The sequence below is a fragment of the Schistocerca serialis genome, chromosome 10 (genome assembly GCF_023864345.2).
Source record: "Schistocerca serialis cubense isolate TAMUIC-IGC-003099 chromosome 10, iqSchSeri2.2, whole genome shotgun sequence".
NCBI lineage: Eukaryota > Metazoa > Arthropoda > Insecta > Orthoptera > Acrididae > Schistocerca > Schistocerca serialis.
This window is the reverse complement of record NC_064647.1, coordinates 34,519,679-34,808,036: the sequence shown is the minus strand read 5'-3', so window position 1 is coordinate 34,808,036 and position 288,358 is coordinate 34,519,679. Positions and strand designations below refer to the sequence as shown.

The window sequence follows — 288,358 nt, the reverse complement described above, 5'->3', positions numbered from 1 at the left end:
GCCATCTGTCATCAAGTCGTTTTCACTATCTGATAATTCCACCAGCTGTATACGCTCAGCTTCCCTTTCTTTGTTTTCCATTTTGAATAAAAACACCAAAAAAAAAACGAAAAATTCAGAAAAAAAGTGGTACAGAAATTATACTCCTCAGTTGTGGAAGGGTCAAAAATACCCTCTTACCAGTTGCATTCGTTTATCTCCTTTCACGGGCGGCAGCCGACTGAGTGCGTTCAAGCATTAGGGAGGGCTGTTCAATAATTACAGCTTCTGAGAACTTCGACAATGTGCAAATGCGCAACAAAGAACTGCCAACAAAACAAAATGAGCAAGGTCAAACTGACCGTACCACATCGTAGCTGGGTTAAAAATGGCGGCGTGTGAACTGATGACACACATCGTTCTGGACGTCCATCAACTGCCCAGATCATTCAGAGTTTGTTCCACCAGATCATACTGTCAATCGAGCCTTTTATTTGGAAGTTTTAAGAAGATTGTGCAACAGTGATTGTCGAAAAAGACCCGATTTGTGGCAGACAGGAAACTGGTTCTTCCAGCACTGCAATGCAGTTGCACACACAGCCATCTCTGTTAGACAGGTTGTGGCTAAAAATGGCGTTGTTCCGCTGTCTCACGTAACTTACTTCCCTGACCTGGCTCTGTGCTACTTTTCTTATTTTCACGCATGAAAAGCGGACTGAAATGGGGTCGACCTGACAACACTGGAGAAGTCAAGAAAAAAACGAAAGAGGAGTTGTCGTCCATTTCAAGACGACTACAATAAATGTTTTGAAGAATGTTGCACCCGGATGACAAATGTATTAGTAGTGATGAAGAGTGTTTTGAAGGGGATAAGGTTGTTTTGTAAACAATTTGAAAATATATATCTTTTTAAAAGTAATTCCGTGTTTTTGTCTACACCCTCGTTCTGTACCTCCTGTGGACCTAGAATAATTAAATTTGACAAGAAGCAAGGGCTTACAGTGCAAGTAGAGGAATTGTTATTTTGTAATGATGTCATAGAAACGATTTTTTTTTCATTTTATCCGACTGTAGTCCGTCAGTTAAGATCCCTTTTTTTCTCAGAAATGGATAGACGTATTAGGTTGAAATTTATGTCACATACTCAAGTCTACGGTCCCTTAGCGGTGTTAAAAAATTATGATGCTACCTCAATGCAGTCCAAACAGAGAGCCATTTATGGCAGATATTTCCATAGCTTCCCAGTATCGATACCAATAACAATGAAAAATTGTCGAAATTCTCGTTTGTGGGATGGATGAACTATCTATATACATAATTATGTTTGAACGTAACCTTCGGCGCGCAGACTTTTATGTTACCCAGTTGTGTTGCATCCTTAATGTATCATCACGTTGATCTACTCCACTGTTACTGTGAAGACGAATCATGCGTGTGGTAGGAGCTGAATTCAGCGCTTTATTCACGATTAGGGAATAAAGTAGGGTAGTGGATACTCGCTTCCAAGGCTCACAGCTGCGAGTGCGTTTTCACTTTTTACAAGGGCAACGTTGTGAAGCTGCTAATAACGACTTAAACTGCAGATCAGTTGACATGGGTTTTGCCAGAAGTGTTCATTAAGCTCTTATAGAATCCATCATTGTATGTTAAGAAATGCAGGAAAAAATTTTTGATAAGCGCAAATGATAAGAAACCGATTGCAAGGTATCTGAACAGATAATATCAATCACTCATATCTGAGGACGGTTATGTGCAGCAAAAGTGGATGAAATCCAAAAGCACTGTACAACACGCGCATCAGAACGAGATGCGCCGAGCAAAGTTCTGAGGGATGGAACTGATGCTACGTGCTACAATAGTCGTGTTAGAAACTTATCGTGGAAGCAAAGTATGCTTCATCACAGGTTTAAGCGTTTAGTTCGCAAACAAAAGTTGAACGAAGCCAAACTGATGGTAAGGAGAGCTATACGAGAAGACCTCAATGAATTCGAAAGTAAAGTCGACCAGACAACCTTAGCAAAGGGCCTAAGTCCTTTTTTGTATTGTAGTTAAGGGTCTTGTTTCATTTTTGATCGACTGCAGCACTAAAATGGGCACTCTTCAGGGGACTGAATGCAGCTCAAACATACGAGGGCTATCCATAAAGTACGAGGGTAATCCCAAAAGTAAGGTCTCCTACTTTTTTATAAGTACATAGAATTGTTTATTTCTACAGTGGTTTACATCAGTTTACAGCTTGGTCATTTATCTATTTTTAGACATAATCAACATTTCTGTCGATGCATTTTTGTAGCTATGGCAGTTTTTGTATGCCCCGCCACCATCCTGTTCAGAAAGTTATGAACCTCTTCTTTCACCTCGTCGTCGAAGATGAATCGCTTTCTGGCCAAATGTTCTTTTAACCTAGGGAACAGGTGACAGTCACCCGTGACAATTAAGTCCAGAAAATTGTTCTGTTCGGCTGCAAGGCGGTGAAGAAATGCGCAGGAAGCATCAACTCGTTGCCGCATGTGGTCCTCAATCAGCATGCGTGGCACCCATCTTGCGCACACCTTCCGGTAGTTCAATGTTTCCGTTAAAATTCTGTGAGCGGTGCTTCGGGAAAACTCAGGAACCAGCGTGCAGAGATCATCCAGGGTGATCCGCCGATCTTCACCCATTCTTTGCTCAATTTTCAACACTGTCTCCTCAGAGACTGACGGTTTCCCGCTCCTTTGTTCGTCGTGAATTTCGGTCTGACCAGCTGCAAACTCTCTACACCACTTACGAACATTTTTGACATCCATGGAGGACTCACCATACACTTTCGTCAATTGGCGATGGATTTCAGTCGGCGCAGTGCTCTTTGCGTTCAAAAACCGAATACCTGAGCGCTATTCGCACTTGGCAGTAATATCCAACGGGAGGTCCCTTCTCAACGGCTGCCAAGCCAAGAATGAATGCCGCAGCGCGGCGTGCGCATGTTTACACACAGCGCGTGAAGCACTCTTCATAACAGTGTCACAAACTGCCACACAAACAGAGTTCTGTACTTATATATACACTCCTGGAAATTGAAATAAGAACACCGTGAATTCATTGTCCCAGGAAGGGGAAACTTTATTGACACATTCCTGGGGTCAGATACATCACATGATCTCACTGACAGAACCACAGGCACATAGACACAGGCAACAGAGCATGCACAATGTCGGCACTAGTACAGTGTATATCCACCTTTCGCAGCAATGCAGGCTGCTATTCTCCCATGGAGTCGATCGTAGAGATGCTGGATGTAGTCCTGTGGAACGGCTTGCCATGCCATTTCCACCTGGCGCCTCAGTTGGACCAGCGTTCGTGCTGGACGTGCAGACCGCGTGAGACGACGCTTCATCCAGTCCCAAACATGCTCAATGGGGGACAGATCCGGAGATCTTGCTGGCCAGGGTAGTTGACTTACACCTTCTAGAGCACGTTGGGTGACACGGGATACATGCGGACGTGCATTGTCCTGTTGGAACAGCAAGTTCCCTTGCCGGTCTAGGAATGGTACAACGATGGGTTCGATGACGGTTTGGATGTACCGTGCACTATTCAGTGTCTCCTCGACGATCACCAGTGGTGTACGGCCAGTGTAGGAGATCGCTCCCCACACCATGATGCCGGTGTTGGCCCTGTGTGCCTCGGTCGTATGCAGTCCTGATTGTGGCGCTCACCTGCACGGCGCCAAACACGCATACGACCATCATTGGCACCAAGGCAGAAGCGACTCTCATCGCTGAAGACGACACGTCTCCATTCGTCCCTCCATTCACGCCTGTCGCGACACCACTGGAGGCGGGCTGCACGATGTTGGGGCGTGAGCGGAAGACGGCCTAACGGTGTGCGGGACCGTAGCCCAGCTTCATGGAGACGGTTGCGAATGGTCCTCGCCGATACCCCAGGAGCAACAGTGTCCCTAATTTGCTGGGAAGTGGCGGTGCGGTCCCCTACGGCACTGCGTAGGATCCTACGGTCTTGGCGTGCATCCGTGCGTCGCTGCGGCCCGGTCCCAGGTCGACGGGCACGTGCACCTTCCGCCGACCACTGGCGACAACATCGATGTACTGTGGAGACCTCACGCCCCACGTGTTGAGCAGTTCGGCGGTACGTCCACCCGGCCTCCCGCATGCCCACTATACGCCCTCGCTCAAAGTCCGTCAACTGCACATACGGTTCACGTCCACGCTGTGGCGGCATGCTACCAGTGTTAAAGACTGCGATGGAGCTCCGTATGCCACGGCAAACTGGCTGACACGGACGGCGGCGGTGCACAAATGCTGCGCAGCTAGCGCCATTCGACGGCCAACACCGCGGTTCCTGGTGTGTCCGCTGTGCCGTGCGTGTGATCATTGCTTGTACAGCCCTCTCGCAGTGTCCGGAGCAAGTATGGTGGGTCTGACACACCGGTGTCAATGTGTTCTATTTTCCATTTCCAGGAGTGTATATAAAAAAATAGGAGATCTTACTTTTGGGATTACCCTCGTAACTCATGTTTTCGTGTATGATGGCGGTGGCCGGGTCTGCAGAAACCATCTTGTTGCCATAACGTCCCTACACTGATTACACATCCGGTGGTGGTAGCGTGTGGTCTGTGTCCCTGCTACTATCCTATAACTGTGCCGTGTTAAAATGTGCGCTGCCATAGAAAATCCCGCCACTTGTGAGGTGCGTTCTGTGATTAGGATTTTGTTGACAAAAAACTGCAAAGCAATTGAAATTTATCGCGACATTTGCGGAGTGTGCGGAAAAGCAATAATGAGAGATCGTCAAGTGAGGCAAAAGTGCACTGACTTCAAAAATGTGTTCACGATGAGGACCGCACTGTTAGGGCACACTTGCTTCCAGTGAATTATATACAGCATGCTGCTGCCTCAGAACAGGATGTACTTCCTGCCCCGTGGCTGTGTGAATTTGCCTTATGCTGCTGTGTAAGGCGTGTGACCTTGAAGCGGTCTTAGTCGCTGAGCGAGGCTGCTGGGCAACACGGTGCCTAGTATTATTAGCACCGTGTTGCTGGAAAATCAAGATTGCACAACACTGATAAGGCGCGCTGGTGCTGCGCGCACGGGTGGGGGGCAGGAAGTACATCCTGTGCCTGACGAACTGGAGATGAAAATGCGTGAGAGTCGTTCCACGATTACAGAACTTTCGGAACATTGTCCCAAAATTTCCTGGAGTTTGGTGAGGAAGCTTGGTTACCACAAACTTTGTGCTACGTGGGTTCCCGAAATTATAACTGAAGAACACAAAAAACAGAGAGCGTCTGCAGCACTGCCCCTCATCGAAGATTACGACAAAAATGGTAACAGAGTTATCAACCGTAACAAAGTTATAAAATCATAACTGAGAACGAGACTTGGGTGAAGCATGTCAATTGCAAAACAATGTGGCACAACAATTTACTGAGAGAAGTATTTTCAAACACTGACAAATTCAAGGCGGGCAATACATAACAAGCGTGGAGGAAAACTTAAGCGCAAAAGTTTTATCAGTACAACACACGTCCACACACGGTCAGTCGTACCCAAGAGCTTTTGAATGGGAGGTGTTTGACGATCCACTATGCAGCCTGGATTTGGCGCCTTTTCCCAGCAATGAAGAAATGGCTCGCTACAGAACGCTCTGCCACAGCCGCTGGACTGCCTGTCAGTATAAACTAATGGTTGCAATCGCAGGCAGCAGACTTCTGCAGAGACGGTACTGAAAAACTTGTATCGAAGAGTGATAATTGCCTCAATTTGGATGGCGATTATGTACAAAAATAGCTTGATTGCCCCATTTTTAAACGCATACAATAAAATTTGTTTTTTCCATATTGTTAATTTTTTATTTCAAAGCGTCTGTTATTTTATGGGTAACATTCGTGTTTTGTTATATTTGTACACAAATGCAATAAATCAAACTATCTACAATTACTCTTAAAACTGATGACAACGTCAACACTACTCATTGCGGCGGCGCGGTTCCTTCCGTTACTTTACTACGAACCTGCACCTACCTGTGAACACTGTTTCACCATATCATCAGTAGGGAAGGCGAGCGAAACCTACTGTACTTCGACGTGAACCAGGCTGCAATTAAAGTCACCAATCTACGTTTCGGGAGAAAGTTTTCACACGATATGAAAGGTTGAAAATGTTGTCCTCAATTAATATATTCTGAAACTTAGGTGAACAAGTATCACTGCCAAGCCCTTGCTAGTCTTAACACACAGTCCCTTTGACTCACGTTAGCAAGTTTATTGTGGTGCATTTCCCGAAAACGTAATAGCTACAAAAATACTGATTGTTTTTGATTGATAATGCTCGCCAAATATGAAGTCTGTCGGTACCTAATGCAGTCACAGGTTTTAGCCACCGACCTGCTAAATATGCCACGCGGAATTTATGTCTTTTCGCGTCATAAAATTCACTTAGAAAATCCGAAATTTCTACACACCCATCGGAATAATTATGCCGTCACTTTCCAACACTTTTGATGTATGAAACACTCCTAGATTGGAACTACTACTACTACACACGTCCGAACTGTTTCATGGCTAGGCTGCCACTCTTCTCTAGAATACTCTTAAGTCTTCTCTACCAGCAGAGAAAGGCGCGCGAAGAATGTTACTTTACCATTGGTCAGCCAATAGTAAAACTACATTCTCCCGCGTCAGTCCGCGCTTTTCATCAATAACCAATCGCAAAATGATAAACCTAACGACTGCACTTTTTACCGACGTAATTATCTAATATGCTGAAGTTTTGCTTATGCATAAAGTTATTTACGATTGTTATTTATACCTGAATTATTTTTCCCTTTACCATAAACTTACTTTACAAATCCATTCTACAAAAATCCCCTTTGTCCACATCCATACTTCTTCGAAATGTTCCCACACTAAATCCCACCACATAACTTGATAAACAATTATCTTCATATTAACCTTAACCCACACTCACGCGTCATTCATACTGCTAAAACACATTTATAACATTTTATATACACAAAACGACATAACACTTTACGAAAATACTAGTACAGTTTATGAAAATCGTTCTATTACTTCCGTGCACTCTAGAGGACACAATCTAAACTAAAATCACAGTCCCCCTCTCCAATACTGTCCTCTGTCGGCTGATACATAAACTACGTGCGCGTCCAGTCTCGCGTCACCATCTGTCACTCTCCAGCTCTGAGACACATCTCCCACTTAACCGCCTCCAAGGCAGGATCGGTATACGGCGCTACGGCTCATCATGCATTAAGCCTTCAGCGTGTTCCTACTGGCCGAATATTGCCTACACGGAGCGATCTACGACCGTGGGACACGTGATCAGCATGTCGTCAGTTTAGGTGAATCCTGGTGGAGCTGCTGCTTCTTAATTCAAGCAGCTCCTCATTTGGTTTTGCAGACCAGGCGCCAGGGGGAACCAGGTACTTCGGCACAGAAGGCAGCAATGCTAACTGTGTAGCCTCTGAGCGTACATTAATTCCGTTAAACTGAAGCTGTTCCAATTTTCACATATACCTTATTATAGTCACCATGTCTATGACGAACTTTTATGATGATGAAAAGCTACAAATCGTAAGCAGTCATCAGAAAATAATTATTAGTGCTTAGATGTAGATGAGACCTATCACATAGAGTGGAATATAGTAACAGTGACAATGTATTTTACGACAGGGTGACAGAGTTGCTGATATTACTAACATTGTTTTTAATTATGGCAAATTAAACTTGTTGAATAAAGGTGAGAAATATGCTAAAAGCAACAGAACAAAAAATAAATACATCAACTTTATGATCGTCAGAATTAAGAGAATGCTAAACTATGTGACATTACTAACTACCGAACAGAATCTGTCAACCAATAAAATTACAGAAACAGGAGTTAGGAACTATGATGATAGTGCAAACAAAACTAGATGTGGGAAGAATAATTAAGAAAAATGGTGGATGACATTAACAAGAAATTAAAGAACCATGATATTTTAATTGTTCACCTAACAAATGAACAATTCTACATTATATATCACTGTCTACTTTCTGAAAATAACATATTTTTTAAAATAATAATGTTTCTCAGGTAGAGAGCAATCCAACAAAGAAATCTGATAAACAAATTAAGAATTCAAAATATCCACGGGTGTGCTGCCGGTCTATAGTGTCCAACGGGCACAATATTTCGGCGATCAAACATGTCGCCATCATCAGGTGAACTGACGGACTGAGCTCCTGTGAACGTGCCGGCACGGAGATCCGTACGCTATGGCTGCTCAGAGGGAACTGGGGTCGGTCGCGGCGGCGGCCGATTTAAATACCCTCCGCCCGCGGCGCGCTCCCTCCGCTGTCCGCGCCCAGCGCCACGGTCGCGCGGTGGAACAGATTGCGACGGCGTCTGAGATGACGTCGGTGTGATGGCTCTGTCCGCCGTGGTCGTCACAACTATACGTTTGCTCGATTTACTCTTGATTAACCTGATCGCTGGTTCCCAAGCCTTGCTAAGATTATAGCCACAGTCACGGTTTATGAGGTCGTCATTGGTGCGAATTTCGATGGCCTCTCTAACAACGCTGTCCCAGTATCTCGACGTCTGTACCAGAATCCTCGTGCGGTCATACTCCATGGCGTGATTTTCCGACAAACAATGTTCAGCGACCGCCGACTTGCTCGGATCATCAGTCGAGTGTGCCTCTGGTGTTCACGGCATCGATCCTCGACGGTACGCATCGTCTGACCAATATACGACTTGCCACATTGACACGGAATCTGGTACACGCCGGCCTTCCTCAAACCGAGGTCATCTTTGGCGCTCCCCACCGATGCACGAGTTTTTTTCAGAGGACAAAACACAGTTCCGACCGGGTGTTTCTTCAGAATGCGGGCGATTTTCCCCGAGAGTGCGCCTGTATATGGAATAAACGCAGTGCCTACCTCCTCCCTCGTGATTTCATCCATCTCCACAGGTTGTGCTGTAGTGGGTGGGCGGAGAGCACGTTGAATCGGCCACTCTGAGTACCCATTTTTTCGAAATACAGTTCTCAGATGTTCCAATTCCTGGGGTAGACTCTCTGCGTCAGAGATAGTGCGCGCCCTATGTACTAGAGTTTTAAGTACCCCATTCCTCTGTGAAGGGTGGTGGCAGCTGTCTGCGTGCAAATACATATCAGTATGCGTAGTCTTCCGATACACCCCATGACCTAGGGTGCCGTCAGCCCTTCTCTTGACCAAGACGTCAAGGAAAGATAATTTACCCTCCGTTTCAGTCTCCATAGTGAATTTGATGTTGGGGTGTATGGAGTTTAGATGTGTAAGGAAGTCAAGGAGTTTATCCATACCATGTGGCCAGATGACGAACGTGTCGTCCACGTAACGGAAAAAGCAAGTAGGTTTCCATACGGATGACGACAGGGCTTCCTCCTCGAAGTTCTCCATGTACAAATTCGCTACCACAGGTGAGAGTGGGCTACCCATGGCGACTCCCTCCGTTTGTTCGTAGTATTCTCCATTAAAAAGAAAATACGTGGAAGTCAAGACATGCCTAAAAAGTTCAGTGGTCTTCTCGTCAAACTTCTGACTAATCAGTTCTAGTGACTCTCGCAGGGGTACCCTCGTAAACAAGGAAACGACGTCAAAACTCACCACGATATCTGACTCCTCTGAGCAGTTCCCTCTGAGCAGCCATAGCGTGCGCATCCGTGCCGGCACGTTCACAGGAGCTCAGTCCGTCAGTTCACCTGGTGATGGTGACATGTATGATCACCGAAATATTGTGCCCGTTGGACACTATAGACCGGCAGCACACTCGTGGATATTTTGATTATCAAATACGCCGGGAGAAACTTAAGAATCACAAATTAAGAATTCGTTAAAGACGAAGTGACAAAATGTGTAAGTGAACCCTTATTACATACCCAACTAAAAGTGGATACAGAGAATATTCCAATTTGGTCCGTGGTGTATTACTTAGGGAACGCTACATAAAATCTTAAAACTTAAAGTTAAAATGAATAACATTTTGATTAAATGATTAAAAATGTCTTTGGATACTAATTTCATTCTGGAATACTTATGAATTGGTAAATGAAATTAAGGAGATTCCCATCCCAGATGGTTGTAATATAACTTTGATGTAACAAATCTACATATCAACGTACCTATATGTCACACTGTCGAGATGGTAAGAAATGATTATTTAAGTTGTTACTGTATGGTACAAGGGCTTCATATGACTTCTTAAGTTAGTAGTGACGTACAGTTGTTTTCCTTCAAAGACAATGTATATAAACAACATGACGTGTCAGCCATGGAATGTTGCCAGTCTGGCATATTTGTGACTATTTTCATGTGCCGCCTTGAGGAGGACATCAGGACATAGTCAAACATGTTTTGTATTATTATAAGTACAAGGAAGACAAATGTTGTTATATGAAGTTAGCAATGAAATATTGCAAGGCTTTCTCGTACTTATAGTAGTTTATACTGCAAGATATAATTTACACATGAAAGAGATAAGAATAGCGAGATAATTTTTTTATATATAACTTTGATCAACAGAGGAGGAAGACATGGATTTGCTACTTACAGAAAACCAACTACTACCGATATGATTTTACCTTATGACCAAGCACATCGTGATGGATGTAAAATGTCGTTTTCTTGTTGTATGGTGATTAGGTTCATTAAATTCCCACTAGAAAGAGAGACAGAACGAGAGCCAAACGTATGAGGTGTACTAAAAAATGTCAGCTGTTGTTTCTGAAAAGAATTTTACATATTCGTCTATATCAATGTTATCCTCTTCAGAATAGTCCACTTAGATATTCTACACTCATTACAGCTCATTTTCCACTCCGAAATGCGTTATTGGAACTTGATCTTTGGGAATGCTGTAACTTCTCTCAGAGATGGAACTTTAATCTTATCTACTCTTGTAAAACGACGGCCTTTTAAGCTTTTACTTGTGTTTGGGAATAGAAAAAGAGTCAAAAACGGCCTTGTCTGCGGAATATGGAGGCTGTGGCATCGTTAGCTATCGTCCCTGGCCAAAAATTCACGAAATAGCAACGAGGCATTAGGAAGTGTATTATCGTGGTCCAACAGTCATGTATTATTCACCACAAATGCGAGAGTTTCTTTTCGGGTTGCTTTTCGCAAACGGCGCTGAACATCTATGCTATACTCTTTATTTATCTTTCGTCCTTGTGGCCAGAACCCATGGTGCACTATGCCACTAAAACAGGGAGCATAACCTTTGTAATTAACTGCTCTTGTCAGTCTTGGCGATACAGAACACTTTCCCTGCCATGACTGACCTTAATTTTTGACATATTCTTCTTTTTATTTCACCTTTAATTCCCTTCCATGTGGGGTCAGCGCGATTAATTTCGGATTTGGCATGGGTAATTTGACGGGTGGCCGGTTTTCCCTTCCTGTCTCCATCCTTTTGCACCCAGACATGCAATATGTGTACCCCAACTGTCTGCGTTTGGTGCTGTTCATGTGAAAAGTGTGTGAACGTTTTTCAAATGTTAGTCAATCGTGTTACTGAGGCGGGACATCGATAGCAGCCCGGTATTCACCCCGTCGGATGTGGGGAAACTGCGGAAAAACCATAGCTCAGCTGACTTGCTCACTGGCCCCTTGTCAATCCGCCGTGCGGATAGGATGCCGTGGGTCCTGGAAGCGTAGCACCAACACACCTCACTATGCTGGCAGGTTTCGGAATGTTATCTGTAAACCTACGTTTCATCGCCTGTTCTGACACGTTTCAGTACTTATGCATCACTACTGACTTTCTTAAGCGCCTCTTGAACAGCTTGCATTTACTTCTGTTTTTGTACGAAATTCAACAATTTTGGAACAAAGTTTGCTTTCATATATTTTGTACCAGAAGCACTTACATCTACATCCACATTACTGCGTCTAACTGACTACTCTGCAATTCACAATTAGAGCCTGGCAGAGGGTTCATCGAACAATCTTCAAATTATTTTTCTAGCATTCCACTTGTAGTGATTTTTTCGTGTGTTGTGCGCGGGTATACTTGGGCTGCTGTTAATACAACTTCAAGATCATATGTATGGCTACACACAACTTATTCACTATAACTTCTTATCACGGGAGAGTATTATAATTTTGATATTGTTAACGCTTTTTATGTTCAGGTGCCTGTCAAATAAACCACTTTCGAATGTCTGTATGGGGCGTGAATCACCTCAGAATTGTGATAGAATGTCGTTTCTCATGGATAATAATTTACACTGTCGTAGTTTCGCGTGTAGAAACACCTTTTGCAAGAACACTTATTATTAATTCAAAGCAGAGCACTTCCCTAACTGTGAAAATCTCACCACTCGAACAAAAGACTGCCGTGAAGTGGCAACCACATGAATCTGCCTTGACATCGATATGACTCTTTGCAAAACGAACGAAATTAACTTGAATTTAGTCTGTTTATTCAAGAAATTAATTTTGAACTCTCTCCGTTTTGCTTTACGCCACTTAAAGTTGGAGTAATCTGAACAAGAATCTCCCGTCTTGCATATAGCGGCCAATACTGACTATAACTCGCTTTGTATCGCCCGTTACTAATCTCTAAAAAACATACAATTAATTTTGCATATAAGTACAGATGCTCCCGCTACTGAAATAAGTAGTTTGGTTATGAGTAACTTGATATATTTACCAGAAATGTGTTACAAGGTATGCATACCTCCATCCGTGTCTTACTGCACAATAAAATAATTATGCAAAACTATTTATATTATTCTCTTTTTCCTCAGCCTCTTCACTACAAAACACAGATTATCCTGCAATATGAGACTCATTGTTATCTACATTGCAATGGGATAATTAACGTTTTTATGTACTCTTTTGCACACAGAATAACCGATCATTTAAACATTTCATGTTAGCTATAAGTAAATGTTTCTCTTTCCTAGAGGGCCAGTACACATGCTGGGTCAGCGTGCAGGGAAAGCGAACGCTTGTGTCGTCCCTTGGCAGCTCTGATATCTCTTATTTTATTACAATAATCATTTCTCCAATAAAATATTTTCTCAATCGGAGGAGAAATTAGGTGACAGAAATTTCTTGAAAAGGTACTGCCGCAACGAAAACCGTCTTCGTTTTAATGATTCCCATCCCAACTCGTGTACCATATCCGTGGCCCTCTCTCCCGTATTTCGCGATGATAATGCATCCGAAAAATTTCTTAACCTGAGGAAGCTGGTGTGCCAACATCATCAGGGACTTTTCTGAGCGTGATTCGGCGATCGTTTGTAATCACGTCCTTCACTTTTTTCAAGATCTCATCGGTTGATGATATGCTGGAGCCTACAAGACGCTCGTTATCTTCATGGCCATCTTAGAAACCACGTGTACCACACACAATTCTTTGTTTTACTCATAGCAGACTCATCGAAAGCTACAGGGTTGAGTGCAGTAAATAGCCGATTTGAGAATCAAATGAAAAAATAATGTGCCCTTCGAAACTTACTATTGTATCCTGAGTAACTCGTTAAATATGGGGTGCCTAGGAAACGTCCTTTCTCGGATAGCTAGACAACAATTCAAACAAATCGTATTAACGAATTTTATTACAAAAGGGAATAATTACTGCCGGCCGTGGTGGCCAAGAGGTTCTAGGCGCTTCATGTTCGAATCCTGCCTTGGGAATGGACGTGTGTGATGTCGTTATGTTAGTTAGGTTTAAGTAGTTCTAAGTTCTAGGGGACTGATGTTAAGTCCCATAGCGCTCACAGCCATTTGAACCATTTGAAATGATTACAATAGTTAACCTTGTGTTAAACAGATGTGTCGCAAGCAAAGGGCGACACACAAAATAAGAAATGTCTTCAGTATAGACAATGCTACATAGTAGAAGTGAAATGACTTGTTTTTATGCTATTCTTGAACTCACTGCTATAGAGCTCGTAGAACTGGGCCACGGCCAGGCGGCTCGACGCTTCTGTCCTCTTCGTGTAGAGGGCGCTGCCGTGCCGTTGTCGTCCTGGAGAGGGGTCAGTCAGCGTGCCATTGGCTGACGTCGTCTCACAGCCACATTTTGTGGTGTCGTAACGCTTTTTTCAGGTCCTCTTCGTACAGTTGACACAACCTCTGATACCATGAATGCTTTTACCAAATTTAAAATGGCTGCCGTCAAGGAACACGTTCGCGTGGGGGTACTGCAAATCGCAAACGGAAAGCACGCTGCACTGCAATGATCGTGTGGGATTTCGAGAGATACACTTCAACACCAGATGAGCGCTCCCCTCGTGTCCACTGCATTATCGCAGCTCAACAACAACTGAATACAAACCTCCCGCCGGCCACTATAAACCACGCCCACTCTCCGCTCTAGTCGACCAAGTGTGCCGCCGCAACGTGAATTCTGAAAGAAAGCAATTTACCGCGCTCAACTCAATATATTTAAAACGTGTAACATTTCGAAAACTTTGCTGCACTTTGTTGGCTCACTTCTATAAATACTTGTCAGACATTTTTACCAACACAGAAACGAAAAAATGGTGAGTGTAGCACTAATTAAATAGTTGAAATTACAAAATTCTCTTTAGGTTTTGTGCATACATAGTATTTAGAGGTACAGCTTTCAATAATGGATGCCTGACTAGTGTGGTGGGCGTTAAAGGATGTATATAACATTTTAGATATTTTAGAGGAGATAAAAACAAAGACTTTATTTTTGTGTATGACAGAAATGTAACAGGTGTATCGTTTCCCAGCTATGGATCGATGAAGGTTTTGACGCTAGTGCTGGTCAAGAGTGTTCAAACTACCGTGTGATAAAACTGTTTTAGAGAAACATTTTCTGAAAATGTCGTCCATTTACATTAATCCGCAACTGGCGTCTGCGCACGTTTGGTTGTCTAACACTCGCAAAAGAACGAGGTGTATCACGAACAACAAATCCAGCTTCAACCAAACGAGCAACTGCCTCCTGTGGAGTATCTGTCGGTATCTCATACACCAAACGTTTTAGCTTCCGCCAAAAAAGAACACATGGAAAAGCGTTATGGCAACGGTAGAGGCCCACTCCTTCCAGTTCAACAATTGGTGAACATATTCTCTAAATGTTCTCTGCCATCTCCGGAAAAGTATGACTGGAACCAAAATTGTTGCCAGATTGCTAGCGGGACATTCTTCAACATTACTGCTACTGTTTAACGGAAAGGGATACGGTAATTTCGTATGCTGAGCGTGTTACGCTGAATATACGGCTGAATCAGATAGTCGTGAACAATGCCGACCAACAGATAAGTGGTGAATCTGTGGTGAACACACTAACTGCCTCAGGATTTTGCAACTCCTACACACGATGACTGCGGTTGTTGAATATTTCTTCCTCTGTGATGTTTGGAAGTCATGGATGTTAAGAATTTGGTGTGGATGTCGTTGGCATAGTTCCTGAAGCTGGGGAAAATCGTCTGCTGACAGGTCTTGCACTTTCTAAGGCAGGACGTTCAACCACGGACCCCACTTTTGAATTCGGGCAGTGGACCCAGGAAAGGAGGCAGCACCCCCCCCCCCCCCCCCCCACACACACACACCGTACCCCCACCCTACTTTATATTCATGTACTAAATTACAAAAGCATGGTTAGTTATTACCCATACACTTTTTAGAATGTGTTTAACTTGCAATTAATGTGTTTATAATTTATTATGGTAACTCTTTTATAACTACAAACTAAACTTTACGTATAAAATTGTTTTACTTAAAATGACCACAGCAAATATATTTATTTAATACACTAAGATTAAAACGGAAAGAGTTACAAAAAACTAAAAGTAGTATCTATGTGAGTTATGAACACTGAATACAAAGTTCAAAAAATTTCTTCAAGGTTTTTCTCATATATGGAGTTGAAAAGTTTCGTCGGGTCCTTTTATGAGTGGAGGACTGTGCTAAAGACGCTCTTCATGAATCTTCTACGTCTGAAGGACATTTTGAGACAAGATTCGTGGTTTTAACTTCCTATTAATCATTTTCCAGGTCCATGAAAGCCATAACTGGTGACAACAGATCACAAATTTGTTCACAGCTCGCAAATCGTGTTGTCAAATGTGCCACGATAAAGTACAAAAGAGGAATGTCAACAGAAGATTTGAATTCATGTGATGCCTCTCCATTGGCTTTCTTTTTGATACAAAATTCTGATGAAATGCCAATTGGCTCGGCAAGTACTTCTGCTTCATTGAAAATGGTTTCCCATGAACCTGGTAGGATTTGCATCTCATTAAAGAAGTCTATAATTAATTACATCTCTTCGTTGACAGAAGTTACTTTGTTCTGTGTAATGACACTTTTGTGATCTATTAGAGGCCAAGATCTTGTGCCAGAATGGTGGCCTTTGAAAGATCCAAAGTGCTTTCTAACTCCCAAAATAGCTTTTATTATTGATGGAGTTAATGTGAGTACCTTATTTACCAGGAGCAGCTCTAAGACTTTGAGGATCGAGAGACAGAGCTTCAAAATCGGGCTCACTACTTGTAGTCTTTCACTCCGACGAGTTTCAGAAAGGCTTTCCACAGACTAACTGATATGCTATCTCCCAAATTCCAAGCGAACAGGGCTGCTAGAGAATACAGCTTTCCAACGTTTACGAAAAAAATGTCACATCATAATTCACTCTAGCAGCATTGACACAAACTCTGTTAAGTGTGAACTCCCCAGGGAGAAAAAAATGGCAGACTTGTTTTTCTGAAATATTATTGACTGAACACCAGAAGTGTGACCCCGCATGTTCCAGCGATTGTCATAGCTCTGGGCACAACAGTCCTCAACTGATACTCCGTGTCGACAGTATCTCATCAGCAATGGCCTCTCCTGTTTTCTAGCTAATATTGATAAACTAATATTCATAAATTCAATTAATCTTTCACAGACTTCGAATGACCTTTCCTGTTATATATTGAAATATGTAGCGCAGAATGAGTACATTCTGCTCGTGGTGGAAAGTGTGAGGCGTTGCATCGCCAAAAATTTCGTAGAAGACATACTCCTCTCATTGATATAAAGTGGTTTTCGATGGCGTTTCGCCACACAGAGATGTACTCATTTTGTTAGTGCCATGATAGATAGTGAGCTTGACCTATCCTTACTTTTGTTCATCAGTTGGTTTCTCTTACTTTGGCTTGATGTTCACAAGTTACTTCGTGGTAATTTCCAATATTCCCAAAAATTTCCCATTGTGAACATCATCAATCTGATCATTTTTCCGCTGGAAAGCTAAACCTCTACAACTTAAGAATAAACCTGTATCCGTAATTCATTGAAATATCGCTTTCCACCTTGTTGCTTCACAGTTAATCGTGTGTTGAAGGTTATTGACCACAGCTTGTCGTCTCAATGGTGTTTGAAGACTTTCTCATCCTAAGAAGTGTTTTTGGCACTCAGATCTATTTTCATCCATCGGTAATAACCTGTAAAGTTTTTTTCTAGGGCGTTTTATGCAGATAGAAGCTCAGTTGGAAAAGACTTTGATCTCGTTTGAAAAGCTGAGAAACCAGTGCATCATAATGCTACTTCCTGTGGCAGTTTATCACACATAACTGTCCAAAATACAACTGCTACTGTCATGATTATTTATACTAATATTAAGATTAGCACATTATTCATTACTTTACTGACATACAGTAAGCGATTCATTGTCGTTTTTTGTTGCCTCTGCTTCAATCAGTTGTTCAGAACCCCAAGTACCTTGCCTGTGTATGATATGTTTGGCACCTTTTTGTTCTGAAACTAACCAGATAACAGAGCATGAAGGTTGGCTTTCTGGGGCTGTTGTAGGTAAAGCATCTGTGTCGTGAGACTGAACTTCTCGTAATTCTTCATTTTCATGACTCTTCAAAAATGTTGCAGTAGTCTGACGACCTTTAGTTACTTTTTCTACTTCGAATTTTTGCAGCTTTGTTTGTTAAAGCTCTAAATAAATGTTTATAGCTTGACATTTTAAGTTGTTGTGTCTTCTGTAATCCGAAATGAGAGAATACATTCGGGCTAAAATACGTTTCTTTAAAACAGGAATCTGCGTTTCTCAAAGTGGATTATTAATAAAGGTTACCTTATCTTATTCGAGAGTATTTTCACATAAACAGAATCGTAGCAGAACGAAGCAGTTTTGTCGAAAATAACATAATGTGAAACTTTCAGTAGCAGGAGACTAAAATGATAGAATTCAAGCCACACAAAGATGACAGGTGGACTGCGACTGATGAACGATGCGTCTGTTTTTAAAGCAAAGAGGAGGAGGGAAACTACTATACGAAAATTAGACAAGACAGGTGGGTGGTTGGAGAAGGGGAGGGGGCAGCAGCGAGCCTTAAGGCCTGGCCAGACAGAACGCATCCCGCCAAAGCGACAGCGGACGGCCTGCGAGTACAGCGGCAAGGGGCGCCGTGCACAAGAGCGCGACTGCTGGCTCAGTTGTTCCACCAGCTGTCACACTGTGGATGGGGCCGAAACATCGTCACAGCAGGTTGCGTGCCTAGCTCGGTACGAAAACCCGCCACACGGCAGTCAAATGCCCCAGCAGGTGCGCACAGGTGCTCAGGCCTGGGACCCTATTCTGTATCGTTCATACCGATCGGTGTAGTAGGTTAGCTTTGGTAGTGACGTCATTTTCGTTTCTTTATCGAAATATCCTATTCAGTAAGCTTCCGAGAGTTGTTACCGAAAGGTCCTCCCACCGATTTTACGACAATTTTACCGAGAGGTTCTGGATTTCGGTCTGGCCCTGTCTATCGGTGAGCTGTGTTTTATGTACACCTGTAATTTGTTATTTTAAACATATTTAACGGTTTTTCCTTTGGATTTAGTGATTGTGTTACTAAAGAATCACCACAGGATGTGCGCAGTTGGAAAGTGAGTTCATCATAGACTATTTTCCTTTGTTAGAAACATTTTCGGTCAATATTCTCTCAAAATACGTGTTATTTTTATGTAAATAAGAGTTTAAAGATTATTAAATATCAAGACATCGGCTCTGCTTACGTATGTTACATAAGTGTGAACTGACGTTACTAGTGCCTTTGTGAACTTTTTCCCACAATTGGTTTAGTTAGTAATTATTGAAACGTGTTTACAACTTTCAAGTAAGAATGGAAAACAATTATGTGAAGCCTGATATTGGAAACCTTCCAAATTATCACGCATTGATGACTTACGCAGCACCGTTTGGCAACAAAGTCGGCCTACGTCCCTCTACCTCAATACCACAAGAATTGAGCAGTGCGTGTCTGTTGTTTGGTATGGCCAAGTGGTTAGGGCGCCGGAATGTGGTACAAAAGAGCACGTATTCGCGCATGGATCAGTGCAAAGTTTTTTTTTCCCTCTTCATAGATGCAACACGTTCTGGGACATTGTTATTCATATAAGTTAAGATTTTTCTGTAATATTCGTTATTACTTACATGTAAGAGCGCACTTCCTCAGTAATGATTTCGTGATTTCTGTGTGTTTAGAAAACGAAATATGAAATTGATGGAGATGAAATTGATGTGAGTGAAACAACCGACAGTGACCCTTATATTTTTTCTTGTGGGAAATAATCTACCTTTTTTTCCGAATATGTAGCGATTGCCGAATATGCTGTTAGACAGGAATCTAAGAGCACAACTTAAATTACTGGGAATGTAACTAGCAGCAGTCATCTTCAAAATCTTGCCTGTCACAAGTATTTATCTGCGATCGAATCCTCAACCACAGTAGACAGAGATGAAAGATCTCTGCTGTAATATTTTTAGCCTGTAGTACCATCTACGAAACATTTTCGCTCCTGAGATGCATGTTATAAGCTTCGACGAACTGCATGAGCTCTAGAAAATGCATTTTTTTTTTCAATTTTGTTTTTAAGACCCAAATTGTTGACGTATCATATAGGGAAGTGGGCTACTTCATCATTTGGATCTCTAGGAGCGAGTTATAACCACATTCTGCTTATCTTCTTATTCTTTAAAACTCTCAGAATGAATTTTTCGGGTGTTTTTATAGATGTATTAGTACAATGTGGTACTACACACTATTCCTAACTCATTTTCCGAAACGTGAAATCGAAAACACGATGTCAGTGTGAATGAGCTTAAGATGACACAATGCGGCATTTACTACAATCTGCAGAATACAGTCAAATACGCTATCGTTATTATACATGCATGGAAACATGTGGTCAGAGGGACTGTAAAAAATTTTATCCATTTCAGCTGAGAATCATGGAAATGGATATACTGCACGTGATACTGCTAAGGAGGAGGCAAGGGCGATGAAAGCGGACACGTCAGCTCGATGGAATGCGGCGTCTTGTGTTGTGCGCAACGTAAACGAAATTTTCGGTACTTACAAGGGAACCTCCCCATCGCACCCCCTCAGATTTAGTTATAAGTTGGTACAGTGGATAGGCCTTGAAAAACTGAACACAGATCAATCGAGAAAAGAGGAAGAAGTTGTGTGGAACTATGAAGAAAATAAGCAAAATATACAAACAGATTAGTCCACGCGAAGATAGGCAACAGCAAGGACAATCGGACTCAAGGAGCGTCGTGGTCCCGCGCTTAGCGAGAGCAGCTACGGAACGAGAGGTTGCAGGTTCAAGTCTTCCCTCGAGTGAAAATTTAATTTTTTATTTTCAGTACATGTGAAAACACTTATGTTTTCATCACTTTTTTGGGAGTGATTATCACATCCACAAGAAAACCTAAATCGGGCAAGGTAGAAGAATCTTTTTACCCATTCGCCAAGTGTACAAGTTAGGTGGGTCGACAACATATTCCGGTCATGTGACGTACATGCCGTCACTAGTGTCGTATAGAATATATCAGACGTGTTTTCCTGTGGAGGAATCGGTTGACCTATGACCTTGCGATCAAATGTTTTCGGTTCCCATTGGAGAGGCGCGTCCTTTCGTCTACAAATCGCACGGTTTTGCGGTGCGGTCGCAAAACACAGACACTAAACTTATTACAGTGAACAGAGACCTCAATGAACGAACGGACAGATCATAACTTTGCGAAAATAAAGAAAGCAAACTTTTCACTCCTGGGAAGACTTGAACCAAGGACCTCCCGTTCCGCAGTTGCTCACACTAACCACGGGACCACGGCGCTTCTGAGCTCACAACCTACTTGATGTTGCATATCTTGCACATGGACTACTCAGTTTGTATATTTTGCTTATTTTTTCCTTAGTTCCACACTACTTCTTCCTGTTTTCTCCATTGATCTGTGTTCAGTTTTTCAAGGCCTATCCACTGTGCCAACTTATAACTTAATCTGAGGGGGGTGCGATGGGGAGGTTCCCTTGCTAGAAGAATAGCGCGCCTGTGTCGTCTGCTAGCTGCTTTGTGTTCGTGGCGCTGTGCGCGCTGTAGTACGCATGCGCGGATCTGGGGCCGCTTGCTTTTGATTAGCTTGTGCTACACGAACCGACAACAGCGCTTCGGTTCACTAGACCCGAACGGTATCGCTACCGAAATGCATAGTGAATAATGCAGGGACTCTAATTCGAGTACTAGACCGTTAGGTGGTCTTGAGTACCGAAACGATCGGCACAATGGCGGAAAGATACAAAATAGGCACCCTGGGGCCCTATTCTATCTCGTTCATACCGATCGGTGTAGTAGGTTATTCTCGGTAGTGACGTCATTTTCGGTTCTTTATCCAAATATTCTGTTCAGTTAGCTTCTGAAATCTGTTACCAAACGGTCCTCCCGCCGATGTTTCGACAACTGTACCGAGAGGTTTTGGATTTCTGTATGCCCTGTCATTTGGTAATCTATTTATACCTTCAATTTTTTATTTTAAACATTTTGAGTAGTTTTAGCTTTGGATTCAGTGATTGTGTTACTAAAGAATCACCACAGAAGGCGTCTGGTTGGAAAGTGAGTTCATGATAGACTATTTTCCTTTGTTAGAAATATGGTTAGGTTATGTTGTTACTGTGATTGATTACAACATAAAAAAAAAGTTTTCGGTCAACATTCTCTCAAAATACCCATTATTTTATGCAATTAAGAGTTTAAAGATCATTAAATATCAAGACGTCGGCTCTGCTTACATACATTTCATGAGTGTTAGCTAAAATTACTAGCGACTTCGCTTACTCGTTTCCGCAAATGGTTTACTTATTAACTATCGAAACGCGTTCAAAACTTATAAGTAACAATGCAAAGGAATTTAGTGAATTCTGGGAGACCATAACTTCAAAAATTTCATGCATTTACGGCTTACGCTTACATCATTCGGCAACGAAGTCAGCATGCGGCTCTCTCGACTAGGATTACCTAAAATAAAGCGCTGATAGTATGCAGGTTGTAGTAGCGAAGGTGGTAAGGCGACCAACTGCTGTGGCATAGAGCACAGGTTCGTATACCGCTGGATGCGACGGTATTTTCTTCTTCGTGTTTGCAACATATTCTGACTCTTCGTTAATCGTCAAAGTTAATCATTTTTCTGAAATATCCGTTCTAATTTACATGTAAGAGCGCGCTTTCTCAGTAACGAGTATCTCCGATTTCGTGACTTCCATATGTTTAAGAAATTAAAGATGAAATTACTGTTCGTGAAACAAATGACAGTGACATTTATACTACTTCTTGTCACAAATAATTCACCATTTCTTTCGGAATACATAGCGATTTCCGAGAGTGTATTCAGACAGGAATCTAAGGGCACTACGTAGATTACTGCAAATGAAACTAGCAGCAGACGTCTTTATAGTCTAGCTTATCACAAGTATTTTTCTGCGATCGAAACGTTAACAACAGTTGGCAGAGATGAAAGGTTCCCGCCACAGACTATACCAGCTTATATGAAACATTTTCATTCATCAGATGCAAGTTATAAACTACAACGAACTTGTATAGCTGCACTCGCCACACACTCTCGAAAAGGCGATTTTTTAAATTTGTTTTTATGAACTAAATCGTTGATGCATGATGTAGGGAAGTAGGTTACTTCATCATTTGCATCTCTAGGAGCGAGCTACAACCACATTCTGCGCATCTTCTTATTCTTTGACACTCTTACAGTTATTCGGGTTCATGGAGATGTTTTCCGTCTATACAGCTAATTGAATGCAGTTTATTCCCATAAGCGTTTCGATTCTTTTTCTTGTGAATCATCATCACGAATAAAGGATACAAAACTCGTATGGCAATAAAGAAACTGCCTTCAATTAGTTGCATAGACGGAATGTACCTCCATGAATTTTGAAGTAACTAAGGAACGACGGAAAACAGAAGAAATGACGATTTTTTCGGGTATTTCTATAGTTGTATTTGTACAATGTGGTACTACACTCCGTCGTATCTCATACTCAGAATCGTAAAATCCAAAAACACGACGTCGATGTGAATGACAATAAAATGACATAATGTGATATTTACAACAGTTTCCAGAACACAGTCAATATTCTGTCATTATCATACATTAATGGAAGCCCGTGGTTAGCGAAATTTTAAAAATATTACATACTCTAACCACACTTCTCAGTGCTGTGAAGAATAGCATGCCTGTGTCGGCTGCTAGCCGTTTCGAGTTTGTGCCGCAGTGGCGCTGCAGTGCACATGCGCGGATCTGAGGCAGATTGCTTTTCATTGGTTGGCGCGAGGAGAACTGACAACAGCATTTCGGTTCGCTAGGACCTTTCGGCATCGCTTTCTAAATGCTTACTGAATAATGTTGGTGGAGCTCTGTTTCGAAAACAAGACTGTTCGGTGCGCTCACGTACCGAACCAATCGGCAAGATACAGAATAGGGCCTCTGGGTGGAATCTGTGTTCTGAGACAGATCGGCCCCTGCGGGAAATCCTCATTCTGTGTGAACGGCACGATACAGCAGAAGATGCAGCATCGCAGTTGCAGCTGAAGGCCGCATTCTGTCTGCCCACACCTTTTGTATTAAATTGTTATTGTTGTGGTCTTCAGTCCTGAGACTGGTTTGATGCAGCTTTCCATGCTACTCTATCCTGTGCAAGCTTCTTCATCTCCCAGTACCTACTGCAGCCTACATCCTTCTGAATCTGCTTAGTGTATTCATCTCGTGGTCTCCCTCTACAACTTTTACCCTCCACGCTGCCCTCCAATACTAAATTGGTGATCCATTGATGCCTCAGAACATGTCCTACCAACTCGTCCCTTCTTCTGGTCAAGTTGTGCCACAAACTCCTCTTCTCTCCAATTCTATTCAATACCTCCTAATTAGTTATGTGATCTACCCATCTAACCTTCAGCATTCTTCTGTAGCACCACATTTTTCAATACCTCCTCATTAGTTATGTGATCTACCCATTTAACCTTCAGCATTCTTCTGTAGCACCACATTTCGAATTATAATAATTAAAACATTCTCTCTCTCTCTCTCTCTCTCTCGGTTAGTTTAGTCGGTTCCAACTCTCTGTGCGAACATGAACCAAAACACGCCAATTTCTTCTATCCTGCATTTTCTCACATTCTTTCTCTAGTTTGGATGTCATTGATCCGTCTCATCCTCTGACGTCCTCTTTTTCTCGTGCCTTTGCTCTTCCCCAGCACTAGTGGTTTTTTCCAGTGAAACGTGTCTTCTAATAGTGTGTCCAGAGTAGGTCAGCATTTTATTTTGTTATCAGACCTTCCAGGGAGAACTCTGGTTTTATTTGCTCTAATATTGACGTATTCGTTGTCTTTGCAGTCCTTGGGACTCTAGAAGCTTCCTCCTACACCAAAATTCAAAGGAGTATACTCTTTGTCGTTCCACCTTTCTAACGGTCCAGGTCTCAGATCCATACATCAAAACTGGAAAGATCATAGCCCTTACTATTTGGATCTTTGTTGCTAAAGTTATATTTCTACTCTTTAAATCCTTGTCAAGGTTTGATATTGCCTTTCTACCAAGCAGCAAGTGTCTCCTGAGTTAGTGGCTGCAGTCAGCACCAGCAGAAATCTGGGAATCGAGCTAACTGAACGTAGATGCTACCTCCACTGCTTCTCCTCCTATATACCATGAAGTGATGGCTGTAGCTGGCATAACTTTCGTTTTTTTAACATTCAGCCTAAGTCCAGCTTTTTTCACTTTCTTCTTTCACCTTCAGAAAGAGAGTAACTCTTCTTCACTTTCAGCCAACAATATAGTACCATCTGCGTATCTAAGGTTCTTTATGTTTAATTATTCCATACACAGTGTTCACAATGGCTTCTTGGTTAGAGTATAAACTCCATATGAGATGAATGAGGTGATCTGATACTCCTATAATTTTGAGTCTCGTAATTTATCGTAATCGCCAAAGTCAAAGGCTTTTTGTAGAATCCATAAAGGAGAGATACACGTCTTTCTGGAATTCTCTTGACATCTCCATAATCCACCGAACGTTGTAAATTTGATCTCTGGTTTCTCTTGTTTTACGAAATCCGGCTTGTTCTTCTGGTAGTTCTTGCTATAGATACTGACGAAGTCTATTTTGCAAGATTTTTAACATGACTTTGCTAGCATATAACATAAGTGCGACTGTTCGGTGATCTGAGCATTCTTTAGAGATTCCCTTCTTTGCGATCGTGATGAATACGATCTTTTCCAGTCTTCTGGCCACTGTCGCGTGCTCCATATTTTCCGACATGTTCAATGCAGCAGTTTCACGGGGTTGTTTCCAACACTGACCAATTCTGCTGGAATTCCATCATGTCACACTGGTTTTGTTTTTAGCCATATTTCAAGATCCTATTTTCCTTCACTCTTCCAAATATGTGTCTCTAGTTCTAAAGGAAATGCAAACCTACGTTTCTAGCATTTGTAGACTTAGAGAAAGCTTTTGACAGTGTTGACTGGAATACGTTCTTTCAAATTCTGAAGGTGGCAGGGGTAACGTACAGGGAGCGAAAGGCTATTTATAATTTGTACAGAAACCAGATGGCAGTTATAAGAGTCGAGGGACATGAAAGGGAAGCAGTGGTTGAGAAGGGAGTGAGACAGGGTTGCAGCCTATCCCAGATGTTGTTCAATCTGTATATTGAGCAAGCAGTAAAGGAAACGAAAGAAAAATTCGGAGTAGGTACTAATATCCATGGAGAAGAAATAAAAACTTTGAGGTTCGCCGATGACATTGTAATTCTGTCAGAGACAGCAAAGGAATTGGAAGAGCAGTTGAACGGAATGGACAGTGTCTTGAAAGGAGGGTATAAGATGAACATGAACAAAAGCAAAACGAGGATAATGGAATGTAGTCGAATTAAGTCGGGTGATGCTGCAGGAATTAGATTAGGAAATGAGACACTTAAAGTAGTGAAGAAGTTTTGCTATTTGGGGAGCAATATAACTGATGATGGTCGAAGTAGAGAGGATATAAAATGTAGACTGGCAATGGCAAGGAAATCGTTTCTGAACAAGAAAAATTTGTTAACATCGAGTATAGATTTAAGTGTCAGGAAGTCGTTTCTGAAAGTATTTGTATGGAGTGTAGCCATGTATGGAAGTGAAACATGGACGATAAATAGTTTGGACAAGAAGAGAATAGAATCTTTTGAAATGTGGTGTTACAGAAGAATGCTGAAGATTAGATGGGTAGGTCACATAACTAATGAGGAAGTATTGAACAGTATTGGGGAGAAGTTTGTGGCTCAACTTGACCAGAAGAAGGGATCGGTTGGTAGGACATGTGTTGAGACATCAAGGGATCACCAATTTAGTAATGGAGGGCAGCGTGGACGGTAAAAATCGTAGAGGGAGACCAAGAGATGAATACACTAAGCAGATTCAAAAGGATGTAGGTCGCAGTAGGTACTAGGAGATGAGGAAGCTTGCACAGGATAGAGTAGCATGGAGAGCTGCATCAAACCAGTCTCAGTACTGAAGACCACAGCAACAACAACAGTTCTAAAGTAACATTAACTTCATAATCTCCAGCATTTCAGTATGAAGTTCTTTCTTATTTAGATCTACTACATATTTTGCCTGTCTTTCCTTAACGTCCTCTGCTTCTGTTAAATCTTTCACATTTCTATCTTTTATCATTCCAATTTTCGCCTGAAACTTTCCTTTCATGTTTTCCATTATCTTGTGAAGATCCCTTGCCTTCTCCATTCTGTTATAATCTTCAACTTCTTTGAGCTTTTCGTTTAAGAAGACATTTTTATGTCTTCTAGCTAATTTCTGAAAACTCTGTATGTAATTGAAACATTATATTATAATGATTAAAAAACGGAATTGCGTAGGGCTGGTCGTGGGTACCCTTCACTGCCACGGTCCACCCACCTCCACCGTCGTGTGGGCCATACGTTCCACACATCTGGAGGTATTTAGTTCCTTCTACATCTACATGGACGTTATGCACTTAAATGCAAGACAGAGGGTACATCGAACCACCTTCACGATAATTCTGTTATTCCACTCTCAGACAACGAGGGAAAAAAAACGACCTCCTATATCTTTCCGTGCGAGCTCTGATTTCCCTTATTTTATTAAGATGATCTTCCTCCCTAAGTAGATCGGGGTCAACAAAATATTTTCGCGTTCGGAGGAGAAGGTTGATGATTGAAATTTCGTGAGAAGGTGAGAAGGCCTTTGTTTAAACGATTTACAACCCCAAATCCCGTATCACATCCGTGGTGCTCTCTCCCCTATTTGTCGATAATACAAAACGTGCTCTCTTTCTTTGAGCTTTCTCGATGTACTTCGTTAACCATATCTGGTAAGGATCCCACACTGCACAGCAATACTCTAAGTTTTCTGCCAATACAACACACTCTTTAGTACGCCGTCGCCACAACATTTTGAATGTGCTCTTTCCAATTTAATTTGTTCCTAATTGAATTTGTGGCCGTCAGATTTGACTGATTAACCGTGTAACAGTAGTTGAACGGATTTCTTTTAGCATTCATGTGAATGACCTGTCACTTTTCATTATTTAGCGTCAATTGCCAATTTTCCCACGATACAGATATGCTTTCTAAGCCATTTAGCAATTTGTTTTGATCATCTAATGACTTTAAACGGAATTAAATGACAGCATCATCTGCAAACAACCGAAGACGGCTGCTGAGATTGTGCCCTAAATCGCTTACACAGATAAGGAACAGCAGAGGACTGTAACGCCAGTTTGAGAAACGCCAGAAATCAGTTATGTTTTACTGGATGACGTTCCGTCAATCACTGCGAACTGTGACCTGTCTGACTGGAAAACACGTATCCAGTCAGATAACTGAGACGATATTCCATAAGAACGCAATATGATTACAAGCCACTTGTGAGGTACAGTGTCAAAAGCCTTATGGAAATCTAGAAAAACGGATTGAATTTGAAATCCTTTATCAATAGCACTCAACACTTCGTGTGAATAAAGAGCTAATGGTGTTTCAGAAGAACCATGTTTTCTAAGTACATGTTGAGCGTGTGTCAATAGACCGTTCTCTTCGAGGTAATTCGTAATGTTAGAACACAGTATATGTTGCAAAATCGTGCTACATACCGACTTCAATGATATGGGCCTATAATTTGGTGGGTCACTCCTGTTGTCTTTCTTGGATATTGGTATGACCTGTGAGAGTTTTCCGACTTTGGGTACGGGTATTTCGTCGAGCGAGGGGTTGTATACGATTGTTAACTATGAAACTGTTGAATCAACATATTCGGAAACGCTCCGTGGCTATGGAGCTAGTGCTGGAATTTTCCTCAATTCGCTGCAACTCAGCTCCCTCGAACTGGACAGTCGGTACATTGCGAGGTCTACCTGTTTTCCGTCCAGTCCGCTCCAAGGGATCTTGCTCCACGAAGACTACCACCAAATCTTTGAAACGTGACGCGATTTGGTAACCTCCTTCCTGGAAACCGCTCTGCACCTTGCTGCTCAACTGTGGCATGGTGTCTCCTGGTAAGCGAGATACAAGTCATCTAACAGAGAATCGGCCGTCAGGAACTTGAAAACGTCAGCATAATACTTAGTGTAAACACAGAATAACAAAAAAAGTAATGATTTTACCTATATAGACTGAAGCGTTTAGTGAAAATTTTTACCAAGGCCGGGAATCGAACCTTTTGCTTTCTAGGTTTACTAGGGAGCTGCGTTAGCCGCTAAGCCTCCTTGGCTGACGCACCTGCCTGCAAACCAAAAGAGCCGGGTTCGATTCCTGGACTTGGTAAAAAGTTTTCACTCGCCACTTCAGTCTATATGAAAAAAAAACGGATCTGTATGAAAACAGTAAAGTCTCTGAAATTGTGCCATTTCATTTGTATGAACAGTAATAATTAATTGTTTATACACAGACGACAACGCTGCTGGCGGTAATGAAAGCTTACCCTTCATGGCAGTAAGATATGTTGAAAACTAAATTCCATTGTCAAGGTGCTGCATAGCAAGCAGTCAAAACAATTGTCGAGTTCGTTTTCTGTGTGTAGATGATATGCAAACGTAATAAATATTTTATACGAGAATTTAGACCTCTCTTATTTGCTAAGCTAGCGAAAATCGTAAGATATTTCCCATATACAACGATCTATGAGCCTGTATTTCGGATGTGGAACTGAGCCGTTGGATGACCTTGAAAAGTAGTTGTAACTAGGTAGCTGAAAGTGTAGCGAACCCCTTCTCGTACCTATATGAGTTATTTTGCGAGCGGATCTGCAGGCTGTGCTATGCGTTATTAGGATAGTTTACGAGTACTGAGCGTAGGTACACATCTGTGTGAAGAATTATTTAGTAGCAGTTTGCTATAGTGTGTACTGACGTTATGATTGGGTGGATGTCTATGGACTGTGCAACATGGCACAGGGCATACCTGGGTGGGTGTTTTGTGATAGCGTGATAGATATACTGTATGGTTAAATAAGTTATTCCCAAAAATATGTAGAGTGTTCTCAATGATGTGCCTGCAGCACGGATCAGAGTGATTGGTTTTTCGTCACCGTCTCGGTTGCATGTGAGTAGTAAATGTTTTGACGGCCGTGTTAATCGTGTGTGTCTACGAATTATGGGCTATTCTGACAATAGACATGAAGGCAGGTCCAGACCTGAGACGCCGGCGGTATACATGAGAAGAACAATGCAGCTTTCACATGTGTCAGAGGAGAGTGCCCTTTCTGGTCGGCTGTCACGAGCGCTCGGAAGCTGAACTTGAGTGAAGGCTCTTGAACGCCCTCCCCCAGCCGACCGCACACGCGCGCGGCCTGGGCCTGCCTTGGAGCGTAATCTAAGGCGCATAGGCGATATCAATTTCTCTGGTGTTAGATGCGAATGCGACTGTGTTGAGGTCATGTTTGGGGGGAGGCCGTGCAGAGAGTTTTGGTCGGTTTGGCAGCTGTGGGTGTTTGGGCGCGTCTGTTGCACTATCTGTGCATTGTGCTATGTTTTACTTGGACAGAGCTCGTCCGCTGATGCATTATTTAAGAGCTGTTTGCTATTGTGTGGTGAAACTAGGAGCTGTTTACGTGTTTGTGGCCTGTGTCAGATGACCACAGTCGGATCAGTGCAGGTGTTTTGTGACAAATATACTCCACTACTCAATAAAAGGCTTGAAATAATTAGAGTGCAGTCCTTCCTTACTTCCCCGAGCAGCACAGCGCAGTCTGAGCTGTTTTTGCGCAATAGCGGCAATCTGGTCAGACTGTGAGTGAGTCGACAAATGAGGGGACACATTTATCTGTAGAGGAGTTACAGGTCTGGATTGGAATGAATATCTTGATGGGTGTGGTTGTGTTGCCAAGTGTAGTGCACTACTGGAGTTCAGAACATGTCTTAGGTCAGCCTTACATATCGAAACCTATGAGAAGCAAAAGTTTCAAAAAGATATGTCGCAAATAAGTACACTCGTTCCTCCTTCCATCAGCCTACGCACTGAAATTATTTCCGAAAATTAGCAGTTGTTTAGCTTTTTGGACGTAAATGTTTTGCATTATTTATGAGCGGTTCGCATATCTGTAGGCTGTGCTATGAGTTATTTTTTACTGTTTACAATTAGCAAGCGTGTGTCTAGAGCATTATAAATGAGTTATGTAGGAGTGTTTTGCAGTTCTGTATGGTGTGGAACATGTCGGTGTGATACATATACTCCATTCCTAAATAAAGTAAATTGGTTCCTCCATCCAAGGGCCTAGTGCAGGGTGAGTCCTTTTACCCGAAACGTGGATGAAGAGGTTGAGTGCTGGTGGCTTAGTTTAGTGGTGATGAGCTTGGTTTGGAACAATTTTCTTAGGTTGGTGGCGGAAGCGCCATTGAGCTTTGTTTAATGGCAGATTTCAGACTTGGCGCTGGTTCCTAGGAGGAAGTGGCGGTCGGGTGGCTGAGGTTAGTACAAGTGCCCTTTCTTTCCAAAAATTTTTGTTAGGTTGGTAGAGAAAGTAGAAGTGACCTTTCTTTACTGCCAGAATTCAAACCCGGCGCTGGTTCCTAGGAATAGGTGGCTGTCTGCACCTCGAAAAGTAGTTGAAATTAGGTAGTAGAACACCTTTGCATACATATATGAAATTGAAAATTGAATTATTTAACATGATTAAAATCGAAATGGAATTAAGTACTTAGGTATTTACAGAAGAATATGTCCGCCGCGTGCATGGAGGGTGTGTGACGTAAGCGGGGCGGCGGCGCAGCGATTGTACAGTTATAGCGCGCGCGCGAGGGAGACTCAATTAGTGAGCGTTCTAGTGCCGACAAAACGTGCTGTTATACGGTCATAGCGGATTCCACTGTCGAGGAAACTTTGCCGCCAAAAGTGTAGCACTGCGTTCTCACTCACACAAGGAAACGTGGTGCACAGTGAGCGGTCGGCATGAACAGGTTTGAACGTGCCCAGGAAAACAACTTTGACTCCAAAAGTGTGGCAAGGAATGGCCGACCGTTGTGTGATTCAGATCAGAGGCAACCAATATTAGTGGGAAACGTGCGGAGGCGACGAATACACATGGTGAGCGGACAAGGGACTGCTGTGACGTCAAACTTGGCACGTTCCAGCCTGTCCAGCGAAGACATGTTTACGACGTGTGAGCGAACGCTGGGCTCGCCCCCAGCGTACTGGCAGTCCAGCGCGAGCGGCCGGCCGCCTCACGTGATAGTTGTCGGCAGTGTCTCCGCGCGCTGGCCAGCGGGTGGCGAGGGTTTGAACTAATTCAGTTGGAGCACGGACCGCATGGTGACTGCACTGCGATATCAAAGATGTGTTTGCTGACTGTGTTGGAGAACAAGTGATGATCGTACTGCTTGAAATAAAGTCTTCAGTCCCTTTCCCCCTGCAAAATCAAGGGACGTGACTCGTTACTATAAGCGCAGTTTATTATTTGACGCTATTCTGATAGGCTACCAGTGAAAAAAGATAAGTGACAGAGAAAGTTCATACGTGTTATCGATTATGGTGTTGGGATTTGAACTTGTGGTAGATTTTTTGTTATGGATGTAAGGAAAATGGCTTTCTCGCCGAGAAATTCGGACATCTTGAACAAACAATAACTGATAATAATAAATAGAAGTACAGTTTTCGAAACATTATCCTGCTGGAATTTGGCGCAATTTTCTAGTGGAGGTAGGCCTATAATAATAAATGGTAATGAATAATAGTGAATAATAATAAAGAAAAGTAAGGTTTTGCATGCAGTATCCTGTTGCAATTCAAACTTACCGCCATTTTTTTCTTCTGGAGGCTTAGGTTAGTGTACATAGCACAATTGGTCTCTTTTCCCACCAAAATTCAAACTTCCCGCCATTTTTTCTTGAGGTTAGGTCAGTGGACATAGCACAATTGGCCTATTTTCCCGCCTAAAGCCGCCATATTGGATGACGTCATGTGCTGTTGCCAAGTCTACATGCCGCCATCTTGGATGATGTCACCACCGCCATCTTGAATAAATTTGGCAACAATACAGCGTGTCGTGACGCGAAGGTTGCCCTACTACTGGTGGCTAAATAGGCGAACAGACTTAAGTCTTGCCCTTGCTGTTATCCAGGGTGGTCCATTGATCGTGACAGGGCCAAATATCTCACGAAATAAGCGTCAAACGAAAAAACTACAAAGAACGAAACTCATCTAGCCTGAAGGGGGAATAGAGATGGCGCGATGGCTGGCCCATTTTTATTACATATTCGTGTATGACGTAAGGAAATATGAATGTTTTAGTTGGACTACTTTTTCGCTTTGTGATAGATGGCGCTGTAATAGTCACAAACATACGGCTTACAATTTTAGACGAAGAGTTGGTAACAGGTATGCTTTTTAAATTAAAATACACAACGTAATACGTTTGAACATTTTATTTCGATTGTTCCAATGTGATACATGTACCTTTGTGAACTTATCATTTCTGAGAACGCATGCTGTTACAGCGTGATTACCTGTAAATACCACATTGATGCAATACATGCTCAAAATGATGTTAGTCAACCTCAATGCATTTGGCAATACGTGTAACGACATTCCTCTCAACAGCGAGTAGTTCGCCTTCCGTTAATGTTCGCACATGCATTGACAATGCGCTGACGCATGTTGTCAGGCGTTGTCGATCGATCACGATAGCAAATATCCTTCAACTTTTCCCACAGAAAGAAATCCGGGGACGTCCGATCCGGTGAACGTGCGGGCCATGGTATGGTGCTTCGACGACCAATCCACTTGTCATGAAATATGCAATTCAGTACCGCTTCAACAGCACGTGAGCTATGTGCCAGACATGCATCATGTTGGAAGTACATCGCCATTCTGTCATGCAATGAAACCTTGAAGTAACTTCGGTAGAACATTACGTAGGAAATCAGCATACAGTGCACCAATTAGATTGCCATCGATTAAATGGGGTCCAATTATCTTTCCTCTCATAATGCCGAACCATACATTAACCTGCCAAGGTCGCTTATGTTCCACTTGTCGCACCCTTCGTGGATTTTCCGTTGCCCAATAGTGCATATTATGCCGGTTTACGTTACCGCTGTTGGTGAATGGCGCTTCGTCGCAAAAAATCTGTATCGTCCCGTAATTTCTCTTTTGCCCAGTGGCAGAACTGTACACTACGTTCAATGCCGTCGCCATGCAATTCCTGGTGCACAGAAATATGGTACGGGTGCAATAGATGTTGATGTAGCATTCTCAACCCCGACGTTTTTGAGATTCCGATTCTAGCCCAATTTGTCTGCTACTGATGTGCGGATTAGCCACGACAGCAGCTAAAACACTTACTTGGGCATAATCATTTGTTGCAGGTCGTGGTTGACGTTTCACATGGCTGAACACTTCCTGTTTCCTTAAATAACGTAACTATCCGGCGAACGGTCCGGACACTTGGGTGATGTCGTCCAGGATACCGAGCAGCATACATAGCACACGCCCGTTAGGCATTTTGATCGCAATAGCCATACATCAACACGATATCGACCTTTTCCGCAATTGATAAATGGTCCATTTTAACACGGGTAATGTATCGCGAAGCAAATACCATCCGAACTGGCGGAATGTTACGTGATTCCACGTACTTACACGTTTGTGACCATTCCAGCGGCATCTATCACAAAGCGAAAAAATTGGTCCAACTAAAACATTTATATTTCTTCACGTACTACACGAATACGTTATAAAAATGGGGGTTCATATTTTAAAAAACGCAGTTGATATCCGTTTGACCTATGGCAGCGCCATCTTGCGGGCCTACCATAGCGCCATCCGGTTTCCCCCTTCAAGCTAGACGAGTTTCGTTCTTTGTAGTTTTTTCGTTTGATGCTTATTTCGTGAGATATTTGGCCCGTTCACCATCAATGGACCACCCTGTACTCGGCACAAACGCCAAGACTGCCCCTTCCGACGAACTCAGTGTTACGTTTGTGGTAGGAAAGGACATGTGCAATCGGTATGTTTGCAAGGGAACAAACATAAGAATTTAGCCCACTCACAAAACTCTCACCAGGCCCATGTTATTAATGCAGTATATTCAAAGTCTGCATCTAGCAAGCGTGCGGTTTCTACAGTGGTACGACAGTCAAACAAACTTTTTGTTCATTTATTTATGCCTATTTGTAGGGAATGTGTGCAGTTTCAGTTGGACACGGGATGCCTCTGTAACATTGCTAAATCGGCACAACTGTTAGGCTCTCCACGCCTGTCTAAAACTAACACGCACCTGAAAGCTTATAATGGACATGACATTCCCGTTCTCGGAACATGTACTTTGCTTGCCTTGTATCGCTCGCATACGGGAACAGTGACTTTTACAATGCTACACTCACGTGAGTAGGAGAACGTATTTGGTATTGATTCTTTTAATTTGTTTGGCTTTAACATTCAGGAAATATGTTGTCAGTGTCTGTATTCAATGCAAAAGGCAGTGCAGCTAGCTTGCTAAAAGAATTTCCGGAACTCCTTTCTGAAGGTTTAGGAAAAGCTATCCATTTTGTGGCACATATTACGCTGAACGACAATGCTCAGCCGAAATTTTGCCGGGCCGGAACTGTTCCCATTGTATTACGGGACAAAGTCGCGGCTGAACTTAAGGAATTGCAAGATAATGGAGTTATTGCGCCCTTATCAGCAGGTCAGTGGGCAAGTCCACTGGTTTTGCTACCGAAACGTTCAGGTTGCATTCGCCTCTGTGCTGACTTCAAGTCTATAGTCAACCCACAAACAGTCATTGATACTTATGCATTGCCACGCCCAGAAGATCTTATTTACAAATTAGGCGCTGGAAGCTACTTTTCTAAAATTGATTTGCGCAACGCATACCTTGAAATACCGCTCGATGATGAATCTCAAAAAGTGTGTGTAGTAGATACTCATTTGGACTTGTTTAAATATTTGCGTTTGCCTTTTGGCAGTGCTTCGGCACCCGCAATTTTCCAGGGGTATTTGGAACAGCTGACTCCACAAGTGCCGAACTGTTCAGACTGTTTGAACGATATTGTAGTAGGAGGACGTAAACAAGAAGTACATATTTGCAAATTTGATTGCTTTGTTTTGTGTGTTACCTGATGCAGGACGAAAGTGTGATTTCTTTAAACCAGAGTTGCAGTATCCGGGTCATGTCATAAACAGTCAAGGTGTACATTCTCTGCAGTCGCATGTGTTAGCCACACGAGACTTGCCAGTTACTCGTAATATCACAGAATTGCAGTCATTTTTAGGAAAAAGGAACTATTATATTCGGTTCATATTGAATGCTGCACAAATCGCTGCTCTATTGCATCGCTTGCGTCGCAAGAATGTCCTCTTTGTTTGGACAGATGAGTGCCAAGTAGCTTTTCAAAAACTTCAAGATGCATTGCTCAGTGATCGATGCTTAGTCCACTTTGATCCTGAAAAAACAGTTGTCTTGCAAGTTGACACTTCCTCTTACGATATCGGTGCAGTGCTTTCGCACAGAATTGGTGAGACAGACCTGTTGCTTCAAAATGTATGGCAGAAAATTCTGCTTAGTTACGGATCAAAAGCCTTTGCAGTCTGTTTCATTCGACAAAACCGGTTCTTGTAGGAACTGCCCAAAATTTGCAAAGATGGGATTTGTTATTCTCGCAATACCAGTACGAGATTGTGTATCGTCCGACAGCTCAACATGGTAACGCGGACGCACTTTTACACTTCCGATTGGCAGTGATACAGATTTTGACACTTGTGCTGCATCTTATTGTAATATCGATGCTCAAGATTCTGAGTTGCTTCACTGTTTCCAGCTGAACTATAGGAAAATTGCACAGGCCACGGAAGCTGCTCCTGGTTTGAACATTTTGTTCGATTGTATTCACACATCTTGGACTCACTCCTTGAGTGGCGTAAAGAACCCTGTAGTACTCAGATACTTTGCACGTCGACATAACCTCGCTGTACAGAAAGGTGCGATTCTTGTTCAGAATGACAATGGACAGTCACGTGTATTGATTGGTAACGTATTGCAAAAAGAAGTGTTGCAGTTACTTCAGCAAGGACACTGGGGTGTTGTTCGTACGAAACAGTTAGGGCGTCAACACTGTTGTGGTGGATGGGTGCCAGAATGTGGCATATTAAAACTCGGCGAGAACTTTCCAAATGATTTATTCGTTTCCTTTACAGAGCTCCGTTCACCTCGGTCTGCGTCACAGGCCCCGCATTGCCGAGGCCACGGCCCCAGCGACCTGTGCAACGCAACGCTCTATCGTCGTGCTGGCCTTGTTCACCAGCTGTAGAGTTCCGATTACGTGAGGATGGCTGCGCCAGCAGCCGATTCAGCGACCACCGTCCCCGCTGACTCTGCGCTGCTCTGTCGGGAGCCATAGGCCGGCCCCGCTACCGCTTCTTCTTCGGCGGCAACGGGAGTTCGAACTTGCGGCCCTCATCTCAGGAGTCTCCAGCTTGTATGGGGAGCCGAGATGACTGACCGCGGTAGCGACCCCAAGAGTGGTCCACCCTGGCTAGCTGTGGACCCCACGTCGGCCTCAGAGGGTCGAACCAACGACCCGCCGTGGACTGGGACGCTGTCGCCCCATCTGTTGCTGCGTGTAGCGCGGCAGTGTGACACGGGCCGCCGTCCAGGTGAGCTACCACACTTGCATCCCCTGTATTGGCCTCAGAGGTTCGAACCAGTGACTCTCCGTGAACTGGGACGCTGGCGCCCCATCTGCTGTCGTGTGTCGCTGGTAGTGTGACATGCCCCGCCATCCAGGAGAGTTGCCACACTTGAATGAATCTCGTTAGAAAACAGCAACTATTTATACTCTGCTGTGCACTTCAGTTTCACTAACGTATCGCTCCGAGTCACGTACACCCCACACCCCGGTTGTGCCAGTAGGCCCCTTCTTCCTGTAACTTGCGACGTACAAACCACTGCGTTTACAGTTTTCAGTGGTTCGATGGCCCCTGTGGCCTCCATTCACTTCGCAACCGCTGGTCGGTGTAACTTACTGCAATCCAGCCTAAAACCTGGCTGTAGCTTGTGCTCAGAACATCGCGCAAAACTAACTTTCCCTATCCTAAACGGTGGTGCCGCTACACTGTACTTCGCAGGGCATGGACAGTCAAATAGAACAGATGACGTCACAGTGTCAAATGTGTGGAAGCTCAGTTTGCTCCACCACAATGTTCTCTGCTTGGTCTAAGCCGCAATCGCCATGGCAGCATGTGTACATAGAATTTGCGGTACCTTTATGGAACACTCACTGGTTGATTGTGGTTGACTCATATAGCAAGATTCCGTTTGCTGTGCCAATGAACTAGACAACGTCACGTAGCACAATTCAGGTGTCATCTTCTATTTTTTGCCTAGAAGTAATAATGTCAGACAACGGATCTCAGTTCACGTCACATGAATCTCAAAGATTCTGTAATCGGAGTGGCATACTGCATCTAACTAGTGCACATTTTGTCAAAACATTAAAGCAGCAAATGACCAAACGTCGCCCCGCACACACCAGGTATCAAGCCTTGCAACTGTTTCTCGCCTCGTATTGTTCGCACGCATCGCTTCACGGCCTCAGCCATTGCACACTGCTGCACCCTCCTTAGTATCCGGATCCGCAGTAAGGCCGCAAGTATCGCTTCCCGCTGCATGCTATTGTCTTTCGTAGGGTCTTTAGCGGCAGCAGACGGTGGGCGCGAGGCGAGATCGTACGTAGACTAGGAGCTTGCATGCATCTTGTTTCAGATCCGGATGGTTGCAGTCCCGCCATCAAAATGAACTCCGTCTCTGCCACGTACACGATGATCTTCCAGTGTCTCTTCCCCCAGATTGACGGGTGCAGAGGATAGCGCGGCCACAGCAGCCGCGGGAGGATGTCATGACGACACCGCGGGACGACCGACGGAGACAGAGTCTTCGACTCTCGTTCTACCTATGAAGCTAAACCCGCCCGCACCGCAAAAGTTGCCGCCGTCAAAATTTGGTTCACGGAAGCAGAAGGTTGACGCGTACCCTTCTGGTCGTTTTCCCGCGAACATTTCCGCCAGAACTCAGGCAGGATGGCCGGAAGCTGGCGTCCACCTTCCTGCATCCCCCGCCGTTGTCGCACTTCATACACCTACGGTACGTCGATTTGGGTGGGGGGAGGGAGGGAGGGAGGCGTAACCACAGAATTCGGAATAAAGATGCGAAACGAAAGACCAGGCCCGCCGCCTGCAACAGCTGCATATAAACGGCGCTCCTGCTAGCTTCGGGCCGTCTGCAACATGATTAGTGCTCCGCTGTACAGATCCGTATCAAGTGGTTCCTTGGATTTGGTGTAAAGAAACAACTCTGTTGTTTCCATGTCGCGTCACGCTAGCGACATTTGATGAAATAAAAGTTTTGTCAATTTGCTTTTCTGCAAATAAAACTGTTAAAACGAAATTAGTAAGATATTAATTCCGTCAGCTGCGCACGGGCGTTGATATAGATCAACGGCGACAGGTGAAAATGTGTGCCCCGACCGGGACTCGTACCCGGGATCTCCTGCTTATATGGCAGACGCTCTATCCATCTGAGCCACCGAGGGCACAAATGATAGTGCGACTGCAGGGACTATCTTGCGCACGCCTCCCGAGAGACTCACATCCTCACCTTGTATGTCCAGACACTACATTCGTAGTATCCCACCCCAACACACTCATTACTCGTGGAAGACATTCGTCCAAGTCCCGTAAGAGTTCGGGGAGTATGTGTGCATCCGCACAGAAGAATAAGGTCATGGCCGCTATTGCCAGAACTATATACTTATATGTATATAAAATTGTTAATGTTGGTTGTTTGAGATTATTGTACAGCATTCCGAGAACGCTGCATTCCGTGGGCACCCTATTAGCGGCGAGAGGGCAAGACACCAAACAAATGATAGTTCTGCCGGTGCACTGTCATTTTAGCCCGCCCCAGTAGCTTAATGATCAGCGTGACGGACTGCCGTCCTAAGGGGCCCGGGTTCGATTCCCGGCTCGGTCGGTGATTTTCTCCACTCAAGGACTGGGTGTTGTGGCTCTCACCACTATGGGACTTAACATCTGAGGTCATCAGTTCCCTAGAACTTAAAACTGAACTACCTAAACCTAAGGACATCCATGCGCAAGGCAGGATTCGAACCTGCGACTGTAGCAGTCGCGCGGTTCCGGACTGAAGCGCCTAGAACAGCTCGGCCACCGCGGTCGGCCTGGGTGTTGTCTTCATCAACATTTCATCCCTATCCGGCGCGCAGGTCGCCCAATGTGGTGGTGGTGGTGGTTAGTGTTTAACGTCCCGTCGACAACGAGGTCATTAGAGACGGAGCGCAAGCTCGGGTTAGGGAAGGACTGGGAAGGAAATCGACCGTGCCCTTTCAAAGGAACCATCCCGGCATTTGCCTGAAACTATTTAGGGAAATCACGGAAAACCTAAATCAGGATGGCCGGAGACGGGATTGAACCGTCGTCCTCCCGAATGCGTCGCCCAATGTGGCGACGGATGTAGTAAGACCTGCACAAAGGCGACTGGACCTGTCCTGCAAAGCAGTCGGCACACGGACCGTGCTGTGGAACGTCAAAGTTGAGCGTACCAAGTTCAACGTGCTGGTGAACACTCAGAAATGATGCGACTTGTGCACACGGTACGTGGACCCCAACGTGGTATACGCGGACACGACGCACTCCAGCGGCTGTTGCGGGATGTTTCTCGTTCGTAAATCACACTGTTTACTAAACGGGCGCGCGTAAAATTCCCACGTTAGCTCCATTGAAACGCATATTTTCTCCGTCGTCCACGAAAAGGAAAGTACCATGTCCAATCAATAAGGACACAGGATTATAGAAATTCTATTACAAACAGTGCGGTACAAATTTTGAATACTTCTCCGCATAAAATAAACATTATTTCATCATTCCCACACTTTAGTAAAACGCCAAGATCAGCCTTACTTGATCACTGTTCCTACCCAATAGCGGAATCTTTCCAACATGTGACTTACGAAGCGTAAAAGAAAAAGGAGCAAAATATCTTTCTACTAGTAGCGCACGCTCTCCTGTAGATTAAGCCAATCGAACAAAGTCACCCCTCAAAAAAAGGTGAACTTATATTTACGTAACATCAAATATTATAGTATATAGTTGTATTAAACTAATAACAAAGTATCTGAACGTAATACAAACGGGAATGTTAGGAAAAATTTTAGAGACGCGAACCACCGCCCTAACATACGGATCGGTGACGCTGCTCATTACACTAAACCAACAACACTGTACTTGTGTCCAGTCATAGTTTCTTACCACTTGCTGAAAATCTTAATCGTAGATATGTTACTAATTGAGATCTAATTATAACAAATTCTATCAAGAACAATGCGATTTGGGTGGATCTTCAGCGTGTCGCTGCCTTCAAGTAGCCTACTCTCATAATACGCAAGTTACAATAATTCTTTTGCCACGAATATGGTGTTTCTCATTATTTTATTGGAACTAATCACACAGTTAACAAAGGGTTGTCCAGTAATTCTCAGTTTTCTGGTGCTCAGAAACGGCATTTATACATATAGGCTTGAAATGAATGCCAATATAGCGCTTCACAACTCTGTACCGAAGGGAGATGGCGTGCGTGTGACGTAGTGGCGTTGTGCCATCTCATTGGTCAACGTTCAGACGCACGCTCAGAATATCTGGCATGCCAGATATTGCTCTGCACGTTCGGAAAGACTCCAGAACGTGCTATTCCACGCTATGACGTCAGAAACTCGGTACGTTCAACGTTCGTATGCACGGTCCGCCGGCTTAAGGGGCCTCCCGGCCAATGACGCCAAACGCTCATTTCCATTTCCACTGTCCTTTTATACCTCGTGTGTATGTGCATGTGCATGAGTTTTGTCACCTCAGTGTAATATTCCAGCAGCTTCCCGCCAGTGCGTTATACTGATTAAAATATATCGTTCTTGCGCGAGTTTGCTATCAGCCTTTTAATACGGGAAAAATCCATTTCAATAGATGTTAGTTGGCGTGAGTGCATAGCGTGTACTGGGCGGGTCTAATGTTAGTGGTGCTTTTCAGGTGCAGATTGCAACATAGCACGTCTAGTGGTCATGTACAGGCAACTTACCATCATCTTTCAGACTCTGAGAAAGACCGAATCATTATCATGAGGGAGACGAGGGCGTCATACAGACAGATCTCAATGACAGCTGCCTGTAGCAGGATGACAGCAGAGGAGTGGTGACGAAATGGACTCAAAACAACACTGGGGCAACAAGGGTACGTACGGGTCTCTGGGAAGGCTACTCAAGGTGCAGGACTTCTGGAAGGACCGGTGTCTGTTTATTCTTCGTGTTACACTGATGTCCTGAGTTCATTTCTTCCCCACTAGCTCTACTGTCATCCTACCACCGCCTACTGCCTGTATCAGTGGCGGCAGACAAAAATTAAAAGGTTGACTTAACCATTTTAGATTATGTGCTCCTGACTGAAGCCACCATTTACGTCTGCAGTAGATGCTACTCTCTAGTGATGAGTAAACGCAGGAGCCATTTTTGTATGCAGCGCACGACTGTCTTTGTTTTCAAATTATCTCTATAAGGCTTGTTTTGCGCATGCATTAGGTAGAGGAAACTGTCCTGTTCAAATTTATACTCAGTAAATTACTTATTTATTTTCATAATTACTGTGATTATTCCTTTTGAAACTACTGCAGCTCTAAGGGCAACATGAGTGGGTGTAACAGGTTGTTGTATTTCTTGTTTCACCTACTGTACTTTCGCAGGAAAATTGTGGTGTGCCTTTTGGAAGGGATTTCTTTTGATGCCGACTCAGATGGACTGTAGCAGTGAAAGTGGAGACGATGTGTTAGCTGAATACAGTGATATGGTAATGCAAGGCGACCAAACAAAAATTAGTCAGATTGCTGAGACTGTAAGTATCTCAGCGTAGTGAGTGCATAATATCTTGGAAAGAGAATTGGCTCTGAATAAGCTGTGTGCGAGGTGGGTGCCACAGTTGCTCACGGTCAATCAAAAGCGCTTCCGGCACAACATTTCAAAACAATATCTGGCAATGTTTAATCTGTATCCACAAGACGTTTTGCGCCGATTTGTGACTCTTGATGTAACCTGCATCCATCATTACGTACCAGAGTCGAAACGGCAGTCAAAACAATAGAAAAATGCTGGTGAAAAGTGCGCTGAAGGAGAAAAAGGCCATTTTATCAGCTGGAAAGGTAATGACCATGTTTTTTCGTATCGCCATGAAATAATCCTCATAGTTTACTTGGCAAAAGGGAGAACCAAACTGGGCCCTATTATGCTTCATTGTTGGAGTGTATAAAACTGGCACTGCCTGAAAAAGGCAAAGGTTGGCATCAAAAGAGTGCTCTTTCACCAGGATAATGCATCTAATGCAGCATCTCACACACCAGGGCTAAGAAAGGCGAAAGTGAATGATTTGGGCTTTGAAATGATTCCTCGTGCACACTATTCACCAGACTTAAGCTCCAGGTGACTTCGTCCTGTGCCCTAACTTGAAACTTTGGCTTGCTGGGAAGAATTTTTTCTAAGACGAGGAAGCGATAGGTGCCGTCAGCGAATATTTTTCGGAGTTTGGGAGAACCTATTTTTTCGCTGGAGTGAGAAAGCTGGACCAAAAGTATATCCCCAAACGAGACTATAGTGAGAAGTAAGCTGAGCCTGTTTAGGAAAAAAACATTTTTTCCTTGCTTTTTTTGCCAGACTTACTAAGGACCCTCGCATATAGCCTCAGTGCGAATCACAAACGGAACATCTGCAGTAGAACGCTTTCAGTGTCGGCAGCAGTGCTCACTTAGCACCGCTTTTGACTACAAAATCATTTATATTTTTCTTAGTTGGACTAACAGCGTTCCGAATTTGTAATTTCTCCAAGATACAGAGGATAGAAAGAGTTTAGAGGTCACAGACGACCCTCAGCTCAGTCTGAAAAATTATGGAAGTCAGAGTTTAAGAGTTATCGAGTTGAGATTTTAACACAACATTTTATTTCAGTTTCTGCGAGCAGAGTTGTGGATTTGTGTACTAGAGAGTATGGGCAGCACCTTCTATATCTATTTCTGGCTGTCCACGGCACTAATTTTCTGGTTATTGTAAAAGGCAATGGCATTTAAAAATCGCACAAACATTCAACAAAACTAATAGAACAGCAAATCTAATTACTCTTACCCGCCGCCTCATATGTGGAGTCGTTGTATTGTTGGACTATCTCTGACGAATAGACGGATTATGGACTTCAGCTCCAAAAGAAATAAAGATTTAATCATTTACAATATGTTACGTGATAAACATCTTGATAAACTCGTGGCATCATGTTGCCTCGACGTTTCGACGAGTTTCCTACTTGTCATCATCAGGTTTAGTATCTCGTTCGTTTCTTTAGAGCCGCTGGATTGCAGGCTTTTCTGCCGAGGGCCCAACGGTTGGGTCATTCGCGGGGCTACAGAAGAGATGTCGTCACCGGTTGTCATTGCTAGAGGAGTCTGCAGTTCAGTGGCTCTACAGAAACAAACTGAACATGAACCCTTAAGATTACGAGTAGAACACTCGTAGAAATATTGCAACAACACAGACGCAGCACTCGGCTGATAATCCAAGAAGATTTAAACACTGACTTTTGCAGCGAAAATATGCAGTTCTATGTCATGGTGAATTTGGATAAATATTGGACTGGTGCTTCATGGTGTAACACTTTCCAATACAGTCAATGAAAGTGAATCTGCAAATGCAGTATGATTTGAGTGCCTCTTGCGAATAGGCATATGACAGTAGCTTAAACCTCGAGAGAGGCCACAGGCAGAGCGACACCACGGCTCTTTGCGAACAGACTGCAGGAACCTAGTCTCAGATATCCAGATACTGCGTGGCGTTTGCCGTTGACAATGTACCACACAATGCAGAGACTCGCTTGGTGTAAAACTAAAGTGGGACGTTCTATGATGTTCAGCTAAGAGTGTCCTTTTTGTTTGTGCCTTTCAGATCGATGGCAACTTGTCTGTGAACGATCTGGTGAACTGTTACAGGGTTTCACGAGAACTCCTAGAACAATAGTGAGTCGGGAGCTATTAGATATGAGAAATGGACTGATTTAATTGTTAGTGAGTGGAAGCGGAATGACCGTCCATATGTGGCAAGAATGGTAAATCCTGGGTACCAAATGGCATATTTCAGCAGGATAACGCAAGACCCAACATAGCAGTTGACAACGCAAATGCCTTGACGAATGAACGGACCCTTGAGTGGCCTGCCCAGTAGCCTGATTTGTCATCCATAGAGCGTGTTTGGGATGCAGTGGGAAGACGCATGCTTTCATACCAGCCTTGAGGCGGCAACCTTCATAAACTGACACAGCATGTGTTTCAGATATGGCAAGAAATTGCTTAAAATATCATTCTGTTGCTCTTTGCTGCCACGCTACAATGAGTTCAAGAGGGTGTTGGTGCCAGAGGACACCCCTACGTCTCACAGATGTTGACGATGGACATCAGTTGCAGTGGGATGAAAGCTTAATCCCTTATTACCTATTATGTGATGAACACTTCCACAAATTTTGTTAAATATCGGACTGGTTCCTTATGATGCTTCACGTTCCAATTGAGTCAGTGTGTGCTCTATACAGTTCTTCTTTTGTTACTTTGTTCCGAGTAAAATTTACATTTTAGTGTCCTTTTGACTTTACCTAGAATTTTACGTCGTGTTTATACCGCCTGATTTTTCAATACGTTCGGAAACGGCACCAGTACAGATAGATATTTAGGACATAAAGGAAATCCATTTCTTTGGGTAATGGGTGAGTCAGAAGAAGCAATGGATGAGTCAAATTTGATCATCAAGTTTTTTTGCTTAAAGGTTAGAGTTTTTAAAACTGGCTACGGTCAGGATAAGCAAACACGCAGTTTTCCGTCGTTATCCCCTATTAGTTTTTTTTAATTATACACCTTTTGTGTTTCTTGTTAAGCCATCATCAGTGCCACATTAAAAGGGCGTCGAAACACTCAAATTACATTGCACAACCGTGCCATAGACTTATTTTGAGATGTTTATCCTAGAAACTGGCTTTCGACTGAGAAATTTTTAGAACCTGAACACTGTATTTAATGTATGTATGTATGTACATCGGAATTTTAAGAGATACGGTGTACCGACGTTATTTTATATGATTCTGATGTTGTATAATTTTAAAAATAAAATAAAAAAAGGTGAATAGTGCAGAACATTTTATTAGCTACTGACACAGACCGTGAACTTGTGTATAGATTTTATATCAATTACAGATTCGCCAAGCTCACGCACAAAGAAAAATACAGCTGCTACGATCCGCTTTGTCTTGGTTCATAACTGAAATGTTTCATACATTTTGAGAACAACGTACTTTGTTTATGTTTATAAAATGAAATGTTTCATTTTGCATGTGAATTAGCTTAATTTTTCTCTGACATGTGGTTTATGAAGCACAAAAAAGCCGAAATAGCTTCGTAAATATTGGCTTCCGTGAAAAATGGTACACTATTACCTACAGGCCGTTCGATTTTCTGTGCACAACGAGAAGTCACCCTGTATGCACCCTGTATCTCTACATTGCGGCAAATTCATACCATCAGGCGAAATGTTGAAAGGATGGATGAAAACAGTAATAATTGAAATAGTCCTCTGAATCCATATGCATTGTTTGTCAGCATCTGTAGCAGAGTCTTTCATTATATTATTTTTATTATATTATTTTATTACATTATTATATTTTTATTTGGTGGTTTTTTTATATTCATCCCACAGTTCTTTTAATTCGCGAATCAGCTCCACCGCTTCCTTTCCATTGCGGTGTGCTCTTTCTATGGCCAGCAAGGACCTGAGGATCACATCGGGGATCTGCTTGGAGTACAGCAATCCCTGTTCTCGAAGCTGTTGCACCATCTCCACGACGGTAGCAACATCGTCATATGTGGAATATATACCAGATATGAGCGAACTCAATCTGTTGAAATGATGGCACCATGCGGTGTCATCAAAAGAGCAAAAGGCGTACGATGCCTTGTTCATAGTGGAGATGAAGGTGCTCCATTGAAACGCCTCAACCTGAAATAATAAGATGATTTCATTATTACATGCAGACATCATTACTTGGTGCATTAATTACATGGTTGGTAAGGAAATGCAAACTTACGTTTATAGAATTTCTAGCTTTTGACAACGTTGACTGGAATACTGTCTTTGAAATTGTGATAGTAACAAGCGTAAAATACAGGGAGCGGAAGGCTTTTCGAATTGTACAGAATCCTGACGGCAGTTATAAGCATCGAGGGGCATGAAAGGGAAGCAGTTGTTGAGAAGGGAGTGGGACAGGGTTGTAGCTTACCGCCGATGCTATTCTATATGGACAAGGAGCAACGAGTAAAGGAAACCAAAGTAAAATCTGGAGAAGGAATCAAAGTACAGGGTCAAAGGCGGTAAAGGACTTGAAGGAGCAGCTGAACAGAATGGTCATTGTCTTTAAAGGTTGGTACAAGATGAACATCAACAAAATAAAGCAAGGGTAATGGGATGTTGTCAGGTGGAGCTGGAGGAATCAGAGCTTAGGAAACGAGACGCTTAATGTACTAGATGAGTTTACTTATTTGGGCAGTGAAATAGCGGATGATGACCGAAAGGTAAAGGATATAAATGTAGTTTGGCAATGGTAAGAAAAGCGTTTCTGAAGAAGAAAGGTTTTTTAACATCGAACATAGATTTAAGTCTTAGGATGTCTTTTTGAAAGCATTTGTATGGAGTGTAGCGTTGTATGGGAGTGAAACGTGGAAGCTAAGCAGTGTAATCAAGAAGTGAATAGAAACTTTTGGAAAATGGTGCTACAGGAGAGTGCTGAAAATTAGATGTGTAGAGCACGTAACTCATGAGGAGATACTAAACAGAACTGGGGGGAAGAAACTTTGTGGTACAATCTGACTAGAAGAAGGGGTCAGTTAATAGGACACATACTGAGACATCAAGGGATCACCAATTTAAAATAACGGGAAAGTGTGTGGAGGGAAGTGTGTGTGTGTGTGTGTGTGTGTATGTGTGTGCGCGCGCGCGCGCGCGCGTGTGTGTGTGTGTTTGTGTGTGTGTGTGTGTGTGAGGGTGAGGGGGGGGCGTAGAGGGAGGTCAAGAGCTGAATACAGTAAGCAGGTTCAGAAGGATGTAGATTGCAGTATTTATTCGGGGATGAAGAGGTTCGCACAGGATAGAGTAGCACGGAGAGCTGAATCAAACCAGTCTATGGACTGAAGACCACAACAACAACAACATGTATGCGATTGCAGCCTTTCTCGGAGTATTCCAATGATGAATTCTTCTCGGGTTATCACCGATTGGTGGTGTCGACTTGTCGCAACGTTTCTATGAGTTTTGTACCCACCATTTTCTGGCGAAAATCATCGAAACGTTGCGACAAGACGACGCCACCACTCGGCTGATAACCCGAGAAGAATTCATCAACAACAAGATGGTACATTGGAGAGCTAAGACATTATGACTACCTACTTAGGAGCATGATCGTCCAAGTTTAGGGTGCAACACAACAGCAATTCTTCCCGATTTGGATTCAAAAAGCCCATTGTAGATGTACGAAGGTACGTGTTACCAGACGTCTACTCGCACGTCACCGATTGGTAATGCGCGTGCAAGCAGTTTGTGAGCGCAGAACTGCCACTCACTAGCATTACATATGTATGTCCTCCGGGGCAGAATTGGTGGCCAAGACATCATCCTTAAATGACTATAGCACGTTTGTAGCTTTGTGAAACGGGTACTTAACCTGCTGAACGTCGCCACCGCCGCCTGGGAAGACATCAAGCGTCGTCGCCATAATGTTCACGTGACCCACAGCTGTCGTGGTGCCTTCAGTCGCTTCCTATGGTCCCATGGAGCACCAGGAGCCCAGCGTACTACTGTCCCCATCTGCATGCGCCCACCGCGCACTTCGTGTTTCGCGGAGTCGTTCCCCCAGAAGACGGGGTTCCCGGTCACACCATCGACTTTGTTTAAAGAGAATCCTGAGTCATCTGACTGGGCGACTCGTTACCATAGATCTACGGTCTTCATCTACACTACTGGCCATTAGAATTGCTACACCAAGAAGAAATGCAGATGATAAACGGGAATTCATTGGACAAACATATCATACTAGAACTGACATGTGATTACATTTTCACGCAATTTGGGTGCATAGATCCCGAGAAATCAGTACCCAGAACGACCACCTCTGGCCGTAATAACGGCCTTGATACGCCTGGGCATTGAGTCAAACAGAGCTTGGATGGCGTGTACAGGTACAGCTGCCCATGCAGCTTCAACACGATACCACAGTTCATCAAGAGTAGTGACTGGCGTATTGTGACGAGCCGGTTGCTCGGCCACCATTGACCAGACGTTTTCAATTGGCGAGAAATCTGGAGAATGTGCTGGCCAGGGCAGCAGTCGAACATTTTCTGTATCCAGAAAGGCCAGTACAGGACCTGCAACATGCGGTCGTGCATTATCCTGCTGAAATGTAGGGTTTCGCAGGGATCGAATGAAGGCTAAAGCCATGGGTTGTAACACACCTGAAATGTAACGTCCACTGTTCAAAGTGCCGTCAATGCGAACAATAGGTGACCGAGACGTGTAACCAATGGCACCCTACGCCATCACGCCGGGTGATACGCCAGTATGGCGATGACGAATACACGCTTCCAGTGTGCATTCACCGCGATGTCGCCAAACACTGATGCGACCATCATGACGCTGTAAACAGAACCTGGATTCATTCGAAAAAATGACGTTTCGCCATTCGTGCACCCAGGTTCGTCGTCGAGTACATCATCGCAGGCGCTCGTGTCTGTGATGCAGCGTCGGGGGTAACCGCAGCCATGGTCTCCGAGCTGATAGTCCATGCTGCTGCAAATCTTGTCGAACTGTTCGTGCAGATGGTTGTCTTGCAATCGACCCCATCTGTTGACTCAGGGATCGAGACGTGGCTGCACGGTCCGTTACAGCCATGCGGATAAGATGCCTGTCATCACGACTGCTAGTGATACGAGGCCGTTGGGATCCAGCACGGCGTTTCGCATTACGCTCCTGAGCCCACCGATTCCATATTCTGCTAACAGTCATTGGATCTCGACCAATGCGAGCAGCAACGTCGCGATACGATAAACCGCAATCGCGATAGGCTACAATCCGACCTTTATCGAAGTCGGAAACGTGATGGTATGCATTTCTCCTCCTTACATGAGGTATCACAACAACGTCTCACCAAGCAACGCCGGTCAACTGCTGTTTGTGTATGAGAAATCGGTTGGAAAGTTTCCTCATGTCAGCATATTGTACGTGTCGCCACTGGCGCCAACCTTGTATGAATGCTCTGAAAAGCTAATCATTTGCATATCACAGCTTCTTCTTCCTGTCGGTTAAATTTCGCGTCTGTATCACGTCATCTTCGTGGTGTAGCAATTTTAATGACATGTTGTGTACCTACATCCACATAGATATTCCGCAGTCCACCGTACGGCGCGTAGCTGGGGGTATCTCATACCACTACTAGCCTTTCCTTTCCTGTTCCACTCGCAGACAGAGCGAGGGGAGAACGACAGTCTATATGCCTCCGTGTGAGCCCTTATCTCTTGTGTCTTATATCCGTGGTCCTTACGCGTAATGTATGCTGGAGACAGTGTAATCGTTCTACAGTCATCTTCAAATGACTGTAGTTTAAATTTTCGCAATAGTGTTCCTCGAAAAGAACGTCGCCTTTCCTCCAGGGATCAAAAAAAATGTTCAAATGTGTGTGAAATCTTATGGGACTTAACTGCTAAGGTCATCAGTCCCTAAGCTTACACACTACTTAACCTAAATTATCCTAAGGACAAACACACACACCCATGCCCGAGTGAGGACTCGAACCTCCGCCGGGATCAGCCGCACAGTCCATGACTGCAGCGCCTTAGACAGCACGGCTAATCCCGCGCGGCTCCAGGGATCTCCATCGGACTTCCTAAAGCATCTCCGTAACACTTGCGTAATGTTACAACCTACCAATAACAAATCTGAGTTTCTTCGATGTCTTCCTTTAATCTGACCTGGTACGAATTCAAACACTCGAGCAGTAGTCAAGAATAGGTCGCATTAGCGTCCTACATGCGGTCTGCTTTACAGGTGAGCTGCTCCCACGAAACCGAGTCAACCATTTGCTGCCCTACTACAATCCTGACAATGCTCACTCCAGTTCATATCGTTCGGCAACGTTACGCTCAGATATTTAAACCGATTCACTGTGTCAAGCAGGACACTACTGATGCTGTATCCGAGCATGACGGGTTTGTTTTTTCTACTCTTCCGCTTAACTTATATTTTTCCACATTTAGGTCTAGCTGCCATTCAGCACACCAACTAGAAATTTTGTGTGAGTAGTCTTGTATCCCCCTACAGTCACTCAGGGACGACAGCTTACCGTACACCATAGCATCATCAGCAAACAACCGCATATTGCTGCCCATCCTTTCCGCCAAACGATTGAAAGTAACAGCGCTCCTGGAGCACTCCAGACGATATCCGTGACTCTGATGAACACTCGTTGTCGAGGAGAGCATACTGGGTTCTGTAGCTTCGAGCCACTCACATATTTGTGAACCTACTCAACATGCTCCTATCTTCTTTAACAGCATGCAATGGGGCGCCGGGTCAAATGCTTTCTGGAAATCTAGAAATGTAATATGGAATCTGCCTGTTGCACTTGATCCATAGCTCTCAGTATATCACACGAGAAAAGCTGAGTTTCGTAAGAGCGATGCTTCCTAAAACCATGCCGATTCGTGGACATAAGATTCTCGGTCTGAAGAAAATTTATTACATTCTAACTGAGAATATGTTGAAGGATTCTGCAGCAAACAGATGTTAGTGATACTGGTCTGCTATTTCGTGGATCCCTTCTTTTGCCCTTCTTGTATACAGGAGTCACAGATGTTTTTTTCCAGACGCTTGGGACTTGGCGAGACATTCGCGGTAAATGCAGGCTAGGTAAGGGAGCGATGCTGCAGAGTTGATACGATACCCACTGCAGTCGTAATTGACAGTCTCGTTGGGTCAACAGGGGAACATGCCCTTTCTCAAAGTCTGTGCCTTTCACCATTTGTGTATAGACGCCAAAACGCTAGCCCATTTGTGTGTGCTCTGTTATAAAAAGTGCCGCACAAACTGGTTTACACCGTTTGAACTTTAGTAACTGAGGACGTATGGATGACTACCGGACCCAACTGTGATTTTACGGTGCTCCCATGAATATAGCTCAATTCTTTTATCTTGGCGGTTCGCCCATGCCCGCCCAGGCGCGGGAGATTGCTGCGTTGCCAGATGCACGCGCCAAGAGAAACCGCCATAGTATAGTTCGCAAACTACGTTTAGGGGGGAGCGCGCAGTACATGAAGTAAAGCCACCACGGCCGCATTAACCCTTTCGCTGCTTCAGAGACGTGCTTCCCGCATTCTGCGCTGTGCGCGATTTTGTCATCACTGCACTGCTCGCCTGTGCAGACACATGGTGTTCCGACTGCTTTGACACACTTGTCATTCGATTTCACAAAAACTATTTGGCCCAAAAATTTGATTTTTTACGCATCTTCTTGACTGATACCTTCCCCCCATAAATGACTTAATTTTGTTTCGATGTTCAACGCAGTTATCGAGCAGCATTAAATGTAGTAAACCATTGCACGAAATTTTGAAGAGTTTGCAGAGGTAAAAGTCCACAGCGTATGCTTTCCGTATGGTCGATTTTAGTAGCCACTAGAAATTTAAAAAAACTACAGTCAAACGAATAAAATTTATGAAGTACGACACTTCGATATTGTTTTTAAATAAAGAAACTATTAAGCATCGAACAAGATTTGAACTGAGACTCTTTTGCTTAGGAACCAAACACCTTAACGGTTACACTAACACAGCTTGTCGTGCAATAGAATTCTTGCAATAGTTTAAACAATCAAGCAAAATACCGACAAACACTGTTGGTATGACTATGAATTACTCACGTTTCGTCGAAGTACAATAGGAAATAAACAATTACCGCTGTTCTTTATTGCGAAAAAGCGGTTAGTGAGAATGAATTTCCTTGCTACTGCCTGAATTAGGAGGCTTATTGCTTGTTTGGTTTAATTAATTAATAGAATATGAAACAGTTGGTATAAAGAATGCTTTTTCCAAACTTTCTTTTATAGGAAGTCTGCTATCAAGACATTGCTTTTGTTCAATTACTTTATTTATGACTGAACGTTTCTAAAACTGAAGACATTCGTCTGTGCTGTGCACTGCAGTCGAGCTCTGGCAATATCGTTCTCTGCTCATTGGCTGACTGTGTTTTGTGACGTCAGATGTGCAGAACGAACCTAAACTCGGCCGCCGTCGTAAATGACGCGCACTTTAGTGTGTTTTACCCCTTAATTTTTCTTTTGTTTATTTTCAGTTGCCAGTAAGTACACATAAATAACAGAATGACTGGAAACTTGTTCTTGAAGCAAAGGAAGTGTGAAAACAAATGAGTAGTACAGAAACGATGGCGGGCAGAATTTAATATGGCGCCAGCATCACGCTGAATAATAACGAATTTGCGACAAATATGAGAGGATAGGATGTGTGTGTGATTTGAAGGGACGGTGTACCGGGAAGAAATCGGTACCGGAATAGAGAGGCGTGTCTTCAGTGATACAAGAATTAACAAGATATCCAAATAAGTTCATAGAACAAAGTGCTCCTCAATCAGGTGCACACAAATCAAGTGTTCACCGGATTTTAGTCAAGCAAAGTGGAAACCGTGCATCACCAGATTGCTTCAAGCGACGAATGAGGTCAGATAACCGGCTAGAATTTTATGAATGGATTTGCGAGACTGAATGGACGACTGATCTCATAGTTTGATGTTATGAAGCACCATTTAAACTGACTGGAACAATCAGTCACCATAACTGTGTGTACTGCGCAAGAGATGGAGTGTTAATCCTCTCGGGTTATTGGTGTGATGTAGTACATCTGTCGGAGGTTGTGTGGGACCATGCTCTTTCGAAGGAACAGTGACAGGCTTAAATAACTTTAGCACTTTGCAGGAACATGTTGTACCCGCTGTTCACCAAGTGTACCAAAATCTCCCAACAAGACGGTGCACTGCCGCATTGCCATCGTGAGAGGCCGCAATTTCTGGATGGAACATTTGCTGAGAGTTGGATAGGACGACGAAGAAACGCTGAGTCTCCATCCAGATCTTCTGATCAAACGCCGTGAGGCTTTCTCTGGGGATCTCTGAAGGCTTGAGATCTGAGGGGCGATTACGACTTGCTGTGAATCCATTCCAATGGCCACCAAGACACGTGTGTGTCGATCTGTCCCACGTCCTATATTACTGTCGATGGAGTACCATTTTGCATATCTTCAGCAGCAAAACATCATCAGTAATATCGCGGTCACCTATGACACTTAAAACTTCACAGCTTTTCTTATTTTTTTCCAGTTGTTAGAATTCAAACAGTGTAAAACTCATTGTGGAACACCGTGGGTGCTTTTCTTTTTTACCGCGTAGGATGCATGCAAAGGCATTCAGCATTGTAATAAGAGGTGGCCATATGTTTTGGCGCTCAGTGTCTGTCATACATAAAATTGTTGGCAATACAAAATGACACTTGGCTAAGTAGTAAGTACAGTGTTTCAGAAAGAATGACCTGATTTCAAAACTCCATATTTATTGATAAAAATGTATTATAAACATGGAAAAGCCAGGTTAGTCGATAGCGCTAATGCACTGCTACCTGGGCTCAGGCAGACGCACGGGCTCCAGATCGAATCCACCGGCCAGATTAACGACGAGGACCGGTGTGCGAGCCAGCCTAGATGTGGTTTTTAGGCGGTTTTCCACATCCCCCTAGGTGAATACCAGGCTGGTCCCCACGTCCTGCCTCAGTTCCATGACTCGCAGGCATTTGCAACACATTCGTACTATTTCATAATTTACACTAGACACAGACAGCTGGGGTACTTCTGTCCTGGAGAGGGGGGGCGTGGGGGGGGGGGGGGGTGGTACGGGCTGGCGGCAGGAAAGACATATCTGGTCACCCTTTAGAATTCACTATGCCAAATCCGATTGTAACAGTGCCGACTCTGCGCAAACTGTGGGACAAAGGCTCAACCGATAGACAGATAGTATTATAAACATGGGATGGGTTGCAGAATACTCACAAAATCTTGAAGTTTTGGCAATGATATTACAAATACGTAGTGAACGCCTTATAGCGGCCAAGATAGACACGAAGCCCACGCTTACTACAGTAGTACAACTTTATATGCCACCTAGCTCTGCAGATGACGAAGAAATTGAAGAAATGTGTGATGAGATAAAAGAAATTATTCAAATAGTAAAGGGAGACGAAAATTTAATAGTCATGGGTGACTGGAATTAGATAGTAGGAAAAGGAAGAGAAGGAAACGTAGCAGGTGAATATGGGTTGGGGTAAGAAACGAAAGAGGAAGCCACCTGGTAAAATTTTGCACAGAGCATAACTTAATCGTAGTTAACACTTGGTTCAATAATCATAAAAGAAGGTTGTATACTTGGAAGAAGCCTGGAGATACTGATAGGTTTCAGATAGATTATATAATGGTAAGACAGAGATTTAGGAACCAGGTTTTAAACTGTAAGACAAAAATGGCTCTAGCACTATGGGACTCAACTTCTGAGGTCATTAGTCCCCTAGAACTTGGAACTAGTTAAACCTAACTAACCTAAGGACATCACACACATCCATGCCCGAGGCAGGATTCGAACCTGCGACCGTAGCGGTGTCGCGGTTCCAGACTGCAGCACCTAGAATCGCACTTCCAGGGGCAGATGTGGACTCTGACCACAATCTATTGGTTATGAACTGTAGATTAAAACTGAGGAAATTGCAAAAAGGTGGGAATTTAAAGAGATGGGACCTGGATCAACTGACTAAACCAAAGTTTGTACAGAGTTTCAGGGAGAGCATAAGGGAACAATTGACAAGAATGGGGGAAAGAAATACGGTAGAAGACGAATGGGTAGCTTTGAGGGATGAAGTAGTGAAGGCAACAGAGGATCAAGTAGGTAAAAAGACTAGGGGTAGTAGAAATCCTTGGGTAACAGAAGAAATTTTGAATTTAATTGATGAAAGGAGAAAATATAAAAATGCAGTAAATGAAGCAAACAAAAAGGAATACAAACGTCTCAAAAATAAGATCGACAGGAAGTGCAAAACGGCTAAGCAGGGATGGCTAGAGGACAAATGTAAGGATGTAGAGGCTTATCTCACTAGGGGTAAGATAGATACTGCCTACAGGGAAATTAAAGAGAACTTTGGAGAAAAGAGAACCACTTGTATGAATATCAAAAGCTCAGATGGAAACCCAGTTCTAAGCAAAGAAGGGAAAGCAGAAAGGTGGAAGGAGTATAGACAGGGTCTATACAAGGGCGATGTACTTGAAAGCAATATTATGCAAATGGAAGAGGATGTAGATGAAGATGAGATGGGAGATATGATACTGCGTGAAGAGTTTGACAGAGCACTGAAAGACCTGAGTCGAAACAAGACACCGGGAGTAGACAATATTCCATTAGAACTACAGCCTTGGGAGAGCCAGTCCTGACAAAACTCTACCATCTGGTGAGCAAAATGTATGAGACAGGCGAAATACCCTCAGTCTTCAAGAAGAATATAATAATTCCAATCCCAAAGAAAGCAGGTGTTGAGAGATGTGAAAATTACCGAACTGTCAGTTTAATAAGTCACGGCTGCAAAATACTAACGCGAATTCTTTACAGACGAATGGAAAAACTTGTAGAAGCCGACCTCGGGGAAGATCTTTGAATTCCGTAGAAATGTTGGAACACGTGAGGCAATACTGACCCTACGGCTTATCTTAGAAGCTAGATTACGAAAAGGCAAATCTACGTTGCTATCAGTTGTAGACTTAGAGAAAGTTCCTGACAATGGTGACTGGAATACTCTCTTTCAAATTCTAAAGGCGGCAGGGGTAAAATACAGGGAGCGAAATGCTATTTACAATTTGTACAGAAACCAGATGGTAGTTATCAGAGTCGAGGGACATGAAAGGGAAGCAGTGGTTGGGAAGGGAGTGGGACAGGGTTGTAGCCTCTCCCCGATGTTATTCAAACTGTATATTGAACAAGCAGTAAAGGAAACAAAAGAAAAATTCGGAGTAGGTATTGAAATCCATGGAGAAGAAATAACAAATTAAAGTGTCGCCGATGACATTGTAATTCTGTCAGAAACAGCAAAGGACTTGGAAGACCAGTTGAACGGAATGGACAGTGTCTTGAAAGGAGGATATAAGATGAACATCAAAAGACAAACGAGGATAATGGAATGTAGTCGAATTAAATCGGGTGATGCTGAGGGAATTATATTAGGAAATGAGACACTTGAAGTAGTAAAGGAGTTTTGCTATTTGGGAGCAAAATAACTGATGATGGTCGAAGTAGAGAGGATATAAAATATAGACTGGCAATGGCAAGGAAAGCGTTTCTGAAGAAAAGAAATTTGTTAACATCGAGTATAGATTTAAGTGTCAGCAAGTCGTTTTTGAAAGTATTTGTATGGAATGTAGCCATGTATGGAAGTGAAACATGGATGATAATTAGTTTGGACAAGAAGTGAATAGAAGTTTTCGAAATATGGTGCTACAGAGGATTGCTGAAGATTACATGGGTAGATCAAATAACTAATGAAGAGGTATTGAATAGAATTGGCTTGATGGGGAGTTTGTGGCACAACTTGACTAGAAGAAGGGATCGGTTGGTAGGACATGTTATGAGGCATCAAGCGATCACCAGTTTAGTATTGGAGGGCAGCGTGGAGGGTAAAAATCGTATAGGGAGACCAAGAGATGAATGAACTAAGCAGATTCAGAAGGATGTAGACTGATGTACGTACTGAGAGATGAAGCAGCTTGCACAGGATAGAGTAGCATGGAGAGCTGCATCAAACCAGTCTCAGGACTGGAGACCATAACAACAACAACATTATATATCCACTGAGTGTCCACGAGCAGCAGCAAGAACAACATCTAGATAGAGGAATTCGTCATAAACGTTGCACAATGACTTCAGTTGAAACTTCCGGGCTGAGAGGCTGTGGTCGATGTATAAAATTTCCACCTAACGTTTCGTCTCCGCCTGCAAGAGACATCTTCTTTGGTCGTCCGGCTACTGCCACTGAGGCTCCAGGTGCTCTCGCATTTATAGAGTGCATAGAGGACACCACCATTCGTCACGTGATACCGACGGTATGCCTATCTTTGGAAGGCGTCATCATTCTCGATTAAAAGTAATCGATTGTCATTCTGCTGGTGCAACGTCGACATCCATATTTTGTCTAACTTAATTCCTCTTTCCTATTAAAATTGTTATGGTGTTTGTGAATCTCTATTGCTTCTCTATACATGCGCGCAAGATAATGGGATGTTCGTGCTAGAACGTTTGTCTCATTAAATTTTATTTCGTGGTTCCCATCTCGAAGAACATGCTCACCCACGGACGATTTTTCGATGTGTCCTAAGCAACAGTTTCTTGTATGTTCGGCTAAGCGGGTGTTTACACTTCTTTTCGTTGTTCCAATATATACTTGTCCACAACTGCATGGAATTTTGTATACCGCAGGTGTTGCTAAGGACGTCTTTTGCTGTTGTTAAATATTCCTTAATCTTCTTGGTGGGTCTGAAGATTTTTTCGATCCCATACATTGCCAGAATTTTCCCGATACGATCAGTGACCTTATTAATGAACGGTAGGAAAACTTTTACAGTAGCTGACCGTTGTTGCTCTGGACTTCTGGCTTCTTTTCTTCTTTGATGGTGGGCTCGATCAATTTCCTTGCTGGTATATCCGTTTTTCATGAAGGCTGACCGTAAGTGATTTAGTTCATCTTGTAAGCAAGCTGGCTCACAGATTTTGCTGGCTCTGTCCACCAAGGTTTTCATGACACCTCTTTTTTTGCCTAGGATGTGGTTTGATTCCTTGTGGAGGTATCGATCCCTATCCTATTGTCCCCCTCTCCTTCTGCCCATCCCCTCCTCTTTGTGGGTGCCATTGGTTACACGTCTCGGTCACCTCTTGTTCGCATTAACGGCACTGTGAACAGTGGACGTTACATTTCAGATCTGTTACGACCCGTGTCTCTACCCTTCATTCGATCCCTGCGAAACCATACATTTCAGCAGGATAATGCATGACCGCATGTTGCAGGTCCTGTACTGGCCTTTCTGGATACAGAAAGTGTTCGACTGCTGCCCTGGCCAGCACATTCTCCAGATCTCTGACCAATTGAAAACGTCTGGTCAATGGTGGCCGAGCAACTGGCTCGTCACAATACGCCAGTGATTACTATTGATGAACTGTGGTATCGTGTTGAAGCTGCATGGGCAGCTGTACCTGTAGACGCCATGCAAGTTCTGTTGGACTCAATGCCCAGGCGTATCAAGGCCGTTATTACGCCTAGAGGTGGTTGTTCTGGGTACTGATTTCTCAGGATCTATGCACCCAAAGTGCGTGAAAATGTAATCACCTGTCAGTTCTAGTATAATATATTTGTCCAATGAATACCCGTTTTTCATCTGCATTTCTTCTCGGTGTAGCAATTTTAATGGCCAGTAGTGTACATATTCAAATGTGCGTGAATGCCCAAGGGACCAAAATGCTGATATCATCAGTCCCTAGAGTTACACACTATTTAAACTACCTTACGCTAAGACACACACCCGTAGCCCAGGGAGGACTCGAATCTCCGGCGGATATGAACAGCCCTATATACGAGGGTTGGAACTTAAATAGTGGCACCTATTTATTCACAACCGACACAAAAGAGTTACACGTTTGCACCTGTTACTGCCCTTCAAAGTAGTGTAGAACCCGTTGCCAGCGATGTGGAAGGCGTAGTGTACCGTTAGCAGAGCCCGTTCTATTGATGGTGCGATTGGAGTGGTCTAAAGATATGGTGATTCTCGTGTACGACTGTGATGGTGTTATCGTAGCGCATTACGTTCGTCCACGGCAGACCGTCAATGCACAGTATTACTGTTCGTTTTTAGAGCGTTATCTGCGACCATCTTTGCGAAAGAAACGGCGACACTTTCTGCGCAACCCACCCATCATTTTGCACGACAATGCGCGGGCGGCTACAGCGCAAGCTGTGACTGCTCTGATCGGTCGATGGGACTGGGAAGTACTGTACCATCCACCATACTACCCTTGTGATTTGAGTACGAAGATGAAGGAAGCATTCGCTTCAGAACTGTTCCAGAGATTCGACAGAGAGATTTTTAGTATGTTTTCCTTGTCACTCACTCGCACGAATGTACAAAAATTTGACACTACACGAAGTTTTCCTTTATTTTCCTTCCTTGAGTTGACTACTAGGTAAATTTTTTCCGTTAGTTTACATTACCACGATCTTGTTCCCTTTACTTGATGGGAGCGTAGTAAGATTTTTAATACAGCAAAACAAGGATAATGGATTAAAATGCTGAACGTAGATGTGGATAAAAGACAATGATTAAATAAATGAAGACTAAGCGGGCAAATGCCGCATTCCTTTAGTTTCTGGTCTGAACCCGTTCAGTTTCGGTTACTGCTGCGCTTCCAACAGCCGCAACTACAGGCCCTGGCGCTGTAACAAAGATTGCGTGGTTATGGGGGGGTGGGGGGGGGGCTTGGTGCTCGGTTCCTATTTGAGCTGGGAACATGGGCGAAACAGTTTCTGGTTTAGCCCGGAGTAGCAGCCATTTGTATAGCCATTCGAATTTCTGTGTTCTGTAACTATGTTCCAAGATTTGAACAACGAACCAGAGGTGGCGCCCAGCTAAGTTTTGCGAAAGATTTTAATCGGGCCGAAATTAATGCTGCCAAAGTCACCATTTGTCTATGCACCGTTACGGTTTTGTGTGCAAAAACAGTCACCCTTCAGTAACTGCGGACTGGAGCGACACTGATCGTTCATGTGTGATCCGCAGAGGTATCGGACCTCGTTCTAAGATACATTTCAACAGTTTGAAAAAAAAAAAAATTGTTTGTTTGGATTTGACGAGCACTTTTATGGTTTAAATTTGTACGAACCGGTTCAAAATTTGCACGAAGGTAGGTAAATGGATAAGGTCAAATCGAAAAATATCTTTATCGTTTTATCGAGATACGAAGGTTTAAAGTCGAGCTAGATGTAGCACTTAAAATTTGTTGTTACGTTAACTGAATGCGCAGAAACAATGTAAGACAAATAAATGAAAATGCTATCTTACGATAAAGTTGGAAACTCGCTTTCAAAACTTTAGCTTCATGGAGGTTTTACATACAACAGACATTTACTGTGAGATTATTTACACGCAACACCTCTGTTTCAAACTTGTCCGAATGGGATAAAATTTCGTAAGAAGGTAGACAAATACATACAGCTCATGGTAGTCCTGTTGTTTTATGAAAGCTTTACCCTTTGCCAAGACCTGCGCAACACGATTCGAAAGTTAATAAGAAAATCTGTAGTGGATCAGTGGCTCCCCGAGTCAACAAAAATCTATAATTGTCGCCAAGCTATGGCGGCCGAACGTCAAAAATTACGGTAGAGTGAAAGTAGGGAACCAGAACGAAAAACGCTCCTATCACTGAAAAAAAAGGCGAGTATGTCCTGGACAGAGTTAGGTATGTAAAGGAAGGGAACTAGCTTTTCGATTTATCTGCCAGCTTCAAAGACATTTAAATCAATATTGGTGCACCTTTGAAGAGTCCACCCTACTTCCACAGGGCAGCGACCTGCGTTAGCCCCATCGACTGTTACTTGTATGGTGAGGCGTGTTAAGAGCAAACACACAGGAGTTTATGTGCTTCTAGAGAGTGGGTTACATCTACAATAGGAAGTATCCGCCTGTACATCTACAATAGGAACTGTCCCAGAATGGGGATGCATGCCTAATGACACGTTGTGCCATACTGCACGATACGACAAGTGCCGTGTCGGATGACATGATGGCAAGTGTAATGTTACACGCCATGACGTCATGTATCATGTTACTTTACTTAACACGATACATTGTAATACATGACAAGGGTACTAATACTAACAAAGAAAAAAGCTCGAATATGCCAAGATGTTTTGATTTAAATGCCTTTGAAGCTGCCAACTAAGTCGAAAAGTTTGTCCTCTTCTTTTAGGTCTGCCCAGGACATCTATTTTTGTGCTAAGGTAGGAGCGTATTTCATTCTAGTAATAGTATGAACGAAATACGAGGGCGTGATGGAGCAGACTGCACGCATACTGTACCTGTGAGGTTGCAGCGAGCAAACACAACAGGATAGCAACTGTCGCCGACCTCATGTTAGGAGCTCCACTCTCGTACTGAAGATCTGTCTGCACCAGCCGGCCGTAAGAACAGTGCCTGCTGCCCAGGGGAACCCCCTAGCCCATCTGGGCGTTCCCGTGATCTGATGCAACACAGATAACACGTAACAGGTCAGCACACTCAGCAAAAGATAGGCAAGGCGAGCAATCACACAATCTGCCAGCAGATGGAGAACTGACTCTTGAGGGTGCCATGCAGCACTCTCCATCACAGGCAAAATCGTTATAGCCCTACTTGAACAGGGTGAATTAGGGATTAACAAGCCTTGCGGCTGGCAGTGGTATTAATTAATGTAGACTATAATTTGTTTCACGGCTTTATGTGTGTTTTACGACGAGGAATGGAAGTAAACAACTAGACAGGAATGGCTGGGAAACAGGGAGAATTTTTTCCTATCAGACAGTTTGGTACTATCAGATAGTACCCGTAGTATAGTTTACTCTAGGGACGAATTTTCGCTCTCAGCTACTGTCTGATAGCTCCTTCGAGTACTTTCTTGGAGTATCGCACAGTCTTGCAAGAGGAGAGGTTCGTGGCGGGGTGAGAGGGTTTGTGAAAGGTGAGAGATCTGTGCATGAAGGATCAGATTGCCATGGAAGAGCGTCGGGCTGCAGCTGTACTTTTAATTGCAAATAAAAAAACGTAAGCGACCCTGTTTGTGTTGGATAAGAGAGTGCATTAGGCGGCGGAATGATTGTGAAGCACGCAAGAATCTCACTGTCGAGTGTCTGACGAAAGACCCTCAACAATACCGAAATTTTACGAAAGTAGCAGGTATGTATGTGGACGAAATATTCTATATCTACATCTACATGTGGCGAAGAGTACCCTGTACCACTACTTGTCATTTCTTCTCCCGCGCCACTCGCAAAAAGAGCGACGGAAAAACGACTGTCTGTATGCTTACGTATGAGCCCTAATTTCTCGTATCTTATCTTCTTACGCGCAATGTATGTTGCCGGAGTAGAATAGTTTGCAGTCAGCTTCAAATGCTGCTTCACTAAATTTTCTCAATACTGTATCTCGGAAAGAAGGCCGCCTTCCTCCAGAGACTACTATTTGTGTTGACGGAGCACTTAGGTGTTGTTCGAACCTATCGGTAACAACTGTAGCAGCCCGATTCTGAATTGGTTCGATCTCTTCCTTGAATCAGGCTTGGTACGGATCCCAAACGCTCGAGCAGTACTCAAGAATAGGTCTCACCGGCGTCCTACATGCGGTCTACTTTACAAGTGAAGCACACTCTCCTAAAATTCTCCCAATAAACCAAGTCGACCAGTCGCCTTCCCTACCAAAGTTCTCACACGCTCTCGCCACCTCATATCGCTTTGCAACGTTATGCTCAGATGATAAAATCTTCTCGGGCTGACAGCCGAGTAAATGCGTTGTTCTACGGTAACGTTTCAGCAAGTTTCTTACTTGCGTCTTCAGGCGAAGATTGCAACTACGAAGGTTGCTGAAATGTTGCCACAGAACAACGCATTGACTCGGCTGTCAACCCAAGAAGATTTTATCATACAGGTGCACCCAGAAATTCCGCATTCTCACGTTACGCCCATATATTTAAACGACATGATTGGTGTCAAGCATTACACTGGTAATACTCCATCCGAACATTACAGGTTTGATCTTCCCTCTCATCCGCATTCTTACAATCTTCCACTTTTACGGCTAGCTGTCATTCATCACACCAACTGGAAATTTTGTCTAAGTCGTTTTGTATCTTCCTACAGTCACTCAGCTTCGACACCTTACCGTACACCACGGCGTCATCAGCAAACAATTGCAGATTGCTGTCCACCCCGTCTGCAAATCGTTTATCATACAGAGAACAACACCGGTCCTATCACATTTCCATGGGCAATTCTGATGAGACTCTTGTCTCTGATGAACACTCGCCGTTGCGATCAACAAATAAATGGTTCAGATGGCTCTGAGCACTATGCGACTTAACTGCTGAGGTCATCAGTCGCCTAGAACTTACAACTAATTAAACCTAACTAACCTAAGGACATCACACACATCCATGTCCAAGGCAGGATTCGAACCTGCGACCGTAGCGGTCGCTCGGCTCCAGACTCTAGCGCCTAGAGCCGCACGGCCACTCCGACCTGCTGAGAACAACATTTTGGGTTCTATTGTTTAAGAAGTCTTCGATCCACTAACATTCCTGTGAACTTATTCCATATGCTCTTACCTTCTTTAACAGCCTGCAATGTGGCATCGTGCCAAATGCTTTCCGGAAACCTATAAACATGGAATCAGTTTGTTGCCCTTCATCCATAGCTCTCAGCGCTTTCTAAAACCATGCTGATTCGTGGACATAAGCTTCTCAGTGTCAAGAAAGTTTATTATATTCGAACTGAGAATATGTTCAAGGATCCTACAGCAGACAGAAGTTAGGTATATTGGTCTGTAATTTTTCGTGTCCGTTCATTTACCATTCTTATCTACTGGAGTCACCTGCGCTTTTTTCCGGTCGACTGGGACTTTGTGCTGGGCGAGAGATTCGCCATAAATACCACCGAAGTAAAATTTAGGTATTGTTGAGGATCTTCCGTCAGAAGCTCCAACAGTGAGGGCCCAGTGCTGTAGAGTGCTCTTTGTAAAATCGTACTGGGATTCCATCCGGACCTGGTGGTTTATTTACTTTCAACTTGAATGTTACTTCGCGTTACAAATAGCGAGCGCAGATTGACTACTGCTGTGTATGCGATGAATATTTATAGAAGCATGTACCACAAACTTTACAAAATGGTACAATACAAGATTATTACATTTGGTTATGTGAATGCATGACGTAGTCTTCCGGAGATGTCCAAAAGAATGACCACGCATTCATATAATCGACCCGTCTCGATGGGCAATCAATTCACAACCTCCAGTGCAAATGCACAGTTACGTTCGACCTCCAGTGGGAATCTAAAATCAGCGAGCACAGAGGACATGTATGGGGAAAGCAGGTAGGTGGCGCTAGATGCAACGTGAGCTGGCTGAGAGACGTGGTGGCGCAGCGGTTAGCACACTGGACTCGCATTCGGGGACGACGACAGTTCAAACCCGCGCCGACCATCCTGATTTAGGTTTTCCGTGCTTTTCCGAAATCGCTTCAGGCAAATGCCGGGATATTTCTTTTGAAAGTGCACGGCTGACTTCCTTCTCCATCCTTCCCCAATCCTATGTGACCAATGACCTCGCTGTTTGGTCCCCTCCCCCAAATCGACCAACCAACCGAGATAGTTCACGCATTTGCAATAAATACTGTGTCGGCGCTGTGCTAAAGGAAACTCCGTTCATCATAAGAATAAACCTGATGTTGTTGTTGTTGTTGTGGTCTTCAGTCCTGAGACTGGTTTGATGCAGCTCTCCATGCTTCTCTATTCTGGCAAGCTTCTTCATCTCCCAGTACATACTGCAACCTACATCCTTCTGAATCTGCTTAGTGTATTCATCTCTTTGTCTCCCTCTATGATTTTCCCTCCACGCTGCCCTCCCATACTAAATTTGTGATCCCTTGATGCTTCAGAACATGTCCTACCAACCGATCCCTTCTTCTAGTCAAGTTGTGCCACAAACTCCTCTTCTACCCTATTCAATACCTCCTCATTAGTTATGTGATCTACCCATCTTATCTTCAGCATTCTTCTGTAGCACCACATTTCGAAAGCTTCTATTCTCTTCTTGTCCAAACTATTTATCGTCCACATTTCACTTCCATACAAGGTTACACTCCATACAAATACTTTCAGAAATCTATACTCGATGTTAACAAATTTCTCTTCTTCAGAAACGCTTTCCTTGCCATTGCCAGTCTACATTTTATATCCTCTCTATTTTCTCCCCAAATAACAAAACTCCTTTACTACTTTAAGTGTCTCATTTCCTAGTCTAATTCCCTCAGCATCATGGATTTTAATACCTACTCCGAATTTTTCTTTTGTTTCCTTCACTGCTTGCTCAATATACAGATTGAATAACATCGGGGATGGGTTACAACCCTGTCTCACTCCCTTCCCAACAACTGCTTCCTTTTCATGTCCCTCGACTCCTATCACTGAAATCTGGTTTCTGTACAATTTGTAAATAGCCTTTTGTTCCCTGTATTTTACCGCTGCCACCTTCATAGTTTGAAAGAGAGTATTCCAGTCAGCACTGTCAAAAGGTTTCTCTAAGTCTACAAATGCTAGAAAGGTAGGTTTGCCTTTCCTTAATCTATCTTCTAAGATAAGTCGTAGGGTCAGTATTGCCTCACATGTTCCAGTATTTCCACAGAATTCAAACTGATCTTCCTCAGTTTTTCCATTCGTTTGTAAAGAATTCGCGTTAGTATTTTGCCGCTGTGACTTATTAAACTGATAGTTTGGCAATTTTCACATCTGTCAACACCTGCTTTCTTTGGAATTGTAATTATTATATGTAAACAAACAAAAACGCGATGATTGGTCTGAAGTTGTTGCTTAGAGATGGGCAAAGTCGTTCATCCTTGGTTCAAAAATGGCTCTGAGCACTATGGGACTTAACATCTGAGGTCATCAGTCCCCTAGAACTTAGAACTACTTAAACCTATCTAACCTAAGGACATCACACTCATCCATGCCCGAAGCAGAATTCGAACCTGCGACCGTAGCGGTCGCGCGGTTCCAGAGTGAAGCGCCTAGAACCGGTTGGCCACACCGACCGGCTTCATCCTTGGGAACTAGTTCACTGGTGACCGCTCTTTTTTGGTAACAGTTCATTTTTACTCGTTCACCGTTCATTGTGCTTGGTATATGGGTCTTATGAAAAATTGAAAATTAATAGCTTAGGTAACTAAAGATGGAAGGCGCCAAGAGGAGACACTTGCCTCTGCAGTGGAGTACTGAGTTTTTATTCATAACAGAATTGTCACACACTTGTAATTTTCGTGATTCTGCAAAACATCTCGTTTAGCCAACTGTAGCGTTATGTCCCTGATTGCTGTCAAATAAAATAAAGTGGCGCACGAAAAACCGGCCCTGAGTACAGACTGCTCGCCAATTACGCACGATTTGTTGACCGGTACGAGCAGAATAGATAAACAGGTAATAATTAGGCAGTGAAGAAATAACAAATAAGCTGATGCATAGAACTTCGAAATAATAGATTACGATTGGTAAGCGACAATGAGCAGTCTAGTACTCGGGGCCGATTTTTCGTGCGCTACCCTGTACCACTGAAATGATATTGTAGGAGTTATCTCTCGTACCGTGCGCCGCAGAGTTTGAATCTCCGCCACACGTGTTGGACGTCGAAGACCCCTAGAGGTCTCTGCACCATCGCGGCGTAAGCTGTGGCGGCGCGTGCCTCCTGGCCCTTTCAGTGTGAGGGCGCCACAGTGGAGCACGTGGTTCCAGCGGCCAATAGCGGCGCCCCCGATAGACTACTTAAGCGCCTGCCTCTCGCTCAGCCAGTAACTCCTGTCTGGCCGGACGTGGGATCTGCATCGTTCCACCATCCTTCACACCTACAAATCCATGATCCGCCCCATCCTTTGTTATGCCAGCATCGCTTGGATTTCCGCCCCTCCCCAGTTCTATAAAGCCCTCCAAATCCTCGAACGCCATGCACTCCGCCTCGCCTTCCGCATCCGCCTTCCGTCCCCCACGCGCATCCTCTATGACCTCATCCGCTTCCCCCACCTTCTCCTTTTCCTTGAACACTATATATTGTCCGCCGCCTTCATCCCCCTCACCCCCTGGTGTCTCCCTTCCTCTCCACTCCCAACCAGTTGCCACGTCTTTACCGTTGTGTCCCTCCCTCTCTCCATCTCCACATCCTCCATCTCCTTTCCCAACACAACTTCCACTGTCTACCACTCCCGGATGATGAGCTTCGCCCTGACATCTACCCTTCCTACCAACTCTAACCCCCTCTTGCTGCCTCCTCCTCAGGGCTCCCTCTCCTCCCCCTCCCTCCTTCTGAGCGGATTTCCCCTCCTACTCCCCATCCATCTCTTGTGCCTTCTTTCAGTGTCTCTGCGCTCCCTCCTGCCCTGTCTTCCCTTTTCCTCTCCCGACCCATGTGTCTCCTGCCTCTTCGTGAACCCACGGTTGCCCCTCCTCACTTCATCCCGCTGCTTCCCCAGCTGCCCCATGTTCTCCCCTCCTTTTCCATCCTCTCTGACCTTTCCCTCGGCAGGTCCCGCCTGGTAGTTTTATTCTTCATCGTGTGTGCTCCAAGTGGGTTTTAAGTGTGTTGTTTCGGAGTGTTTTTAATACTGTGGCCAACTTTTAACCTGTGCATGCGCATCCAGTGTCTTCTCTGTGTTTTAAGAATCGCCAACTGTGTTTTTTAACTTTCTGGTGACTTTTTTAACTGTCCCCAATGAACTTCTACATGTCAGTGTATTTTTACCTCCATTTTCTCCCCTTACTCTGTTTTATGTTCCCCTTTTTTACCTCCTTATGTATGTATTATTTTATTCTTGTTTTAGTTGTCATGTCACTTGGCTGAAGAGCGGCGGATTGTGCTTCTGACAGCCCTCCCCTGCCCATATGGGGCAGGGGCAAGGGGCATGAAATCTCAATAAAGAAAAAAAAAAAAAAAGCTCAGCCAGTAGGCTGTAGAGCAGCGTAGTAAGCTGCTGCCAGCCCGCCCCCTTCGGGGGGAATTGAAAATCAATAAAGAAGAAAAAAACCTCATCCAGCACATTCGAGGGTTGGATTCCCTCACTTCCTCATCGAGGACTCGCACTGCCTGGGCTACTCTCAGGGTGTATCTTCGACGTGGAAGAGCCCCAGCCGTGCCTGTCGTGTTTTTGCTCGTCTGCACGCCGTCATTGCAGCCCGCTGCCGCCACCGCCGCCGCCGCCGCCGTCTGGTCGCCGTCTCTCGGTACTCGCCGCTTCTCCTGCCGCCGTCTCTTGGTGCTCGCCGCTTCTCCTGCCACCGTCTCTTGGTGCTCACCGCTTCTTCTGCCGCCGTCTCTCGGTGCTCGCCGCTTCTGCCACCGCCGCTACCGCCGTCTCTCGGTGTTCGCTGCTGCCTGCAATCATGGATGCCCCAACTATCTCCATCATCTACACCTCCCTTTCACCTGCCCCCACTGTAACGTCATGGAGTGCTTCCTCTGGGATTAACCCATCTCATCCCCCTCCCCATCTATCTCCTCTCCATCACTGTATCCCCACCTGTGTGTCACTCCTGCTCCTACCACTGCTACTGCACCTGCTGCTGCTCCTGCTCCTGCCTCTGCCCCTGCTCCCACCCCCCTCCCGCTCCTGTCACCCGCTGAGACGACTTTCCCCCTCTCCCCCTGCAACTACCACTGTTTCCCCTGCCCGAGTCACCGCCTGCCGCGCCACAGTCGCCGCCACAGAGCGCCTGCCTCACAGGAGGGCCCCGCCTCCCACCACCTCCCCATCCGTCCAGTCCCTCATCCCTCCTCCCAGGCAACACCCGCCAAAAAATCTTCCAAACGACCCAGTGGCGACCTCTCCTCTACAAACTCATCCAAAAAGCCACTGCCCGCGCCACCTCCCACTGACCCTGCTATAGATACCACCCCACCTCCCTCCAGCCCCCTCCCTGCGTACCTTTGTTCTAGCCAACCCTGATCCGAAATTTCTGGATGCCCGCACCCTCACCCTTGAAATCCGGAAGTAGATCCCCAGTGCACCCGTGACCCAACTTATCCTTCGCAGAGACTCTGTTCTCATCAAGTCTCCCTCTCCGACCTTCCGTACTGATCTCCTCTGGCGCCTTCCCCGCATCACATTTGGGCCCCACGCATCCCTCACCCCATTCCTTACATCCTCCTATCCTCCTCAGCCCCGACCGCCTCGTCGTCCGCCGACCCTCACCGCCGTCATCACAAAACTCGGCCCTGTGGTCACGGAGGCTGAGGTGTTGGCAGAACTGAATGCCCACCCCGCCCTGGAAGTCCGCTCCGCCCGCCATATTTACAACTCCTCTGGCCCTACTTTCCTCGTGCGTATATTTACAGAGTCCGCCTCCTCCATCGACCACCTCCTCATGCAGGGAGCCTTGATTTTCAACCGCCGCCACCCTGTTGACCCATCCCATTCCCCTCCTCAATCCTACCGCTGCCAGCGTTGTCTTCTGTACAATGACCACCTCACCCAAAACTGCAAGAACCCACCCACCTGCCCCCATTGTAAAGCCTCCCACATCCTTAAACAGTGTCCCAACCTCGCCCCCCCCACCCATCCTGCAACACCTGCAATGAACCTCACCCCACGTATTCCTCCAAATGCAAAGCTAAGCCCCCTCCCACCAACCCTGAACTCACTGTCCCCGTTCGCCCCATTGACCCAACCATCCACCCTAACAATTCCCTCCGCCCTCCCCCTACAGCAGAAGACATCATCCGATTCCTCACCATCGTCCTGCAGAACATCCACCCCTTCCAGCGCCCCAACACACTCCAGCCCCCACACGCTCTGTTTTCCACTTAAACACCTACGCCACATACTCCCACAACCAGACCCACTTTACGTTCACCTGCCTAGACACCCTCGTTTAAGCCCCTCTCTCCCCTTCCCGCACCCTTCCCACCCCCAACCCAATGGCACATCAACAGTATCGTCTCCTCTACCTGAACATTTGCTCCCTCTCTGCAAACAAATACCTCTTCATGCATACCCTCTCCCAGCACCAGGTTGACTCCTTCATCCTTAAAGAAACCTTCCTCCAACCCTACCATGTTGTCCGCACCTCCCCTTATCTCCTTCACCACACTGACAATCCCCTTCCCCTAGCCCGGGGTGGGGTTGCTATAGGCCACCTCAGGCATCTCCCTGTCTAGTCACAACCCATCCTCAATGACACAACCGAACACCTTCTCCTCAGCCTATTTTTTCCCTCCCTCACCGTCACCTGTGCCACTATCTATATCCACCTCACAGCTCCTCTCCCCTTAGACTTCATTTCCCATGTTGACCGTACCTTCTCCACTTATGTGATCGCCGCTGACCTCAACATCCACAGCCGTGACCCTGCCACCCTTCGGCGGTGGCATCATTTCCTTGCCACCCTCCATGGTGACCTTGTTCCTCTCCCACAGCACACCCGTCCTGAAAGTAACTCCACCGCAGATTTTATCCTCGCTTCCCCCAACCTCCTTGGCCGCATCGCCATTGATGTCCTCGATCCCGTTGGTAGTGACAATCTCCCTGTCCTTCTCACCATCTCCTTTACCCGTCCCGCCACTGCAGCCACCCGCCCAGCTGCCCCTCCAAAGTCTTTCCATGACTACCACCGTGCCAATTGGGATGCCTACCAGGAATCCATTACCTTACAGGTAGAAAGCCACCCCCTCACCTTTCACCACCCTGATGACATCACCCATGCCTCTTCCTATCTTCAGAAGACCAACACTGACGGTGTGGAGGCTCATGTCCCTACCAAACTCATCCACCCTCACTGCCCTATGCTTCCTCCACAGGCCGTCCTTCTTCTGCGTGAATCCCCCAGGCTCTACCGCTCCTTCCTCTGCACTTGTGACCGGGATACTCTCACCTGCCACCGGCAATTACAGCGACATATCCGGAACCTCCTTACAGCAAAGAAACGCCGGGACTGGCGCCAGACATGCACACACCTCAACTCCACCCTCCTCCTCCAAGTACTGGTCAGCCTTCCACCACCTTACTGGTAGCCATCCCACCCTGCATTACCCCATCCTCCATGACGATCGACCCTTTCCTGCCACCCACAGTAAGGCTAACCATTTTGCTTCCCACCTATCCGAGGTCTTCTCCATTCCTGACGATCCCCATTTTGATTACTCCCTCTTCCCCACTGTCCTTGACCGCACTGACACCTCTGTCCCCCCACTCGCCCCTAGCTTGCAGTACTTGGATCAGTTACCCCCCTCAGACATCAACACTCCCATCACCACACAAGACATCACACTCGGTCTCTGCTCCAAACACAACACCGCCCCTGGTCATGATGGTGTCACCTACCGTCACCTCAAGGTATCCCCTCCATCCTTCCTGTCTGCCCTTGCTACCCTGTAAAATGTCCTCCTCTCCACTGGATTTTACCCTGACCTGTGGAAGACTTCCCGTGTCCTGCTGTTCCCTAAACCTAACAAACCCCCCTCTGATACCTCTTCCTATCGTCCAATCTGCCTCACCTCCGTGTTCAGTAAGGTCTTCGAGGTCATCCTCTCTCGCCATATTCACCGCCACCTTAACCAGCACCGCCTCCTTCCTCTTACCCAATGTGGCTTCTGGCCTTCCTTCTCTGCTGACGACCAGCTCCTTAACCTTACCAATGTTCTTTCCCTCCAACGTAACTCCCGTCGCTCCGCTATCTTTGTTTCCCTTGATCTCCAGAACGCCTATGACCGTGTCTGGCATCCCGGGCTCCTCTTCAAACTCCAGACCTATGCTCTCCCCATCAACTTCGTCCATCTCGTTGCTTCCTTCCTCTCCCATCACCCCTCCTATGTGACTATCCACTATTCCAATTCCCGTACTTTCTACCCCTCTGCTGGCGTGCCCCAATGTTCTGTCCTTTCCCCTCTCCTCTATCTCCTGTACACTGCTGATATGCCCAAACCTCCCCTTCCTGTTCATCTTCTCCAGTTCGCTGATGACACCACCTTCCTAGCCCTCTATCCTACCCTTCAACGGTCCCAACGTACCCTCCAAACCCACCTTGAGCAATTCACCGCTTGGTGCAACCAGTGGTTTCTCTGTGTTAATCCCTCCAAGACCCAGGCGATCATCATAGGCCTCATCACCCGCTCCTTCCGCCTCCATGATTTCTACCTCACCATTTATGGCCGTCCTATCCACCTCACTCCTACCCTCAAATACCTTGGCCTCACACTCGACCGCCACATCACCTGGACTCCCCATCTCCTTACCATCCAAAACAAAGCTCACAACCACCTCCGCCTCCTGAAACTCCTGTACAGCCGGATGTGGGGTCTGCATCCTTCCACCATCCTTCACAGCTACAAATCCATGATCCGCCCCATCCTTTGTTATGCCAGTGTCGCTTGGATTTCCGCCCTTCCCCAGTTCTATAAAGCCCTCCAAATCCTAGAACGTCATACGCTCCGCCTCGCCTTCCGCATCTGCCTTCCGTCCCCCACGCGCATCCTCTACGACCTCATCCCCTTCCCCCACCTTCTCCTTTTCCTTGAACACATCCGCACACTATATATTGTCCGCCGCCTTGATCGCCCTCACCCCCTGGTGTCTCCCTTCCTCTCCACCCCCAATCAGTTGCCGCACCTTTACCATTGTGTCCCTCCCTCTCTCCATCTCAAGACCCTTCATCTCCTTTCCCAACAAAACTTCCACCGTCTACCCCTCCCGGATGATGAGCTTCGCCCTGACATCTATCCTTCCTACCAACTCTAACACCCTCTTCCTGCCTCCTCCTCAGGGCTCCCTCTCCTCCCCCTCCCTCCTTCTGAGCGGATTTCCCATCCTACTCCCCCTCCATCTCTTGTGCCTTCTTTGAGTGTCTCTGCGCTCCCTCCTGCCCTGTCTTCCCTTTTCCTCTCCCGCCCCACGTGTCTCCTGCCTCCTCGTGAACCCACGGTTGCCCCTCCTCTCTTCATCCCGCCGCTTCCCCAGCTGCCCCATCCTCTCCCCTCCTTTTCCATTCTCTCTGACATTTCCCTCGGCAGGTCCCACCTGGTAGTTTTATTCTTCGTCGTGTGTGCTCCAAGTGGGTTTTAAGTGTGTTGTTTCGGAGCGTTTTTAATACTGTGGCCAACTTTTAACCTGTGCATGCGCATTCAGTCTCTTCTGTGTTTTAAGAATTGCCAACTGTGTTTTTTAACTTTCTGGTGACTTTTTTAACTGTCCCCCGTGAACGTCTCCATGTCAGTGTATTTTTACCTCCCTTTTCTCCCCTTACACTGTTTTCTGTTCCCCTTTTTCTCGCCTTATGATGTAACATTTTATTCTTATTTTAGTTGTCATGTCACTCAGCTGAAGAGCGGCGGATTGTGCCGCTGACAGCCCTCCCGTGGCCATATGGGGCAGGCGTATGAAATCACAATAAAGAAGAAGGAAAAAAGCTCAGCCAGTCGCCCAGCTTCTGCTTTTCCTTGAACACATCCGCACACTATATATTATCTGCCGCCTTGATCCCCCTCACCCCCTGGTGTCTCCCTTCCTCTCCACCCCCAATCAGTTGCCGCACCTTTACCGTTGTGTCCCTCCCTCTCTCCATCTCCACACCCTTCATCTCCTTTCCCAACGCAACTTCCACTGTCTACCCCTCCCGGATGATGAGCTTCGCCCTGACATCTTCCCTTCCTGCCATCTTCCTGCCTCCTCCTGAGGGCTCCCTCTCCTCCCCCTTCCTCCTCCTGAGCGGCTTCCCTCTCCTACCCCTCCCTCTCTTGTTCCCTCTTTCAGTGTCTCTGCACTCCCTCCTGCCCTGTCTTCCCTCTTCATCTCCTGCCCCATGTGTCTCCTGCCTCTTCGTGTACCCATTGATGCCCCTCCTCTCTTCATCCCGCCGCTTCCCCTGCTGCCCCTTGCTCTACCGTCCTTTTCCATCCTCTCTGCCCTTTCCCTCGGCAGGTCCCACCTGGCAGTTTTTTTTCTTCTTCGTGTGTGCTCCAGGTGGGTTTTACGTGTGTTGTTCCAGAGTGTTTTTACTACTGTGGCCGACTTTTAACGTGTGCATGTCCATTCAGTGTCTTCTCTGAGTTTTGAAGAATCGCCAACTGTGTTTTTTAACTTTCAGGTGCCTTTTTTTAACTGTCCACCATGAGCGTCTCCGTGTTAGTCTATAGTTTTTACCTCCATTTTCTCCCATTATTCTAAGTTCCCCTTTATCGCCTTATGTATGTAACATTTTATTCTTATTTTAAGTTGTCATGTTACTCGGCTGAAGAGCGGCGGATTGTGCCGCTGACAGCCCTCCCCTGCCCATATGGGGCAGGGGAATGAAATCACAATAAAGGAAAAAAAAAGGCTCCGCCAGTCAGTCTAATTCTGCGTATGTCTCTGGACACATTGCTTCGCATTAGACAGCTTACTTACTTTCCTGTTCCGTGTGCAAGTGGACATGTTTGTTAGGTTTCCTTGTGACTCCGTTGTTCGATATTGTTGTTGTTCGTTCTGTCCTTCGTTGGTCATGTCCGTCCTCTCCTGTTGTGTTGTTGTTCGCAGCCCTCTCTGCAGGTCCCATTGCGCTTTCTGTCATTTCAACCCTGCGGCCATCCCGGTCGCAGTTACAACATTATCTAATTCTCTTTACAAAATGTGGCACCATACACTTGATTACGAAGCGCGGGCTTCATTCAGTTGTAAGTCAGTCTGCCTTCCATAACAATGAACAGGCTCTTTTATCTTGTATCAAAAAAATAAAAAGACGGAAAATAGCCAATCGTGTGTGCGGTGCCGACGTTCTTTGTGTACTAACAAAAAATCTTACCTTTTTACAAGTATTTCTTCTGCTCTTTATGGAAATAGTGAAGTAAGCTGATACGCCGTTTTGTTATCTGAAAAGAAAATTACGTACCACGTAATTTTCATGCAGTTTACGTAATTATAAAACTATAAGTTACATTTCAATTACCGGTCGTGGACGCTGAATAGAATATGGAAAGAATCAGAAGTTCCCAGTTCAAAAAAGGTTTGAAGCAGATCTAGAATGGGCGTGCGAAACGAACGAAACGAACAACAACTCGACACTGAACTAAGTAGCAGCAGTCGGCAGTGGAACTTCGGCGAGTGGCCACGCTAAGGAGGACGAGTCCGGCCGAGCGAGATCGAGACCGAGACAGAGGGGAACGGGACCGGCCGACGGGCCGTCCGGGAACGAGACCAACCGTTTCCCGTTCCCGAGAACTATAAGTAGAAATCAGCGTCCGAGACCGAGACAGAGGGGAACGGGACCGACGCTGGAACGAGACCAGCAGTTTCCAGTTCCCGGGAACTGTAAGTAGAAAGCCGCGACCGAAGTGGACTATGAAAGACCGCTCCTTAATATTCGTTCCTCGCTCGTTCAGTTGGTGAACAGTTCCTTTGGACCCATTAGTTCGCAAAAGACCCATCTCTAGTGTTGCTACGCTCTTGGAAGTAGGTCCTACTTAAGTATTAGGCGTGTTTCACACTGGGACACTGGTGACTGTCACCAGCGACGGTCACCGACAGAGATACATTCGTTCGAAGTGGAGCGTTCACACCGGGTCACTGTTCGCCTCACAGAGCCACTGTGACCGAGCAGTGACTCACCGTCGGCCCATGTGACAGACAGGGTCACTGTGTTCACAGCAGTCACCGCCGGACACGCATTAGTTTGGAGTGTTCGCACTGGGACACAGATCACAGACACAGCGCTGCAGATTTGCCAACAGAGGGCAGTCATTTTTGAGACAGTGATGCGTAACACACTTTGTACATACTGTACACACTGTAGCCATGAGTTTATATTTGAATAACACGGAAGATTATATAAGTGAAGTAGAAAGTCGTCCTGCTATGTGGGATGTGAAAAGCGATGACTATAGCAACAAAGTGATGAAAACGAATGCCTGGTAACAGATTATAACGAAGTTTGTGCCTGATTTCCATGAGAATAGCATGGATGAGAAAAACAAAATTGGTAAGTTGTATGATCCTTTTTGAAATTTAGTACCTTATTTTTCGGACCATAAAACTCGAGCGAAATGTAGTTGCTGCACCTGTACGAGTCCATTTCACAGTTGCCAATACCTGCAGTGTCGGACACCAGTGATCCAGGAGTGCTCACCACAGTCACCGATGACCATCACTGGCGACCGTCACCGGTGTCCCAGATACATGAGTACTGAGTTACGTTAAATGAAACTTTAGGATATTCAAATGTATTAACAGCCAACAACGTTGAGCCGTGGCGGCTCATATCTATAGTGCCACTCTGGTGGTTTATCTTTCCTGCCACGGTCAGGGCGGTAAGCAGCGCCCTCTGGGGCCTACGCGAGGAGTAACGAGGCGACGTCCTGTGGGGGGGTGTGCTCCGGGACGTGGTGGAAGACGGTTGTCGGGTTGACGCAGCGAGTGTGGGACCGGACCTATCGCATGGAGATATACAAGTTGGCTCTGAACGGAAGGCGCCGTAGCAACCAGCGGGAAGCGGGCGTCCTGTAATTTGTGTGAAGGAGTAACGATTTTTGCATTGCATGTCCCAGTGGTTCCCGAGAGTTGCGGTAGCTGCTTTCGGAGAAGAAAATTGGTAAGAGCTTGTGTCTACGCTCTTTTCCGTACGATGTTGCCGCCTGCCGTTATAAACGGGTGAAAATCAGGCGCTTATATTGACTATACGGGAACTGGTGATGTAAAATTACATTTGTGATTGAGTCTCAATTGTACTGTGACAATGTAGAGGCGAAAACTGTGGTGGTTTCATTGGGTCTGGTTCTTTGCTGTGCAACTAAGGGAGTCAGTTATTTGGGGTAACTGAGGGAGCACTATTATGTTGGACTAAGTGATACGTTCTCCACGTTTTGTCTATGGCTTTGGGAATCGAAATCGTGGTGGAGTACACGTGTGAATAATTTGCTATTGTATTGATGGTTATGTTGTAAAGACTGTTCTCTGGTGTGTTAAATCACGCGCTGATTTGTAGCCAGTTTAAGCAGAAGTTACCATTGCTACTTGCTTACGTACTACTGTCCTTATGATTGGCGTTGTTTGTCTTTTGATTGTGGGTGTGCTCACGTTTAAAAAAATTACGGCTGCTATTCATAAGGGTTGTCTAGTAAGGAAATTGCTTACGCTTTTATCATATGCTGGTCTGCCTATCACATTGGCTTCTATGCAGTAACAGAAGGAATGTGTATGGTGGTTCAAGATTGTAGGCTGACTAGTATTTGAACTGGTGTTGAGGTTAAGGGCGAGATCGGCATCCCGCAAACCCACACGCTGCGCGTGGTTAAATGTTTCGATATTGGGGAGCCGGCTCTCTGTTCTTGGATTTTGTAAGGATGCGTGATGAGTGCATCGCTGTAGTTTTTCGCGTGCTAAATTGCGGGGTGTCGGTGCCGTCCTAGGGCTAGACTTGTGATGAGCGTTATGTTGAAAGGGAATTAACTGTACCAAACTTAAGAGAGCTTTTAGTTTGTTTTAGGTCTGTACATTGAATGACATTGATATTTTCTCGATTGCGGCAATAACTTCCTGTGTGGGGAGATCCTCTGAGGGACTTGTATTGTACTGTTGCAGTGCAGTCCATCTGAAACGTGCTGCTTGAAACTTGGGACTGCAGCTCTCTGATGTTGTATATTACTGTTTAATCTTAAATGTATTGGATGTAATATGGTTGTTGAGGATTATGTAATTAATTTTGATCACTGGTTTCTTAAAGGAAGTATTTCGTTTTAAAATATGTGCTTGGTCAGAGCCTTTTTAAATATGATTTTAACTCATCATTCAAATTTTCTAGTCTTGCTTTCTTACAAGGCTTCAGTTAAATGGTTGCTATTTGTCTCTATAAATGTTTGAGTGGCTTAAAGGAAAAGAGTATTATTTTGTAATTTGTACTGATTGTTACTTTTGGGTAATACCTGACTTATGTGTTCAATAAATGCGTCTAGTCAATGTTGATGCACTGTTCTATTGCTAGCCTACCCCTTCCACTCCACAGCCTATTGAGCTGCTTTGTGTCGAAATTGTGTTCAGAAGACCCCTCTGACCTGACACCTCAAACGTTTTTCTTAAACAATGTTTAGATGTGTAGTTTTTATTTTAAAAAAATCGTGTACAGTCACACTGTTAATGCGCAGTATCAAAGTAGCTGAGGCTGCTTCCTTTTCCGTAGTGAAACACGCTTGTGGAGCAAGGCTAAAAACTCCCGACAAATAGGTTATCTTAACGTTTTTCATAAATTTACAGAGATAATCGAAAACGATGGATTGTATTTAGATATAAACACTGGCTGCATAGCTCAGTCGGTAGCGTACTTCATGGGTAAGTAATTCGTATCAATTCCCTCTGGTTCAAATTTCGCATGGATCATCATTTTTTTCTCGTTCAGTTTGAAATACCTACATCTCGTAATTGTAAAATACATCAATTTTTTATGAATAATCTACGTCTTCCTGTTCCTAATGACATATTGCACGTGAAATTACTGTTTTCATTTCAAATAGAAATTCTTGGCTATCGATATTTTATGAAAAACTCTTAATACAAGTTGCTTAAATTAAGAAAACATAATAATTTAATTTTTAAGGTAAAAGTGAAAAACGAAATATGGTTTATTTGGACTACGTCTAACGTTTTATACCACAGATGTAGATAAGCGTCGTAGAAATATGAGAAACAATCACTTCCAAGACATCTAGCACACCATACAAACTCTGCATTTTTACATTTGCCACTGTACCATTACAATATGAACCCAACAGAACAGATCTGGAGCCGAGTTACGGGATTTGGCCCGACAAGTGACAAGACTCTTAAGCTGCCAGACGTATTGGAACTAACGCGCCCAGCTTTTTCACATGTCGATGCCGAAGGCTGGTGGGATGTAGAATGGCTCGTCATAGGAGGAGAAAATGCGGTGCGTGGTTGGCTTCGTGGATTCTGTTGTCGATAGACGCATCTTCAATTATTACCTATTTATGTACATTACACATTTGTCATTAAATGACTCTTAAATTTGTTATCCGCCTACGTTATCCCATGCCACTCAAACGCCAACATGCGAGACACGAAATCACGAAACAAGCATCAGTACTGAATAATGACATTGTATTAATTGTGAGCACCGTTCCGCATTAATCGCTAACACAAAATATTGGAGCGTCGTTCCGAAATTAATGCCTCCTATAATTTTGTGGTGACTTTGGATGTCCGCTTCAGATGCCGTTGCTGTAGCGCTAATGTTTGAACCTTCCTCTTTCATTTGCAAGTGGTTCCGTCGTTCTGTGGTAATTGGCGCCAGCACAGGAGGGTTATAAACTGCAGTCTGATATGGACGCGTGTATAAAACAACGATGTGTGATTGAGTTCGTCAGTGCCGAAGAAGTTCCGCCGATTGAAATCCATCGACGCTTGCTAAATGTGTATGGAGACGATGCAATAGAAGTGAGCGAACGATGGGTACGGCATTTTCCAGGTGGTGAGAAGGGCATGCATGACAAGCCACGGCCCGGTCGAACCTGCACAGCTGTCATCCCTCGCAATGAAGAGCGTCTTGATCAACTCACACGTGCTGATCGGCAGATAACGACCAGGGAATTGTGTGCAAAGCTGTGATGCCTTGGAAACAATGTTGGGACATCTCGGTTATCGCAAAGTCTGTGCGAGATGGGTCCTGCGGATGCTTACAGAACAACAAAAAAAATTCATCAAATGGAAATTTTTCGGGACCTGCTCGATCAATACGAGAGGAAGCTGAAGGTGACAATTTTCTGAATATCATGGTCACTGGAGATGAGATGTGGTGTCACCACTATGAGCCAGCATCCTGAAGATGGTCCATGGAATGGTGACATGGGAATTCTTCTCTAGTACCTCTGCCGCGGAAGTCGAATACGCGGCAGAACAAATGGACGTGGCCAGCCCAGAGAGGGCTCCGCGTCCGCGGCGACTCTTCCGCGCAGCGGCTCTCGCGCAGCGAGTGCGCCACCGCTACACCATGTGCAGACCGCGGCCAACAGCCGCTCCCTCCGGTTTCGTATACAGGGACCCACTCTGCCCTAGTCCAGCGGTTCACCACTTGGTGAAACCAGTGGTTGCTCAAGGTCCATCCCTCCAAAACCCAGGCGATCATTGTAGGCAAAACCACCCCTTCCTACCGCCTCCTTGATTTCTATCTCACCATCTATGGCCGTCCTATCACCCTCACCCCCACCCTTAAGTACCTTGGCGTCACCCTCGACCGTCGCCTCTCCTGGACCCCCCATCTCCGGACAATCCAAGCCAAGGCACGCTCCTGACTCTGTCTCCTCAAGCTCCTTTCTGGCCGTACGTGGGGTCTGGACCCCTCCACCACACCTATAAATCCCTCATCCGCCCTATCCTTTGTTATGCCCATATGGCCTGGATCTCCGCCCCCCCCCCTACCTTTTATAAATCCCTTCAAATTCTTGAACGCCATGCTCTCTGCCTCGCCTCATTCAGTTCCCCCACCTCCTCCGTTTCCTTGAAAAGATACGGATCCTGTACACCTCCCGTAAACTCGATCCTCCTCACCCGCTTCTCTCGCCCATTCTCTCCCACCCCTGCCTGCTGCCACACCTGTATTCCCATGTCCCACCCTGTCTCCATCTCTCCACCCTCCTTACCCTCTCCCAAGGTGGCTTCCGCCAGCTCCTCCTCCCTGATGATGTCCTCCTCCCCTCCATCTACACGTCCTATTAACTTTGATCCTCCCCTCCCCCACTTCCTGTGTCCTTTCCTTTAGGCACCCTCCCTCCCTTCTCTCTCCTTTTCCGCCCATCCCCCTTCCTCCATCCCTCTTCCCACGGGCTTCCCCTCCCCCTTCCTTCCTTCCCCCTATCTCCCCTGCCCATGGCATCTCTGCTCTCCCCTCTCCCTCTCCCAGCGCCACCCCTCCTTTTCTCTTGGCAGGTCCCCGGACTCGCACACGCTCAGTGGACATTCGTGCGCCGGAGATCATCGCCATCAGTGTCTCGTGTGTGTGCCTTCGTTTTGTGTTTAGTGTTCTATCGCCGTCACGCCACCACTGTTCACATGTGCCGTCGCAGTCATCCGTGTTATGTGCGCCGTGTCAACAAGTGTCAGTGTTTTTTCTTGTCCAGCGTGAACGGCTTCCTGTTTATTGTTTTTCGTGTCTACAGTTTTTTGCTCGCCGTTTTTATTGTATTATCTGTGCCACCTATATGTCATATTATTGTACCACTCACGGCTGAAGAGCAACGTAATATGCTGCTGACAGCCCGCCTTGTATAAGGTGATTAAAATAACAATAAAGAAAAAAAACTCTAGTCCAGTCTGGTACTCGCTCTGGATTGCGTCTCTGTCTCGGCGGTACTGCGTTCTGGTCGTTGCTCGTTGTTGACATTTGCCTGGCTCTGGTTCCAAGTGGATTTACTGTTGGTGTTCGGTGTTGTGGTTTCTGCAAGCCGCCGTTGTTTCTCTCTTCCTTGTTGTGTCGGTCTTAGTGGGTCGTTGTCGGTTGTCGTTGGTCTGTCGTCCGACTCGCCCTTGTGCTTACCCGGTGGTGCGTGCTCCACCGCCGGCGGCTTTCCCGCCTGGCGGCTCCGATCCCGCAGCCCAAGGCGTTCCCGCGGTTGGTTTTGGTTACTACACTTCATCAAAGTAGGAACGCAAGACAGCCGTCTGCAGTCAGAGTAATGTGCACAGTCTTCTGGTATAGCCAGAGTGTGGTTCTTTTGGATGTCCTGGAGCCTGGAGAAGCTGTCAAGTCAGCAGGCGAGAAGACGACACTGTTTAAGTTGAAAGCCCTAATTTCCAGGGTGAGGCCAGATAAGAAGGCCAACTTTCGCCTGTAACACTATAACGCCAGGCCCCACACCAGTTTTGTGACCACCCTACTCGTTGCAAAATTCGACTTGACTGTCTTACTACATCCGCCGTACAGTCGCGATTTAATGCCTCCAGACTTTTGTTTCTGTGGGCCTCTGAAAGATGGACATCGTGGCGAACATTTTCAGGACTCGGATGCTGCTGTCAAAGTTGGAAGGAAGTGGTTAGCCTCAGCTGGCTCAGGATTTTACAAGCGCGCCATGCAGGCTCTGGTTCATCGTTGGCAAAAGTGCATAACGAATAGTGGTGACTATGTGGAAAAATGACAGTCTGTAGCTGAACTATTGCTCTATGTAGCTGTGCTTTGTGATTCATGTACCTTTCCATGAATAGAAATAGTAGGCATTACTTTCGGAACGACCGTCGTAGTAGCGTGCCGTTTGACGGGTAAATCAAATGGCTCAAATGGGTCTGAGCACTATGGGACTTAACATCTGAGGTCATCAGTCCCCTAGAACTTAGAACTACTTAAACCTAACTAACCTAAGGACATCACACACATCCATGCCCGAGGCAGGATTCGAATCTGCGATCGTAGCGGTCTCGCGGTTCCAGACTGAAGCGCCTAGAACCGCCGGCCACACCGGCTGGCACGGGTAAATCGATTACTCATTCGGCTGATCGATATAACAGCAGTATCAAGTGTCTCTGGAGGCCGGCTGACCGTTGGAGGTGATGCAAGAGCTGAGGATGGAGGCTGGAAGCGCCTGCACAAGACCAGGAAGCACTTATCATGCTGCAATTGGTAACGGCAGAGAAATCAAGACACGATCAAACGATATGTGGGGCAATCGAAATTCACTCAATAAAAGCAAGTGTTCCGGTCCGGGTTCTATACGTATCAGCTTCTTTTCAGAATACACTGATGCAATAGCTCCATACTCAACAATCATGTGGAACCGCTCGCTCAACGAAAGATCCGTAACCAAAGACTTGAAAATCGCACAGGTCACTCCAATATTCAAGAAAGGAAATAGGAAGAATCCATTAACATACCGACTCATGTCAATAACGTCGATAAGCAGCACGATTTTGGAACATATATTGTGTTCGAACATTATGAAGAGAACGGTATATTGACACACAGTCAATACGAATTTAGAAAATATCGCTCTTGTGGAACACAACTAGCTCTTTACTCTCACGAAGTGTTGAAATTTAATGACATCGGATTTAAAAGTGTGTCCGTATTTTAGATTTACAGAAGGCTTTTCATAACGTACGTCATAAGCAGCTTGTAATGAAATTACGTGCTCATGGACTATCGTCTCATTTATGTCACTGGATTCGTAGTTTCCCGTCAGTGTGGTCGCAGCTCGTGGTTACTGACAGAAATTCATCGAGTAAAGCAGAGGTAACATCTGCCGTTCCGCAAAGTAGTGTTATAGGCCCTCTGGTGTTCCTTATGTGTATAAACGATTTAGGAGACAATCTGAGCTGCTGTGTTACGTTTTTTGGCAGATGATGCTGTCATTTATCGTCTAACTAAGTCATCAGAAGATCGAAAGAAATTGCAAAACGCTTTACATAAGATATCTGTATGGTACAAAAGTTCTCCATTTACCGTAAAGAATGAAAAGTGTGAAGTCATTCACATGAGTGCTAAAAGGAATCCGTTGAACTTCGGTTACACGATAAGTCAATCACATCTGAACGCCGCAAATTCAACTAAATACTAGAAATTACAAATGTGAACAACTTAAATAGGAAAAAACACGCAGAAAATGTTGTGGAGAAACGAACCAAAGAGTGCGTTTTATTGGCAGAACACTTGGAAGATGCAACAGATCTACTAAAGGGACTGTCTACGCTACGCTTATTCGTCCTTCTTTGAAGTCTTGCTGTGCGGTGTGGCATCCTTACCATATAGGATTAACGGGGTACATCGAGAAAGTTTTGTGTTGTCGAGAAATAGGGGAGAGAGTATCACAGACATGGTACATGATTTGGGGTAAACATGATTAAAACAAAACCGTTTCTCGTTGCGGCGGGATCTTCTCACGAAATTTCCGCCACCAACTTCCTCCTCCGAATGCAAAAATATTTTGTTGACGCCGACCTACGCAGGGAGAAGCGAGAATCATAATAAAATAAGGAAAAATAGAGCTCGCACCGGAAGATAAAGGTATTCGTTTTTTGCGCACGCTATACGATAGTGGAATAATAGAGAATTGTGAAGGTGGTTTGATGAACCCTCTGCCAGGTAATTTGTAGAGTACCCATTTAGATGCAGATGTACCGGGTGATCAAAAAGTCAGTATAAATTTGAAAACTTAATAAACCACGGAATAATTCAGATAGAGAGGAAAAAATTGACACACATGACATTGGGTTTTATTAGGAAAAAAAAATCCCATATTGGTAGACGCGTGAAAGATCTCTTGCGCGAGTCGTTTGCTGATGATCGTGTGCTCAGCTGCCACTTTCGTCATGCTTGGCCTCCCAGGTCCCCAGACGTCAGTCCGTGCGATTATTGGCTTTGGGGTTACCTGAAGTCGCAAGTGTATCGTGATCGACCGGCATCTCTAGGGATGCTGAAAGACAACATCGACGCCAATGCCACACCATAACTCCGGACATGCTTTACAGTGCTGTTCACAACATTATACCTCGACTACAGCTATTGTTGAGGAATGATGGTGGCCATATTGAGCATTACCTGTAAAGAACGTCATCTTTGCTTTGTCTTACTTTGTTATGCTAATTATTGCTACTCTAATCAGATAAAGCGCCATCTGTCGGACATTTTTTGAACGTTTGTATTTCTTTGGTTTTAATAAAACCCCATGTCACTCCAAGCATGTGTGTCAATTTGTACCTCTCTATCTACATTATTCTATGATTTATTCAGTTTTCAAATTTATACTGACTTTTTGATCACCTGGTAGATGAAATTCTCAGTAAAATAAGTGTAAGCCGTAGGGAAATGCGGTGATGTACAACTTGTAAAAGAAACGAGAGATAAAATTGAGAACAGAAAAGCAAGAACAGAGTGCTCGGATTAAAAACGTTTTTGGACAGGAAAACAGTCTTTCAACCCTATCGCTCAGTCGACAGGATGATGTCATGATGATGTTGCAAACTTTCAGGGAAGCTGGAGAAGGGCAATTGTGTCAGTTTGAGACAAGGTGCTCTATTCCGGAAACGACTGAATCGAAAGGTAAAAGCGAAAATCCATTCATGTTTCGCCTTAGACTCGTGCAGCGCTCAAACTGAGGGCCCCAGCCTCGGAATCCTGATAATGACGCGCAGAGTTCTCACTGAATACTCCACAATACCCTCGGGTAACTTCCCCTGTTGGTAGACTAGTAACGGCTCACGTAAACTGAAGCCAGGTAGTCCGACAATCTTAAGCAGGGGTCTCCAAACTACAGCCCGCAGGCCGAAACCGGCCAGCGATGGCAGGCAAACCACACGCGTTAGCTGGCCGGACATCCCCGGTATCCGGCCCGCCAAATATTTCAGGTGGCACCTACACTGCCAACAATTGAGTTTCGAGGCCTATCGCGACCAATACACCGCGACATTGGCTCTGCTAATCGCTACAAGACTACATAACTAAACTTATTGTTGCACCGCTTGAAATAACAATGCGTTGACATACTCTACCTCTGTTACGTATTGCAGTAATAGTGTTGCTAACAATGATTTTGAGATTTCTTTAACTTTGCAGGACGCTTTCGTGAAGAATGTGCAGCGACATCCTTTTTTGTCGGTGAAATTCGCCAGAATAAAATACGCCAGAATTTCGGTCAGGTACGCCCACCAATCAAAATTACGTAATTAAATAAAAATCGTAGTCCGTTTCAGTGCTAGCTATTCCCACAGCTTTAGATTTTTGCGATTTCATCTTTCCTTTAGCCTTACATTATGGTAATCATGGAGTGCTAGGGTGCTTTAATCCCACTAGGTACATCTTGGCCCTTCGTGGAGGAGTCAATGTGGCCCGTGGACTAAAACGTTTGGAGACCCCTGATCTTAAGCCTGGGGTGCTTGTTGTTGTTGTCTTCACTCCTGAGACTGGTTTGATGCAGCTCTCCATGCTACTCTATCCTGTGCAAGCTTCTTCATCCCCCAGTACCTACTGCAGCCTACATCCTTCTGAATCTGTTTAGTGTATTCATCTCTTGGTCTCCCTCTACGATTTTTACCCTCCACGCTGCCCTCCAATGCTAAATTTGTGATCCCTTGATGCCTCAGGACATGTCCTACCAACCGGTCCCTTCTTCTTGTCAAGTTGTGCCACAAACTCCTCTTCTCCCCAATTCTATTCAATACCTCCTCATTACTTATGTGATCTACCCATCTAATCTTCAGCATTCTTCTGTAGCACCACATTTCAAAAGCTTCTATTCTCTTCTTGTCCGAACTATTTATCGTCTATGTTTCACTTCCATACTTGGCTACACTCCATACAAATACTTTCAGAAACGACTTCCTGACACTTAAATCTATACTCGAAGTTAACAAATTTCTCTTCTTCAGAAACGCTTTCCTTGCCATTGCCAGTCTACATTTTATATCCTCTCTACTTCCACCATCATCAGTTCTTTTCCTCCCCAAATAGCAAAACTCCTTTACTGCCCGAGGTGCAGTACTAATGAATTCTATTTACCTGCAAAGGTTTACCAACTGCTACATTTGCAACAAAAATTTTTTGAAAACATTATCTGCGATCTTATATTAATATGATAATTAAAAAACGGTCCTGATCGCAAATTTATTTTAATCGGTTTCAATCCTTAAGGATCATCTTCAGACTCCAGGAACTGCGTCGTGGGTGGGCGTAGCTTGCTCCATGGAAGTCCACCTGCTGTCCTGGAGTCTGAAGATGATACTTAAAGATTGAAACCGGACACTCCGATTAAAATAAATTTGCAATCAAGACTGTTTTTTGATTATCACATTTATAACAGTTGGTCAAAATGGCGTCCCCCAGAGCCAATGCAGTTCACTGTATTGTCGCAGTAAGTTCTGTTCCAGTTCTAATATATTTGAATAGTGCCGCAGGCAGCGAAAGTTCTTGCCGGGAGATCCTCTTCAGACTCGACAGCCGTCTCGTGCAAGAAAGTGAGGATCGACTGTAAGGCGCTGCAAGAAGCTCTGGCTGAATATACCTGATAATATGCAAGCTAAATAAAGGAATTCTTCCAGTCAGTGGAGCTGCCAATCTACAGAAAGATCTGAAAGCTAATTGCAGTTATCAGGCTAAGCAGGTAGGAAATAAGTGCTCAAACATAATTTCTGAATATATTGGTAAGAGCATTCTTCAAATGACTCTTAGGGTTCCACAACTGCTTGGCTTACACAAACCCCACAAACCATAAGTTCCTATGTGCCCAGTGGTATCTGCAATACAAGTAACAGTATGCAATATTTCCAGGAAGATCATTATCATCTCGACGAGAAAAGTCAACTTCAGAGGGGAATCTAGCACTAAGAACAGTTTAGATTTAGTTAACAAGTCAACAAATGTTAATAATCCAACAAATGCAAAATCAGTCTCTTTTGATGTAGACACTTTGTCCTCAAGAATTCCTCTGAAATATTGTATAGATATTGTGTCACAATCATTGCATTTACACAATATTAATCCAGGAGGACAGCTGAGCACCATTAGTTAAATCAAAATGATTTCTGCTCTCAAGGGTGCTGTTCATGCAGATGGTGTGGCGATAGGGTCACCCTTATTCCCATTGCTAGCAGAAATGTTCACAGACAAGACTGATATCCTTGAGATTGAACCATTGGCAAAACTTGTTGTGTGTGGGTAAAGATATGTAAGGTGATATTCTTTACATGTGCAAAGGTTCCACTAGTCCACTAGACAACTCCATAAGCTCATGGAAAGTATGAATCAATGGCACAGTAACATAAAGATCACTATGAAGTTATGTGGACTTCAGCATTAATTTCCTTGACATCAGCTTACAGATAGAAAATAACTAACAAGGGAACTTCCCCATCGCACCCCCCTCAGATTTAGTTATAAGTTGGCACATTGGATAGGCCTTTAAAAACTGAACACAGATCAATCGAGTAAACAGGAAGAAGTTGTGTGGAACTATGAAAAAAATAAACAAAATATACAAACTGTATAGTCCATGTGCAAGATAGGCAACATCAAGGAGAGTCTGAGCTCAGGAGCGCCGTGGTCCCGTGATTAGCGTGAGCAGCTGCGGCAAGAGAGGTCCTTGGTTCAAATACTCCCTCGAGTGAAAAGTTTAATTTATTTTATTTAATTTATGATTATCAAATCCACAAGAAAACCTAAATCGGGCAAGGTAGAATAATCTTTTTACCCATTCGCCAAGTGTACAAGTTAGGTGGGTCGACAACATATTCCTGTCATGTGACGCACATGCCGTCACCAGTGTCGTATAGAATATATCAGACGTGTTTTCCTGTGGAGGAATCGGTTGACCTATGACCTTGCGATCAATGTTTTCGGTTCCCATTGGAGAGGCACGTCCTTTCGTCTACTAATCGCACGGTTTTGCGGTGCCGTCGCAAAACACAGACACTAAACTTATTACAGTGAACAGAGACGTCAATGAACGAACGGACAGATCATAACTTTGCGAAAATAAAGAAAGTAAACTTTTCACTCGAGAGAAGACTTGAACCAATGACCTCTCGTTCCGCAGCTGCTCACGCTAATCACGGGACCATGGCGCTCCTGATCTCACACTCTCCTTGATGTTGCCTATCTTGGACATGGACTACTCAGTTTGTATATTGTACTTACTTTTTTCATAGTTCCACACAACTTCTTCCTGTTTTCTCGATTGATCTGTGTTCAGTTTCTCAAGGCCTATCCATTGTGCCAACTTATAACTAAATCTGAGGGGGGTGCGATGGGGAGGTTCCCTTGTAAGTTACTAACTCCATCCGCAAAGGGATCGACTGGCTGTCATGTTATCCTCATAGCCCTAGGCGTCACTGGATGTGGATATGGAGGGGCATGTGGTCGACACACCACTCTTCCCACCAATTGTCAGTTTTCGTAACCAGAGCCGCTACTCCTCAATCATCTCCTCAATTGACACCAAAGGGCTGCGTGCAGTCCGATTGCCAACAGCGCTCGCCAGACTAATACGGTCACGCTTTCAAGTGCTAGCGAAGCCCGAGAGCGCTTAGCTTTGGTGATCTGATGAAAAGCAGTGTTACCACTGCGGAAAGGCCGTTGCCACAGATAGAAAGTAGTAACCATAAATTAAAAATTTACCGAAGAGACTCATTTACTGACACATTTATCACGGCTCCTTCTCAACATCCTACAGCCTAGCATCATGCAGCATTCCACTACATTATCCACCATCTCCTTCCTGCCCCCATATCCCAAGAAGACTACGACCAGGAACTCAACACAGTAAAATGAGTAGCCAGAAATTTTTATTTTTATTCTAAGATTATCGACAAAATTATCAATTAAAAAGAGAACAAGGAAGCCATATACCTACTGTACACAGTGAACGACGTAGATAAACCGAAAAGGAAATGGTGCAGTTAACCTTTTGTAAATAAAACTTCTAATAGCGCAGTCAGTGTTTTCAAAGTAAAGGGTTTCTCTGGGCGAAAAGGAAATGGTGCGGTTAACCTTTTGTAAATAAAACTTCTAATAGCGTAAGCAGTGTTTTAAAAGTAAAGGATTTCTCTGTACTTCTTTATCTCTCACAGAAAATGGGTAGATGTCTCTTCAGTTCAAAAGGTATCATGAAAAGTGGCATTTATAAGATCATCTGCTGAGAGTGTCATTGTTGCTATATTGAACAGACTGGGAAGTCAATCTGCACTGGACTCAACGAATATCATGAAAGTTGGGGATTAAGGAAGCCATCATTGCGTAAATGAACATCACAAATACGCAATAAATAGAAGTGCTACATATAGAAGGAAGGGGTGCAGAGCGCACTCAGTTATAAATTTTATAAATCAAGAAACAGTTGCTAGTATGCCGATATTTATTACTGAATGAAGAAACTCACTTCAGTTATTCACCCCTTTTACACAACACCACAATTCCTACGTAGAAAAGAATTTCGTTGCCTTCATTCACATCACAAGAAAATCCATTGCTGCCAAATGTATATCTAGTCATCGTTATTGTAAATGCTGCACAAAAGAATTTTATAAATGCAAATTCATATGTAATTTTGCAAAGTTGTCAGTTACGTTACTATGGGGTCAGTTACATAGTAGAAAATAGGCTTACAACCACAAATATAAGTCGTAAACTAATAATAAAGCTTGTGAAACAAGGGTAAAAAGTGTTTCGTTTAGACAGTACAGTATACAATGTTCCACCATGAACCCACAGCACTTAAAAAGAGGACATTCCGCAAAAAGATGTCTTCTAGTATCTCGATACTTCATCAGTTCAGTAACACTTCATTTCATTCACAAACAAGCAGTACTGACTGTTAAGTGCCGGCTCAAAGGTTCGTACACAAAATTGTGGATTCTAGGACTTCGCGTGTTCGCTGCAGAGTTGCAACAAGAAGGTTTTCCTCAAGAAGGGTGGCATTCTGAGATGGTATCCAGGGCCTTCTCGGCGCATTCTGCAGGTTTCTGAGACTTAATCCCTGATGCATGGCCGCAACGGTGCCCCTCTGAAATGTAACGCATCCATTCAGCGTGGATGTCAACCAGAATCTAACTTTTCCATTCCCATGAAATGTGATAAATTTATGTGCTTCCGCAACCGATATAAAAGAACATTGAAGCGATACTAATCTTAGAAATTGTCTCTGTGTGATTGTATGCAGTATCACGGAAATTATTACATCGCTTCCTCTCCGTTTTCATGTTCTGATACATTTACGTTCGGAAGATTGGCGATATGCTGGCTGCCACCCCTTTAAAGACGAGTTGGGCTGAGAGCAGAGAGATTTGTATTCTCATCATCCAGTTCCTGACATTCTGATGATTCACGGCGCAGTTAGAAGATGTAAATGTTGCTTTTGCTATGGTATGAGGTGTTAGTTTCATATTTCAGAGTCCGCACGCTGAGCAGCTGGCAATTTAACAGATTTTTTTGTGCCTCGTGGATGCAAAGCACATAGCGTTATTTTTCTGGTTCCGTTTTATATGAGAGTTTTGCAGATGAGGAAATCTGAATTTGGTCTTCTTTCGGTCTTCTTACCGGTGTCAATCAAGGGCACACATTATTAGCTTCATTTTCTCTTGTTAATTTTCTGTGTTCTCGTTTCCTAAGAGTAACGTTGGAGTAAGAAACCATGTCGTTTCAATTCAATATAAAAGCTTAGAAGTTTGTGAAATAGACTTCCACGTATGAGCCCTAACGTCTACAACTTCTCCCATGACTGGGTGACCCATACTTAACAAATATAATCAGGAATACACTAAGCTGTTGTTTCAATGTGATCGTGCTTCCCTTGTGCACAGTGGCGAAATTATAAATGGAATGTTGTTTATTATGATGACGAGTGGGCAGCATTCGCAATGTTTATTTTTTTCTTGCCTTTTTCTCACACAAAGGAAAGGACAACAGGCAAGTCCCGTTTTCATACTTTTCAGAAAGCATTTGTCACATTGCCATACTACAGATTGTTAACAAAAGTTTGAGTAAGTAGAATAGATTCTTCAACAAGTCACTAACTTGAAGACTTTTTTTAAGGTAATAGAAGTTGGTAAATTGTTCTGGACTGTTAGTGTTTATCAGAGCCAAATGTATCATCAGATGTGCCACAGGTAACTGTGATAGGGCCACTCTTGTTCTCAGTACACCCAAACGATCTGTCGGGAAGGGTGAGCAAGCATTTTTATACTGTATGCTGACAATGTTGTAGTATACTGGAGGGTGTCATTGCTGGGTAATGGTAAGAAGATAGAGGGTATCTTGGATAGAATTTCTTTTTGGTTTGAAGAATGCAGCTTGCTCTGAAGGTGGAAAAACATAAGTTGATGCAGATGAGTAGGGAAAACAACCTGTAATGTTCAGTTACAGTGTTATAGTGTTGAGTTCAAACTGTTATTAATGTAGATTAATTTCAGTAGTATCAAACATCGGCCGTAATTTTAGGAAGAAATTAATGGGAATATACATTTACAGCACAGCGTTCTGTGGAAAGGAATCGTTGACCGTGGGAAGCCTGGAAAAGATGAGCATCGAAGCGTTTGAGATGTGCAACTATAGAAAGATCTTGAAATCTAGGTAGAGTAATAACACAAGACAATGAAGAGGTTCTCCATAGACTCAGCAAGGAAAGCAGCATGTGGAAATCATTGACAGAAAGAAGGGACAAGGTGACAGGACGTATGTTAAGACATCAAGGGGTAACTTCCACTCATCTCAGATGCAAAGATTGGAGTGTACACAACAAATTATTGAGAATGTTGGGTCCAGTTGCTACTCTGAGATGGAGAGGTTGGCACCCGAGAGGAGTTCGTGGTTAACCACACGAAACCTGTGAGAAGGCCGGCGATGCAAAAAAAAAAAGCTAACCTCACGTCATCATTGAGGTTGGGATATGGTAAGTAAAAGTGATGCGGCGTCATTGATCTTCATCGACTAAAAAATAAAACCTTATGTAACATTTATTTAATAATGAACTATGAAATATTGTAACGAAAATACACTGATTTAAATATGAATATGAAAATTTTCCTCAATTTTGTGAATTTCTGTAATTTTGTATTTTTATATGTCATTTTAAAATCTGTGGTCTTTTCTATAAGGTATGTGCCAATTATTAAGTAATGTAGCTCATTTATGCATAGGGACTATAGTATCGTAAGTTGTAGGAAAAAGAGGGAAGTCCCTTCACACCTAAACAGTTGACAAATGAAAATAAAGCTGGAAACGCGATTCTAGAATTAAATTTTCACGCTGCCTCAGAATATGCGCTGATATGAAACATCCTGGCAGATTAAAACTGTGTGCCGGATCGAGACTCGAACTTGGGACGTTTGCCTTTCGCGGGAAAGTGCTCTACCGACTGAGCCACCCACCCGCGAAAGGGAAATGTCCCGAGTTCGAGTCTCAGTTCGGCACACAGTTTTAATGTACCAGGAAGTTTCAAGGTGATTCTGTCGGCAGCAGTCTTTGCAGCGTGGACATAACCAAATTTTCAGTTAGGATAAAGGTATAATGAAAGTGGGTTACAAGACCTCGGATGGATATGGCTATTAGCAGCAGAAAAATGGAATTTATTGGTCTGTTCTAAATTTATAATTATGATGCAGAGAAGAAAAGTCAAGTGTACGTAATATTAGCAAGTTATTGCGCCATACTGATTTACGTCATCTCCACAAACAATGTTTTAGTTTTGTACATGCATGAAGAGATGATTATTGAAGTTTCTTCAATATAAATGTTAAAGTGCAACACTGCATTATATATTTTTATTTGTACTGAATGAATAAACCTGTTAGGCTTGTATTACGATGCCAATGAATACTCTGAGCATTGAATCAAAATGAAAGAACTGAAAAAAGTAATAAAAAATTAAAAGTAAGTGTTAAAGTAACTGCTGTCGTTTTATTGATTTTCAAATTAGATTTAATTCATTATTTTTAAGTTTATTTAACCACTGAAATACGTTTACACAAAGTACAATAAACGAAGCGATATTAAATTTCTTTCAGTTGATATACAATTTGTAAGTCGAAGCAGTGACTACAAGATTGTTTACTGATAATAACACAAAAGTGCCTCGACCAATCATAGATGTGCTACGAATTTTTTATCAGTGCCATTTGTTTTATCGAAGTTGATGTGTATATACAGCTAAGGTTTATTTTTGAATGTGTTAATTAGAGAGAAAGTTACAAGACAGAACAGTTTATGCCCTGCCCACTCCAATTTTATAACAGTATTTATCAGTAAAAGTGTAATGAAAATTCTTATATTTATTTTTGTGGTTTATGTGTACTTACAATTTTGAACTGAACTAACAGATTTAGGTAATGACAGATTCAGGACTCACATGTACATGTATTCAATTGTGAAATGCAAAAGATTAGCAGTATGCAGTGACTATAACTTCTGTTGATGACGTAACTGCTCTGTAACTAGTTCAAAAGTAGTCATTATATTGAGTAAAGATTCAGGGTGCCATTATTCTACAGAATAATGCTTTTCTCAGTTAAGTGGAATACTGCAGCTAACACTACCGTACCCTAATGAAATGTTTAGTGCCCGTTAGTGTGACATAATACGTTGCCGGTAAATTTAAGACTGGCTCTATTGAAAGACTCTCCTAGTGCGTTTGTATGTGATTTAAAGCGTTTTTGTTATTGATATGTCGCACAATTTAGCAGCTGTTTAGACCAAGAAACCATTGCTACAATTGTTTTTGCAATTACTTTTGTCCATTCTACTTTGGCGACTGTATTTAGTTTTCGTTACCACATACTTGAATTTTGCACAGAGCATAACTTAATCATAGCTAACACTTGGTTCAAGAATCATGAAAGAAGGTCGTATACATGGAAGAAGCCTGGAGATACTAGAAGGTGTCAGATAAATTACATAATGGTAAGACAGAGATTCAGGAACAAGGTTTTAAATTGTAAGACATTTCCAGGGGCAGATGTGGACTCTGGCCACAATATATTGGTTATGAACTGTAGATTAGAACTGAAGAAACTGCAAAAAGGTGGGAATTTGAGGAGATGGGACCTGGATAAACTGAAAGAACCAGAGGTTGTACAGAGTTTCAGGGAGAGCATAAGGGAACAATTGACAGGAATAGGGGAATGAAATACAGTAGAAGAAGAATGGGTAGCTTTGAGAGACGAAATAGTGAAGGTAGAAGAGGATCAAGTAGGTAAAAAGACGATGGTTAATAGAAATCCTTCGGTAACAGAAGAGATATTGAATTTAAATGATGAAAGGAGAAAATGTAAAAATGCAGTAAATGAAGCTTTGAGGGATGAAGTAGTGAAGGCAGCAGACGATGAAGTAGGTAAAGAGACGAGGGCTAATAGATATCCTTGGGTAACAGAAGAAATATTGAGTTTAACTGATGAAAGGAGAAAATAGAAAAATGCAGTAAATGAAGCAGGCAAAAAGGAATACAAACATCTCAAAAATGAGATCCACAAGAAGTACAAACTGGCTAAGCAGGGATGGCTAGAGGACAAATGTAAGGATGTAGAGGCACATATCACTAGGGGTAAGATAGATACTGCCTACAGGAAAATTAATGAGACCTTTGGATAAAAGAGAACCACTTACATGAATATGAAGAGCTCAGATGGAAACCCAGTTCTACGAAAAGAAGGGAAATCAGAAAGGTGGAAGGAGTATATAGAGGGTCTATACAAGGGCGATGTTCTGGAGGACAATATTACAGAAATGGAAGAAAATATAGATGAAGATGAAATGGGAGATACGATACTGCGTGAAGAGTTTGACAGAGCACTGAAAGACCTGAGTCGAAACAAGGCCCCAGGAGTAGACAACATTCCATTAGAACAACTGACAGCCTTGGGAGAGCCAGTCCTGACAAAACTCTACCATCTGGTGAGCAAGATGTATGAGACAGGCGAAACACCCTCAGACTTCAAGAAGAATATAATAATTCCAATCCCAAAGAAAGCAGGCGTATGAAAATTAGCGAACTAACAGTTTAATAAGCCAAGGCTGCAAAATACTAACACGAATTCTTTACAGACGAATGGAAAAACTGGTAGAAGCCGACCTCGGGGAAGATCAGTTTGGATTCCGTAGAAATGCTGGCAATACATGAGGCAATACTGACCCTACGACTTATCTTAGAAAATAGATTAAGGAAAGGAAAACCTACGTTTCTAGCATTTTTAGACTTAAAGAAAGCTTTTGACAATGTTAACTGGAATATTCTCTTTCAAATTCTGAAGGTGGCAGGGGTAAAATACAAGGAGCGAAAGGCTATTTACAATTTGTACAGAAACCAGATGGCAGTTATAAGAGTCGCAGGGCACGAAAGGGAAGCAGTGGTTGGGAAGGGAGTGAGACAGGGTTGTAGCTTATCGCAGATGTTATTCAATCTGTATATTGAGCAAGCAGTAAAGGCAACAAAAGAAAAATTCGTAGTTGGAATTAAAATCTATGGAGAAGAAATAAAAACTTTGAGATTCGCCGATGACATTGTAATTCTGTCAGAGATAGCAAAGGACCTGCAGGAGCAGCTGAGCGGAATGGACAGTGTCTTGAAAGGAGGATATAAGATGAACATCAACAAAAGCAAAACGAGAATAATGTAATGTAGTCGAATTAAATCAGGTGATGCTGCGGGAATTAGATTAGGAAATGAGACACTTAAAGTGGTAAACGAGTTTTGCTATTTGGGGAGCAAAATAACTGATGATGGTCGAAGTAGACTGGCAATAGTAAGGAAAGCGTTTCTGAAGAAGAGAAATTTGTTAACATCGAGTTTAGATTTAAGTGTCAGGAAGTTGTTTCTGAAAGTATTTGTATGGAGTGTAGCCAAGTATGGAAGTAAAACATGGACGATAAATAGTTCGGACAAGAAGAGAATAGAAGCTTTCGAAATGTGGTGCTACAGAAGAATGCTGAAGACTAGATGGGTAGATCACGTAACTAATGAGGAGGTATTGAATAGTATTGGGGAGAAGAGGAGTTTATGGCACGACTTGACAAGAAGAAGGGATCGGTTGGTAGAACATGTTCTGAGGCATCAAGGGATCACCAATTTAGTATTGGAGGGCAGCGTGGAGGGTAAAAATAGTAGAGGGAGACAAAGAGATGTATACACTAAACAGATTCAGAAGGATGTAGGTTGTAGTAGGTACTGGGAGATGATGAAACTTGCACAGGATAGAGTACCATGGAGAGCTGCATCAAACCAGTCTCTGGACTGAAGACCACAATAACAACCACATACTTTTTGCTACAGACCGTAGATTCCATCTATAATTACTGCTCATGACACCAACATTTAGTTTACCCAGGATGCGTAATAAAGCCCCACTCCTTCCCATTAGTCACGGTCTTCAAAAATCCTGTAGAAGAGGTGGCATTTGTAGGGTGGATTTGCTAATATTAAAGCGTTAGTATTCTCCTTATGGTGTTATAGGTGGTATCCTGTTACGATTTATTTCATGCATTTTCATTGTACAGCCACAATGTTTTAGACATCCCTTGTGTATATCATATTTGATTTTTTTATGCGATAGACTGGCCACTGTCTCTCCCGATTACATTTCGGCAGCCTCCACTGATGCAGCTGGGTTCTGCACTGCTGCTGGCTGCTAGCCGCCATACTGGTTGTAGAGTTTCTCCCAGAAGGCCACCTGTTCCTCAAATGGCCGCTTGGCTATGCACAGCCCGTCGCTGGTGATGTGCAGGTAGGACTCGTCCTTCTCTGTGAAAGGCGGCCATGACACCTCCACCTTAGGGTCTGCTAGCCGGCTGCACACACAGAATGAAAGGTTCCTCACAAGCGACGAAATATTGGTTTCCTTATTTATTTAACTCAGATTAAGGCTATCTGGTAATCTCTTTCATCCTACCACGCATTCTACAAATTGTACATTACATTCAGTAGAATAGGCATATTGTAAATTACATATGATACAACATTTAGAAATAACTACAATGCAGAAAAAACACACAGTTTACATTCTTTTATGATAAGTTCAACAATAAATATAAGTTGGTTGTTGAGTTGATTTTGGGGGGGAGGGGGGGGGGGGGGGGGAGCAAACGGCGAGGTCATCGGTCCCATCGAATTAGGTAAGGATGGGGAACGAAATCGGCTGTGCCCTTTCAAAGGAACCATCCCAGCGATTTGCCTGAAACGATTTAGGAAAATCACGGAAAAGCTGAACCAGGATGGCCGGATGCAGGTTTCAACCGTAATCCTCCCAATTACGAGTCCAGTGTGGTAACCACTGCACCATCTCGCTTGGTAAATATAAATTATGGAAAGGTAGGTTTAAACTATGAGTGCTTGCAGCAGTGGATGTGAGGAAAAGAGGTGGAAGGGGCAGAGAAAGAGAAATGTGATAACACGCAGTAAATTAAAATAAGGGGAAAGAAAGTGACGTGGCTCATAGAGAAAGGAAAAGATAAAGAAAGATAACAAAGAACAGATAGGATCACTGGCTTTATGGCTTCACAGACAATCATCGTCATCATCAGACAGTAAAAGCAACACCTTGTTTAGCCCGCCGCTGTAACCGAGCGGTTCTAGGCGCTTCAGTCCGGAACCACGCTTCTGCTACGGTCGCAGGTTCGAATCCTGCCTCAGGCATGGATGCGTGTGCTGTCCTTAGGTTAGTTAGGTTTAAGCAGTTCTTAGGGGACTGATGACCTCAGATGTTAAGTCCCATCGTGCTTAGAGCCATTTGAACCATTTGAACACCCTGCTTACATTTTTTTGTCCCTCTCTGTCTTGGACAAATATATTATACTAGAACTGACATGTGTTTACATTTTCACGCAATTTGTGTGGATAGATCCTGAGAAATCAGTACCCAGAACAACCACCTCTGGCCGTAATAACGGCCTTGATACCCCTGGGCATTTTGTCAAACAGAGCTTGGATGGCGTGTACAGGTACAGCTACTCATGCAGCTTCAACACGATACCACAGTTCAACAAGAGTAGTGACCGGCGTATTGTGAAGAGCCAATTGCTCGGTCATCATTGACCAGACGTTTTCAATTGGTGAGAGATCTGGAGAATGTGCTGGCCAGGGCAGTAGTCGAACATTTTCTGTATCCAGAAAGGCCCGTACAGGACCTGCAACATGCAATCGTGCATTATCCTACTGAAATGTAGGGTATCACTGGGATCAAATGAAGGGTAGAGCCACGGGTTGTCACACATCTGAAAAGTAACGTCCACTGTTCAAAGTACCGTCAATGCGGACAAGAGGTGACCGAGACGTGTAACCAATGGCACCCCATACCATCACGCCAGGTGATACACCAGTATGGCGATGTCGAATCCACGCTTCCAATGTTCACCGCGATGTCGCCAAACACGGATGCGACCATCATGATGCTGTAAAGAGAACCTGGATTCATCCGAAAAAATTACGTTTTGCCATTTGCGCTCCTGTCTGAGATGCAGCGTCAAGGGTAACCGCAGCCATGGTCTCCGAGCTGATAGTCCATGCTGCTGCAAACGTCGTCGAACTGTTCGTGCAGATAGTTGTCGTCTTGCAAACGTCCCTATCTGTTGACTCAGGGATCGAGACGTAGCTGCACGGTCCATTACAGCCATGCGGATAAGATGCCTGTCATATCGACTGCTAGTGATACGAGGCCGTTGGGATCCAGCACGGCGTTCTGTATTACCCTCCTGAACTCACCGATTCCACATTCTGCTAACAGTGATTGGATCTCGACCAACGAGATCAGCAATGTCGAGATACGATAAACCGCAATCGCGATAGGCTACAATCCGACCTTTATCAAAGTTGGAAACGTGATGGTAAGCATTTCTCCTCCCTACACGAGGCATCACAACAACATTTCACCAGGCAACGCCGGTGAATTGCTGTCTGTGTATGAGAAATCGGTTGGAAACTTTCCTCATGTCAGCACGTTGTAGGTGTCGCCACCGGCGCCAACCTTGTGTGAATACTCTGAAAAGGTAATCATTTGCATATCACAGCATCGTCTTCCTGTCGGTTAAATTTAGCGTCTGTAGCACGTCATCTCCGTGGTGTAGCAATTTTAATGGCCAGTAGTGTTTAAGAACTGTATTTAATCGTGATCATGTGGGGTTATTACATGAGAGATTAGACATTAAATACCTAGCTTATGGAAGTCTACAGCGAACCAAGGAATGGGCCTCATTGTATACGTTAGTTGAGCTTGAGTCTTTCAGATTATTTTTGGTAATGTTAATTCTTCACGCATCTGTGGAAATGGCACCTTTACACACCGAAGAGCCAAACAAACTGATACACCTCCCTAATATCGTGTAGGGGCTTCGCGAGCATATAGAAGTGCCACAACACGACGTGGCACGGACTCGACTAATGTCTTAAGTAGTGCTGGAGAGAACTGACATCATGACTCCTACAGCAAAGAGTATGAGGGAGTGGAGATCTCTTCTGAACAGCACGTCGCAAGGCATCCCAGATATGCCCAATAAAGTTCATGTCTGAGGACTTTGGTAGCCAGCGGAAGTGTGTAAGCTCAGAAGAGTGTTTCTAGAGCTACTCCGCCGAAATTCTGGACGTGTGGAGTGTCGCATAGTCCAGCTGGAATTTCCCAAGTCCACCGGAATGCACAATGGGAATGAATGGTTGCAGGTGATCAGATATGACGCTTACGTACGTGTCACCTATTAAAGTCGTACTTAGACTTATCAGGGATCCCATTTCACTCCAACTGCACACGTTCCACACCATTAGAGAGTCTCCACCAGCTAAAATAGTTCCCTGTGCACATGCAGGGTCCATGGATTCATGAAGTTGTCTCCATACCCGTACACCTCTGTCCGCTCGATACAACTTGAAACGAGATTCGTCCGACCAGGCAACATGTTTCCAGTCACCAACAGTCCACGTCCGTGCTGACGGGCCCAGGCGGGGTGAGGCGTAAAGCTTTGTATCGCACAGTCATCTAGGGTACACACGACTAGGCCCGTATCGATGATGTTTCGTTGAATGGTTCACACTCTGGCACTTGTTGATAGCCCAGCACCGAAATCTGTAGAAATTTGTGGAAGGGTTGCACTTCTCTTACGTTGAACAATTCTTTCCAGTAATCGTTCCCCGTTCTTGCACGATCTTTTTCGGCCACAGCGATGGCGGGGATTAGATGTTTTACCGGATTCCTGATATTCACGGTACACTCGTGAAATGGTCGTATGGGAGAATCCCCACGTTATCTTTACCTCGGAGATGCTGTCCCTCGTCGCTCGTGCGCCGACTGTAACACCGCGATCCAGCCATGATAGCCTGCTACTATAGCAGCAGTAACCGATCTAACAACTGCGCCAGACACTCGTTCTCAACACTTTAAATGTCATTAAAGTTATTTGAATAGTGACATTTTAGTCACTTAATATTGGTCTGTGATCTCGTAAGCCGGTCTTCATGGGTGAAGCATGATATCACTTAATGAAATATGTTTTTTAAAATTTAATTACTTGAAATGGCTTCATCGTTGTAGGCTATTGTCATTAGGCGATAAGCTATTTGTGCTTTTGGTAATTGTAATTACTTTTTAGATCAACTGAAATTCTTGACCTGTAATTGTCTGTTAACGACCAGCGTCATATTGCAGTTAACAAGTCTTTGTTTTTTTTTAAGTTTTGCGCACCACACTATCTCGTACCATTGTTCACTGTTTATTTGTATACTTCTAAGTGCGTATTGTGTTTTGTAGCGTTGCCAACTTTTTTATATATATATATATATATATATATATATATATATATATATATATATATATAAAAGTGGTAACGTTGGCAACGGTACAGAACACGGTGCACACTTAGAAGCTTACAAATTAGACTACAAGTAATAGTGTCTGAAGAAAGAAGGCAAAGACGTGCTAGCTAACGGCACTTCATGACGTTGGCGAAAAAGAAAGCAAACATTACCGTAAGCAGAAACCAACTTTTTTCAATCTTAAAAAAAATTCAGTTGTGAATTTCTGTAATTGCAGACCTTTGATGATGCTTTACTTCAACAAAGCGAAACGCGTTTGGTGAGAAAAACACGAATCTTCTTATAGCTGTTACGACGGAACAACAATACCCTCAGGAATTGTGCAGAAACTACGGACAAAATGGCCACACAAACGAACACGTAAAGTGCCCTCCGCCACACACCGTTGGGTGGCTTGCGGAGTATAAATGTAGATGTAGAAAGTCAAACGGCGAAGCGGAACGTTTTGTCAGAATATTGAAGCAGCAATGGCCCAATGTCGTTCCGCACACACCAGGGATCAACCCTTGCAGATGTTTCTCGCCTCATACCGTTCGCACCCGCGAGATGGACCATCGCCGGTGGAACTGCTTCACGGCCGCCGCCATCGGGCACTGTTCCACCTGTTCCACCCTCCTCAGCATTCGGCGCCGAAGGAAGGCGGCAAGTATCGCTTCGCGCCGCGCCGTATTGTCTTTTACAGGGTTTTTAGGGGCGCGAGGCGAGATTGTCCGTCGACTCTGCTCTTGCATGTATCTTCTTTCAGGTCCAGATGGCTCGCAGCGCCGCCATCAAAATCAGCTTCGCCTCTGTCATGTACCCGGTGATCTTTCAGTGTCTCTTCCCCCAGATTCACGGGTCCAGAGGACAGCGCGGCAGCAGCAGCCGCCAGAGGGTGTCATCACGACACCGCGGGACGACCTCACGGAGACGGAGCGTTCGCCTCCTCTCGTCCTACCGATGGAGCTGGACCCGCCCACACCGCAGCAGTCGCCGCCTTCTTCATCTGGTCCATGGCAGCAGGAGGTGGAGGCGTACAGTGTGTAAACATTTAGATGGCAGACCTCTCCCTGGTCCTGAATCGGTAGAAGTCGGTAAACGTCTGGAGGCTTCGGTAGGCACGCAGTTTCGACTGCTGCCAACATTACGTAGCTGACTGTGTTGTACAAGGTAGCCATTGTCGTCTGCTTCGTTATTGTTTTGCGCTGTACTGTTCTGCGTGTTTTTATTGTGCAGTTGTGCTAAACATTATCTAAATGAGTGAAGAGGCAGTTGCTGGCCCATCTCGGGAGTCGCCTACAACCCCTACCGGTAGGCCTACAGCTAGAAGAAAACCAGTATTACGTAGCGATGCTCGCAAAATTATATTGCATGTGATTGAATGCTGCGAAGGGGAAACGGAGCAGAAAAAATTGCTTCACCCCATTTACAAATCTTCATACACAGGACAAAGCATGTGTAGCATTGGAAGATTCAAACAGTTTTCCAAGAATCATCCTGGCGTATCAGCACAAACGCCTGGCAAGAAAAGGTGAGTTTCCATTTCAGATATTTTGCTCGCAATCACTTTGAAGGAGCCCCCTATTTCGTCCGAATTGCCTTATATCTCATTTTTCCTTGCTACCATATTGCTTTGTATGGAAACACCACTGGTTACTGTATTATTTCGAAACACATTCATATTACAGTACTTTGCAATCGGATGAATGGTTTCTGAACGCATAGTAAACAAACACACACACACACACACACACATATATATATATATATATATATATATATATATATATATATATATATATATATAAATGTACACGGCGATTTTAGTTTCGTTTACGAACAACATTTAAAGCGAGTTTTACTTCCAAGCCTTTCGTCTGCTTTCGTGTAAGCATGACGCGCAGTTTGTAGTGCCAGCACTGCAACTGGTAGGCACAGGCGTGCCTTGTCACCCTCCCCCCCCCCCCCCCCCCCCCTGGCCACAACGGCTCCACTCCCCCCCACCAGCCAATGCTTGCTTCCTCCTCTCCCCGCACACCCCTCACAACTCTGCCGTCTTACAGTTAACACACTGTATGTACCCTTCCGGTAGTTTTCTGGGGGACTTTTCCGTCAGAGCGCAGGCCGGATGGCGGGGTATGGCCGGAAGCTTGGCGTCCTCCGCAGCCACAGTGTCCGGCCCTTCGATGCGTCCACAATCTTGCCTCCCCCGCCGCCGTGGCCGCACTCCCTATGCGACGACGGCCAGTCGCTTTGAAAGGGGGGGGGGGGGGGCGGGGGTAGGATTTTTCCGGCGTCTCGACAAGCGCCGGCACGAAGACGGAGATCGCAAGAGCAAAGGAGGTGGTGAGACGTCAGCCAATAGCCCACTGTCAAGGACCACACCACAATAGGAGCGGCTTCTAGCCGAAGAGAATATAAGCGCCGTTCCTAGCAGCCTCAGACGGACAGTATTAGCACAGTCCTGGGAGAGCGCTACGACAGCAGTGACGTGTGATCCATAACAATTGCTTACATGGAACATAGTATATAGCAAAAGACATTGACTGTCTGCATGTCGCCCATCACTTGCGACACCGTTGTGAATTCAAAGTTAATTATTGTCAAACTTCTTTGTTGTAATGAAATTATTAATGTTATTTCCTTGAATTGCTGTTGTAATGGTTCTTTATTTACGTGACCATTACGGCACTACAACCCCAGTTCTCGATACCAGTAATATCGTACTACTTTTCTGCGAAGTAACAGACATATTTTTGTTACACTATTCACATTTGGTTTTATTAGTGTATAGGTACTCCGATGTAACGATATATTACACTGATATGGTTCTTGTGTGTATTCATTTCTGTGAGACTGTCATAATCTTTGACTTATTTGTAACTGTTTTGGCGCGAATGCGCACAGAGCAGTCTTTGTTTCACTTTGCAGAAATTAAGTTGTTATTTCGCTTTGTAATAGAACAGTCAAGTCTTGTGTTTGGTTAAAGTGGAAATTATATATGTGAAGATTGATACAAAGCCGGCCGGAGTGGCCGTGCTGTTCTAGGCGTTGCAGTCTGTAGCCGAACGACCGCTACGGTCGCAGGTTCGAATCCTGCCTCGGGCATGGATGTGTGTGCTGTCCTTAGGTTAGTTAGGTTTAATTAGCTCTAAGTTCTAGGCGACTGATGCCCTCAGAAGCTAAGTCGCATAGTGCTCAGAGCCATTTGAACCATTTTTTTGATACAAAACTGTTTTCTCGATGATGTGACAATTAAGAAGAAGTATATGTGAACTTACAAGAAGTTTAATAAAAATGTGGATCGTGAACACCAAGTCAAAAATTATTTCTACCATACCATTGTTCTGATCTGGCATTGTTTGATCATTAAGAATTTCCTGAAAAACGCATTTGTTATGTCTTCAAATATTGCTAAAATACAGATCTGGACCTTCTAGCAGTCAAAGTGGAATCACCCTAGAATCAACAAGATGAGCCATAACAACTTCGACGAAATCTACGTGGGAAATTAATGACTTTTTTTACAGTGACTTCATTATTTCCATTCTGACGATAGCATCCACAGTCAATAAATTTGTTGTTGCCCTATAAAGCGAACATATGCTGCCTGAGCAACATTATTAATTTGATTTCTAACCTACCTTACAACTGGTGGTATTGTTAGACTGTCTAGCATATCGAGAACGTGGCACCCTTCAGGCACCGAATAAACGACGAGTGGGCGGCGATCCCACAGCTGTGCCTACAAGTATTTTTCACTTCACATCTACATTTCAGGTACGCTCTTGACAGTCGTTTCTTTCGCTGTTTTGTTTTCGATTGGGGACTGAGAAATTTGAATTTGCTCAGATGTTTATTTAGAATCTGTCAGAGTTTATTGTGTGTTATCTGATATTTTGCCTAGAGTTTCGGATAATATTTTTTGATTGCTGATTTCATTTGGCCGTTTTTTCCAGATCAAAACCTCACTAAAGTTTGCAGATGCTTACGATAGTTCGAACATAAAAATAATGAAAACAACGCATTTAGCAGGCAAAAAATAGCCACGTACAACTCAGGACAGGTCAACTACATCAATGATAAGCTTCCGAATGGAGCTTGTGCCACTATTTTAACAGGAATACACAGTTTAGTGGTTATATTCTAAACAAAATTTTCAATTCAGGCGTTGCCCTAAAATGTGGCTGTTGCACATGACAGTAATATGGACTTGGACCTGCTTTGTGTTGGCGGTAACAGGGCACACAAAATGTAAACAAAAGGTGCAGTACGTATTTAATCTAGACAATAAGAAAATTTGATGCTTACTTATAGCTAACACACGTAAGTGACAGAAGAAAGGGTTGCGGGGAATATGGGCTTGGCAGCAGGAATGAGACATGAGAAAGATTAACAGGGGTTCTACAATAAATTTCAGATGCTAATAGCGAATATTCTGTTCAAGGATCATAAGAGGAGGCGGTATAGTAAGAAAAGATGACGTATACTTGTCTGATGACGTGATCGAAGAGGAAATTGGGACGAATGTCGATGATGTAGGTGATCCTCGATTAGAGTCAGAACTGAAGAGAGTTCCGGAAGACCTGAGATCAAGTAAGGCAAAAGGGGCAGATAACATCCCATCGGAATTTGTAAAAAAATGTGGCAAGTGGCAACCGAACGTCTATTCAAGTTGGTATGTAAAATCTGTGTGACTGGCGACGTACCATCAGACTTTCGCAAAGTATCATTCACACAATTCAGAGGGTAGCAAGGGCAGGTAAGTGCGAAAACTGTCGCACAATCAGTTTAACAGAACATTCGTCCGAACTGGTGACACGAATAATATGTAGATGAGTCGAAAAGAAAACTGAGGATGTCCTAGATGACGATCAGTTTGGTTTTAGCAGCGACAAGGGCACCAGAGAGGCAGTTCTCGCGTTGCACTTGATATTGGAAGCAAGGCTGAAGAAAACCCAAGAAACGCTCGTAGCATTCGTCGACCTATTATGCCATCTGATCGAAATTCTGAGAAAAATAGGGGTAAGCTATAGGGAAAGACGGGTAATGTACAACATCTACAAGAACGAAGAGAAACAAGACTGGAAAACCAAGAAAGAAGTGCTCTGTTTAAAAAGGGTGTAAGAGATGTAGTCTTGATGCCTAGTGTACATTGAAAAAGCAGTGGCGGAAATAAAAGGAAGGTTCAAGAGCGGTATTAACATTGATGGTGAAACGATATTAATGATAAGATTTTCTGATGACGTTGCCATCGTTAGTGAGTGTGAAGAAGAACTGCAGGATGTGTTGGATGGAATCAACAGTCTAATGAGTACAGAATATGGATTGAGAGCATACTAGAAAAAAGTCAAGGTCGCGGAAATGAAAACAGCGAAAACTGTAGAAGCAAAACTCATGGTCACGAAGTAGACGATATGAAGGAATTCAACAACCTTGGAAGCAAAATTGCCCATTATGAACGAAGCAAGGAGGAATTAAAATGTGGAATAACAGAAGCAAAATGGGCCATTCCTGGCCAACAGAAGTCTACTGGTACCAAAGACAGGCATTAATTTCAGGAAAAAATGAGAATATACTTCTGGTGCACAACATTGTACGGTAGTGAATCATGGACAATGGGAAAACCATGACAGAAAGGAATCTAAGCGTTTGAGGTATGGTAATACAGAAGAATGTTGAAAATTAGGTGGACTGATAAGATGAGGAATAAGGAGGTTTGCCACAGAATCGGCGAAGAAAACACTGACAAGAAGAAAGGACAGGATGTTAAGACATCTGTTGTGACAAGCCAATACCTGTATGGTACGAGAGGGAACTTGGAGGCCAAAACATGCAGCGGAGAGTAAGATTTGAATACATTCAACAAATAATAGAGGACACAGGGTACATGTGCTACTCTAAAATGAAAATGAATTCATGGAGGGCCGCATCAAATAACCCAGAAGGCTACTAAAAAGAAACTATGGTAATATTGTAAGCGTATATCTCATAAACAATAAAAGAAAACAATGAACCTGTTGAAGACGCCATAAGGCTGATGAAAAATGTTTGGGCATTAAACAAAAAATTGTGCTCTTTCAGAAAGGCACAGTATCTTTAATTTATTATTATTGTATGCAATTATAGGAACAGAACTTAAAATTCCGTTTTGATGCAGTTGCTGCAGTTCGCTCCACCGATACAGAACATTGTAATATGGATGTTCTGGTATGTCTCTTGATTTTGCACCCGAGTTTTTCCTGTCAAGTCTCTTCTGTATGAAGCACTTATGCCGAATTAGACCTACAAATAATGTAGGCCTCCTCGTTGTATCATGTTACCTAATCAATGTCTTTTCTGTTTAACTGATTTTGATATTTATTCATTAGATTTTGTTTCAGTCGAGGACGTTTTTCTGCTCTTCTCCATCTCCACATCTATATTGCTTCTGATTTGTTTCTTTTCTTGTCCCCCCCAGAATCCACTCTCCACAACTATAGTTCCAAATGCTCCGCCGGCCGATGTGGCCGAGCGGTTCTAGGAGCTTCAGTCTGAAACCGCACGACCGCTACGGTCGCAGGTTCGAATGCTGCCTCGGGCATGGATTTGTGTGATGTACTTAGGTTAGTTAGGTTTAAGTAGTTCTAAGTCCTAGGGGACTGATGACCTCAGATGTTAAGTGCTCAGAGCCATTTGAACCAAATGCTCCTGGTAAACATCATTGTGAATCTCATTTTTAATATCCATTACACTTTTGTTCTTATCTCTGATTGTGCTTCCCAAGTAGCAAACCCCTATTTGCAACAAATAATTGAAGACTTGAGACATTAGTGTAAAATGTAAACTTCCACGGCCGGAATTGTCACAATTAACAAAATATTCCGGGCTATTATGCCGTGTTCTAAGGGACTTGGCTTCAATACTCGACGTTTCGTCCCCATCTGCGGAAGGCATTTTCAAGGGAGATCGTAGATTTGTCGAATGTCCGATTCACACCCTGGCTCGCAGTAGCGTTCCCCTTGAAATTGTCCTTCGCAGATGGGGACGAAACGTCGGATATTGAAGCGAAGTCCCTTAGAACACGGCATAATAGCCCGGAATATACTATTATTTGTAGGGCGTTAGTGTTACATTGAGATGTAGGTAATAACACAGCAGAGTAAGCCATTGTGGGCAGAATGAGTCACATAATACCTGTCAGAAGCTTTCATACTTCAAGGACCAGTTTCATGTGTTGCTGCCCCGTGCACTGGATGGCTGTGCCAGCTCATACGTTCAGTCATCCTGTATGGCTCGTGTTACGCCGTCGCCAAGGTAGCCCCTGCGTGCTGGCAACACATCTAACACGACACAGGACCGACGTTGCCTATGCCCAAAAGCGTAAGCGATGGTAAACATCGGCTGTGTTGGAAACAGACATTCCGCGTACTACACTACTGGCCATTAAAATTGCTGCACCACGAATATGACGTGCTACAGACGCGAAATTCAGCCGGCAGGAAGATGATGCTGTGATATGCAAATTATAAGTTTTTCAGAGCATTCACACAAGGCTGGCGCCGGTGGCGACACCTAGAACTTGCTGACATGAGGAAAGTTTCCAACCGATTTCTCATGCATAAACAGCAGTTTACCGGCGTTGTCAGGTGAAACTTTGTTGTGATGCCTTGTGTAAGGAGGAGAAATGCGTATCATCACGTATCCGACTTTGATAAAGGTCGGATTGTAGCCTATCGCGATTGCAGTTTATCGTATAGCGACATTGCTGCTCGCGTTGGTAGAGATCGAATGACAGAATATGGAATCGGTGGGTACAGAAGGGTATACGGAACGCCGTGCTGGATCCCAACGGCCTCGTATCACTAGCAGTCGAGATGACAGGCATCTTATCCGCATGGCTGTATCGGATCGTGCAGCCACGTCACGATCCCTGAGTCAACAGATGGGGGCGTTTACAAGACAACAACCAAGGGCACGAACAGTTCGACGACGTTTGCAAGAGCATGGACTGTCAGCTCGGAGACCTCGGCTGCGGTTACCCTTGACGCTGCATCAGAGATAGGAGCACCTGTGATGGTGTACTCAACGACGAACCTGGGTGCACGAATGACAAAACGTCATTTTTTCGGATGAATCCAGGTTCTGTTTACAGCATCATGATGGTCGCATCCGTGTTTGGCGACATCGCGGTGAACGCACATTGGAAGCGTGGATTCGTCATCGCCATACTGGCGTATCACCCGATGTGATGGTATGGGATGCCATTGGTTACACGTCTTGGTCACCTCTTGTTCGCATTGACGGCACTTTGAACAATGGACGTTACATTTCAGATGTGTTACGACCCGTGGCTCTACGCTTCATTCTATCCCTGCAAAACCCTACATTTCAGCAGGATAATGCACGTCCGTATGTTGCAGGTCCTGTACAGGCCTTTCTGGATACAGAAAATGTTCGTCTGCTTCCCAGGCCAGCATATTCTCCAGATCTCTCACCAATTGAAAACGTCTGGTCATGGTGGCCGATCAACTGGCTTGTAAGAATACGCCAGTCACTACTCTTGGTGATCTATGGTATCGTGTTGAAGTTGCATGGGCAGCTGTACCTGTACACGCCATCCAAGCTCTGTTTGCTCAATGCCCAAGCGTATCAAGGCCGTTATTACGGGCAGAGGTGGTTGTTCTGGGTACTGATTTCTCAGCAACTATTCACCCAAATTGCGTGAAAATGTAATCACATGTCAGTTCTAGTATATTTGTCCAATGAATACCCGTTTATCATCTCCATTTTTTCTTCGTGTAGCAATTTTAATGGCCAGTAGTGTACTTCCTGCAGAGGGAGATGGAGATGGCCTGCAGCAAGTATTACTACACCAACATCTGATTGGCTGGCCAATACTATTTAAAGGCTAGAACCGGCACCGGACCAGTTCACGCTGAATACCGGCCTCAAGGACGTCTCCACTGAAGACTACGTCTTCGCCATTGGAATAGGACTTGGAATTAAATGTATGTGTGTTTCCACTCTTGTGGGAAACTTAGAAATTATCTTTTGTTGTCTCTAGTAGGAAATTCTTACTGGCTTTATGATTGTGACTTTTCGTTGTTATTCAGTCATTTCTATGTAGGCTCACGTAAATAAAAGTTGTGTTGTAAAAACTTCCGAATTTTCAGTTACAACACAAGTGGATCCCATCCTCGTCGCCACTTGTAACTGACAATTTGAAAGTTTTTACAACACAACGTGAGTCTACATGGAAATGACTGAATAACAACGAAAAGTGACAATCACAAAGCCAGTAATAATTTCCTACTAGAGGCAACAAAAGATAACTGCTAATTCTCCCACAAGAGTCCGTGGAAACACACATACACTTAATTCCAATTCCTATTCCGATGGCGAAGACGCAGTCTTCAGTGGAGACGTCCTTGAGGCCGGTATTCGGCGTGAATTGACGTCCGGTGCTGGTTCTAGCCTTTAAATAGTATTGGCCAGCCAATCAGATGTTGGTGTAGTAATACTTGCTGCAGGCCATCTCGATCTCCCTCTGCAGGAAATAGTACGCGGAATGTCTGTTTCCAAAACAGCCAATGTTTACCATTGATTACCCCTTTGAGCACAGGCAACCTCGGTCCTGTGTCGTGTTAGATGTGTTGCCGGCACGCAGGGGCTACCTTGACGACGGCTTAACAGCTCGGAGGTATGGTCTATGGCGTCAGACGAAGCACTATCCCGACTGCAACGTCTCCAGAACAAAGTTTTCCGTGTCATCTCAGGTGCTATCAGATAGGTCCCCAACACACGCATAAGAGACTTCCTAGGCCAATCCACCATGTAGACACTTATTCAAGAAAAATCCACATACTTTTACGAAACAACATAAACTTTGCCCCACTTTCTCATACAAAACTTTGGAAACGAATCACCAGAAGCTTCCCACAAACGCCCAAAATTAACCTCTTTAGAGGCCAGTTACACATGCATGAAGCACCAAACTCAAAATTACACACAGAAAACACGCACACAATCCCAATCCCTCAGCTTCACGTAAGCCCCTAGGGCAGGGTTTCCCAACCTGTGGTCCGCCGGCTCTTTCTAGGGAGTCCGCGGCCACCTTTCACCAAATCGTGTAAAATAATGAGTAAAATTATTGAATAAAAATGTGAAAATCAAATTCATCACTATTTTTTTTCGTGTGAGAAACATGCGTACTTTTACTTCAGGTCGTATCCCAAGCAGCCTTTGCTGTTCTTAAGTGAGAACGCATACACAGTTTAGTGCCGGTGAATGCGGCTTCTCTGATCGACTGTTTAGAAACTATACGGAGGTAGTTTGTGAGCCGGCTCACGGCGCTAGATGTGCTGAAACCTTTTACGCATGCGCGGAGCGAACTTTGTAGACCAATCACAGCGCTCGCTGGCACGTAGGCGGCCCCAGGCATCATTAAATGTTAAACTTGCCTTGTCAGTGCACTACCTGTTTCATTAGTCGACTTTTGACCAGTTTATTACTTCTAACATGGATCAGTGGCTGAAGTCAGGATCATTGAAGAAGGCTGCAGTTTTTTCATCGCTTTCACAACATGGGAAGTTTCCAGTTGAAATGAATGAGGAGGGAGGACGACCAAAGGAAGCCTTTGCATACATTTGAACATTTTTCTTCGGATTTGACGAAAAACCACACACACACACACACACACACACACACACACACACACACACACACATACACACACACACACACACACACACACACACACACGACTGTCACGAAATATGCATTCTCCTTACACAACAGTAGCCAAACAGTCGAAGTGAACAGACCATAAGCGGCAGCTTGTCAACAGCGAAGAGTTTGGACGTGACGTTGATTGCTCTTGGAGGAAGAAAGCTCCATCGTGTGAAATTTCAATTACCAAGTAATTTTAATCAGGCTGTAGTGTGTTGAACAAAGGGAGTAAATCCACTAGTAAATATCTGGATACAGTGGCAATTCAAATTGGATCGTTAATTTCAAGTTGTTTTCATTCATCTCTAAACCAAAGACAATTGATACTTGGGGGGGGGGGGGGGGGAGGGGTCATTGGGAACATGGCACCTGCATTAAGAAGCTTTCAGTTCCCATGGGTTTCGCTCTGAAATTTGAAGTTACTGTACTCTTGACTGACTAGGGGTCCGCCATGGATTTTCGGGTGAAGAAGGGGTCCGCCAGCTGAAGAGGTTGGGAAGCCCTGCCCTAGGGCATTCCGAAGTCAGACGGGCACAGCCCAGTGGTACTTCGTACACAACCAGAACACCCATAGCCTCGTCGCCCCGTGCATTTCCCGCTGCTTCCGGTACGCACCCTGTTTTCGCGAAGCTGGTCCAGAGGCGCGACAGCTGGTCAGTCAGTTTGCCTTCGAATGATCCTGGCTGCGGAGCGTCACCAAAAGTTTCCATAAAGACGGTGTAGCCGAAGCCCGCTCCGTGCACAGCGCCTGAAAAAATGAGAACAACATCAGGCATTCAGCGGCTTTCCGTCTTCGGTTGTAATCGTTATTGTACACTCCTGGGCCCTGCTGGACACCGTGATGCACAACAAGCGCCATTTCCCGGCTCTTCTTAAGCTTTCCTTTGCGCCCCCTACAACTTTCACTCTTTCAGAATGCCATCTATTCCGCTAGTCAGACACAGGTGTTCCGGTCATCTCCGGCTTTTGGTTACTGGTCAAATGTTTGAGCGGAGCGGAAACAAGACTTCTTAAATATCACTCAATGGAGTTCTTGCCACTCAGGACCTAGCTATTTTGCGGATATTGAACTGTCAGAAATGCTTCCTTCGAAAGAGGTACTAAATTTAGGATGTTCCGGGAACAGCAGACACTAGGCACGCAAATGAGGTGTCAGTTTAATTTTTCCGAGGCCTAGATATTTTGTGCACAGAAAGTTACATTGGTGCGGTATTTAACAATTAAAGTTGTTTCCTTCGAGTCAAGTAGTAAATTCAGAAAAATTAAAAAAAAACAATTGAAATTATATTGGCCAAATGTTTTGTGAAACGATCTGCTTAAAAGTAAAGCATAAAAGAGGTTAGAGAAACGTTTGAAACACCTTTGAATGACGCTTGAAATCAACTACAGCTAGTGATTGCGACATATGTTCCTCTAATTTATTTTATTTTGAAAAATTATTCCACAAATCATTTGGCCGAGTTTTTAAATTTTTTTATGCCGGCCAACTGCCAGGTAGTGAATTTTCTATGTAACATTTTTTTTTGTGGCATATCAACTTGTGTTGAAATGATATTGACCAAATGTTTTGTGAAACGATCTGTCTAAAAGTAAAACATGAAAGAGGTTACAGAAACGTTTGATACACCTCTGAATGACGCTCGAAATCAACCACAGCTAATGATGTGCGACAAATGTTCGTCTAATTTATTTTATTTTGAAAAATTATTCCACAAGTCATTTGGCCGAGTTTTTCAATTTTTTTTCTGCCAGGCAACTGCCAGGTAGTGAATTTTCTATGTAACTATTTTTTCGTGTGGAATATCAACTTGTGTTACTTTTGCTTCCGTCAGGTCTTTCTTTACGGCAACGATCCAGTTTACTGATTAAAAGTTCAGTTTACTGCGCGTTTTACAGAGTTCCTCAACCTGTCTACTTGATCTGGTTGCATTCATTTTTTTAACATGCGCGTAGAATTTTAGCCTCCTTTTTGCGTATCCGAATATAAGTCGGTAGGCCTATACATTTCAAATTCTTAATTTCTTTTTATTCTATACGTTTCTTCTTCTATATAATTTGGACTTAAATAAGTAAATTTCAATTTCATTTCTCATTGTCACATGGACTTTCAGATTTCGTTTATAAGTTGGTTAATATCCGGTTCAGGTAATAATTCAGTCTCCCTCAAGGGAGACCTAACTAATAGAAGAATGGGCTCTAATGACCTTCAGACAGCGTAACTAATTAAATGCATAGGTGATCTGTTATTATAGTCTGTGATTGCCACTCCCATCATTATGTCAGTGTTCTAATACTAATTTTGCATTTCAGAAAAAAATATGTAATGAATACCACTTATACGTGGTAACATCAAAATGAAAGAGGTTTTGTGTGCAGAAAAAAATCACTTCTAGAATTAGTATATAAAAACAGTACCATCGTATTTCTTCTGCATATTTTTCAAGAACTCTCCCATCGGCCCCTGAAGAATTTGTTCACTTATGTGATGGCAGACAAAGAAGTAGGCGGGAGCCTCTGACTTCAGGCTGTGGAGTTTGGCCGCACGAACAGCGTGGTAGGTGAACATCAGATCGCCCAGAAGCTGAAACGAAAAGAAAGGTAAAGATACAATCAAAAAGTATTAATATATAGTAACAATAGGCACACAGAACTGTTGCGCGAGACAGGGGCACCATGTCAACAGTTTAGCGGCCAAAACAAACTGGACTCCTCTATAACGGCGTTTCGCACAGCTTTTACTATTCCTGGTTTGTATGTATTATTAGGGGTTCCCGAGGGATAAGCTGTAGATTCATTACTTTCTTCATCAAACCTTAACGATATGTCCACCGTCTCACCTGTCTGCAATTTTCGCTAATATTGCAACGGCCTTGGGTTCGATTGTAAAGTGAAGGAAACTGTGAATCGATATTAGGAAGTGTATGTCTGTGCGGCTGCATAGTCACGACGAGAAGCGAATGGCCAGCGGTTAGCCGGTGGGTTTTCAGCCGTCGGCTCACGGAACTAGCATTCGACCGTTGAACGTCGACGGTGCCGAGTTTCTGCCTCCATAGCGTCGGAAAGGCACGTTGGCGAGTCTTTCCGAACGCCCAGAGCAATGTCTAGCAGGACTGATACTCTGAACGTTCGTTTAAACGTTGACCAATGAGACGGAAGAACGTCGCCTACGTCACATGAACGCCATATATCATCAGTAAGGAATCGGCGGCGGCCATATTGGCTTTCAGGTGAAGTCCATACACAGAGTGTTTCCGTAAGAGTGTGCAAAAATGTAACAGCACATAAAGAATGCTCCACTGAACAATTTGAGGTAGAGAACCTGGGAGAAACCAGCTTAAGGAGATATGAAAATAAAATTGCTACTGCTTTATCTATCATTACTCTTTTCAAGCTTATTTACAGCCAACGTGAGTACAAGTTTACACATACCTTCCTGTTTATTTACATGTACATTCTTTATTTCCTGCAAGGAAACAAGGATGACGAGCCTTATTACTAGGAAGTCACGATACAAGTTTTGCCCCCATGCAGATCCTCTATGACCTCATTCCTTTCCCCCATCTGCTCCTGTTCCTGGAACAAATCCAATTCTCTACACCTCCCGCCACCTTGATCCCCTCACCCCCTGGTTGCTCCTCTCCTCTCCCATCTCCGCCCCCTGCCATGTCTTCACTGTTGTGTCCCCCCCACCCTCCATCTCTACACCCTTCATCTCCTTTCCAAAGGTGGCTTCCATCAACTCCCCCTCCCGGATGATGCCCTCTCTCCCTCCGTTTATCCCTCCTATCAACTCTGATCCTCACCCCTCTCCTTTCCTCCATCCTTTCCCTGGGCTCCCTCTTCCCCCCTTCCATCCTGTGTTTCTCCCCGCCTAACCTCTCCCTACCTCCCTTCTCCCCCCCCCCCCCCTGAGTCCTTTTGTATTCCCCTCCTCTGCCTTCCCCGCTCCCTGTCGCGTCTGCCCGGCACCCCCCACCCATCTTATGGGTCCTCATCCTCCATCGGCTCCTTTCCCCCCTCCCCCCTTCGCTTTTCCTCTCCTTCCCCCCTTTTATACTTTTCCATCATCTGTCCACTTTCCCCCCCGCCTGCTCTCGGCTGTGGTATGTCACATTTGCCAACTTTTAGTACAGTGTTCCAGTGAATGTTCAGTGTTGTTGCGAACAGAAACCATGCTGTCGCTGGGTGTGCCTTTTATGTCTTTTGAGAACAGAAACCAGACTGTCGCCGTGTTTTTTAAATTGCCTGTCTATTATTTTACCTGTCTGCTTCGTATGTATTTTAGTAGCATCGTCACCCCTTTGTTCTCTGTTTTAAGTTCCACAATTTTTTATCTGTGTTACTATTTAAGTCTCCGATCTTATCGCCTGTTTTTATTATTTATTCTCTTCATCTTATTCAAAAAAGTCTGTAGGCTAAAGAGCGGCATACTAAGCTGCTGCCAGCCCGCCCCCTTCGGGGGGAATCGAAATTCAATAAAGAAAAACAAAAATACAAGTTTTGTTTACTTTGCTTGCCCTTAAGGTGGCTCTGTTGTATCGTGTGTACATTTTCCCATGACAGAGCGTGCTATGAATCAACGACAAACGCATTCATTACTCATTACTGTTCAGAGACGTACAGCACAATACGACTGAGCAGAACCGGTGCAGTTTCGTAGACTAACTGACATGCACCGTGCGTATGGGGAAGTACGTTGCAAAGCTCTCGCTGCTGAAAGGCTGCACAGGGAACGATTTCGTAACAAGCATCATCCGTCACGATGAGTGTTTATTTCTCTCAGTCGAGCAATGCGGGAGACTGGTTCATTGGAAAGAATAAACGAGGGACCCCGCAACATGGGGATCACTCGCACACCCAGTTTTGAAGAGGAGGTGGTGCAACGTGTTGCACCGGACCCCTCTACAGGGTGAAAAGTATTTAAACCGACAAACTCTGGGAGGTTGTAGGGGACATCAAATCAAATATTTTTCCCTAATGTCATTTCTTCCTATAAGGATTATTAAACCGGTGGAGGCCGTATTACGCTCTTTAGTTCTTAGAGGTCGTATTACGATCTTCAGTCGTTAGAGGGAGTATTGCGATCTTCAGTTGTAGGCAACTGCTGACCACCAGTGTAGTAGTGCACTGTCTCTGTTTACTAGTGGAGCGATACACCTGGAGTGAGTACACTGATACGGTTGGTGCGTACTACGTAGCGCACCACAACGGACGAGCTGCACAGCGGGTTTATCAACAACAATATGATGACTAACTGAAACCCTCAGCTGCCGACAGGTGTTGTTGATATATCTCGATATGAACAGCTGAAAATGTGTGCCCCGACCGGGACTCGAACCCGGGATCTCCTGCTTACATGGTAGACGCTCTATCCATCTGAGCCACCGAGAACACAGATGAATAGCACGACTGCAGGGACTTATCCCTTGCACGCTTCCCGTTAGACTCACATTCCCAACTATCCACAATTCTACCTATGTTATGTACCTTATAGACATTTGCCTATTCTATAAGGTACATTACATAGGTAGAATTGTGGACAGGTGGGAATGTGAGTCTCACGGGAAGCGTGCAAGGGATAAGTTCAAATGGTTCAAATGGCTCTGAGCACCATGGGACTTAACATCTATGGTCATCAGTCCCCTAGAACTTAGAACTACTTAAACCTAACTAACCTAAGGACATCACACAACACCCAGTCATCACGAGGCAGAGAAAATCCCTGACCCCGCCGAAGGGATAAGTCCCTGCAGTCGTGCTATTCATCTGTGTCCTCGGTGGCTCAGATGGGTAGAGCGTCTGCCATGCAAGCAGGAGATCACGGGTTCGAGTCCAGGTCGGGGCACACATTTTCAGCTGTTCACATCGAGGTATATCAACAACACCTGTCGGCAGCTGAAGGTTTCAGTTAGTCATCATTTATTCCAGGGAAAAGCTGCACGGTCATATACAGTATCTGTTCTTTCGAAAACGATTATTGTCTTCATAAATATCCTAATCGCCGTATCCCGCATCATACGACCTTTGCTGCTGTGTACCAACGTCTCCGCGAGACCGGGTCATTTAGCAGATTACCTGGACAGGGACGCCGTCGCACGGTAAGAACGCTGCAATTTGAGGAAGCTGTCTTGCAGCATGTGGAGCGGGATCCATCAATCAGCACTCGTGCAATTGCACGTAACATGGGGATGAATCAGACGAATGTAAGAACAATCCTTCGAGAGCAGTTGTTACGTCCATTTCACTTACAGAGTGTCCACAACCTGGAACTAGTTGATTATCCACCCAGAGCACAGTTTTCGCAGTTGTACCTGCAACAGTGTGAAATGCATCCTACATTTCCATCCTCTGTGTTGTTTACCGATGAAGCAACGTTCGGGCGTGATAGACTCTTCACATTCACAATTCACATATTTGGAGTGGGGATAACCCACATGCCACAGTTAATAGCGCTCATCAAGTGCGGTTCTTCGTTAATGTGTGCGTCGGTGTTGCTGGGGACTGTTTAATTGTGCCGTATCTGCTACCTAGGCCATTAAATGGCAGGCATTATTACAATTTTCTCGCCAGACCATTGCCAGAATTTCTGGAAGACGTCCCGCTCCCTACAAGACAACGCATGTGGTTCCAACATGACGGGGCGCCGGCACATTTCAGCCGTCGTGTGCGTCGATTCCTGGACCGACGGTTCCCAGAAACGTGGATTACCAGGGGTGGTCCTGTACCGTGGCCTGCTCGATCCCCAGATAAGTCCCCTCTGGACTTTTTTGTGTGGGGAGAGATGCATAACCTTGTTTCTGCAACTCCTGTTGCATCAGAAGAGGATCTGGTTGTCCGGATAGTAGCAGCAGCAGGAACAATTCAGGATACTCCTGGAGTTTTTTTCGCGTATCAGACAGAACATGATCCGAAGGTGTAACCTTTGTTTACGTGTCAATGGAGGCATTTTTGAAAATCTACTGTGATTGAAACTGGGTTGTGTTAATCTCTTGTCTGTTGGTCATAAAAAAAAAATGGAAAAGTGTTTGTTGGTTTAACTGATTTGCCGCCAGAGAAATCTTCCTCTACTGGTTTAAATACTTTAGGAAAAAATGACATTAGGGAAAAATATTTGTTTTGATGTCCCCTACAACCTCCCAGAGTTTGCCGGTAAATACTTTTCACCCTGTATACGTACACGTCGTATTGCACGTGAAATGCGCGCTGCAGAGGCTAGTGTGTGGCGAATACTCCACGAACAACAGTTACACCCGTAGCACCCACAACGAGCCCGTGCAATGCTTGTGACTGACTTTGTATCATGTATCAAGGGGTGGCATTGCGTCAGTGGTTGCTCCGACAGTGGATTGATCGGCCAGATTTCGTCCAAACAGAGCTGTTTACTGGCAAGTCCACATTTGATTGTGATGGTATTTCGAATAGGTGGAGGGGATTGTGGGAGGAGGAAAATCCTCACGCTATAGTTGTGGCACACCATCGAGTGCGCTTTGCTGTGAATATCTGGGCAGGAATTGTAGGCGACAATATCACTGGTTTATACCTTCTACCTGGCCGGCCTAATGGCCGCCTGTACTTGAGATTCATGCAAAGAGTTCTACCTGAGTTGTTGGAGAACGTACTCTGGCCTGTTCGTTCTAGCATATGGATACAACATGACGACCACTTCCGTGTGGATGTCCGCAACCTTCTCAGAGCTCTGGATTGGAAGGGAAGGTCCTCTTCCATGGCCTGTGAGATAACCTGATTTGAATACCCTTGATTATTTCCTATGGAGATATCTTAAGTCCCCAGTGGAAATATGGCAAAAAAACTCGAACGCGATATTTAAAAAACAAATAAAATCGACGATAGATTTTATCTCCATATTAAATATTACATTGAGCTTGAATATTGGCCACTCAGGAGGTAGATAATTTTTCTCATTTATTATTATTATTATTATTATTATTATTATTATAATATAAAATTCTGTTAGAGACTTTCGAGTGCAAAGAACAAAAGGATGCACTCTGACAATAATGGGCAATGTAGATGAAACAGGACTGTTCAGTTTTCTGCTTTTATCTGTTCACTCTCTCTTGTCTTCGGTGAGAGAAGTCGGACATATTAGCGAGTGCTGTTGAATGTGAGATCAATTGTAATCTTAATTTGATAATACATTAGTTTCATGTTAATATTAATTTTTTTTGGTAAGAGTTGAGCCCTATCTCATGTCCTCTTCCTTCAAACACCTGTATTTCAAGTAATTTTCAGCGCAACAATTGCAGCCGCCGCTGCAGCCATAGACGCTATTACGTGGCAATCTTTATTTATAAAATTAGCGGAAGCGAAGAATTCGCCAACGTAAATTATAATAAGCATTTTTTCCACAGCTGACAAACGCGGCAGCAGGAGACGTAGTCTTAAGATTTTCATTTTCAGTTCAATGGCCGACATCCAGAGCCACGACTCGCACTACAATTCATTATAAAAAGAGTGGTAAGAAATAATTCTGTCGCGCGTGTGTGGGCAAATGCAAATAATAATCAAAGATCTCATGCTTGGGTAGAGATATTTAGCTGAGGCAAAAATATAAAAAAGGTTCATTTCATTTTCAACTTAAATGTAACATGTTTCAATATCAGTGTGCCTTACAGTTATTAACGTGACTAATAATTTTGCACAGGATTAACGTTTATTAAACAACAAATTTTTCAAAAAGCTATTTGATTTAAATTCAAAAATCAAAACCAAAAACCAAATTATCAGTTATTTTGAGAAAAGCCCACCACGTTACGACAACAAAATAAAAAGGAATATTTTATTATATTTTCTCTCATTTAACGACGATGTTTGTGTAACACGAGAATGTCCGCGACCTTCTCAGAGCTCTATTTCGTGGTCGCCGGACTGCAAGGAGAGGTTATCTTCTATGGCCTGCGAGATAACCTGATCTGAATCCCCCTTGAAACTTTCCCATGGAGATATCGAAAGTCACTTGTAGATGAGACCCAAGTCGAAACGGAGATGGAATTAGTTGCCAGAATTGTAGCAGCTTGTGATGTGATTCGAAACACACTAGGGATATTTGTCAGGATGTATCAGAACCTTGTTCGCCGATGTCATGCTTGCATTGAGGTTCTTGGCCGTCAGTTTCAGCACATTTAGTAAGATACAGTACAAATGGTACGTTCATTGTGTCAGTGATGGTATTTGCAGTTAACTGTAACTACTGTAAGTAAAAAAGTACACAGCAACGTCATCTTATTCCTATAAACTGCCTTCACCGTCCCTAGGCTCCCTACCTCAAATTGTTCAGTGGAGCATCCTCTATGTCCTATTGAATTTTTGCACGCTCTTACGCAAACACCCTGGCATTTATAAGCATCAGGGAAGTGAGGAGCTATCGAAAATCCGTAGTTAATTCTATGATTTATTGCAATAAAATAACAGGAACCGTCATATTTGTGGTTAAATAATTATCATAACTTGCGTACTATGAAAGTATGTCGCCTCAAGCCAGTGGCACACTGAGCTTCCCTAAGAAACGCAATGTTCTGGTACAATTTGCTATAATTAAATGCCTGTTAATAACGTATCGACGATTAAAGCTTTCAGTCAATAAAAAAATCTATGATTAACTCCTTCAGGAGTCGGAGAGTTGCAAAGTATGGGAACGGAATAGACGTAGTCGGCATAGCGCATTGAGAAGAGTCGTGGAAGTGTAGGATACTGGCTGGTCTGATGCTACTTCGTGACTCGCTGCACACAATTTTTTTTATTGTCCTTCGCGTCTTCTAATATGTTTTGATGAATTTGTTATTAGTTTAATAAAAGTGTGTTCTGTAATCACCGGTTCCCAGAACTCCTGACGATAGACGTTCACTGTGGATTTTGTATCACAGACACAGTCCCTTTGACTGTTCAGAAATGTCACTAAACCCGCCCAACAACGCATCAGGAGCGCCTATTAGACGGAGGGGGTCCGACACGCGATCAATTCCAGTCATTCCACCAGGAAGGAGTTACACGGCTCGTTCAACCATGCCTAGTGTAAGACGTGTATATTTCTATTGACTATTGTCAAATCACAATTTATGAAAGATGTTTACATTTTATTAATAGGATTAAGTAGGAATAATTCATATTTGTCATGTTGGAAATAATTGTGGTAGCAGGGAATGTCTGCACCAAAGTATTGTTGCCAAGAGAGACCGCAAATTGATATAATTTTAAAAAGGGCTGGAGAGACCGCGTATGGATACATTTTAAGAAAATAGCGGGAAAGACCGCGCATGGATACATTTTGTAATGGTAGCAGGGATTGTCTGCACCAGAAAGCATTGTTGGCAGGAGAGACCGCACTTTAGCGTTCGTTGGAAGTCAGTAGCAAGCGAGATGTGAAGCGAGTCGGTAGCAGGTCTGAAGCGAGAGGTTGAGAGGAGCAGTCTGCCTGCCAGCCACCAGCTATGATTTACAAGAGATTATAAACGGATGTACAGAGACATCAGCTAACTATTATCATAAGAGGAACTAATACTATTGAATTATTTTCTTTGCGAAACTCAAGACTACTGAAGGTATGTTTGCGCAATGCTAGTTGTAAGATTATTATAAAAAGTAAGTCCCATTTGAACGTTTATAAAATCATTTCATTACCAGCAGTAAATATTTGAAGAAACGTTTTCAGAATATAATTAATTTTTGCCAGCAATGTTGCATTACTGATTATAATCCATCCCAAAAACCATCAACGTAAAACTTTGCAAAAAAATTTGTTGTTGTCAAGAAAAAGTGTGACTATGAATTACGTAACTTCAGTCAAATTAATTAAAGAATAACGTCAGCTTTGGTAATAAATACAGCCACTTATTATGACAGCCCACCAGCAGTTAATAGAGTATAGTAAACCGGAGTAAGTATATTCAAGTCGCAGTTCGATGTAGCAGTCAGATGGTGATCCAGTAACAGTAAAAAAGGTAAGGAACCAAAGCTATGTCGTTCGGACATGGGGGAGATACAGAGAGACAGGAACTGTCGATGACATGCCACGCTCAGGCCGCCCAAGGGCTACTACTGCAGTGCATGACCGCTGCCTACGGATTACAGCTCGGAGGAACCCTGACAGCAACACCGCCATGTTGAATAATACACAACGATATTCACAAGACTTACACAAAAATAAAAACCCACGATTAATTTTCTAACCACTAGCCTACACAGTAAAATACACACGAACAGTTCACTTCTTTGCAGAAGCACGTGAACAAAAAATAAACAGTAAATTAATTTACAGTTTATCACACAAGTGCTGCTGCTGCTGCTGCTCTGCTGGGGAGAGTAACTGTTCCTATGAAATTAAATATTTTTAGAATCAAATACTTATTCAGAAAGACAGAGTAGAACTTCGCTTGATCACACTTAACATTGGTCTGAACAATAGAATGCTTCGAGAATGCTTCATTATGGAAACCTTCCAGGCTGCGGCTAAGCCATGTCTATGCAATATCCTGCCTTCCAGGAGAGTCTGCAGGAGAGCTTCTGTGAAGTCTGGAAGGTGGGAGACGAGGTACTGGCGGAATTAAAGCTTTGAGGACGGGGCGTGAGTCGTGCTTGGGTAGCTCTGATGGTAGAGCACTTGCCCGCGAAAGGCAAAGGTTACGAATTTGAGTCTTGGTCCGGCACATGGTTTTAACCCACCAGAAAGTTTCAGTACTGTGTTTAACAAAGTAAAGAATGATTTAAGAAGGGTACAATGTTAACACAGTATTTTTATAAAAAAAACAAACAAACAGCTTAATCAGTCAATATGTTCATGCATGACTCAGAGAATTGGGGTGAGCTTTCTCTCAGCTCTGAGCAAGTGACCTGACTGACAATCATTCCTACAAAGTATGTGCGCAGTACTGCATTCTTGCCCAAAAGTTACATTATTCAAAATTTATTTTCTCTTCACTTTCTAATATATGCATCTTATTTGTTGTGTTGGCAGAAGAGCCAACACCGTGTTACGAAAGGAGGCCGAAATGCACGCGTTTTAGCTCACGCAGGCTTGCGTGAGGAGGGAAGAACTATACGGAGGTGAGGTCTGGAACATAACAAGGAATTAGAAATCAGAAAGCGGACATAATTAGTTTGATACTTAACTTTAATCCATTAATGATGAACGTCGCTCTTGACGGTACATGATTCACAATATTATCTGTTCAGAATACATTCGTAGTAACTGAATATGGCGCCTTGCTAGTTCGTAGCAAATGACGTAGCTGAAGGCTATGCTAAACTGTCGTCTCTGCAAATGAGAGCGTATGTACACAGTGAACCATCGCTAGCAAAGTTGGCTGTACAACTGAGGCGAGTGCTAAGGAGTCTCTCTAGACTAGACCTGCCGTGTGGCGGCGCTCGGTCTGCAATCACTGATAGTGGCGACACGCGGGTCCGACGTATACTAACGGACCGCGGCCGATTTAAAGGCTACCACCTAGCAAGTGTGGTGTCTGGCGGTGACACCACATTATTCATCCTTGCTGTCCTTTACAATCAATCTTTCTTCATCTAACATGGGCAATCACAAGTCAACGCAACACTACTGAAGACGCACATCACCCATCATACTTCAACTAAGAACGTATGAGATGCGCAGAGGCAAAGACTGTGCCACAACAAGACCAAAGATTTCTTTACAGCATCACAACTTGCTCACTCTCTCTGACATGTACATCGATAACATACAAAAATCAATATAACATGACCACCTTACAGACAGCCACCATATGCCCCCGATCTGTACCCGCTGGAAAACGTATCGTGCGGCAGCTGTGTGCTCACAAACCACCGTTCTGTAATTTGTGGGAGTTTAGTGACCTGTAAGTAGACGAGCTGATTACTTCTGGGAATCTATCAAGGACCTGTAGAACCCATGTCAATCAGAATCGCCGCTGTACCGTGTTTCAAAAGTGGAACAAAACGCTATCAAACGGGTGGTCATAATGTTTTGGCTCATCGGTGTATATGTTACCTTGGTGTCTTGAATCACTTCTCTTTTAAATGATAAAGATTTGTGAGGCCACTGTTACTTGCAGCATGAGGAAAAACTGTAAGCATGAAACAAACTGATTATTTCAATACAGAAAGAACCTCTGCGGGAAAATTACATCCCTCCAGAAATTTACACCCACTGTCGATCAATTTCCACAAAAGACTGTTCCTCTCTCGTGTCAAAGATACCTCTTGCAATAAGCATGCACTTTTTTTTTTGGATACAATCCTGTATACGTGTTCCTGTACAATTTTTGCCATCTACGGCTCTCTCCAGTACCATAGCGTTCCCTGATGTCTTAATACTTATCCAGTGACTACTTTTCTTCTTCTAGATAATATTTCCCACATATTTATTGCCTCCTCCGTTCTGTGGAGCGCTTCGTCATTTCATGTCTCACCAGTCCACGGCAAAAACGGCACCTCCACCTCTCATTTTCGTTTCCCTGCACTCCATGATTCATTTCCCAACAGTGCTCTACTCCACGTGGACGTTTTTTCATTCTCAAATGGCGGCTTGCGTTTGATACAGACAGACTTTTTTTGGAAAAACTCCCAGCTAAAACGTTTAAAGTTTTCTTTCGTACGTTATGCAGTGTGCCGTCGCCCATTTTCCTGTCAGAGAATGATTTCCTCTCGGTAACCATCCTGCACTGTTATTTTTCCATTGACCTTCGGAGTTTCGTAACTGTCTCACAATGAACCTCTTATGTCACAGCACGAGTATTCTCACACATTACTTTCACGAAATCTGTTGTCGAAATACCTTTGCCATCCCGAGAAACTGCTGCGTTTTGACAGCGTCTGCTTGACTTGTTTGGGCTTATTGGAAGAATGAGTGACCATCTGCTGTTTCGATGTTCTTTAGTATTGGACTTCAACTACTTCACCCCTGTCTCGTCCGCAGTCAACATTCCGTTCTGAAATCCTCCCCCTTCTCATGGTAGCACTTTTGTGAACATCGATTATACAAGTCTCTGTGAGTCCATCTTCGTACAGAATGGTTGAGGGACTCCGGCTGTTCAGTATAAAACACTACATCAAAAACGTCTTCAGCCGTTTGTATTTCGAACGTAATTTGTTTTTGCGACCAGTTCGGCATTTCACTACGCCATCTTCAGGCCCCCCGACCGACCTGTAGCAAGAATCCAGCCTTATGTGCACTCGAAACAGGCGACAGCATTCAGTAACTGGTGTCCGTAAATTTGCTTTTCAGCAACACGATCAATTCGCTCGTCAGATGGAAACTGCCAGTCTTGATTTTACATTTCTTATCCGTTATACATGTTGGTAACTACCGTGCGCAAAACTGATGCAACCTAACCTTTCTGTGAAAAGTCAAATTACTTTTCTAGGAATGATAATGCTCTCACGCCTCTCATGGACAGGGCACTTTGCGTACCTCATAGAGAAAAATCTAGTGTTATCTCAGCGTGTTGCTCTCTGGTACAAAAATATCCTGCAGCGGATCACAAAAATAATATACAGGAGTATTACAGTGATCTGCTATAACGTTTGACCACCTATATAGCAGCAGGTATGTCCACTTGTATTCAAATGTTAATGTGATTTTAAGAGTCTCAAGGGTTAGCTGGGCAGTTATTGAATTCATCTGAGTTGCTGCAGTTGTGATTAAATTTTCATGTTGTTTTAAGTGTTGCACATATTAGCTGGGCAGTCATTGTTGGTTAGCTTTATAGCAGTTTGTTGTTTAAATTTGCCAGTGGTTTCAGGAGCTGCTCAGATTGTAAGTAGGCTGTTTATGTTTTCTCTATGTAAGTAGGCTGTTTATGTTTTCTCTATGTAAGTAGGCTGTTTATGTTCTCTTATTGGCAACGTTACGTAGCGCTCAATATGAAAATCACTGGCTGTGCTGTGTGCAGTCTGTGGCTGCTTTGCATTGTTGTAATACTCGCCATTGTAGTGTTAGGCAGCTGGCTGTGAACAGCGCGTAGCGTTGCGCAGTTGGAGGTGAGCCGCCAGCAGTGGTGGATGTGGGGAGAGAGATGGCGAAGTTTTGCAATTTGTCATGAACTGATATATATATTATGACTTGTGATGATATTAAGGTAAATACATTGTTTGCTCTCTATTAATATCTTTCATTTGCTAACTATCCCTATCAGTAGTTAGTGCCTTCAGTAGTTTGAATCTTTTATTTAGCTGGCAGTAGTGGCGCTCGCTGTATTGCAGTAGCTTGAGCAGCGAAGATTTTTGTGAGGTAAGTGATCTGTGAAAGGTATAGTTTAATGTTTGTCAGGGCCATTCTTTATTATTTTCAGTGTTATGTTAATGTGTTCTCTTATTTTTGCTCTTCAAATTGTGTTTTTCTGTGTTGTCGTGTGAAATACTGTGACAATAATGGCGTGTGAAAAACGTAATACTAGGCTCCAAAGTAAACTGAGAAATGACAGTGAAAATGAGAGCAGTGTGTTAGCGCCACCGAGTAATGAATTAACTGATGTTCAAAGTAGTAATTTGGTAATTGTGCATAGGGAAATGGAGCGGGCGGCAAACAATGGCGTGGACAGTGAAACAATTAGTGAAGAGGGAAGCATTATCGATCGATCGGTCGGCAACAGCTCGCCTCAGGAATCCGAAATGACAGGACACAATTTCGCAAATACTGTAGATTCAGGTTTTGGGTCATCACCGTTTTCTCAAATAAGTCAAGACACATTTTCTGCTTGTCAAAATGTGAATGTTGTCGGTGCAAATGCACTGCCGAAAAGCGTAGAGAAACAGATTCCAGACACTAATACATTATTATTGCAATTAATGCAACAAATGGAACAAAATCAGAGACAAACACAGCAACAGTTAGACACAGTGGAACAAAATCTCAAAAAGTTAGACACAGTGGAACAAAATCTCAAAAAGTTAGACACAGTGGAACAAAATCTCAAAAAGTTAGACACAATGGAACAAAATCTTCAAAAGTTAGACACCACACTTGAACAAACACGTGAAGATTTAACTAGTGAGTTACATAACATTGAATCGAAATGTCAAAAAGTCTGTAATGACGTAAAATCACAAATTTGTGAGCATTTCCAACCTATTTTTTCGCGGCATGAAAATGCATTACAGAATCATGAAGCAGCCATAAAAGAACTGCAAACTATTTTTCATGAAAATCACAACACCCTGCAAGCTAAAATTGACTCAGTTGCATCTACCGATTCGGTTACGCAACTTGCAAAAACTCAGGAAAACTTAAAGGTCACAGTAGACACGATTGCAACACAAATGGACACTCTGAAACTTGGTTCAGAAAAACATACAGAGGAAATGATTTTACTATCGGATAAAGTAGCCGAACTTTCAGATCAGTTCACTAACTTATCTACAAAGGTAGATGATGATCTGAATGACACAACACCTGTAGCCTTCACTGACACAGAAGAGTATGAACAAATTAGAAAATTCAAACAAAATCAAAATCAAATCAATACACAGTACAAAAGAGAAATCCGGGAAGTGCAAGATCAGTTGGCACAAGTAGTACAAGAATTACGTATTTCAGAGGACACTCGCGCCCCAATACGGGAAGAGGGACATACAAATACGGAACAGACACAAAATAACAACACAGGGCACTTCGGAAATTGTGAAAGAAGTTGGCAATGTGCACCGAATTTTGAGATGGAACCGCCGAAACGACGTAACTATGACCGAGATGCTACTCGCCGACACGATGATTTTGACTATAAGCTGTTCATTACTACACGTAAATTCAAAACGTTTAAGAATTCTGGCAACGACATTCATCCACAAGCATGGCTCCATCAATTCTCTCATTGTTTTCCTCCCAACTGGTCGTTAGAACACAGATTAGAATTTATGTGTGGCTACTTGGAGAATGAACCAGCTGTAAGAATGCGATCGGTAATTCACGATTGCCACAGTGAAGGAGAGTTTTACCATGCCTTCCTCTCAGCATATTGGTCTCAAGCCACACAAGACCGTGTAAAACATAGCATCATAATGATGAAACGTTTCGAACAATCTGAATTTTCCAGTCTTATGAAATATTTTGAAGACATGTTGCATAAGAATCAGTATCTTTCAAACCCATACAGCCCCTCAGAACTCATCCGCATTTGCTTAATCAAACTGCCTGAACATTTACGACATATTATTTTGGCAGGACGTTGCAAAGACGACATTGAAGCATTTCAGGGACTCTTACAAGAATTAGAAATTGACACTGACAATCGCGGAACGCGAAACCAGGAACACAGCAATTACAGGTCACATCCGTCGCAATTCCGCGATGAAAGAAGTAATAACTTTACACGACAAGGCTATTCTCACAACACAAATCGTGACCAAAACAGACACCACCCGTATGACAACCGTTGGCAGAGTAGTAATAACTACAGGGAAAGATCACCTCTCCGTGGTAATGACTATCACAGAGACAATAAGAGAAACAGACAATATGGGAACCAAAATAAATACTATCAAGGGAGACAGAATAACTTTAGACGCAACGGACCAGCGCGCAGTTACGATTCAGGGAGAAATTCTCCACCATGTGACCGACAAGAAAGAAACTATGGAATCTACCGACATGACGACAGACGATATGATCGTAACGACAGACCTGAATTGCATCAGAACTGGCGGGATTCAAACAGAGCAGGGCCCTCTCGTCACGGTGAATTTGTAGAAGTTAGGTCTCCAAACCCCAATAACGACGCGCGCCAACAAAGAGACAATAGGCAATGACTCACACCGCTGGCAGCCACAAAACGTTCTTATGACACTAACGACGCAGCTGCCGTAGCTAGTAATTACGTAAAAATGGAAGATATTAGGGACATCTTACTCCAAGAACACGACGTAAAACATAACAACGTTGCATATCCTGTGATTTGCATTACAGTAAATGACGTAAAATTTACGGCAGTACTTGACTCTGGCAGTCCCATTTCAGTAATCAGTGAAACAGCCTTTAGCAAATGCAACAAATCGAACGATTGCCCCACACTTCCGTTACGTAAGATTAAATTACAAGGTGCAATCTTTGGAAAAAGTGTAGATGTACGCCAACAAACCAACCTAGAATTCTTTTGTCAAAGCCACAGCTTCTCTACGAACTTCCTTATTGTTCCATTATTGTCGACGGAAATTATATTGGGAGTAGACTTTTTGAATGAATACAAAGCAATCTTAAACTTTCACGATGCTGAAATAAGTTTAGAGAAAGAAGGTAAGTCAATAGCTTTGAAATTTGAAGATTGGCTCTCAAACCATGACGAGGAAATTAATCGGCTTTACCTTCTGTTAGACAACAGTTCGGATTTTTCTACGGAACTAGACACTAACAATCACTCTGCAAGTACTGACAGGGATGATATCGACGGCGCATTTGACACTAATAAGTTAATTCAGAATAAAATTCAAACAATTGAGAATTGTAATGACACTGATAGGCAGGACCTTTTTGAGATTTTACAAGAACATTCCACAGTTTTTACTCACAAAACAGGAACAATCAAGGGATTTCAATACCAATTTCGTGTTCGTGAGCATACTAAATTTTGTGTTAGACCATACGTAATTCCGGCGCATTATAGGGACCGTGTTAGAACAGAAATACAATCTATGCTTAATGAGGGCATTATTGAGCCTACAGTAAGCTCATACAACAATCCATTACATGTTGTTGAGAAGAAAAATGGATCGATCAGGCTTGTCTTAGATTCGAGACAAATCAATACGATCATTATTCCTGAAACAGACAGGCCGCAAACGTTAGAAGAACTTCTTCAAAATTTTAATGGTGTAAAAGTGTTGTCTTCCATTGATCTCAGATCCAGCTTTTATCAGATCGAACTTCATCCAGAATGTAGAAAATACACAGCTTTCCTTTGTTTCGGCGTTTGTTATCAGTTTCGGAAACTTCCCTTTGGTTTGAACATTTCTTCGGCAGCATTCATTCGCGGGCTAAATTCCATATTACCTGAGTTCTTAAAACGTCACATCACCTTATATGTAGACGATATTCTGATAGCAGAAGCCTCATGGGAACAACACAATCGCATCCTCAACAGCGTGTTACATATTTTTGCAGAATCTGGAATTACAGTTAACTTGGAAAAGTCTGAATTCGGTAGGTCAAAGGTGAGGTTTTTGGGACATATTATTTCTTCTGAAGGCATTCAGCCGGATCCTGAAAAGTTAGAAGCAATCAGAGCCATTCCAGTGCCATCCACAAAAAGACAAGTCCGCAGTTTTCTAGGTCTCCTAAATTTTTACCGTCGTTTTCTGAATATGCAAATTCTAGCTACACCAAAACTTTGTTCTCTCACTGGAAAAAATACTATTTGGAACTGGGACGAACAAGCACAGTTGGAATTCAATTCTTTGAAAGAAGCGTTACTTCACGCGCCAATCTTAGCTCATCCAGATCTGTCACAAGATTTCTGCCTTAGCACGGATTCTTCTAAAGTCGGTCTTGGTGCCCATTTATTTCAAGAAGCCATAGAAAATGACACTACCATTCAGAAAACCATTGCTTTTGCTAGCCGAGTGCTAACAAAATCTGAAAAAAATTATTCCGTTACTGAATTAGAAGCTTTAGCTATCGTTTGGGCATTTAACAAATTCCGTTTCTTTCTTTCTGGTAAGCACGTAAAAGTATACAGTGATCATCGTGCATTACAATTTCTTATGTCTTCAAAATTAAATCATGACAGGTTAAAACGTTGGGCATTGTTTCTGCAAGAATTCCGCTTCACAATAGTCTACATTCCCGGCAAGGAGAACATTGTTGCGGACGCACTGTCACGCGCACCGGCTGGGCTTGAGAAAAGTACCACAGAAGGCAACCTCCAGAAAAATTTCAGTATTCTTTACATTCAGAAAGTCGCCTTTGAAAACTTCATCACCACATCTTTAAAGGACATTGCTCATGAACAAGATAAAGATCCGATTTGGAAGGACATCAAGAGCAAATGGCATGAAAAGACACACACACAGATTCGGCATTATTACCTGGTTAGAAACAACATACTCTTCAAACGCTGCATTGTTGATGACAAGCTATGGGTACTTTGCATTCCAGACGATTTTGTTAATAAGCTCATTTGGTACATTCATTTCAGCTACGCACATTTTGGCCCACGAAAATGTTATCATATTCTTCGAACGACTTGTTATTTTAACAATATGGAAAAAAGAATTCGAAGAGTCTTGTCTATTTGTAAACTTTGTCAAAAGGCGAAACCATCTACTGTCTCACATCGTGCTCCGTTGTTTCCTATTATTCCTTCTAAATTAAAAGAATTTGCGGCTGTTGATCTCTTGGGACCGCTTGTCAGAACATCTAATGGATTTTCGTACGTTCTAGTCGCTGTTGAACTTACTTCAAAATTTGTTTCTTTCACACCGTTACGTAAAGCCACTGGACGGTCTGTATCCAACGCCTTTGTTAAAAATTTCTTACGTGAAGTTGGACACGTTAGCAAAGTCATTTCAGATAACGGACCGCAATTCAGATCTGCTGTTTGGTCACGTATGCTTCGCAACCATAAAATCAAACCTGTTTTTATTTCATTGTACTCACCACATTGTAACCCCTCCGAACGGATTATGAAAGAAATCAATAAGCTTTGCAGACTTTATTGTCACAGAAAGCATCAGCATTGGGACAGATATCTACACTTATTTCAAAACGTGCTGAATGAAATGCCTCACGACTCCACTGCTTTACCACCTACTCTTGTACTGAAGAATGAAGAACCACCGAACAGAATCAGAGAGCTTGTACCTTTCCCGAATACACGTAAACTTCGACACAAAGACATAATTGATTTGGCTCTTAAAAATATAAAATCTGCAGCAGACAAAAGGAGAGAACTACACGGTAAAGCAAATGCAAAGAAGTTGTATATTGGTCAGAAAGTTCTCATTAAAGCTCATTCATTGTCACATAAGAAGAAACACTTGAGTCACAAATTCTTTCTAGTTTACAATGGACCTTACAGAATCCGACGTATACCACATGATAATTGCGTTGAAGTTGAAACTCTGCGTACTAGGAAGAGTAAAGGTTTACACCACATTTCTCATGTAAAACCATTTATTGACAGATAATCTGCCTTTTAACTTTGTCTTTGCCATAAAACGTTTCACTTCACGTTACTAGTATGCTTTAGAAACTGTTACCATGCAACAATGTTTGAAGTTCAATATCCAGCCAAGAACCAAGAGAAATTATTTAAACAGAAATTACGAATGCATTGTTATTGCGAACAGACGACACAGTGTAATTGTGTGTGTACATTCTTGCTTGTTAGTTGTACGATTAGAACATTTACCAGTACTGCTAATGAGATTTTAATGCAACATTTTGGTTTACTTGAAAATACATTCCGGATTTAAAGTACTTTCTGAGAGATACCAGATGACACAGAGGTTAGTTTATGTGACAGCTAAACGATTTTTATCACGACGCTACTAATGAGTGACAATTTACAATGTTGCTTTTGCAGTGTATCTGTTTTATATCTGCACAGTTTTCTGAATTCTTCTAGGAAGAAAAACATGTTTTAGTAGTAACTTTTGTGGTATAGCAACAATGAGACAGCCTTTTTCGTGGCATAACAATACGTTACTGTACAGTACTTTCCTCATCACGGCAATAAGCGTAATAACTAAGACATCTATACGCAAAGCATTTCACTTTTGTGTATCATGAGGTAAGTACATTGACTTTAGCAGAACTTTGCTTACAGAGGACGATAACTACGACAGTTCCACAGAATTATCTTACAGCAAGACGCGCATTTAGCGCTACAGGACACGCATTTCAGTGATCAATTTTATACTTAAAACACTTATTTTCAAAGATTTTTTAATTACAAAGAAAGTTTTCCGTGATACATTTCATTCCATTGCTGTAATTTGTAACACCTGAGGGCATAATTACATTTATCCTCAGGGGGGTACACGCTTACTTTGTGTACCATGTGTTTGGCAAGCACAAGGAGCCCTAGCTAATATGGTATTTGCTTATACAACTTTACACATCGGTACCTTATTTCTCTAACACACAAATTACACAGCTATCTGATTATTTAACTGAGAGAGACAAACATTTATTTTACTGCATCAGTGACACATGTTTACGCAATTACACGGTTGGATAACTTCACACTTATGAAACTGTATTTTGTCTGTACTTTGTAAACTGTTCATATTTTTTCGGAACCATTGTGATACTATGAGAGATTTGAATGATATATTTGGTAAGGGAGCATGATTTTAAAGTACGTTTGAGGTAGATGACACTATTGAAATGAGCAGAGAATTTTTTTGGGTTTTGAAATTATTGCAGAAAGCTACGACGTTTTTGAGATTTGACTGAGGTGTTATGATGTTATTATTACGACGACGATGTGTATTATGTTGTTGAGGAATGTTTATTATGCTACGTATTTCTCACGATGAAATATTGAAGAAGTGTCGACGAATATGTATATGTATAATGAGGTAAGGAATAATGAGTAGTGTTTAGGAACTCTGATTTATGAAAAGGATGTTGGAAACCAAGAAACGTACTTTAAGAGTTATGAAATGTGTGACTGTATCACAATGCTGACGAATATTTTTTTTGGACACTTATATTTATAGGATTTTGTTTCTACAGATTTGCAACGCTAATTCTTGACCTGTGAAATATTGTTAAATGAGACTGCAACGGTAGCAGAAACTGCTGTCGTAAATATTTCCGTACGAAAGTTAAGTGACCACCTGCACGTAATTCGTCGCGGGCACCCAGCTGTGTCAGACGCCTGGAGAAAAAGCCATTATTGCGAGCCCTTTTCAGCGGCACAGGTAGAAAAAAAAAGGGGACGTGGGACGTGTCAAACACCTGGAGAACAAGCCATTAGGGTGTGCCTTTCATCGCTAATGCGACACCCTCGTTACTTGAAAACATATGATTACTCGCACTTTGTGCTAATTACTGAAATGCTTATGTATTGATGGGAAATATTCGTACATCTGCACACCTGATTATGACAAGCGTCTTTCTATGAGAGTTGAGAGAATTTCTACTAACTTATGAAATGTCACATGACTACTGAATGATATTTTTATGCTTTGCTTTTCATAGTTGCTTATTTCATTTGACATCTGTTTTCCAGCTGTGTTGCAGCATTGCTTTTATAAAATAAAATGCATTTGCTAATGTGAACACTTTCTGTCAACAGATCTATTAAATAATTATTTTATGATCCACATTCTTTAAAAAAGGAGCACTTGGAAAGGAAAGAACAATAAGAAGGATCCAGTAACAGTAACACATAATTTTCTTTTCAAGTACATGGTAATATTTCTTTTTACAATCAGTTGTTGTGGTGCACCACTTTAATTACATAGATATTAAGATGTGAATATACATTTCCCTTATCTGCATTGTTGTTTTTACTGTAATATCTTTTTTGCTTGAGCTATGTCATGTTTTGATATAAGTTATTACATTTGCTGCTGCTAGCTTTGCCAATTTGTATTTCTTGTCATTGCTGCTTATATTAATTGTTTTATGTGCTGCTGCATTGCCTCGTCCCTTAGTTTAGCATCTGAGCTCAGTAGATTTAAGTTAGCTTAAGAGGGGGTAGACTATATAAGAAACTGACTATGGAGAATAGGTAAAGAAATGCATTGAGAAAACAGGTTTAGGTAGGATTTTCTTGGAAATAAATGTTGAGGTAAGAAATGTATGAACATATAAATACAGAAAGCATGCTTAGATAGAATTTTTTGGGTGGAAACAAAGGATGAAATAAGAGGAAAGATATATGAAGTTTTGGGTTGGACTGCAGTACCGCATGTTACACTGAAAACGAACCCTGTCCTTTCCCTTTTGTGTTATCCCACTATATGTTTGTGTACCCTTGTGTATTTGTTTTCTTCCTGTCTCTGTGTACAGTTTCATAGAATTTTTTTCTCTTTTAATATTAAGCTACATTCACTATGATGAGGAATACTGTTATCCTCGAATATAATTGGCATTAATAATATGTTATTTACCTTATAAATATGCTTACACATTATTTATTCTGTTTAATGCTCATGTGTGAAGTTGATGTTTCAAAAATTATTGTGATCTTTTATGTATGTACTCATGTCATAATTCCACTGATGTATATGTTAGTTCGATTCTTTAGTAAAGCCTGTACTACAGATGTTACCTGTATTATTATGTTTTTAATGATGTATTTTGTACCTTTGTTATTGTATTTTTATGTTATCAAGTTGTAATTGTTACCAGTTCTTCCAATTAAGTTACATTTCACTGCACACGTTTCTGTTGGTCATAGTATATGGACAATATGTGAGAAGTAGGGACGGTTAGTGTTTGCACGTGTGTTAATAATTCTGCAAGGGACTGGATAACAGCATTGCTGGTTCTAAGGACAATTCCAGAAACGTTGTGAGTGCACAAGTGGTGGTTTATGGACTTGCTATATTCTCTGCAAGACTCTTTGATGGTGAATGTGCACCTGCACAATCGCAACAGATGGCTGCTGGCCATCTCTACAAGGACTACAGTGGGTCTGCACCTCTGGTGGCCCACCAATACCATTATCTCTGCAAGGACTACAGTGGGTCTGCATCTATGATGACCCACCAACGCCATTATTTCTACAAGGACTGCAGTGGGTCTGCACCTCTGGTGGCCCACCAATACCATACTCTCTACCAGGACTACAGTGGGTCTGCTCTGTGATGACCTACCTACCAATATTCTTCCAAACTACGACTGACTCTGCTGTGGGTTTGCTCTGTTGTGGCCCGTTATCTGTCAGCATGTCAAGAGTCAGCACTGTCTTTCCGTTGGAAGGACAACACTACTTCTTCAAGACTGCATGGAAATCCACTACTTCTGTGTGCAATTTCTTTTACTAATGAGACTTTGTGCAAAAAAACCTGTAATTACTGTTATGATGTACGATTAGGACTGTCTTTATGGACTGTGAGACCAACATAATATCAATAAGTGTGTGCATTTGATTTCTTTGTTATTGTAATTATGAAAAATTTTTTCAAATCTGTATTGGCCACTGCCCCATCCAATTTGTAAAAATTTTTGTGGGAAGCATGGGGGCTATGTAAGTAGGCTGTTTATGTTTTCTCTATGTAAGTAGGCTGTTTATGTTTTCTCTATGTAAGTAGGCTGTTTATGTTCTCTTATTGGCAACGTTACGTAGCGCTCAATATGAAAATCACTGGCTGTGCTGTGTGCAGTCTGTGGCTGCTTTGCATTGTTGTAATACTCGCCATTGTAGTGTTAGGCAGCTGGCTGTGAACAGCGCGTAGCGTTGCGCAGTTGGAGGTGAGCCGCCAGCAGTGGTGGATGTGGGGAGAGAGATGGCGAAGTTTTGCAATTTGTCATGAACTGATATATATATTATGACTTGTGATGATATTAAGGTAAATACATTGTTTGCTCTCTATTAATATCTTTCATTTGCTAACTATCCCTATCAGTAGTTAGTGCCTTCAGTAGTTTGAATCTTTTATTTAGCTGGCAGTAGTGGCGCTCGCTGTATTGCAGTAGCTTGAGCAGCGAAGATTTTTGTGAGGTAAGTGATCTGTGAAAGGTATAGTTTAATGTTTGTCAGGGCCATTCTTTAGTAGGGAATTTTGAAAGTCAGATTGCGTTGCGTAAAAATATTGTGTGTCAGGTTAAGCACAGTCCTGTATAATTGTTCAAAGGGGACGTTTCAAGATCAGCTGGGCAGCTGTTGAATTCATCTGAATTGTTGCACTTTTTGATTGAAACTTCGTGGATTTGAAGTGCTGCACAGATTAACCAGGCAGCCTTTGCATTAGTTGATGTTGCTGCAGATTTTGCTTGTCATTTACGGGGTGTTCAGAAAGTCTCTCCGCAGTGCTGTATGATTGTTCGCCTGCCTGGGTTTTTCAACGAAACAATAAACGCACAACAATACTGCAGTGATATTCTGTACCCATTCATAGGAGAACTTGCGTTAAGTTCTATTGACACACAGTCAACACGGGTTTAGAAAACATCATTCCTGTGAAATACAACTATCTCTTTATTCACGATTCCGTATTTCTGGATTTCCGGAAGGCTTTTGATACTGTGCCACACAAGTGGCTCATAGTGAAATTGCGTGCTTATGGAATATCGTCTCAGTTATGTGACTGGATTTGTGATTTCCTGTCAGAGACGTCGCAGTTCGTAGTAATTGACGGAAAGTCATCGAATAAAACATAAGTGATTTCTGGCGTTCCCCAAGGTAGTGTTATAGGCCCTTTGCTGTTCCTTATCTATATAAACGATTTTGGAGAGAATCTGAGCAGCCGTCTTCGGTTGTTTGCAGATGGCGCTGTCGTTTATCGACTAATAAAGTCATCAGAAGGCCAAAAAAACTGCAAAACGATTTAGAAAAGATATCTGAATGGTGCGAAAAGTGGCAGTTGACTCTAAATAACGAAAAGTGGGAGGTCATCCACATGAGTGCTAAAAGGAACTCGCTAAACTTCGGTTAGACCGTAAATCAGTCTAATCTAAAAGCCGTAAATTCAACTAAATACTTAGATATTACAATAACGAACAACTTAAATTGGAAGGAACACATAGAAAATGTTGTGGGGAAGACTAACCAAAGACTGCGTTTTATTGGCAGGACACTTAGAAAATGAAACAGACCTATTAAGGAGACTGCCTACACTACGCTCGTCCGTCCTCTTTTATAATAATGCTGTGCGGTGTGGGATCCTTGCCAGATAGGACTGACGGAGTACATCGAAAAAGTTCAAAGAAAGGCAGCATGTTTTGTGTTATCACGAAATATGGGAGAGAGTGTCACTGAAATGATACAGGATATGAGCTGGATATCATTTTAAAAAAGGCGACGGAATCTTCTCACGAAATTTCAGTCACTAACTTTCTCCTCCGAATGCGAAAATATTTTGTTGACACCGACCTACATAGGGAGGAACGATCACCAAGATACAATGAGGGAAATCAGAGCTCGTACGGAAAGATACAGGTGTTCATTCTTTCTGCGCCTTATACGAGATTGGAATAATAGATAATTGTGAAGGTGGTTCGATGAACTTAAATGTGCTTTGCAGAGTATCCATGTAGATGTAGATGTAGAAGTGAAATACTGAACGGTTATTTTCAGCAAGATGGTGCAACCGCGCATACAGCTCGCGTTTCAATGTCACTGCTTGCTGATGTTTTTAGTGATCGCATAGTTTCACAGGGACGTTGGCCTGCACGATCGCCTGACCTAACACCACCTGACTCTTTCTTCCGGAGTGCAGGAAAGCAACTGTCTATAAAAGCAGTCCAAAATCCATCTATGAATTGAAAGCTGCAATATGCACTTTCACTGCTTCTGTTACAGAAGAAATGTTACAGCTTGAGTTTGGAAACATGATTAGACGAATTGAACTGGGGGGACAGTTGCAACATTTCATGTGAAAATTTGTAAGTAAAAATGAATATTCAATAAATTAATAACTTGTATTTCATTTCGATATATTCACTGCGGTATACGACACGTGCAGCTAACGATCATACGGCACTGCGGAGAGACGTTTTGAATACCCCGTAGTGATGTGAATGTCAGTGCCGTGCAAGTCACGCTAGTAGCGTTTGAGTCTATTAGCGGGGCTGCGGGGTGAGGCTGGTGGTCCTCATGGGAATTGTTATCTGAATGGAGCTATTGCCGATATTTACCATTTCTGTTAAGGCTGCAGTAGTGGGTGGATTGAAATTCGTTTGCGTCGGAAGGTGTGAATGATAACAGTTTTAGAACGCTGTGGAGCAAATATAACCTTCAGCCTTGCATATCTGCAATTAGAGTGTTCCCCAGTGGCTCAAGTGGTTTGTCGATTCTGGCTGTTGTTGAAATAAATAGTTGTTAAGGTATCGTAACTGGGATAATTCTCCAGCCCCAAACTCGAGAACTGCTCATGGGTTCGTGCTCGGGTTACAAGCAGTATGCCGCAGAGCGTGGTTACTGGGTTATAGGGTTATGTGTGTTCGTTACAGTCGAAATCGGTATGGTTACTGGTATGGTCGATTTGATAGCATCGCAGGGAAACTATTTAAACCCACAATACGGAGCTATGGCTGATTCGAAACCGTAGTGTCTGGGTAGGGAGGAACTGATTTATAAAATTAAAATTAGATGGGCTAAATCCCAGGGTACTGTCTCGGAGATGTTGGATAGGTGAAGGAGGTCAAGTTGAAACCACTGGTAGTGTTGCTCAAGGAGGGACAAGAGATAGAATCTGCACTTCCAGTCATCGAGAAGACGTTGGAAGAGCTTGATATTTGTCGTGATTTATTGGTTGATAGTGTTCCATCCGCAGGTCAAGTTGGAAAGCTGGAACATTATAGGACTTATAATAGATCGCAGTTGGTGGAACTGCAAGACAGTATTTCAAGTTGTATCTGTGGTGGGCTGGTTTTAGATCAGAACAGGAAGAAGAAGGTTTGGTAGATAACACAGTAAGGAAATCTGGCTTAAGTAAGTACAGTAATTTGTTAAATCCGCATAAAAGCTTTATGCAGGAGGTGGATGAGTTTTCAATAAGTTCCGTCCACAGGTAGATAGATAGATTGATAGATATTCAGCGATCACAGGTCCTGCAGACCACGCGCTGCTTCCACGATTTGCCTCCATTCCTTCGTGTTTCGTGCCCAGTTCCTCCAGGTGTCTTCAATTCCCAGGGCTGCTAGGTCCTTCGCCAGCCGTCCGTCCAGCGCTGCCTTGGTCGCCCAATGGGGCGTTTGGTGTTTGGTTTCCCCTCTAGTGCCATCATCGCCTGTCTTCCATCTGGCATACGGGCTGCATGGCCAACCCATTGTATTCTTTTGCTCTTTATCTTGTGTAGGATAGTTGGTTGTCGCACCAGAAGGTAGATTTCCTCGTTTTTCCTTCTCCTCTATTCTCCTTTATCTAAAACTGGTCACCATATCTACTCTTCTTTCAAATATTAATCGTTAATCCCTTTTTCGTTTAGTCATGCTCCATGTTTCTGAACCGTACATTACTATTGGGCATATCACCGTGTTGTAGATTTTCATCTTAGTGTTCACTGAGATCGATTTAGAGCCGAGCGTCTCTCTGAGGAAATGCATGCATTACGTGCCCACTGCTATTCTTTCATTGATGTCAATTTTTATGTTGTTGTCCATGGTAAACCAAGATCCCAAGTATTTGAAATGGTCTACTCTCTTGAACCCCTTACCATCTATCTCAAAAAATTCTACCTGCTCTTGTCTTCTTCCTAATTGCATGAACTATGTTTTGTCTCGATTCACTTTGAGCCCTATCTTCTGTGCATAATTGTTCATTTTCTGGTACATTTCTTTCAGCTCGCGCTTTGATTCACTTAATAGTACTGTCATCTGCATATGCGAGACAATTGAAGTTACTGTCCATCTCTACTCCAGCCCATTCCTGTTGCCTACACTCTTTTATTACTTTCTGTAAGATGACATTGAACAGAACACATGAGAGAGCATCCCCATCTCTGAGGCCTGCCTCAATCTCGAATGTTTCTGATGTGGCTCCTCTGAAACGTACTGCTGCCTTTGACCCTTCCATACAAGCTTGCACCATTCTCACTAGCTTGTCAGGGATTCGGAAGTCCCGCATTGCACTGTATAGGCTATTCCTGTGTACGATGTCATATGCACGTTGAAAATCGACGAACAGACTGTAGATATCTTTATCATATTCCAATGTTTTTCAAACAATTGTCTTAGTGCGAAAATGTGATCTATTGTCGATCGGTTTGGTCGAAGGCCAGCTTTGTACTCCTTTATGTTGTTCTCTATGAATGGTTGCAATTTTCTGAGGATAATGATGGACAGCACCTTATACGTTGCATTCAACAAGCTGATTCCTCTGTAGTTACTGCATGCCATTTCGCTTCCCTTCTTGTATATTGGGCATATTATAGCCAATTTCCATTCTACTAGCAGTGTCTCCTTCTCCCATATCAATATATATATATATATATATATAAATTCTGATGTTATTCCGTCCTCCCCTGCGGCTTTGTTCTTTCTGAGTCCTTTGATTGCGATTTTCACGTCTTCTTCACTAACTTCCCATTCTTCTTCATCTTTCCTTTCGTCTGTAGTGTTTGCAGGTAATATCCCATCTTGGTCTGGGCGATTCAATAGTTCTGAGAAGTATTCTTTCGATTTTTCTACAGTTCTTTCCTTGTCATTTATCACGTTGCCATTCTTATCTCTAATGGAAAAAAGTTGGGCTCTGAAATCTACGGATCCGATTTTTTATGTATTGGAAGAATTGCCTTGAGTTCTTGTTTTGGCTCTCTGCCTCAACTTGTTCTAGCAAACTGGTTAGATATATTTTCTCTTCTCTTCTCTTCTCTTCTCTTCTCTTCTCTTCTCTTCTCTTCTCTTCTCTTCTCTTCTCTTCTCTTCTCTTCTCTTCTCTTCTCTTCTCTTCTCTTCTCTTCTGATTCGCTTTGTCTCCCTTCTGAAGTTGATAAAATGTTCCCTTTTCTGCTCATTCTGCCTGTCGGATAGCCACTCCTCTTTCATCTTCCTTTTCTCAGTAGCCTTCTGGCATGTCTTGTTGAACCATTTCCTCTTCTTCATTACCTTCTTTCTTCCCAATATATCCTCCGCTACACTTAGTACCGTGAACATTACTTCTTTCCACCTTTCCTTTACGTTCTCTCTTGGTGCTAGGGTCTCTAGGACCTTGAAACGGTTTTTGATTTCCAGAGGTAGTTAAGTTTTTATATTTTGTGGATAAATTGGAAGAGAACGGTGGAGCCTTAAAAGTTAGACAGGAGGAATTGTTAGAGTAAAAGCCACAAAGGTTGATGGCGAGATTGTTGGAGAATATGCAAAATGCCACTGTCCAGGGTGAAACCTTGCACGAATTCAATGAGACGATGTGCAGGGGATCAGTGGCACATAGGAGGAAGCAGGTGCTCGTTCATTTGCTTTCAGTACGCGATTCAACGTCATCAGGGGCAGTTACCTGTTATGTAGACGGAGTTAAGCGGAGTGCCAGAGTTTCATGCCTAGGATTTAGTCAGTTGGTAGTTGAACTACGTATTGCTGACGGTATGTGGCCTCAGGACCTACGATTATGTTACCTTGAGTGATATGGTTAGCCATTTGCAGTGGGTAGCTTATGTCGATGAGTGCAGGAAAGAGAAAAGAACTATAGAAGCCAAACCACGTGACAATAACAAGTCCGCAGCGCAAGGAAACTTAAGGTAATGGAAATGATCGTATGGCATTGTTCGCCGAGAGGCCCCATTCGGGGGAGTTCGGCCGCCGTATTACTTCTAGGTGACGCCAATCGGCGACTTGCGAGTCAGTGATGATGAAAGACACACAACACTCAGTCCCCTGCCGGGAATCGAACCCGGGCCCCCTGCTACGCTACGGAGACGGACGCAACTTAAGATGTTACGCTTGCGTTGGTCCCAGTCACCTACACCGACACTATCCTGTGGGTCGACGCAGGCATTGTTGTACGATTGATTTGGCATTTGTGGTCCACCACTATTAAATCATGGTGCTTACAGCGCCATCTCATGTTGCATTTTGTAACTATTTATTTTTCTCTCTGATACTTTTTCGCTCTTCTCCGATAATACTCCATTGCAATTTGACGTCATTCTGGCAGTGGTGTTATTTATACAGCGTTTTGAAAGTTTAATTTTAATTTTAGTCACCCTGTATATTCCCGTACAAGTCAGGCATTGTTGTCATTCCATTCTAATACTGATTGTTGTCATTAACCGCAATTGCGTATTCATTTTATGTATTCCGTAATGGCTGAATCGCCGCAGTGCCTATTCCTTTGGACATGCACGCATGTCAAAAGGAACTTTGCATCGTCATCAGAAGAACATAAGCACTGCAATATCGTAGAAGCTTGGCAAGTCGCTAGGAGTGACATCATACTGAAAAGTCTGTCAACTGATTTCGCTGTTACATGGAAACGGCGCAGTGACCGCAACCTGTGGGGTGCGATTGGCGTAGAGCGGCACAAATTAAGAGCTACGAGGGTTGGAACTTATATAGTGGCAACTATTTATTCACAGCCGATACAATAGAGTTACATGTTTGCAGCTGTTACTGTCCTTCAAAGTAGCCAGCGTTGTGTAGAACCCGTTGCCGGCGATGCGGAAGGCGTAGTACACCGTTACCAGAGCCTGCTCTGTTGATGGTGCGAATGGAGCGGTCTACTGCCTCTGGAGCAGTTCTGAACCGAATGCCACAAAGTGGTTCCTTCAACTTCGGAATCAAGTCAAAGTCACAAGGACTTACGTCCGGGGAGTATGGTGGATGGTACAGTACTTCCCAGTCCCATCGACCGAACAGAGCAGCCACAGCTTGCTCTGTATGCGCCCACGAATTGTCGTGCAAAATGATGGGTGGGTTGCCCAGAAAGTGTCACCGCTTTTGGGGGTGTCCGGATACCATTGATCAATAGTGTATAGTTCTAAGTGGAGCATTAATAATTACAGCTGTGACTACGCAGAAAATCTGGGTTTTATTTTACCCTGCCGGAATTTGAAGTGATAGTGATGTTTAATAGCACAATAGATTTTCAAGCACGGACTGTACTAAAACCGCGCGGAAGTTTCTAACCGAACGACGTCAGGTGTGTTTCGGAGAGACTTACCCCTCCATCGATCCCACCGGGAGCGACAGAGATGGAACATACAGTCGTATTAGAAAAGAAAAATTGGTCGCAGTACATACACATTCGTAGCAACACCTAGAAGATGTGCAAGATAAACCAAACTTGGTAGGCGTGTTTGTACATCTGGAAGATAACTTCTATTTAGATTTGGCTCCAGTCGCGTAAGAGTGGCGCTAGTGGCATCACTATAAGAATGCAAACCAGGTTTGCCTTAAATACACGCTGTAGAAAATTTTTAGAAATTTGTGGTAAGCTTCTATGGAACCAAACTGCTGAGGTCATCGATCCATAGACTCACAAACTACTTAATCTAAGTTAGACTAACTTACGCTAAGGACAACACACACACCCATTCTCGAAGGGGACTGGAAACCTCCGAGGGGGGGAGCCGCGCGAACCATGACAACGTGCCCAAGACCACGCGGCCACGCTTTAGCAGCCGTGAGCGTTAGTTAGCTACGAGACTGGACGTAGTGAATTGATGTTGGTCAAGAATGTCTTTGACGCCGGTATCAACACCTCATTGACTTTGAACGAGGTCGTGTAACAGGACTACCGGAAGCTGAGTTTTCCTTCCACGATACTGCTGGAAGACTTGGCAGGAATGTTGACACTGTACATAACTGCTGGCATCAGTGGTTCCGGGATCCCAGGTTCGATTCCCGACCGGGTTGGGGATTTTCTCCGTCCGGGGATTGGTTCTTTCTTTTGTCCTCGTCATTTCATCATCATTTGTGAAAGTGGCGAGACTGGACTGTCTAAAGATTGAAAATTTGTACAGGCGCCGATAATCGCGCAGTTGAACGCCTCACAAACCAGACATCATCAGCAGTGATAAAAAAAAAAAAAAAATGGTTCAAATGGCTCTGAGCACTATGGGAGTTAACTGCTGAGGTCATCAGTCCCCTAGAACTTAGAACTACTTAAACCTAACTAACCTGAGGACATCACACACATCCATGCCCGAGGCAGGATTCGAACCTGCGACCGTAGCGGTCACGCGGTTCCAGACTGTAGCGCCTAGAACCGCTCGGCCACACCGGCCGGCAGCAGTGGCCACGGAAATGTACGGTAGCAAGAAGACCGGGCTCCAAACATCCACGTGACGATACTGAGAAGGGAGACCGTCGAGTTCGGTGTACGACTGTAGCGCATCGTACTCTATCTGAAGCAGCAATATGAGCAGCAATCGGCACCACAGTAACACAACGAACTGTTAAAGATCGCTTACGTCATGGACAGCTCCAGACCAGATGCCCTGTAGCGTGAATTCCACTGAGCCCAGACCACCGCCATTTGCGGCTTTGGTGGTGTCAAGCGAGAGCTCATTGGAGGGCGAATTGGAGGTCTCCTATTGTGTTTCCTGGTAAGAGCTGGTTCTGTCCCGGAGCCAGTGAAGGCCGTGTGTTGGTTAGGAGGACAGGTAAGCCGCTGCAGGCAGCCTGTCTGCTCCCTGGACACGGCGGACCTACACCTGGAGTTGTGGTCTGGAGTGCGATTTCGTTTCAAAGCAAGGGCACTCTCGTGGTTATCACACACATCCCGACTGCAAATTTGTACACCAGCCTGGTGATTAGGCCTATTATGCTGCCATTCATGAACAGTATTCCAGGGATTGTTTCCCAACACGATAACGCTCGCCCATTGACTGCTGTTATAACCCAACACGCTCTACAGATTGTCGAAGTGTTTCTGAGACATGCTCGCTCCCAGTTATGCGTTTTCGTGAACTTGGCTGTCTATCTGTGTTTGGTTTCCCGCCCTTGTCGCGGTTACGTCGTGGTTCTTCAGTAATATGTATCGATATTTGCGCCTTGTACCATCTTTGGTTTGGTGCATATATTTTCCGGCAAGGGGGTCTGGAGTGAGTCGGTCGGTTGTTGCGAACGAGGGAAGTTATCTCTGCGCGGTGCAGTCGGCTGGGGCCGCTGGCAGCCCCTGCGCAGTGTGGTCGGAGCGTGTGTGGAGCTGTCCGATCGCTACGAGCTTCGTGGTTTACCGACCCAGGACGTTAAAGTTGAGTAGTGGTTTCAACTACCCAAGCCACGTCTAATCATGTTGTGGTGGTTCGCTTCGGTGGTCTGCTGTTGGGGAGGTTTTCCGGTGAGCAACACCGAGTGGTTCTACTGCTGGGATTTAGCCGCCATGCGGTGCAATTAACTGTTCTGGTCGACTACAATTTGAGTGCACCAGTGGAATTTTCTGTCTTGTGGCCGTTAGTGTTCCGGTTACCTGCCATGGCCACTAACGTAATGTCAAGCAGCGTCCTTTACTCACCTGTTGTCGCTGTCCAACATGGTGTGTAATTTTGACAGCTAATACATACTCCATTGTGGATTATCACGCTTGTAACATTCCCGGTTTGAGTTCTCATGCACTGATTGACTGGAAGCAAGTCGTCGTGTCGGTCGGTGCGTTGCTGTCCCCTGGTTGGGTTCCGACGGATCGAGTGCAGTTGGGCTCACCACCTGTCTTACTTAAGCGAACGAGGGCAGACCGACCTCCCTGTAGGCTTTCTGAACTCCACTGGTGTTTAATTATCTGTTGTCAGCTAAGTTTTAGGCTTATGGTTATTTGTTTGTTTTCTTAAAATTTTGCAAAATTAATTTTTAAATTTATCTTTCAAGCTTAAACACTGTGGCCTTCTGCCTTTAAAGATTATGGTAACATATTTTAAAATTTTGAAGTTAATTGTGTGGCTCAGCCATTGGTATTGCACATCGCTTATGTTGCTTCTTTAAATTATTTTATTTTATCTTATTTGGATTTTTATCTTGTTGATTTTTATGATTTCTTGCTGTTAAACATGCTGACCTTCTGGTTTAAATCTATGGTAATATATTCTGAAGTTTTGAAATTTAATTGTGGCCCTCAGCCATTTGTGTTGCACCTTGCGTATGTTGCTTTTTGGGGTTTTAAATTGTTTTATTGCCGTCTTAATGGAAATTTTGATTTTTTTAAGATTTCTTGTTGGCCTTCTGCCTTTAAAGGTCTATGGTAATATATTCTAAAATCTTGGAACTTAATTGTTGACCCTCAGCCATTTGTATTGCATTTTGCGTATGTTGGTTTGGAATTATTTTATTGCTACCTTAATTGGATTTTTATCTTGTTAAGATTTCTTTTTGGAGGCCTTCAGCCGTGAAAGAGTTGCATTCGGTAAAGATTCGGCTATGTGCCGCTATGGTTGTAAGGATTATTAATTTACGATAAATGACAATTAGAAGCAGAAACTGACCTCAACGCTTGGCGCTTTCCACAATCCTATTACCTGTTGTGCCCAGCGGGTTTAGCGGGCGTATCAGTTCCTTGGCCTACTCGATCACCAGACTGTTCTCCAATTGAAAAGGACATCATCAGAAGACAACTCCACCACCATCCACAAAAAGCATTAATCGTCTCCGTATTGACTGACCGAGTGGAACATTCTTCATGCAGCACCTGTACGGCACGGTGGATGCAGCTTGTATGCTTCCCTTCAACATTCTGGCTATTACACCGGTTATTAATGTGCCAGCGCTTCACACTTGCAATGGCTTACCTCGCGATTACATTAATCTGTAATCTTGGAACGTAATCACTTAAATACGTTACGTAGACGAATGCATTCCCGGAACATCGCTACTCTACATTAATCATTTACTGGTTTAGGATATTTTCAATCAGTGTACTATACACTCCTGGAAATTGAAATAAGAACACCGTGAATTCATTGTCCCAGGAAGGGGAAACTTTATTGACACATTCCTGGGGTCAGATACATCACATGATCACACTGACAGAACCACAGGCACATAGACACAGGCAACAGAGCATGCACAATGTCGGCACTAGTACAGTGTATATCCACCTTTCGCAGCAATGCAGGCTGCTATTCTCCCATGGAGACGATCGTAGAAATGCTGGATGTAGTCCTGTGGAACGGCTTGCCATGCCATTTCCACCTGGCGCCTCAGTTGGACCAGCGTTCGTGCTGGACGTGCAGACCGCGTGAGACGACGCTTCATCCAGTCCCAAACATGCTCAATGGGGGACAGATCCGGAGATCTTGCTGGCCAGGGTAGTTGACTTACACCTTCTAGAGCACGTTGGGTGGCACGGGATACATGCGGACGTGCATTGTCCTGTTGGAACAGCAAGTTCCCTTGCCGGTCTAGGAATGGTAGAACGATGGGTTCGATGACGGTTTGGATGTACCGTGCACTATTCAGTGTCCCCTCGACGATCACCAGTGGTGTACGGCCAGTGTAGGAGATCGCTCCCCACACCATGATGCCGGGTGTTGGCCCTGTGTGCCTCGGTCGTATGCAGTCCTGATTGTGGCGCTCACCTGCACGGCGCCAAACACGCATACGACCATCAGTGGCACCAAGGCAGAAGCGACTCTCATCGCTGAAGACGACACGTCTCCATTCGTCCCTCCATTCACGCCTGTCGCGACACCACTGGAGGCGGGCTGCACGATGTTGGGGCGTGAGCGGAAGACGGCCTAACGGTGTGCGGGACCGTAGCCCAGCTTCATGGAGACGGTTGCGAATGGTCGTCGCCGATACCCCAGGAGCAACAGTGTCCCTAATTTGCTGGGAAGTGGCGGTGCGGTCCCCTACGGCACTGCGTAGGATCCTACGGTCTTGGCGTGCATCCGTGCGTCGCTGCGGTCCGGTCCCAGGTCGACGGGCACGTGCACCTTCCGCCGACCACTGGCGACAACATCGATGTACTGTGGAGACCTCACGCCCCACGTGTTGAGCAATTCGGCGGTACGTCCACCCGGCCTCCCGCATGCCCACTATACGCCCTCGCTCAAAGTCCGTCAACTGCACATACGGTTCACGTCCACGCTGTCGCGGCATGCTACCAGTGTTAAAGACTGCGATGGAGCTCCGTATGCCACGGCAAACTGGCCGACACTGACGGCGGCGGTGCACAAATGCTGCGCAGCTAGCGCCATTCGACGGCCAACACCACGGTTCCTGGTGTGTCCGCTGTGCCGTGCGTGTGATCATTGCTTGTACAGCCCTCTCGCAGTGTCCGGAGCAAGTATGGTGGGTCTGACACACCGGTGTCAATGTGTTCTTTTTTCCATTTCCAGGAGTGTACAAAATCTGTCTTTTGAAATCCAAGGATGCAAATGGTTCAAATGGCTCTGAGCAATATGGGACTTAACATCTGAGGTCATAAGTCCCCTAGAACTTAGAACTACTTAAACCTAACTAAGCTAAAGACATCACACACATCCATGCCCGAGCAGGATTCGAACCTGCGACCGTAGCAGTCGCGTGGTTCCGGACTGAAGCGCCTAGAACCAATCGGCCACAGCGGCCGGCTCCAAGGATGCAGCCAGAGGCTATAACCTGGTCGAACATAGTTTTACAGGTGGTCAGGTGACCGTGTCAGAGGAAAACTCACTGCGCAGAGGTCAAGCTTGGTGTCGGGTCCGATTTCGCGGTCCCCGAAGTAGAAGCGCCGTATCTGCTCTGCCACGGCGTCCCTGTCCGCTTCAGGGCAGCGCAGGTTGGTGGGGATCAGCAGGCGGGGGTTCTCAGCGTAGGTTGACGCGTGGATCCAGAACGGTGGCCCATCTGCGGAATGGAGAGAACATCGAATCAGATCAGTCGTACGGTCGTAACATCTGCATTTACATCCACGTCTATGCGCTGCAAAGCACTATGAACTGCATAAGAGGCGAAATTCTTCTTTTTCAAGAAGAACCTACACTACTGGCCACTAAAATTGCTACACCACGAAGATGACGTGCTACAGACGCGAAATTTAACCGACAGGAAGAAGATGCTGTGATATGCAAATGATTAGCTTTCCAGAGCATTCACACAAGGTTGGCGCCGGTGGCGACACCTACAACGTGCTGACATGAGGAAAGTTTCCAACCGATTTCTCAAACAGCAGTTGTCCGGCGTTGCCTGGTGAAACGTTGTTGTGATGCCTCGTGTAAGGAGGAGGAATGCGTACCATCACGTTTCCGACTTTGACAACAGCGATTGCGGTTTATCGTATCGCGACATTGCTGCTCGCGTTGGTCGAGATCCAATGACTGTTAGCAGAATATGGAATCGGTGGGTTCAGGAGGGTAATACGGGACGCCGTGCTGGATTCCAACGGCCTCCTATCACTAGCAGTCGAGATGACAGGAGTCTTATCCGCACGGCTGTAACGGACCGTGCAGCCACGTCTCGATCCCTGAGTCAACAGATGGGGACGTTTGCAAGACAACAACCATCTGCACGAACAGTTCGACGACGTTTGCAGCAGCATGGACTATCAGCTCGAAGACCATGGCTGCGGTTGCCCCTGACGCTGCATCACAGACAGGAGCGCCTGCGATGGTGTACTCAACACCGAACCTGGGTGCACGAATGGCAAAACGTCTTTTTTTTCGGATGAATCCAGGTTCTGTTTACAGCATCATGATCGTCGCATCCGTGTTCGGCGACACCGTGGTGAACGCACATTGGAAGCGTGTATTCGTCATCGCCATACTGGCGTATCACGAGGGGTGATGGTATGGGGTGCCATTGGTTACACGTCTCGATCACCTATTGTTCGCATTGACGGTACTTTGAACAGTGGACGTTACATTTCAAATGTGTTACGACCCGTGGTTCTACCCTTCATTGACATCCCTGCGAAACCCTACATTTCAGCAGGATAATGCACGACCGCATGTTGCAGGTCCTGTACGGGCCTTTCTGGATACAGAAAATGTTCGACTGCTGCCCTGGCCAGCACATTCTCCACATCTTTCACCAACTGAAAACGTCAATGTTGACTTGTCACAATACACCAGTCACTACTCTTGATGAACTGTGGTATCGGGTTGAAGCTGCATGGGCAGCTGTGCCTGTACACGCCATCCAAGCTCTGTTTGACTCAATGTCCAGGGGTATCAAGGCCGTTATTACTGCCAGAGGTGGTTGTTCTGGGTAATGATTTCTCAGGATCTATGCACCCAAATTACGTGAAAATGTAATCACATGTCAGTTCTAGTATAATATATTTGTCCAATCAATACCCGTTCATCATCTGCATTTCTTCTTGGTGTAACAATTTTAATGGCCAGTAGTGTAATTAGCCTACTCTTGTCCTCACAGTCAAATGGTTCAAATAGCTCTGAGCGCTGTGGGACTTAACTGCTGAGGTCATCAGTCCCCTAGGACTTAGAACTACTTAGACCTAACCAACCTAAGGACATCACACACATCCATTCCCGAGGCAAGATTCGAACGTGCGACCGTAGCGGCCGCGTGGTTCTAGAATGTAGCGCCTAGAACCGCTTGGCCACACCAGCCTGCTCTTCACAGTCCCTGTGAATCTTAAGACATCTCGGAATAACTTGCATTGTACTAAAGGGCAAAAACTGTAGGAGAAGACACTGTTTGGAAAACGTGAATCAAATAGTCGAGAACATAAAGCCCAAGTGCTAGTCTTATTTGAAGACCTTCAGAGAGGAGAAGAAGCCGCGGTGGGCAGCATCAAACCAATAGGAAGACTGATGACACGAAAACAGTACATACGTGACTCTACATTACGCGATTTACTGTTGTAACAAATAATTCGTTACGACAATGCAGTTTGTTGGGTTCCATACCGCAGTCGGTAGAAACGGCACCCATACAGAATCACTTTATAGGTCGTCGGTCTCTTAAGAAACTTTCTTCTGAAGAACCGGTACACGTATGAAGCTGAAATTTATGTCACATTCTAACATCTACTGTTCCTTGGTGGTGTGAAAAAATTAAGCTTCTAAGTAAATTCAAACAGTAGATACGGTCATTCATGTCCCATATTTCGATACTTGCAAAGTTACCAAAAGCTATAGGGAGCTTCCCGTTGACTAGTAACATGATATTTGACAAGAACGAAGGTTTCACAGTACAAGTGAAGGAAAGATAGCAAAATCCTAAAACATTTAATTTGTAATTAAAAGTTTTATTTATTTATTTTGCGAATTATTGTCCGTCAGTACGTCTGTCTGTTCACCTGCTAAGACCACGCTTTTCTCAGAAATTGGTTGAAATTTATGTCAAATATTAAGGTTTGCGGCGTCTTGGCGGTGTCAAAACTTTAAGCTTTGAAGTAAATGCAGTCAGAATATTTGGCTGCCTGTGAAGATCGCCTTTTTTCTCTGATTGGTTACGTTGAAACGTATGTCAAACGCTGAAGTCAACGGTTTGTTGGCGATGTAAATAATTTAAGCTTCAAAATCAATGCACTCTAATGACACTAAGTAAGTCACATATTTTGATACTCGCAAACTCACTCTTCAAAACATAGAGATGAATTATCTAGATATTTGTTGGCGCCGGTGGTCCAGAGGCAAAGTGCATGCCAGTAAACTGTGAAGTCGCGGGATCGAGTCTCGGACGAACTACGAATTTTTCAGTCTTCGTTTTGTGAAGAGTCGCCACGAAGTACAACTGGTTCGGATTCCACATATTAAACTGTAGGTCCCGTTTTGCCGATTGGATACCTGGGGTAGGCAAGTCGCCGAAACGGCGTCCAACAGAAAGACTTGTACCAGGCTATTGACACACAAGGTATCATTATCATTACCTATATGCCGGAAGGCTATAATTAAATTTTCCCTGTTTAACACGTCACAACATGGAAACTAATTACCGTACAAGGACCAAACTTGGTGGAATTAATGTCAAGTATATGGGGAAGAGAAACAATGCAGAATCAGATCAATTACAACACTTTTAATGTGCTACAAAACAGCACAATATGGCTTCCATTAGTACCCAGAAGAGTATGAAAGCCAAGGAATGCATTCTGCACAGCAGAACGAAGTATGCCCGTGGGAATGCTGGCTACCTCTCTTGATATACTGCGCTTCAGATCAGCAAATGTGTGAATGTCCCCCCTGGCAAACCCTGTCCTTCGGGTAGCCCCAAAGCCAGAAATCATAGGCAGTGAGATTAGGTGATCGTGCCGACCAAGCATTTGAAAACGATCTGCTGATAAGTAGATCTTTTCTAAATGTGTTTCGGAGAAGCAGGTGAACTTCATGAGCGATATGTGGTTGGGCCCCATCTTGCTTGAAAACTGTTGAGTTCTACGCGTCTTTCTCGTGTAGGGCGGGTATGACACGCCGGTGAAGCATATCGCAGTAACGCCGGCCAGTCACACTGCGCGTCTTTGGTCCTTGAGCGCCAAGCTGTTTAAAAAAAAAAAAATGGGTCAATGATGAACGTAGCCGTGAAGCCCACCACATGGTGACACGTTCATCATACAGGGGAACTATGCTCAGTGACTGGAGGTGAAAATCCCAATACTCGGCAACTCTGTGTGTTCACGCACACCCCTCAGAGAAAAATGAGCTTGTCAACTTGAATCCTTGCGAAAAAGTGAAGTCAACATGTCGTTGTGCATACGGTGGTGCAAGCTGCTGTACGGTACGGATCTTGCACCGATACCATTTGAGAATGGTTGGAAGCACCTTCCGTACAGTGGACCACGGGATGTTCAGCTGTCGTGACACCGCACGCGCACTGCCCGACGATCGGGAATTGCGCGCAGCGTTGTCTGCCATAGCAACAGCGATTTCCTCAACCACCTGTGGTTCAATCTGTCGTCGGCCTCTTCCCGGAGCGACGCTCCAGTTGATTCGAACTTCTTTATCATTCAGCCGGCGATATTCGCGAAGTGTAGCTGCAGCATTACTGTTGTTTTGATAATACAGCTTCATCAATAATGCCCTGCTCCTATTGTCCAAGCTCGTGTTGGCACGTCAACAAGTGCACTGCGACTGGTCAGGTGTGGGAGATCATGAATCACGATGACTGATCACGGCACCTGGTGGCCATAACTGGAACTAGACGGTGGCACTGTGACAATCGCGCACCCCATATTCTGGACATCAAAGTTGCCAAGTTTGGTACTCGGAAAGGCAAACCTACATTTCTAACATTTGTAGACTTAGAGAAAGCTTTTGACAATGTTGATTGGAATACTTTCTTTCAAATTCTAGAGGTGGCAGGGGTAAAATTCAGGCAGCGAAAGGCTATTTACAATTTGTACAGAAAGCAGGTGGCAGTTATAAGAGTCGAGGGGCATGAAAGGAAAGCAGTGCTGGGAATGGAGTGAGACAGGGTTGTAGCCTATCCCCGATGTTATTCAATCTGTGTATTGAGCAAGCAATAAAGGAAACAAAAGAAAAGTTCGGAGTAGGTATTAAAATCCATGGAGAAGAAATAAAAACTTTGAGGTTCGCCGATGACATTGTAATTCTGTCAGATACAGCAAAGGACTTGGAAGAGCAGCTGAAGGAATGGACAGTGTCTTGAAAGGAGGGTATAAGATGAACATCAACAAAAGCAAAACGAGGATAATGGAATGTAGTCGAATTAAGTCGGGTGATGCTGAGGGAATTAGATTAGGAAATGAGATACTTAAAGTAGTAAAGGAGTTTTACTATTTGGGGAGCAAAATAACTGATGAAGGTTGAAGTAGAGAGGATATAAAATGTAGACTGGCAATGGCAAGGAAAGCGTTTCTGAAGAAGAAAAATTTGTTAACATGTGTATACATTTAAATGTCAGGAAGTCGTTTCTGAAAGTATTTGTATGGAGTGTAGCCATGTATGGAAGTGGAACGTGGACGATAAATAGTTTAGACAAGAAGATCACATAGCTAATGAGGAGGTATTGAATAGAATTGGGGAGAAGAGGAGCTTGTGGCACAACTTGACTAGAAGAAGGGATCGGTTGGTAGGACATGTTCTGAGATATCGAGGGATCACCAATTTAGTATTGGAGGGCAGCGTGGAGGGTAAAAATCGTAGAGGGAGACCAAGAGATAAATACACTAAGCAGATTCAGAAGGATGTAGGCTGCAGTAGGTACTGGGAGACGAAGAAGCTTGCACAGGATAGAGTAGCGTGGAGAGCTGCATCAAACCAGTCTCAGGACTGAAGACCGCACCAACAACAACAACGGTATTTAGTTTCCGTGTTATAACGTTTTAAAGATGGAAAGTTTAATTATAACCACCTGGTTCGTAATTAAGTTGGTATGCAACCCTGAGAGCGTGAGTCCTACTCCAGCTTGTCCGGTTTTTCATTATGGAATCGTAATTCTATCGTAAAATTATTAATATTTTCCATACATAGAACTTTTCTTACATGAGCGCTTGGAACCATAATGATGTGTTCTGATTTTCTCTGATAACTAAGTTAATTATTTTGTTTACATCACTTAGTTGACAGGAGTGGACATTTGGCAGGCAGTTTCATACATTTTCCACTAAGATTCGGTTAAGTTCAGAACCTACGCCCTATTTCCGAGCCCTTTACGTAAATTATCAGGTGGTCAAGTGAATTGCTGAGAAGAGGTTTCAGGAGTGATGCAATCCATATCATTCACGAGCGGAAGCCGAGTTGTAACCGACACTCCGGGTGCAGTAGGAATCTCAGAAGAACGCCTAAGAATCACGAGGCAGGCGGTGGAGAATGGCGGCATTCCAACCTGCGGCAGCAGACAGTCCGTTTTAGTGGAAGCCTGCATACCACTGTTCAAAAATGGCTCTGAGCACTATGGGACTTAGCTTCTGAGGTCATCAGTCCCCTAGAACTTAGAACTACTTAAACCTAAGTAACCTAAGGACATCATACACATCCATACCCGAGGCAGGATTCGAACCTGCGACCGTAGCTGTCGTTCGGTTTCAAACTGTAGCGCCTAGAACCGCTCGTCCACGCCGGCCGGCTCATACCAGTGTCTCAGGAGACTAACTATCCTAGCTGTGGTTCACTATTAGCCTTTTACTGTTTCCAACTTTCTGTTAATGTCTATATACAGCACCTGTGCCAAAGAGAAAAATTCTGGTGAAGCAGACGAGAAAGCAGTATAATCATCTTGTGGTGTTGCAGTTCGTCTTATGTCAGTGTTTGTTATGAAAATAGAACGAAGAATTCAGCCTTATGGAAGACACCTTTCCAGTTTCGTTTTACCCAGACATGTTTCAGCACTTTTTGTGCTATCTTCAGTGGGTTATTTTATTTACTTACTTACATGAAGCTATTGGATATTTATGTTGGTAGCTAATCTGCTACAAATTCTACGAGTTGTGATAGATTTGATGTTGAAGTGTTCTGGCAAAGGTGAATACGCTGATTTCTGTGACTTATGGTCGTTTGACAACGCACTTTCCACGAATTTTCAAACATGGGCACAGTTTGCGCCGCCATTACGTGTTGTTGTCAATACTCAATGGCTTCATATAAGTAAGAAAATAAAATAATCCGCTGAAGATAGCACAAAAAGTGCTGAAACATGTCTGGGTAAAACGTAACTGAAAAGTTGTCTTGCTTAAGGTGGTATTTCTCGTATAGTTTAAAATGTTTTGCCTAAGTGAAACGAAACATGTATGGCGACGAAGAAAAGGCATGTCAGTAGTTGCGTGCACAGCCCCAGTAGTAATATTAACTGATACAGTACCTACTGAAACCATGTACACATACAAACATAAAAAAAAGTTTTGCATCACCTCGGTTCCGAAATTTCATAGAATTGGAATATATCTCAACATAAACATCATTTCCGCCCTTTCTACTGCTCGTGAAAACCACACATTGCATGTTGTACCACCATACAGCTAAACCTTCAGAGGTGGTGGTCGAGGCTGCTGTACACACTGGTACCTCTAATACCCAGTAGCACGTCCTCTTCCTTTGATGCATGCCTGTATTTGTCGTGCATACTATCGACAAGTTCATCAAGGCACTGTTGGTCCACATTGACCCACTCCTCAACGGCGATTCGGCGTAGATCCCTCAGAGCGGTTGGTGTGTCACGTCGTTCACAAACAGCCCTTTTCAATCTATCCCAGGCATGTTCGATAGGGTTCATGTCTGGAGAACATGCTGGTCACTCTAGTCGAGCGATGTCGTTATCGTAAAGGAACTCATTCATAAGCTGTGCACGACGGAGGCGCGAATTGTCGTCCATGAAGATGAATGCCTCGCCAATATGCTACCGATATGGTTGCACTATCGGTCGGAGGATGGCATTCACATATCGTACAGCCGTTACAGCGCCTTCCATGACCACCAGCGGTGTACGTCGGCCTCACATAATCCAACCCCAAAACAGCAGGGAACCTCCACCATTTTGCACTCGCTGGACAGTGTGTCTAAGGCAGTCAGCCTGACCGGGTTGCCTCCAAACACGTCTCTGACGATTGTCTGGTTGAAGGCATATGCGACACTCATTGGTGAAGAGAATGTGATGCCAATCCTGAGCGGTCCATTCGGCGTGTTGTTGGGCCCGTCTGTACCGTGCTGCATGGTGTCGTGGTTGTAAACGTGGACCTCGCCATGGACGTCGGGAGTGAAGTTGCGCGTCATGCAGCCTATTGCGCACAGTTTGAGTCGTAACACTACTCCTGTGGCTGCACGAAAAGCATTATTCAACTTGGTGGCGTTGCTGTCAGGGTTCCTCCGAGCCATAATCCGTAGCTATGGGCCTGGGCGAGGCATGTCATCGACAGTTCCAGTCTCCCTGTATCTCCTCCACGTCCAAACAACATCGCTTTGGTTCACTCGGTGACGCCTCAACACTTCCCTTGTTGAGAGCCCTTCGCGGCATAAATTAACAATGCGGACGCGATCCAACCGCGGTATTGACCGTCTAGGCATGGTTGAACTACAGAGAGCACGAGCCTTGTACCTCCTTCCTGGTGGAATGACTAGAACTGATCGGCTGTCTGACCCCTCTCCGTCTAATAGGCGCTGCTCATGGCTGTTTATATCTTTGGGCGGGTTACTGACATCTCTGAAGAGTCAATGAGACTATGTCTGTGATGCAATATCCACAGTCAATGTCTGTCTTCAGGAGTTCTGGGAACCAGGGTGATGCAAAACTGTTTTTGATGTGTGTAAATGGAGTAATATACCAATATTACTCTGGAAGTGTCAGTATTCTTAAGAAGTGGGACGATTTAATGTACTATCGGATCAAATGTATCTGGACACCTCTATGTGATACAGAACTGTGCACTAGAGTTCATTAGAGGTGGACCCATCAGATTAAAAGACTCAGAGTGTATTGTGTTGTCATCAGAGAAGCAGCAACAGCAGAATGGGACAGCCAGGAGAGCCCAGCAGTCAGGATATCAGCTGAGAAACAGATTCATCAGGGACATATGAACCCTGCCAATCTTGACTGTCGATGAGGAAATTGTGAAGTGGAAACTCGATGGAACAACCACAGCTAAACCAGGACAAGAGAGATCTCATGTAGTAATGGACAAGTTGTGGAATGTCGTTGTAAACAATTCGGACAAAATGAGCATTAGAAATCACTCGGGAGTCCCAAAATGCTACCAGCAGTCCAGGTGCCACAATTACTGTGGGTACAGAGTTGAGAAGAATATGGTACAATCGTCGAGCAGCTTCCCATAAGCTACGCATTTCTGTAGCCCACGCTATGTGATGCTTGAGGTGTTGCAAAAAGCGAATGACCGGAAATAAGTGACTTCGAGTGATGCATCATAGCATATCCAGTGGCAATCCTTTCGAAGGGTCCGAGTTTGGTGAAAACCTGGAGAACGTCACTTGCGACCCTCTGTGGTATTAACAGTGAATTGCAGAGGAAGTGGTGTATAGTATGTGGATGGTTTCTATGGTTACAGTGCTCTTTCCTTATTGTGCTTATGTAAAATCTAAATACAGAAGGATGGGAACTCATTTTGCAGCGTTGTGTACCGTAGAGGAACGGCTCAGACATGATGATCGTTTGTATCAGCGTGACACTGCACCTTAACATAAAGCATCTTCTGTGAGGAAATGGTTTGTGGACGAGAACATTCCTGAAACGCGCTGGCCTACCCTGGGTCCCGACTTGAATCCATTGGAACACCTTTGGGATGAGTTAGAACATCCAACATGACTACCTTGTCTGGTTTCCGCTCTCAAGGAAGAATGGGCTACCATTCCACCACAAACATTTTTTCATTGAAACTGTCCCCAACAGACTTAAAGCAATCATAAAGGTGATTAGGAGACACATCCCAAATCAATGTCCACCAGTAAGTGTCCAGATACTTTTGATCAGTTTGCTCAAACATAACCTATTGAGTAACAGTTGCAATGCTGAGGCAACAGCAATCATTACAGTCTTTTTAGAATGGCGCATACAATTCCGCTCTAGGGAGTGCCACAATGCACAGCTGACTCACTGTAGTATTCCTGTCACATGCACTGACCTCCAGCGAACACTGAGCCCTCGTGGGTGGCGACGCCTGTGATGAAAGGCACGTGCTGGAAGTCCCCAGAGACCAGCAGCTGGGTAGGCTCCCTTGGGAAGAAGGCCCCACCTTCAGCATCAGCTGGCTCCACTGCTGTGCCCACAAATGGGAGTATCACACTGCGAGCCTTATCCTGCAACAACAGACGTTTATCAGGGGAAGAAGGCCACCACACTGCATGTAGGGGCATCGCCTTGACAGCTCTGTGGTCTGTCCTGATGGTGGTTTCAAGAACTTTCCACACTAGCCAACACTGAAAACGTGAGCTGCTCAGAAAGTGTTTTTCACTGTCCCCACCAGTTACACGGTTCGACAGTTTCTGCATTTTGTATCAGAAACGTCTTTCCCAATTCTGTTTTAACCGCTTAAAGAAGTACAGCTAGCTATATTAAGCTGATTAAGATAAAGATAAAACTATAACTTCAACGAAATTCAGAAGAGAATTATGTGTACCCTGTCTTGAATGGAACAGTATGTTTTGAGTACACTAGTTATTCTGTGCACATGGGTTACTTCGTGACCTTATCCCTTGCGACTTACCAATTTATAACAAGAAGAGTTGTCAAAGGGAAAAAGCAGCCAAAGTGCTGTTATTTCAACATTCTACAGCTCTTATGAGACCTAAAACATTGGAAAATCTATATCATAGTTACTATGTACTTTAGACACCACCTGTGACACAGCCATCAAGCATACAGTGATGTACCACTGTTTGCTGTAGCCTTGACCTGCAAACAACACTTCCTCTGGAGGTTAAACGAAAACACTCTGCATCAGAAGATAAAATCCAGGTTGCTTCAAATGAACCTCGAGCAGCTATCACCATACCCTGTGTCACTTGCTTCACCGAAGCTCCAAGCCAATATTTTTCTTCTTGATGGCTATTTAAGTCACTGCCCTCTTACTCTGCAGCCAGTGCCTGCTCCAGACGTATGCTAGCTTCAACTAACAGCCCATCAGTCAGAGTTCACAGCCCCAAGGTGATAAAGGAATGTCTCACCTCAGTGTCCAAATAATCTAGCCATCAAAAAATGGTTCAAATGGCTCTGAGCACTATGGGACTCAACATCTTAGGTGATAAGTCCCCTAGAACTTAGAACTACTTAAACCTAACTAACCTAAGGACATCACACACACCCATACCCGAGGCAGGATTCGAACCCGCGACCGTAGCAGTCCTGCGGTTCCTGACTGCAGCGCCAGAACCGCACGGCCACCGCGGCCGGCATCTAGCCATCACTGAGTCATCTATGGCTCGTCACAGATCACGGTGTTACAGACATCATCCAGCTTTCAGCAACATACTGCTAGCTGCCGACCACGACCTCACAGACTTGGGCCACCCTCAAGCATCCTATTGCTCGCTGTTGAGCGCAGTTTTGCGAACTTCGTCCATCATGAAGCGACCCAATGCAAATGAGTGAACATGTCCTCATGTATGTAAGGAAAATTCCAGTGCAACATCAAGGCTGACTTTCAGTCTGAACTGTATTGGTATTTTGTTTATTAGATTATAAAAGATTCAGTTGTCCCTTGCTGCATTGACACATCAATTATTCGTGTGTTGTTTTCCACAGTCATGAACGTTAAAATAGCAGTAGCCCATGCTGAACAACACCAGATGACGACTGCTACCGATAAAATGTGGGTTGTACGTATCTAAGGGAGCTGGTAACATAGCTGCCTAGTGCCATTTTTTGGGCAATGGGGAGGGCCATACAGACCAGAACAGTACACAATCCACATGATGGCTTTCACCACTAGGTATCCATTACAAACTTTGGTACTGGCCCCCACCACTGTGGTGCACAAACATGATGAACAAATGAACACCTGGTATTGATCCAGGAACCATGGCATCAGGTGGTATTTACCGATGAGTGCAGGATGTTTACAAGTACTGATAATCCTACCAGCAGAGTGTGGAGATGGTCAGGTACAGAGGTATCATACACAAAGGTTAACACACAGTAAATAGTTTTTATGATAATTTTAGGGCTGTGCAGCATCAAGAAAGCATCTTCACACCTGTCGTCCAGTTCCACATTTCGGTAATGGTTTCGTTTTTTAAGAGGATCACGTACTTGCACACTGCACATACCTAGCGTGTACTGTCCTTCAATTGTCAGGGATCAACCAGATAGAATTCCCTGTGATTTTGGCTCAAATGAATCCAATTCAGTAACTTTAGTATTAGTTGACAATTGCAGTTCATCACCACCGAAACCCTCCTCGCATACAGGGTGACACAGGAGTTGCTGTGGGTATTCTGACCCAAGCTGCGCTGTTGCCATATTTCCCCCTTTCCTATCCCCTTCCCTCCCACATGATGCGAACACTGATGTCACCATGCTTTGTTCCCAGTTTTCTCTCTTAAACCCCTCTGACGTAGACCAATTGCCCTTTGTATAAAACAGCAGGATATTTAAAAATTGGCAGGAAAATCACAATAGCCAGTTTTTACTCCTGACCCCTATGACATCGCTGTGGAAGTAGGGCCGTTGTTCTAAGAGTTAAATGGTGGGGCATTGTCCTGTTGGTTAACAACACTGTGACATTTGTATTAAAGATTCTGTTCCGGCCATCTGACTTCAGAATTGAAGATGGCGATCCAAGGTAGATGACGTGGGGATACTGCTCCAGCCTGTATGGTTGTCAGATTTACTAGGTATTTCTCGCTGTGGAAGTAGGGCTGGTGGGGCACTGTCCTACTGGTTGACAATACTGTGACTTATTAAAGATACTGTTTCAGCCATCTGACTTCAAAGCTGAAGATGGCAAGTCAAGGTGGAAGACATGATGATACTGCTCCAGCTTGAATGGTTGTCAGATTTACTAGGTTTTTCTCAAGCCTTTGATGTCAGAATCCAAGATGGTGGCCCAGAGATATTGGTGCAGCCTATATGGCTGTCAGATCTCCTTTCTCCCATCTCAGAATCCAAAATGGTGGACCCAGGGATAATGGTACAACATGCATGGTTGTCAGATTTCATGTGTTCTGCGTTTAGAATATTGTCTTAAGTATAAAATGGTGGGAAACTCAAAAAGTCACTGCTTTCCCCAGTTCTATGACGTTACAGCTCTCTTGCCCTAAATACACAATAAGCATCAAAACTCGTTAGTGGCAAATTTCACTTGACGCCTACAGCAACAACATCCATGAATAAACGACAGGAAGGCAGGCTTTACCCAGTAAAGGTGTTCAACGTACACTTCTGCATAAAGCTGTTTTTCAGAATTCTCCTCATAGTACAGTCTTCACCCATACACTGTGCACCTATGTTTCTCCTATCACCTACTTACCATGTAATAAGTCAACCTTTCCTTAAATCTTGGAAACCAACAAAGAACTTTATTCGTGCAGCAGCTATCCATTTGTCTCTCCCACTACCATTTAATTTTCAGTACAGTGAGAACTGCTTTTTCCACTTGTGATGTAATTTCAGTTATTTGCTGGTTTTCACCTATAATTGGTAAATACGTCCATAGCTACTTGAGCCATACTCTAAATTAACGTAATATTTCACACTGAGTTAGGAAACAGTATGTTACTCGATACTTTATTTTTGTATATGAGCTTATTTCGGCTTTATTGCCTTCATCAGTACATCTGGAACAATCACATTTATTTATATGTTACATGGTATATAATTTATAAACAATTTTTTTTACATTGGAGGTTGTACTCACGTCCTGACGTTGTAAACGGACATACGTCAACTGTATGTAAAGTGTAACTGCTGTTCGTAGTTTTTGGATGTAATATTTTTTCAGTAATGTTTTAAAATTGTCGAATGATTTGATACTATAATAGTTTTTTATTATTCTGACAGTCATAGAAATTCACGTTTGACAGCTGGTTTTTTATTGAAAGGTATTGATGATGCTTTAGTTCGTGTATCTGTGGAACTGCCTTTGATGTGTTTGTAATCTCTGATGTTTTGCTATCCATTATCCCCAGATACAATTTCAATAATTTCTTTAACTGGATGTTGCTCATTTAGTGTATCGTCGGCGTAACCTTTAGTGTCTATATGTATATCTCCAAGATATTGATGATTGCACCTTTTGGGATTTTGTGCAGGATGTGTAGCGCGTTTCCAATGTCGCCAACTTTGTGTTTTTCATTTTTGAGGTGTGTAATGAAGGTAGACTGGTTGTTATTTGGCTCTCTCGTGTGTTCTTCTGCATCTGAATATGAAATTTCTTCCCGTCTATGCTATTTGAGTTTTCTGCAGTTACTGCAGTTTTCTGTAAATTCCAAGGTTTAAGTGTTTCCAGAGTGTGACTTTCCCTGAACGCAGTTTTGTGCTAGTGTTATTTGTTATTATGAAGGCGAGTTTCAAGTTTGTATTTTTTAGTAGGATGTTTATTATACCGAATAATTTTTCCACATAAGTTTGTTGGTATGCAGGTGGTTTTCTTTTTTGACGTAGTTTCTCATATTAGTTTTATTTTATGATTCATGAAATCTTTTTTAAGGCATGTTTTTTGTTGTATGTCTGTGGAACAATGTTATTGTCATAACAGTATTTGTATGCGATGTATATTAGTGAAGTTATTTCTTTATGTGTGGTCTCCTGTTCCAGTGGCAGATCTAGGAATGTGTTAATTATAGAATGAAAGAATGGAAATGTGTGAGATTTTGGATGTGAAGATGTACCGTATGGCTGATTATTCCAGATGTAACAGTTGCTTTTAATTTGATTTCGAAATTATGTTTGTAGATGTTGTTGGTTATTTTGTGAGCTCCGTTTTCTTTTTTCAAGTCCTATGGTGAATTTCATTTTAGATGTGAGTTATTGAATTCCTGGTGTATTGTTTGTATGTCGTGATCATATCCTTGTATGAGTAGGAATGTGTCATCGACACAGTGGTAGTAGTAGAAATAGTTGTGAGCTGAAGAAATTTGTTTAGAGTCTACTAAGGAATACATTTGCTATGGTTTCAACACAATTGCTTCCCATAGCCTCATCATCTGGTTGTGTGTAAATTTTTTCGTTAAACTGGAAATAGTTATGCGAAAGGGTTACTTTGAGAAATTGTATTGTATCCATATGGTTGCGTTTTATGAGATTATGTTGTATAGTATCTATCGTTTCTTGTATAGGGATGTTATTGTAGATGTTTGTAATGACAAGTGAAACAAAGTTAGCACTGTATGGGATTTGTATGTTCCTTAATGTTCTTGCAAGTAACTTGGAATTTATTATGGTGTAGTTCTTCATCAACAGTTTCTTGAGTTTTGTATCCATAAGTTAGGCTGTTAATACCGTTAACAATCGGATTTATAGAAGCCAAATGCTTTAATTGTCCGTAAATTTTTGGGGTTCTTGATTTTATTACTATATGTGTTTTCTTTTTGTATTCAGAAACTGACAACATGAAAACACACTACATATTCTGCACAAAAACCAAAGTTACAGTCATGAATATTTTGAAGGGATTTGAAATAGACATACACCCTAAGGATTATCCTCACGATATATTAAATGAACAAACCGATATCATGCACACCTAGTTTTAAAAAAATTGAACTCATCAATAATAATTCCATAGATAAACGAATTACAAGAACACAAATACTTTTGAGTAAACAACTAGCTATCAAACTTGAAATTCTGTGACTGTCAGAACAATACAAAATATATTATTGGTCCGTTTACAACGCCAGGATGTCAGTAGAACATCGAACGTAAAAAACCTTTATAAGTTATATGTTACGTAAAATACAAATAAATGTGATTGTTCGCTGATGAACTGATGAAAGCAGTAACGCCAAAATAAGCTTATATACAAAAATAAAATATCAAGCAGTGCACTGTTTACTAATTATCTGTTTAATGTCCTACTGTGACATAATATATAGTGCGGGTCTCAAAAGAAAGAAATTTGACCCTAGTTTTGGTTGCATATAACATACGTCTGACACAATATAATCTTGGTTATAATTTCCTGATGTAGTCCATACCGAACTGTCACAAACCTGTTTCATAATTTAATATGCAGATCCCTATAGTCAGTAAAGTCAAATCGTTTATGCTAAATTAAAACTACAAGCAATATTCATGTCTGCCAGTGATTGCAACGCTAATTATTCTAATTCTCCTATTGGTGCAGTGAAACAGCCTTGTTATTTTGGCAGCCTTGATGGGGTTTTTAGCTGGCTCCCGCGAGGGGGATGAACAGAAGAATTACAAACCTGTTTTGGCGCTGAAAGCCATTTTTCACGCAGCTGCAGAACAGAGTGCAGTTGGAAAGTCCAAAAGACCAGACAGCTTGCCGTAAAAACTGTATTGTGCGTGAAGCGAAAATGAATCCTCAGCTAGACAAGAATGTGAAGGCTAGGTGAAAACATGAACCTTCATTGCACGAGAGGAGCCATTGAGCTCTGACCTGCACTGTTTCATCAAATTCTAGTAAGGGATTTTCTGATTCGCTCATAGTAATTATTTTGGTAAATTGGGTGAGATCCCACGCTCGCAGATGTGCAGGGCTTTTGGTTGGCCAGCACTGGAAATCTGTCATGCAGTGAGACGGATTTTCTACCTTCTTCCCCACACCATGGTTGTTGGTTAATCATGACAAAAACCAGAAGAGCAGAAAATTGTTAAGCTTATTTATAAAATTATAATTGGTTGGAATTCTCAGGATGAGATACATATTGGCTGGCAGATTTTTGCGCTGAACGGAGAACTATGTTTCGTAGAGTAAGGTCATGATGGACTTCGCTTAGAGTCGCTGTTGAGAACATGTTTGCTCCAGGTTGTTGCAGGGCGCTGAAGAGAGTGATGAGGGATGTCTCCCACTTAGAACAGGGTGCAGATGCCAAGCTGAAGCTAGAGTTTTCAGCTCCACAACAGCCATATTTTACACTAGCAGAGCTTAAGAGTGGTAAGCGTGCTCCATCATTGCACACACTGAGATGAGGTGAATGTGAGGTTAGTTAAAATGCATCAGGGTATCACTTGGCAGTTGTGTATCCCACAACTAGCTAATTGCAACAATCAAGAACATTGACGATAGTATTGATACTCGTTCATTCTTTTCTGGGACCTTTTCTGTAATTACACTAACCTTTTTCAGAATCGTTGGTCGTATTCGTGATGTTGTTATATTCCGTTCTTTTACGCACCCACACAGACATAGCAAGGCTATTAGATGTAAATATACTTGATTCAGTGGATAAATCATCTTATTTGAGGTCTTATGGCAATAAACCAAATAGTTAAACTGATAACTAGTTTCCTTTCCTAATTTGAAGGCTCCCTTCATTAATATGTCAGTGAGAGTTGTGGTATGCATACCTTCATGCTTAATTTCGCCACCCCTAGTAAATTTAATGTAATAGTACTCTATCCCTTGAGTTTCCTTGTTTCTTTTAAAGTTGCATGATCTTATGGGGAGCATTCTTAGGTCACTGGGGATTGGATATGTAGCAACTTTGGGGTATGCTAAACATCTCAACCACAGTTTCAAATATGGACGGAAAAAATTTATTTGCATGAATATCAGTGAGTGAATCCAATATTCACGTCCAGTCCTTAAGTTTGTGTATGTAGCAAATAGCACTAACATTCTATTTAAAACAGGATGACCACCAATTTGTCTCACTGCATTCGTGTGACATCCCAGAGCGATTATTGTAGACGAGATGGTGCAGGGTGTCAAGTTATATCGCTACAGGGAAAACGGTGCAAGTGAAGACCTATATTTGAATTAACAAACTATGAGATCCCATGTTGCCATAGCATTTATTTATTGCTTTGCATGAGACTTCATACAAGTGGAATATATTTTTGACTTACAAAGCAATACAATGTTCGAACTAGTATGATTGGGGAGATAAACTAAGAGCTTATTTGTTTCACACAGGAGAGAGTTGTGTAAAGCTGACCGTACAAAGAGTAACTGTCATTAAGGTCCATGACTGCAGTACGCAGCATCTGGCCTTGTTCTTTATTTACAGTCATGACGTAACATAAGCTCACGCTCACTATGAACAGTACACGTTTAAAGTGTTAGGAATAAGGAGGACTGACTTGCACCAACTCTGTCAAAATTTCTCCTGCTATGATTTTACGTTGGAGACAAAAGGATTATGAGGTGCGAGATAATGAATTTCGCCCTCGATCAGAGTTACGTCACACATCGCTTTCGGAAGGAGTTTCCAGAGAACGAGTTAAAGCCTGATGGTCTTGAGACACAACAAGTGTGGCCTCATGATCTTCGTTCGATTCTTGAGACTGCATAGTCATCAGTCTTTTAGCCGTCCTAATGTATTCAGGAAGACTCAAACGTTTTCTAGGCATTATTATCTGTAAACAGAACTAAAACAGAATATAATGAATAGACAAGCAAATCACAAAGAAAACATACTAAAACCGTTTTTCCTAGTAAATACTACAAATAAAACCTATTAAAAGATGCAAATCAATTATGTTAAGTTTTTAATACACAAAGCAAAGCCAGTAAAACTTTATATCCTAGCCAAGTAAATTATTAATAAAGATAATATTGCTGTGTTTAACTTTGTTATTCACGCAAATTTCAAAAATAAATCTGTCACCGAGTTTAAAAAACTGACAGCACCATCTGTTGGTTCCTTAGCCCGCCCGGTTGGCCGTACGGTCTAACGCACGGCTTTCTGGGTGGGAAGGAGCGCCTGGCCCGGCACGAATCCGCCCGGCGGACTTGTGTCGAGGTCCGGTGAGCCGGCCAGTCTGTGGATGGTTTTTAGGCGGTTTTCCATCTGCCACGGCGAATGCGGGCTGGTTCCCCGTATTCTGCCTCAGCTACACTATATCGGCGATTGCTACGCAAACAAGTTCTCCACGTACGCGTACACCACCATTACTGTACCACGCAAACATAGGCGCTACACTTGTCTGGTGTGAAACGTTCCCTGTGGGGAGGGGGGGGGGGCACTGGGGGCCGAACCACACAATAACCCTGGGTTCAGTGTGGGGCGGCAGAGGGGAGAAGTGGACTGCGGTAGTCGTCGTGGGGTTGTGGACCACTGCGGCTGCGGCGGGGACGGAGCCTCTCCGTCGTTCCTAGGCCCCCAGTTAACATACAATACAATACAATTGGTTCCTTGGAGTACTATGAAATCAGCAACCCATTGGTTATTTTCTGTACTACACCATGACGATTAAAATCCGAACTACTAAACTGAACAGACAATTTTAGATAAAATTTTAAATTATGATATCTTTGTTTTCTTTATCTCAGTTTTGATGAAGTAATATGTTTCCCCCAGTTACGCTCAAATAATCTGTGAAAGCCCCCTGAAAATTCATCTAGTAGTTTTTGAGACTAGTTTGTTAAAACAGACAGCCAAAACCGTTTCACAGTTTGATCATCACTAATGATATGAAATTGTTTAATAGAACAGAATTTAAGCATTAATTTCATCATAAACATACATCACAAGATTTTAATGCCAGAACCAAGAAATATTCAATTTCAGCAGTGTCTAGTTTTTGAAATTATACACATTGCATAAGAAAAAAGTGAAGCACCCAGAAGGATACGCTGTGACGGACACGGCACCTTTCTGCAGCTACCAGCTGCACAAGTTCCGAGTTCTGCCGTGAGAGGGTGTGCAGTGAGGACCAGAACGACTAGTGAGGCGCAGATGATGGGGGTGTGGTCTGTAGAGGCAGAGGGGCCAGTGATTGCTGCTGGTACAGAGCAATGGCTTTACCTTGGATGATTCTGGAAGTCTTGCTGAGCGAGGTGGGACTGTCCTGCCTGCCCGCGATGGAAGGAGCTCTAATGTAACTGCCAGCTACTCAGTGGGATACTTGATGAGTCTCTGTAGAACAAGGTGCAGGAGGCAGCCTCTTTATTTTCATATTTGTAAAATGATTGATCCGTTTTGCATGTTGAATTGTCTGTCTCTTTTATATTGAGGGTAGCGGCAATTTTATCACTGTTGTTGTGGTCTTCAGTCCTGAGACTAGTTTGATGCAGCTCTCCATGCTACTCTATTCTGTGCAAGCTTCTTCCTCTCCAAGTACCTACTGCAGCCAACATCCTTCTGAATCTGCTTAGTGAATTCATCTCTTGGTCTCCCTCTACGATTTTTACCCTCCACACTGCCCTCCAGTACTAAATTGGTGATCCCTTGATGCCTCAGAACATGTCCTACCAACCGATCCCTTCTTCTAGTCAAGTTGTGCCACAAACTCCTATTCTCCCCAAATCTATTCAATACCTCATCATTAGTTATGTGATCTACCCATCTAATCTTCAGCATTCTTCTGTAGCACCACATTTCGAAAGCTTCTATTCTCTTCTTGTCTAAACTATTTATCGTCCATGTTTCACTTCCATACATGGCTACACTCCATACAAATACTTTCAGAAACGACTTCCTGACACTTAAATCAATACTCGACGTTAACAAATTTCTCTTCTTCAGAAACGCGTTCCTTGCCATTGCCAGTCTACATTTTATATCCTCAGTACTTCGACCATCATCAATTATTTTGCTCCCCAAATAGCAAAACTCCTTTACTACTTTAAATGTCTCATTTCCTAATCTAATTCCCTCAGCATCACCCGACTTAATTCGACTACATTCCATTATCCTCGTTTTGCTTTTGTTGTTGTTCATCTTATACCATCCTTTGAAGACACTGTCCATTCCGTTCAACTGCTCTTCCAAGTCCTTTGCTGTCTCTGACAGAATTACAATGTCATCGGCGAACCTCAAAGTTTTTATTTCTTCTCCATGGATTTTAATACCTACTCCGAACTTTTCTTTTGTTTCCTTTACTGCTTGCTCAATATACAGATTGAATAACATCGGGGAGAGGCTACAACCCTGTCTCACTCCCTTCCCAACCACTGCTTCCCTTTCATGTCTCTCGACTCTTATAACTGCCACCTGGTTTCTGTGCAAATTGTAAATAGCCTTTCGCTCCCTGTATTTTACCCCTGCCACCTTCAGAATTTGAAAGAGAGTATTCGATTGTCAAAAGCTTTCTCTAAGTCTACAAATGCTAGAAACGTAGGTTTGCCTTTCTTTAATCTTTCTTCTAAGATAAGTCGTAAGGTCAGTATTGCCTCACGTGTTCCAACATTTCTACGGAATCCAAACTGATCTTCCCCGAGGTCGGCTTCTACCAGTTTTTCCATTCGTCTGTAAAGAATTCGCGTTAGTATTTTGCAGCTGTGACTTATTAAACTGATAGTTCGGTAATTTTCACATCTGTGAACACCTACTTTCTTTGGGATTGGAATTATTATATTCTTCTTGAAGTCTGAGGGTATTTCGCCTGTCTCATACATCTTGCTCACCAGATGGTAGAGTTTTGTCAGGACCGGCTCTCCCAATGCCGTCAGTAGTTCTAATGGAATGTTGTCTACCCCCAGGGCCTTGTTTCGTCTCAGGTCTTAGGTTTTAAATTTCGGTCCATTACTCCTAGCTTGTAAAGCTTTTGCTAAAATTATGGTAATCGGAGACAACATCTGGATTAGCTGTTTCCTCTGAGCAGCCACTGGGTTGAACTAGCTTAGATGTGTCTTTTGTGTCTACTGCACGGAATTAAAATTTGTTCTAATGTACGTGATCTAGTCACACTAAAGTGACCACCCGCAATGTTTGACGACGACGTGCTTCAATCATTCACAAACTGCAAATGGCAGCACTGGCGGTGGAGGGTAATTGAAGCGGGTTGGGGGGGGGGGGGGGGAGGGGATGTGCGAAACAGTCCAGTCGTTGTCGTAACGAGAAAGCGGAGAAATGTATCGGACATCCAAAAGGGCATGATGGCTTCCGCGCCATGGGTGAAAGCACTTCCGAAACGGAGAAGTATGTTCGGGTGTTGGCGTGGTTATATAAATGACCTAGTAGATAGTGTCGGAAGTTCCATGCGGCTTTTCGCGGATGATGCTGTAGTATACAGAGAAGTTGCAGCATTAGAAAATTGCAGCGAAATGCAGGAAGATCTGCAGCGGATAGGCACTTGGTGCAGGGAGTGGCAACTGACCCTTAACATAGACAATTGCGAATACATAGAAAGAAGGATCCTTTATTGTATGATTATGATAACGGAACAAACACTGGTAGCAGTTACTTCTGTAAAATATTTGGGAGTATGCGTACGGAACGATTTGAAGTGGAATGATCATATAAAATTAATTATTGGTAAGGCGGTTGCCAGGTTAAGATTCATTGGGAGAGTCCTTAGAAAACGTAGTCCATCAACAAAGGAGGTGGCTTACAAAACACTCGTCCGACCTATACTTGAGTATTGCTCATCAGTGTGGGATCCGTACCAGGTCGGGTTGACAGAAAAGATAGAAAAGATCCAAAGAATAGCGGCGCGTTTCGTCACAGGGTTATTTGGTAAGCGTGATAGCGTTACGGAGATGTGTAGCAAACTCAAGTGACAGACTCTGCAAGAGAGGCGCTCTGCATCGCGGTGTAGCTTACTGTCCAGGTTTCGAGAGGGTGCGTTTCTGGATGAGGTATCGAATATATTGCTTCCCCCTAGTTATACCTCCCGAGGAGATCACGAATGTAAAATTAGAGATATTCGAGCGCGCACGGAGGCTTCCCGCGAACCATACGCGAGTGGAACAGGAAAGGGAGGTAATGACAGTGGCACGTAAAGTGCCCTCCGCCACACACCGTTGGGTGGCTTGCGGAGTATAAATGTAGATGTAGATGTGGAAAGCGTGGCGTGCATGGCAAAACCCAAAATCGGCGCTGGGGATCATTGTTGTCGATCATGGGCCATAGGTGACAGGGATGAACGACGGTTCTGTAGATCTGTACAGGCGAATACATGTGACACTGTCAATCATCCAGGTACCTGGCTCATGCCCCATGATGAATGCTGTTCGCTGGCGACGAAGATTTGGATTTGCACAACGCTACTCCAAATGGACGTACACTCAATGGTGGTAGGTTGTCTTTCCAGGTATTTTATGGTCGATCGGACAGATGGCTACTGGTGTGTATGGCCTGAAACATCTGAAAGCAAACAATGAGGGAGCATTGCAGTCTGCAAAATATTTTCCTTGCCAGAATGAAATTTGCACTCTGCAGCGGAGTGTGCGCTGTTATGAAACTTCCTGGCAGATTAAAACTGTGTGCCTGACCGAGACTCCGCAATATCCTTTCTTCCGGGAGTGCTAGTTCTGCAAGGTTCGCAGGAAAGCTTCTGTGAAGTTTGGAAAGTAGGAGACGAGGTACTGGCTGAAGTAAAGCTGTGAGGACGGGGCGTGAGTCGTGCTTGAGTAGCTCAGACGGTAGAGCACTTGCCCGCGAGTGGCAAAGGTTCCGAGTTCGAGTCTCCGTCTGGCACCCAGTTTTAATCTGCCACGAAGTTTCTTATTTTCCTTGCTTTTACTGGGTGACTTCCTCATTCTGGAAAAGCACACTGGATGAATACAGGTATGCACCTACCCCTGGGGACCGAAACGATGTTCATCTCAACTTGCAGTTTGTTTCTCTATGCCATGATGGCATCTATCAGCAGGACAATGCAAAGAGAACCACGGTCAGTTTAAATACTCCCCTGGTCACCAAACTCTCCGCTTCTAAACCACCTAATCGAGACCATCTGGGACCATCTCGATCGGGCTGTTCAGGCCTTGACTACTCAGCTGAGAAATCCAGCACAAGTCGCTACGGTACTGGAGTCGTCACGGCTCCACATCCCTGTCGGAAGGTTCCAGAACCCCCAATGACTATCTTTCTGGTCGTCTCGTAGCAGACCACACTGTAAAAGGTGATTACTCAGGCTTTTGATAACTGGTCACATTCAAGTGATTGGACACCGTATTTGTCTCAATAAAAGTTGTTAAGCATAACGCACTCAATCAACCAGTTCTCCCAGTCTTCTGTTACTCTGTTCGAATTCACTTTTTCGTCAGGCAATGTATGTCAAAAAAGAAATCGAGGATGTTGGCTGTACGTTTGCTTTCAAACAAAGAGATTGTTACAGAAGAGGAAACCGTTAAAGGTCTCATGAAACTGGCGAGACGACTGACGAGCCCCTTCCTCCACAATCGGCAGAACACGGTGGTAGGCCGTCGACCCAGGGACGTGTCGCTTGTCCCAGCTGATGGTACCACCACAGAAGTCGTACCCAGCGGCCATCGCAGAGACTCTGCCCAGAATTATGAGGTAATTGGGTGCGTAATACCTATTTTGCAAGAATTAAATTGGCATTAGTTTCGGAAGTAAAGACGGCTGCTGTTTGCTGCACCACTTAAAGGAAAGAGGCGCCACATCTTATACAGTCCTGTTCGTTCAAAGACCTGCATCAAAGACCTTTTGGTTAACTCATTTTGTCACTGCAGTGATGCTTCAAAATTTCGTTTCCACAAGCTACCTCTGTAGCTAGGAATATATCACACCTAAAAGATACTTGAACGTGTGATTCATTTGCTCACTATGTCTTTACAAATTTTTGACTCTGTCCCACTGCAGACTTAATTCTGAAGAAATTAGCGGGGAATGATGTCAGAGCTGGTAGGCAGCTCCACTGAAATCAACGCTACAAATAATCTGAAGGAAGTGAACGTCCTCACTAGAGAGAACTGTGACCAGCATAACTTGAAACAATGCACGTAGCTGCCTCAGCTGGCTCAGGCTTGGTGAACTCTGTCAGTGATGCAGCTTGCTGTAGGATCACAGGCGTGTGGTTCCTACTTTTTTAATGTGTCAGAAATAAAATGACTAAGAAACTCTTATTTTTCAGCCTTACCTACACCTATATCTACATATACAGGGTGTTACAAAAAGGTACGGCCAAACTTTCAGGTAACACCCTGTATACTCTGCTAGCCACCAAGCAGTGTGTCGCGGAGGGCAAAATTATTTCCCTTATCTTTTAATGGTGATCACTGCGCGATTTGAAAGTTGGTGGTAACAATATATGCTATACATCCTCGGCGAAGATCGGATTTCGGGATTTAGTGAGTAGCCCCATCCGTTTAGCGAGACGTCTATCTGCAAGCGTGTCCCACTTCGAACTTTCTATGAGATTTGTAACACTCTCGCGGCGGCTAAATGTACCAGTCACGAAACTAGAAAAAGCTAGAAACGTAGGTTTGCCTTTCTCTAATCTTTCTTCTAAGATAAGTCGTAAGGTCAGTATTGCCTCACGTGTTCCAACATTTCTACGGAATCCAAACTGATCTTCTCCGAGGTCGGCTTCTACCAGTTTTTCCATTCGTCTGTAAAGAATTCGCGTTAGTATTTTGCAGCTGTGACTTATTAAACTGATAGTTCGGTAATTTTCACATCTGTGAACACCTACTTTCTTTGGGATTGGAATTATTATATTCTTCTTGAAGTCTGAGGGTATTTCGCCTGTCTCAAATCTCATACATCTTGCTCTTTTCAACATGAACTGTGCCCCAGGGCAGATTTGTTGTAGAATCATGGAACATATTTCGTGTTCAGACATAATGACCTTTCTAGACTCTGAGAAACAGGCTTAGCTAGCTTAGCTAGATGCAAATCTTCCTTAATTTGTTCACAACTATCGCGTGATACTACTTTCCTGTAGACTACAGCATCATCGGCAAACAGTCTAATGCCGCTGTCAATACCATCAACCAGATACTTTATGTAAATTGTAAAAAGCAGCGGACCTATTACTCTGCCCTGGGGCACAGTTCATGTTGCGCTTGTTTCTGTTGAAGTCATCCCATTCAGGACGACATACTGCTCTCTGTCTGCTAGTAAACTTTCTATCCAACCGCATATGTCATCGGATAAACCGTAAGCTCGCACTTTTTGGAGCAAGCGACAGTACGGAACTGAGTCGAACGCCTTTCGAAAGTCGGGAAATGTGGTATCAACCTAGAAGCTGCTATCTAGAGCCTGTTGTATATCGTGCACAAAAGAGGGCCAGCTGTGTCTCGCATGACCCCTGTTTCCTAAAACCGTTCTGGTTTCTGCAGATGAGCTTCTCAGAGTCTAGAAAGGTCATTATGTCTGAACACGAAATATGTTCCATGATTCTACAACAAATCGAAGTCAGTGAATTTAGCTGGTAATTATGTGCATCCGATTTTCTTCCCTTTTAATAGATTGCTATGACCTGGGTCTTCTTCCGTAGAACCTTCCACTGTTCCAATGATATCTGACAGATCATGGATAAAAAGCGACCCACCACGAAGAAATTATCCTAGTGTGATGGCATCGGTAGATGTAATATACATTTGCAGACAAACAAATGACTACAATTTCAGAAAAAACTGGATGATTTATTCAAGACAAAGAGCTTTACAAACTGAGCAATCAGTAAAGCATTGGTCCACATCTGGCCCTTATACAAGCAGTTGTTCGACTTGGCGCTGGTTAATAGGGTTGTTGGATATCCTCCAGAATGATGTCGTGCCAAATTCTGTCTGACTGACGTGTTAGATCGTCAGAATCCCGAGATGGTTGGCGGACCCTGCTTATAATGTTCTAAACGTTCTCGATTGCGGAGAGATTTGGCGGTCTTGATGGAGGAGGTAGGATTTCGGAAGCACGAAGACAAGCAGTAGAAACTCTCGCCATGTCCAGGAGGACATTATCTTGCTGAAATGTAAGCCCACGGTGGCTTGCCATATTGGCCAACAAAACGGGGCGTAGAATATTGTCGACTTACGTCTGCGCTAGTAGTGCCGCGAATGGCCTGGTATGAAATGAAATGGCACCCTACACCATCCCTCCCGTTTGTCAGGCCATACGGTGGGCGACAATCAGGTTGGTAATTCACTGCCGCCCAGTGTGTGTCCAGACACATCTTTTCTCCTCATCGAGGCTCAGTTTCAAACAGGACATCACTGAAGACAATTCTGCTCCAGCCAATACTGTTTCCAGACTGGATGTTCCCGACAGCACTGCAAATGGGATTGTTGGTCTACAGAGGAGAATAGTAGTCGGCGCATGGGGTTCTGTGAGCTCATCGCCGTTTCTGTGAGCCGCTTGTTATTGGTCCTTGTGGTCACTGAGCACCAACTGGACGTTTGGTCGATGATGATGATGAGTCCGAGTCTCTGAGTGCCCCTCTGACGACTGCTCAGTCCTCTCGTCTCTCTAGGACGACCACATCCTTCTTGATACTGTGTTCGGCAATGGCTCATCCACTCCTGCCAACATCCAGCGCTAGATACTCCAAACAGGTTCTTTCATATACTTGTCTGCGAGGCGTAGTTAATGTCCAACTGAGTGTATGGAATGAAATTCTCAAAGACTTTATATCCTGGTATCATGTGGCCTGTTTACTAGCACTGCCAGCTGCACGGCGATCCTGCGCTGCAGAGCACACGTTCATCTATCTGTCACCAAAATGTACGATTTTGCATTTTCCGTGTATACCTGTACCAGTATCGATTTGTGACTAATTTGCATAGCTCCTCCTTCGTGGTGTTTCATTCGTGGTTTTCTTGTTTCTTATCTGTTCTTTTTTTGTCGTCTTTGATTGTATCTACATCAACATTCATACTCCGCAGTCCACCATACGGTGCGTGGCGGAGGGTACCTCGTACCACAACTAGCACCTTCTCTTCCTGTTCTACTCCCAAACAGAACGAGGGAAAAATGACTGCCTATATGCCTCTGTACGAGCCCTAATCTCTCTTATCTTTGTGGTCTTTCCGCGAAATGTAAGTTGGCGGCAGTAAAATTGTACTGCAGTCAGCCTCAAATGCTGGTTCTCTAAATTTCCTCAGTAGCGATTCACGAAAAGAACGCCTCCTTTCCTCCAGAGACTCCCACCCGAGTTCCTGAAGCATTTCCGTAACACTTGCGTGATGATAAAACCTACCAGTAACAGATCTAGCAGCCCGCCTCTGAATTGCTTCTATGTCCTCCCTCAATCCGACCTCATAGGGATCCCAAACGCTCGAGCAGTACTCAAGAATAGGTCATATTAGTGTTTTATAAGCGGTCTCCTTTACAGATGAACCACATCTTCCCAAAATTCTACCAATGAACCGAAGACGACTATCCGCCTTCCTCACAACTGCCATTACATGCTTGTCCCACTTCATATCGCCATAAAGCATAAGGCATAAATGTAAAGCTAGATTTTTCCAAGAAATTAAGAGCCGCTTTTCGGCCTTTTTGGTCAAAGCATTTATTCAAAGCCGAGTTCAATGCGGTATAGTGGGAGGAGGCCACTGACGCTGCTGCCAAGTGTGCAGTCCTCGTACCGCAGCCCACTAGTTCTTCCATTCCTTCCGATGATCTCTGTGTTGCCGTCTGTCAACAGGTGGTGTCACTTTGGCATCGCCACGGGAATAAGCTCCGGCTTGTTAAGTCCCTCCCAGCAGCGTGGACGACCTCCTCTCGGTCCTGTCGCCGCGAAGAGATCATTTTAGCTAGGTTGCGTATTGGGCACTGCATTTTTAGCCCTCGCCATATCTTCAGTGGTGCTCCCCCACCACTTTATGCACATTGGCCTCAACCTTTGACAGTTCCATTTCATGACGGAATGCCCTTTTTTCATTCACTTACTTTATCATTTATGTTTGCTGTCTGAGCTATCGGCCATTTTAGCGAACAACACGCGTTCTGTCGACCGCGTTTATACCTTCTATCCGTCGTAGCAATATGGAGAAGGATATTTAGTCTTTATTTCAGGACCTCCGTTTCTCTAATTTTATGGACCTGTTTCGAGCTGTCTTTCCGTCCGTCGACTGGGCTTCACATGTAGCCATTTTTAACTTCTTTGTTGTCTTCGTGTTCTACGGTTCCGAAATGGGTGTGTATCACAAAAACAAAAAACAAAAACAAAACAAAAAGCAAAACAAAAAAAAGCATTTGGTATTTCACTTTGACATGCTCACGTTATGTCTCATTGCCCATCGTGCGGACGTGACATACAGAAATGGAAGGTGGTAAGTGAGCGAATGCTGCATGACAATATCCGGGAGCTGAGGACTGTTGCAGTGAATTTTACAACTTTGAAAGCAGCTGGTTCCTTGAAGAGGTATGAGCCGCTGACAGAAAATAATCTTAATTTTCTGACCATGAAATCATTACAAATGGTTCAAATGGCTCTGAGCACTATGGGACAACTGCTGAGGTCATCAGTCCCCTAGAACTTAGAACTACTTAAACCTAACTAACGTAAGGACATCATACACATCCATGCCCGAGGCAGGATTCGAACCTGCGACCGTTGCGGTCGCGCGGTTCCAGACTGAAGCGCCTACAACTGCTCGGCCACTCCGGCGGGCTAAATCATAACAGTGTTAATGCTGACACAATACAATCAAAAACAAAGTCCACCAATCGAAAATTTCTTGTGACCTGAATAAAAAGACACATTTGTGACAAATAGCGCTTGGTGCGCTACAGCGTCAAGAATTAAATTTCGCAAGAAGCAGAGAACGTTACAGCTACCTGCCCATGTGCCAGCCTGCTAACTCATGGCAGAGCCTTAACTGACACAGAGAAGAAAGGCGAAGTGGCACTGCTGCAGCGCAGTATGGCAACGTGTAGTTTCCGCCAGAGTGTTGTCGGAGCTTTGCAGTGCAAACACAGCTGAACGGCAGATTCTGCCCTCAACAGAGCCCTGCTACAGGGGGGAGGGGGGGGGGGAGGAGGTGTGGTGAGGAGGGGTCGGGCCCGGATCTGGAGGGTATCAGCCCTGGGCAGCAATTTCAGAGGGCGCCAAATGCATATTCTTGGAGAAAAAAACCTTGTTTCACAAAGCGCCTAGCATCCAGCGCACATTACTCTATCGATTATTCATATTATTTTGAAACGCACCCCAGTTGGTTGTTGACCACTTTTGAACACATTCTAAGTTGGTTTTTGAACGAATCATAAGTTGATTTTTGAATGCACACGTAGTGTACGTGATGTCTTGGCAGGGGAGTGCCTGTCGCATCAAGAAATAAAAAACTTTCCCCCAGACAAAAGGGGAGGGGGCTATACCATCATAGACGAATAAATCCGAATGGCTGAATGCCAGTCACTGTTAGTTTATGTGGTTGACTGGGTGTGCGAATGATCAGAGGTGTATAATTACTAGCGAAGTCCATAGATTCAGACTACCAGAGTGGAAATAAACGACTAACAGGAAAACAGGTAAGAAATATTACGTATTATCTTCTCGGAGTATTCAAGAAAATGAAATTTTATTAGAAAATTTTTGTCAGATCACTACATTACCAGTTGTATTGTCCCCCTGTTAGCAGGCGCTTTAAGTTCTGTTCTCGGAATAGCGCGGAAAACACATTATACGAGCACGTAATAACGCCTAAGTGGAGAATAAACGCGGGATAACAGTACCTGTGATTCTGCTGGGGTTAGTGGAGTTAACCAGAGAATAAGTTTTGTCAGTGGCAGGAATAGTTACAGAATTAGTGTTGACAAGATTATTTTTTAGAACGAGGAAAGAGAAGAAACGGGGACATCACACAAGTTATATAGAAGAATTCGACGATTCCAAATTTATATAAGAATTTCGTACTACTACATATCGATCTCATGCTTGAGAAACTGGAGCGCAGGAATGAAATGTGGAACTATTTCCTAACACAAAACTTTTTGCTTGTACTGAAAGGCATTTGATATTAGTACTCGTGAATTATGTTTTGTCGTGTTATTTCTGTAAATGAGTTACGCAAGAATGACCATTTGCATCAAAACAGTCTCACACAATTGGCATGTGTTAGAAAGGCCTACTTCGTTTTATCTAGCAGACAGTGACAAAATAGACATAATCAAATCGACAAACAACATCAGTCTTGGGTACTATTTGTATTAACACCTTTTTCAGTATTAGAAACGACATTTTGTTTTTTCATGAAGCAAAATGCTTGACGAACTCTGATGAGGTAATAGATTTTTTTCTCAGAAAGGAAAGTACGCAAAGCAAAGTCGTAATAATATTAGAGAGAAAAGAATGTTGGGACCTATGGATTGAAGAAATGTGTACTGTCTTTCTTGTCCTGTCTTTACTGGTTTTATGTTTCTTATATTTAATTTTACGTCATACAAAAGAGAAAGTTATTAGCTAATAGACAATAAAGGTCTCAAATTTTCTGAAGAGTTCTTATGCTCCCGGTCGCAAATAATCCGATTGTAATAATTATTTATGATTATTAATTATAATTATAATGATTAATATATAATTAACAATTAATTATTAATATATAATTATACTTATTAATAATTATGTAATATAATTAACAGTGAGATTTTTTTAAGGGGATAGGGCTCGAAAACGGCCGACTGCGAGCAGGAGAGGCACCAAAGGTCATCCTAATTTCCCCTGGCTCCCATTACAAAATATACGCATTTGAATTCAACAGCGCGAACGACAGTGATGTGCGATAGGAGAATGCTTTGTGAAGAGGCGTGGCACTGCACTTTGGCTCAATTAAGTCCTAATAACATGCCCCACATTTCCTCGAACACGTATGTTTTATATATCAAACACTTCAGAAAGATATGCATTACGAAATCAACATATTTTTGAAAAATCTTTTTTTTTTGAAATGTTTGGTGTCCTGCCTCAAACACTCGACGTGGGAGAGGGTCGCCACTATCAAGTTTTTGCTCCAATTCGGAGATATCTTTGATCCGGATACGGGTGTGGGTGTTGGTTGACTTACGTCTGGAGTTCGGCCGAACATGGCGTTCTCGACGAGCACCTGCGCCGGCTGTTTCCTCAGGAAGTCCACCAGCTGCTGGGAGTCGTCCGTCTCCAGTCCTAGGTGGGCGCCCAGTGCGAAGGATCGGTCCCGCATGCGGTCGGAGCACACGCCGTCCCCCACAGCCACACCACTGTGTGCGATGGCTCTGTGGAACAGGCCTGCAAGGGTCGTAACACAAAATTACAGCGTTCCTCGATAAATGGTGAAAAGTAGAAATTTACCACTCTTAAACACTGATAAAACTTAGAGCTCAACAAGTATTGTTCAGACGTGGAAAGAGTGGGTTAAGCCTAGTTATAAGCCTTACAGATTACAATGATGGACCTATCTGCTGCTTACGATCTACATCTACATCTACATCCATACTCCACAAGCCACCTGACGGTGTGTGGCGGCGGGTACCTTGAGTACCTTTATCGGTTCTCCCTTCTATTCCAGTCTCGTATTGTTCGTGGAAAGAAAGATGCCTCTGTGTGGGCTCTAATCTCTCTGATTTTATCCTCATGGTCTCTTCGCGAGATATACGTAGGAGGGTGCAATATACTGCTTGATTCCTCGGTGAAGGTATGTTTTCGAAACTTCAACAAAAGCCGTAACGAGCTACTGAGCGTCTTTCTTGCAGAGTCTTCCACTGGAGTTTATCTATCATATCCGTAACGCTTTCGCGATTACTAAATGATCCTGTAACGAAGCGCGCTGCTCTCCATTGGATCTTCTCTATCTCTTCTATCAACCATTTCTGGTACGGATCCCACACTGGTGAGCAGTATTCAAGCAGTGGGCGAACAAGTGTACTGTAACCTACTTCCTTTGTTTTCGGACTGCATTTCCTTAGGATTCTTCCAATGAATCTGTTTGGCGTCTGCTTTACCGACGATTAATTTTATATTGTCATTCGATTTTAAATCACTCCTAATGCCTACACCCAGGAATTTATGGAATTGCTTCCAGTTGCTGACCTGCTACATTGTAGCTAAACGATAAAGGATCTTTCTTTCTATGTATTCGCAGCACATTACACTTGTCTACATTGAGATTCAATTGCAATTCCCTGCACCATGCGTCAATTCGTTGCAGATCCTCCTGCATTTCAGTACAATTTTCTATTGTTACAACCTCTCGATATACCACAGTATCATCCGCAAAAAGCCTCAGTGAACTTCCTATGTCACCCACAAGATCACTTATGTATATTGTGAATAGCAATGGTCCTACGCCACTCCACTACGGCACACCTGAAGTCATTCTTATTGCGGAAGCTTTCTCTCCATTGAGAATGACATGCTGCGTTCTGTTATCTAGGAACTCTTCAATTTAATCACACAATTGGTCTGATAGTCCATATGCTCTTACTTTGCGGAAGTCAAGAAACACGGCATCTACCTGGGAACCCGTGTCTATGGTCCTCTGAGTCACGATAAATCACAGAATTCCACTGGACAAGCTGTACAGAAAATTCAAAGATTATGATTTCCTTCAAGTTACTCAGTCAGCTGCTAAGAACCGAAGGCTCTATTCATGTTCTGATAAGGAAAACAGTAGATGGAGAAGTCAACATAATGGATATCCTCATTAAGTGTACAGCGGTCAATCTTAGTCGATTTTACACAGATGACCAACTAATTTTCAGTAACGTGAAGCATTTCCATTATGTACGAGGTGCGACAATAAAGTAATGAGACTGATGTAAAAAAAAATGTTGCTTAGTGTTGTCTCCTTCAAAGTAGTTCCCTTCTGATTGCAAACACTTTTTTCCAGCGCCTCTGCCAGTGATTGTAACATTTCTGGAACTCATCGTCTGCAATATCCTCCAAGACCCTCGTCACAGCTTTTTGGATATCTTGTGTTGTTTGAAAATGGTGTCCCTTGACCGTCGTTTTGACTCTTGGAAATACAAAAAAGTCGCAAGGAGCGATATCTGGTGAATAATGTGGCTGTGGTAGTACTGAAATTTGTTTTGAGGTTAAAAATTGCTCTACTGACAGAGCAGTATGGGATAGCACATGATCGTGATGCAGAATCCAATTATCGGCAAAAAAATGGTTCAAATGGCTCTGAGCACTATGGGACTTAACATCTGAGGTCATCAGTCCCCTAGAACTTAGAACTACTTAAACCTAACTAATCTACGGACATCACACACATCCATGCCCGAGGCAGGATTAGAACCTGCGACCGTAGCGGTCTCGCGGTTCCAGACTGAACGGCCTAGAACTGCTCGGCCACACGGCCGACAGTTATCACCATTGTTGGCACAGAAACGAAGAATTTTGCGAAGTCTTTCTAAAATTTCTTTGTAGTAATTTTGGTTAATTGTTTGTCCAGGACGCACCCACTCTTTATGATCAATTCCCTTGGAATCAAAGAAGCACACAAGCATGCATTTCACTTTTGACTTTGACATGCGAGCTTTTTTTTGGTCTGGGTGATCTCTTATAGCACCATTGCGAACTTTGGCGTTTTCTCTCTGGGTCATACTGAAAAAACCAACTTTCATCACCAGTGATGACACGGCTCAACAATTCTGGATTGATTTCCGTTTGCTGTGAGAGATCGGTTGTCACATTTTTCGTGTTTCTCGCTGTTGTGGTGTGATATTTTTGTCGACCATTTTTACACAAATCTTTGTCATACCAAGATCTTCCGTTATTATTAGACGAACCGTTTCTCGATTGATGTTCGGTTCTTCTGCAAACATTTTCGCCGATAATTTTCAATCAGATCGTACGAGTTCACGCTCCCTAGCCGACATCCGTCCGTGAGGTTGATGGTCGTCCATTGCGGTCTTCATCTTCAACATTCGTTCTGCCTTCACTATACATATTATGCCAACGAAAAACTTGAGTTCTTGACATAACATCCTCTCCAAAAGCCTTCTGAAGTTTACCATAAGTTGTCGTCACGCTTTCACCCAATTTAACGCAAAAAGAAATGGCATACCATTGCGCAATATTATGCGGTTCCATTTCCGTGACGAGAGGCACAAACACGTGTTGACTTATTACAGGAGAACTCACGACTGAGCAGTTGCATCGATGTGCCGCTTGGACCAGAAGCTGCTTATAGACCAAGATCAAAGATATTGTACCTACTCAAGCCTGCAACGTTGCCATATCTTGCAAAGAAAATCATGTCATTGCTTTATTGTCGCACCTCGTAGATGATTTTGCTTTTGCTGCAGAGGGCATGAATGGCGGCATACGCGGTCGAATCACCAGACTGACAGAGAAAGGTGCAGTCGGGGTGTGCGGGCTAACCACAAGAGAGCTCTTGCCGTCATACGAAATTGCACCCCAGACCGTAACTCCAGATATAGGTCCAGTGTGTCTAGCACACAGACAGGTTGGTTTCAGGCCCTCGGCTACCCTTCTTCTAGACAACACACCGTCATCACTGGCTCTGGGACAGAACCAGCTTTGATCTGAAACAGACCTCCACCCTGCGCTCCAATGAGCTCTCACTTGACACCACCGACGTGGCAAATGGCGGTGATTCGGGGTCTGTGGAATGCACGCTGTAGGGCGTCTGGCTCGGATCTGTCCTTGAAGTAACTCATCTGTAACAGTTCATTGTGTCACTGTGGGGCCAACTGCTGCTCAGATTGCTTCTGCAGATTTAGATCTACATCTACATCTACATGGATACTCCGCAAATCACATTTAAGTGCGTGGCAACGAAAAACGCCTTTCTTTTAATCATGTTCAGCCCAAATCCTGTATCATTTCAGTGACACGCTCTTCCCTATTTCGCTATAATACAAAACGTGCTGTCCTTCTTTGAACTTTTTCGATGTACTCCGTCAACCTTATCTGGCAAGGCTAAAAAATGGCTCTGAGCACTATGGGGCTTAACATCTGTGGTCATCAGTCCCCTAGAACTTAGAACTACTTAAACCTAACTAACCTGAGGACATCACACACATCCATGCCCGAGGCAGTATTCGAACCTGCGACCGTAGCGGGCACGCGGTTCCAGACTGAAGCGCTTAGAACCGCACGGCCACACCGGCCGGCTATCTGGTAAGGAATCCACACCGCGCAGCAGTATTCTAAAAGAGGACGGATAAGCGTAGTGTAGGCAGTCTCTTTAGTAGGTCTGTTACATTTTCTAAGTGTCCTGCCAATACAACGCACTGCACCTTTCTCTGTCAGTCTGGTGATTCGACCACGTATGCCGCCATTCATGCCCTCTGTGTGTTCCTTCCAGTTTAAGTTGTTCGTAATTGTAATTCCTAGGTATTTACTTGAATTTGCGACCATTAGATTTGACAGATTTATCGTGTAACCGAAGTTTAACGTATTCCTTTTAGCACTCATGTGGTTTTTTTCGCTATTTATGGTCAACTGCCAATTTTTACACCATTCAGATTTCTTTTCTAAATCGTTTTGCAATTTGTTTTGATCTTCTGATGACTCTACTAGTCGATAAACGACAGTGTCATCTGCAAACAACCTAAGACGGCTGCTCAGATTGTCTCCCAAATCGATTATATGGATAAAGAACAGCAAAAGGGTCTATAACACAACCTTGGAGAACGACAGAAATCACTTCTGTTTTACTCGCCGATTTTCCGTCAATTACTACGAACTGTGACCTTTATGACACTGATCCACAAATCCAGTCACATAACTGATACGATATTCCGTAAGCACGCAATTTCACTACAAGCCGCTTGTGTGGTACAGTGTCAAAAGCCTTCCGGAAATCCAGAAATACGGAATCAATTTGAAATTGCTTCTTAGTAGCACTCAACGCATCATGCGAATAAAGAGCTAGTTGTGTTTCAGAAGAACGATGTTTTCTAAATTCATGTTGACTTTGTGTCAGTAGACCGTTTTCTTCGAGGTAATTAATAATGTTCGTACACAATATAAGTTCCAAAATCCTGCTGCATATCGACGTTAATGATATAAGCTTGTAATTTAGTGGATTACTCCTACTACCTTTTTTGAATATTAGTGTGACCTGTGCAACTATCCAGGCTTTGGGTACGGATCTTTCGTCAAGCGAACGGTTGTATGTGATTGTTAAGTATGGACCTAATGCGTCAGCATCCTCTGACAGAAACTCAATTGGTATACAGTCTGGACCAGAGGACTTGCTTTTATTAAGTGATTAAAGTTGCTTCAGTACACCGAGGATATCTGCTTCTACGTTACTCATGTTGGCAGCTGTTCTCCATTCGAATTCTGGAATATTTACTTGTCTTCTTTTGTGAAGGCATCTCGGAAGGCTGTGTTACTGAACTCTGCTTTGGCAGCACTCCATTGGTATCGCGTAGTGAGGGCTTTGATTGTGTCCTGACACTAACATGCTTCACATACGACTAGAATCTCTTTGGATTTTCTGCCAGGTTTCGAGACAAAGTTTCGTTTTGGAAACTATTATAAGCATCTCACATTAAAGTCCGCGCTAAATTTCGAGCTTCTGTCAAATATCTCAACTCTTGGGGATTTTGCATCTGTGTGAATTTTGGGAAGTTTGTTTCGTTGTTTCTGCAAATTTGGAAGGAGTGGAGAGGGCGTCAGGTGAATTTTTATCTGCTTTTTCGTTTATTTTTGGAGATACAGTACGATGCGCCAGAGCCCTGTGCCGAACACCATAGTCTTCCCTGTCGGTAGTGCTACGTCACTGTCCGGAGCCCGGTCTTGTGTAGCTTTTAATAAAGTACGTCATCTATAACTTATGACAGCGTCTTTTTAGTGCATTTGAACGAAGCATAGCTTCAAAATTCTGTACAGAATAAATTTAACATTCCGTAGTATTTGGGGTGCAAGAGTGAAGATATTACTTCTAAATGAGTCTTTAGGGCATCGTAAGTAGCATCCAACATATAAGACAAAAACTTTGAAATAGTACTTTTAAGAACATGGTATAGGCTTGACTTTTCGAAAGATGTAATCGCCAGATGGCAAATACCGAAGTGTCACGTCTTTACCTGTGCCAGAACGGCATCTCTAATGCGAATATCGGATTTTTTAACTGAACTCGAATCACACCTCTGAAAATACCACACTCTGACAACTATTACATTCACATTCACTTTCTTCAACTCGGCCTGACTGACTACACACACACACACACACACACACGCACACACACACACACACACACACACACACACACACACACGAGAGAGAGAACAGAAATGAACACACTTTAGTTTTCAGCATATAATTCGTTAAGTTGGTAACATGTACACAAACAAACCAAAGAAGAAGAGACATAAATTGAAGATACAGTAGCTACGACTTTAAATCAATTTTTGGTAAAATACCCGCAGCTCGTGACAAAAGAATAATAGTGCTCCACACCAATTAGCTGAGAGAACATGAAAATTGTGAGTGTTCGTAACATTAAAATGTGCTTATGTCTCGTAAGTGCAGTTATAATGCGACTTGTTACTAGTTCACGTAAAAAAAAGTGAACTGTTCTATAATCTACAAATATCGCAAAGATTCCAGTGAAAATGCCTTAAAGCAAAAGGCGAAACGCGTCTTGAACAAATAAAATACATCATAGCAAGAAAATGGCGACTGTTACTTACAAAACGAATATTTCTGTGCTTTCTGCAGATGGTGGCCACGCAAGCAAACTTGTTATTTATTTCGTTTTTCCTTAAGACATTTTGTTTATTTGCAACGTTTAGAATATGTCATAATTAGATGTAATACCACCAGATTGCCAATTACTCTTTGCAGCATCGCTAAAATAGTCTTCACATGCGGGATATACAAGTATATTCTCTGATAAGGCGATATCTTTCACCGAAAGATTTGACATTCCTAATTGAATCTTTCTGTCAAACACCTTGGCATAAACCAAATGCAATATTCCCTGCGTCCTCTTCATTATCCTTAAAGTGTCACTGATCCCGGCCTTGCAAGTAATTATGAAGGACCAGGGATAATAGTTGGTTTCACAGTTACCACTTTAGGTGTTATGATCCATCTGACAAATAGATATTTGGTTGCCAAAATGCCGTCTTTATTTTTTGATCAACTTGCTTTCCCGACGCAAACGGTAATTAAAAATAGTTTCATACGACGCTAATGCGTCCTTTAATATGCCTGAGAATGGTCACATGATATTTGAGGTCAGCGGAAAAGCCCCTAATGCACAAAAAAGTATGACAGAATATGCAGAACTGCATTATGATACATTTGATATCGATGTCTTCTACACATTTTGAGAACTGCCAGTGAATTCAAAAGTCATGGATAATATGTAACTGGTCATTGGTTGTTGGTTCACGAAGGAATATAGCCTATGTCTTATGAAAAGTGGCACAAATGGCAGAGAGAGCAAAACCGTAGTTCAAATTTATCATTTTCTGAAAGTCACCATAAGAAAACTGCGTTCAAGTTGTAACTTTTCCCTAACATAAATCTGTTTGCAGTATGTAACAGATATGCATACACAAATACATCACAAGTGATATGGGCTAGAGGCTATATTAGACAAGTATTCTGGCAATAAATACTCATTTGATCTACTTAATCAAAGGTGAAGTTATTTGCTGGTGGGTTGCGTTAACAAGAAATACAATTCGTCTCACTATTTGTTTGCTTTTGGGTTCAGCCTGAAGACTGTGTTGATACAGTGTCTCCACAATACTCTATCCTGTGTAGGTCTCTTCGTCTCTACGTAACTACTGCATCCTACATCCATTCGAATCTCTCTCTCTGCAATTTAGCCTCCATTACCAAACTGACGACTCCATGCCCAGAATATGTCCTCTCAACTATTCCCCACTTATAGACAAGTTGTGCCATAATTTACTTTCCCTCCGCAGTTTAATTCAGTACATCTTGTTTAGTTCTAATACATACCTGATCTTCTTCTTTAGCACTACATACTGAAAGCGTCGATTGTCTAATCTTCAGCATTCTTCTTTAGCACCACATTCTGAAAGCGTTGGTTGTCTTCTTGACAGTAGTGTTCATCGTCCACGTTTCATTTAGATACAAGGATACACTCCACACAAATACCTTCATAAAATACTACCCAATAATTAAAATTTATATTTGATGTCAAAGAATTTTCTTTTTCAGAAACGCTTTTCTTGGTATTGGTAGTCTGCATTTTATAGCCTCTATACTTCTGCCTTCTCAATTACTGATTCCCTTTCAAGTCCTTGAAGTCTTACAACTGCAGTTTGGTTTCTGTAGAAGCTGTAGATAATCTTGTGTCCATCTGTTTTATCGCTTGTATCTCCAGAGTTCAAAGAATGTCTTTCAGTTAAGATTGTCAAAACCTTTCTCTAAGTATACAAATGCCATAAACACAGGTTTGCGTCTCTTCAGTCTGTCTACTAAGGTAAGCTCTGAGCACTATGGGACTTAACACCTGTGGTCGTCAGTCCCCTAGAACTTAGAACTACTTAAACCTAACCAACCTAAGGACATCACACACATCCATGCCCGAGGCAGGATTCGAACCTGCGACCGTAGCAGTCGCGCGGTTCCGGACTGAGCGCCTAGAACCGCTAGACCACCGCGGCCGGCACTAAGGTAAGCGGTAGGATCAGTATTGCCTTGCGTGGTCAGACAGTTCGCAGGAATCTAACATTGTGCTCATATTAGTTTGTACAGCCCCTCCCCTTTTCCTCTCTACATATTCCTTCCACATTCCAGTATTCCATTCTTTGCTTAGTTCTGGCCTGCCAAATGAGCTCTTGACAGTTCCTTCTCTTTTGAACAAAGTTTTCTTTGTTGTTTTTCTTATTCACTTTCGGCACCTAAGTTTTCCAAGTGCAAAATCTACTGTAACTTTCCCAATTTACATCCTCTGCTGTCTTCACCACCTCTTCTCTCAAAATATTCATTCGTATTGTAGTGGACTCCTTCCTCTGTTTCAGTCAGTCATTGCCTTATGGTCCCTTAAAGATTATCGTAAAACTCTCGGCCTTAACTTATTCAGGTTCCATCTCATAATTTTTTGCCGTTTACTGTCTCTGTAGTTGTAATCTGCAGTTCATAACGAATAAATTATCATCGATCTGCGTCTGCATTGGGAAATGTCTTACAATTTAAAAATTGGTTTCCAGATATGCATCCTTCATTCATGTTTCTTAAGGAGAGCATTGACGTTGATTAAATTAAGCTCTGTGCAAAATTATATCAGGAGGCTGCCCTTTCGTCCCTTTCCCTGAGCCTATGTTTTCCTACTACTTCCTCTTCCTATATTTGCTTCCGAATTCCAGTCTCTCATCATATTTTAAATTTTTGTCTCGCGTAACTATCTCAATAATCTTTTTTATCATACATTGTGTCTTTTCCATCTGCTGAATGGTCAGCACATTGGAATACCACGCATGGGGGCCCGGGTTCGATTTCCGGCTGGGGTAGGAGATTTTCTCCCCTCAGGGACTGGTTGTTGTGCTGTCCTCATCATCATTTCATCCCCATTGTCGCCCCATGTGGCGTCGCATTCAATAAGGCTTGCACTTGGCGGCCGAACTTCCCGACTGGCAACTCCCAGCCACTGACACCATACAAATTGCAGCCAAGTTCGTTGTGAGGCTGATAAGAAGTCGAATCGTAAACCTAGAGAAAATCAGAGATATGGCAAGTGTTAGATGTACATTGCTCGCCATTATTCAACTTGGCCTTGGAAAAAGTAAGCCACGACCCTGGTCGAAACAGAGAAATGGAGTTGGTGCGAACAGACACAATCCTGGCATTTGCTAACGATATTGTGACCCTTGGCGACAGGAAGCAATTAAGTGCTGACGCTTCACGATTCCTCCGTACCATGAAACAAATAGGGCTGGTAGTGAACGAGAGTAAAACAAAATATCTCGTTGTCTCAGACGTCAATCTCTTCTCCCCTCCATTATTGTTGACGGGCATGCCTTCGAACGAGTAAGAGAATTCAAATACCTGGAATCCGTACTGACCAACAAAAGTGAAGAGACGAAAGAGGTGCAGCAACGAATAACAAACGCTAATCGCATTTTCTTCAGCCTAAACAATTTATTGAAAACCCAGCTGATATAGCTGATTCGGCTGTACATGACATTAGTACGGCCGCTACTTTTATATGATTGTGAAACCTGGGCAACTTCAGTAACAACTGAAGAAATAATTCGTGCTTTCGAGAGGAAGGTACATGGACCCTTCTACAATACCATGAAGGGTAAATGGGAACGAAGAACAAAAGGAGCCCTTTACCAGCGGTATGGAAAGCCACACATGGGCTGTATATGTGGGAAGAAGACACTACAGTGGATCCATCCCTAACTGATCCGAGCGGGGTGGCGCAGTGGTCAGACACTGGACTCGCAGTCGGGAGGACGACGGTTCAATCCCGCGTCCGGCCATCCTGATTTAGGTTTTCCGTGATTTCCCTAAATCGCTCCAGGCAAATGCCGGGATGGTTCCTCTGAAAGGGCACGGCCGACTTCCTTCCCCATCCTTCCCTAATCCGATGAGACCGATGACCACGCTGTCTGGTCTCCTTCCCCAAACCAACCAACCAACCAACCCTAACTGTGTTCTCCATTTGCAACCTGCTGGGAGACGCCCAAACGGACAACCGAGGACACGATGGAAGGGTCGGGTACTGGCAATACTCAAACAAGTGGAGCCAACAGCAGTAGAGGTTGAGGCTGCGTAAGATGACAGATTAAATGAATGTCAGTTTCGCACCTTACATGAGAGATTTTATACATCATAACAGAAAGGTGAATATGTCACCTGACTTGCTTCAGCGAAAATGAGCAGATTTGGCTATTAAAATGCACAGTATGCAATGCAAAGTGATGACACTCTGTCGACGATATTAACACACCGAACCTAAATCCTGCATGTTAACGAGCAAGAGAAGAAAGAAGCTGCTAGAGGAAACGTCTTAGTTTGGGAGCAGATGCGAATTGCGATGTCATGGCCCGACTACAGCTGAACGCTCTTAAAGCAACCTGTGGCAGTGGACAACGAACATGCTGGGTGACTCGTCGAAGAAGGCTGGCAGCGAGCCAGTGGCGTGGTACAGGGAGAATCTTTAGAAAACTGCGTTGGAGAATTTCGAGATGGATACAAACAGACCAGTGACGCAGTCGATCATGTGAACTGGGTGTGGTACGCTCATGATGTATGCGTGTAACTTTTAGGCGTCTGGAGCGGGCACAAAAACGCCGATGAACTGGGAAGGACGGAACTGCTGAAATTTCGATGCAGTTTGATGGTAGGCACTTTGCGTCTGACAGAGGCAGTTTCCACAAGATGAAAGGAATGCTCCTATTGGTCGGAAAAAGCCGTGACGTGGAGCACGAAAGGACCCAGGTGGGGGATAGTTTTGCTACGAGAGACACAAGACCGAAAATTTCGGGGACTCTCCTCTGAACCAGTGTCAAGTGCAGCACAGGGAGCCTCATGCTCTGTACGACGCCAAATAAGGAATATTGTGTGAACGCTGCATTCACTTCGGCTGACATTCAGCTAGATATTAGCTATAGCGTCGTTGAGTCCCAACAGCGGAGAAACGAAGCAACCATGTAATTAATTGTTCTTGCGAGAACTGAGAGGGCATTGTAATATGCACGCTGCTCCATCCATGCACATGCATATCGCCATATTTCAAGACCAGGGATGAGTGCATGTTTTCCCACCTAACGAGAAACATAGGACGGTTTCTGCTAATAAAATCAGCAAAGATTTTGATTAGCTTTTATAGGACTTTCAGAGGACGAGAGCAGCCATGTTGCTGACAGCTCATTGCAGCTAAGGTAAATACTCCTAACAGAGGTTTAAAGTTGTTGGTTCACCAGCTTGCGTCCACTGTGAACTCGAGCAACCTTGAGTAATCTTTTGCTCAGCTTATCACAAAAACTTCATTGTCATCCTAAATAGTACCGAACTTAGAACCGGAATTGGATGATTTATCGTAATATTGACCAACTTCATGATGTAGTAGTAAGAATAATTTTGTCATGGAATAAGGATCCACTCCTAACCCCAATCATTTGTTCTATAGATGCTAACGCACTCACAGAGTGTTTTTGCTTATGTCTGACGATAGAGAAAAGAAGTGGAGTGCCACAGCTGGAGACCGACAGGGATGGACCGCCATCTGCAGTAAATGTCTCCTGCACTGAGATTGTGACTGGTGTGTTTTTTCTTTTTGTAATGTGTGTCTTTGCAAATTTTTGTAATGTGCAGTTTGTTGTATTCCTTTTATATTGTGGCTTGTATTCTTTTTATTCCGCTGTAGGCCTTAAAGGTCCATAAATGCAATAAATGATGATGACATGCACTGTTATATGGGAATATTATTGCATACATTAAAAGTCCATTGAATGTCGTTGCAGGAACTTCCTCAAACGACGTAGAATGGAATCCACAGCTTTCTGGAGGAAGTTGTGTGCGATCTTGGTAAGTACTTCCCAAATCTGTGCCTCCAATGCATCAATTTTTTGACCAGTCCCATAAAAAAATCACAGTGTGTCACGCGTAGACTTCTTACAGGTCATTCATGAGGTCCACGTCTCCCCAACAAGTTTCGCACGACATATGCAACGTGAGGCGGTGCGCCATCTTGCTTAAAGACGATGTAGTCGGTATATCCACATCCAGACACCGTTGGTCGAACGTAAACAAATGCTTCAAATGGCTCTGAGCACTAAGGGACTTAACATCTGAGGTCATCAGTCCCCCAGAACTTAGAACTACTTAAACCTAACTAACCTAAGGACATCACACACATCCATGCCCGAGGCAGGATTCGAATCTGCGACCGTAGCGGTCGCGCGTTTCCAGACTGTAGCGCCTAGAACCGCTCGGCTATCACGGCCGGCCGAACGTAATCCTGAAGCATTTGAACATAGGGTTCCATGTTCATTGTGTCACGCAAGAGATATGGGCTGATGTCGTTTGTAGCCGTTATTCCACACTACACGGTCACTTTTGGACGAGAATGCTGTAAGATGGCTATTTTTTGATGATGTTATTGGATGTATTGATATTTGTAAAGTAAAATGATATATTTGAAGAATTTTGGTCAGAGAAACAGTTGTTAGGCAACGGTATCTGTGTCCGTGATGGCAACAAAAGGTTCAAGTGGCTCTGAGCGCTAAGGGACTTAACATCTGAGGTCATCAGTCCCCTAGATCATAGAACTACTTAAACGAAACTAACCTAAGGACATCACACACATCCATGCCCGAGGCAGGATTCGAACCTGCGACAGTAGCAGTCACTGTGATGGCAACACTATGGAGTTAACAGAATCTATGACAGTCAGTAGTGGATAGCTGTGGTGTGCAGCAGACACATTTCCTTGAGTGCACAGTGTAATGCATGGTCGCACTTGTGGAACTATGTGAGTTGCAGATTTATTACGAGAAGGAATGATGACTCAGAAGAATGGTTGGATAGCATACGGACATAAAATAGGTTTATGAATGAAGAGCAAGGTATTACTTGATGAGGTAAGAAGTTTATTTTAATAGACTTGTATTGTTGGTTCATTTCACCCTCGTCTTAGTCAAGTTTTATTGATTATTCTATTGATTGATCTTCTGAGTTAATTTACTGTACCAAGGAAGATTAAATGAATTTTCATATTAATGTCTATTGACATTGAGTCTTGCTGTGTTGCTGTTTCTGCCAGTACCTCATTTTGCAGGTAAAATGTAAATTTCGTGTGACTAGGGCCTCCAGTTGGGTAGACCATTCGCCGGGTGCAAATGTTTCGATTTGACGCCGCTTCGGCGACTTGCGAGTCGATGCGGATGAAATGATGATGATTAGGGCAAAAAAAAAAAAAAAAACACCCAGTCCCTGAGCGGAGAAAATATCGGACCCAGCCAGGAATCGAACCTGGGCCACTAGGATTGACATTCTGTCGCGCTGACCAATCAGCTACTGGGGGCGGACATTTAACAGGTGAGATAATGATTGTTTCGTTTCCTTTGCTTAATGTAGGTTCTCTTAGTTTCCTTATTTTACCAGGGCAATATTTCAGTGCAGACATTTTCGTGTTTTTCAGGTTACTTTCTTATACAGGTCGACATTACAGTTTATTTTTAATAGATTTATGTTGCTGTTTTTTTTTCAAACAGTTCGCACTGACCAAGTCTACTGAGCGTGAAATTATTGGTTTGCTTATTTACTTGCTTACGAATGAGATCAGTTTACGCACACACACACACACACACACACACACACACACACACACACACACACACGATTCTTTTCATTTTTATGTAAGTGAAGTGACTCTGATCTCAGTAGCACATGTACTTTGTCAGTTCACATTGTCAGATCGTATTTAGCATAAAACATACAAAAGTAAAGGCTACTCACAATGTGTCTTCTCCATCGTAATTTCAAGATCCTGTGCTGTCCAATAATGGCAGTTGTGCCGACTGACAAAACCTCCCATACGGAATACGATCTCGTCACTCTAGAGGCTGTTGTGAAACAATTGAGGCCAATCTTTGTTCCAACCCAACATCAACTCCTCATTCTCCACTCTGGTAACATAGTCTTCTGGTGTCAGCTGCTGTACGTAAAATAGTTTCCATGTTCGAAAGTTTAATTCCTTATGCAATACCTGATGTGCCTTGTGAGTCCACTCTCTCGTGCTGTCTGACGTCTCGATTTCCTTGGGCTACGATTTTGGATGGACGGCCTGTTTTTGTTGCGTCCTTTATCAAACCTGTGGTCACTAGCTTTGTGTGGCAACTCTTTATTGCGTCTGGAGGAAATATGACATTCCTTCTCTTTACCGTAGGCCACTATCTCTGCAGAAGAACGATAGAATTCCACATCTCATAGCGTGAAGCTGCCTGTGATTGTTTCCCAACTGTAACGCGATCGACCATCTTTGTTGTTGTTGAGTGTACCGCCTCTCACGGCCACCGTCGGTACTACGCGCCATGAAAAATCAAATGTTCTCTACGTTTGTGCTATTCCCAATACTATGGCATCAATATTAAAAACTTAACAGCCATTTAATGACAACCAGTTACTTCCTGATCACCCTGTATTACTCCTAAATCGGCAGAAAGACTCGTGGTTGTGTGATTACATGATTGCCAAACAGTCAATGGAAGCATCCACATGCATTAAATACATGAGAGTATGCGTACAGAGTGATTTAACGTGGTATGACCACATAAAACGAATCGCCAGTAAGACAGATGGCAGACTGCAGTTGAGTTGTTTAGTTAGTGAGTTAGCTATCGGATAATCAGTTGATTAGTTAGTCAGTCATTTATGATACAGGAAGAGTTGATTGAGGGCCGTTCTGTTTGCCATGATGATTTTCAGGAAGTTTTGTCCGTAAAAGTGAATGAAATTGCGAATTTCATAAATGTTCTCAACCTCTGTAATATGTATATAATCATATTCTTAGTAAGACTGCGTTTGAGATCAGATGTGTTAGAGAGGTTAACTTGGCTTTGGAAGAGTTAAATTAGATAGTAGCAGTAACAGAGTGTGTTGGACAGTCTGGCAATGTACTTGGTTTAAAAAGGATGGAAGCTGCCCTGCTGTGTAGAGGAGACAGCATTATTTGAAAAAGATTTTACAACAATATGTTTTGAGGAAATATATTGAGCAAATGAAATTATATTGATGCAAGAATGATAAAAAGTAACTTTTAAGGTAACCCAGATTTTTTGTATTTGTAATTGTGTAAGATCTCATTGTTAGAAAATAGTGTATGGTTGAAGTTTGCTCCAGAAATTCTGTAATGACGTGCTTGGTCTTGTCTTACAGTAGAAACAAGTGTCAAAAGGCGGAATTTTACACAGCAGAATTATTAAGAAATATTTTGCTAACTTGTCTAGGTGTGAGAATTTCATAAAAATGTGTATTGTTTTTATGGCTTACTGAAACACAGTTAAACCTGGAGGCTCTCTTCTCATTTATCAGTCGTTAAGATTAGTTGCCCATTTTCATTGACTTTCATGACCCTGTTTGCACATTCACATTGCACATAGCGTGTTGTGTACTGAGCTGCATTTATGAAAGTTGGTAAGATACCATATTGAATTGCACAACGCAAGCCAAATTTGATTTTTGACAGTCCCATCATTATTCCCAATTGCAACAAACTGCGAAGCAGACGAGTGTTCCATGTACACAGGTAGGCCAATAAATTTGAATGCTATGAAAGTTCATGTCCACTGCAAGACACAGTTATTGGCAGAGTGTATTTGTGAAAACAGTATCAATATCAGTTCAGAGGCTTAATACGCGTAAGAGATTTCAGTAAAGTGCTATCTTATGAATTTCAAGCAGTTTTATCAGAATGCCAGATGCGTTAATTTTATGTTCATTAGCTATGTAATTACAATAACGGTTCTAGTACAGCGATTGTTTGCAAGGCTAAAGATAAATATTAGCAATATTCAGGGCCAATATTTTAAACTGAGTCTTTTTTTTTTGTTTCAGTCAGATGGAGTATGTAAATGTCATTGAAAATAGATTCCGTTCTAGCAGACGAATTGTTTGATGTACAAGCTAGTCTGGATTTCGCACAGTGTAGTGTGAGCTCCACATACTTCCGCTGAAAAGTAAATTTTCACATAATTCTGTTGCTCTGCACTGAATTTACTTATTTCGATATCATACATAGGTTTTACACACTTCTCAGATACCAACTTGACACTTATGAACACGTGTTTAAGTATATAAGAAACTTACAAAGTCACTTTTGTAATTATCATAGAGCCTCTCAGCGGAAAGTACAATTTACGTTATAAGTTCCTTTTAATTAATTTTTTTCGCTAGATAATCCTGAGGAGTTTAGTCCACCCACAAAGCAGATAACTTTCAAAACCCTGGTTCAACCAGTACTTATTGCTCCTAAGTTTGTATGCCATATCCGGTAGAATTATAGAGTAAATGGTGAAAATCCAAAGAAGTGCAGCAAATTCCGTGAAAATGTCGCGGAGACATACAAAGTGTCAGGCAGTACAAGAAAGGCCGTTCTGCATCATGATGTGGTTCACTGTTAACCTTCCTGAGAGGGCACATTTCTATGTATATTTTGCGAATAGTGCGTAAAGTTAAAATCAGAGAGATTCAAGCTCACACATGGGCCTACCAACAACTGTTTTTCTCTTGGGCATTTGTAGCTGGGACAGGAAAGGGCAAGTGACGGTATTACACAAAGTACCCTCCACCGCACTCTATAATGTAGCTTGCGGATGAAGATGTAGATCTGTTGCAACAGATGACACGACCACACAACTGCCAATGTCAATGGCCATTTGCTGTGTCTCAGCTGCAGCACTGCTGACATCTTGTGTGACTAAGACTTTTTAAGCCATTCCCACATTTAATAGTACTTACATTCAGATATCGAAAATGTACAAAATATCTGGCATGCTGTGACAGGAATCGTCACACACACCACACTCTGATTTGTAGAACATTGTAGACCCCCTTTCCACAGAACTGGTGACGAGTACTTACGCACCCTTGGTCAACGGCGAGAGGACGAGAGCGTGGCAGGACCATCCCCCTCCACTGCAGCCGAAGATGGTGACGTTGTTGGGGTCTCCCCCGAAGCTGGCGATGTTGTCCTTGACCCAGCGCAGTGCCATCACCTGGTCCTTGAAGCCCATGTTCCCTGGCACCAGACAGTCCCCCGCATTCAGAAAGCCTGCAACATGGCACGCAGAAATCACCACAGCTGGTTACAACCTCATCCATCTATAGTACTATTAACACCACTGGCAACGTAGTGCAGCTTTAAATATGAAAGGTATCGAAAAGTTTCCGTTCGAAGCCTGTACAGTCTTGAATAGGTATGCCAATGAGGCAAAATTGCCATGAACATTGAGGCAATTAGCCCACCTATGCACCAGGTTGAAGATAGACCATGTCCTGGCACATGAAGAAGTGCCTCTTGCACATCTTTCTCCAACAGGTATCATCGACTTTCAAGGCCTTTGTTAAGGGACTGATGACGTGATAATTGCACGGGGAGAGGACTATAGGGCTGGTGCACAAGGGTCTCCCATTTAAGTACTTCTGTGGTACGACATTTTTGATATGGTGATATGTGTTGTCATGAAGCAGCAGCACTCCTTGCCTCGCACAATGGTGGCTGTCAAAAGACATGCTATCCCATACATGTTCTTCAGTCTTCGATGAGGGTCTACTGTCTGTCCTTTGGCAGCCAAGAAAAGAATAACAGCACACTGGTCTCGGTTGGACGAATTTGGCAATAGTTCGCATACAGAGTGTATTCCAGTTCTATTAGGACTGTACGAAAAATAGAAGTCGTGGATTATATTCGCAATGAGCTGTGTTGAGCTCACGTTATGCGTTGGTTTAAACCTCCTGTTCTGTGTTTGGTTTCCGACAGTTATTCCGATTATGCTGTTGTTCGCTCTCTCTGTGAGGGGCAGGAGCGGTGTGTATCGAATTCCCACCTTGTACTATCTTTGGTCTGGTGCTTATAGTTACCAGCTGTGCTGTGTGCGAGCAATCAGTGGGTTGGCATGAAGCAGCGAGGAAATCTCCATGGGGCGTAGTTTGGCCGGGCCCGCTGGGAGTCTCTACGCAGAGTCGGAGTGTGTGGGGCTGTTCCCATTGCTATGAGGTCCGTGACTCGCCGACCCTGGACACGAAAGTTGAGTTTGGATTTAATTTACCAGAGAGTCAAGACTGTTCACATTGGGCCGTTTGGTTCTCGTTGTTGGCTGTTGAGACATTCCCGCAAGCAACAACGTGTGTGTTCGAGTTGGCGAAGGTGGAGTCTAACTGTATTTGAAATACACTGGCGGAATTTTCTGCCTTGTGGCCGTTAACATTCCGGTTACCTGTCCTGGCCGTTGACGTAAATTTAGGCAGTGTGCTTCCTGATGTGTCGACAGAAGTGCCGACACAGTGTGATTTGAGGGGACCACAATGCACGCTATAAACACACGAAGGATGGTGTGAGGTCTGAAACAGGATACGTAATGAATGCTATAAAGAAAAGTACGTAGCTTTTGGAATACTTAACTTTAATTCATCCTTGTTGTATACATCGTTCTTGATGAGACATGCTTTATACGATAAGTATCAATTGCTATGTAAGGCTAATGGCGCCTTGCTAGGTCGTAGCCATGGACTTAGCTGAACGCTATTCTAGCTATCTGCTCGGCAAAGGAGCGAGGCTTCGTCAGTGCAGTCGCTAGCAAAGTCGTCCGACTGGCGTATTGTGACGAGCCAGTTGCTCGGCCACCATTGAACAGACGTTTTCAATTGATAGATCTAAAGAATGTGATGGCCAGGGTAGCAGTCGAACATTTTCTGTATCCAGAAAGGCCCGTACAGGACCTGCAACATGCGGTCGTGCATTATCCTGCGAAATGTCGGATTCCGCAGGGATCGAAAGTAGGGTGGAGCCACGGGTCGTAACACATCTGAAATATAGCGCCCACTGTTCAAATTGCCGTCAATGCGAACAAGAGGTGACCGAGACGTGTAACCAATGGCACCCCATACCATCACGCCTGGTGATACGCCAGTATGGCGATGACGCTTCCATTGTGCGTTCACAGCGATGTCGCCAAACACGGATGCGACCATCATGATTCTGTAAACAGAACCTGGATTCATCCCAAAAAATGACGTTTTGACATTCGTGCACCCAGGTTCGTCGTTGAGTACACCGTCTCAGGCGCTCCTGTCTGTGATGCAGCGTCAGGGGCAACCGCAGCCATGGTCTCCGAGCTGATAGTCCATGCTGCTGCAAACGTCGTCGAACTGTTCGTGCAGGTGACTGTTGTCTTGCAAACGTCCCCATCTGTTGACTCAGGGATCGAGACTTGGCTGCACGATCCGTTACAGCCATGCGGATAAGATGTCTGTCATCTCGACTGCTAGTGATACGAGGCCGTCGGGATCCAGCACGGCGTTCCGTATTACCATCCTGAACCCATCGATTCCATATTCTGCTAACAGTCATTGGATCTCGAACAACGCGAGCATCAATATCGCGATAGGCTAAAATCCGACTTTTATCAAAGTCGGAAACGTGATGGTACGCATTTCTTCTCCTTACACGAGGCATCACAAAAACGTTTCACCAGGCAACGCCGGTCAACTGCTGTTTGTGTATGAGAAATCGGTTGGAAACTTTCCTCATGTCAGCACGTTGTAGGTGTCGCCACCGTCGCCAACCTTGTGTGAATGTTCTGAAAAGCTAATCTTCTTCCTGTCGGTTAAATTTCACGTCTGCAGCACCTCATCTTCGTGGCGTAGCAATTTCAATGGCCAGTAGTTTATATTGTTTAAAAATTAAACCTTGGGCCTTCTATCTACTAAAAATTATTTTAGTTATGTTTTAAGTTATGGTCCTTCAGCCGTTTTAAAATTATAATTCCTTGCTTGTCAAGTGTTAAATTGCTTGGACTTTCAGCCTGATTAATATATTGTTTAAAGATAATGCCTTGGGCGTTCTGCTTAATAAAATTATTTTAGTTATGTTTTGAGCTATGGGCCTTCAGCCGTTTTAAAATTAAAGTTCCTTGCTTGTCACGTGTTAGATTGTTTGGGGCCTTCAGACTAAATGAAGGTAAGGTCTTCTGCCTTGTGTTTTTCTTATTTAATGTTACCTTCAGTCTTAAATCATCGGCTTTCAGCCGTCCTTAAATTAAGGTTGTTGCTTTTCAAGTGTTAGATTTTGGGGCCTTCAGCCAAATTATAGAACTCACTTCACGTGAGGCCTTCTGCCTGCTAAATATTCTTTTGGCGTCGGAATTTTGAGTTAATGGCTTTCAGCCGACTTTTTTAATTAAAGTTTTTGAGCCCTTAAGGCATAAGATAGTGTGGCGTATTCAGCCGATAACTAAGTTCAAGAATTTGTACTGTAATGTTTGGTGAAATAAATAAAGTTCTATATGTTCGAGTGTAACTGACAGCCGCTCATTCGGACCCCTTTCCACAATTATTCCAACTACCTGTCCTGTCCTGCGGGTTTAGCAGGACGTTTCACACAAAATCGTGGTACTTATTCAAAATAGTCTCCCCCGGAATCGAAACATACTGAAATCGTTTTAAACGAGTTTGTAACAGTCGCTATGGTCTTTTTTTGGAATAGCATTTATACTACAGTACAATTTTCTTTCATGCCCTTAACTGTGTCATAGCGACGTCCTTTCATTGCAACTTCAATTTGGGGAACAACCGGAAATGAATACGGTGGGTGTTCCAGCACTGTGATCCATTAGCTGGCCAAAAACTCGAGCACAGTCTTCGTTTTGTGAGCTGGGGTGTCGTCATGGAGGCGAAACAAGAAACCTGTCTCTTGTTATTCGGGTCGAATTCGACGAATTCTCGGCCACAAACGCTGTTGCCTCACTGCTCCACTGCTAGTTTCCGACGAGTGTCGGTGACGTACTGTTACATTTACGGCCAGGATGCCTGCTACAGCATTGCAAAAGCTTTCTGCGCAGATGTTTTTGAAACTTAAAGGACTGTAACGCCGCTATTCACCATGAGATAGCTTCGCAGTTTGGAATTTCCCACAAGCAGTCGTAACGGAACTGGGACACACTGTGTAGTTCACGATTCCTCATTTACTGCACGCACTTCGGGAAGACACGAATGTCACACTGATTCCTTGCCCACACGTCGGTGCTTATATACCCACATTGTAGCCGCGCTACGTTGCATATACCGGGTGATCAAAAAGTCAGTATAAATTTGAAAACTGAATAAATCACGGAATAATGTAGATAGAGAGGTACAAATTGACACACGTGTTTGGAATGACATGGGGTTTTATTAGAACCAAACAAATACAAAAGTTCAAAAAAATGTCCGACAGATGGCGCTTCATCTGATCAGAATAGCAATAAGTAGATAACGAAGTAAGACAAAAAATGATGTTCTTTACAGGAAATGCTCAATATGTCCACCAGCATTCCTCAACAATAGCTGTAGTCGAGGAATAATGTTGTGAACAGCACTGTAAAGTATGTCCGGAGTTATGGCGAGGCATTGGCGTCGGATGTTGTCTTTCAGCATCCGTATAGATGTCGGTCGATCACGATACACTTGCGGCTTCAGGTAACCCCAAAGCCAATAATCGCACGGACTGAGGTCTGGGGACCTGGGAGGCCAAGCATGACGAAAGTGGCGGCTGAGCACACGATCATCACCAAACGACGCGCGCAAGAGATCTTTCAAGCATCTAGCGATCCTTTTTTTTGTTCTAATAAAACCCCAAGTCCTTCCAAGCATTGTCAATTTTTACCTCTCTATCTACATTATTTCGTGGTTTATCAAGTTTTCAAATTTATACTGACTTTTTGATCACCTGGTACTTTGCAGCAATGTCCTAAAACGAAACCTTTTGGATGATCCCTTATACTTTCGCAAAAGAAGAATCAACTTGATGGGAAACCTACTGTACTAACCAGAGAACGACATGTAACTATTTATGTTAGTTTGCTTTGCTCAGTCCTTTTTTTTCTATCACATTACTTTTTGTGTCTGATGAGAAGCAGGTAACAGAAGCCATTCTCCAAAGCACGTAAATATTGCGTGTGTGGGTCTAAAATAATTTTTATTTTATGCATGCAAATCAAAGGGAAACAGTGAAAAAGACGGAACTGTTTGAACTTCTTCACACGTACTCTCAGGCTGACTCACTCATTCTTTGATAATATTCCTGTTGTTTTTTGTTCATCTTGCTTTTCATTTCATCGTGCCCTCGAAAACGTGCAAATATTATCTTCTGTTTGGGCACTGAAGACTGAAAATTGTTAAACTCACTTTTATAATTGGCACTGAAATGCCTGTGTGGATACTGACTTAGAGACTGTACATACTATGCCTCGCCTGCTTGGACTATGGCTGAATACGCTCAGAGGTCTGGACAGTGCAGAGGGTCGGGTAGCTGGAGCTGGGTGCTCCAGTGTTAGGTGGGTGACGAAGCCCCTCAGGGAACTGGTGGGCAGGCCAGGAAAGACGGTCAGTCTCCACTCTGTTTGCTTGCTGGCGGTCTCGTCCGAGATGTGGAGCAGACTCTTCCGGCAGCGACTGAGAGCACCGGTTGCACACAGCTGCAAATCGCAACACTTGTTGGCAAGAATGATGCCTGCCGCCTTGGTTCCTCCAGGATGCTGGCTAATTTGGTGAAGACAGAAAGCCTCGCCTACATGACAGAAGCAGAGCTATTGTTTTGTATAAGTCAAAAATTATCCAGACTTTTCATAAAACACATTACTTACTTCAAAAATACAGTCGATTTGCACATTATTTTGCAATATAGTCTCCCTTCTTTGAAATGCACTTGCTCCATCGGTCTACAAGCTTGTGTATTCCTGCCAAAAATAAGATTTCCAGTTGGTTGCAAAGCCACTGATGCACCATCTCTTGCACCTCTGTGTCTGAGAAACATCGATGGCCTTGCAATGCGGTTTCAGCGGCCCAAACAAATAAAAGTCTGATTGAGCAAGATCCGGACGGTAAGGCATATGTTCCAGCAGCCCGAAACCCAATTTTTGGGTGGTTTCAAGGGTGAGGCAAGCCTTGTGAGGACCGGCAATATCGTGTAACAGCAACACTTTCTGTACATAAAGACCTCGTCATTTGCTGCAAATTGCTGGTTGAAGTTTGTTCGTCAGCAATGCACAGCAGTAATCTTTGTTGATGGTTTACCCCGTCTCCGTGTGATGTTCCACTACAGGCGCTTTTGCACCCTAAAATATGCTTATCATAACCATTCCACCAATGTCACAGATTTGATTGTTTTTTTCTTCTCTGGTGATGTGGGTGCTTCCACTCCATACTCTGGCGTTTTAATTCCGGCTCATAGTGATGAGACCACGTTTCATCACAAGTCACTATTCTCTCCAAAAATGACTCGCCTTCTTTGTAGTTATGGCCAAGTAAGCGTTGGCAGATCTCAAGAGTTCATGTTATCCACTGAGTCGTCATGGCACCCATTGCGAACAAACTTTATGAGAGACAAGTTCATCATGGTTGATGGAATAGGTCTCATGTTCAACACAGACTCTATACCACCTATAGTAACCCACCTATTCGTGAAAACTGTACGGGCGTTACATTTTGGTCTGGCGACTTTTGTGCTAGAAAACACTTGACTACAGCAGTTTACTGTATATATGCAAGTACTGTATATGCTAGGACGCAGTATATGTAAAACTCATGACAAATCAATTTTTTGTATATAGTGTACATACTGCACATAGTGATATATCTGATACAAATGTACCCTATCAAAGGAACGGAAGGTTTGAATGTTGTATGCCAATACCTGAAACATAAGAGTTGTGGTATCAGTTGCATTACAAGCGAGAAAACTGGTCAGCAGCTTGGATTCAAGTGAAAATGGCGATAACATGGCCTACATTTTTAGTCATAAGAAAATGACTGATGGCATACTCAATAAGATCAAGAATACGTCAAACCTAGGTAGACCAAAAATTTTGTTATAGACTAATATTATACTTGAAATTTGTCTATTTGAGAAATGATGCTAGAAGTGTAGTGAAAACATGCATTTTTCTTGACATCAATGTATGTGTGAATAGTAGCCGGATGCCTACGTGAATGGGAGACATTATAGTACATATGCTACAGCGCAAAAATTCAGTGCTATTAAATATAATGTATGACACATTTACAAAGCACAAATTGCTATACTGGTTAATTGCCAGAAAATGTTGTAACAGACTGATCAAATACTAGTATATTAAGTGGCCTAAGGTTCACGTGAGATGTAGACCAAAGTCTATGTACTACAATAAAATAAAATGCTGCATCCCAAGCATTGCAGTATTCGACAATAATACCTGTCCTCTAAAGGCAGGCATATGTCGTATGTGTGCTCAAACATAACACTATGCAGGTTATGTGTTAAAATTATCTCCATGAAAGAAAACGCTCTGCCGTGAAAATGTATGGTTTTATTTCCTTTGCCACAGCTAGTTTTAACTACGATAGCGTCGCATTTGAACCATAAGACAAATTGTTTCCACCATATGTATTCTTTCTCATTATATGTATTTTTAAAACATAATTCGGATACTCAACAGTGCACTGTTTTATTTTCTTCTTCACTGACGTTTTTCGCAGAAAATAGAAACTTTGTATTTCTTGCTTGTCGGATAATGATTAGAGTACTACTATATAATCTGAATTTTGTGGTAATAATAAATAAGGCTCAAATTGAGAGGGGGAGGAGACGGTAAGAGGAGTTGGAGAAGTTGACATAGGGAGTGGAAAGGGGGGACCGTGCGACTGCTACGGTCGCAGGTTCGAATCCTGCCTCGGGCATGGATGTGTGCGATGTCCTTAGGTTAGTTAGGTTTAAGTAGTTCTAAGCTCTAGGGGACTGATGACCTAAGATGTTAAGTCCAATAGTGTTCAGAACCATTTGAACCATTTTGGAAAGGGGGAGATGGACAGGAAGAGGGGCCATAGGAGTTGGAGACAGAGGAGGGAGGTGAAACTGGGCACAAGGAGGGGAGGAGGTGACAGACAGAGAGGGGGGGGGAAGAAGCAGGAGATTGACAAAGAGAGGGTAGGAGGAGATGAATAGAGAGGGTCGCGGGGCGAAGGAGAGTAGGACGTATATCCAATTCCCATACATATCAGAAACGTGTGCTTCCTCTTTTCTTTCGTTTTCATGTAACTAGACTGAGCAACAGCATCACATCGCCAGGTACAGTTACGTGACATATTTTTATGTTTGACCACAAGCAGCTACAACGCACCACACTCTATGTTACATTTTCCATATTGTTTGTAGCGTTTATTGACCAATTACTTTTGTTATCTTTCAACAAAAGGGCACCATAATTTTTATTTTCCTGAATGAACAACGTAAAAACTACTTCGAAACATCTGGATCAATTTGAATCAGCAAGATCCTGTTGGGATGAGTGTGATAGTGTGGAGAGAGAAGGTAGAGGAGGATGTGGACAGGGAAGGGTGAGTGGAGGATATGGAAATGGGGGGAGAGGAGACAGACAGAGAAAACAGGAGGAGGATGTGGACAGGAGGATAGGAGAGGTGGAGATGGACTAAGAGTGAGGGTTAGGGGAAGTGGAAAGAGAAAAATAGAGAATAGATGGAGAGAGAGAGAGAGAGAGAGAGAGAGAGAGAGACGGGTGGCAGGAGAGGGAAGGAAAGTGGCGGTGGCAGAGGTGGGCAGAGGGAGGGGGAGGAGCAGATGGACGGAAAGAGGCTGGAGGAGCAGATGGGCAGAGTGGAGAGGAGAAGAAGGAATGAGAGAGGAGAGGTGCAGATGGACTGAGAGAGGGGAAGAAGCAGATGGAAAGAGAGAGGGGCAGGAGAAGATGGAGAGAGAGAGAGAGGTAAGAGGAAGAGCTGAACAGGAAGAGGGGGGGGAGGAGGTGGACAGGGAAATAGCGAAGGAGGAAATTGACTGTGAATGAGGGAGAGAGGGACGAGGAGAACATGGACAAGATGATGGTGGAGGTGGCAGAGAGAGGGAGGAGAACAATACAGAGCTGGAGAAGGGAGAGATGGGCTAATCGAAGGTCTGGATAAATATGTATCGGGCCAAGGGTGGGTGCTCAGTTAGTATGCCATATTTCTCGCGCCACGTCATTTCTGTGCGGACTGCGCCTAAGGCCGCACGTCCTATATTTAACACCTCCTGCTTACAACTGACTCGTCGAATGCACGTCTGTTGTTTGCAGTTCTTAATTCAAGCAGCCACCATACTTGGCTACTCCGCTGCCGTCCCTCAAACGCCAGGAATAAAGTCAGTATCGTATATTTTCGACGTACAGTATGTGGTTTCACCGCCAGACACCACACTTGCTAGGTGGTAGCCTTTAAATCGGCCGCGGTCCGTTAGTATACGTCGGACCCGCGTGTCGCCACTATCAGTGATTGCAGACCGAGCGCCGCCACACGGCAGGTCTAGTCTAGAGACTCCCTAGCACTCGCCCCAGTTGTACAACCGACTTTGCTAGCGATGGTTCACTGACAAAATACGCTCTCATTTGCCGAGACGATAGTTAGCATAGCCTTCAGCTACGTCATTTGCTACGACCTAGCAAGGCGCCATGTTCAGTTACTATTGATATTGTAAATAATAACTCACGCCAGCCTGCGTGAGCTAAAACGCGTGCCTTTCGGCTTCCTCTAGTAGACCGGTGTTGGCTCTCCTGCCAACCCACAACACTGTATATCTACCAGACAAAAAGTTATGAAGCCTACTGTGTGCGAATGTGGTTTTGTTTGTATGTACCTTTAGTACACTCACTGAATTGCCCTACGTATAATGTAAACTTGACGCCTGTGAAGAAACGAACTGATGAAACAGTCTTTTGTTCTGCAGACTATTAACTCATTCGATTGAAACATAATTTTAGACAACATCACAGCGAAGAAGCAGTGCACAGGAGGTGTGGAGAACAGAATGTCTGTACATTGTATCTATTTGCTTACGAGTTCCTTACGCTGATTCAGTGATATGACACTCGGATATCTAACAGCTGATAAAACAAATCTGCTTTAACGATCCATTGCAGTGTTACGTTTATAAATGCAGTTAAAACAAAGTAAACATGTCACAATATGAGATAATTTCATGATGCTTTTAGGTTGTACCGTTAGATAAAGCAGATTAGGACGTTTTGCAAGTCAGGGAGGCAGTGCTGAATAATGCGATTAATTGGCGCAGTACAGCATGTATCGGCTCCGGAAGTATACAGCCGAGTCTGCTGATATAGTGACCCATTACAGATAAAGAGTGAAATTATAAAGCAGATGTAGTTTAAACATAATTTCATATAAACAGTTCATAATGCGTACGTATCTTCAGGTACATCTGTGATGTACACTAAGATCGCATCACTAAGAAGCAGGTCTGCGACACAAATTAAAATTGGTAGCCGTGTTTCTACATCTGAAAGATGATGTCAACTCAAATTTCACTCTAGTCGCATGAGAGTGGCGCTAGTAGCGTCGTTATGAGGCTGAAAATCAGGTTTGTTTTAAGTACACGCTGTAACTGTCGTTAGCGTTAATTACCTTTGAGACTGGAAGTAGTGAGCTGATGTTAGTGAAGAACGTGACAAAGACGCCATTATTACCATCTCACTGAGTTTGAACGAGGTCGTGTAACAGGACTATGAGAAGCTGGACGTCCCTTAAGACTTGGCAGAAATGTAGCCACCGTGCATGAATGCTGAAAGCGGTGGTCTCGGGAATGTACCGCCTCAAGACGACTGGTCCCTGCACAGCCACGTGGTACTACCGAGAGGGATGACCATCGTGTTTGGTGTACGGCCCTGGTGCATCGTACGGCATCTGCAGCAGCAACTGGAGCAGCAGTTGGCACCGCAGTCACACAACGAACTGTTACGTATCGGTTACTTCAAGGACAGATCCGAGCCAGACGCCCCGTAGCGTGCATTCCGTTTAGCCCAAACCACCGCCATTTGCAACTTCAATCTTGTTGAGCGAGAGTACATACTGGGTCAGAGTGGAGGTATGTTGTGTTTCCTGATGAAAGCTGGTTCTGCCTCGGTGCCAGTGACGGCCGTGTGTTGGGTAGAAGGAGGCCAGTTGAGAGCCTGCAGCCATCTTGTCTGCATTCAAGACATACTGGAAGTAGACCTGGAGATACGGTTGGTGCGCGACTTTGCATGACAGCAGGATCAGTCTCACGGTTATTTCATGCACGCTGACCATAAATGTGCGTGTGAATCTTTTGACTCGACCTTTTGTGCTGCCAACCACGAGCAGAATTCAGGAGGGTGTTTTCCAAGAGGACGTCCTCAGGCGCTCAGCATTTGTTTGCTGCATACAGGCTAGGTGACCCCATACTTCTGGGGACTGGTAAATGCTGCTAATCCTACGTCCTTGTAAGCTCTGGGCATGCTTCAGAGACCACTGTGCGATGCAGCAGTGGAACATTGTGTGTCACTGGGGATGGGGATGTTGGCCTGACAGTCCTCATTGGGAGGACAGTAAAACTCTCCATAAAAAGCCCCAGTCTCAGTGTGTGCTGCGTGGTGATGGCATGAATGGCTGTTGAGATGCAACAGTCTTTAGAGGGCAGGGAGATCGTCTTATCTGAAGGTCATGGACGCTGCCTACCATGAGGGGATTTAGCCTGGCCACAGCCAGGGGCAGCCCCTTATCCAGGCTCTGTGCTGAGGCTGGTCAACTGCCACTTACAATCCGATGACAACTTCTCATGGTGCGTCAGGCATGTAAGTTCCTCCAAATTCACCTGCAGTCCTTACTGTTGCTTGCCCACCTCTGAAACAACTTTTGTCCAATCGTCCGTGAGCAACAAGGCCGTTTGGTATCAGCGAGTGGCGTTTGCTGGAGTCACTATGGGTAGCTAACGACTGGTTTCGATCAGATAGGGTACAAAGAGTAGAGATAGCACATACTTCAAATAGATCTAAGAATTTAGTAAAACACTTATCAGAACCAAAATACATTAATATAGGGGTTCCATAAGGTAGCATATTAGGACCAATACTGTCCCTGATATACATCAATGACTTTCCGAGTAGTGTTACTCATGGTGAAAAAATCCTCTTCGCTGATGACAGCAATATTATAGTCACTGAGAAAACAAGAGAACTCCTTGCCGAGAAAGCAAATGAAGCTCTCAAGAAAGTTTATGATTGGCCAGTAAGTAATAGAGTGACAGTGAACATAAAGATAACTAATGCTATGAATTTCACTTTGAAGAGGAAAAATGAGAAAGTTAAATGGATGCGGCATCTCTATAGACTGTGTAACAAATGCGAAATTTCCAGGAATGAATATTGATTCTTAGTTAAAGTGGTGTGAACACACAAAGGTACTTGCAAACAAAATCTCATCAGCATGTTATGCTCTTAGAATCCTATCATCAGTGTGTAACATGCAATGTCTTTTAGTTACATATTATTCGTATGTACACTCAGTTCTTAGCTATGGAATTCTTTTTTGGGGAACAAATGCACAAAATATGAACGCAATTTTCAAACTCCAGAAAAGAACCATAAGAATAATAACCAAAAATACTAGTCGAGCTCATTGTAAGGATCTGTTCACAACACTGAGGATTTTAACTGCTCCATGTGAATACATTTACCAGTCAGTTGTACACATAAAAGATAACATTGGTAATTACTGCACAAACAGCTCTGTCCATGACCATGCAACAAGAGATAGAATCAACTTACATTTGCAAAGAAAAAATAAACATAAAACTCAAAACAACATTTTATATCAAGGGATAAAACTGTACAATAAATTACCAAAAGAGATTAAAGAAATTGCAAAAATACACTTATTTAAAAACGTAGCTAAAATGTACCTGTTATGCAATATATTTTATACATTGACGAATTACTTAGCTAAAACAAGGTAGGGGTTTGATAAAAATGTTATACAAATAAATAATAGTAATAATGATTATAAAATATCCAACATTCCACATAACACCTTCATTTTATGTTTTTTTCCTTTTTTTCTCCTTTCTAGAAATACTTACCCCCAAGCTACGCATAGCACAGTACTAACATCTCTTCCTCTTTCTGAGCTCAACATCTCAATCATTGTGGAGGGATGCTGACTCAGGTTTTCGGGATAGCAAATGGAAAGTTGAGGTACAGAAAATGGCCCAGAGATCACCAGTGTGTGTGTGTGTGTGTGTGTGTGTGTGTGTGTGTGTGTCTGTGTGTAGCGATTGAAGTGTTATGAAACAATGTGTGTATAGTGTGTGCAGTGACTGATAGTGAGATATGAGTGAGCAATGTGGCATTACGTTATTTAATTTGTAAAAAAAAGGTATTGTATACCAAGAGTAAATCTAACGATTGTCTCTAACTAGAAGTCTGTGTATACATGTGTATACGAATTAGCTTATTTTAAATTGATCTAAATTTGTAAATACTTAGACATGTCCTATATCCTTGTAAAAAGAGATCTACGGATTAATGAAGCTACTGCTACTACTACTACAACTACTTACTACCACTACTACTACTTGGTGAAGAGCAAGTCCAACCCCAAGTCTACAGTTTTAACCACCTGCCACCAAGATTACTACAGAAGCCCTGAGTAATTTTAGATTTAGTGCAGTACAAGGAAGATTCAACTCCTGTATGTATTTTAATACGTTATTTTATGAAGTTTTAACTCAGCATCACAACTCTACAGCTATGATTAAGGATGGGCTGAAGCAGGGACATTCCGTCGGTTGCTCTGTTGCGTTCCCTGACCATGTCCACAAGGTCCGACTGGCTCGAGACTTTAATGGTAATGACGTGGAATTGCGTGTGATCTTGAGAGCACTGGAGAAGATAAGATGTGCTTCAAGTACTTACTTCCTTGTCTGTTCTGATTCTCTTAGTGGCCTTCACTCTCTAGAACACCTGTACCCAGCAGATAAAGTAACACAGAATGTGCCGGATGCCTTCCTCTAACTACAACCGCTGGGGAAGGAACTGACTTTCTGCTGGGTACCAGGGTACATGGGTATTGTAGGGAACGAGAGGATGGATGTAGCAGCCAACGAGGTGTGTAGGGATCCTCAGTTATTTCAGTGTGTTATCCCCCTACATCCTATCTCCTCGCTGTTGAGGTACAGAGTCATGTATCGATGAGAAAACGAGTGGCCGGAAGTGACATGTAACAAGCTGCGTCTGGTAAAGCCCGCTATGCCGTGGACTTCCTTTCTGCTACGAAGATGGTATGAGGGCCCCCACACTCGTCTCTGCATGGGCCACAGTCCGCTGATGCATGGCTTCTTGCTTCCGCGAAGACTCTCCCATGTGTGTTGAATGTGACGTACGGATCAATGCGTGCCTCATCTTACTAGACCGTCTTTTATTTTAGGACCAGAGGGCAGCAGCATTTTTGCTGGCTGATAGGCCCTCTTTTTTAAGTGATGTTCAATCGAATGTGGTAAGACTCTTTGTGATTTGTCCAACTTGTTTCCAAAAATGTTAGGGAGGTGCTCTTAATATGTTAACAATGTGACTGGCTCACCCATGGTTTTTGTACGTGATCAGCCGATGACGTTTCCCTGTACCATTGTTTTAGTTCATCTTTCTGCTTTACTCCCTGTTGTAGCACCTTTCAGTCTTTTCTCATTGTCTTAAGGCGAATGAGACAGAGTAACTTTGTGAGTGAATGCGAGTGAGGTGGAGATGACTGGTCGAAAGTCGTTTTGTAGGTCTCATTCTCTCTGTGCACATCAATTTTAGTGAATTTATTCACATTTTTTTGCGTTTAAGATGTGTCAGGGAGCTGATAACGTTGCTATGGAGCACCCATAATATCAGAACACATACACACTTCAACAGGATGAGTCCGCAGCTCGTGGTCTCGCGGTCACATTCTCGCTTCCTGAGCACGGGGTCCCGGGTTCGATTCCCGGCGGGGTCAGGGATTTTCACCTGCCTCGAGATGACTGGGTGTTTGTATTGTCGTCATTTTATCATCACTAAAGTGGTGAGATTGGACTGAGGAAAGGTTGGGAATTTGTATGGGCGCTGATAACCACGCAGTTGAGCGCCCCACAAACCAAACATCATCATCATCATCGTTTCAACAGGATAATGCTCATCCACATACCACCCTTGTAACCCAACATGCTCCACAGGGTGTCGACATGTTGCGTTGGCCTACTCGATCACCCGATCTGTGTCGAATCGAAGACATATGAGACATCATCGGACGACAATTCCAGCGTCATCCACAACCAGCGTTAATCCAGTCTATATTGGCTGACCAAGTGCAACACGCATCGAACTCCAGTCCACAAACTTATATCCAGCACATGTACAACACAGTGCACACATGTTTGTATGCTTGCATTCGATATTCTCGAGGCTACGCCGTTTATTAATGTACCAGCAAGTCCCATTCGCCATTACGTCAACCTGTGATCTTGAAATACTAATCACTTATATTACCTAAAAAATGTATTACTAATATTTTATTGCTCTATATGAATTATTTTTTTGTGTTGCGACTTTTTTCCTGTCAGTGTATTATGCTGCAGTTTATGTAATAACAGACTGTTTTATGAAATTATAGAGTACCCTCCTTTTTTGTGGCTAATATGGTTTGCTGTAGCCACTGGATCGCAAACTTTATATATCCAAAGAGTGAGAATCTTCGTTACCCCTGCAATAAGAAAGCGAACTTTCAGAAAAAAAAGTTATTTTAGGGAGGCCCTAACGCCGACGCAGTCACGTAGTGGCGAGTGTTATGAGGGATGTGCGGGGAGAAAGAAAGCCTGTAAGAAACTAATAAAACAGCCTAATGTTTATGGCGACTGCTAGCGATTGGCAGGAAAACCCTGTTATACGCTGGCCTGGCGTTAATTTCCACTATTCACACGTCGCTGTATCGGATACGATCTTATCAACGTACGCAGTTCCTCATATTTTTCTCGGCTTTATCGCTCTTGTCTGAGAAACACAGCAGAGACATTCGTCATTATCAGAGCAAAATCCTTTCTGTCCCACTCAATCAATCACCGCCTTCTCTATGTCCTTTCTCTAGGATGACCTCCCTCAGTATATCACAGAACTGAATAAAAGTTCCAACTTCATAAGACAATTAACGACATATCTCGTCCAACGTCTGTCTTCGTTCTATACTTACTCCATTGCAACTAAGTACTCTTCATTTCTACCAGGCCTTTCTCGTTTCCCGAAGAATTTGACTCTCTCATCAATCATATCACTATGTCATAAAATCCCACTTTTGTGCACCTATTAATACGTTAAGTAGCTTCTACTCTAACAATTGTTAGCATTGTTATTGATAGTAGTATGTAAGGTCGCTAGTATCACTGCTATAAGTTGTTAGTAAATGCTACTACTCCAAATGGCATTAGATAAATTTAAATTTGTTTCTTTAACATTTTTAATTATATCATTATCGTGTAGTAAAAGAAGTCACAGCAGCTTTGAAAATCACAAAAAATGGAAAAGTAAAACGTTAAATGGAATTAATGAAGTGTTAAATAAATTTAGAGGATTTGAAAAAAAAAAAAAAAACAAATGTACCATGCAATTCGACAGAAGCAAAAGTAATGTTGTTATTTAAGATACGATAAAAATATAACTTGAAAATTACAGAGATATAACCTTCCCTGACCAAATATATAAACTTTATCCAAAAATTTTAAACACTAGACTAAAAGCAATAGCGGAATGTTTACTGGTGGAAGAACTGGTTATACTGACAAAGGAACGATCAACGTCGGATGTACTTTTTACTTTACGAGAGCTTATTGAAAAGTGGAAAGAGCTTACAAAAGAGACACATACTGTATTTACATATTTTTAGAACACGTTCGATAATGTTTTTAGTCAAAGTTAAGGAGAATATCGGAATACAGAGGTTCCCATTCAGCTTATATCAGCTACCAGAATTCTGTGTAAAGAAACATTAGTAATCTTAGATATAGAAGACATATGTACAGAATCCATACAAAAAAAATTAAGGGGATGAAACAAGGCTGTAGTTTACCTCTAAACTGTTGAATATTCACACTGACGATGTAGATCCCAGACGTAATTCTAGGATAAACACTGGGGTACAAGTAAGCAATTCGGTAAAGCTAAAATCAGTCGTATATGCTGTTGACCCTACACTGAATTTTACAAGAGTTAGTTATTTACATAAAGAAATTTATGAACTAAATAAATAAATTTAAAAAAATCACCTAATAAATCAAAGTCAATGGCATTTTGTGTAAAATATTCACTGAGGACGAAGATAGCAGTTAATGAAAGAAATTGAAAATGTAGAAGATTACAATTGTTTTCGATCTGAAATATTCTATGAATATGAAGAAGATAATACTATACTCCGTACTTATTTTATTTAGTTCATGAATTCATTTGTGCAAATCAGCTTCTCTTGTAAAATTCAGTTTAAGATCATCATCATGTGGGAGTTATTTTACATTATGAAAGTTGGGCCCCATATGGTTACCTTTCTGTGAAACGAACGTGGAATATAAAATTATAAAGAATGTAACAATCATTCGCGGAAACATAATTTATTTATCTTGTTTCAAATCGATTTCGAATGATATCAGTCGTCATCGGTACATTTTTCTAACCAGTACATGCCATAAGTAGAAGTACTGTCCTTGGCAGATTTCTATCATGAAAGAAATCTGCCACGATAGATATCTTCCTAGGACAGTAATTCCACTTATGGCATGTATCGGTTAGAAAAATGCACCAATGATGACTGCTATCAGTCGAAATCGATTTGCAACAAGATAAATAAATTATGTTTCCGCGACTGGTTGCTACATTCTTTATAATTTTATTTTACATTAGTTTTCTCTGTTCATCGCATTACGCATTTAAAATTGGATAGATTTGGAAATATCTTTAAACAGTTAATAGAACTTCAAAGCAGGAAACACGGAAGAAACATTTCAGAAATTTTATTAAATACTCGGATTGCCAGCCCTATTATATGGAAGTGAATCATGGACATTAAATGAGAAACAAGAGAAACAAAAACAAGGAATAGAAATGAGATATATCTGAATGCGTTTTCTGAGCCGAAACTGGCCCAGAAAAATTGTCTGTTACATCACTTGCTGAGTGCCCCCATACATACGAGGGTGAGTCAAACGAAAACCTTAAATATTTTTTAAAATATTATTTATTGTGCAGAAGAGGTACAGAGCTATATCACTTTTCAAAATAATCTCCCCCACGCTCAATGCAAGTCCTCCAGCGCTTACAAAGTGCATAAATTCCTTCGGAAAAACAAATTCTTTTGGCAGTCCGCGCAACCACTCATGCACCACGTTGTATCAAGGGAGGCCGAGAAGAAGAAGAGAACAACAGACGAACACAACTGGCCTAACACAGGAAGTGAAAGCGGAAGGAAGAAGATGTTTTTACTATGTATCACATTAAAATTATGTCCGCCTCCTTAGCTGGGTGGTAACGTGCTTGCCTCCCACGCATTGGGCCCGGATTCCATTACCGTCCGGATTGGAGATTTTCTCCACTCGCAGACTGGCTGTCGTGTTGTCTTCATCATCATTTCATCCTCATTACCGGCGGGCGAGTCGCCCAACGTGGCGTCGAATGAAGTAAGACTTGCACTTGATGGCCAACTTTCCCGAATAGGCGCCTCCCGGTCAACGATGCCATACGCTCATTTCCATATTAAAATTATTTTCTTTCTTAAAGCATCCATGATGTAAAAATACTGCGCATTTAAAAGCGGGCCGGCCGGTGTGGCCGTGCGGTTCTAGGCGCTTCAGTCTGGAACCGCGTGACCGCTACGGTCGCAAGTTCGAATCCTGCCTCGGGCATGGATGTGTGTGATGTCCTTAGGTTAGTTAGGTTTAAGTAGTTCTAAGTTCTAGGGGACTGATGACCACAGATGTTAAGTCCCATAGTGCTCAGAGCCATTTGAATCATTTTAAAAGCGGTGATCAGGTGAAATAAATAAATACATGGAAACTACTGCGAGGGGCGTTAAATAAGTAATTCGACACATTTTTTTTGAAAGCTGGTCGGTTTTATTCAGGATTCCAAAACACCGTATAATTCCCCACTGCACACTGTTCGCTACAAAATCCTATTTTTAACATAATCTGCGTTCAGTGCGACCGCCTTAGTGGGAGGTCCTGTATGCCCGTATGGTACGACTCTACTGCTCGACGTCGGAACTAGCATCAGTAACGTCCGCTAACTGCATGCTTGGAAAAAATGGAAATGAGCGTACGGTACTGTGGGCCGGGAGTCCCCCATGCGGGGAAGTTCGGCCTCCGAGGGCAAGTACTTATTGCATTCGACGCCACATTGGGCGACTTGCACGTCGGAAATGGGGATGAAATGATGATGAGGACAACACAACACCCAGTCAAATTCAAACGGTTCAAATGGCTCTGAGCACTTCTGAGGTAATCAGTCCCCTAGAACTTAGAACTACTTAAACCTAACTAACCTAAGGACATCACACACATCCATGCCCGAGGCAGGATTCGAACATGCGGCCGTAGCGGTCGCGTGGTTCCAGACTGTAGCTCCTAGAACCGCTCGGCCCAACACCCAGTCCCTGAGCGAAGAAACATCTCGTGTCCCAGCCGGGAATCGAACCCGGGCCCTTTGGCGTGGCATTCCGCTCAGCTAACGGGGGCGGACAGTGCATCTTTAATCGGCCCAAGCAGATTGGGGGGGGGGGGGGGGTCGAAAGTGCGAGATCCGGAGTCTAGGATGGATAAGGGAGAACAGTCCAATAAAGTTTTGTGAGCTCATCGATGGTGCACATGGTGCACAGACACGCGCGAGGCCTTGCGTCATTTGCGTGGAGAAGAATTTGGTTCGCATTTTTGAGGCGACAAGCACGGTGAAGTCGCTTCTTCAGTTTCCTGAGGGCAGCGCAACACACGTCAGAGTCGATTGTTGCATCACGATGGAGGACATCGAACAGAATATCCTCTTCGGAAGACCGCTGTAATGACTTTTCCGGCTGAGGGCGCGGCTTTGAAATTTTTCTTCGCATGATACATGTATGGTGCCACTCCACGGATTTCCGTTTCCGTTTCGTCACCTGTAACGATGTTCGACAAAAATTGTCACGATCAGTTTCGTAACGCAAAGCAGGTCTGCACAGATGGTGCTCCGTTGCTCTTTATGGTGTTCTATTAGACGACGAGGAATCCGGCGGTCGCACACCTTTGAGTACCTGAACTGGACGAGTCTGTCAGGACTGCCAACAAAGACGACCAGTTGATCAGCGAGGTGTTTGATTGTGGTCCGTCGATCACTTTTAATGAGAGTGTCCGCACGCTCCATCTCTGCAGGGGTCACAGCTGTGTGCGGCTGGTCGGCACACAGGAGATGGCACAAGTTTGCGGGACTTTATTGCGATGATGGCAGACGCCTCGCCCAACGACTCATTGTGCTTTTGTTCTTTGCCAGGCCTCCGTAGACATTCTGCAAGCGCGTATGAGTATCTGCGTTTTCTGCCAAAAGAGACTCTCTGACGGCTCTCGGCTTGGAACGCACCTCCGTTACAGACTCCACATATCAAAGCTTCATGAAACTGTAGGTGCCGAAGCGGAATGTTCCACGATGTCCCACAACAAATTCCGCGTTTTCTGAGCCGAAACTGGCCCAGAAAAATAATGTGTTACATTATTTGTTGAGCGCCCCTCGTACATAGACTACTGGGCATTAAAATTGCTACAACACGAAGATGACGTGCTACACACGCGAAATTTAACCGACAGGAAGAAGATGCTGTGATATGCAAATGATTAGCTTTTCAGAGTATTTACACAAGGTTGGTGACGGTGGAGACACCTACAACGTGCTGACATGAGGAAAGTTTCCAACCGATTTCTCATACACAAACAGCAGTTGACAAGTATTGCCTGGTGAAACGTTGTTGTGATGCCTCGTGTAAGGAGGAGAAATGCGTACCATCACGTTTCCGACTTTGATAAAGGTCGGATTTTAGCCTATTGCGATTGCGGTTTATCGTATCGCGACATTGCTGTTCGCGTTCATGATCCCATGACTCTTAGCAGGTTATGGAATCGGTGGGTTCAGGAGCGTAAAACTGAACGCCGTGCTGGATCCCAACGGCCTCGTATCACTAGCAGTCGAGATGACAGGCATCTTATCCGCATGGCTGTAACGGATCGTGCAGCCACGTCTCGATCCCTGAGTCAACAGACGGGGACGATTGCAAAACAACAACCATCACCACGAACAGTTCGACGACGTTTGCAGCAGCATGGACTATCAGCTCGGAGACCATGGCTGCGGTTACCCTTGACGCTGCATCACAGACAGGAGCGCCTGCGATGGTGTACACAACGACGAACCTGGGTGCACGAATGGCAAAACGTCATTTTTCCGGATGAATCCAGGTTCTGTTTACAGCATCATGATGGTCGCATCCGTGTTCGGCGACACCGTGGTGAACGCACATTGGAATCGTGTATTCGTCATCGCCATACTGGCGTATCACCCGGCGTGATGGTAAGGGGTGCCATTGATTAAACGTCTCGATCACCTATTGTTCGCATTGACGGTACTTTGAACAGTGGACGTTACATTTCAGATGTGTTACGACCCGTGGCTGTACCCTTCATTCGATGCCTGCGAAACCCTTCATTTCAGCAGGATAATGCACGACCGCATGTTGCAGGTCCTGTACAGGCCTTTCTGGATACAGAATATGTTCGACTGCTGCCCTGGCCAGCACATTCTCCAGATCTGTCACCAACTGAAAACGTCTGGTGAATGGTGACTGAGCAACTGGCTCGTCACAATACGCCAGTCACTACTCTTGATGAACTGTGGTATCGTGTTGAAGCTGCATGGGCAGCTGTACCTGTACACGCTGTCCAAGCTCTGTTTGACTCAATGCCCATGCGTATCAGGGCCGTTATTACGGCCAGAGGTGGTTGCTCTGGTTACTGATTTCTCAGGATCTATGCACCCAAATTGCGTGAAAATGTAATCACATGTCAGTTCTAGTATAACATATTTGTCCAGTTAATACCTGTTTGTCATCTGTATTTCTTCTTGGTGTAGCAATTTTAATGGCCAGTAGTGTACACTGACTTTAATTCTAAAAATGGTTCAAATGGCTCTGAGCACTATGGGACTCAACTGCTGAGGTCATTAGTCCCCTAGAACTTAGAACTAGTTAAACCTAACTAACCTAAGGACATCACACACATCCATGCCCGAGGCAGGATTCGAACCTGCGACCTTAGCGGTCTCGCGGTTCCAGACTGCAGCGCCTAGAACCGCACGACCACTTCGGCCTTCACTTTAATACTCTTTCATCGCAAACTCATGTCAGTTTTCATCGATTCCGTACTATGATTGTTCCGGGGTAACGACAAGCGCCGGCACGAAGATAAAGAACGCAATAGCAGAGAAGGCAGTGAGACAACGTCAGCCGGTAGTACGCTGACCAGGAGCGCACCACGACAGGGGCCTCTAACCGAAGAGAATATAAGTGACGCTCCTGCCAGCCTCGGCCCTAGAAGACGGACACTTGTGGACCCCGACTAGAAGACAGCACTAGAAGAGCTTTTACTTGTGATCTGTATCCATTACTTGCATGGACATTCTATGCAGCGAAAGACATTGATTATTTGCATATCGCCAATAGCATATGACACGATATTGTAGATCTGTGGTGTGCGTACTGTAAGACCTTCGGTACACACCATCAGATTATTTGACTTGTCGCTCTAACGAAGTAGGCGAGTGTCAGCAATATGTCTCGTGGTCTGATCGTGGCGCGTTTATCTTCTGCCGTTAGGTCAGACGATAGAAATGCCACTTGCACGCTTAAAGTAGCAGATTGACGGTGACTAACTTTAAACAGAACTGGATTAATTTTCACACACATTTATTAAAATAATAACAAGCATAAAAACTACTTAACTTGGTTCTGGATGCTATTTACAATTGACAATCTGAAGTTCCTTGGGTATTGGTACGTTAATCTTATTCTCACATATATCTCTGATACTTGACAAATGTGTCTATATATTTATCTTCATGGCTATGTACAGGAATATGGTAATCTTATTAGGCGCAGGCTGAAACTTGACTATAGATTAGTACAGACAAATGTAGAACTCGTACAGACTGGTACAGACTAATGCAGACTGGTACAGACTGGTGCAGACAAATGCAGATTGGTACAGACTAGTGCAGACAAATGTAGACTGACTAATCGGAGGTCTGTACACTCGTTAATATACCTCGCGCGTTCATGTATCACTGCGCGATTGTGATCCGCGAGGAGAAAAGTTTCTACGTTAGCAGCAATCTCATTGGCTGCATTACATATTATTACGCGGATCGGCGGAAGCAAAATTTGGTTCATTTCTAAGGCATAGCCATCTCGTAGTGCGGAGACAGACGAGCGCTGCGCCTGCGCTGTTGTGCTTAGCGGGGCGCGCTCTAGTGGGAAAGTTGTGTACGCGCTGACTACGCGGAACTATGTACAGAACAAGATCAAGGTTAACTATTGTCAATCTACTTTATTGCAATAAAAACCATTAATGTGATTTGCATGAATTGTTGTATAGCTGTCCGGGAAAGCAGTACGCCATAAGAGACGAGTGAGCAGGACCCCACAATGATGACCACCTAGAGACAGAGAACTGATGAAAATTTTGCGGTGAAGCACTGTAATTATAGACAGTTAAAATCAGTTCTAACTGGATCGATGCGACTAACTGTACATACAACCCTGGTTCTCTTTTATACCCAAAACTGACTGGTCAGCGTAACGTGACTGATACGGTAATTATGTACTCACCGAGGACTCCGAGGCGGTAGTTGAGGGAGACGAAGACTACGCCGTAGCGGATGAGGAAGTCCGGTCTGCCAAAATCCATGTTGCCGGAGCCCCCGACCAGGCCGCCGCCGTGGATGTGGACCATCACCGGCAAGAGGTCGCCAGGGCCCTCAGACGGCAGCTGCGGGCAAATCACCTCACTGCACTCGGTACGAAAATGTTCAAATGTGTGTGAATTCTTAAGGGATCAAACTGCTGAGGTTATCGGTCTCTAAGCCTACACACTACCTAATCTAACTTAAAATAACTTACGCTAAGGACAACAGACACACCCATGCCGCCGGCCGGTGTGGCCGTGCGGTTCTAGGCGCTTCAGTCTGGAACCGCGTGACCGCTACGGTCGCAGGTTAGAATCCTGCCTCGGGCATGGATGTTTGTGATGTCCTTAGGTTAGTTAGGTTTAACTAGTTCTAAGTTCTAGGGGACTAATGACCTCAGCAGTTGAGTCCCATAGTGCTCAGAGCCATTTGAACCATTTTTTTGTCCTTAGGTTAGTTAGGTTTAGGTAGTTCTAAGTTGTACGGGACTGATGGCCATAGATATTAAGTCCCATAGTGCTCAGAGCAATTTGAACCATTTTTTGGACATCCATGCCCGAGGGAGGACTCGAACCTCAGACGGGGGCAGCCGCCCGGACCGTGGCAAGGCACTCGGTGCGCCTCGTCACAGACGCTGATTAAGAAGCGAGGCTTCACTTTGCAAGAAATACGGGTTGCAGCCAGTTTTTAAAAGTAATGAAGCTTGCCTAGTCTTAACAGCTGTACTTAAACTGAAATGTCCGACACACCATAAATTTTGGCTTCACTTGAGTTGAATTATATATTCTTAGTATTAGAGCTGCACCTTTTTTACATTGAAGTCAGCTGATAGGTATACCTGCTTAAAGGAAGTCTCTCTAAGGAATCACCCTCAGAGGACCTCATGTTTCCAAGTAGAGAAGGAATTAGCATGTTTCATCAAAATATAAGGGGTATTAGAGATAAAGTTAGTGAATTGCTTATAGATGTTGACTCTGAGGTTATTGGTGTACCGGAGCGCCACTAAAATAATTTGACAAATCAGAGGCTTCTTTTACCAGGATACAGATTAGCTGGCTGTTTTTCAAGGAGTTCCTTGAGGAATTGGGGAGTGGCCATGTACATAAAAAACAGCATTCCGTTTGAGTCCATAGAAGTATCACGGTACTCCACTGAACAGAAATTTGAATGTTGTGCAGGGGCAGTTGGAATTAGTGAAACTAAACTTCTATATGTTGTTCTTTATAGGTCCCCCAACTCTGACTTCAGAGCGTTTCTGTTCAAGCTAGAGAGGGTTCTTGATTCACTTTATAGAAAGAACCAGGAATTAGTTATAAGTGGCGACTTCAGTATTAATTTTGTACATGACTGTGCAAGAAAAAGGATGTTGGTAGATCTCCTAAATTCATATGATCTGATGCAGGCATCTAGGGTGCAGGGAAACAGTAGCGCAGCCATAGACAACAGTTTTATTCATTCTTCATCCTTAGATGGGCACTCTGTTAGTAAAAGGGTGAATGGCCTTTCAGACCATGATGCACAAATTTTAACACTAAAAGGCTTCTGTGCAAGCTGTTGTGGATGCAAATGGTCATCTCACTGAGCAACGTTAGTAACCTGTAACGTAAGCATGGTAGAAATTGATAAATGTAACCCTCTCATGTGCAAACTAAAATGTCTTTCTTTCAATGGTTTATTTGTTACTTCTCTTCGAATGTCCTTACAAAGCACTCCGTCTTCAGGCCACAAGTGGCCCACTGGGACCATTCGACCGCCATGTCATCCTCAGATGAGGATGCGGATGCGGATAGGAGGGGCGTGTGGTCAGCACACCGCTCTCCCGGTCGTTACGATGGTTTTCTTTGACCGGAGCCGCTACTATTCGGTCGAGTAGCTCCTGAATTGGCATCACGAGGCTGAGTGCACCACGAAAAATGGCAACAGCACATGGCGGCCCAGATGGTCACCCATTCAAGGTTCGACCACGCCCGGCAGCGCTTAACTTCGATGATCTGACGGGAACCGGTGTGTCCGCTGCGGCAAGGCCGTTGCCAATGTCCTTACAAATGTGTCTACAAAATTTCCTTGACCTGCGATCACTCGTTTATCACTCTCTCTCACGTAACAAAAGTTTAATCATAACCACCCTGTATATTTGATCACCAAATTTTTCTGGTAATATAATTTTATTTTTCACATCGATCCATTTAGAAACATCGATCTTGATGCACGAAGATTAGTAATCACAATTCTTAACTTAAATGATACGAACACCACTTTACAGTGAAACTAATATTGTTATACTTTAGTTTTCATGCAAACAAAATTTGTTTTAATTTTCAGTTTTTGTAATTTTACTATTGGTAATTAAATCTAAAATTATATGAAGATAGTGTCCAAATTTGCTACCTTTATCAAAATTTGCAACCCTTATAAATATTTGCAACCTTTATCAAAATTTTCAACCTTCATTTTTAATTATTAGGGACATACATCTTTATATCAATAATTATTTCCAGAAAACATTATGTAAATTACAGCTGAAAACTAATTTCAATTAAGACAATAATAATAAAATTCATTTGAACTACATCCTATTCTAGAATGACCTGACAGCTATGTATGTAATACTCATTGCCACCAAACGCGCCATAATAGTTTCAGTTGTTGTCGAGATCGGTCAATGTAACTATCAAGTACGTTGTGTTGTGTTGAAATGTTGCACAACGCATTTACTTAACACGTGGTGTTGTAAAAAATGTTAGGAATTTACCAATAAATACTGATGATATCAAAAAGCAGAAGTGTTCCAGCGATTTTTACTGAAACAAGAACCCTTGGACACATAAATTAGAATAAACAGGAACAGACACACTAGACAACGAGGAAGTCATATCAAGGTAAGTAACATTTATCTGCTAATATGATAATTCTACCCTTATGAAACTACATTAACAACCAAAGAAACTGGTGCACATGCCTAATATCGTGTAGGGCTCCCGCGAGCACGCAGAAGTGTCGTAACACGACGTGGGATGGACTCGACTAATGTCTGAAGTAGTGTAGAAAGGAATTGACACCATGAATCCTGCAGGACTGTCCATAAATCCGTAAGAGTACGAGAAGTTGGAGGTCTCTTCTGAACAACACTTTGCAACGCATCACAGATATGCTCATATCTGCGGAGATTGGTGGTCAGCGGAAGCGTTTAAACTGAGAAGAGTGTTCCTGGAGTCACTCTGTAGCAATTCTGAACGTGTGGGGTGTCGCACTGTCCTGCTGGAATTTCTCAAGTCCATCGGAATGCACAATAGACATGAATGGGTGCTGGTGATCATACAGGATGCTTACGTCAGCTCTGTCACAGTCGTATCTAAACGTATCAGGGGTCCCATATGACTCCAACTGTACACACCCCGCACCATCACAGAGCCTCCACTACCTTGAACACTCCCCTGCTCACATGCAGGGTCCATGGATTCATGAGGTTGTCTGCATACCCTAACATGTCCATCCACGCGTCGTTCGACCAGGCAGTACTTTTCTAGTCATCAACAGTCCAATGTCGGTGTTGATGGGCGCAGGAGATGCCTACAGTTACGTGTCGTGCAGTCTCAAGGGTACACGAGTGGGCCTCCAGCTCCGAAAGCCCATATCGATGATGGTTCGTTGAATGGTTCGCACGCCGACATTATTGATGGCCGAGCATTGAAATCTGTAGCAATTTGCGTAAGGGTTGCGGTTATGCCACGCTCAACGATTCTCTTCAGTCGTCGTTGGTCCCGTTATTGCAGAATCTTTTACATCTACATCTACATTTATAATCCGCAAGCCACCCAATGGTGTGTGGTGGAGGGCACTTTACGTGCCACTGTCATTACCTCCCCTTCCTGTTCTAGTCGCGTATGGTTCGCGGGAAGAACGACTGACGGAAAGCCTCCGTGCGCGCTCGAATCTCTCTAATTTTACATTCGTGATTCCTCGGGAGGTATAAGTAGGGGGAAGCAATATATTCGATACCTCATCCAGAAACACACTCTCTCGAAACCTGGACAACAAGCTACAGCGCGATGCAGAGCGCCTCACTCGCAGAGTCTGCCACTTGAGTTTGCTAAACATCTCCGTAACGCTGTCACGCTTACCAAATAACCCTGTGACGAAACGCGCCGCTATTCTTTGGATCTTCTCTATCTCCTGCATCAACCCGACCTGGTACGGATCCAACACTTTTTTTTGTTATGGTTTTAGGGCGTAAAACTGCTACGGTCATTAGCGCCGACGAGGTTCCCACACTGATGAGCAATACTCAAGTATAGGTCGAACGAGTGTTTTGTAAGCCACCTCCTTTGTTGATGGACTACATTTTCTAAGGACTCTCCCAATGAATCTCAACCTGGCACCCGCCTTACTAACAATTAATTTTAAATGATCATTCCACGTCAAATCGTTCCGTAAGCATACTTCCAGATATTTTACAGAAGTAATTGGTACCAGTGTTTGTTCCGCTATGATATAACCATACAATAAAGGATCCTTCTTTCTATGTTTTCGCAATACATTACATTTGTCTATGTTAAGGGTCCGGCCGCAGCGATGTCGATGTTTTACCGGATTCCTGGTATTCATGGTACACTCGTGAAATGGTCGTATAGGAAAATTCCCACTTTATTAGTATGTCAAAGATGTTGTGTCCAACCGCTTGTGCACCGATTGTAACAAAACGTTCAAACTTACATAAATCTTGATAACCTGCCTTCTAGCCGCAGTAACCGATCTAACAACTGCGCCAGACACTCGTCTTATGTAGACGACCGAGCGGGGTAGCTTCGCGGTCTCAGGCGTCTTGTCACGGTCCGTGCGGCTCTCCCCGTCGGAGGTTCGACTCCTCCCTCGAGCATGGGTGTGTGTGTCGTCCTTCGCGTTAGTTAATTTAAGTTAGATTAAGTAGTGTGTAAGCTTAGGGACCGATGACCTCAGCACTTTGGTCCACAAGACCTTACCGCAAATTTCCAAATTTTTTTACGTAGACGTTGCTGTCCGCAGCTCCGTATTCCGCCTGTCTACATATCTCTGTGTTTCAGCATGCATGCCTATACCAGTTTCATTGGCGTTTCAATGTATATTAAAGTTGACAACACCAGTATAGTTAGTTCAACGTGGGATATTTACTTTTTTCATCGACGAACGTTCTGATAGCAAGGAGGTGGAGCAGATTAGTGCTTAACACCCCGTTGACAACGACGTCATTAGAGACGGAGCACAGGCTCGGATTAGGGAAGGACATGAAAGGAAATCAGTCGTGCTCCTTCAGAGGAACCCGAAGCGATTTAAGGAAATCACGGTAAACCTATAGTAGGATTGGCGGACGAGGGTTTGAAAAGCAAGTCTTCTTGTCCAGAGTGTATACCGATTAGGTTCCTTTCGTAGTATGCTGATGCATTAGCTCCATACTTAACAATCATATACAACCGTTTGCTCAACGAAAGATCCGTACCCAAAGACTGTAAAGTTGCACAGGTCACACCAATATTCAAGGAAGGTAGTAGGAGTAATCCACTAAATTACAGGCCCATATCGTTAACGTCGATATGCAGCAGGATTTTAGAACATATATTGTGTTCGAACAATATGAATTACCTCGAATGAAACGGTTTATTGACACACAGTCAACGTGGGTTTAGAAAACATCGTTCTTGTGAAACACAAGCTCTTTATTCTCATGAAGCGCTAATTGCTATTGACAACGGATTTCCGATCGATTCTGTATTTCTAGATTTCCGGAAGGCTTTTTGGCACTGTACAACACAAGCGGCTCGTAGTGAAATTGAGTGCGTATGGAATATCGTCTCAATTATGTGACTGGATTTGTGATTTCCTATCAGAGACGTCACAGTTCGTAGTAACTGACGGAAAGTCATCGAGTAAAACAGAAGTGATTTCTGTCGTTCCCCAAGGTAGTGTCATAGGCCCTTTGCTGTTCCTTATCTACGTAAACGATTTGAGAGACAATGTGAGCAAACGTCTTCCGTTGTTTGCAAATGACGCTGTCGTTTATCGACTAATAGAGTCATCAGAAGATCAAAACAACCAGAAAAACAATTTAGAAAAAATATGTGAATTGTGCGAAAAGTAGCAGCTGACTCTAAATAGCCAAAAGTGTGAGCCATACATATGAGTGCTAAAAGGAACTCGTTAAGCTTCGGTTACACGATAAATCAGTCTAATCTAAAAGCCGTAAATTCAAGCAAATACCTAGGTATTACTATTACGAACAACTTAAATTGGAAGGAACACACAGAAAATGTTGTGGGGAAGGCTAACCAAAGAGTGCGTTTTATTGGCAGACCTACTAAGGAGACTGCCTACACTACGCTTGTCCGTCCTCTTTTAGAATACTTCTGCGCGGTGTGGTATCCTTACTAGATAGGACTGACGGAGGACATCGAAAAAGTTCAAAGAAGGACCGCACATTTTGTATTATCGCGAAATATGGAAGAGAGTGTCACAGAAATGATACAGGATTTGAGTCGGACATCATTAAAAGAAAGGCGTTTTTCGTTCGACGAAATCTTCTCACGAAATTCCGATCATAAACTTTCTCCTCCATATATGAAAATATTTTGTTGACACCGACCTACATAGGAAATAAGGGAAATCAGAGCTCGTACGGAAAGACATAGGTGTTCATTCTTTCCGCGCGCTATACGAGATTGGAATAATAGAGAATTGTAAAGGTGGTTCGATGAACCCTCTGCCAGGCACTTAAATGAGATTTATAGAGTATCTATGTAGATGAAGATGTAGAACGGTCGTCCTTCTGAATCTGAATCCAGTGTGCTAACCACTGTGCTTGTGATAGTGAACGATATGTAATATTATAGTGTCCATACGCCTTGTTTTGGGAGATGCCTCCCCCGCGCCCCCTCTCGATAGTGTTTACAATGAAATAGTACATTACTTACAAGGGGAAGGCCTGAGACACGGCCAACCGATTCGGCTAAAATTCGGCAGGTCGCTTGTGTGCTCCCTAAAACGAAGGACTCTAGGATATTTTGGGTCAACACCCCCGCCCGCAATTTTGAGAAAATCGCCCCTAAAAGTTATGACGAGCAATCGACTCAAAATTGAAGAGATCGATAGATAATTGTAAATAGAGCATTTTTAATCATCAGGTATGGGGCCCGCAAACGCAAACTTTTCCAGAAATCGAGGAGAGAAACTTTTACAACTGCCGCTTCTGTATCCACGTGGTAAACGATTTCACCGACAGTGCCGATAGCGCAGCGGCCAAGGTAACTGGCTGGGAATCGAAAAACCCGGGTTGGAATCTCAAAAAAACCGAGCGGATGTTATTCTTTTCGTTTGTATCTTTCAATATCTCAGTTGATAGGGATAGGAGGCTCAATAAAGTAAGTAAATCAATAAGAAATGATAATAATAAGGTAGGCAAATTAATTTACTGCGCGACGCTTGTTTACAGCGAAGCACGGGACAGAATGCACGCGGGGAGAGTTACGTTGTCCCGTATGTCTCTTCGTCATACCATAGTTGTGCACCTGGAAGAGTGAAGGTGTCCAGCACGAGCCTTATAGAAGTCAATCGGAAAGAGTTGTTTTCCGTCATTAGGCTGCCGCGAACCTCGCGGATACATGGAGTGGTTTTTCCATCGTTAACGCGCCGAATGAAATACGTTTTGTGAATGAATACAATGTTCTTCATTAAGTAATATATGACGAGTACTGTATGTAGTTTGTAGTAATTAGCACGTCTGTTTATGCGGTAGTAACTAGTTATTGTTTGCTGTGTCATATCTTTCAGGTGCACAATCTGAATAATGGAGGATGTACACCCTTCGACTAACGCTGTAATATATAGTTGGGAGCCTGTCACAGACGACGGCAAGAGGGAAGTTACCGACGTTGTGTTTTGGTTTGTAAAAGTGTTGCAAGACAGATGCATTATCAACGCACTACCGGAAGCTGATGGTTCTGTTTCTCGGCGTTTGAGAAATTTATTTGCCTACCTTAATATTATCATTCCTTATTGATTTACTTATCTTATTAATCCTCCTATCCCTATCAATTGAGATATGGAAAAATACAAACGAAAAGAAGAACATCCGCTACGTTTCTTCGAGATTCAAACCCTGGTTCTCCGAATCCCAGCCAGTTACCTTGGCCGCTGCGCTATTTTTTTTTATTGTTCTTGTTTTGTTCGATTAACTTGTTCGGTGTGGATGTCCCATGACACCCGTTTAAGTTCAGTGTTGAGCCGTTAACTCAGTTTTTTATTAGAGAGGGCAGCTAACCCTCTGACCGAACACGCCGAGCTACCGTGCCGGCGACTATCGCTGCTGTCGGCGAAAAGCGTTTACCATGGGGGTACGGAAGCGGCAGTTGTAAAAGTTTCTTTCTCCGGTTTCTGGAAAGGTTTGCGTTTGCGGGCCCCATACCTGATAATGATTAATGCTCTATTTACAATTATCTATCGATCGCGCCAATTTTGAGTCGATTGCTCGTCATAACTTTTAGTGGTGATTTTCTCAAAAACGCAGGGGTATTGACCCAAAATATCTTAGATTCCTTCGTTTTAGGTTGTACACAAGCGATCTGCCAAATTTGAGCCGAATCGGTTGGCCGTGTCTGAGGCCTTCCCCTTGTTGGACTTTTTGCGAAAAGTTTCAACGCAAACATCAGCATCAGCAAGTGTTTTATCACTGCACTCTCCTTTCCGAGAGCCCTAGAATGCCTGTACCAAATCACGTTGTTCCGTTTAACAGAGCCATTCCAGTTTCGGTTCCTCTTCTGACAGAGAAGATAAGACGATTAAAGTTTCATGAAATAAAAGAAGTGTTATATCTTATGTGGCTCACCCAATACATACAGCGTGTAACAAAAATTTATGGGCAAACTTTCAGGAAGATGTGCTGTAAGGACAAGGGTCTGCAAATTTTTTATTGCCATGTTAGGGATAATTTTTTACTTACCTTATAATGACAATGATCGTGGCAAACAGATGTTGTGATGAATTGGAAAAAATGCATTGACAAGGTATAAGAAAAAGGTTTGGCCAAAAAAGTAGTGTACAATGAAGAGTAATTATTTTGAAAGAAGATATGAACAAAAAAGTAGGGTTTAGGGACAACAGGTTTAGGTAGGATTTTCTTGGAAATAAATGATGAGGTAAGATAATGGAAAATAAATAATGAGGTAAGAAATATGTGAACATATAAATTACAGAAAGCATGCTTAGATAGGATTTTTAAATGGGAACAAATGTTGAAATAAGAGGAAAGATCTATGGAATGAAGATTTGCGTTGGACTGCAGTACCAAATCTCATACTGAAAAAAAATACTTTCCTTTCCTTTTGTCTTATTCCGTTATGTGTTTGTGTACCCTTGTGTATTTGTGTTCTTCCTGTCTTTATGTGTTTAGCTGATAAGAGTTATTGTGTTGAATTTTTCTAATACTAAGCTACATTCACTATGATGAGGAATGCTGTTATCCTCAAATATACGAGGGCTGTCCAGAAAGTAAGTTACGACTGATCGCGAAATGAAAATCACACTGAAAATCAGAAATGTTTAATTTGTAACAGTTAGCTACACCTTTCAGCTACTACTCTAAGTAGTCGCCGTTCTCACTCAGACATTCGTCGTAGCGTTGTACCAACTTTCCAATACCCTCATCATAGAAGGCAGCCGCCAGTGCTTTCCGCCAATTCTCTACGCTGGCCTAAAGCTCGTTGTCTGTGCCAAAATGTTGTCTTCATAGCCAGCGGTTCGTTTGAGCAGAGATGAAACTCAGTGGGAGACAATTACGGGCTTTATTGTGGGTAACCAAACATTTCCAATTGAAACGATGCAGGAACATCTTCATTGCCCCTGCAGAATGAGGCTGAGAATTGTCTTGAAGAAGAAACCGCACGACAGTTATGTAATGTTGGTTGCATAGCTTCATGGGAAAATTCTCACCAGGCCCTCGTACTTGGCGGGAGACACTATTTTCTACAACATTTTTACGCGCTCACTAAGAGCTCAGGAATGATAAGAGCGACATATTTCTACCTAGAGTCATACTAGAGACACTGCCCAACACATCTTTGCAAAGCTTTATCGGATTTTCATAGTCATTTCGCGACCGATCGTAACTTACTTTCTGGACAGCCCTCGTAATTTGCATTAATAATATGTTATTTACTTTGTACAGATGTTTGGACATTATTTATTCTGTTCTGTTTTAATGCTCATGTGTGAAGTTAATGTTTCGAAAGCTCTTCTCATTTTTTTATTTATTTACTTATGTCATAATTCCTGCAACACTGATGTATACGTTTATTTCTATTCTTTTGTAAAGCTTGTATTACTACAAATTTTATCTGTATTATTATGTTCTTCAATGATGTTTTCTGTACCTGTATTCTCATGTCATAAAATTTTATAGACACCAGTTCTTCGATTTAAGTTTAATTTTACTGCACACGTTTCTGTTGGTCGTAGTATATGCACAATATGTGAGAAGTTAAAAAAAAGGGGGGGGATTGTTAGTGCTCGCACGTGTGTCGATAATTCAGCAAGGGACTGGTTAAAAGCATTTCTGGTTCTAAGGACAATTCAAAATTTTTTGTGAGTGCACAAGTGGTGGTTCATGAATGTACCAATCTTACAGGAAGCATTTTCTTACACGAAATGTCCAGAGCACCATATTAGGGTGCATGGGAGTTTAAGCATGCTACTCGCCACTAGGGGAAGCCTAGAAGGGCCAGCACACCTCAACTGAATGAGCAATTTCCTCTAGTATCAGCGCAAGATAAGCAGCTGCAACAAAGTATGTTGACCACGTGTCTGACTGGAGAATGCTGCAGGATAACCTGCCGTACCCATACCATGTACAGCGCGTGCAGGCATTGTCAGCAGATAATTTTCCTGCGCGAGTACATTTCTGTGAATGATTCATACGAGAATGTGTCAACCCTCACTTTTGTGAAAGTGCACTGTTCACGAATGAGACTTTGTTTCAACGTGATCAGATTGTAAATCTTCACAATCAGCAGGTATGGCGTTTTTATTTCATTTTGACGGTATTTTGACATGCTTAGAATGATGAAGCGAGGTGAGCTTTAATCGCCACAGTAGTCGGTTGTGCCAGCCGGTGTGGCCGTGCGGTTAAAGGCGCTTCAGTCAGGAACCGCGTGACTGCTGCAGTCGCAGGTTCGAATCCTGCCTCGGGTATGGATGTGGGTGATGTCCTTAGGTTAGTTAGGTTTAATTAGTTCTAAGTTCTAGGCGACTGATGACCTCAGAAGTTAAGTCGCATAGTGCTCAGAGCCATTTTGAGTAGTCGGTTGTAAGTTGGTAAATCTCTTGTAATGAAAATGGAAACGAGCGTTTGGCGTCATTGGCCGGGAGGCCCTTTACGGGGCAGGTCCGGCCGCCTTGGTGCAAGTCTTATTATATTCGATGCCACATTGGGCGACCTGCGCGCTGGATGGGGATGAAATGATGATGAAGACAACACAACACCCAGTCCCTCAGTGGAAAAAATTCCCGACCCAGCCAGGAATCGCACCCGGGCCTGAAGGACGGCAATCCGTCACGCTGACCACTCAGCTATCGGGGCAGACAATCTCTTGTAATTGAATATTGTTTGAGATCTGTTGTGTACATAGTTCCACATAGTCAGTGCGTACACATCTTTCCCACTAGAGCGCGCCCCGCTAAGCACAACAGCGCAGGCGTAGCGCTCGTCCGTCTCCGCACTACGAGATGGCACTGCCTTAGAGATGGACCAAATTCTGCTTCCGCCGATCCGCGTATTAATGTGATTGCTGCTAACATAGAACCTTTTTTCCTCGCGGATCACACTCGCGCAGTGATACCTGAACACGCGAGGTATTATAACGAGTGTACAGACCTCCGATTAGTCAGTCTACATTAGTCTGCATTTGTCTGCACTAGTCTACATTGGTCTGTACCAGTCTATAGTTAAGTTTCAGTCTGCGCCAAATAAGATTATCATACTCCTGTACATAGCCATGAAGATAAATGAATAGACACTTTGTCAAGTATCAGAGATATGTGAGAATAAGATTAACGTACCAAGACCAAAGGAACTTCAGATTATCAATTGTAAACAGCATCCAGAATCAGATTAACTAATGTCTATCCTTTTTATTATTTTAATAAATGTGTGGGAAAATTAATCAAGTTCTGTTTAAAGTTGGTCACCGTCAATCTGCTACTCTAAGCGTGCAAGTGGCATTTCTATCGTCTGACTTAACGGCAGAAGATAAACACGCCACGATAAGACCACGAGACATATTACTGACACTCGCCTACTTCGTTAGAGCGACAAGTCAAATAATCTGATGGTGTATGTACCAAAGGTCTTACAGTAGGTACACCACAAGATCCTTTATTGCAATATTTCGTGTGAAAAGCCTCAGGCTGATTTCCTTTCAGTGGGTCCTCTGTTGTTCGTTGTGACGGCTTTCTGAGCTGGTATCAGTAATTATTGTTCGCTGGCCATTCTCATGTTGCTACATATTGTCACAATGCATTTCATGGAGGTCAGAACATCAAACAGAAAGAGTATCTGTATGCTAGGGGGATTTCGGCTTTTGGCAGTACTGCCTCCCCCCTTTGCCACCGTTGAGTTACCATACTGAATAGTAAACAACAGGACAGCATTCTTTCTGTGTGTATCTCGGATGAACGAGGGACAATAAGACCCCTTCTTTTTCATCATGAATGGTTACCTCAGTCTCTCGGCGATAATCGCTTTTACTGTCGTTTCAAATTATTTATAAATTTATAAATCTAAATCGTTGTGTGTTAGGGGACAACCTGATGTTTATTATGAATGTTCTGATATTTACTGTAAATACATACTGAACGCCTTGTCCTTGTTCTAAGAAATGGAAATAAAAGTTTTCATTAATAATTGCAGAGGCATTTCACCGTTTACGTGAAAATATCCTGAGTATTCCTAAGATTTTTTTCCAAAACTACAACTGGCCTAGCAACAAAGAGTAAGAGGAGCTGTAAAGCGATGTCTTTTCAGCGTCCAACCGCATCGTCATTGTGTTATGTGGGATAGGTACAAATGTTGTGAGCACTCTGTTAGGTCACTTTTCACTACTAGTTTGCTTATAAGACGTTATTTCACTGAGCGAGATTGGATTATCAGTTCATCACGCCATGTTTAGCTGTTACTTCTCCCTAATCGCTAATGTAACGGAGAAAGAAGACGTGATAGAACGAAGCTAAGACAGTTGATGAACGTATAACGGAGTCCTTTCTGTTCTGCCGGACATACAGCGTACGTCCCGTCCGCCTGCGGCATCGACTTCCCGCATGACAGAAGAGAGATGCGGGATGTCTTCAACACAGCAAGTGTAAACAAATCAGACGTTTCCGGTACGACCGTGGACGCTGCTAGGGAGCAAAACACAGCCTCCTCGTGTCTCAGCCAACGGCCGCCGGGACCCGCTACCCGTGTCGACAACGGGACTATTTTCCTACGCCACTCACTTGATCGAAAATAGTTCCAGAAGATCCATCCGCCAACTGCCGGCTTGCAAGGTGTTTATGTAGATGTAGACGAAGAAGGATAGCATCAGAGGTACACAGAGCCCCATACCTTGTTCACTGAGGAAAGTTTGTTGAAGACGAGAACAATGGTAATAAAACTTTTCAGTACCAGCAGACATGTCGCGTAACATCCCTGTAGCTTTCGCAATGGCCTCAATTCAACTATGAAGAGAGCCCATCTGTTTTTTCAGGTATGGCACATACAGCTGAACCACTCATGGATGATAGAATCCTGTAGAGCTATCAAACTCCAGAGTTGTTGATTGCCCTGCTGTTGCAAATAGTGCTGGACTTCCCTACATGATTAGGAATGGGGATTTAGCAGGCCTATGGAGGTACGATTAGGATGTCTGAGTGTTGGCCAAACTAGCATCATATGCAGCCACCCCAGGGAGCACAGCTGTTGTCATCTTGGAAGACCTGGCACACTCATTATGAAGATGTAGAAGAAAGGGTGGAAGCTGCGCACCGAGAATATCGAAAGAAACATCGGTTTCTTCGGGTATGGCACATACACATACTTGAATAACTAGGTGAAGTTATTGGCATGACGAAAGACCCCATAACATCACACAACCATCGCTGACCTGAAATAAACACTCTACGCATTGCACTTTAAACGTTTCTTTGGCGCACCAATGCACGTGACGCATCATGTAATTTGAAAAGGAACAACACCTCAAATTGTCGAATCGCACTACACGCCTGCCATCAGCTACTGTCCAACTTCTGTGTTCGGCCCACTGAAAATGAGCAAATTTACGAGTCTTTGGGGCTGTGGTGTTGGCAAAGTAGCCGTCTATAAGTAATTTTCACTTGGAAACTTGTTGAGATACATCTGCATTCACCGACAGCAGCAGTTTCTCCCAGGCGACGTCACTTTCAGTTATGATCTTTTTACGACCATGTGGACACCTTGGACTGTCCGCGTTGATATACCGGCAAATCAGGCAACTTCTTTCACGGCGTGGTGGTGGCTACCTCGAACCTGAGTATCTCTTTAGTGTTTTCCAGTCGCCTCTGCACCTTGTCCAATCCTGCTGCTGCTAACTCCATACTGTCGACTCGCACATACCCACTACCTGACTGCCTGAATTACGTCAGCAGTCGAGTATCTCGTGACCACCGTGCAGGTCTGCAGCGCTGCAAAGCCACCAGAGCGCTCTTTTAATGGGTTTGACTGTACTATATCGTTTTCTAGCGCTCACAAAAAAGTTTTTGCATCACCGCGGTTCCCAGAACTCCTGTATTAGATATTCTGTCACAGACACAGTCCCTTTGACTGTTCAGAGATGTCACTAAAACCGCCCAAAGATGTAAATAACCATCTATGAGCAGCGCCTAAGACGGAGGGGGGTCCGTCACCCGATCAGTTCCAGTCATTCCACCAGGAAGGAGGTACACGGCTCCTGTTGTCAGTAGTTCAACCATGCCTAGACGGTCAATACCACGGTTCGATCACGTCCGCGTTGTTGCTTTGTACCAAGAAGGGCTCTCAGCAAGGGAAGTGTCCAGGCGTCTCGGAGTGAACCAAAGCGATGTTGTTCGGACATGGAGGAGATACCGAGAGACATGAACTGTCGATGACATGCCAGGCTCAGGCCGCCCAAGGGCTCCTACTGGACTGGATGACCTACCTACGGATTATGGCTCAGAGGGACCCTGACAGCAACGCCACCATGTTGAATAATGCTTTTAGTGCAGCTACAGGGCGTCGTGTTACGAGTCCAGCTGCACGGGAAAGTGCGTCGACGCACTGTGCGCTGCTCTCGATTCCGCCTGACCGCGCTTCGCTGCGCCGCTCATTATTGGCTCAGCAGCCGTCCGCGATGGAGGTGCCCATTGGTGATCCCGCAAACTGCGAGATTCGTTCCGTAATTCGGTTTTTTGCACGCAGAATGGACTCCACCCGCGGATATTCATCGCCAGTTGCCACAAGTGTATGGCAACAAGTGTTTGTCGCTTCAACACGACTGGAATGGTACAGGGAGTTTAGCGCCAGTCAGAAGGAGGTCCAAGCACTTTTGACAAACTTTGGTTGGACTGCCATGCCCCACCCACCTTACAGTCCGTACCTCGTACCTAGTGATTATCACTTGTTCCCTAAGTTAAAGGAACGCAAGGGTGGCCAACGCTTCCGCAGCGCCGACAAAGTCAAAGAAGGGGTGAAACAATTCCTCAACGGGTTAGCGGCGGACTTCTACAACATGGAGGTACAGAAATTGTATCACCGTCTACAAAAATCCATAGAAAAAGATGGCGATTATGTAGAAAACCATAGCTAACTTTCTTCTTTCCAACGATGTGACTTTATAGGAGAATAAACAATCTGAAACTTCCTGGCAGATTAAAACTGTGTGCCGGACCGAGACTCGAACTCGGGACCTTTGCCTTTCGCGGGCAAGTGGTCTACCAACTGAGCTACCGAAGCACGACTCATGCCCGGTACTCACAGCTTTACTTCTGCCAGTATCTCGTCTCCTACCTGTCCTCTCGTCTGCAATCTGTTTGTGAAAATGACGCGAACCATACTTCTGGATAAATCCTCGTATAAATCCATGTACTCAATAGACACGTTGAAGATACACGAATGCCGAATGCAAACAAGTCTCCCTGGCAACAAAGCATCATATGTTGAGGCAAACAGGTGCATAGGTAAGATGAGGTGGGCTGTACCTGGAAAGGCATTCAACTTAAGATTTCATTAATAACTCAAAAACGAAGGATTTTCGGACATATGTTTATATGGTCTTTTTCTCTTGTTTTTTAACAAAGACTCTTTTTGTTATGGCGAGATATTTACACGAAATTCCAGTCACCAACTTCCTCTTCTAAATGTGAAATATGTCACTGCCTCCATCCTACGTAGGCAGAATAAGAGAATTCAGGGCCAGTACATAAAGAGTTAAATGCTCATTTTTCCCAAAGCATTGTTAGGGTGTGGAACGGTAAATAAACTGAAGTTGGTTCGAAGAATCCTCTGCCAAGCACTTAAGAGAGAACTGCAGATTAGTCATGTAAATGTAAAAGTAGGGGTACACTAGAATACCCCAACCAAATGACAAAGGCTGCTTTTGTTGCATGCGTTTTTGACAATAGATGTTTTTGCAGAACCATCGTATCTTTGAGCTGCAGTAAGTGAGAACCAAAGTTCATTCCTCCAAATCTCATCAATTAAAATCGTGATTTATCGGTGTAGGGACCGATGCACTGAAATAAAAAAATGAGAAAATTTCGACTCTGGTTTTTGATGTGAACTTTTCATTGGTACAGTATTGTTGCATCGTTTCGAAGAGCTTCACGTTCCTCATTTTCAGAGAAGTCTAATTGTGGCGTCGTGCAGTTGTATGGTTTTGACGAGCAGAAAAATCGTGGTAAACTTGTGACAACAAGACTTCATGACTCAACTGACAGCCTGAAAAGATTGCTTCAATTAATTCTCTGAGAAAATCTACATTCCTGAATGGCTGATTATCATGTATCAGCTGTTACGGCGTGAAGTTAGTGTTGGCACACCAGTCGGGAACGACGGAGAAGGCTTTGAGAAGAGCTCAGCCAATCGCAAAGTGACTAGCCTCCCTCCAGGATGACAACACGACAACAACGGCCCCTAGGTGAAGACGACATATGCGCCACGCCAGACAGGTTGCAGCCCACTTCGATAGCAGCTTCAGCATTAGCAACTTCGGTGGCCGCCGTATCGTAGCCTCTTCACTAGTACTCTTACGTAGCTCAGTTAGAGATCAGCAGTCACTGCAAAGACTGTTTTGTATGTCGCCTTTTGCTTGTGACACATATGTGTAATATCAAAGTTTTTGTAATTACCTAGTCGTAATAAAACTCATTAATATGAGTTGTTTGATTATTTGTCTAGCGATATGAGAGTGCAAGATTCCTAGGCACACCACCATCAACCATTGTCGGACCTGAAATGGTGACACCTCCATCACTTGCCAGACCAGACTGGTGAATAAAGCTACTACGCCAGTAGAGCACTTAAAAGTGAAGGGAATCATGACGTACCCTGGGCGTGCAGACGTTGATGAAGAGGCAGTCCTCGTCGCCACCGTATTTCCCTGTCAGCATGTCGATCTGGGGCGCGATGTTGCCATGTTTAGTGGCGTCTCGGACTCCGATCCACCCAGCTGCTGGCTGTGGTGGCTGAAATAACAATAAATAACACACACATATAATATGATGTGGAGACGAAGCTGCAGCTGCAAGCAAGTTAACACACACACACACACACACACACACACACACACACACACACACACACATACAGAGAGAGAGAGAGAGAGAGAGAGAGAGAGGAGAGTGAGGGATGGGGGCTGAGTTATACAGGGTATCCATAGAGAAAGCTCCTTCATTTTCAAATTCAATTAAAAAAATATTACACATAAACTGAAGAGCCAAAGAAACTGGTACACCTGCCTAATATCGTGTAGGGCCTCCACAAGCACGCAGAAGTGCCACAAAATGACATGGCATGGACTCGACTAATGTCTTAATGTCTGAAGTAGTGCTGGAGGGAACTGGCACCATGAATCTTCCAGGGGTCCCATAAATCCGTAAGAGTACGAGGGCATGGAGATCTCTTCCGAACAGCACTTTGCAACACATCCCAAATATGCTCAATAATGTTCATGCCTGTGTGGAACTATTTAAACTCAAAAGAGTGTTCCTGGAGCCCCCATGTAACTATTCTGGACGTGTGGGGCGTCGCATTGTCCTGCTGGAACTGCCCAAGTCCGTCAGAATGCACAATGGACACGAATGGATGCAGGTGATCAGGCAGGATGCCTACGTACCTGTCACCCATTAGAGTCGTGTCTGGACGTATCATATCACTTCAACTGCACACTCCCACAGCATTTCAGATCCCCCACCAGCTTGAACAGTCCCCTGCTGACATGTCGGGTCCGTCGATTCATGAGGTTGTCTCCATTTCCTTACACGTCCATCCACTCAATACAATTTGAAACGAGAGTCATCCGACCAGGCAACATGTTTCCAGTCATCAACAGTCCAATGTCGGTGTTGAGAGGCTCAGACGAAGCGTACAGCTTTGTGTCGTGCAGTCATCAAGAGTGCACGAGTGTACCTTCGTCTCCAAAAGCCAATATCGATGATCTTTCGTTGAATGGTTCGCACGCTGACACTTTCTGATGGCCCAGAATTGAAATCTGCAGCAATCTGCGGAAGGGTTGCACTCCTGTCACGTTGAAGGAGTCTCTTCAGTCATTGTTGCCGTTCTTGCAGGATCTTTTTCCGGCCGCCACGATATCGGAGATTTGATGTTTTACTGGATTCCTGATATTCACGGTACACTCGTGAAATGGACGTATGGAAAAATTCCCACTTCATCGCTACCTCGGAGATGTTGTGTACTATCATTCGTGCGCCGACTATAACACCACGTTCAAACTAATTTAAATCTTGAGAACTTGCCACTTTAGCAACAGTAACCAATCTAACAACTGCGTCAGATATATATCTTATGATCTCCGTATTCTGTTCAAAATGGTTCAAATGGCTCTGAGCACTATGGGACTTAACATCTATGGTCATCAGTCCCCTAGAACTTAGAACTACTTAAACCTAACTAACCTAAGAACATCGCACAACACCCAGTCATCACGAGGCCGTACTCTGTCTGTTTACATATCTCTGTATTTGAATACGCATTCCTATAGCAGTTTCTCTTCCGATTCAGTGTAGATACCAGCGTTTTGTGGCATTATGAAAAGCAGTTCAAAATTCTTTTTGTTTTGTTTCAGTTGGTATATAATTGGCAGAAATGACCACATCTCGAGAGGGAGTCCAATGGGCAGTGTGGTATGTGGAAACGAAATCAGTCATTGCTGTCCAAAGAAATTTCCGATGTGAATTTTTTTTCTAATTCAAACAGAGCCACTAGACGGTAAGACTATCAAGGCTTTGTATGACAAGTTAGTAGCCACCGGGAGTGTAGACAGTCAGTGTGCAGGTGAAGTATACAGATACTAATTTCCTGAAAGTGCATTAACAATATGTGGAATACAGATATGAGTTACTTACGCAAGAAACACATACGGAAGGAACCTACGTGAATCTCTGCATACTGTTGTACACCGTCAGAGGGAAGATTGATTCTTAGTGATCGTGTACAGCACTCATAGCGCTCATGCGGGAAAGGACACTTACTTCACCTTTTCAGTTTACCTACAGAATATACCTCCACAGCATTTTCTAGATCTACATCTACATCTACATGGATACTCCGCAAATCATATTTAAGTCCCTTGCAGATGGTTCATTGAGCCACCTTCACAATTCTCTATTATTCCAATCTCCTACAGCGCGCTGAGAGACAAAACGTGCTGCCCGTCTTGGAACATTTTCGTTGTACTTCATCAGTCCTATCTCACAACGCACACACTATTATAAAAGACGGCGGACAAGCGTAGTGTAGGCAGTCTACCAGGTAGATCTGTTACATTTTCTAGGTGTCCTGCCAATTAGACGCAGTCTTTGGTTAGCCTTCCCCACAACATTTTCTTCCAATTTATGTTGGTCGTGGAAATGGAAACGAGCGTAGGGTATTGTGGGCCGGGAGTCCCATTAGGGGAAGTTCGGCGGCCGAGGACAAGTACTTAATTTCATTCGACGCCACATTTGGCGACTTGGAGATGGGGATGAAATGATGTTGAGGACAACACAACACCCGGGCTCTGAGCGGATAAAATCTCATGCCCCAGCCGGGGATCGAACCCCGGCGCCTTGGCGTGGTAGTTGAATTAAAGACCTTTAGATTTGACTGATTTATCGTGTAGCCGAAGTTTAACGGATTCCTTTTAGCAATCATGTGGATGACCTCACACATTTCGTTATGTAGGGTCCGTCCACTTGTCTTATGGGAGTAGACAAAATAAATTCACTGAGCTGTTTTATATATATTTTCAGTTTATTAAATCAGTTCTTATTCGTAGCTTTTAGGTTTTTCTATAAAAATCTTTGAACAGCTGAGCCGTCAACTGTCTACCACACTTAAGAGCCTGTGCCAAGTGTAACCTACTCGAAAATTTTTCGACAGTGTCGATTTCATTGTCTCCAGTATCATAGACAGGGTTCAGAGGATGCGATATAACAAATGCATCAACTCACCCTCATCTCTTGCAACATCTGAAGAGGCCCAGAGGCTTAAATTGCCTCTGTCTGTAGCAGAAATAGGCCACTTAGATGTTGTGGAACTGCAGATATTTCAACATCAGCCAAGCAACGCATTACAGCTGAATACTTTTCTAGACTACAACGTGATCAGTTCTGTTCCACCACACATATGGGCACCCACCTTGCAAGAAATACTGTGGGTGTGCAGTAAATGGCGCCACACAGTGCAGACCACTCTACAAGTAGCAGAAATTCCTAAATGAAAGAGATTTTTGCAGTATACCAGTAATTTAGTGAATCGCGAAAGAAGTGCTGTAACTTTGTGGTCACTCAACAGTTCACCACCAAGTGACTGGAAAATGGTGACACGGCTTTACAGTACAATACTACATAGACCAGCGACAACATCACACTTGCAAATTAAACACCATTCAGCACTTATTTACAGGAGTGTATTTTACATAAAAGCTCATTTAACAACACCGAATAAGCACTGACGTAAAAAGCGAAACTAACTCTAACGCATAAATACGATCTCAACAAAATTATTTTGTTTACTCACATAAGAGGACACAGGTAATGCTGGAGATGTAAGTGAGAGTACTCTTGTTGTGGAAGTTGCCTTTCCCTAAAGAACGCTGCAACTGCTATACACAGTGATGAAGAATCGGTTTGTTTGCAGACATTGACGTAGCTTCTATCCATATGCATTTCATGCATTAGTATTATTAGGAACTTTTATTCGCACTCCATCTACAGACCCTTAACTCGTGTCAAACGTCTGCGAGACGGCTGTCGAACTTGCTGGTGGACATTTCGTCCCCTTTCGGAGTCATTTCACCCCTTCCCACGGTGTTGATTTCAGTTTGAGTGCTGGCTTCTTACTATGAACATCTGGTTCTGTTCGCACAACTTAGCCTTCAGTAAATCCACAAAACGTCGCCACGACGTCTGGCAGATGTATGATACCAGGTGTGTGGTTGTTTGTCGTCAAACTTATCAACCATTCGCATTCATGGCGATATTTATGGTGTAATATATTATCCCTGTTACTGACAGCGTCTCGCAAATAATTTACACAGTATGGAACGTGAATCAGGTCAAGCACCCTATTCAAAACAGCCTGAGCACACCGTTATTCTCAACGGGTTAATGTGTGCTTTCAATATGGCCGTACACGAAGCACAATAGGCCACGCTAGCTAGCTTGACGTTTGCGTTTAAACCTGATTCACTGCTCACCAACTTGTGGTCACTTATAATTTGCTTCCGGAGAGAGAGCGTGCTGCACGTACCTCGGGTAACTGGAAGTACGCCCATAATAACTCGTGCATAACCCACCAGAAAATGGAAAAACCTTGGAATGCTGGAAGACGGCCAGTCTCTCCGAAACCAGAGGGTCAGCTCTGGGTGGAATGGTTTGGCGCGACAAGTTACGGATCACATAAAAATTATGGTTTGTTGCGCCTGCCGAATTTTGTGTTTTTTCATCCGGTCACATGGTTGGTGACGAGCCCCCAAAATGAAAGGTTTTTAGACCGCGCATTTCCGAAGTTAAGCCTTACGTGAAAGTGGAAATACCGAAATGAGAATGTGCCCTTACGATGATTGCTCTAGTGTTATAAATTGCACGATTGTGATTTCTGCTGTGTGTGGTAGCTGGATGATGTAGGTTTATCCCATGTATTCAGGTCATGATGTCCTTTTTTTTGAAAATAGTACCTTGTCATCCGAAGAGTAATGTTTGGCCGGCCGATGTGGCCGAGCGGTTCTAGGCGCTTCGGTCTGGAACCGCGCGACCGCTACGGTCGCAGGTTTGAATCCTGCCTCGGGCATGGATGTGTGTGATGTCCTTAGGTTAGTTAGGTGTAAGTAGCTCTAAGTCCTAGGGGACTGATGACCACATGACTACAGATGTTTTAAGTCCCATAGTGCTCAGAGCCATTTGAACCATTTTGAGTAATGTTTGGAATCATTTCGTTGTTAATTCATATTGTGAACTGAGAACATACCTCCACAGCATTTTCTAGATCTACATCTACATCTACATGGATACTCCGCAAATCATATTTAAGTCCCTTGCAGATGGTTCATCGAACCACCTTCACAATTCTCTATTATTCCAGTCTCCTACAGCGCGCTGAGAGACAAAACGTGCTGCCCTTCTTGGAACATTTTCGTTGTACTTCATCAGTCCTATCTCACAACGCACACACTATTATAAAAGACGGCGGACAAGTGGGTCCCAGGTTCGATACCCGCCACTGCCTAAATTTTGATAAATAATCAGCATTGGCGGCCGAAGACTTCCGGCATAAGAAGTCAGCCTCATTCTGCCAACGGCCTTGTCAAAGAGGGCGGAGGAGCGGATAGAGGTTCAGGGCACTCTCTTGTCCTAGGGGTGGGAAATTTCCCCTAAGGGCGGAAGAATCAGCAATGATCAACGACGTGAGGATGCAGAAGGCAATGGAAACCACAGCATTAAAGACACGTAACGTGTATCCACAGGACATGTGGCCTGTAACTGAAGAAGTGTCATGATGATCTCTCCATTGGCATAAGATTCCGGAATAGTCCCCCATTTGGATCTCCGGGAGGGGACTGCCAAGGGGGAGGTTACCATGAGAAAAAGATTGAATAATCTACGAAAGGATAACGTTCTACGAGTCGGTGCATGGAATGTCAGAAGCTTGAACGTGGTAGGGAAACTAGAAAATCTGAAAAGGGAAATGCAAAGTCTCAATCTAGATATAGTAGGGGTCAGTGAAGTGAAGTGGAAGGAAGACAAGGATTTCTGGTCAAATGAGTATCGGGTAATATCATCAGCAGCAGAAAATGGTATAACAGGTGTAGGATTCGTATGAATAGGAAGGTAGGGCAGAGAGTGCGTTACTGTGAACAGTTCAGTGACCAGGTTGTTCTAATCAGAATCGACAGCAGACCAACACCGACAACGATAGTTCAGGTATACATGCCGACGTCGCAAGCTGAAGATGAACAGATAGAGAAAGTGTATGAGGATATTGAAACGGTAATGCAGTATGTAAAGAGAGACGAAAATCCAATAGTCATGGGCAACTGAAAAGCAGTTGTAGGGGAAGGAGTAGAAGAAAAGGTTACAGGAGAATATGGGCTCGGGACAAGGAATGAAAGAGGAGAAAGACTAATTGAGTTCTGTAACAAGTTTCAGCTAGTAATAGCGAATACCCTGTTCATCACAAGAGGAGGAGGTATACTTGGAAAAGGCCGGGAGATACGGGAAGATTTCAATTAGATTACATCATGGTCAGACAGAGATTCCGAAATCAGATACTGGATTGAAAGGCTTACCCAGGAGCAGATATAGACTCAGATCACAATATAGTAGTGATGAAGAGTAGGCTGAAGTTCAAGACATTAGTCGGGAAGAATCAATACGCAAAGAAGTGGGATACGAAAGTACTAAGGAATGACGAGATACGTTTGAAATTCTCTAACGCTATAGATACAGCAATAAGGAATAACGCAGTAGGCAGTACAGTTGAAGAGGAATGGACATCTCTAAAAAGGGCCATCACAGAAGTTGGGAAGGAAAATATGGGTACAAAGAAGGTAGCTGCGAAGAAACCATGGGTAACAGAAGAAATACTTCAGTTGATTAATGAAAGGAGGAAGTAAAAACATGTTCCGGGAAAATCAGGAATACAGAAATACAAGTCGCTGAGGAATGAAATAAATAGGAAGTGCAGGGAAGCTAAGACGAAATGGCTGCAGGAAAAATGTGAAGACATCGAAAAAGATATGATTGTCGGAAGGACGAACTCAGCATACAGGAAAGTCAAAACAACCTTTGGTGACATTAAAAGCAACGGTGGTAACATTAAGAGTGCAACGGGAATTCCACTGTTAAATGCAGAGGAGAGAGCAGATAGGTGGAAAGAATACATTGAAAGCCTCTATCAGGGTGAAGATTTGTCTGATGTGATAGAAGAAGAAACCGGAGTCGATTTAGATGAGATAGGGGATCCAGTATTAGAATCGGAATTTAAAAGAGCTTTGGAGGACTTACGGTCAAATAAGGTATAAGGGATAGATAACATTCCATCAGAATTTCTAAAATCACTGGGGGAAGTGGCAACAAAACGACTATTCACGTTGGTGTATAGAATATATGAGTCTGGCGATATACCATCTGACTTTCGGAAAAGCATCATCCACACAATTCCGAAGACGGCAAGAGCTGACAAGTATGAGAATTATAGCACAATCAGCTTAACAGCTCATGCATCGAAGCTGCTTACAAGAATAATAAACAGAAGAATGGAAAAGAAAATTGAGAATGCGCTAGGTGACGATCAGTTTGGGTTTAGGAAAAGTAAAGGGACGAGAGAGGCAATTGTGACGTTACGGCTAATAATGGAAGCAAGGCTAAAGAAAAATCAAGACACTTTCATAGGATTTGTCGACCTGGAAAAAGCGTTCGACAATATAAAATGGTGCAAGCTGTTCGAGATTCTGAGAAAGGTAGGAGTAAGCTGTAGGGAGAGACGGGTCATATACAATATGTACAACAACCAAGAGGGAATAATAAGAGTGGACGATCAAGAACGAAGTGCTCGTATTAAGAAGGGTGTAAGACAAGGCTGTAGCATTTCGCCCCTACTCTTCAATCTGTACATCGAGGGAGCAATGATGGAAATAAAAGAAAGGTTCAGGAGTGGAATTAAATTAAAAAAAAAAAAAGGTTCAAATGGCTCTGAGCACTATGGGACTCAACTGCTGTGGTCATAAGTCCCCTAGAACTTAGAACTACTTAAACCTGACTAACCTAAGGACATCACACACATCCATGCCCGAGGCAGGATTCGAACCTGCGACCGTAGCGGTCGTGCGGTTCCAGAGTGTAGCGCCTTAAAATACAGGGTCAAAGGATATCAATGATACGATTCGCTGATGACATTGCTATCCTGAGTGAAAGTGAAGAAGAATTAAATGATCTGCTGAACGGAATGAACAGTCTAATGAGTACACAGTATGGTTTGAGAGTAAATCGGAGAAAGACGGAGGTAATGAGAAGTAGTAGAAATGAGAACAGCGAGAAACTTAACATCAGGATTGATGGTCACGAAGTCAATGAAGTTAAAGAATTCTGCTGCCTAGGCAGTAAAATAACCAATGACGGACGGAGCAAGGAGGACATCAAAAGCAGACTCGCTATGGCAAAAAAGGCATTTCTGGCCAAGAGAAGTCTACTAATATCAAATACCGGCCTTCGTTTGAGGAAGAAATTTCTGAGGATGTACGTCTGGAGTACAGCATTGTATGGTAGTGAAACATGGACTGTGGGAAAACCGGAACAGAAGAGAATCGAAGCATTTGAAATGTGGTGCTATAGACGAAAGTTGAAAATTAGGTGGACTGATAAGGTAAGGAATGAGGAGGTTCTACGCAGAATCGGAGAGGAAAGGAATATGTGGAAAACACTGATAAGGAGAAGGGACAGGATGATAGGACATCTGCTAAGACATGAGGGAATGACTTCCATGGTAATAGAGGGAGCTGTAGAGGGGAAAAACTGTAGATGAAGACGGAGATTGGAATACGTCAAGCAAATAATTGAGGACGTAGGTTGCAAGTGCTACTCTGAGATCTGAGATGAAGAGGTTAGCACAGGAAAGGAATTCGTGGCGGGCCGCATCAAACCAGTCAGTAGACTGATTGCAAAAAAAAAAAAAAAAAAAAAAAAAGGAGCTGAGAAATTATTGTTGAAGTGATAGTGAGTTTCCAGCCACGGTCCACTCCCTGTCGTCTTGAGTGTGACACGGGAGGATGTGCCGACATTTAGCTTCTTACCGGGCAGGTCGGTGGAGTGTCCTTCTACATTCAGCCGTCGACCTGGACGTATCGATTATTCGACTCGCTCTCCATGTAAGACGCCACTCCCTATACCCCTGCAGAGCTGCCTACTTACTCCGAATCGGTAACAATGCTATTTGTGTACTACTCGGCGCCGATGCTTAATAAAGCTTTTATGTTCGTGTCAGTATTTGCTGGACGGCACTGGATGGTTTGGCTGATGGTTTCGTCTGGCCCTTGTCGCTGATTAGACCGGTATTACACTATCATATTTCTTTGTCAAAGTTGATATGTCAAATATTTATGTCAAAGAAATTTGGTGGTGTAATAGGGAACTTCGTCAAATCTCGCCTGTCGTCAAATAAATATAATCAAACCTAGGCCCTCGCTGTAGATTTGATCATAAGTCACTTCTCTTCTGCTCACTGCAGTGTGAAATGTTACCACTTGGAGTACTAGCATCGCTGCAGCGTTCTGTCACCAGTAGCGTGTTTGTAGACATGGCTGCGAAGTTTAACTCGTGTGTGCTGTCAACTACAAAATTAATGGAAATGTATGTAGGTGATGAGGCGCTTTACTACGTGAGGCATCCTGAGTACAAAAATAGATTAAGAAGGCTGGAGAGCTACACAAAAATTGTGGAGGTCATTAGCCGTGAGATACACGGTCCAGGTGCACGGGTGACGGCATTAAAAAAGAAAATTAATGGACTCCACTCAAGCTACTCTCACGAGAAAGCAAAAGTACGTATCGACATATTTCATTTTATGTATATATTCCGACCCTTCCAGTCTTCTTAATATACGTATTTCTGTACTCCTGATGCCTCACATTGTAAAGCGCCTCATCAGTTTCAGACACTTCTATTAATTTTGTAGTTGTTGGGCGAAAAATGTAATTATTACTTTAATATACAATAAAAATAGTTCTTCATGCACATCAAGCGTATTGAACACTTATTTATTTTCAGATATTGGTCCTTTAGTGCTTTATGGGGGAAAGAAATACAGTAGAAGAAGATTGGGTAGCTTTGAGAGAGTGAAGTCAGCAGAGGATCAAGTAGGTAAAAAGACGAGGGCTAATAGAAATCCATGGGTAACAGAAGAGAGATTGAATTTAATTGATGAAAGTAGAAAATACAAAGATGCAGTAAATGATGTAAGCAAAAAGGAATACAAACGTCTCAAAAATGGAATCGACAGGAAGTGCAAAATGGCTAAGCAGGGATGGCTAGAGAACAAATGCAAGGGTAAGATGGATACTGCCTACAGGAAAATTAAAGAGACCTTTGGAGAAAAGAGAAACCCAGTTCTAAGCGAAGAAGGGAAAGCAGAAAGATAGAAGGAGTATATGGATGGTATATACAAGGGCGGTGTTCTTGAGGACAGTATTATGGAAATCGAAGAGGATGTAGATGAAGATGAAATGGGAGATATGATACAGCGTGAAGAGTTTGACAGAGCACTGAAAGACATAAGTGGAAACATGGCCCTGGGAGTAGACAACATTCCGTTAGAACTACTGACAGCCTTGGGAGAGCCAGTCCTGACAAAACTCTACCATCTGGTGAGCAAGATGTAGGAGACAGGCGAAATACCCTCAGACTTCAAGAAGAATATAATAACTCGAATCCCAAAGAAAGCAGGTGTTGACAAATGTGAAAATTACCGAACTATCAGTTTAATAAGCCACGGCTGCAAAATACTAACACGAATTCTTTACAGACGAATGGAAAAACTGGTAGAAACCGACCTCGGAGAAGATCAGTTTGTATTCCGTAGAAATGGTGGAACACGTGAGGCAATTCTGACCCTACGACTTATCTTAGAAAATAGATTAAGGAAAGGCAAACCTACGTTTCTATCAATTCTTGACTTAGAGAAAGCTTTTGACAATGTTGACTGGAATACTCTCTTTCAAATTCTGAAGGTGGCAGGGGTAAAATACAGGGAGCGAAAGGCTATTTACAATTTGTACAGAAACCAGATGGCAGTTATAAGGGTCGAGGGGCATGAAAGGGAAGCAGTGGTTGGGAAGGGAGTTAGACACGGTTGTAGCCTCTCCCCGATGCTATTCAACCTGTATATTGAGCAGGCAGTAAAGAAAACAAAAGAGTAGGATTTAAAACCCATGGAGTAGAAGTAAAAGCTTTGAGGTTCGCCCATGAAATTGTTATTCTGTCAGAAACAGTAAAGGACCTGGAAGAGCAGCTGAACGGAATGGACAGTGTCTTGAAAGGAGGATATAACATGAACATCAACAAAAGCAAAACTAGGATAATGGAATGTAGTCGAATTAAATCGGGTGATGCTTAGGGAATTAGATTAGGAAATGAGACACTTAAAGTAGTAAATGAGTTTTGCTATTTGGGGAGCAAAATAACTGATGATGGTCGAAGTAGAGAGGATATAAAATGTAGACTGGCAATGGCAAGGAAACCGTTTCTGAAGAAGAGAAATTTGTTAGCATCGAGTATAGATTTAAGTGTCAGGAAGTCGTTTCTGAAAGTATTTGTATGGAGTGTAGCCATGTATGGAAGTGAAACATGGACGATAAATAGTTTGGACAAGAAGAGAATATAAGCTTTCAAAATGTGGTGCTACAGAAGAATGCTGAAGATTAGATATGTAGGTCACATAAGTAATGAGGACGTATTGAATAGAATTGGGGAGGAGTTTGTGGCATAACTTGACTAGAAGAAGGGAACGGTTGGTAGGACGTGTTCTGAGGCATCAAGGGACCACCGATTTAGTATTGGAGGGCAGCGTGGAGGGTAAAAATCGCAGAGGGAGACCAAGAGATGAATACACTAAACAGATTCAGATGTAGGTTGCAGTAGGTACTGGGAGATGAAGAACCCTGCACAGGATAGAGTAGCATGGAGAGCTGCATCAAACCAGTCTCTGCACTGAAGACCACAACAACAACAAGAACAGTGTTTTACATGTTTCAGGTATTATTTTAGTTAATGTGCACCGTGGTATTCGAGTCCTGTACTGTAAGCTAGAGTAACTGCCTCATCTCGCGAGAAACCGTAGTGTCACTGTGAGCGTGTCTTCTGCAGATATAGCACTTCTTAAGTGAGTATTGTGCTTTGTGATATGACGAGACGCTTCACTGAGCAAATACGGAAAAATATGCTCATCCATTCTCAAGTAATTTATGTACGACTTCCCGTCCTCCATTAGGAGCTCACGTAACAAATTTTGTTGAATGTTTTTATCGTCTCGTCATAAAGCCCACGGCTTCACCCGGGTGCATTTCTTTTTTTTCCCACTTCTCTTCCAAATGCGCACACAGTGCAATTGTGGTACATGCAACTGCTCCGCATAACAAGTTATTGTTGTCACCCATCTTGAACTTCGACGAAAATATGATGACCACGTCAAATATCATTGTCAAACAAATTTGACGAATATTTGATCATATATTTGTCAGAGAAATATGATAGTGCAATACTGGCCTTACTGTTTATATACGTCAATGCTGACTGAGTTGTAGGTGCCTGAAGTTATTGGGGAGTAATCCGTTTGAAAACTGGGAATAAAGCTGAATTGTAGTATTCAGGCAAGTAGCTGCGTTGCTAGCAGAACGAGTTGTTCCAGACATGTGTAGAAGCATGTTGTTCGTTAGCTCAGTGCATGGAAATATGCAGTTCACTTAAACTATTTCATAATTAAAAGGACGTATCCTCTAAAATCGTTTATACTGTGCTGTTACCTTGGATAACCAACTCAGACTCATAAACCGCAATTACGTAGACTCATTTTCAGAAAAAAACATAACACCTTGAAGAACTAGAGTTAGGACGTTCATATTCACAGGACTTATACATTAGTATGTTCTGTAAAAATGCTTAGCATTCGAAGCATGTCGGCCTGCGGGTTCAAAGTCAACACTGATATGACGGCGCAACAACACCCACCGGTGAAATGCGTCTGCGGCTCTCGTTGTCGCTATAAACCGTAGCTAATGGATCCGTGTAAGTTGAGCAGACGTGCAGGGTGTCTCGCAGACGTATTCGCGAACTTACTGTCAAATCAGCGAGTTTGGAAGAGGGCGTATTATTGGCATGAGAGAATGTGGTGCATCCACCTGGGATACTGCTGCTCGTGTGGGACGACATATTTCGGCAGTGCAACGGGTGTGTACGGAATGGGACGAGATATTTCGGCAGTGCAACGGGTGTGTACGGAATGCTTTATGGGACGCCGTAGAACACGACGAATGAGGCAGGCCGCACAAACGAGGCCGCCCACCCCCTTCCCCGAGAAGATAGAAATATCTGAATGTCATTGCAGAACAGATCTCCGTCCTCCTCGGCTCTGGAGCAACAGTTAAACAGTGTAATGCATCATACACTGTCGGGGGTGACACTCCGCCGCCGCCGCTGCAAGTGTTACGTGCAGAAACAGGCTAGACGGCAATGGTGTATGGAACGATGTCACTATGAACAGGAATGGCATCAGATAGTGTTTTCGGACGAATCCAGTTCCTGTTTGTTTGAAAATGATAGCCGTATTTTGCTTCGCCACATACACTGGAAGCGGCATCACAACGACTGCTTTCGCACTCGAGGTCTTATGGTGTGAGGTGTTACTGGGTACAGCCACATATCACACTGTGTGTTAAGGATGCTGCGACCAGTGTGACCTACGTGAATGACATTCTGCGATCCTTAGCCATACCCTTTCTGTACAATACCCCAGACGCCCTTTTTCAGCAAGATAATGTACGAGCACATATTGCTGCACTAACACGTGAGTTCATGGTGCCTTTTGCCCTGGCCTGACTGACACCAGACTTGTCGTTAGTCGATAATGTGTGAGATATGGTGAAACGATGGTGCAGTGCTGTGACCCAATGCCAACCACCACAGATGAACTTTGGAACAAGATGAATATTAGAGTACTCTAAAATTCTGTCTGATTATACACTGACAGAAAAAAATCGCAACACCAAAACATAACGGATGTAGTGTGACGAAATTTCAAGAGTGTACATACACATCAAAAAAAAGTTTGCATCACTTCGGTTCCGAGAGTTCCGCAACCTGTACTGAAAATTGGAATAGAGATCAACATAAACATTATTTCCACCCTTCTTATTGCTCATGAAAACCACACATTGTACGTTGTACCACCATACATCGACATCTACATCTACTTGATTACTCTGCAATTCACATTTAAGTGCTTGGCAGAGGGTTCGCCGAACCACAATCATACTATCTCTCTACCATTCCACTCCCGAACAGCGCGCGGGAAAAACGAATACCTAAACTTTTCTGTTCGAACTCTGATTTCTCTTATTTTATTTTGATGATCATTCCTACCTATGTATGTTGGGCTCAACAAAATATTTTCGCATTCGGAAGAGGAAGTTGGTGACTTAAATTTCGTAAATACATCTCGCCGCGACGAAAAACGTCTTTGCTTTAATGACTTCCAACCCAACTCGCGTATCATATTTGCCACACTCTCTCCCCTATTACGTGATAATACAAAACGAGCTGCCCTTTTTTGCACCCTTTCGATGTCCTCCGTCAATCCCATCTGATAAGGATCCCACACCGCGCAACAATATTCTAACAGAGGACGACCGAGTGTAGTGTAAGCTGTCTCTTTAGTGGACTTGTTGCATCTTCTAAGTGTCCTGCCAATGAAACGCAACCTTTGGCTCGCCTTCCCCACAATATTATCTATGTGGTCTTTCCAACTGAAGTTGTTCGTAATTTTAACACCCAGGTACTTAGTTGAATTGACAGCCTTGAGAATTGTACTTTTTATTGAGTAATCGAATTCCAACGCATTTCTTTTGAAACTCATGTGGATCACCTCACATTTTTCGTTATTTAGCGTCAACTGCCACCTGCCACACCATACAGCAATCTTTTCTAAATCGCTTTGCAACTGATACTGGTCTTCGGATGACCTTACTAGACGGTAAATTACAGCATCATCTGCGAACAACCTAAGAGAACTGCTCAGATTGTCACCCAGGTCATTTATATAGATGAGGAACAGCAGAGGTCCCAGGACGCTTCCCTGGAGAACACCTGATATCACTTCAATTTTACTCGATGATTTGCCGTCTATTACTACGAACTGCGACCTTCCTGACAGGAAATCACGAATCCAGTCGCACGACTGAGACGATACCCCATAGGCCCGCAGCTTGATTAGAAGTCGCTTTTGAGGAACGGTGTCAAAAGCTTTCCGGAAATCTAGAAATACGGAATCAACTTGAGATCCCCTGTCGACAGCGGCCATTACTTCGTACGAATAAAGAGCTAGACGCGTTGCACAAGAACGATGTTTTCTGGAACCATGCTGATTACGTATCAATAGATCGTTCCCTTCGAGGTGATTCATAATGTTTGAATACAATATATGCTCCAAAACCCTACTGCAAATCCACGTCAATGATATAGGTCAGTAGCTCGATAGATTACTCCTACTACCCTTCTTAAACACTGGTGCGACCTGCGCAATTTTCCAATCTGTAGGTACAGATCTATCGGTGAGCGAGCGGTTGTATATGGTTGCTAAGTAGGGAGCTATTGTATCAACGTAATCTGAAAGGAACCTAATCGGTATACAATTTGGACCTGAAGAGGTGCCTGTATCAAGCGATTTGAGTTGCTTCGCAACCCCTAAGGTATCTACTTCTAAGAAACTCATGCTAGGAGCTGTTCGTGTTTCAAATTCTGGAATATTCCATTCGTCTTCCCTGGTGAAGGAATTTCGGAAAGCTGCGTTCAATAACTCCGCTTTAGCGGTACAGTCGTCGGTAACAGTAGCATCGGCACTGCGCACCCAAGGTATTGACTGCGTCTTGCCGCTTGTGTACTTTACATACCACCAGAATTTCTTCGGATTTTCTACCAAATTTCGAGACAACGTTTCGTTGTGGAACCTATTGAAGGCATCTCGCATTGAAGTCCGTGCCAAATTTCGCGCGTCTGTAAATTTTAGCCAATCTTCGGGATTTCGCGTTCTTCTGAACTTCGCATGCTTTTTCCGTTGCCTCTGCAACAACGTTCGGACCTGTTTTGTGTACCATGGGGGATCAGTTTCATGTCTTATCAATTTATGAGGTATGAATCTCTCAATTGCTGTTGCTACTATATCTTTGAATTTGAGCCACATCTCGTCTACATTTGCATAGTCAGTTCGGAAGGAATGGAGATTGTCTCTTAGGAAGGCTTCTAGTGACACTTTATCCGCTTTTTTTAAATAAAATTATTTTGTGTTTGTTTCTGGTGGATTTGGAAGAAACGGTATTGAGCCTAGCTACAACGACCTTGTGATCACTAATCCTGTATCAGTCATGATGCTGTCTATCAGCTCTGGATTGTTTGTGGCTAAGAGGTCAAGTGTGTTTTCGCAACCATTTACAATTAGCGTGGGTTCGTGGACTAATTGCATGAAATAATTTTCGGAGAAAGCATTTAGGACAATCTCGGAAGATGTTTTCTGCCTACCACTGGTTTTGAACAAGTATTTTTGCCAACATATCGAGGGGAGGTTGAAGTCCCTACCAACTATAACCGTATGAGTGGGGTATTTATTTGTTACGAGACTCAAGCTTTCTCTGAACTGTTCAGCAACTATATCATCGGAGTCTGGGGGTCGGTAGAAGTAGCCAATTATTAACTTACTTCGGATGTTAAGTACAACCTCCACCCATACCAATTCGCACGGAGTATCTACTTCAACTTCACTACAAGATAAACCACTACTGACAGACACGAACACTCCACCATCAATTCTGCCTAATCTACCTTTCCTGAACACCGTTTAAGACTTCGTAAAAATTTCTGCAGAACTTATTTCAGGCTTTAGCCAGCTTTCTGTACCTATAACGATTTCAGCTTCTGTGCTTTCTATTAGCGCTTGAAGCTCAGGGACTTTCCCAGCACAACTACAACAATTTACAACAACAATTCCGACTGTTCCTTGATCCAAGCACGTCCTGTATTTGCCATGCACCCTTTGAGACCTTCAGAGGTGGTGGTTCAGATTGCTGTACACACGGGTGCCTCTAATACCCAGAAGCTCGTCCTGTATTCGTTGTGACTTACTACCCACAAGTTCATCAAGGGACTGTTGGTCCAGATTGTCCCACTCCTCAACGGCCAGTCGGCGTAGATCCCTCAGAGCAGTTAGTGAGTCACATCGTCGATAAAGAGCCCTTTTCAATCTACCCCAGACATGTTCAATAGGGTTGATGTCTGGAGAACATGCTCGCCACTCTAGTCGAGCAATGTCGTTATCCTGAAGGAAGTCATTCACAAGATGTGCACGGTGGCGACGCGAATTGTCGTCCATGAAGAGGAGTGCCTCGCCAGTGTGCAGCCGATATGGTTGCACTCTCGGTCGGAGGATAGCATTCACCGTTACGGCGCCTTCCATGAGCACCAGCAGCGTACGTCGCCCCAACGTAATGACACTCCAAAACATCAGGTAACCTCCACCTTCCTTCTCAGTGTGTCTAAGAAGTTCAGCCTGATCGGGTTGCCTCCAAATACGTCTCCGACGTTTGTCTGGTTGAAGACATATACGACACTCGTCGGTGAAGATAACGTGATGCCAATCCTGAGCGGTCCATTCGGCATGTAGTTGGGCACATCTGTACAGCTCTGAATGGTGTCGTGGTTGCAAAGATGGACCTTGCCACAGAATTTGGGAGTGAAGTTGCGCATCATGCAGCCTATTGCGCACAGTTTGAGTCGTAACACAACATCGTGCGGCTGCACGAAAAGCATTATTCAACATGGTGGTGTTGCTGCCAGGGTTCCTCCGAGGCATAATCCGTAGGTAGCGGTCATCCACCGCCGTAGTAGCCCTTGGGTGGCCTGAGCGAGGCATGTCCTGTCTCTCTGTATGTCTTCCATGTCCGAACAACATCGCTCCGAGGCACCTAGACCTTCCTGGCACAAAGTAACAACGCGGAGGCGATCGAACTGCGGTATTGACCGTCTAGGCAAGATTGAATTATACACTAGCCGTGTACCTCCTTCCTGGTGGAATGACTGGAACTGACCTTTTGTCGAACCCCCTCCGTCTAATAGGCGCTGCTCATGCATGGTTGTTTACTTCCTTGGACTGGTTTAGTGACATCTCTGAACAGTCAAATGGAGTGGGTATGAGATACAATATCCACAGTCAAAGTCTATCTTCAGGAGTTCTCGGAACCGCGGTGAAGCAAAACTTTTTTTGATGTGTGTAATGGTCTAGTTAACTTTGCAAGAGAGCAGGTTAATGTAAGCGAGAGATAAGCCACTGCAAACAAGACGTGCTTGTAGATTAATAGCCGGTGTAATAGGCAGAATATTGAATGCAAGCATGCGAAAGTGTGTCCATTGCGTTGTACACATGCCGGATGTCACTTTGTCGCATGGAGTTCCATGCCTGTTGGACTTGCTCGGTCAATACTGGAACATTCAATGCCGTCTGTGGATCTGGCTAGACTTTTCGTGCAATGATGTCCGATATGTTTTCGATTCTAGACAGATATGTTGATCGAGCAGGCCTAGGCAACATGTCGACATCCTATGGTGTATGTTGGCTTGCAGCAGCTGTATGTGGGCGAGCGTTATCCTGTTGGGGAAAAAACCTGTTATTTCGTTAATGAATGGCAGCAGTACAGGTCGAATCACCATACTGACGAACTGATTGGCAGTCAGTATGCGCGGGATAAGAACGAGATTGCTTGTGCTGTCATACGAAATCGCAGCCTAGACCATAACTCTAGGTGTAGGTCCAGTGCGAATAGCCTGCTGACGGGTGGTTGCCTGCCCTCCCCTGGCCTCCTTCTAACCAACATATGGCCATCACTGGTTCCGAGGCAGAACCAGCTTTCATGAGAAAACACAGCAGACCTCCACCCTGGCCTCCAATGAGCTCTCGATTGACACCACTGAAGTCTCAAATAGCGGCGGTTCGGGGACTGTGGAATGCGCGCTGCATGGCGTCTGGATCGCAGCTGTTCTTGAGATAACCGATTTGCAACAGTTCGTTGTGTCATTGTGGTGCCAACGCCTGCTCAAGATTCTGCCGCAGATGCAGTTTGATTCGTCAGAGTCATAAGCCGATGAAGATACTCTTCCACCTCTGTAGCGCCACCCCTGACCCTCTGGAGCACAGTCTTACTGCGGCCGTATATTCTCGTGACCAGTGTTGCCAGCTGCCACGTACAGTGGCTACATTCCTGTCAAGTCTTTATAAAAGTATCGCAGAAGGAGGGATATTCACCTTCTCGTAGCCCTATTACACGACCTCGTTCAAACTCGGTGAAGTGTTGATAATGGTGTCTTTGTCTCCTTAAAGGCACCCCTGAATAACATCAACTCACCATTTCCAATCTCAAAGGTAATTAACACTCACAGCCGTTACAGCGTGTACACTACCGGCCATTAAAATTGCTACACCAAGAAGAAATGCAGATGATAAACGGGTATTCATTGGACAATTATACTAGAACTGACATGTGATTACATTTTCACGCAATTTGGGTGCATAGATCCTGAGAAATCAGTACCCAGAACAACCACCTCTGACCGTAATAACGGCCTCGATACGCCTGGGCATTGAGTCAAACAGAGCTTGGATGGCGTGTACAGGTACAGCTGCCCATGCAGCTTCAACACGATACCACAGTTCATCAAGAGTAATGACTGGCGTATTGTGACTAGCCAGTTGATCGGCCACCATTGACCAGATGTTTTCAATTGGTGAGAGCTCTGGAGAATGTGCTGGCCAAGGCAGCAGTCGAACACTTTCTGTATCCAGAAAGGCCCGTACAGGACCTGAAACATGCGGTCGTGCATTATCCTGCTGAGATGTAGAGTTTCGCAGGGATCGAATGAAGGGTAGAGCCACGGGTCGTAACACATCTGAAATGTAACGTCCACTGTTCAAAGCGCCGTCAATGCAAACAAGAGGTGACTGAGACGTGTAACCAATGGCACCCCATACCATCAAGCCGGGTGATACGCCAGTACGGCGATGACGAATACAGGCTTCCAACGTGCGTTCAACGCGATGTCGCCAAACACTGATGCGACCATCATGATGCTCTAAACAGAACCTGTATTCATCCGAAAAAATGACGTTTTGTCATTCGTGCACCCAGGTTCGTCGTTGAGTACACCGTCGCAGGCGCTCCTGTCTGTGATAGTCCATGCTGCTGCAAACGTCGTTGAACTGTTGGTGCATCTGTTGACTCAGGGATCGAGACGTAGCCGGCCGAGGTGGCCGAGCGGTTCTAAGCGCTACAGTCTGGAGCCGCGCGACTCCTCCGGTCGCAGGTTCGAATCCTGCCTCGGGTATGGATGTGTGTGCTGTGCTTAGGTTAGTTATGTTTGAGTAGTTCTAAGTTCTAGGGGACTGGTGACCTAAGAAGTTATGTCCTATAGTGCCCAGAGCCATTTGAACCATTTTGATGGAGACGTGGGTGCACGATCCGTTACTACAGCCATGCGGATAAGATGCCTGTCATCTCGACTGCTAGAGACCGTTGGGTTGCAGCACGGCGTTCCGTATTACCCTCCTGAACCCACCGATTCCATATTCTGCTAACAGTCATTGGATCTCGACCAACGCGAGCATGTCGTGATACTATAAACCGCAATCACGATAGGCTGCAATCGGACCTTTATCAAAGTCGGAAACGTGATGGTGCGCGTTTCTCCTCCTTACACGAGGCATCACAACAACGTTTCACCAGGAAACGGCAGTCAACTGCTGTTTGTGTATGAGAAATCCGTTGGAAACTTTGCTCATGTCAGTACGTAGTAGGTGTCGCCACCGGCGCCAACTTTGTGTGAATGCTCTGAACAGCTAATCATTTGCATAGCGCAGGCTCTTCCTCCTGTCGGTTAAATTTCGCGTCTGTAGCACGTCATCTTCGTGGTGTAGCAATTTTAATGGCCAGTAGTGTTTGCAAAACCAACCTGATTTGTATCCTCATGGTGACGCTACTAGAACCACTCTTATGCGACTGGCTAGAAATGTGAACAGACATCATTTTTCAGATGTAGAAGGACGCCTACGAGCTTTCGCTTATGTCGCAGAAATCCTTCTTCGAATCGCGAATTTTTTCCGTTGGTGTTATTGTATGTGAAATCATTGACTGGGGGTTTCGGAAGTTGAAAGTTGTGGTGACAAAGTCGTTAGTGGGGGCTTTGTTATTCTTGTAGTGAACTGTGTTTTCTGCTAGCAAAACTGTAATGAAAGCAATGTCTTTGCTGTTACACATTGGTAGCAATGAGCGTGGTTTGGGTAAGGTGACTTGTGTGTGATACCAACAGTATTTTACTTTGGTTGGGGAGAAGTGAAAATTGCTTTCTGGAGTAAATATTTCGCATTTAGTTTAGCAAATATTATTCGTTGTTGTTCTGTTTCAGCATGGCTGCCATTAAGTTGTTTGGGGCAGTGGAATTGAGAAAGGAAAAATGGTTCAAATGGCTCTGAGTACTATGGGACTTAACATCTAAGGTCATCAGTCCCCTAGAACTTAGAACTACTTAAACCTAACTAACCTAAGGACATCACACACATCCATGCCGGAGGCAGGATTCGAACCTGCGACCGTAGCGGTCGCGCGGTTCCAGACTGAAGCGCCTAGAACCGCTCGGCCACTCCGGCCGGCCTGAGAAAGGAAAATTTAGTTTATGAACTAAAGATTCGCGGGCCTGATTCTTTCCTAATTTCAGCCAGCTAACGACATCACTGAATGCTCTTCTGAAGAAAAGAAAAGGAAATCGAGTGAAGTCCATCACAACATACGTCATTTCAGGTCTTGAAGAAGAGTTTAGCCACTGCTCCAGCTTTGGCAGATTTCAATTGGGACTCTTCCACTGTCGGGAGTAGCGCCAATGCTTTTGCAGGAAGGAGCGTTCGGAAGACATCTCTGACCAGTCAAAGTTTATCTTCAGGAGTTCTCAGAACTGCGGTGATGCAAAGCTTTTTTTGATGTGTGTATTTGTCTAGTTACGGTTCACGCAGCCTTTTTCCATTGGAAGCCCAGTATTCAGTATAAGAGCTGGAAGCTCTGGCAGTCTTGTCGTCCTTCGAAAAATTTAAGTTACTCGTACATTTGGAACATGTAACATTATGTAATCATTCACTAATCGATTAGTCGCTCGGCAACAGCTACAGTTAGCAAATAATATTGCGAGAATGTAAAAGGTGAACGACCTGTGAGGTAACTTGTTTATTGTCGAAGCGCCGTCAGAGATGCATTGAGTCATTGACTTTGAAAACAGCGACGCGAAAAACGGACAGAAGAAGGAACACTTTTACACATTTTTTTTTATGTACGAGATATTCTCGATGAACAGTTACTCATTCTTCTCTTGTCTCTTGTAACTTGTGTCGGACGCGCATGTCTTGCCGCCGTATTATTATCGTTAAAAATAATATGATTTTAGTGTAAAGTAAAAGTGCAATACTAAAAGTGCAATACTGCATAGCAGTAAATTTATTGTGCGACGTGTATGTGAAAACGTCAAAGGAATTATAACTAGACAAATACACACATCAAAAAAAGTTTTGCATCACCGCAGTTCTGAGAACTCCTGAAGGTAAACTTTGACTGTGTATATTGTATTACAGTCCCTTTGACTGGTCAGAGATGTCTTCCGAACGCTCCTTCCTGCAAAAGCATTGACGCTACTCCCGACAGTGGAAGCGTCCTAATTGAAATCAGCCAAAGCTGGAGCAGTGGCTAAACTCTTCTTCAAGACCTGAAACGACGTATGTTGTGATGGACTTCACTCGATTTCCTTTTCTTTTCTTCAGAAGAGCATTTAGTGATGTTGTTAGCTGGCTGAAATTAGGAAAGAATCAGGCCCGCGAATCTTTAGTTCATAAACTAAATTTTCCTTTCTCAGGCCGGCCGGAGTGGCCGAGCGGTTCTAGGCGCTTCAGTCTGGAATCGCGCGACCGCTAATTTGTAGATAAATTAAGAGTGACTGCAGGAAGGATACGGGAACCATAAAACGATAATCCCTTTTGCTTTGTCGCACTTATTCTTGTCGTTGAATAAACTGAAATCTCGAGGCGGGAAACGTAAGTCCAAACTACCTTTCGAATCTACAAAATAAGAGATATTGTCCCGCCATGCTACGTTATACACACTAAAGAGCCAGAGAAACTGGTACACCTGCCTAATATCGTGTAGTGAGCCCGAGAGCACGCAGAAGTACTCCAACACGACGTGGCATGGATTCGACTAATGTCTGAAGGAGTGCTGGAGGGAACTGACGCCATGAATCCTGCAGGGATGTCCATAAATCCGTAAGAGTAGGAGGGGATAGAGATCTCTTCTGAACAGCACATTGCAAGGCATCCCAGATATGCTCAGTAATGTCCATGTCTGGGGAGTTTGGTGGCCAGCGGAAGTGTTTAAACTCAGAATAGTGTTCATGGAGCCACTCTGTAGCAATTCTGGACGTGTGGGTGTCACATTGTCCTGCTGGAATTGCCCAAGTCCGTCGGAATGCACAATGGACGTGAATGGATGCAGGTGGTCATACAGGATGCTTACGCACGTGTTACCTGTCAGGGTCGTATCTAGACGTAACAGGGGTCGGACGAATAGCTGGATGATGAAAGACCCCTGGTGGTCATTCCGGAGTCACTGTGATAACAATCTGGTCTGTCGCTTTGACGTTTCATCTCCTTGTGCGCTATGCAGTATAAGTTAGTCGAATTGATCCACGATGTGACCGGCGAACGGGAACGTCAACGCTGGTATCTGCCGGGATTTCAGGGCTCCACTGGAGAGAAATTGCGATCCGTCCAACAGATAGCCAGCCGCAACTTTGCGGTTTCGTGCCGGCGATATGGAATTACAGGAGCTGCATATCGCCGCTCTGCGGACGCTGGAGCCACGAGCGTCACCTGAGACAGCGCCGCACATCGAGATAAGGGGTCCTGTAGCGCTGCTCCGGCTTGTTAGGGCCAACAGGACCACAATCTCACCACTTGCTCTCAGCTGCATCAACGTACACTTATGCTCATAAATTAAGGATAATGCTGATACATGGTGAAACAACGCTCTGGTGGGCGGTTTGTGGTTTAAAATCACCTCGGGGTGTGACCATGCGGTGCATTTGACCTGCAGTCGTCGCACGGTGGCGCTGACAGTAGTCCACCTACGCAGAGGTGTGTTGGTGCATGTCAGAGTACGGTGCAGCGAGTAAGTGTGCAGACGTTTTCATACGCGCTGATGGTGACTGTGTGTTGAAAATGGCTCAAAGAAGACATATTGATGACGTTATGAGGGGTAGAATACTAGGGCGACTGGAGGCTGGTCAAACACAGCAGGTCGTAACACGGGCTATCCATGTGCCACAAAGTGTGATCTCAAGATTATGGCAACGATTCCAGCAGACAGGAAACGTGTCCAGGCGCTACAGTACGGGACGTCCACAGTGTACAACACCACAGGAAGACCGATATCTCACCATCAGTGCCCGCAGACGGCCACGGAGTGCTGCAGGTAGCCTTGCTCGGGACCTTACCGCAGCCACTGGAACAGTTGTCTCCAGACACGCAGTCTGCAGACGACTGAACAGACATGGTTGATTCACCTGGAGACCTGCAATGTGCATTCCACTGATCCCTGGTCACAGGAGAGCCTGTAAAGCCTGGTGTCAAGAACACAGTACATGCTCATTGGAACAGTGGTCGCAGGTTATGTTCAGGGACGAGTCCAGGTATAGTGTGAACAGTGATTCTCACAGGGTTTTCATCTGGTGTGAACCAGGAACCAGATACCGACCCCTTAATGTCCTTGAAAGGGACCTGTATGGAGGTCGTGGTTTGATGGTGTGGGGTGGGATTATGATTGGTGCACGTACACCCCTGCATGTCTTTGACAGAGGAACTATAACAGGTCAGGTATATCGGGACGTCATTTTGCACCAGTATGTCCGCCTTTTCAGGGGTGCAGTGAGTCCCACCTTCCTCCTGATGGATGATAACGCACGGCCCCACCGAGTTGGCATCGTGGAGGAGTACCTTGAAACAGAAGACACCAGTCAAATGGAGTGGCGTGCCTGTTCTCCAGACCTGAACCCCATCGACCACACCTGGGATGCTCTCGCTCGACTTATCGCTGCACGTCTTCAAACCCCTACGACACTTCAGGAGCTCCGACAGCCACTGTAGCAAGAATGGGAGGCTGTACCCCAGCAGCTGCTCGACCACCTGATCCAGAGTGTGCCAACCAGATGTGCGGCCTGTGTACGTGTGCATGGTGATCATATCCCATATTGATGTCGAGGTACACGCGAGGAAACAGTGGCGTTTTGTAGCACATGTGTTTCGGGACAGTTTGCTCAACTTATCGCCAATACCGTGGATTTACAGATCTGTATCGTGTGCGTTCCGAATGTGCCTATGCTATTAGCGCCAGTTCTGTGTAGTGCCACGTTGTGTGGCACCACATTCTGCAATTATTCTTAATTTATGAATGTAGTATAATTTTGTGTAGAATAAATCCATCAAGGTCTTTCTAGTGTTGGATAATTTCAAGTTGCGTTATCCACGTTTTACGCCGTAGTAAACAGTTCCATCAGACAAACCATAGCCTTTGCCAACCAGCCGCCACTCAAGGGAGTGTTAACTGTTCGTTGCATATTTATACTGCCTTTAGATTATATTTTATTGTCATCTCACTTTATATCGTCTTTCTGTCCTTTTCTCAATCAATAAACTTGTGCTATAAGTGTCATAAAAGATCAAGCCCATGTTGATATATTAATCACGTGTCAACAGTTGACTAAAATAATGACAGGGTCACCATTTCATCAATATTATTTCAGCATTCAAGCTCATTTGGATTCTCATAAATGTGATAGCATCTAATGCAGGTTATCAACAACGAACACTGTCAAACGGCAAAATCAATTTAGCAGACGCATGGGACAGGTAGTAAAGCGGAAGTTCTATAGTTAAAGTGATTGCCGTCGGTGCAATAACTCAGTCGCCTTCCAAAACATACCGCAAGTCGAATGTAGTCTTTCAATTTGGCGACCGCTGCCAAGATCCTGAGTTGATAGCATCTTCTGTAATCATCAGATACAATTTCTGTTACAAGGCATCTCTTTCCACATGTTGAAATTCAGTTGGTGCATTCAGGTAAATTAGTTTCGCGTAACAATAAGAATTGGTGCTGAATACATTGATTATTTGTAAATTTTGTTTGTATTGTTTGTTTATATTTTCATTCATTGGTTGTCGCGAGTTCTGTGTCACTTGCTGATTGTTCCTGACGGAGAACGGCGTTGTGTTAACGTGTCGTATGCTAGATTATCTGCGGTTTTCCCATTTTGTCGTAGATTAGTGTTGTTTTTATTTGATATGTTGTCAGGGATTTAGAATTAGTGGCTCGCCAGAGCTAATTTCAGGGTATAATTCTGTGGGATTGCGACGAGGAGCAATAGCAATTTTCTGGAGAGTATCAACTCCATTGCATGCTCACTAGGGCGGCCGGTGTGGCCGAGCGGTTCTAGGAGGTTCAGTCCGGAACCGCCCGACTGCTAAGGTTGCAGGTTCGAATCCTGCCTCGGGCATGGATGTGAGTGATGTCCTTAGGTTAGTTAGGTGTAAGTGGTTCTAAGTTCCACTGGACTGATCACCTCAGATGTTAAGTCCTATAGTGCTCAGGACCATTTGAACCATTTGAACCATGCTCACTAGAAGCAAGGCACGTTTGCTCCAAAGTAGTGAGAATATTCGAATCTCATCACAAATGGATCAATGTGAGACTCGTAGCACTGATATAGAAAAAGATGCAGAGAATTCTCAGTCGAATGCAGTAATTGACCTTGCGGATTTGTCGAATGCGGAATTTTCTGATTATGTCCAGAAAATTCAGTCAGACAAAAACGCAACGGTGAAACCGCAGCTGAACGCCATGTGCACAGAAGCGCCAAAGAAACTGGTATAGCCATGTGTATTGCAATACAGAGATATGTAAACAGGCAGAATATCCCGCTGCGGTCGGCAATGACTATATAAGACGCCAAGTGCCTGACAGTTGTTAGATAGGTTACTAATGCTACAGTGGCAGATTATCAAGATTTAAGTGAGTTTGAACGTGGTGTTATAGTCGGCTCACGAGCGATGGGACACACCATCTCCGAGGTAGCGATGAAATGGGGATTTTCCCGTAAGAACATTTCATGAGCATGCCGCCGAAATCAGAAACCCGGTGTAACAACAAATCTCCGAGATCTCTGTGACCGGAAAAAGATCCTGCAAGAACAATACCAACGACGACTGAAGAGAATCGTTCAGCGTGACAGAACTGCAACGAAACATCTTCGATATGGGCTCTGGGAACCGAAGGCCCGCTCGTCTACCCTTGACGACTGACGCCTCGCCTGGACCCGTTAACACCGACGTTGGACTGTTGATGACTGGAAACATGTTGCCTGTTCGGATGAGTCTCGTTTCAAATTGTGTCGAGCGAATGGACGTGTACGGGTATGGAGAGAACCTCATGAATCCATGGACCCAGCAAGTTAGCAGGGGACTGTCCAAGCTGGTGGAGGCTCTGTGTCCGCAGCTCGTGGTCGTGCGGTAGCGTTCTCGCTTCCCGCGCCCGGGTTCCCGGGTTCGATTCCTGGCGGGGTCAGGGATTTTCTCTGCCTCGTGATGACTGGGTTTTGTGTGATGTCCTTAGGTTAGTTAGGTTTAAGTAGTTCTAAGTTTTAGGGAACTGATGACCATAGATGTTAAGTCCCGTAGTGGTCAGAGCCATTTGGAGACTCTGTGATGGTGTGTCCTGAGCAGTTGGAATGATACGGGACCCCTGCTACGTCTAGATACGACCCTGACAGGTGATACGTGCGTAAGCATCCTGTATGACCACCTGCATCCATTCATATTCTCTGTGCATTCCGACGGACTTGGGCAATTCCAGCAGGACAATGCGACACCCACACGTGCAGAATTGCTACAGAGTGGCTCCATTAACACTATTCTGAGTTTAAACACTTCCGCTGGCCACCAAACTCGCCAGACATGAACATTACTGAGCATATCTGGGATACCTTGCAATGTGCTGTTCAGAAATCATCACCCCCTTATACTGTTACAGATTTATGGATATCCCTGCAGGATTCATGGCGTCAGTTCCCTCCAGCACTCCTTCAGACATTAGTCGAGTCTATGTCACGTCGTGTTGGAGTACTTCTGCGTGCTCGCGGGGTCCCTACACGATATTAGGCAAGTGTACCAGTTTCTCTGGCTCTTTAGTGTGTATAACGTAGCATGGCGGCACAATATCTCTTATTTTGTAGATTCGAAAAGTAGTTTGGACTTACGTTTCCCGCCTCGAGATTTCATTTTAGTCAACGACAAGAAAAAGTGCGACAAAGCAAAGGGATGATCGTTTTATGGTTCCCGTATCCTTCCTGCAGTCACTCTTAATTTATCTACAAATTAGCTGAGTCAGAACACAGGTAACACTTAAGTGTATGGCGGACACCAGGACGCAGTACGTATACAGGGTGTTACAAAAAGGTACGGCCAAACTTTCAGGAAACATTCCTCACACAGAAATAAAGAAAAGATGTTATGTGGACATGTGTCCGGAAACGCTCAATTTCCATGTTAGAGCTCATTTTAGTTTAGTCAGTATGTACTGTACTTCCTCGATTCACAATCAACGTGTGTGGGCTGACGAGAATCCGCACACAATTGTGCAATTACGTCATCAACACAGATTTTCTGTGAACGTTTGGGCAGGCATTGTTGGTGATGTCTTGATTCGGCCCCATGTTCTTCCACCTACGCTCAGTGGAGCACGTTATCATGATTTCATACAGGATACTCTGCTGCTAGAACATGTGCCTTTACAAGTGCGACACAACATGTGGTTCATGCACGATGGAGCTCCTGTACATTTCAGTCGAAGTGTTCGCACGCTTCTCAACAACAGATTCGGTGACCGATGGATTGGTAGAGGCGGACCAATTCCATGTCCTCCACGCTATCCTGACTTCAACCCTCTTGACTTTCATTTATGGGGGCATTTGAAAGCTCTTGTCTACGCAACCCCGGTACCAAATGTAGAGACTCTTCATGCTCGTATTGTGGACGGCTGTGATACAATACGCCATTCTCCAGGGTTGCATCAGCGCATCAGGGATTCTATGTGACGGAGGGTGGATGCATGTATCCTCGCTAACGGAGGACATTTTGAACATTTCCTGTAACAAAGTGTTTGAAGTCACGCTGGTACGTTCTGTTGCTGTGGGTTTCCATTCTATGATTAATGCGATTTGAAGAGAAGTAATAAAATGAGCTCTAACATGGAAAGTAAGCGTTTCCGGACACATGTCCACATAACATATTTTCTTTCTTTGTGTGTGAGGAATGTTTCCTGAAAGTTTGGCCGTACCTTTTTGTAACACCCTGTATAACGCCTACATTGTTACCTCGAAAAAAAAAATTGTAAGTTAACATTTAAATGTGAATATCCCTCAAATTTTCGAGTAATTTTAGTTTCTGTTTCTGATCCTTGGTTGTTTATGGAAGACAACCGTAGCACAGCATTAATGATTATAAGTTTTGTTTCTAGCTATTTGAGAAACATGTAATATTTTGCAAAAACAGACATAATGTCTTATGGGATAACAGCAATCAGTGAATTTTATAATGTTACTTTAAATCCGTCTTGATTGCAAATTTTTTTATTATTCATATGACCGGTTTCGGTTCATTCAGAACCATCTTCAGATCTGTAAAAATAATTATACTAATTTACTATTTCACGAAAGCAAATCTTTTTCATCCTATCTTATCAACATCAAATGTACCAGAACGTACCTGATATTTAAGTTACAGGAGTAACCCGTCCAATTCAGCAACTTTCACATGCTACGTCACATAAAATTGGTTGGCAGAGTGCACGTCATTTATATTAATTATGACACTATTACCGACAGGTGGCGTCTGGTACGTTAAAATAGGGTTCCGAACAAATAACACGTTAAAATTGAAGCTCCGGCATAGAATATGTAATAGTAGGAATAAATTTCAGGATTCAGGTGTATATAAAATCAAATGTAATGACTGCTGTAAACAATATATAGGGCAGACTGGTAGGAACTTTGAAACCAGATTCAGGGAGCACACCTACTCTCAAAACAAAACAGCTTTTGGGGCGCATATGGCTGCGACAAAGCACTCAGTCACGAATATTGAAAACAACTTAGACATCCTGCATAGAGCTCACAAGGGACGGTTCCTTAACATTTTAGAAGAGATCGAAATATACACCCACAAAAATAAAGATCCGGATTTAATCCTCAACGAACAAAGCGAATTCAATCATAACGCCTATTTTAGCATTTATGACGACCTACTAAGATGACAACTGTTGCGTATGGAGATCCAGGCCGAGGGATGAGAGATGGTGCGCGGTGGAGAAGCCGGAGGACGCGTGCAACGCCTGGCGTGGTTGACGGGGCCCTCCTGTGCGGCCCTCTTGCCCGCGGCGATGGACAGCAGACGACTGAGCGGACCGCGGCACAACACCAAAGTGGCGGGAACCACGGAAGCAGACCGTAGAAGAAAACAAGTTCACACCAGCACCATAGATATATAAATCGCCCTATGCCTGTTAGATCGTATAAAAACGATAATTTTACTGTTTTTTAATCCTGACAAGTACAGATTTTAGCTTTGACATCTACATATTTTAATTAAATATTTTTAATATAAAAAAGATCTACTGAATACAGTATGTGCAAATGGAATGTAACAAATGTACCAGACGCCACCTGTCGGTAATAGTGTCATAATTAATATAAATGACGTGCACTCTGCCAACCAATTTTATGTGACGTAGCATGTGAAAGTTGCTGAATTGGACGGGTTACTCCTGTAACTTAAATATCAGGTACGTTCTGGTACATTTGATGTTGATAAGATAGGATGAAAAAGATTTGCTTTCGTGAAATAGTAAATTAGTATAATTATTTTTACAGATCTGAATATGGTTCTGAATGAACCGAAACCGGTCATATGAATAATAAAAAAATTTGCAATCAAGACGGATTTAAAGTAACATTATAAAACATGTAATAGTCCACTTTATTGGAATGTCATCTGTGTTTTGCCTCTGTTTTTGTTCTCTTTTTTTATATTTGCTATGCTTTCACTTTCATACGTATGGAAAAATATGTCGTTTGTACAAGATGGGGCAAACAAGTGTTCCAGACGAGTGGACACTGTTGAACGTGAATGCATGCATATAAACACACCCCGTGAGGTGCACACCACGTGTACAGCCGACACGTGATCCACAGCGGTTCAGAGCGAAATGCGGCCTATGTCACCGTGAGTGAAGCTGTTCAGAGGGAATGGAGGTACTCACAGTAGAGCAGCGGGTGTTCACTGTGGAAAGTTACGTGACCACAAAGTCGTGGGCCGGCCGCTGTGGCCGAGCGGTTCTAGGCACTTCAGTCCGGACCCGTGCTGCTGCTACGGTCGCAGGTTCGAATCCTGCCTCGGGCATGTATGTGTGTGTTGTCCTTAGCTTAGTCAGGTTTAAGTATCTCTAAGTCTAGGAGACTGATGACATCAGATGTTAAGTCCCATAGTGCTTAGAGCCATTTGAACTATTTTGAATCACAAAGTCGTGGAAACTGTGTGGCCAGTTGTTTGCTGATAAGTTTAATGCTGTCAAAGTGCCAACAACGGAGATTGTCATGCAACGCCTAGTCCAAAAATGGACAGGATCTGTTTTGAACAGGCCTAGAAACATTTCGAAACGTGCCCACTCACCTGAAAACGTGGCTGCGGTTCAGCAGAAGATGCTTCAGAGCCCTACTAAATCAACCCAACACCTGTCGCAAAAGACCAGCATATCACGGCGATGGTGCGGACGAATACTCCACCCGGACCTGTGCATGCGTCATTACCGAGTGTCTGTTGTTCATGCATTAAAACCAGCACATTCTCCAAAGCGCCTCCTGTATTGTGGGTGGCTGTTCACTGAGATTAACAATGAAAGAATTCGGAGTAGTGAAACAGCTTAAATCACTACTAAAAGCAAGTCTTCTGGTCGAGACTGTATACCAATTAGGTTCCTTTCAGAGTATGCTGATGCATTAGCTCCATACTTAACAATCATAAACAACCGTACGCTCGACGAAAGATCCATACCCAACGACTGGAAAAAAGCATAGGTCACAACAATATTCAAGAAAGGTAGTAGAAGTAATCCACTAAATTACAGGCCCATATCATTAACGTCGATATGCAGCAGGATTTTGGTTAGAAAACATCGTTCTTGTGAAACACAACTAGCTCTTTATTCGCATGAAGGGATTTAAGATTGATTCCGTATTTCTGGATTTCCGAAAGGCTTTTGACACTGTACCACACAAACGGCTTGTGTGAATACGACAGAAGTGATTTCTGTCGTTCCCCCAGTTAGTGTTACAGGCCCTTTGCTGTTCTTTCTCTATATAAACGATTTGGGAGACAATCTGAGCAGCTGTCTTAGGTTGTTTGCAGATGACGCTGTCGTTTATCGATTAATAAAGTCATCAGAAGATCAAAACAAATCGCAAAACGATTTAGAAAAGATATTTGACTGGTCTGAAAAGTATGAGGTCATCCACATGAGTGCTAAAAGTAATCCGTTAAACTTCAGTTACATGATAATCCAGTCAAATCTAAAGGCCGTAAATTCAGCTAAATACCTAGCAATTACAATTACGAGCTACATACATTGGAGGGAACACATAGAAAAATGTTATGGGGAAGGCTACCTAAAGTCTGCGTTTTATTGGCAGACACTTAGAAAATGTAACAGACCTACTAAGGAGACTGCCTACACAACGCTTGTCTGTCCTCTTTTAGAATATTGCTGCGCCGTGTGGGATCCTTACCAGATAGGACTGACGGAGCACATAGAAAAAGTTCGAAGAAGAGCAACACGTTTTGTATTATCGCGAACTAGTGGAGAGAGTCTCACTGAAATGATACATCATTTGAGCTGGGCATCGTTAAAACAAAGGCGTTTTTCGTGGCGGCGGCATCTTCTCGCGAAATTCCAAACACCAACTTTCTCCTCCGAATGCCAAAATATTTTGTTGACTCCGAACTACATAGGGAGAAACGATCACCAAGATAAAATAAGTGAAATCAGAGCTCGTACGGAAAGATATAGGTTGTCCTTTCCGCGCGCTAAACGAAATTGGAATAATAGAGAATTGTGAAGGTGGTTCGATGAATCCTCTGACAGGCTCTTAAATGTTATTTGCAGAGTATCTACGTAGATGTAGAATAGCTAATAGCTTGGACGTGGATCAGTTTATGTCTAATGAATCCTGGTTTCACCTGAGTGGTTTTGTCAAGTCACAGAATCACAAGTTCTAGCGCCGCACATCACTCTTCACAGGACACAGCCACAGCCCGTGCTCTACACACTTGTCAAACACCTACTCTTTAATATTTTGAACATGGCTGCACTACTGCAACGGTTACAGAACAGCAGGAACAAAAGACAGCCAACCAGATGCAATAAATGGTGGTTTTCAAATAACGTTGACCACGGTTTCGACGGATTTAAACCCGCCTTCTTCAGAAGACAAACAAACTTCACGTAAGTAATTCATTCAGTAAAAGCTGTCTTACATGACAAGCATCTGGAATGGTCTGTATGTCATATGTGAAAATTAAGGCCCCTAAAAACAAGGGCTTGTCACATCAATAAAACCAAACACTTATAAAACAGTCCATATTAGCAGCTACATGCTATTTTAAGTGCTTCAGTTTACTAATGTGACAAGTCCTTGATTGTAGGGGCCTTAATTTTTACATATGGCATAAAGACCGTTGGCGGTACATGTCATGTGGAGACAGCTTTTACTGAATGAATTACTAATGAGAAATTTGTTAGTCCTTCCGAAGAAGGTCGAAACCATGGTCGAAGTTATTTGAAAATTACCATTTCTTTCTGCAGATGAGGAGACCATTTCTAGAATAATGATTAGGTTTGTACGTGAAATGTTTGCTGAACAGCCAAAATGCAGATTTCTACAACAAAGGTCTCCATTACGTCATCTTTTGTTGGGAAAAGTGAGTCACAATGCAGGGTGAACATGTAGATGTCCAACACCACACCAAGTTAGTGCTTCCACAGGTCGGACTACAGTTTACTTTCTCAAGTAATACAGTGAATCCAAAAAGTATCCATCTAGCTGTATGCATTGTTTAAGTATATGTTTTTTAAGGGAATAGAACGTCAAAAATTAAAAACAATCGATTTTTCAATAATGTGCCAACTTCGTAGCGCAAATTCTCCTGAATAGTTTGATGTATAAAACATATTTATCTGAGAGATTATAAGGCACGTTATTTGGTCTTAAGTGTACCAAGATGCAGCGCCACACCCCTTTGCACAACATTCCTCTGTCATACGTCAGCGTATTTCGTTCTGTAGAATTCGAATGTTTATATTTGCGGTAGAGGCTGTCATACGTGAAACAAAGGACCGTTGACATCGATACATTCTCTACTGTTATCGACGTGCATTGTTTTGATCGCTGCCGGCCGCGGTGGCCGAGCGGTTCTAGACGCTTCAGTCCAGAACCAAGCGGCTGCTACGGTCGCAGGTTCAAATCCTGCCTCGGGTATGGATATGTGTAATGTCCAAAGGTTAGTTAGGTTTAAGTGGTTCTAAGTCTAGGGGACTGATAACCTCAGATGTTAAGTCCCATAGTGCTTAGAGTCATTTGAACCATTTTTTTTGTTTTGTTTTCATCGCTGATTTTGTTTGTTCTCTGTTTTGAAAGGCTTGCAGCGTGGTGTTGTGAATTTCGAAACGATTTTCATTTGGCTGTGCTGTTCTGTGGTCGTTTGTGGCATATTTTCGCACATGATGCCGCCTAGAATTCGTTGCTTCAACCTTAAACAACGTCACAAGGACAACAGATACACAGTAAAGGGTGCTGCAACAAATGTTACACCAGTGGCTCAAGGCTGCAATCTCTCAGTGCCGTTAAACAAACAACCGCAGAGTGCTTAAAGAAGGAAACTTATTTTTAGCGCTAATGAAAATAAAGGCTACTGTACATCTGAAGGTTCGTGTAATATTATTGTTGATATTAACATACTGTCACAGTAGCGAAAACCCAGATGAATGTTTTAACCAATCTTTATGGGAAAGATTGCCAAAAACCATTTTTGTGGGAAGAAGTGCATCTGCTATTGGTGTTTATGATGCAGTTTCATGTTGTAATGATGGTGTGCAAAGCAGGAAATTCATTTTAGAGAAAATGGGAATTATGCACGGAGTGAACTGCACCAAAGCTTTGTATGCAATAGACAGAGAGCGCGTAGTGAAAGCATATAAATAATTTTTGGAGGTGATAAAATCAAAAGACTACATCATACGAATGTGAAAATGAAGAAAACTGATTTACAAACAGAAAAAGAATCTGCCTATGGTGCTGATACAATCAGAAACTTTAACGGCCATTTTCCGCAAAACACAAATTTCTGTACTTAGGTGTATGCAAAGTCCAAAACAAATATCCTATAACTTTCAAATTTGGTATGCTTATTAAACACCAACTCCTTAACGCAAAACTTTAGAATTTTCCAAATCCATTAAAAATTGTGGTAAAAACTGAGATAATTAACTATAAAATATAAAGATTGTACCCGTGGAGTAGGGGTAGCGTCTTTGATTCATAATCGATCCCCGCCACTGCCTAAATTTTGATAAATAATCAGGATTGGCGGCCGAAGACTTCCGGCATAAGAAGTCAGCCTCATTCTGCCAACGGCCTTGTCAAAGAGGGCGGAGGAGCGGATAAAGGTTCAGTCGCTGAGGAATGAAATAAATTGGAAGTGCAGGGAAGCTAAGACGAAATGGCTGCAGGAAAAATGTGAAGACATCGAAAAAGATATGATTGTCGGAAGGACAGACTCAGCATACAGGAAAGTCAAAACAACCTTTGGTGACATTAAAAGCAACGGTGGTAACATTAAGAGTGCAACGGGAATTCCACTGTTAAATGCAGAGGAGAGAGCAGATAGGTGGAAAGAATAAATTGAAAGCCTCTATGAGGGTGAAGATTTGTCTAGGGGTGGGAAATTGCCCCTAAAGGCGGAAGAATCAGCAATGATCAACGACATGAGGATGCAGAAGGCAATGGAAACCACTGCATTAAAGACACGTAACGTGTATCCACAGGACATGTGGCCTGTAACTGAAGAAGTGTCATGATGATCTCTCCATTGGCAAAAGATTCCGGAATAGTCCCCCATTCGGATCTCCGGGAGGGGACTGCCAATGGGGAGGTTACCATGAGAAAAAGATTGAATAATCAACGAAAGGATAACGTTCTACTAGTCGGGGCGTGGAATGTCAGAAGCTTGAACGTGGTAGGGAAACTAGAAAATCTGAAAAGGGAAATGCAAAGGCTCAATCTAGATATAGTAGGGGTCAGTGAAGTGAAGTGGAAGGAAGACAAGGATTTCTGGTCAGATGAGTATCGGGTAATATCAACAGCAGCAGAAAATGGTATAACAGGTGTAGGATTCGTTATGAGTAGGAAGGTAGGGCAGAGGGTGTGTTACTGTGAACGGTTCAGTGACCGGGTTGTTCTAATCAGAATCGACAGCAGACCAACACCGACAACGATAGTTCAGGTATACATGCCGACGTCGCAAGCTGAAGATGAACAGATAGAGAAAGTGTATGAGGATATTGAAACGGTAATGCAGTATGTAAAGGGGGACGAAAATCTAATAGTCATGGGCGACTGGAATGCAGTTGTAGGGGAAGGAGTAGAAGAAAAGTTTACAGGAGAATATGGGCTCGGGACAAGGAATGAAAGAGGAGAAAGACTAATTGAGTTCTGTAACAAGTTTCAGCTAGTAATAGCGAATACCCTGTTCATCACAAGAGGAGGAGGTATACTTGGAAAAGGCCGGGAGATACGGGAAGATTTCAATTAGATTACATCATGGTCAGACAGAGATTCCGAAATCAGATACTGGATTGTAAGGCGTACCCAGGAGCAGAAATAGACACAGATCACAATATAGTAGTGATGAAGAGTAGGCTGAAGTTCAAGACATTAGTCAGGAAGAATCAATACGCAAAGAAGTGGGATACGGAAGTACTAAGACATGACGAGATACGTTTGAAGTTCTCTAACGCTATAGATACAGCAGTAAGGAATAGCGCAGTAGGCAGTACAGTTGAAGAGGAATGGACATTTCTAAAAAGGGCCATCACAGAAGTTGGGAAGGAAAACATAGGTACAAAGAAGGTAGCTGCGAAGAAACCATGGGTAACAGAAGTAATACTTCAGTTGATTGATGAAAGGAGGAAGTACAAACATGTCCGGGAAAATCAGGAATACAGAAATACAAGTCGCTGAGGAATGAAATAAATAGGAAGTGCAGGGAATCTAAGACGAAATGGCTGCAGGAAAAATGTGAAGACATCGAAAAAGATATGATTGTCGGAAGGACAGACTCAGCATACAGGAAAGTCAAAACAACCTTTGGTGACATTAAAAGCAACGGTGGTAACATTAAGAGTGCAACGGGAATTCCACTGTTAAATGCAGAGGAGAGAGCAGATAGGTGGAAAGAATACACTGAAAGCGTCTATGAGGGTGAAGATTTGTCTGATGTCATAGAAGAAGAAGCAGGAGTCGATTTAGAAGAGATAGGGGATCCAGTATTAGAATCGGAATTTAAAAGAGCTTTGGAGGACTTACGGTCAAATAAGGCAGAAGGGATAGATAACATTCCACCAGAATTTCTAAAATCATTGGGGGAAGTGGTAACAAAACGACTATTCACGTTGGTGTGTAGAATATATGAGTCTGGCGACATACCATCTGACTTTCGGAAAAGAATCATCCACACAATTCCGAAGACGGCAAGAGCTGACAAGTGCGAGAATTATAGCACAATTAGCTTAACAGCTCATGCATCAAAGCTGCTTACAAGAATAATATACAGAAGAATGGAAAAGAAAATTGAGAATGCGCTAGGTGACGATCAGTTTGGCTTTAGCAAAAGTAAAGGGACGAGAGAGGCAATTGTGACGTTACGGCTAATAATGGAAGCAAGGCTAAAGAAAAATCAAGACACTTTCATAGCATTTGTCGACCTGGAAAAGGCGCTCGACAATATAAGATGGTGCAAGCTGTTCGAGATTCTGAAAAAAGTAGGGGTAAGCTATAGGGAGAGACGGGTCATATACAATATGTACAACAACCAAGAGGGAATAATAAGAGTGGACGATCAAGAACGAAGTGCTCGTATTAAGAAGGGTGTAAGACAAGGCTGTAGCCTTTCGCCCCTACTCTTCAATCTGTACATCGAGGAAGCAATGATGGAAGTAAAAGAAAGGTTCAGAGTGGAATTAAAATACAAGGTGAAAGGATATCAATGATACGATTCGCTGATGACATTGCTATCCTGAGTGAAAGTGAAGATGAATTAAATGATCTGCTGAACGGAATGAAGAGTCTAATGAGTACACAGTATGGTTTGAGAGTAAATCGGAGAAAGACGAAGGTAATGAGAAGTAGTAGAAATGAGAACAGCGAGAAACTTAACATCAGGATTGATGGTCACGAAGTCAATGAAGTTAAAGAATTCTGCTACCTAGGCAGTAAAATAACCAATGACGGACGGAGCAAGGAGGACATCAAAAGCAGACTCGCTATGGCAAAAAAGGCATTTATGGCCAAGAGAAGTCTACTAATATCAAATACTGGCCTTAATTTGAGGAAGAAATTTCTGAGGATGTACGTCTGGAGTACAGAATTGTATGGTAGTGAAACATGGACTGTGGGAAAACCGGAACAGAAGAGAATCGAAGCATTTGAGATGTGGTGCTATAGTCGAATGTTGAAAACTAGGTGGACTGATAAGGTAAGGAATGAGGAGGTTCTACGCAGAATCGGAGAGGAAAGGAATATGTCGAAAACACTGATAAGGAGAAGGGAAAGGATGATAGGACATCTGCTAAGACATGAGGGAATGACTTCCATGGTACTAGAGGTAGCTGTAGAGGGCAAAAACTGTAGAGGAAGACACAGATTGGAATACGTCAAGCAAATAATTGAGGACGTAGGTTGCAAGTGCTACTCTGAGATGAAGAGGTTAGCACAGGAAAGGAATTCGTGGCGGGCCGCATCAAACCAGTCAGTACACTGATGACCAAAAAAAAAAAAAAAAAAAATTTAAGTTTCTTTTCTAAACATGAAGTACAAAATGTAACAACTCACAGATTTTTTCATAAATTCAATGAATTCCCGTAAGTATGGTTTGTATGTTGTGCAAAATTCATCGAAGAATCTTTCTTTCTTAGGAAGGAAAGTGTACCTATAGCAATAAATGCAGCCTATAGTGAGTGAAAAAATGATGAAATTTCACTTGTAAAAAAAAATATTTTGTTATGTTTTTGAACTTCTACTACTATAAGTGTGAATCCTGAATTCTTCCTGGTCGTACTGACAATTTACACTACTGGCCAATAAAATTGCTACACCACGAACATGACGTGCTACAGACGCGAAATTTAACAGATAGGAAGAAGATGCTGTGATATGCAAATGATTAGCTTTTCAGAGTATTTACACAAGGTTGGTGACGGTGGAGACACCTACAACGTGCTGACATGAGGAAAGTTTCCAACCGATTTCTCATACACAAACAGCAGTTGACGGCGTTGCCTGGTGAAACGTTGTTGTGATGCCTCGTGTAAGGAGGAGAAAACCGTACCATCACGTTTCCGACTTTGATAAAGGTCAGATTGTAGCCTATCGCGATTGCGGTTTATCGTATCGCGACATTGCTGCTCGCGTTGATCGATATCCAATGACTGTTAGCAGAATATGGAATCGGTGGGTTCAGGAGGGTAATACGGAACGCCGTGCTGGATCCCAACGGCCTCGTATTACTAGCAGTCGATATGACAGGCATCTTATTCACATGGATGTAACGGATCGTGCATCCACGTCTCGATCGCTGAGTCAACAGATAGGGACGTTTGCAAGACAACAACCATCTGCACGAACAGTTCGACGACGTCTGCAGCAGCATGGACTGTCAGCTCCGAGACCATGGCTGCACTTACCCTTGACGCTGCATCACAGACAGGAGCGCCTGCGATGGTGTACTCAACGACGAACCTGGGTACATGAATGGCAAAACGTCATTTTTCCGGATGAATCCAGGTTCTGTTTACAGCATCATGATGGTTGCATCCGTGTTTGGCGATATCGCGGTGAACGCACATTGGAAGCGTGTATTCGTCGTCGCCATACTGGTGCATCTCCCGGCGTGATGGTATGGGGTGCCATTGGTTACACGTCTCGGTCACCTCTTGTTTGCATTGACTGCACTTTGAACAGTGGACGTTACATTTAAGGTGTGGCTCTACCCTTTATTCGATCCCTGCGAAACCCTACATTTGGGCAGGATAATGCACGACCGCATGTTGCAGGTCCTGTACGGGCCTTTCTGGATACAGAAAATGTTCGACTGCTGCCCTGGCCAGCACTTTCTCCAGATCTCTCACCAACTAAAAAGTCTGGTGAATGGCGGCCGAGCAACTGGCTCGTCACAATACGCCCGTCACTACTCTTGATGAAGTGTGGTATCGTGTTGAAGCTGCATGGGTACCTGTACACGCCATCCCAGCTCTGTTTGACTCAACGCCCAGGCGTATCAAGGCCGTTATTACGGCCAGAGGTGGTAGTTTTGGGTACAAATTTCTTAGGATCTATGCACCAAAATTGCGTGAAAATGTAATCACATGTGAGTTCTAGTATAATATATTTGTCCAATGAATATCCGTTCACCGTCTGCATTTCTACTTGGTGTAGCAACTTTAATAGCCAGTAGCGTATTTGTAAAAGTATATGCAGTGGAAATTGACGTGTCCTGTCGTGCCTCTCATCCTCCAAGTCGGCCCGTTTGATGTCCTACCCCGGTGAAGTAAGTCTGAGGCACGTGAGTAGAAGTGAACACAAAATGTGAAGAATCAGTCCTGTGGAAAGTCTCAGTAAATTATTTTTATTGAAAGAGAAAGGAACATATACGTTCATAGCTATAACAAGATTAACTAAATAGAAAATTTCATACAAAAGTTACTTCACAAACCACACGCCTAAAATTCGCGCCCAGGAACGAAACCTGTTGTTTTGAGCGACGACGTGATGGTGCTATTGGCAGCGTGGGCCGTAACGATAGTGAAAAAGGGCTCCCATGGCTGATGTCTGGGGGCAAAGGGGGGCCGCAGCGCCCACCCATCCCCCACCCCCAGCCCCTAGAGCTCAGAGAAAGAAAAAAATAGTGTAGTCAGATGTATTTCTTTCAATAATATGTATTCTTTTTTATAGTATATGACTATCACAGCCTAGTGCTTTAGCAAAAGAACAACTTCTGTAGCAGGGTCAGAACTAGAACTTTCTTACAGCTACTTACAAGTCACCATTCGTCTCCAAAATATTAAAAATGCTTCATACTTCCAGATCCACACCCGCTCCCCTCCGGCTACAAATTATCTCATCGGCGCCCTTGGTAGTGAGACGATCCTAACTGAAAGGAAACTTATTCTCTTACGAGATTACTAAAATATTCGGCAGACCTAGATCGACTGTTCAGATTGCTTATGTGTACCAGAACATTGAGAAACCAGCCTTGGACTAGGCGCCCTCCTTTACTGACCGGTGCAGACGTGAGTTTCATCGTGACGCCAATCATCAGAAATCCTAAAATCAGCGCCCCTAAGTTGACTGGGGAGTTGAGAGTTGAGGGGCAAGAAGGTATTGACTACACATAAATGTCTGCAAGAAGTAAAGGAATAACGAGAGAGTAGCTATCAAGAAATTTTGGGTCAGTGAGCAGAATGAGAAGAAACGTCTTAATTTTACCCAGAAACATAGATTTGGCAACCAAGTCTTCGGGATTAGTGTTATGTGTAACATATTCGGGTCGAACGACAGGCGAATGGTGTGGCGCAGAATCATGTGCCCATGGTGAAGCACGATGGTGTAGGGGTTTTTGAGTGCTGCACGCACTGAAGAGCTACATTTTATAGAGAGCACAATGGTCTAAAAATGTATATTAAGATTTTAATGTAAAATCTAAATGCTAAAGCTGAAAATTTATATTTGTCACCAGTACAACGACCGGAAGCATACAATCAGAAATACCGAAGATGTGCCTTATGGACAGCTCACCGAAACTGCTCAGCACCTCTACTCAGAGCACAGGTATTAATCCCATTGGCGATCTTTGGAATCTGCTGGAGGGTAACATCAAAAAAAGACAACAATGTCTTACGTAGAGCTCTTCATGAAGAGTGGGACAAAATTCAATTCTCTGTGGCGGCTCTATGCCCAAACGAAAGCAAGCAGGAGCAACTACAAATGGAACCGACTCGTGGCGACAACATATTAGACCTTCTGGTGACAAACAGACCCGAACTACTTGAAACAGTTAACGCAGAACAGGGAATCAGCGATCATAAAGCGGTTACGGCATCGATGATTTCAGCCGTAAATATAAATATTAAAAAAGGGAAGAAGATTTTTCTGTTTAGCAAAAGTGACAAAAAGCAGATTTCAGAGTACTTGATGGCTCAACACAAAAGTTTTGTCTCAAGTTCAGATAGTGTTGAGGATCAGTGGACAAAGTTCAAAACCATCGTACAATATGCGTTAGATATGTGCCAAGCAAGATCGTAAGAGATGGAAAAGAGCCACCGTGGTACAACAACCGAGTTAGAAAACTGCTGCGGAAGCAAAGGGAACTTAACAGCAAACATAAACATAGCAGAAGCCTTGCAGACAAACAAAAATTACGGGAAGCGAAATGTAGTGTGAGGAGGGCTATGCGAGAGGCGTTCAATGAATTCGAAAGTAAAGTTCTATGTACTGACTTGGCAGAAAATCCTAAGAAATTTTGGTCTTTTGTCAAAGCGGTAGGTGGATCAAAACAAAATGCAAAATGTCCTGACACTCTGTGACCAAAATGGTACTAAAACAGAGGATGACAGGCTAAAGGCCGAAATACTAAATGTCTTTTTCCAAAGCTGTTTCACAGAGGAAGACGGCACTGTAGTTCCTTCTCTAGATTGTCGCACAGATGACAAAGTGGTAGATATCGAAACAGACGACAGAGGGATAGAGAAACAATTAAAATAGCTCAAAAGGGGAAAGGCCGCTGTACCTGATGGGATACCAGTTCGATTTTACACAGAGTACGCGAAGGAACTTGCCCTCCTTCTTGCAGCGGTGTACCGTAGGTCTCTAGAAGAGCGTAGCGTTCCAAAGGATTGGAAAAGGGTATAAGTCATCCCCGTTTTCAAGAAGGGACGTCGAACAGATGTACAGAACTATAGACCTATATCTCTAACGTCGATCAGCTGTAGAATTTTGGAACACGTATTATGTTCGAGTATAATGACTTTTCTGGAGACTAGAAATCTACTCTGTAGGAATCAGCATGGGATTCGTAAAAGACTGTGAAACCCAGCTCGCGCTATTCGTCCACGAGACTCAGAGGGATAGACACGGGTGCACAGGTAGATGCCGTGTTTCTTGACTTCCGCAAGGCGTTCGATACAATTCCCCACAGTCGTTTAATGAACAAAGTAAGAGCATATGGACTATCAGACCAATTGTGTTATTGGATTGAGGTGTTCCTAGATAACAGAACGCAGCATGTCATTCTCAGTGGAGAGAAGTCTTCCGAAGTAAGAGTGATTTCAGGTGTGCCGCAGGGGAGTCCCATAGGACCGTTGCTATTCACAATATACATAAATGACCTTGTGGATGACATCGGAAGTCCACTGAGGCTTTTTGCAGATGATGCTGTGGTGTATCGAGAGGTTGTAACAATGGAAAATTGTACTGAAATGCAGGAGGATCTGCAGCGAATTGACGCATGGTGCAGGGAATGGCAATTGAATCTCAATGTAGACAAGTGTAATGCGCTGCGAATACATAGAAAGATTGTTCCCTTATCATTTAGCTACAAAATAGCAGGTCAGCAACTGGAAGCAGTTGATAAAAGAAATAGAGAAGATCCAACGGAGAGCAGCGCGCTTCGTTACAGGATCATTTAGTAATCGCGAAAGCGTTACGGAGATGATAGATAAACTCCAGTGGAAGACTCTACAGGAGAGGCGCTCAGTAGCTCGATACGGGCTTTTGTTGAAGTTTCGAGAACATACCTTCACCGAGGAGTCAAGCAGTATATTGCTCTCTCCTACGTATATTTCGCGAAGATACTATGAGGATAAAATCAGAGAGATTAGAGCCCACACAGAGGCATACCGACAATCCTTCCTTCCCCGAACAATATGAGACTGGAATAGAAGTGAGAACCGATAGAGGTACTCAAGGTACCCTCCGCCACACACCGTCAGGTGGCTTGCGGAGTATGGATGTAGATGTAGATGTAGATACGCCAATTTTTTAAATTTAAACCTTGTTTCCATGCTCTAGATCAGTGGTTCCCAACATGGGGGTCCGCGAGCTATGCCAGAGGCGTCCGCAAAATGATATTAGAATAAAAAATACATTAAATATATTTCGTGTGATAACAGATTTTTGGTTTTGGCCGCTTCCTGCATGAGCAGAGCCTTAGCGAACGCTAACTTCTGCGTCTAGCGTCTTCCTAGAGCCAACTGACACTAGCACACTCAAGCGCAAAACTAGAATTAGAGAGAGGCAAATAGTTCTGCTGTATGCCGTTAGACTGCGCGCGCTGCCTCTTTGCGGCTGACAACTGACAGTCACTTTACACAGAAACTAGCATTTCCGACGACATTCGGGCATTGTTGATTTATTGCCAGTGCTTTCACAGACCGTGGAAGTTTCAAGTTTGGAACCTAATATTTCAGAAATAATGGATTCAAAGGTTAGATTGACCTCATCTCATTAAGAACTGAATATTAAAACTGACTGTATACTGATTGAGTACGCTGTTGTAATTGTATTTTTTCAAGTAAATAATAACTTGTATGAAATTAGTGTTTTGTTATTTTTCACACTGATTGCAATCTCGAGTGTAGTACGCTTGAAAGACCAATACACTAAGTTTTAATTTTTTCCGTTCATTTTCAGTTCATACTTAATTTTTATTTCTTTAAGGAGTTTGTTATACTAAACACCCAGATTTGAAGACAAAGATTTTGAGCAATAATCAAAAATTTAACAATAACAATGATGGCTAAATTGAAAAAGTTTTATGCTCAATATTTTTTCAATAATGAATATGTCAATGGTTTTTCTAAATAGCAAAAACAGAAAACGTATAAAAAGACTCTTAATTTGGCTTTTTTAGGTACTTGATACTGTGATATGACAAGGTACCAATCATTTTTAGGTTAGGCTTTACCATGACTGTTATTGACATTAAATGAAACAACAAGTTTACTGTTACCAGTCACCGTTTTATTTATTTCTACGACGCGTTTCGAAGGATTAAACCTACTTCATCGGGTGGATTTGCGTTAGTTAGTATGACAATTGTGTGTGTGTTGTGTTACGATTTTTTGGAGGATATTTGTTTACCAATGTGGCAGTATACATGTGATGTGTTACGACAGCAAAAGGAACCTGTGACCACTGGAAGCAGTGCCACAAGTTCCTCCAAAAAATCGTAAAACAACACACACACAAATGTCATACTAACTAATGTAAATCCACCCGATGATGGAGGTTTAAACCTTCGAAACGCGTCGTGGAAATAAATAAAACGGTGACTGGTAACAGTAAACTTGTTGTTTCATTTAGTACCAATCATGCTCGATGAGGGGGTCATCGAAAAAAAAAATTTTGTTGGGAACCCCTGGTCTAGATGTCTAAAATAACTGTGGGAAAATACTTTGTGATGTTGCCTTTGTATGGCATTTTCTATTTTGTTAGCCTAGGAACGTATTTTGTGCGTTGTTTTTCAGTAAAAACGCGTTGCTGAGTTAATTTCCACAAGATTAGCACTTCAGATTTTGTATTTCCTCCCTGGCACATGCCAAAGAATTTTTTGATAAACGTGCATCCGTGTGTCGGCACCAACTCGAGTTTTCCACTCACCTTGAAGCGGAGCGGTCCGACGGGCGGCGCCGCATAGGGGATTCCCAGGAAGCAGCAGTAGGGGAACCCCCACACTGTGCGGCAGCGGAAGCCGAGCAGCTCTCCCTGCGAAGCGCGCACCTTCACCGTCTCCTGCCCTGCGTCCGCCATGCTTGCCGCTGCGTCTGCTGCCACTGCAGAGTACGCGGCAGCGGGCTGGACAGCTCCAGCACGTTACGTAACTGTTTGATGGCGCAGCCGGCGGGAGAGATAATAACATCCTTTTCGCAAGTCATCCGGCCGCGCGCGGACTGCTGTCTGGAGGCGCTAAACTAACGGCCACACGACGGACGTATCCCACTCTTATTTCTGTGGGAACCAGTAGGAACCCCTTGCTGACAGCTACATAACAATACATCCTCAGGCCATCCAAACCTTAATGTCGATTTTAGGTAGATTTCTTGAACCTACTGCACGTACGAAATCAATAAATATCTTTGACAAGAAAAGCGTCTGTCGACCAATCAATATGGATTTAAAAAGCATCGCTCGAGCGAAACTCGCATTCCTTATGGTCGCACGATACCCTCCGAACCCTGATTAAGGGCTCTAGACAGATTCCAAATTCGGACATTTCCGGAAAGTGTTTGACACAGTATCGCACTGCAGGCTGTCAACGAAGGTCCAGGCATATGGAATAGATTCTCAGACAGGCAAATTGATCGAAAAGTTTTTAAGCAATAGAAAACAGGGACAATGGAATAGTCAGGAGTGTACCAGGAAAGTCTGATAAGACCGCCCTTGTTCTCGACATACTGTTCATTAACGATCTGTTGGGTAAGGTGAGCAGCAATGTACGCCTGTTGTCTGATGATGCTGTTGTTTATGGGAAAGTTTTATCGCTGCGTGACTAAGAAGAT

At 43.6% G+C, this 288,358-nt stretch overlaps 1 protein-coding gene, 1 non-coding gene and 1 pseudogene across 2 annotated transcripts; all 3 read right to left on the bottom strand.

The window, feature by feature from the left end:
* Positions 1-39,292: 39,292 nt before the first annotated feature.
* Trnai-uau (transfer RNA isoleucine (anticodon UAU)) lies at positions 39,293-39,367 on the bottom strand. Its single transcript has one exon. It is a non-coding gene; the product is annotated as a tRNA-Ile (tRNA).
* Positions 39,368-97,734: 58,367 nt separating this feature from the next.
* On the bottom strand, positions 97,735-287,649 carry LOC126424766 (esterase FE4-like). Its single transcript, XM_050087517.1, has 10 exons — positions 287,460-287,649; positions 241,368-241,505; positions 223,696-223,855; positions 199,853-200,038; positions 182,378-182,577; positions 160,739-160,913; positions 150,923-151,095; positions 115,194-115,359; positions 113,394-113,526; positions 97,735-98,083 (listed from the first exon to the last, which is right to left on the bottom strand). The coding sequence occupies exons 1-10, from the start codon at positions 287,607-287,609 to the stop codon at positions 97,924-97,926; spliced, it is 1,641 nt and encodes a 546-aa protein (XP_049943474.1). The 5' UTR covers positions 287,610-287,649; the 3' UTR covers positions 97,735-97,923.
* LOC126425334 (5S ribosomal RNA) lies at positions 225,687-225,804 on the bottom strand (annotated as a pseudogene).
* Positions 287,650-288,358: the final 709 nt, after the last annotated feature.

What these genes read in the sequence shown, in the direction of transcription:
- LOC126424766 (XM_050087517.1), bottom strand. Translation starts at nt 287,609, where the DNA reads ATGGCGGACGCAGGGCAGGAGACGGTGAAGGTGCGCGCTTCGCAGGGA. An exon ending in TCGGACCGCTCCGCTTCAAG is followed by an intron (nt 241,506 to 287,459) that starts GTGAGTGGAAAA and finishes TTGTTATTTCAG; the next exon opens with CCACCACAGCCAGCAGCTGG. An exon ending in ACCAGCTTCGCGAAAACAGG is followed by an intron (nt 98,084 to 113,393) that starts GTGCGTACCGGA and finishes CTGTGTGTGCAG; the next exon opens with CCGGCTAGCAGACCCTAAGG.